General features: G+C 36.9%; 6 protein-coding genes and 3 long non-coding RNA genes across 22 annotated transcripts; 4 read left to right on the top strand and 5 right to left on the bottom strand.

Annotated features, from left to right (window-relative positions):
* Window positions 1-3,107: 3,107 nt before the first annotated feature.
* Window positions 3,108-58,784, bottom strand: hcn2b (hyperpolarization activated cyclic nucleotide-gated potassium channel 2b). The gene is made up of 8 exons (XM_087304230.1): window positions 57,986-58,784; window positions 44,461-44,884; window positions 39,302-39,463; window positions 26,355-26,573; window positions 13,198-13,344; window positions 12,886-13,126; window positions 6,059-6,223; window positions 3,108-4,497 (listed from the first exon to the last, which is right to left on the bottom strand). The coding sequence occupies exons 1-8, from the start codon at window positions 58,684-58,686 to the stop codon at window positions 3,617-3,619; spliced, it is 2,940 nt and encodes a 979-aa protein (XP_087160356.1). The 5' UTR covers window positions 58,687-58,784; the 3' UTR covers window positions 3,108-3,616.
* On the top strand, window positions 52,735-62,927 carry LOC141380308 (uncharacterized). The gene is made up of 5 exons (XR_015521900.1): window positions 52,735-53,005; window positions 55,439-55,617; window positions 55,771-55,907; window positions 57,943-59,397; window positions 59,452-62,927. It is a non-coding gene; the product is annotated as an uncharacterized LOC141380308 (long non-coding RNA).
* A 1,767-nt stretch (window positions 62,928-64,694) lies between these two features.
* bsg (basigin) lies at window positions 64,695-81,731 on the bottom strand. Of its 6 annotated transcripts, none has more exons than NM_198142.2 (9): window positions 81,501-81,731; window positions 77,352-77,702; window positions 75,975-76,140; window positions 74,782-74,870; window positions 73,667-73,803; window positions 72,245-72,524; window positions 68,782-68,806; window positions 68,574-68,647; window positions 64,695-65,610 (listed from the first exon to the last, which is right to left on the bottom strand). In NM_198142.2, exons 1-8 carry the CDS (start codon window positions 81,568-81,570, stop codon window positions 68,587-68,589), a joined length of 1,179 nt encoding a protein of 392 aa, NP_937785.2. In that variant the 5' UTR covers window positions 81,571-81,731; the 3' UTR covers window positions 64,695-65,610; window positions 68,574-68,586. The 6 variants fall into 6 exon arrangements, with proteins under 6 accessions (NP_937785.2, XP_087158537.1, NP_001299811.1 ...); XM_087302411.1 differs by having other exon boundaries at window positions 68,782-68,794; window positions 81,501-81,681; NM_001312882.1 differs by lacking the exon at window positions 77,352-77,702.
* Window positions 81,732-117,810: 36,079 nt separating this feature from the next.
* fstl3 (follistatin-like 3 (secreted glycoprotein)) lies at window positions 117,811-126,329 on the bottom strand. Its single transcript, NM_001030111.2, has 5 exons — window positions 126,155-126,329; window positions 124,807-124,992; window positions 120,184-120,399; window positions 118,505-118,732; window positions 117,811-118,422 (listed from the first exon to the last, which is right to left on the bottom strand). Exons 1-5 carry the CDS (start codon window positions 126,228-126,230, stop codon window positions 118,388-118,390), a joined length of 741 nt encoding a protein of 246 aa, NP_001025282.2. The 5' UTR covers window positions 126,231-126,329; the 3' UTR covers window positions 117,811-118,387.
* Window positions 126,330-141,346: 15,017 nt separating this feature from the next.
* Window positions 141,347-146,151, bottom strand: LOC147831555 (uncharacterized). Its single transcript, XR_015521902.1, has 2 exons — window positions 146,028-146,151; window positions 141,347-142,567 (listed from the first exon to the last, which is right to left on the bottom strand). It is a non-coding gene; the product is annotated as an uncharacterized LOC147831555 (long non-coding RNA).
* An 8,898-nt stretch (window positions 146,152-155,049) lies between these two features.
* LOC147831554 (uncharacterized) lies at window positions 155,050-197,453 on the top strand. Its single transcript, XR_015521903.1, has 5 exons — window positions 155,050-155,243; window positions 188,419-188,543; window positions 188,666-188,759; window positions 190,873-190,935; window positions 195,522-197,453. It is a non-coding gene; the product is annotated as an uncharacterized LOC147831554 (long non-coding RNA).
* On the bottom strand, window positions 179,246-224,213 carry cbarpb (CACN subunit beta associated regulatory protein b). 6 transcript variants are annotated; one of them, XM_087304232.1, is made up of 10 exons: window positions 224,143-224,213; window positions 218,865-218,941; window positions 212,041-212,186; window positions 205,366-205,445; window positions 202,775-202,937; window positions 199,951-200,122; window positions 197,605-197,757; window positions 194,499-194,733; window positions 188,852-189,041; window positions 179,246-187,919 (listed from the first exon to the last, which is right to left on the bottom strand). In XM_087304232.1, the coding sequence occupies exons 2-10, from the start codon at window positions 218,913-218,915 to the stop codon at window positions 186,488-186,490; spliced, it is 2,622 nt and encodes an 873-aa protein (XP_087160358.1). In that variant the 5' UTR covers window positions 218,916-218,941; window positions 224,143-224,213; the 3' UTR covers window positions 179,246-186,487. The 6 variants fall into 6 exon arrangements, with proteins under 6 accessions (XP_087160358.1, XP_087160360.1, XP_087160359.1 ...); XM_087304234.1 differs by having other exon boundaries at window positions 205,366-205,427; XM_087304233.1 differs by lacking the exon at window positions 224,143-224,213 and adding an exon at window positions 221,589-221,738.
* An 8,024-nt stretch (window positions 224,214-232,237) lies between these two features.
* Window positions 232,238-245,116, top strand: atp5f1d (ATP synthase F1 subunit delta). The gene is given in 5 exon segments (NM_199968.1): window positions 232,238-232,411; window positions 234,277-234,430; window positions 237,268-237,356; window positions 242,793-242,930; window positions 244,990-245,116. Coding segments are annotated over 4 exon segments (480 nt in total). The 5' UTR covers window positions 232,238-232,297; the 3' UTR covers window positions 242,916-242,930; window positions 244,990-245,116.
* Window positions 245,117-261,881: 16,765 nt separating this feature from the next.
* Window positions 261,882-286,386, top strand: midn (midnolin). Of its 4 annotated transcripts, none has more exons than XM_087302388.1 (8): window positions 261,882-262,130; window positions 265,157-265,388; window positions 267,379-267,466; window positions 267,561-267,623; window positions 274,218-274,682; window positions 274,823-274,943; window positions 275,049-275,354; window positions 283,216-286,386. In XM_087302388.1, the coding sequence occupies exons 1-8, from the start codon at window positions 262,055-262,057 to the stop codon at window positions 283,476-283,478; spliced, it is 1,614 nt and encodes a 537-aa protein (XP_087158514.1). In that variant the 5' UTR covers window positions 261,882-262,054; the 3' UTR covers window positions 283,479-286,386.
* Window positions 286,387-288,358: the final 1,972 nt, after the last annotated feature.

Here is a 288,358-nt window from a genome sequence, read left to right as displayed (position 1 = left end):
TTTTATATATTAACAACTTAAACTACAGAGAGATGAGATCCAGCGGCAGATTCGGGATGAACTGGCTGACGTTCGGCTTCTCTTAGCCGGGCAGTTGTGCTCAAAGCTCTTGCTGACTGCTTAAAGGTCAGATGCGAGAATACGCTGAAGCTGCTTTCAGCGCATGCCAAAGTGCGCGTATGGTCACGTGATTTTCAAAAACACTAGATGAAACGCCAGTGTGGACGTGGATCATTTTTGTTCAAAAACCCAGTTTTAAAAGTAAAACGTATTCGTGTAAACAGGGCCTCAGTAGATTTGCCTAGGGCAACGTTTTTTATTTATATAGATTTGAAATGCAGCTTTTTTTTTTTAACTACTTTTAGACTTTTTGGAAAAAGATGGATGCTGTACAAGTATAGATACTCAAGATTAACATGGGCCAAATGACCATGATGCGTCTTCTTTAAGAACAATGAGAGCAATTGTATGCATCATTTCCAATAATTCATATTAAGTTGTTTGCTTTATGTTCAGCATAAAGTTGAGTCTCATCTTTCAAACTCTGTTAATTGTATTACTAAATGTCGGACCATTCATTCATTCATTTTCTTTTCGGCTTAGTCCCTTTATTAATCTGATGTAGGACCATAAGCAAATAAAATTTGATGTAGGATTAAAAAAAAATTATTAACATCACCAAATCAATGACAGTCTGTATGTTGAATGCTAAGTAAAATTCATTATAAACCGTCGTGCTGCAAAACAATCCAGGCACTTAATTGAGCACTGCTTTTTAAGTAGTTTTTCACAAGAAATTTACCTTTAATAGACCTTTAAACAGGCATCAAAACTGTCTGGTTGTCCTTTTGTCCATAGGTCATATCACTAAAATCTAAAAATAAATACTCAAATTTTGTTTAGATTGAAGTCGGGAACACAATTCACCAAAAGAAATATTAACATGGGTAACACTGTAGTTTTCTCACAATTCACTGTATTAACAAACCAGTAACTAACACTACTAGCTCAATAAAATACTAATAAGCTGTATTAATGGTTAGTAGGATAGAAGTTGAGTTAAAGGTTTGGGTAGAATTAAGGAAAGCAGAAAAAGATCATACTTTATAACTACTAATGTAAAGTTAATAGCTTAATAATGGGCAGATAATGAGCTAGTAGTTGATAGCATAAATTGTGACCGAAACTGAAGTTTAACCTTAACATGCAGTGCTTTTGTTTATAAAAACAATAAAATATTTAGACTGAAATACTTTGTTAAACTTGAAAGTACTTTGTGGTAAAATGTGTTGAGTTATTGAGACAAATATTCATTTCTTGTGGACAAACTGTAAACTTTATTGCTTCAAATATTACTTATAATTTGGCAAAAAGGTAACACTTAGGCATATATGAAATAAAATCAACCTCTGTGTTTGGTGCAACATAAAACTAAGGACATGTGCATTATTAAAAGCAGCTATAAGATTATTATTTTTTTGTTTATTCGCAGCGTCTGTAGGGAATTGATCAAACTATTTTACAAGGCAAAGACATTATGATTGAGTTCAAACCCATCATATGAACAGTCTGAAGCTATTTTTAACCATCTGCCCATTTTCTTCTGTTCTAGAAATCCTTAATGATCAATTCGCGCTTGGCTTTGTTTCTGGGATGTGAAATACAAACAGGAGCAGCTATAGCAGATCTTATAGTGTCTTTCAAGTTGTGAAATGGTAAGTAACAGCAGAATATAAATAGGTTTTCAAGGATTAAAAGACCGAGAGGACATCAGACCTCATTAGGTAGCCATGGCGAGCAAGTTATTTAGCGCTCCAAAACAATAGATAGCAGAGAGACTCGTCGTCGCCTGATAGATCTGGTCACATTTTAGAGGAGGGGGAGGTAATCATCTCAAATGTACCCACTCGCATAAACTCACTTGCCTTGTAAGATGTGTAGTAACTGCTTGAGACTTGGGTATTAAAGGAACACTACACATTTTTGGAAATAGGTTAAGTCCCCTAGAGTTAACAGATGGGTTTTACCATTTTTCTTAATCCATACAGCCATTCTCTGGGTCTTAATAATTTTCCGATTTAATGCTTGACTTTTCTGTAGTTATATCATGTACTAAGACTGACAAATTTCTTTAAAAAAAAAAAAAGTATTTTCTATGCCAGTACACCTACAGTAGGAACTATACTCTCATTCTGGCATAATAGTCAAGGAACTTTACTGTAGTACTATGGCTGAGGTAGGCGCAATGATATTATGCAGCACCTGAAAATAGTCCCCAGCTTGGTAACTAGGTATCAACCCTGCCTAATATCATTGCCCCTGCTGCAGACATGGTACTGCAGCAAAGTACATTGATTATTATGTCGAAAGAGAGTCTTGTTTCTAGACTTATCAACCTAGATAATAGATCCGTTGGTCTTAGTAAATGATGTAACTAGAGAAGAGTCAAGCTTTAAATGTAACCTGTTTAATTTTTTGAGCAAGATTGTAATAGTCTAATCTAGTTCAATGGTTTTTGCTAAGCTAAAAGTGCTCCCGCCATGTCTGGAGGTAAGCTAAATGGATTCAAAAATAGTAAAACTCAATTTTTTTAACTCTAGCGTAGAAGTGAAGTGTTGCTTTAAGACATGTTCACACACACTGTGCTTTATTTTTTTTGAAAGGAAAATGATTTTTATAAACAGGACAGAGCCACAGTTCTTGAAAATAATAGTTCATTAATCATAAAAAGCTGACCTTTGTGAAAAAGCTACTTAATTCCTTTGTAATTAAGACATAAATGCATTTGAATGCACCGGATAAGGGCAAATTAGTCTGCCAGTCATTAACCTTCCTTCTTCAGCAGCAAAATTAGCTCAAAATATATGTGGTATATGCTCTTATGAACGCTAATTAGGAAACTATTGATTCATTTAATTGTCCCAAAACTAAATCAAGATGGTGAAATCTGGTCTGTTGTGGGACAAGTAAGAAACACTTGACACACCTTTGCATGTCAGCTCATGTTAATATTTTACTTCGGCCCAACTTTGGTCTGAAAAAATAAGACAAAGACAGCAGTTCCAGTAAGAATACATCCCATTTCAAAACAGTTTGGGGCTCTCAAGTCATCAAATACACCTTTATTTTCAATAGCAATTCTAATTTTGTGCATTATAGGTTATATATCTAATGTCTAGCCGGTTCAAGTTGAGAAGAGGAAGTAAGCTCCTACATTGTGATCAGCAGCAAACTGCTAAGTCCCGGTATTTAGACACACATCAGCTTGCATCATTTGTACTACAGTATATAAAAGGGTGTGGGTACATTTGTAATCTCTGTGAACAGCTACAATAAAGAAAACCATTTCAAAGAGGCAAAGTGTGAGGGTGGAAGCTACATTGATGTTTATATCATGAGACAATGGAATCAATTGTCCCAATTGCGGTAAGAATGATACAGACATGTTTGTTTTATGCTAGAAAGTTTTGAGGGTTTGTTTGCCCTTGTGGCCAGTCACAATCACATACATTCTGAGAGTAAAATCCAAAGGTGTGACTAGGGTTCGGGAGAAGTTCTTGGAGAACAAAGGTCCATATGTTCCTGACTGAAGCAGAGACCACCAACGCTATTGAGGTCACAAATTTGAAGATAATCTAGATCTGATGTGATGTTGTTCTGTTTCTGGGAGGCTGCTTATTGAATCCTTCTTGGGAAGACCTGAATCCAAGCTAGGTCTCATCTGGGGTAGGGAGGCAGGAGGAAATGCACCTACAGACATTTGGTGTGTTAGTGCCATTCTAGGTGGGATACTTCCCCTAAGACCAGTGGGACCTGGGAGGTTCTGAGGGGGACCGATGGAAGTAGAAGAGACTCGGGTAGACTGGGGAGGACTTGGGGCAACTGGCTGAATCATGTCTGGGCGTAAGGATGGCTGGGAGGCGGAAAGGGCACGTGCGTCCTGGGTGAGAGTGCTCCTGTGGACTGCTGGTCGATGTGTGGGACTAGGGACAAGTTGCTGTACAAGGGATAACTGGGAGCCTGAGGGTGCACCCGGGGGGCTTGAACCATACTGGAATGTTCGAGCAGTAGTTGCCAGAGGACTATGGACAGGTGTGCTTGCAAGAGCAGAGGCACGGGCTAAGGTTGAGTACTGGGAACCTGGGGGTGTCTGAGTCTGGACGACCTGGAATCGCCGCACCATACGGGGAGACTGGACAGATCCAGAACCCATTAGAGGGTTACCCATCTGGGGACAGAAGCTCATGGCAACAGCTTGCTGGAGAGTAGCAATGGCAGAACTTGTAGAGGGTTGACTAGAAGGTCCAAACATACTCCCATGAGTTGACGGAGTCATGGACATGGCCCTGGGCCTCTGCATGTCCCCTTGTTTAACCAGTTTAACCATTTCCCTATCGTATTTCACAATCTCCTGGATCATCTCATTCTCACGGTTGTTGAAAACACCAGAATTGAGATCATGTTGTACTTTGTGCATCAGGATGGAGTTCTTCTTTCCTGTAAAGAAAAGATGATAAGTTATATCTTATTTTTTCTAAGTGTCCATAACTACTGTAGCTAGTAATCCTGAAGTTAAGGATGATTAATAATAATGGCAATTACCTAAATGTTTATTTCTTGTTACAGTGAATTCATTAAACTGTACTCTATTGCACCCTGTGGCTTTAGTAATTGTCAGACACAATGAAGCATTGTCTTATTCTAAACCATCATACTTCACCTAATTTTGTCAAATTTTCCAGGTGAAGGTATGAATCACAATTGTAATCCAGATCCATCCTGGTTTCAATCCTGCTCCTGGAGGGCCCTTTTTAAGTAGGGTTTAGCTGTATACAATTCATTAATAAACACCTGAATTAACTAATCAAGGTCTCCTTGACTGTTTTCTAAACATGTCTTAAGACCCCTGTATTATGTCTTACTCACTAGCACACATGGCCTTAGACACTATTTTTTTCCAAACGTAAGATTGGTTAGCCACTTCCCTGTGAACAGCAAGCCCCAGAGTCCTGCTGAGGTTTCTAGTGAGAGGGAAGATATAATGTCTGGCACTGGTGTCGTTGTGCTGAGTCACGCCATTGCTAACACAAACTTGCAACTCGGCATGTGCCTATCACCTGCACCCTGCTGCTAGCAAGACAATTTGCAGCTAAAATGACATCCTGCGCAAAGATCCTGCTGGCAGTGCCCCAACATCGCCTCCAATTTCTCTCACCTCTTTCTCCAGTACCACATACGAATAACACTTAGAACTATCACTTGTGGTTTGAGCTTGCAATTTCACCAAGCTGTCTTCCACAACTCTGTGGTGCAAATCACACCGTGTGCAGCTCCGTTTTATGGCAGCCATGGGGTTTGGCGTTGAGATTTTGTTTTAGTTGTGTCCTAAAGTACTTAAACTAGAATTCATTTATAATATCTCTTAGGGTTTTTCGCTGTGGGGAATGGCAGAAGTAAAATGGCTCTCTGGTACAGTAAGGTCTACAATTTGACACCATTTTCACTTTGATAATAACAGCTATTGACATTTAGTGAATGTAGCAGGTCATTGAATCTGAGATCGGGTTAGCGGATGTTCTTCTGCAATGTGTCTGTGGTCTAAACTCCTCCATGAGCTGAACTGATCATTTATGGAATCTGGCTGCCATGGCAACAGCAGCGAGTGGGGTGGCTGCATGGCCCCTATGTAAACAACTGAGGTGGTCATGTGAGAGGGAGTGACATCAGCAGCACACTGACCTTGGGAGATAAAGGAAGAGTATTTTGACTGGATGCTGAGAGGGGTGAGGAGGGCAGGTGGCTTACCTCTCTTGGCAATTTATGTGCTGAGGACACAAGCCAAGGGTGGCAAAACAATTGCATTCAAAGCAAACTAAATTTGGAGTGGCCTCAAATATGCCCACACATGTGACTAGAGGATATCCAAACACATGGAAATTCTGGGCCGTTTACCAAAAACTCCTCAAACACAAGTTAACACACATTCACATGATGCAATGGGACTGTACTACAGTATTACCACAGTTAACTTATTATTACATATTACTGGATGACTTACCAATTCGATCAAGGCGGTCAATGGCTACTGTCTCAAATGCTCTCCTCATCATGGGGTACTCCTCCAGTACTTCATTGAAGTTGTCCACAGAGAGGGAGTACAGTCTGCAGTAGGTGTCTGCCCGCACACTGGCAGTTCGTCTTCCACGGGTCAACAGACAGATCTCTGAAAATGAACAGAAAATGTCATGGTTGTGATTTGATTGTTGTCATAAATGGGAGGGTAAGTAGTACATAAGAGCAAAGGGTATTTACTGAGGTCAGAGCAAGCTCTAAGTGTGTGGGACTTGAGCTCCAAGTGGGCTGTACAAACCTGGAGTTTATATTTATTTAATGTCTTGTACATGACAGAGTCGAATATTGTGCTTTATAAAGGTCTACAACTACCCCAACCCTAAACCTGACCTCACAGTAACCTGTTCGGTTTTATGAATGTCTACACCCACCCCAACCCTAAACCTGACCTCACAGTAACCTATTGTGTTTTAGGAATGTCTACGCCTACCCCAAACCCAAACCTTAAAGTAACCTGATGTGTTTTGTTAATATCCACTCCACCTAAACACACCCTAATTGTGGCATAAGTCCCTCCCACTTGGAGGTCACCAAACCTACTTTTAGTGTAATCCCTCCCTCTTGGAGGTATCCAGGCTGCAGTGATACCTACTTGACATAAGATCCCTGAGACACGGAGGGCCTACAGTCAAGTCTGAAGGGGTTAGGGGGGATTTCTATCGAATACTGGCTGTATCTGATAGGGAAAACCCCAGTTGTAAATCAGCCAACAATGATATATTGGTTTTAATTAATTATTGATAGATATTTAGTACTTGTTAAGCTGGGAGACTAGCAAAACTACCAAAAGCTGCTTGTCCCTAAGAGGAAAAAGCCTTTGCTTTTTCGCAAAGCCAAGATGGGTTTTTGGTGGTTGTTGGTTTTAGATAGGTCTTCAGTACTTAGGCACCTAGCTAACAAAGACTTGACCATGCTAGAAGACCAAACTCAATCAAATTTCAATAGTTTAAGGGCCTACTCACACTATGCTATCCGAACCGTGCTCTGGCCCGTTTCCCGGATCGTTTGAGAAGTGTGAGTGCGCTGAATCGGGCTCAGGCACGGTTCACTTGAAGAAACTGAAAGCGAGACGTGAGTTTCAATGGACTGTTTCATATGCGCTTATTAATCACTCTTGCTGCTCAATGAACGCAAACTGTCGTAGATTATTAAAGACGCAAAACTCCCACGTCATGAAAGCTCTGCACCTTCAGCAAACCTCCTAATACCTGCAGCATGAGGACTTTATGATTGTTTTTGAGCGTCAAAAGTGGCTGACCTGTTTGGCAAAATATTTGACTGCGTGTCACTGCATATAAAACGACTTAAACGACGATATAACTGAACAAATGTCCACTGTGCTAAGCAAGCTGCGCTTCTGACCAGCGAATCATCGATGACGTAAGCGTGCCCAGGCCTGAATGTAATGTGAGTGCGGGCCATCGGGGGAGACAGGAGAGGGGACAAGCGTGCTTTGGCTCGGTTTAAAGCAGCTGTACATAGTGAGAGTACGCCATAAGCAGCTTATTAGGCACTTTAGTTTTAGCTGGTTTGCTTGTCTAAAAGGATGACCAATAGAAATCAAAAAACCCTCTAAAACCTTCAAAAAAAAAAAAAACCTGATTAGCATTGCTTGACTAGCAGCCTAGCTTGACCACAATATGATGTAAGTAGATGTAGTGCAATAGTGTTCACCAATTTCAAACATCCAACATAAACTTAACAGTTGTGGTTTTTGGTCCCACTTTCTCTCTTTGGTCACTTTGTTCGTTAAAGACCAAATTACCAAACCTGGAGCTAAAGTATGAAAAGCTAACAGTAGAGGACCTGCCAGTTCCTGTCTGCAGACTTGTATCAGCATTTTCGAGAGGTAAGATCCTGTCACTGACTGAGAGGGCTTAACACACACACACACACACACAGCTCAGCATTTGGGATCTACCCAGTTGAAAATGTGGCCACACTTCAAAGTGAATATTGGCACGGTTCAATTTCATTGAAGTTGCTGTGCCCATCATTCCCCATAGAGTGCATAGAACTGAACTGAAGATTGAAGAGGAAGTTGCCTGTCATAAAAAAATCAATATATCTTCAATTCTTGGTAACACTTGCAGGTCAATACGAGCCTTTAAGATAAATATTTAAAAAAAACTCAACCTTTAGTTCCTTGAACTGATTCATATTGCATGTTCAGTTAAAATCGATCCCATTTCAGAACCATTAACAACTTTTGCTGGTTTGACATCCTAGAGTTGAGTGTCTCATTTATAATTGCATTGAGAAATTTGCAGTCATTAAAATTAGAATTTGCATGACCAAGAGTTTTTTAAGGCATCAAAAGAATTCAATTATGTTCAATTTGGTCAACAGCAAAGTAGCTTCAATTATAAATGAGTCAAGTTGTAGTTGTTCTTTAATCATCTTAATGCTAATAACATTGGACTGCTGCTCTATTTGTATGCAAATATGACTAAAATGCCACGCCATTACACCACTGAAACTTTGAATGAAGGATTTTTTTAATGTTTTCCTGGAAAAATAAAAATAAGAAAGTTGTTTTTGCACTGATTTTTTTTTTTACCATTAAAATGTGTATAATTTAATTAAATATTTTATAGGATTTCTTCTTCCTCTGGTGCTCAGACTGTTTCTAGCCCAGTTTCATTCGGCCTTTGAAGTTTTTTGGCCATGTCTTGTTGACAGGCCTTTGTAGAGTTGGCACATTACAGGCACTTGATAAATACTGCATGTGATATTCTGTCAAATTATAGTTCTCAAAAACTGCACAGTATTGACTAGTAGCTATAATAATGATTAAATATCTTTTGATATATGAATCTGAATCCCATCTTTTGCGCCAGCAGACCTGCCAGAATGTCAGATTTGTACCTCTAATAATAAACTGCAAAAACAGCCGTCTGCCAAAAATCACATTTTCACAACATGCCCAGTTTGACTTGACGTATCACAGCGTGCAAAACTGAACTGTCAGATGTTTGACGAAGTGCCTCCTTTTACCACAAGTGTGGAGATCAAATTTAGCGCCGGTTTACAGTTGTTAAATACAGAACGTGCAAAACATCCATGATACCTTTTTTTTTTTTTTACAGAAATCAGGTCAAACTGCAGGTATTCATTCACATTAAACTTTGATTATCTGCATGCACCTACACATGCTTAATGTATCATTCATGATATTTAAAGCTCAGTCGAGGAGATTAATGATGATTTCTCATTTCTATAAGCTGCTAAGAAGCATGTCTGTTAAACATACTTAATATATCCAGCTTATGAACACAGCTAAAAGCTGCATGCTCACTTAAATCGAATTTATTAGGTAGCATCTACAGTGGCTTATGCTATTAAACAAATCAAATAGCCAAGCTGTTTTTCATGGTAACTTAAACTGATAAGTTATTTGATAATATACAGTATATAAATCGAAGAATTGTGTTATGATTGATGATTGTCTCTTCTAATTGCTTATGTATTTACTAGCTTGCTTACAATTAATTATTAAAACTGTTGTTTAAAAATGAGTTAGAAAAAAATCCCTCCGTTAAATAACACTTTGGAAAAATAAAATATTAGTAAAAATTTCACATGAGGGCTAATCATTTTGTTTTCAACTGTATATATAATTTATCTATTTATATAAAATTAATATTTAAGAAATTAAAAAAAAGAAACACAATTATTTATATAAACTCTTCAACTTATTTAAAACATCATTCATTCATTTATTCATTTTATTTTCGGCTTAGTCCCTTTATTAATCGGGGGTCACCGCAGCAGAATGAACCGCCAACTTATCCAGCACGGCCCTTAACACAGTGGATGCCCTTCCAGCTGCAACCCATCACAGGGGAACATCCATTCACACTCATACACTACGGACAATTTAGCTTACCCAATTCATCTGTCCTGCATGTCTTTGGACTTGTGAGGGAAACCGGAGCACCCGGAGGAAACCAACGCGAACGCAGGGAGAACATGCAAACTCCACACAGAAATTCCAACTGACCCAGTCGGGGCTCGAACCAGCGACTAACTAAATAACTAACTAAATGTACATTATTCTGCTTATTATATGGCTATTTGCCACAAAATGTACCAATGAGACAAAAAAGTTACAATAATATATTAAGTATTTCATGAAACATAATGCTGACAAGAACAAAGGCTGAATGCAGCCTACACTAACCTACTAACTATTGCTTAGTTGCAAAATGGCGCTAAACATGACGGATAATATGGATGTGTTTAAATGAAATGTATTCACTGACAGTCAAGATGACTCCTGAAGTAACCGGATGACTCTGTGTTGTTAGTTTCAGCAGTTATCTGAGCATAACATACCTTGCAATGTCATAGTTGACCAAACAGAATCAAGTATTCCAAAGAGCTGTGTATGATGTACCCCATACACATCACAAAAGGCTTTTTTTTTCTTTGCCTTAAGTTACTGAAACGTTTGTTTTGTGTTCTAATTACTAGGAAGGAAAGATCGTGTTAAATTACACCATCAACAAAGAGCATCAAAACAACATGTTATCTGAATTTCCCGGTAAAATGTACAGAAACTGAAAGATAAGATTAAACAAACTCAAAGCTCGATCTTGGGATTTAAAATCTGCCTGAAATGAAAATTTACAATCTTTATTTTGCTAGCTCACATTGTTATTCTTAAGGTGAATAATTTACCCATGGAAGTCAATCCACTGGAAAACACTGTTTGTTTTGGTAATCTTCAATGAAAGGCTGACCATTTGCTTTTATGTTTGGAGTGGCGGTTCTTCTGTTGACATCAACCCGAGGGCTTCCATAGCGACTGCATATTAATAACAATAGTTTATCATCAGCATACTGAGATAAAAGTCTCTTCAACGTTCACTTTACACAGACTTTAAGGATCAATATCATTTCATTAAGTAAACATATTTAAAACAAGAATTAACTGCTTAAAACAACAAAGGATTTGTTTAAAACAAAAAATACTGAACCAAAAGTCTAAATCATATCTTGGACAAAAGTAGCTGAAATCTTCATTCATATTTAAGTATTTCAATTCCATTCAACTCCCTCCAAGCATGGAAGTAAATGGTCAGACTTTCTATGACCTAACAAAATAGAAACCAACAGTTGATGGTAACCATTGACCTCCATAGTATGAAAAATAACTATCATGGAAGTCACGGATTACCATCAGCGGTTTGCATACTAGCTTTTCTCCAAATGTCTTACAATGTTGGAACCAGTTGAAGGGTGAGTAAATGATTACAGAATTTACATTTTTGGTCAGGGGTGTCCAAACTTGGGCTGGTGTCCCGCATAGTTTAGCTATAACTTCCCTCAACACACCTGCCTGGAAGTTTTTGTATATAAAGAAATAGCTTGATTAGCTGGTTCAGGTGTGTTTATTGGAGTTGGAACTAAAATAAGCAGGACACTGGTCCTCCAGGACTGAGATTGAGCACCCCTGTTTTTGATGGTAATCAGTATAAAGTATCATGACAAATCAGTCTGGAATTAATTGTTTTTGGCCAGGGAATCTCTCTATTCGACAGCAAAGATTTCTGCTCCACTAATTAGGTGTTATTAATTGGCCCTATTTGTTCTTTATCAGCTTTCTTTCTTCAGTGCCGCTGGCTTCTGGTATATTCTCTGTCTTGTGAACTCTGCTCTTCGCCCCTCACAGACTGTGGCCTAAAGACTCTGGCTTTTTTCTGGATCACCAACGCAAGCCCCTCGAAGGGGACGGCGTCTTAAATGGGACAAAGCCCGCTGGAGGGAGGAACTGAGGAGTCATGTTCAAATGTCAGCGGTATTTACCACTGTACTCACAGTGCAAAACCAGCTGCTAGGGTGTTTAACTATACATACTATTCCATAATATGAGACTGTACACACAGTTCTAGTTTATAATGCTTACAGTTGGAACACAAAGCAGTCAATGTTTTTTCTTGGTCTTTGTTTACAAAAATCCCACAGGAATGTGATTAATTTGCTACTGATCCCGTTGGAGTGAAATGATGAATAAAATTAATGTTTTTACTGAATATTTTGCAATATATTATTTTAAATAGTTTTGTGTGAGTTTTATTTTGAATTTTGTTTCTAATTCTTAGAATTTGACATTTTTAGTAAAACTATTTGCAATATTATTAACAGTTTTTATTTATTTTATTAGTAAATGTCAAATTGTAAAACTTACACAAAAATAAGTTCCTCATGAATTGCATTTATTTACATCAATTCTTGACTTTTATTTTGAAGTTGTTTTTAATATGTAGTTTCCAGACATGTCACAGTTTTGATTGTAAATAATTTACAATATCATTTAACTTTAGATATCATTATTTTATTATTATGAATAATATATTAGATATAAAATGAGTTTTTGGTCTTTAGGGGACTTTTATTTAGAATTTCGCCTATACCCAGTTGATTCACAAAAAACAGCAAACTAAACTTTATACTATATTTTCCTGTAATTATTACTCGTTTATTTTACAAATAATAATTTACAATTTAATTTATTTATCTTTTTAAACAGGAAATTAACTAGTAAATTACTGCATTCTCTACGTTTTTTTCCTATGGTGCGTTTTTATTATATTTATTTATTTAATTTTATTATAACATTTAATATTTACTAACAGTATGTCACAAGTTTCAAAGCTGTAAAAGAGCTACATTCAGCTGTATTTTATCTGTTAGAAATTGAAATCTTCATGAAGCATATGATCCAAATGAGCATATTTTTGATCTTACCCCCAAAATAGGAGCCGTCAGAGAGCTTCATGCCAATATTCCCTTTGGTCAGGACACTGACTACGCCGTGCTGAATAAAGTACATCTTTTTGCCGATGGTTCCCTCACGAATGATGTAATCTCCTGGTTGGAAGACCTCGAAGCGCAGCTTGGTTAGCATTGCTGTCACAAAGTTTGGATCTGCGTTGGCGAACAGCGGCATGGACGCCACCAGCTTCCGGCAGTTGAAGTTGACTATTTCCTGAAGGTACAAAAGTTAGTTTATTGTCAAATTGGAGATGAGTAAAGAATTTCTGTAGGATTTTCTAGTACCTCTCGTAATGGTTCGTTCAGTTCTTCCAAAATGCTTTCCTCGTCGAACATCTTTCCCTGGTATCTGTGCTCATAATAGTCATGGATCTTCTGCCGGAAGTCGGCCGGAAGTTTGTGGAAAGACATGTACTGCTCAACTTGCTTGTACTGGAATGAAAAAAGGAACAAAAAAAAGATGTTATGGGACACACTTTTGACTCAAAATATCTAAGCAGCCAGTCGGTCAGCCATTTTAATCCCACCTGGCCTCTTTTGTGGTGATGTGATATGCTGACAGGGATCACTGTATACACATGAAAGTAAATAATTAATCATCCAGGCTTGTTTTCTTGTATAGGCGTTCCTGCTATTTTAGGAAACATCAAGAGAAGTTATTTATGGTGATCCACTAAAGTGCATATGATAATGGGATGTTCTGGAAGCAGAAAGAGTTTGTGGAAATGGATGACAAGCCGTATTCGTAGCACAGCATCATGTAGTTGACTGTCTCTACATCTGCTTTCTGATTTGTTACAGAATTTTCTCTATGTATGTTGTGTAGAATCTGGTTTATATCAAAAGAGCAAATGCTAAAATTATGGATGTTTCACAAATGTATCACTGATTAGCTATATATCATCTACCATTAGTTTTTCTGTTTACAAAATCAGTTTTGTCCCAGTACTCGAGTGAATATATTAAGTTGGTAGCAAAATATAATAGGTTAAAGGCATAGTTCACCCTAAAATGAAGGTTTTTATCATAATTTGCTTAGCCCTTGAGTTGTTTGAGTTTCTGTAGCACACAAAAGATATTTGAAGAAAGCTCTAACCACTGAGTGTCATAGTAGGGAAAACAAATACTATGGAAGTCATGGCTAGGGGTTTTTAGCTTGCATCAAAATGTATTGTTTTGTGTCCAACAGAAGAAATAAACTCAAGCAGGTTTGGAACAACTGTAGGATAAGGTAATGATGATAAATAATCTTTATTTTGGGGTGAACTATTCCTTCAAAGGGCCATGAAAGCCCCCTGTATCAGCAGGGTGTTTTCACACCTCAAGTTTACAAATGTCAGGAAAGGGGATGAGTTCTACTTTGTTTAGCTGGGAGTGTTGAGTGGCGAAAGATTCAAGAGTTTGCATGAAAAAGAGGTTCAATTCGAGCAAGCAGTGATTTTTTTTTACTGAGGCAAAACAAACACAGACGTAGAGGAGAAAGACAGTAACTACATTTACATGGACATCAGTTATCAAATTATTTGGCAACTTATTAATTTGTCAACTTTAACTGCAGTTTAACACTTCCACTTTCATTCGGGAACATTTCATGCATGCTGACAAACAAGATAATGGATGCAAGGAACTGCTGGAAGAGTGATTATTTAATGGAGTGTATGATACCGAACAGTGAATGGGAAAAAAAAAACACACATTTCTCTGTTAATTAGCAATTACAGCGGATCTTTCTGCCCATAATATTGTAATGATATTAACGTACTGTAAACTTAGTAACTAAATCATTTTGACTAAGGTGTGTCTTTACAAAGTGAAAGAGTACTGCTGACAATACTAACTAACTTTGCCTCTGAAGAAACATAAACAAACCTCATTGATCGTACACTTACCAAAATCTATAGAGACAGGACAATCAACACGTACTGGGGCTGTGTCTTTTTTAAAAGGAGACAAGTAGCAAATCCGGACCATTTCCAGATGTGAAAAGCTCTCAAGTAAAAAAAAATGTTTCTTACAAACATTTTTTGTTGCATGTTAGCAGACCACTGTAGTCCAACTGCACTCTCATAGCGGAAAAATAAAAACAAAACCTTCGCTGTGGCACCTTTATAAATGCAACACTGACAATCCATGTCTTCGAACAATTCTTCTACTTCTACTTGTTTTAATTACGGTTGGCAACCCAATGTGTCGTCGATCTGCCGTCTGAACATTGTAACACGTAAAAACAGTCTTCGAAGCTATCATGCATATTAATGCCATTGCACCTCAATCACAATAAAGTGTGCTGGTTGGTTCGAACCAAGTCTATCTATTGAATTAATGATGAAAGCTCAAAGACGTCACATTATACTGGCCGGCACAGACAGCCAGTCTACACTCTGGAGTTTACACAAGGATCTAATCATCATGAAGTAGCTTCAAAATTTCTATGCAAACCGGAAGAAAAAATTAGCTTGAAACTATTTCAACAACCAATTTCCACTTTTTAGTGAAATATATGTGCTCTTATAGTGTTTTAAGCAACATTGGACCTATTTATGACTGTCAACATCTCACAAAATGTGTTTTGGTGTTTCGTGACCGTTTAACAAGACTAAAAATATGTTAACATTTGAAAATCCCACCTCATGACTTTGCGAAGCAGGGGCTCATGTTAACAGTTTCTGTGTTGAATAGAGGAACGCAGAGGTTAGAGAGTGTTAATACCAGCAGCATACGACACATCACTGCAGCAGTTTCTCACACACATACTGAGGAGCATTACTATCAGTGACAGTCTTGATTTCCTGTCTCTACATAAGATGCCTATATGACAGGCAGCAAATAATAAAAGTGGACTAAATAAATCAACAGATACTAAGAGCACTGAGCTAAGACTAATATACAGAGATAGATAGACAAGACAGACAGACAGACAGACAGACAGACAGACAGACAGACAGACAGACAGACAGACAGACAGACAGATAGATAGATAGATAGATAGATAGATAGATAGATAGATAGATAGATAGATAGATAGATAGATAGATAGATAGATATTTAAAACAGCAATTCTATGTAGACTAGCATAGATGCTAAGGCACCATTTACAAAGGTCCATTTTACTTTACAACACCTACGTTTTGTTAGTTACATCTTCCATCCATACTACTCCAGCATCTTCCACCCTCGACGACAAAGCATAAATCACATCTAAATTTTCACAATACCATATAACAAGACTCAGCACGGATGTGTGTGTGTGTGTGTGTGTGTGTGTGTGCACGCTGTTGAAATAGTCCTGTAATCAGTCAATGAGCAGCTTTAGCTGTGTGTTTGCAATCAGACAGGGTTAGGAACCGGTGTGTGTGTGCAGTGCATGACTGGACCTTGTAGTCCATATAATGGTGGATTTATTGTTCAATGCAATCTGTGCGTAGCTCATAACACATACCTTGCATGTAGCTGATGCTTTTTGGGCAGTTATACTTTTGCATTCGGTTGCAATAACACTTCAAAATAATAGTAAGCAATAGTAAGCAGTGGGGTTTCTAAGTTTCACTGTGTCATGTGTCTTTGCCTGTGCCTTGAGTTTACACTGGAAATGCATGCAATGCTACTTTAGAAGTAGCTCATATTCATCCAGTGAAGAAAGTGGCAGAAACAATGTTCAACAACTTTTTTATACAAGTTTTCACCTTTATCTGAATTGGACAGTGGAGATTACAGACAGGAAAGCATGGGAAGCAGAGAAAAGGAAAGGATCGACAAAGGATCCTTGAGCTTGGAATCGAACTTGGGTCACCCCGTGAACACTGTAGTGCTATGTGTCGACAACGTGTTCAACAATCCATCTGAAGCTCCTCCACTGGACTCAAGACTTGTCATCACATGCAGTAGCATTTTTGAAAGTTACCCATCAAAGTACGGCAAAGGGTATACAACCTACCATGTGGGCTCAAAACAGAAGTATATATTGCCCTCAATGGTACTAATTAGCTGATTAACTTGTTCAGGTGTGTTTGATTAGGGTTAAAGCTAATCTCTGCAGGACCCTCCTAAACCAAGGCTGCATCCGAAATTGCCTACAACTCATTAGGTACTGCAATTAAATTTGACCAATAGAAAAGTACTTTCAACACATTATGAATGTGAGTAGTTTGAGTGTAACTTGGATGCACTACATCCACCATTTTGTTATAATCACATGACCTACCGGCGTCAGCTGCGTCACTCCCATTCATGAATTCTCTCACGATGCCTCATAGGATAGTGCAGCGTCCATCAGATGCACACTTCGAAATCTCGCCGAAAGTAGTAGGTCATCCAGGTACTTCTTGCATATTGTTTTTTGAATTCTATGAATTCGGACATACTACGCGGCTAGCATACTGTTTTTAGCGTACCATATAGTATGGAATTATGCGATTTCGGACACAGCCCAAGTGTGCAGATCCCTGAACTAGACTGCCAGACAGACAGTTCCTCAGGTGCTGTTGGCTTTTTAAGTGTTGTGAGGTGAAGCTGAGTTTAAGGTTATTTTTGATGGCACTGAAGCAGTCAAGACCTCACATTCCATCAAACACTTATTACTAGGCAGGGAGGCTATTTACAGTAGAGTGGTCTGCTAAATCTGAACCTTGTGTCACAATATTCCTGAAGAAGCGTTAAATGCGAAACAGTCTCCTGTGGCCTCTCAGACCTAATATTCCAGCATAACTCAAGCATAGTGGGTCATGTGCACACCAGGATAATGACATGGGGGGAAGGGTGATGCTCCTTAGTGACCTCCCAGCTGGATGGATGGTGTTGGTTGGAGAAGGCATGTGGATAATGACTGTCGGTGTGTGAGTGGTGACATATGCACGACTTGACAAGTCTTGGGTCGATCCCCGAGCTACTAACAGGGTGCAGTCTGTCGCGCTTGTTAGTGACAGGTGCTGTCTGTTTTACAGGCCACTGAAGGGGGAGATTCTGTAAGTACTTTTGCTAATTATTGGTGTATGCTTCGGGTGCCTAAACTAAGTCCTGGGCAGCTGGTGTACTGCAAAGTTTAGCTGCAACTTGCCTCAAAACACCTCCTCTGATGTTTCTAGAAAGCCTAGTTAGAGCTTGATTAGCTAGCCTAGGTGTGTCTAATTGGGGTTGGATCTAAAATTTGCACTGGCCCTCTAGGACTGGGCACTTCTGGTTTATGCTGAAGAATTAATTACTTAAATAATCAAGTTATCATAACTCGTTCTCTAATTTTAATCTCTACTGTACTTCAAGCGAAATTGAAGAATAAATTTGTGGCAGAGTTCAAAACAGCTTACCAAAGTGAGCCCTAAAAAAAGTCTACGGATAAAGACCTTCAAAATACCATTGGTCTACGATGGCCATTACATAATATTAAGGTGTGCTTAGTGGCTCTGTCTTCATTGACTTGAAAATCTGCTCCAGTTCATTTCCTTTGTTCAGCCTGTTGAGGTCAGACGTCCAGGAGTAAAAATGTAAACAATGCAAAGCTGCTTTACAGTACAAATTGAAGTGTCAGTCAAACTGAAAGCAACTGAAATAAGAAGAGACTGTGTAAAGCAATAGGTGCAGCTGTCATAACACTTGAGGCATGATCTGATCAGCTAACAATAAGCATAATCTGCATCAATGAGCTCGGATGACATAACTAATCCTCAACCATATATCTCAAATGCTTCAGAATAAAGATTAAACTTCCTGTCAGGTGCGCACACACTATATATGACAGACGCTGCATGTGTGTGTTCGCATGCAAACTATTACTCATCATCCCTTTGGCAGTGGGTGGGAAGTCATGGGAAGTACGCTGACTGACTTTAATTAGCTCAGAGTGGAAATCCCTATCATAAATCCATTTTGTAAAAACCTTTTGTTTCGGTAATCCAGACCAAATACTAATCTAATTCAATCTTAATTAATTATGATTGAATAAGGGGTTTATACAATCGCACACAACCAAAAGGAACAATGCTTTTTTTTCACCTTGCAATTCTGCTTGGGGTAATAGCTCAACGCTAATTGCAACAGACAGTTTCGTTATTAAAAAAACATCTATAATGAGCCTATTTGAAGGAGGTATAATATTGCTGAAAAGAATTACTTTTATTTCATTTAAATAATGATGGGTTAAATCTTCAACAAATCACTCTATATCATGAAGAAGTACCAAAAACATGCCTGTGTTTACTTTCACACCAACGTTAAGCCACCTCAAAATAACAGTGCCTTCGCCTCTCATCAGGCTCGACAATCTCTGTAATTTACGGTTTGTCCCTTTCGATCAAGGAAGTCTATTTTCTCCTCTCTTTGGTTCATTCAGTCAGCCTTGAAGTAAGACAAGGTGTTAAGCTGAAACATGAAGACAATTACTCGGACCTCGTAGCAGTCGCTGTCTGTGTCCCCTAAAACATACAGCAAGGGTCTCAGTATTAGCACTGGAAACACTTCAGGAAACTTTTAATTGCGCTAGGTCTGACAGATACTGCAGCTCAGGAAACGTGTCTGTTTATACTCAAATGGAGCTTATTTTCATTTGTTTCTTATTCTCTTCCCTCTTATGACTTAACATCACTTCCCAAACAAACACTGTAATTTGAATGGCGTTTACACTCATAATAGTCTGTCTGATTCTCCTCATCTTAAGGTTTATATAATCATGCATTCATCCCGTATCCGAAGCAGATAGCTGTCTTGATCATCAATGAGTCAATGGTGCACCCCAGTGACAGGCAAGTCTCTGCTTGGTGCACCTTCTCCACAAGAGATGCTCATTGCTTTCAAGAACTCTGACATCTAGACTGGTTTCCCTGACTGAGTCTGGTTTCTCCCAATGTTTCTTCTACATTTCCATCAATTGGTGAGTTTTGGTTTATTGCCACTGTTGCATCTGGCTTGTTTGTTTGGGACTGATGGAGCTGTGCCTCAAAGAAGTTGCTCTTCAGTAGATCAGCCTTCAATAATGATATTTGTATTAAACCAAACTGAATTCAACTGAACTGAACTTCAACAGTGACATTTACAGTAAGCTGAACTGAATTCGTTTTAAATTAAGTTCATCTAAATCAGCATTCTATCAATATACTCCATTCTTCCTGATTTGCTGGAATGTTCTACTGAAATATAGTCATGGCTTTATATTTTCTTTTTATCTATGTTAAGCTGCTTCGACACAATCTACATTGTAAAAGGGTTATAGAAATAAAGATGAATGCCTAAATTCACTCTTGACTCGTTTCCATTGAATGGTTCGGTACAGTTCGGTAGACTTTTATGGCCATTTCCACAGTCAAAAGTTACCAAAAAGCAAACCATACTTATTGGGTAACCTTTCGCAAGCTTGACTAGCACAAAAAAGGGGTACCAAAAGGTGGAGGCAGATATGCAACTAAATGCTATTGGTTTACCAGCCAGGAGAATGAGAACAAAGGAAGGTTGACCCGAGCTCAAACAAACCTTGTTGTCGTCTTGATGAACAGCCGCAAAGCTAAGAAAAGCAGAATCTACCCTGTCTTGTTTTTGTTTACAAGGCCGTCTAAATCGCGAACGGTTTCACCTTCTCCAGAGAGCTCACTTTCACGTCTATATTTGAAATAACAAACTTCTTGAGCTAATAAAAACAACATGTGCGATTATTAAGTGCTTTTGACATCCTTTAAAAAACAGACAAGGCGAGAGCGTTACACAAAAAAACAATGATTCTTTCAGCAGCCTAAAATATGAGCAAACTGCCATGTTTAACCATTATCATCGCCTTTTAGACTTTTATATGAAATTGGAATGACGGAATTACTTTCTAGCAATATGTTAATGTTATGTGCTGGCAGGGGCGGACTGGGACAAAAATTCAGCCCTGGCACTGTAGCCACATCAGCCCACATAACCACACCGACATAGCCCCACCCACGGACACGCACATTCACTATTTATTTTGGTGTACAGATGGTGAAATAATATGACATTCTTGCCAGATTTTGATTACGTTAAAAATTGTTAACGTAACGTAATTGGTTTGATTACGGTAACCTCGGATTGGGTCGGCCCATCTTGAAATCAGGCGGCCGTCGCATATTGGTCCAAATGCTTAACATTTATTATTATTACTATTATTATTATTATTATTATTATTATTATTATTATTATTATCATCATCATCATATCACATCTAGCAAGAGATAAAAGCTGCCTCCACATAAAAACAATACATAAAAAAAAAAAAACTGACCGGCCCACATTTAAAAATTGGTCTGGCCCTTCTGGCATTTGCCAGAATTGCCAGATGGCCAGTCCGCCCCTGTGTGCTGGTGAAAATTAAAGATACAGATGAGAGGTTTGCATTGACTGTATGTTTTGTGTTGTTTTTGAAGCCAAATAAGAACTAAATGCACACTGTGTTTAGTTGATCTGTATTTAGTAACAATTCAGAGACTGTAAGGGGCTGTATGAGTTCATAAATGTTGCATTTATTTATTTATTTTATATAGTTGCAGACATTAGGTAGGCTATTTAATTGATCTGCAGTTATAATCAAATTATTTTCATAGAAAGGTCAGTAATTAACATTTATACACAAGTATTTATATTTATAAAGCCTCTGTTCTGTGAGAAGTGCTTCTAGTATGATAGGTCAACGACCCATACTGCTTTACTTTGACATTTCCTCGAGCAAGAATAACGTAGACTGAAACTGAAATGATGTCTGTCCTACACCATGCCCATCTTTGGTACACTTTTGGCAGTGGAAACGTCTGATAAAGAAAGAAAGAAAGAAAGAAAGAAAGAAAGATAGATGTGAATGCAGAAAGCTATGTGTCAAGGATGGGACAGGACTAGCATTAGCTTAGCACCAATACAATAAGCCACACATCTGTTGACCCACAGGTAGATGATCAGATTAACCTGTGTAATCTTCCTAACAGAAGTCATCAAAGGAGTGATGCATTGTTGCGTAATATAGTAGAGTTAATCATCTTAGTCCTTTCAATATGTCCGAATTGACTTTCTGATATCAAAATCCCCTTTTCAGGGACAACTGAACTGATTGTCGCAAATATAAAAAGAAAGATCTTTTTAGCAATGGATTTAACTGATTCACCTCTAACCCTTGTTACCAAATCACAGCAAGCTTCGGCAAATATGTTTCATCAAGCTATTAATTATGAACTGTACATTAGCGCACATGCTAACTGCATGGAATCACAGTGTTAGGCTGTCCACGGGCTTTTTTATCAGTACATGCAGTTCACATTTAGTCCGTGACATAAAGGGATGATGTATTTCCAACGACCATCTGCCAAAGCACAAGGTCATCACAGTCACCAAGGCGGGGGGATAAAAGCTGGGTCCTGTGAACCGTATATCAAGCTTTGGTTCCATATGGACACAGATTCCATCAGGGGATGTATTTAAACCATAGGTATTCAGCACCAACTAGGATTATGCTGGCTTACGGTTAATAACAAATGTGATGTGAGACCCCAATGGCCCCGTAGTACACTACCCTACACAAATCTCAGATCCACTTACAATGATATGGTTGTAATTCTACAGTCAGTATATATTCTTTTGTATAGTTCATGTCCGAAGCAACACTGTGATCAATATTCCAACATACTGATCTAAGCAGAAACCACAGTGTTCAATGGTCGATAGATACAGCTCAATCTGTACATCTCAGCAGGCCTATACAACCACAGGTCTCTGGGGTGCATTAATGTTGACAGTTGACAGAAACTAATCCCAGACCAGTGTTGTTCTACTCCATATGAACATTTGTTAGAGGCTGGACCTAAACAGGTGCTTGAAAGTCAAAGTTAAGCAATGTAATGCTTGTTACATAATGGCTAATGGCCTGTTCATCTGTCGTTGTCTGGCAATCCACTGGTTTCCACTTAGCAGGGGAGATGGACATGTGATGGGAACCACGGGGGATCTACACAGGGACAATGTGCTGTTTGTTCGTCAGGTTGCAAAGCCGTGAGAATTTTTTTTTATCTTTACCGCGACTGCTACGCGGTCCGAGTAATTGTCTTCATGTTTCAGCTTAACACCTTGTCTTACTTCAAGGCTGACTGAATGAACCAAAGAGAGGAGAAACACTCTCGTTTCATATTCACAGTGATATTTATATAACAGAAAAGTTATGTTCTTTGGTTTTTAATTATATTATTTTCATTCACAACTATAGCAGCCCAGCTGCGAGAGATATTAAAACCTATTGCCTTCCTGAGCACGGGCTGAGCCAAAGTGATGCAAATGCTAAAGGCAGAGTCCCAACGTCTGTGACTTTGTCTTTGGGTGATACTTTCAAGCTGGTCAGGGTAGGTGAAACCTGAGGATCTATTCAAGACCTTATAACAAGATCCTCAACTAAAACTAGCCTTGCCCTTTTTCAATGTCTGCACCTACAAACTCTGCCCCTTCCTAAAACACATAATAGACAGGACGACTCCGTCTCAAATTAGACTTGATTTCGGACTTGCTGCAGACTTGTAACAGACTACTCTTGTCACTATAAGAGACTCTTGTAGCCTCCTGCAGACTTCTGGAAGACGCTGTATGATTGCAGACTAACTAACACATCGCAATTAAGAAATTCTGCTTGTTTGAGTCTCCTGGACTGGGTTCTTATCATTCATCATTAATGTTTTCAACACTTATTACTATAACTTTTAAAACTACACAATTAAATGCTAGAAAGCTTGTCTTGGGTCACCAGGCTGTAAATATCTTACTATTCTTGAAAAGCAAACACTCAAGGACTACCATCATAGCAATCCACTTCTTCCACTCCAACAGCGAGATCTCTTTCGTCTTCAGAATGGCGAAAAAAGGCCATTTTAATGAATATTTTCACACAAAGCAATATCATTACATGTTTATTCTGGATCATGAGGGCAAGACCAGCCTCCTATTGGTCCTTTATCTCATGCAAAAGATGTCTTTTGTTGCCATATTTAGCTAATTCTACTTCCCTGCTGCTGTAGTGGCTCTGTTATCTGACGGCAGGCAGCTCTGTTGCTAGTGATTAATGAAGAGGAAAGTCTGCTGCCTGAGGCGAGATTTGATGAGATCCATCGAATCCCTTTGGGATTCTCCACATTACATCATTCCTTTAAATATGATTATAATATAGGTGTTCTGAGTAAAATTAAGAATTGTCTGCTTAACCATAATAAGCAGTAATAACTTTAAATGCATTTTAGTGACTTAGTATGTTAGCCTTGTGTTATGTCTTATTTATGTGCAGAGGCAACAATGAGTAAATAATGAGTGATTTAGAACGATTTTAGAGCCCTTGCTGTATTGGCCACCAGAGCTACTATTTAAGGCCTCCCTCACCACCCCCTTACCACCATAACCCCCCCAGCCAAACTCCACCCAACACTACCACCCCCTTCCTGGTGTTTACTTTTGTCTGCGACACCCTGTGATGCCAACTGCAACCCACCCCCACCCCGGCTCTTCACTTTTGTACTCAACCACTGCAACTACCCAATCCCCACTAACCACCCCTGTGTGTTCGCTTTAGTCCACAATCGTCCCCCTCTTTACTTTATACCCTGGAATGGAAATTGGAATTGCAATGGCCATCAAACATGATCAAATTGTGTCTGAAAGCACAAATTGTGAGCAGAAAACAAGTAAAATTAAAAACAGGAGGTGAATCCAAGATAAATCCAAGATGAATTTAGGATGTACGGCTGGAGAAAAAATACATGCATCATGATTTTTTTCTCTTAACGATTCTGGATCTATTCAAAAAAGTTTAGAATTGATTTAGTACCCAAATTAGGTCTCAAAAATTTCCCTTGTGCCAGTGGTTTTAGAATCAATAAGGGCGTACTCACACTAGGTACAGTTGCCTTGAACCATGCCGAAGCACGATTGTCCCCCTCCACTTTCCCCCGACGGCCCACACTCATACTGCATTTTGCCTTCCGAACCTGAGCACGCTTACTTCATCGATGATACAACTGTTCAGTTTAACAGGAAGAGAAGTGCTCTTGCTTAACACAGTAGAGATTCCTTTAGTTATATATATTTAGTCGTTTGGGATGCAGTGGCATGCAGTCAAATATTTTGCCGTACAGACCCACAACTTTTGACGCTCATAAATGATTATAAATGTCCTTGTGCTCTTTGTATTAGGAGGTTTGCTCATGGTGCAGCTGACATGCAGCGAGAGGTTTGTGTCTTTAATAAACTACAACAGTTTGCATTCAGTGAAAAGTAAGAATGTTTAATAAATCCAGATGAAACAGTCCCTTGAAAGTAACGTTGGGTCTTCAGTTTTGGGCTCAGGTGTGATTTGGACTCACACTACAAGCATACAGCACCCAAGCCTTACCAAACCGTGCTCTGGCACATCTCTTCCAACCGAGCCAGGGCCGTTCAACTGTGAACCAAACCTAGGCCCGAATCAGAACATTCACACTTGTCAAACAAACCGGGAAACACGCCTGGGCATGGTTCAGATAGCATAGTGTGAGTATACCCTAAAGGAGGCGAACAGAATGTTTCTGAATCGCTGGTTGTGAATGAAACCGGCCCACTGCACTGTGTGGCAAACTAATGAAGCATTACTACTGTATGTTTTTTTTTTGTTACCTTGTTTTTTTCCTATAATCTGAATACTAGTATCTTGCAAAATAAGCAGTAAAATACAGCAAAGAAAAAAAGAAATCAGTCAGTTGAAATTCATTATTAAAACTATTATGTTTAAAATGTGTTGAGAAAAATCTTCTAAATGAAATACACATCAAAACAAGATGATACTGAGATATGAGGAGGGACACCTCTGGTTTATCTGAAACAGAATTTGATAAACTTCAGCATGTGCTGAATTAAGTTCTGACCATCTAACTTTTGTACACGATTTCCTTTAGAAGATAATCTCCGACCCTTTATCTGACTTGTCTACATAAATATTACATATCTAATGTGAACTGACTGCCACCCCTGGGGACTCTATTTTCACTGAGATAGGCATCACATTTCTTAGAATTACAGTCATCCCGATCTCTCCTTTCATTTAAAGCTTATGGCAACAACAAAACTGTCTAAATCTGTTTTCAGAAAAAGGAGGTTTCAGATAGATGCCTGATAGGAAGTTTATGACCAAATTGTTTGTGATGACAAGACATGGGTTTTCGAGCGAGAGTTGCAGGTGTAAACAAGCACCAGATGCTGTGATTAGGAATCAAAGAAGACCGAATTACTGAAGTGGGAGGGACTGACAACTGATCAGATGTGAGGGAGACCAGATTGTGGAGAATACCCAGAATCCTCAGCCGTAGGGATAGTTGGCCTGAGCAGTTTCATCCCCTCAAACAGACGATAGGTACCGACTTTGATCTGGCAAGATCAAACAAACGGTGACACATAAGAAGGTCATCTGCAGGTGTTTTGGAGTGTGTGTGTGTTTGGAGCAGAGCACCCACCTTCTCCTGATACTGGCGCCGGGAAGAGTCCAATGACTGTATGAGGGCGGTGGCGTGACCGATGAACATGGCATAGCAGGTGGCTCCCACGATCATACTCAGCATGGTCAACCAGATATCAGACATACTCTCAGGTGCCTGGCGTCCGTACCCGATACACAGCATATGGCTCATGGCCTTGAACAGGGCAAAGGAGTACAGCTCACTCCACGAGTCGTTCTGCAGTTTGTGAGGTGAGAAAGTGATAAAGAGAAAAAGAAGGAGAGACTTTGATTACTTAATCAGCACTTGATACACTCCTGTGAGCATAACCTCCTCTGGCCACTAATCCTCTTGACAAAATCTTGGCTCAGAAGGGGGTATATGCCTATAAAACCATTGTTAAATGTATCTCGCAAAGTACTTTACATTGGATAGATACAGTATGTGTGCCTCGGACTTGTGGTAGATTCATTATTCCATTGCTTTATTTCTGTGATTTAAAGCCAGCTAATAGGGTTCATTGTTCAGCCAGACTTTTGTTATAATGTCTTTCTTCCCATCATAAGTATCTGCATAAGACCTCAGCTGCTATTCTTCTCTCTTCATAAGTGAATGATTTTTTCAGGATTGCCCTGATGGGTCTCTGTGAAATGTGTTTAAACTGATTTGCATTCACTTCGAGCAGGGTTTAGACAAGGTTATGAAAATCCTGAATCAAAGTCAAACAGGCCAACGGTGACTTTGAATGGCAAACCGGGTGTGGGGTTGGGGGGGACAGTGGATGTAAAAATAGAAAATGGAGGTGCGGGGTAATCAGCGGAATTACATTTTTGGAGATGAGTCGAGAAGCAGCTTATTTGGCTTGGGGTAAAGGAAGTCTCCATTGAAACAGGGAGGCACCTTAAGGCTGATTTATACTTTTGTATCGAGTGCACATGTATGGTCTGATGCTGACGCTAACATGCACCTCTCAAAAACGTTTACTACACGTTGCAATTATGCATAGCGCAAGCTCTGTGATTGGTCAGCTTAGTAGTGCTGACAAGTGTGGCAGGGACCGAGAGCCACGCGAGCCCGTTGGAGTTAGTGTTTACAAGCCCGTAAAGGAGCTCCAGATGGGAAGTTTTGTTTTGTGTTTACCTTATAAATAATCCCATACGGAATCTGCGCACGCAGAATTTCACAGATTTTTCGCAGAATTCCACAGATTTCCGCAGATTTTTAGCCCATCATTAATTCTGTTTATTTACTTGAGTAAATGTGTGTAAATCTGTATTTATTCAGTTTTTTTATTGATTAAAGTGATATTATCAACTAATATGAAAATTTTCATCAGACTTATGTACAATGCAGTTTGTACAGTCATATTTTCTGTCTTTTAGTAGAGATATTATATGAGAGACTTGCTTTGTTTACCAAATAAAGTGAATCTAATTGGATTAGCATTTTAAACATTAAATAAAAGTTAAAAAGGTATTACTTTTTATTTCATATATTAAGGTTTTAGTTATGATACTCCCAAAATCATTCCGCAGAAATCCGCAGATTTTTACCAAAATTCTCAGCAGAAATAGCCAAAAACGTCTGCTGATTCCATCTGGCCCTGCTTATAATTAAAGTTGTTGCACGTCCGCCAGTTCCTGCCTCAAAATGAGCAAGTTTGAGCCACTTTTACAGTAAAGTAGCATTCAGAAAAAAACAAAACATCCATGAAGAGACTAGACATTAAAACCTGCTGCCAGCAAGCATTTCAAAAGTGTTATTGCAGAGCAACACAAACAGAACATAGTAGTATAGATACATGGTTATGCACAAGGCATGTGGCATGGGTCACGCCGATCAGTTAACGCAGAAGTATAAATCAGCCTTTAGGGCCGATTTAAACTTCTGCGTTGAGAGCATGCTGAAGTTTTGGCGGTACTTTTGCACAGTCGCATACCTTTCGACATACCCTGATGTGCGTCTCTCAAAAAATAAGACATATGCCCTGTGATTGGCTGGGTTGGTACTGATAAATAGTGTGGTCGGTGCAGAGTGAGGCTAGTGGTAACAAGTGTCGGGTTTTACGGAGGAGCCCCAGATGGACACTTTTGTTTCTGTGTTTTTCTACATTAAGATTAAAAGTCTTAAATGTTCCCTGGTTAATACCTCTTTCTTCCTTTAATGAGTGTGATTTGTTAGCTATTTGTACAGTAGACTCGCACACATTTTTGGCATAAATCCAAAACACAGGCAAAGAAACTCGAAACAGTGGAACAATGAAACCTCAATGGCTACTAGTTTTTTAGAAGTGTTATTGCCAGAGCAGCACAAACTGAACACAGAAGTATAAATGTACCAAATGGTGTGGGCTACATGCAAGGCATGCTCCGTGTGATCACTTTATGCTGGAGTAGGAATCAGGTTTTACTGCTATTACTGTCACACAGGTTAGGTGCAAAGACAGGCTGCAATGTACATAGATAGAAAAAAAAGATTGTATTCACAGACCACATAGTCCTCAGGCACAAGCAATGTGTTACAGCAACCCCAACAATCCTGTCAAGCACAGATGCAAACAAGCCAGATAATACATTGTCTGCAGTCTAACCCTTTATTTGAGTAACTGCTAGGCTTGGCAGTGTAGAAAGCAAGAAGTGTGGGCAGTGTGTCAGAAAGATTTGCTTGCTTAGTTAATGTCTGCTTTCCATCTTCTTTACATGCCTCCTACCAAGGCTTCAGACATACCCTGAACAACAATTTTGGATCACCCCAGTAATCGCACAACAGCTAAACACTTTATAAACATAATAAATCGCTGACGTTCTATAAAATATATGAAAACCCCTTCTTACATATGCGTGGACAATGTATTTATCATTCCTTTTGTTTATACTCATTCTTAGCTGGATCCAAATCCCACCTTAAACTATGAGACTGACTTCTCTGGATTTTTATTGCTCCATGAGCACCAACAAGCTGTAAATACAAAGAGTGGCTTGGCAGAGGCATGCTTCAGAGAGAGGAGTATGCAAATGGATGCACTGAATTATCGCATAGCCTCGGAACATTTACCATTCGACACCCTAACACGTGCTCTACATTCTGTGGATCCACAGACATTCGCAAATTATTTCCCTTTTCCCTGGAAAAGAAAGAGGAAATTTGTAATGCTGTATAAGCTGTTTTAGCAGACATGCATCGTAGCGCTGCAAGCATGATTTTGAATGAGCTAAATGAAAGATTAGAGCACAGTAGGGGAAGATCCGGTTGAGCAATTGTGTTTTGGTTGCGTTTACTTAACAAGGCCATGTAGTACACATTTAACCTAGTGTTGCGCACCCCCACTGGCACTGAGACGAAGAGATTTACAAGCTAAGTTCATTTAGCCAAACCCAACTTGCAGGCTATGATTGTTTGTCATTCATAAGGGGCTTTTTTGTAGATTAAGTATGAACATAGGATTGTGTTAGATCTATGGTTTAAATTCTGCTAATTCTGAAATATTTACTACCTACTGTAGTTTGCTGAGGTATTACAATTGTGTACAGACTTTTAAAAAGTAATATTAATTACCAACAACGGAACAAGTTCATCCAAAAGATGGATCTTCTGTTATAATTTACTCACCCTTTACTGATTTGATTCATTTATTTTCGAACAAAAATATCATACATAAAATATCATTACCAAAAAATACATTTCAACATGGTCGAAAATGGAGTGGGATAAAGCACAAGCTTGTTATTTTCACACCCCATTACCACATACTTCATTTGTCTATTACTTAAACTTATTTCTTCTTTTACTTTTGTAGTTTTATCCTTTTGTCATCTTTTAAATATTATATGTTTGAATCCATTTGTACCTTTACATTTTGTAACATAGACCCAAAGAAAAAAAAAAAACATTATACTGCACATAGCCATTAATTAAAGTTTCATCATACCTTTCTCATTTGATCCTTTTTCAATCACCTTCATCATTATATTCTTTTAATAATATATATTTATACAACTTTTTAAACTGATTACTATCCTGACATTGTTGGAGAGTATGATGTAGACTGTTCCATAGTTTTACACCACAGACATACACAAACCTTTTAAAGTTGTCTTTGTTTTCAACCTCCTAAAATTTAGTTCTTCTCTCAGATTATATCCCCCTTATCTTTCTTCAAAAAACTTTTGTATACATTTTGGATGTAATTTATTCCTAGCTTTAAACATAAATTGTGCTGTTTAAAATTTAACCAAATCCTTGAACTTGAGTATCTTTAATTTAAAAAAATAAAGGATTTGTATGCTTCCAATACCCCACACCTATCAGTCTGATTACTATTTTTCTGCATTGTACTTACTGATCGTAAATTAGATTTGTATGTATTCCTCCAAATTTCAACACAATAACTCATATATGGCAACATAAGTGTGTTATATAATATATCCATTGCTTTATTTTCCAGGATAAATCTTGCTTTATACACTATTGCTACAGTTTTTACTAATTTTGATATCATATTATGTATTTGCAGTTTCAAATCAATTTTATGATCCAATACAACACCAAGAAACTTAATTGCATATACTCTTTCTATAACTTCATTGTCAATATGTAAATCAATATTATGAATACTTTTTAATTTCCCAAATAACAAAACCTTTATTTTACTTATATTTAATGACAATTTGTTTATGTCAAACCATAATTTCAACTGATTAATTTCTGTTTTAGTCAACTCCATAAGTTTTGGTAAATTATCCCCACAACAAAAATACTCGTATTATCTGCAAATACACTTAAACAATTCTGATATCTTACACATATCATTAATATAAATTATAAACAATATTGGACCTAAAACTGATCCTTGTGGTATGCCACAAAGCCTATTTGAGTAATTTTTTCTATGGAACTCAGTGGATGCCAACAATCAGCATTTTTCAAAATGTCTTCTTTTTGTGTTCAACAGACTAGGGAAATTGATAAAGGTTTAAAACCACATGAAGGAGAGTAAATGAGTTTAATTTTTGATTGAATTATTCATTTAAGACGCAAATAATTTGGTAACACTTAACAATAGGGTTCATTGGTTAATGCATTTACTAACATGAACCAGCCATGAACAACACTTGTACAGCATTTATGAATCATAATTGAACATTTACTAATGCATTATTAACATCCAAGTCCATGCTTGTTAACATTAGTTAATGCACCATGAGTTAATGAACTAACAAATAACTACTGTATTTTCATTAACTAACGTTTATTAACATGTATACTGTAGTAAATGTATTGTTCAATGTTTGTTCATGTTAGTAAATGCATTACTTAACATTAACTAATGAACCTTATTGTAAAGTGTGACCAATAATTTATGTGGTAAAGAAGACAAACCATCACTAATTTTTTTAAATAGTATTGCTCTTTTTGGGGCATTTATAAAAACGTACTTTCCACATTTCAGTTTAAATAGAAAATAGCCTTTTTTTTGTTGTATGTTTATTGTAAGATTAATGGAATATATGAACACTAAATGGAACAGTTAGTAACATATGAAGCTAGAAAAAAAATAATAAAAAAAAACACATGATGTACTCATGCGTAGCCAAATTCACATGCATGAAATTCACCTGACGTCTTGAACATGCTCAAGTTTGTTTTTTGTTTTTTTTTCTAAATGGAGACTTTGATTTGTTGAACAGTGGGCTCGCATCTGATTGGCCAGCCTGATCTCATAAGGAAAAGTAACTATTTTACATTTTGTCAGTTTAGTGGCTAACTCGTATAAATTCGTATAAGTTCAGTTCTCGGACTGGGCGATTTGGCCTAAAATCTAAATCTTGAGCAATTGAACATTTTAACTCATTAACGATTAATTAACGCTCATTATATTTATTTATTTTATTTTGTTGCTCTCATAGTTCACTGACAGGTTCTGTAATGTAAATATGCTCACATATTACAAGTGAAAGATCTCTGAATGAAGGGTGAATTACTTGATTTTAAATTAATTGAAGGAAACACACACTATCTGCTATTTATGAGGGTTTATTGATCATCAATGCTGAACAACTGAAATGAAAACACACATTGCCTAAAACAAGTTCCTTTGCGCCGCCCACCATTGTCACCGCTACCAAACCGACCTATCACAAAGCTTGCACTACGAGTCCTTGTGATGTGTAAGTAAATTTTTTGAGAGGTGCGCGGGTATGCAAAGGTATGAAGTATAATTTAGTCTTAACAGAGCAGGGTCAGGTGACTCCACACACGGTAAGGAAAAAATTGAAAAAAACTGACCTTAAAAAATTAATCAATTATAGGTTCCGAATGTCGGTTGTTAATTTTCGATTAATCGCCCAGCCCTATTCAGTTGGATGAAAATGTAAGATTTTTAACAGGAGGTGTGGCACCAAACCCCAGCCCAAAATCCAACTGTCATTGGGAAGCATAAGCAAATCATACTAAATTCTACGAATGAGATCATACAAATTCATACAAATTAGCCACTAAATCAAAAGTTACGGACTGCTGTGAGATATAAATGAAATAAAATGCATTTTCATTATTTTCAATTAAAGAAAAAAATGTATACCAATCAGGTCACTTCGAAAAAAAAGCACACCCATAGCACGTCTAAAGTGCAATGATTCATAGGTTTATCAAATTCATTGCAGTCATGACACACCAACATATCTGGCCCAGTTCAGGCTCAGTTATGAGTAATTAACTTGGCTGAGACTTGGCCCAGATATGGTCCATGTTTGGCCCTTGTCTTGTAGGCAGACTTGGTCCAGTCATGTACCGTAATTGACTGCAGCATGTGCGCCAAGCAAAAGCTAATTTAGTGGGCCAGAGCTGGGCCAGAAATATTTTGCTATGAGAGTAAAGTTGGACTGGAATATATATATATATATATTCTTTTTTGTGCATGTGATTTTAGTTTCTTGCAGGTGAAATTCGTGATATATGTGTACATTGTGTTTGTTTGTGTGAATTATTATTGAGACATAATCATAATAAAAAGCGTATTATCTGTAAAATAATTTTAACAAATTGCTTTGTCTTCTGAGAGTTCTATATTTCCTCATGTAAGTATTAGACAGCTCTGCTTGTCTGCCATCACTTAAATAGCTTCACAGAGACATTACCAAGAAGGTCACAGATAAGCTGACCTGTGCTAAAAGGACTTTGGAAAAAGCCCTTCACAGAGAACGTGTAGATGAGAAAAGGCCATGTTGAGTCTATCTGTATGTGTCTGTGCATATCTGGTTGATGCTTATCTTAACTTTGAATGGTTCTTCAAGCTTGCAAAGCCTATAACCAGGACTCTTGAAAAACACACATGTAAGCATGTACCTGTGATTTGCACATGCTTCATTTGAGATTCTAACCGTGTACAGCTGGATTTGACGATGCTAGGTCATGGATCACAGGGCACAGCTGGATCAAAAGGGATCAAAGGGTGTATTTCAGTGCATTGATCTATCAGAGGCGGGAAACAGAGCGGCGGGTGAATTGTGGCTGATCCATCCATAACTCATTTAACTTCCAGTCAAAATGGAATTTTAATTTGATTTGGGTGTAATATTGAGTCTAGGTTAGCATTAATGATCTCAGATGTTTTTTTCCAACCACTACTGAAGTTAGTCTTACCCTGGATCTGTGAACAGGAAGGAGTCAAGTACACAGGGAGCTAGCTCTCTGCAACTTTCACATGGTGACCCACTGAAGACAAGCAGAGCTGCACCTGGTCAGTACCTAGATGGGAGACCACATGGGAAAGCTAGTTTGCAGCCAGAAGTGGATTTAGTGAGGCCAACAGGAGGTGCTTAGCCTGTGGGCTTTGTGGGTCCTAACACCCCAGTATAGTGAATGGGAAAGGAACTCCGTAAACCGAGCTCTGTATACTGCTCCGTAAACCGAGGTCCAGACTGTCTGTGTCCTTCGAAAAAAAGAGTAAGGGTTTTACACATTTGCCCACTGGCCTCTGTCCATCTGGCCATCTAACCATCCCCATATCATAATTGGCTTCATCCCTATGTCTCCTCTCCACTAATCAGCTGGTGTGTGGTGTGCAGTCTAGCGCAATACGGCTGCCATCGCATCATCCAGGTGGATGCTGCACACTGATGGTGAATGAGGAGACCCCCCCCCCCCCCCCCAAAAAAAAATGTGCAAGCACTTTGAGTGTCGCTACATAAATTTAAGGAATTATTATTATTATTATCATCTCAGAGTTCACACTCTAAGCTAACTGTCAAATACCTTGACTTTTCCCCAGATTTTTACTAAATAAAAATTTTATTTCAATGACCTATGAAGAACAGTCAGAGAGTATTTAAAATCCATCCATTTAAAGCTTTATATACTCGTTTATAGATGTTTATTAAAAGCTGTCGGTTATGACAAATAATGATTCAAATGGAAAATAACATTTTATCATGTGTTGTCACGTCACATCTGTTTAGAATAGAGTGCTATAGCCCAAATTAAAGCTTTTTAGATTTCATTTAATTTAAAGGGACTTGTCAATCTTTTCAATTACCCTATAACATTGATATACAACATTGATTCAAACGTTGTAATTAATTTTAACCGCTGAATGGCTAGGCTAAGATAATTTAATTCTGCCAGAGATCACTTACGGCTGATTTATACTTCTGCGTTAAGTGATCGGCGTGATCCACGGCGCAAGCCTTGCGTGTAGTCATGCATTTATACTTCTGCGTGAGGTTTGTGTTGCTCTGCAATAACACTTCCGAAACGCCAGCTGCCAGTAGAATTTTATGTTCCTCTGTGTAGAGTGTCTGCGTGGGTGTTAATTATAATCAACTTCAATCATAAGGTAAATACAAAACAAAAGTTTCCATCTGGAGCTCATTCACAGGACTCGACAGTTGTAAACAATCAATCCATCAGGCTAGCGGCTTTCAGCACCGCCCACACTCGTCACTGCTACCAAGCCAACCAATCACAGAGCTTGCGCCATGTCTTTTTGACTTGCAGTTACATTTTTTGAAAGATGCGCATCAGCCACTGCGAGGACTTTGCGGCCGCATGGAGGCTGCGCCAGACCATGCACATGTGCTTGTATAAATCAGCCTTTATGCTACCGAACATAGGCTACAATTCATTAAAAAAAAATTTATTAAATTTAGCTAGCTAACATTATTGCTACATAGCCCTTTTTATCTGTATGGCCAGTGGGACTTAGTTAAGAGGTAGAGGGGACTACAACTGACTTTTTAGGGTTGATCAGATGGAAAATGGGCAGCACGGTGGCTCAGTGTTTAGCACTGTTGCCTCACAGCAAGAAGGTCAGTTTGGCATCTCTGTGTGAAGTTTGCATGTTCTCCCTGTTTTCGCGTAGGTGACCTCTGAAATAGATACTAAGCCAAAGGAAAATGAATGAATGAATGAATGAATATGGAAAAGAATACAATGACAATGAAAATACTCTAACCATAAAAATGGCCAAAACACAGGAAATTAACAACATGATATGTTAAATTTACATTTTGGAAAGTCAAATTTAAAATATTAAACAAAAATCCCTTTAACTAAACATGACATGTCAGCAATAGACCTTTTAAAGTTCCATGATATTCCAGAAATTCCTTGACCTGTGGGAACCCTGAAATCTGTGATTGTTTATTATTGGACTCACATTGTCTGAATGTCATAAAATCCTAAATGTTAACGCCTATTTGAGTTTTGTTGTATTCCCACAAATTAAGCAAGGTTTGTAAACTGTCCAATGTTTTATAGCACCTCTGCTGAAGCTTAACAACACCTCAGCGAGTGTGACTCACGAGCTTCATTACCGCACAAAGAAGAGCCTATTGAGAGACCAGGCGGACACTTGAAATAATGAGACAGATCGTTTAACGCTGCGTCTTTCATTTCAAGCAATCTGCCTTTCAAAAGCTGCTGACCTTGATTGCCGAGTATTGGCAGCGACTAGAATGACTGCACTCAAAAACTATTGTGGTAACCAAAGCCAATGAAAACCTTGTCCCTATGTCACATGATCTCTTAGAAGTGACAGCATATTAAGGGCCAACCCTAAATGGCACACTTCATGTCCACATGTGGTTTTGCACACCTATAATAGATATCCTATGCATATGACCATTATATCCATGAGCCTGTTCTTTTGAGACCATACAGGGGTAAGATACAGTCAAAGAAACACTACATCTTGAAAACATGGACTCTTGGAATACACAAGAGTATATGGTGCCATTTGTGATTAGGTCAAAAAGTGTCCAAAATAGGGTTGTCAAAAGTATCAAATCAGTAAGGATACTTTAAAAATTTACATTTGCTACTAACATTTGTGCTGTTAAGCAGGTTCTTAAACACTGCTGATTGGCCATTGTGTTCACAAGGTTATTCTTGCTTAGCCTGACCTTAGACTCAAAGCTGAATGTTTGAGAACCTTGGCCACTTTAAATGGTCAAGGAATGCACACAATGCTATATAACTGACAGGTTAACCAACCAATCACATTTCGTTTTGTGCTGTGTCATGGAAATGTCCACATACTGTAGTTCTTATAAAGTTCTTGTTTAGGTGATGCATTCCTAAATAAATGTCACACAGATTAAGGGTGCTTTCACACCTGTAGATCAATTGTTTTCTTCCGGAACAGGGATTAAAATTGCTACAATGTTGCTCTCTTTGTTCTTGGTGCGGTTCGCTTTCACACTGCAAAGTTTCTAAACGGGCCAAAATAGCTAAAACAAGTCACGTGCGAGTAAGTTTCCTCATATTGATCAGAGTTCCACTGTTTATTTTGCAGAGTCCCACTCAGCTGTCATGCGTCCTTATTATAATTTATGGCAATGAACAATAAGACATTATGAGCGAAAAGCTGTGCTTTAATTTTGAATGGTGACACCCACAGGCATCGACATCAAATATAAATCAGAGGTAAGACTTTTTCATAGATAGCTGTTGGCTAGAATTATGCAATATAGGCTTTACATTATCGAGAGAAATAACAGATAAACCAAGACTGAAGTTCGGTCAATTATACTAATGGATAAACAGCTCTTGTTAATATTTCCGCATGCTTTCACTTTCGTATTTGACATGAAACGCACATTTACTGTAGGAATGACATACCGCCCTACTCATAATTCTGTCTTCTATAGCCGTATATGGCTATTACATATCCATGATACAATGTCATTTAGCCTGGATTGCTAGTTTGTTGGATCATATTGCTTTCTCACCACAATCAATCTGCTTCAGAGTTCATTTCAATCAAGCCAAGACCACCTCGTTCAGGCAATCTCAGGCTGATTGTTTTGGCGCAGATCCGAGCGCGATTGCTGGATGCACATATGCCAAACGAACTATGCTAACTGGGGAAACAAGCAAGGTTCTGAAACAAAAGTCTAGGTTTGAAAACATCATTAGATGGCAGAAAGTGCAACCCATTAGTTTCCTTTGTTCTTTGACTTTTCAAAGCGGCCAAGGTTTTAAGACCTTCAGCCTTCCTTTTGAATGATATCTCCTTTTGAAAGAGAATTTTGTTGACATCATGGGTTGAAGTATTTATGCGGTTAACCTTGCATACTCTTATTAAACCAGAATTTAGTCAAATTCATAAATGCTCATCGTCACCAAAGTTAAGACAAAGTTTTGTCTTCTTGATTCACTGGATGGAATTGCCACTTTATTCGCAAATGTTTTATGCAATATTGAAGTTTTCACTTAAGTCTAATTCCCATTTTTGGATGAAATATGACAGTTACTCAAACTCACAATCAACTTTTCCATTGGTAAATTCGGTGCATATTTCATACCAAACTGACTGACAACTATTCACAAACTGCCACCAATGGTTTACACCAAGCTTTAAAACAAGCCAGTCTTTGGATATTAGAGTGGCATTCTGCCCACATGTGAATCCCCAGATAACCTGTGTATAAATTGTCCTCACAGTTGTAGTTGCCTGACGCTGGACACACTTTGCAGAGCAAGAGTTCACAATCACTTACTGTATACATCAGTGCAGCAAACGTCCAAACAGTGTCTTATCTCGAGACTAGACTAAACAGCAGGGAGAACTTCTAGAACAGATGGAGGATGGAGAGCGGTGAGGGAGGGTTTATTCAAAGAGCATGGCAGACTTGGGAAAGTGAGAAGGAGCAGGTGACAGTCCGCTCCCCAATGTGCTTGTGTGATAAACACTGTGAACCACTGATGACATCAGGGATAGTGTTGGCTTTGTTTTTTACGTATTGTGTGAAACTGTTTATGCATAATTTGAGGGTTTAGAGTGACCTTCTTTAGAGCCATTTGCTGAGTCCAAGATTCAGTTCCTGGACTCAGCAAATGGCTCAATCCTTTTTGTTTTTAACAGATGCTCAATTTTAGTGCTTCACTGCCAATTGAGATCTTGCTACAGGGAAGAGTTTAGAAACACTTTAGGGCTTTTCACGCTATGCTTGACTTACCATATTTAACCCAGGGTAAAGACACCTGTAATTGGAAACTGTTGTAAGTGCTGTATTTCACCCAGAGTTATGAAACCCTGCTCTATACCAAGGTTAGCACCACATTTGTGCATGTTTTGCTCCTTGTTTTCATTCGTTTGTACTTTTTGTTTTCTTGTCCTTGCACATCTTGCGAGGCTTGAGACAGTGCTAACATTATGCAGCAATCTTTTTTATAAGGAGATGTGAAAATGCTGAGTAAACTCTGTCACCTGCCGTTTGTCCAATCAGCGACAGGTGAAATATGAGAGTAAGAACGTTAACCTTGGGTTTAGAAATGTGCAATGTGAAACTTCTGTTAATGAATACCCAGGTATATTCATTAATCCCAGGTATAGTATGAGCAGTGTGGAATGTATTTACCCAGGATTCCATTTTTCCGGGGTTTAGGATGACCCATGGTTGATGATTTCAAGTGTGAAATGCTCTTTTGTGTGAAAAAAGGGTAAATGGGAAGGTAAGACTTACCACCATCTTGTTAAGGGACACCCAACAGTCCGAAGGAAAGTCCTGCAACATGGGCACCAGGAACTGCAGACAGCCATCCCAGTGGCACAGCAGCAGCATCATGCCAATCAGATTGATGATGCGCATCACTGCACTGGCCAGGTCATAGGTCATATGAAAGATCTGCCAGTCAAGATAAGAGCCAGCATTACATTTGACTACAGAAGTGAAGGACTCTCTCGGACAAACCAGCACATATTAAATTATCAGAACTCTAAAACAAAGGCACAGGTAATCACATTGTGAAGGACAAACTTTAATTTGGAGAGTTGTTCCCTTAATAGGCTACTAGAGATTATTTGTGCGAGCACACATATTGCACTGGGAACAGGTTTGCCAAAGCTTTATGTAATTGAGTACAGTACATCCTAAAAACTTCATCCTGTCAGATTAGATTCGGTATCGGGGACTGTTGGGTCAGGATGATACGAACATGTCTGTGAATGATGAAAGTAATGTGTCTATCTGATAGCATGTTCTTCCTGGCAGTACTAAGAAAGAGAGCAGAAACCGTGTCTCTAGGAGACAGTCGTGTGTGCAGTTTGTTTGTGGTTACAAAGTGGAGAGGACAGCTATTGGAGAGCGATCTGGAGCCGGTCCAGGATAATGCCTTGTGTGGTTGTGCGAGACAGTGTCAACACTCTCTTCCCATACCAGAAACAAGGCTTGTCACACCTGAGAAAATCCAAGTGCCCCAAATAGCAACTAGGCCAAAAACAGCGATATAAGACGACAAGGCAGAGACACTAGGCTGGCTCATGTTGTGTTCTTAGTAGGCGGGGGTTGTTGTTGTTTTTTTTTACGAGATTGAGAAGCAGCAGCTCATGGGATGGGATCTTAAAATGAAAAAGATGCATCACATAAAAATGACTGGAGAGTAATATTTGAAGAGAAGCATAATGCCTGGAGTGCTCGTATGGTTGGGATGGTTAGGGCTGTTTGTTTAACATATTTTTTATTGCTGTGCAGTCCTCTTTGATCAGGGTCACTGATCTCTAAGCAATGTGGAAGCACTCATGGGTCTCGTTGCGCCACCATTTAAACTTGTTGAAATTAATGATCCATACTTAATATTAATACTCCTTTATCTTCTGGCATGCATAAATATCTGCTGCGAGGGGATTGTCAAACATCAGTTGAAAAATGTCCTCATGAAAACACTGGCTTGTGCAATACTGTTTGCGTGTGTGTGTAAATTATGGACAACAGGCTTGATTTTGAGCTGTGGTTGGCGGTATAAAATAATTTTAAAGGAAACGATTTAGGAAATAGAAAATGTAAAAAACAATAAAAAAAGAAAACTCTTTCAAGATTTTATCAGTTATTACTTATAAACTAGTAATCCTTAAATAAATATCGAAAAACACTATGTCACAGTGGGAAGCACTGTCCACTCAAAGCAATAAGGTTGCTTTTTTGAGCCCCGACTGGGTCAGTTGGCATTTCTTTGTGGAGTTTGCATGTTCTCCCTGTGTTCGTGTGGGTTTCTTCCGGGTGTTCTGGTTTTCCACACAGTCCAAAGACATGTGCTGTAGGTGAATTGGGTAAGCTAAATTGTCCGTAGTGTATGTGTGTATGTCTTGGTCCTCCAGGTTGGGGGTTAAGCGTTGGGCTAAAAACCCACCTCATAAAAACTAGATGTTACAAAACACCAAATATGGTGTGGCAAAATATCAACTTTAGTAAATAGGTAAGTAAGCTACGTTGGTAAGTAAGGTAAGTAAAGTAATTAAGGTAAGTAAGATGAGTAAGGTAAGTGAGGTAAGTAAAGTAAGTTAAGAAAGGTAAGTAAGTAAATTAATATCTTTACAACCACACAATATAACCAAATCTACAAATGTTCAGTTTATATTTGTTTTAGTTAGCCTGCAGTTAGCAAGCCTGGCTAATAGCCTGACAGCAGCATCTATAGATTTAATAAAAATGACAAACAGTCCATATGAACCAAAAAATGTTATTAAAACATCATTTTGTTTGTGTTATTATTAGTGTTTTTAGCTAGATTATGGATGGCCTGTTAGCTTAGCACAGCATATTTTAGCATTACCGCTATCATACAACATGTAATATAATCCTAACAAACTGTTTGCCTAGTGACTTGGCATTTAAAGAGTTTTAACAAAATTTAAAAATGTTTAAAATGTAAAAAAAAAATGTACTTGTATTTTTAGTTTATTTGCATTTCTAGCAAGATAACTTGTATGATACCTTAGAATCGTGTTCGATTGCTAACTCATCATAATCTTGTGAGTGGTAGGCTAACAAAAAAACTTAGCTAGCACAAACAATGGCCGCTTCATGATACAGTGGCTAATAAATACTTTCTTGTAAGGGTTAAAGCACTAGTGTGCCATTGGGAGATTTGTTAGCAGTTTATGACATAAGAACACAGTTTTGACCATTTATGTGACCTACACCTATTTAAAATAAGGATAATCAGTGCAACCCTATGACTTATGAATGGTTTTCACAACTTGCTCATATCTTTTAAGAGGTCTAACACATGCTTTGTCCCTGCCTTAGTAATCAACAGCTATAAGGGGGTCAAACAGTATGGAGTGGATGTGGCACCGCTGTGCAAGGTTGATTCAGTAATTGAGGGCCATGTCTGGCTCACATTACCACTATGCAATCAGGAACATAATTGTCCCATTTAGTGGTGAAAAGAACACATATAACTGAATCACCAGTCGAACTGAACCCCAGGCATATCGTCACACGGCTGTCACCCTGAACAGCTGGCTCTCGCCATCTAAAATGTTCACAAAAAAGCTGGTTGCGCTGATTTGTTTTTCTACTATTGTGGTCAGTCAGTTGCTGTTATTAACGTTTATGATTTGTAATTACTCCACACTACATTAATTAGCCTGTGCACCTAATTAGTCACCCTCAGCAAAACACTAAGAAGGCAGCATTGGAAATCAGTGAAAAGCACCATCGATTATATTCTGCCTGCCGTAATTACAAACAAGAAATGTGACATCAACAGGTAAGCAAACATCTGGGCCATGTCTAGAATAGTAACTAGCTAATCTGATATAATGACAGGATGCTGTTTTTAACAGTACACAAAATATTTGGATGGCCAAACAAATGAGTCAATCTTATGGGGAAGCCCTTATTTTATAAACCCTAAATTCAGAAAGAAATCTGAAGTTTGATTGTTGATAAAGCCTTTCAAATGCAATTTAATTTCACTTAAAAATGTTAGAATTGTGTAGTATATACTTTAATTTTTACAAAAGCAATTATGGAAAATTATGAAAATTGACAATTAAGTCACGGTTAATTTTTTAAAAATCTAGATTGTAAAAAAAAAAAAAAACAGAATTGCTCTGAATTCATTTACTATATGGTGTGAAATGTACATTTGCGGTTTGTTCCAAAACGTGACATATCACCCTCTAAAGGGCACGTTGGAGTGAAAACAATCATGGCCTCCATAATGAAATGTTCCAAACTGAAGTGCTAAAAATTTGAACTTCGAAGGGCCCTTCAGTAGAAAAGATTTTGTTTGGTACAACTAATGGACACTTTGGGCCCCCATGATCCTTTTGCATAGAGAAGTTATTTACACATTCCATTCAGTGTGGCTCATCCCTATGCCCTAATCCCTTCAAAACTGACGACCCTGTTGCGTAAACCCTGTTAGGGCATAAGGACGGGTCCTACCGAATGGAACAGAGTGCAAGGCTGCGGTCACACTAGAGTTTGAGCTTGCAAAATTCTTTCGTACAGTGCTGTGAAAAGGGGGGGATTTAACAAGATTATTAGACATTAAAAAAGTGAGCGATTGCTCCATATTTTAAAATCCTGTACAAAGAGGTCATGTTTTGATCCTTGATTGGTCTCATGTAGTCAAGTTATGCGATTTCTCAGATCAGAATTCACCAAGCTAGAACTTTCCAACACAGCGATCTGTAAAACTTGACCCACGACCTTAGGTTTCCGGTCTGACACATTCACGTGCGTATAAGTAAGTCTATGGGGAGAAAAGTCCAATGTGACCACAGTGTAAGACTGCAAAATATTTTTGTTCACTTAAATTAGACTAATGAAACTTAGTGCCTAGGATGTAACAATTGTTTTTGAATTCCCAATGCTTTTCACAATCAGCCAAGATTTATTTCTTCTGTTAATGAAAAGGTCTGATAACACCATGATAAATAAATTCACAATTCAGAGCAAAAAGAATTCTTAGAGTGTATATTTAAATAAATAATGTCATAATAATGAGATATAGACTCTGAATTACATAAAGTTGTGAAAAAGCATATAAACCTGCAACTGCCACAAATAAAGTCATATAAGGGGCGTTCACATATCATGTTTTTTGTGTGGATGTTTGTTATGTCTAATGAAGGCACGTGGCTTATGTGCGCATATTAGGAGTGATGCGCAAACTATGTATATTGATTGGGTTTTCCAGGAGCACCTAGTTGAAAAAATTCTGAGAATGGCACAAGCACACCTCAAGTCACTTGATAAGAACTGACCAATCAGCTTTATACTTTGTATGGATGATGCACATTTTGGTAGACTAATTACCTACTGACAAACACAGCACGCCCAAACACTGCAGTGCTTTGTAGTTTTCTCCATAAATAAAACTTGTATCAGAGCTGCAGCAATGTTTTGTCAGTCTGTCATACTCTGAGAAAACAATTGATGGTCGATTGGCAATAACAGACGACCTGTGAGCCCAAACGTGTTGAAAATTGTGAAGGAAATGATGCGCTCGGGCTTTCTATGTGCTTTTACATGTGATATGTGAACAGTCCCTTAGACTATAATTGCGAGAAAAACCTAAAGCACGCAACTCTCAATTACATATATAATAAGTCATTGTTGTGGTTTTGAACACATTTCTTGAGACATCTTGTAATTATCATGTACATTTACACAGTTGGATTCAGATATTAAGTGTCAAAACTATTTTGCTGACTTATTTTTGACTACTGACACCTAATGGCTTGGACGTAGCAATTGTCACCATGATTAATTTGTTAGGTTGACAGAAAGGTTTAAAACCCTCAATGTCATCAGATTGTTTGTCTTATTTTTTAAAGTGCCAAATGTAAAAGACCCTTCTTGATTTTGTCATTGGAGCATCATCTTACCTCTTCCCATTGATGGATGTAACGAATCAGCCTGGACAATCTGAGAAGTCGCAGTAAACTGAGGATCTTGGTGAAACGCACTATTCGCAGTGCCCTGGCCGTTTTGTAAACCTCAGAGTCAATGCCTTTCTCTACGATGAGAAAGATATAATCCACCGGGATGGATGAGACAAAGTCCACCACGAACCACGTCTTAAGGTACTTCTTCTTGATCTTTTCAGGGTCCAGTATTATCTCTGTGTTGTCTTCGTACACTATGCCCGTACGAAAGTTCAGTACCAGGTCCATGAGGAAGAATGTGTCGGACACAACATTAAAGATAATCCAAGGGGTGGTGGTTTCCTCCTTGAAGAAGGTGATGCCCACAGGAATGATAATCAAGTTGCCCACCATGAACATTAGCATTGTGAAATCCCAGTAGAACCTAAGAGGAGAATGAGCACATTAGTTTAGTTACTGAATATTTGAGTTCATTGACAACACACATGATGAAAAGCATGTAGATATTATTTTATAGATTAAATTTTTATAACAATAAAAATACAATATAAAAAAAGGTTATTGTGACTTTTCTGGCTTTGTCTTGCTATTGCGAGAGTTTATATGGAAAATTGCTATAGTTAAATATAGTTAAGTCCAAGTTAAATACCATAATTATTTTTTCACAGAACTGCGTTTAGATTCCATATTTAAGTTTAGCAATTCATACCTTTAGCAGTCAATTCACAATTTTGACATGTCTTTTCAGATTTGTGACAAATTGTAATTTTTGAGGAAGCAAATAATGTTGCAATTTACAGAACCATCAGAATTGCAAGAAATCAAAATTCAGGGCTAAAAGGTCGGAATTTTAAGATTTAAACTCCAAGAAATCCTATAAACATGTAAGTAGGAGAAATAGAGTCGCAAAGGTAAAAAAAATAAAAGAAAATTTGTGTAATGCCCAAATTGTGCAACCCCAAAAGCTCTGACTTATGAGGGGGAAAATGAAATTCTAAAAATAAGACTGCAATAAATAAAATTTGAATAGTGATAAATAAAGTCAGCATTGCATGGAAAGCCTAAAAACTCACAATTGCGAGGAATAAATCACAATTCGGAAGAAAAAAACTGTCAACTGAAAGACAATCTACCTTTTAAAAAAGCCCAAAAGTCCCTAATTATGAGAAATACAGTCACAAGTCAGGAAAATAAAAACTTGTGTTGTTTGTAATTAATTAAGAAATGTGAGCAAAAAAATGTTTGGAAAAAAGGACAATTTAAAAAAGTAGTCAGAGTTGTGCAAATTAAAGTCAGAATTGTGAAAAAAAAATTGTTTTGAATTATGAGAAATCAAGTCAAAATAGAGGAAGAACTTGTAAATAAAGAATTGCAAAAAATTAAGAAAAATAGTCAGAATTGTAAAAAATAAAATGTAAAAAAAATAAAGAATTGCAAGAAATAAAATCAGAATTGTGAAAAATAGTCACAATAGCGAGAAATAATGACAGAAAAAATGAAGTCAGAATTTCAGAAAAAAAAGTCATAATAAAAAAATTGTCAGAATTGAGAGAAATAAAGTCAGAATTGTGGGAAATAGTCATAATCGTGGCTTGACATTAACATTCGCCAAATGCGGGTAGATTTTAGCGGTGGCGGGTAAAACAGACACTCCCACTAGCCACTTTGGCTGACTGAAAGTAATTTTCCTGGATAATAATTTTTAAAAGCAGGGTTGGACAATAAGGATGGTCCAATATGCATGCAAAGCCGATCTCAGAATTGAGAAGCAACACGACTAACAAAAATGGTTGTGTTCGCGCCAGCAATAAAAAGCAGGTGAATACCGAATGAGAGGATGATCACTCGTGCTAACAGCTGAGTTGATGTGCACGACTGTTTAAAACGTGTGCACGCTCCCTTTTCCTTGTTTGAAGCAACTGTGCCTAGATTAACTCCTCATTTATGTGTAGTTAACTGCTGATCTACAACCTTTAGGGCAGAACAGATTACTGTGCATATGTTGGTTAAATAAAAAGTATAGTATACAGCTATATTTAGCTTGTTTTGACACATTTAAAACTTGTGGCTAAGAAATAATTATTTATTTATGTTTGGTGTGATAAGAGAAAAATTTTGTTAAATCCTTCATTTTGAGCTCTGAAATTTCACATGAAATAAAAACTAATTGTAATACTATGAAACCATGACCCATTTGCTCATGATAATTAAGCAGGCTCCTACACAACACACAAAAAGTGAAATGAATGAAGAGGCATGTAGAGATAATGCAAAATCTAAATCAAGTCATTTTAGCATGTCAAAGTCTTATTTATGTGTATAAAATAGATTTTTCCAACAATAAAAGTGTGGCTAGTGAAAATGGCGAGTGGCTAGTAATGTTGGAAAACTAAAAGCCACAGTGGCTGGTGATCAAAAAAGTTAAGTTAAGCCCTGGTCATAAGTGCAGAAAAGAATTTAATTATAATAGCCAAAAATAGTCAGAATTGCAGGAAATAGTGAGAATTGCAAAAACTAAAGTAATAATTGCAAGAAACAAAATCTGATCTGCTAAAAAAATAATAAAAAAAGAATTGCATAATTGCGAGGAATAAAGTAAGATTTGTGAGAAATAAAGTCAGAATGGTGAGAAATGAAGCCAGAATCGTGACAAATAGTCAGAATTATGAAAAATAAAGTCAGAATTGTGAGAAATAAAGTCAGAATTGTGAGAAATTAAGCCAGAATTGTGAGAAATAAGGTCAGAATTGTGAGAAATGAAGCCAGAATTGTGAGAAATAAAGTCAGAATTATGAGAAATAAAGTCAGAATTGTGAGAAATGAAGTCTGAATTGTGAGAAGTGAAGCCAGAATTGTGAGAAATAAGGTCAGAATTGTGAAAAATGTTGTCAGAATTGTGAGAAATGAAGTCAGAATCAAAAGAAATAAAGCCATAATTATGAGGAAAAAGTTATAATTATGAGAAATGTTGTCAGAATTGTGAGAAATGAAGCCAGTATTGTAAGAAATAAAGTAAAAATTGTAAGAAATTAAGCCAGAATTGTGAGAAATAGTCAGAAATTAAGCCAGAATTGTAACAAATAAAGTCAATATTCTGAGAAATGAAGCCAGAATTATGAGAAATGAAGTCAGAATTGTGAGAAGTGAAGCCAGAATTGTGAGAAATAAGGTCAGAATTGTGAAAAATGTTGTCAGAATTGTGAGAAATGAAGTCAGAATCAAAAGAAATAAAGCCATAATTATGAGGAAAAAGTCATAATTATGAGAAATGTTGTCAGAATTGTGAAAAAATAAAGTCAGAATTGTGAGAAATAAAGTCAGAATTATGAGAAATGTTGTCAGAATTGTGAGAAATGAAGCCAGAATTATGAGAAATTAAGTCAGAATTGTGAGAAATGAAGCCAGAATTGTGAGAAATGAAGCCAGTATTGTAAGAAATAAAGTAAAAATTGTAAGAAATTAAGCCAGATTTGTGAGAAATAGTCAGAAATTAAGCCAGAATTGTAACAAATAAAGTCAATATTCTGAGAAATGAAGCCAGAATTATGAGAAATGAAGTCAGAATTGTGAGAAATGAAGCCAGAATTGTGAGAAATGAAGTCAGAATTGTGAGAAATAAAGTCAGAATTATGAGAAATGTTGTCAGAATTGTGAGAAATGAAGTCAGAATTGTGAGAAATGAAGCCAGAATTGTGCGAAATGAAGCCAGAATTGTGAGAAATAAAGTCAAAATTGTAAGAAATTAAGCCAGAATTGTAAGAAATTAAGCCAGAATTGTAAGAAATTAAGCCAAAATTGTAAGAAATTAAGCCAGAATTGTAAGAAATTAAGCCAAAATTGAAGAAATAAAGTCAGAATTGTGAGAAATGAAGTCAGAATTGTGAGAAATGAAGTCAGAATTGTGAGAAATAAAGTTAGAATTGTGAGAAATGAAGTCAGAATTGTGAGAAAAAAAGTCAGAATTATGAGAAATGTTGTCAGAATTGTGAGAAATGAAGTCAGAATTGTGAGAAATGAAGCCAGAATTATGAAAAAATAAAGTCAGAATTGTGAGAAATAAAGTCTGAATTGTGAGAAGTGAAGCCAGAATTGTGAGAAATAAGGTCAGAATTGTGAAAAATGTTGTCAGAATTGTGAGAAATGAAGTCAGAATCAAAAGAAATAAAGCCATAATTATGAGGAAAAAGTTATAATTATGAGAAATGTTGTCAGAATTGTGAGAAATGAAGCCAGTATTGTAAGAAATAAAGTAAAAATTGTAAGAAATTAAGCCAGAATTGTGAGAAATAGTCAGAAATTAAGCCAGAATTGTAACAAATAAAGTCAATATTCTGAGAAATGAAGCCAGAATTATGAGAAATGAAGTCAGAATTGTGAGAAGTGAAGCCAGAATTGTGAGAAATAAGGTCAGAATTGTGAAAAATGTTGTCAGAATTGTGAGAAATGAAGTCAGAATCAAAAGAAATAAAGCCATAATTATGAGGAAAAAGTCATAATTATGAGAAATGTTGTCAGAATTGTGAAAAAATAAAGTCAGAATTGTGAGAAATAAAGTCAGAATTATGAGAAATGTTGTCAGAATTGTGAGAAATGAAGCCAGAATTATGAGAAATTAAGTCAGAATTGTGAGAAATGAAGCCAGAATTGTGAGAAATGAAGCCAGTATTGTAAGAAATAAAGTAAAAATTGTAAGAAATTAAGCCAGAATTGTGAGAAATAGTCAGAAATTAAGCCAGAATTGTAACAAATAAAGTCAATATTCTGAGAAATGAAGCCAGAATTATGAGAAATGAAGTCAGAATTGTGAGAAATGAAGTCAGAATTGTGAGAAATAAAGTCAGAATTGTGAGAAATGAAGTCAGAATTGTGAGAAATGAAGTCAGAATTGTGAGAAATGAAGTCAGAATTGTGAGAAATAAAGTCAGAATTGTGCGAAATGAAGCCAGAATTGTGAGAAATAAAGTCAAAATTGTAAGAAATTAAGCCAGAATTGTAAGAAATTAAGCCAAAATTGTAAGAAATTAAGCCAGAATTGTAAGAAATTAAGCCAAAATTGAAGAAATAAAGTCAGAATTGTGAGAAATGAAGTCAGAATTGTGAGAAATGAAGTCAGAATTGTGAGAAATAAAGTTAGAATTGTGAGAAATGAAGTCAGAATTGTGAGAAAAAAAGTCAGAATTATGAGAAATGTTGTCAGAATTGTGAGAAATGAAGTCAGAATTGTGAGAAATGAAGCCAGAATTGTGCGAAATGAAGCCAGAATTGTGAGAAATAAAGTCAAAATTGTAAGAAATTAAGCTAGAATTGTAAGAAATTAAGCCAAAATTGTAAGAAATTAAGCCAGAATTGTAAGAAATTAAGCCAAAATTGAAGAAATAAAGTCAGAATTGTGAGAAATGAAGTCAGAATTGTGAGAAATGAAGTCAGAATTGTGAGAAATAAAGTTAGAATTGTGAGAAATGAAGTCAGAATTGTGAGAAATGAAGTCAGAATTGTGAGAAAAAAAGTCAGAATTATGAGAAATGTTGTCAGAATTGTGAGAAATGAAGTCAGAATTGTGAGAAATGAAGCCAGAATTGTGCGAAATGAAGCCAGAATTGTGAGAAATAAAGTCAAAATTGTAAGAAATTAAGCCAGAATTGTAAGAAATTAAGCCAGAATTGTAAGAAATTAAGCCAAAATTGTAAGAAATAAAGTCAGAATTGTGAGAAATGAAGTCAGAATTGTGAGAAATTAAGTCAGAATTCTGAGAAATAAAGTCAGAATTGTAAGAAATTAAGTCAGAATTGAAAGAAATAAAGTCAGAATTGTGAGAAAAAAAGTCAGAATTTAAAGAAATAAAGCCAGAATTGTGAGAAAGAGGCAGAATTATGAGAAATATTGTCAGAATTGTGAGAAATGAAACCATAATTGTGAGAAATAAAGTCAGAATTGTGAGAAAAAGAATTATGAAAGTCAGATTTCAGAGAAATTGCTTTTGTTTTTTGTTTGTTTCGATTTTTTATCTCTATGTGTCTTTCCTGGTAAAATAAAGGTTATAATAATAATAGTAAATTTATAATTGCAAGAAATAAAATCAGAATTACATAATAGTGAGAAATGAAGTCAGAATTGTAAGTATAAAAATAAAAGTTGCGATAAATAAAATAAAAGTCAGAATTGCAAGAAATAGATAGAACTGCGAAAATAAAACCAATTGCAAGAAATAAAATCAGAATTATAAGAACTAAAGAAATTTCACTATTGCAAGAAATCGTATTATTTGACTTCTTCTCGTTCTTCAGGCTTTTAATACATTTAAATGTGTCTCAGACTATAACAGTGCCTGCTATAAAATACACAAGAATCAACTGTCACTTAAGAACACCATATATCATCTGAGATATGTCTGGGATCCATTGTAATTTTTTTATAGCATATATCAGTCTGATGTGGCATTTTCCTCCCATGTGTTCGGTATAAAAGGCGCACCCTTAAAATAAAGCATTGAGATTCAGTCCGTGAGACAGGGATACACCCTATAAATAACCCACGCCTCGACAAACACGCTGCTGCACGCACACACACAAAAAAAGAGAGAGCGATAGCCGTAATAAAACAGCATTCAACTGATATACTGCCTGTTGGCCGAGATCAATATTGTGAAAGATTGTAACAATAAATAATAGTTACTTCATGCCATGCAAGGTCATCACAAGGACAGTGAAAATGAGATGCAGGATTACAGATTATTAAAAAGGTTGAATTTTAAACAGCATCTCTTAAGGTCTATCTGTGATTTATTACTTATTCGTGGTGATTTAAATTTGTAAGAAAAGAACTTCTGAAGCAATTCATAACTACAAACAATGTGACATGTTTCTCTTAATATTAGTTGCCTGTTTGTATGTGAAAATAAGAATCAATCACTGGCCTGCATTGAATCACAAATGAAAATGATAAAAGTGTAGCTTGAACAAATCTGCAATGTTTTTTCATAAATGTGCGCACATGGGGGAAAAAAATGTGCATGAACGCACAATGAGCAGAATGCGTAAAATCCTGGATGAGACATTGCAGCCTCCTAATGATTCTGATGTGAGAAAAACAGGCTTTTGTTTACAAATAGGTTGTGTTTGTTCATCACTTATTATTTGGCTACATGTTTTCATTCAAATGAAACACATAATATTTACTATTATTATTATTTAGATTTTTTTATTAATTAATTTTCTTCAAAATTGATCACAAACCTTTTATTTATTTTTATAAATTATATATTTAGATTATTTCTGGTTTATTCGTCATATATATGTATATTTATATATACGTGTGTGTATGTATATAATTGTACAACAACATTTTTTATACAAATTTGTTTCTGTTTGTTTTGACTGAATGTTTTAGCCACATAACTAATGTCTACTACATCAAAATGTATATAATAAAGTTTTTATTATTTTAGCTTAATTCTTCTATAAAAACAATTAAATGGTGTATCTTAAAATATATTTAATTACTTTATAAATATTATATATACAGTTGAAGTCAGAATTATTAGCCCCCTTTGATTTTATTTTTTTTATTTTATCCAAAATATGTTGAACAGAGCAAAGAAATTTTCACAGTATGTCTAAAAATAATAGTAATTATATATATATATATATATATATATATATATATATATATATATATATATATATATATATATATATATATATATAATTTTTTTTCTGGAGAATTAAATTAAAAAAATTAAATAAATAAAAATTTAAATAAAAAAAAAACATTTTAAGGACAAAATTATTAGCCCCTTATTTTTTATTTATTTTTTGATATCATTTTACAACAACTTTCCTAATTACCCTAACCTGCCTAGTTAACCTCATTAACCTAGTTAAGCCTTTGAATGTCCCTTTAAGCTGTATAGAAGTGTCTTGAAAAATATCTAGTCAAATATTATTTACTGTCATCATGGCAAAGATCAAATAAACCATTTATTAGAAATGAGTTAATAAAACTAATATGTTTAGAAATGTGTTGAAGAAATCTGCTCTTCGTTAAACAGAAATTGGGGGGCTTATAATTCTGACTTCAACTGTATAAATATTATTCTTTTATACAACTTTAACTAAGTATAATTTTTATTATAATATATTAGGGCTGCACAATATTGGAAAAATCTAACATTGTGATATTTTGTTATTCTGCGATATGAATATGATTTTTACCAGATGCCTTGAATAGCTCTATTTGGAATGAACCACCAACTTATCCAGTATATGTTTTATGCAGCGGATGCCCTTCCAGTCGCAACCCATCACTGGGAAACTTCCACACATACTCATTCACACACATACACTACGGACAATTTAGCCTAACAAATTCACCTTGGACTGTGTGGGAAACCGGAGCACCCGAAGGAAACCCACGCGAACACAAGGAGAACATGCAAACTCCAAACAGAAACACCAACTGACCCAGCCGAGGCTCGAACCAGCGACCTTCTTGCTGTGAGACGAACGTGCTACCCACTGCACCACCACGTCATCCTAACATTATTCAGGTACAGTTAAAAGAATTGAAAAATAAAATGAATTGTTAATAATGTAAAGGACTGTACAATTTCCTATGCCTGAATGCCTTTAAAAACCTTATACAGTAACCGGCCTCAAAAACACATGCAAAGGATCAAATACAATCCAGACTCAACATGGCATATCTTCCGATGTGATTATTGTGAATGATAACATTGCGATATTAATGCTGAAACAATGTGTATAATACAGTATGTTATATATCTAATATATTACAATAATACACAAAAAAAAGAAAAACGTTTCTTTGTATTTGTTTTACTCTTTATTTTTGTTTTAATAAATACTTTTGTAAAGAAAGAGTATTATTTAAAGAAAGAGAATAATTAATTTGCCCATTTATAAATATTTATTATGATTAAAAGTATTTATTTTTATTAGTAAACTACCAGTCTTACTGCACCAAAACCGGTGTGAGCTGGGCTTGAATCGGCGATTCTTTATATAGGAGTCGGTTGCTTTAACAAGGAGGCTAAAGACCATGGCTGCTATAGCGTCTGTCACTAGAGCACCTTTTGAGGTCAGAGGAGTGAGGTTTACCTGCACAGCACTTCGCTAGCTGGCCCCTGTTACACTCACCCACCTAAACATCACTCCCATCCCGGATGAACCCCCGTATGTAACCCACCGGTCCTACTGCACCTAACCCGGTCTAAGCTGGGATCGAACCAGTGATTCTTTGTGTAGAAGTAGGTTGCTATAACAAGGAGGCTAAAGACCATGACCTGTCTGACTCTAGAGCACCTTTAGAGGTCAGAGGAGTTAGATTTACCTGCATAACACTTCGCTAACTGGCCTCCATTACATTTATATATATATATATATATATATATATATATATATATATATATATATATATATATATATATATATATATATATATATATATATATATATATATAGTTTATTTATATTTAATATTAATATTATTTATTTATTTTGACTTATGATTGATATCCGAAACTGCTTGTATCATTTCTCTTATTTGTTTCTCTCCCTATAATAAATATCTCTTATCTTATTGTTTATATAAAATGAGTTGTTCCCTCAGCACAGAGCTCATCTAGAGCTGCTAACCGGCGCTCTTTAGAGACTCAGAATATGACAGGGGAAAACACTAGTTTAACCAATCCTCAGTTAAACCTGTCCTCAGTCTCCTTCTCAGTAAAAATGCTCAAGCAACTGCCAAAACGAAGCACATTTAGGAGCTTTTATCAGAGATTTCTGACTGTTTTAGAAGCGTATTTGAGGAACGTCGTGTCCTGGGAGACCATTAAACACACCACAGAGGTGACTCCATCATTCACAACAAACAAACAAACCACTGAACTGAGCATCACCAATAAACACACAAAACCAGCCTGTCTGAGAGCTGGTCCAGGAACAGTTTTTGTGAAGTTACGTCTGGGCGTGATGTATAACAACGTTAGTTCATGTCAATTTCAAACTTTTTCATCTGGTGATTAATTTGTATGATCTCATTTGCACATTTTAGCATAACTTGCTCATCCTCCAATGTCTGATAGGTTTAGGGGTGGGGTTTAAGACCACGCCTATTTTTAAACAATTTACGTTTTCATACAAGTGAAATCGTGTACATTTTTTCGAATTTGCCACTTTTTTGACAATACTTAAATAGTAGTAACTTGCTCATTCTCCAATGAGGAAGAGGTTTAGGGGTGAGGTTTGAGGCTATGCCTGTTTTTTATTTTTTTTCGTACGTTTTCATACAAGTAAAATTGTACTAATATCTTACGAATTAGCCAGTTTTCTGACATTACGCAAAATAGTTGTAACTTACTCATCCTCCAATGAGGGGTAAGTTTAGGGGTGGGGTTTAGGACCACACCTATTTTTTTTTTAAATGTACATTTTCATACAAGTGAAATCATACAAATTTCTTACAAATTCACCAAGTTTCTGACAATACATAAAATAGTTGTATTTTGCTCATCCTCCAATGATTGACAGGTTTAGGGGTGAGGTTTGAGGCTATGCCTGTTTTTAAAAAATCTTACATTTTCATACGAGTAAAACTGTACTAATATCTTATAAATTAGCCAGTTTTTAGACAATATGCAAAATAGTTGTAACTTACTCATCCTCCAATGAGGGTTTGAGGCTACACCTATTTTTTTATATATATATTTGTACTTGCTATGATTTCTTATTCACGTTAATATTATTGTATTTGACATTGTTATATAAAATTGAACTGCAAATTTTAAATAATTAATGTGGACCACAAAAGTAGATTAAAGTTGTGTGCATATATTTGTGGGAATGGCCAACAATACATTTTATTCAATATTCAGATGGATCAACCCATCTGTGGACATGCACATTAACAAAATTGTCCATCTAAATTGAAATCTGAAAACGCACTTTCTATTTGTTTTCAGTTAAATTCTCAGATTATGTCTCATGGTTGCCCACTGAAGCTAAGCAGGGCTGCGCCTGGTCAAAACCTGGATGGGAGACCCCATGGGAAAGCTTGGTTGCTGCCAGAAATGGTGTTAGTTGAGACAAGGGGTGCTCCATCTGTAGTCTGTGTGGGTCCTAACGCCCCAGTATGGTGAAGGTGACTCTATACCTTTCTTTGGTTGTGAAATATCCCAGGACGTCCTTTGAAAAATAGTAGGGGTTTAACCCTGGCCAAATTTGCCCACATGGCCTCCTAACCATACCCATTTCATAATTGGCTTCATCACTCTGTTTCCTCTCTACCAATCAGCTGGTGTGTGGTCTGCAGTCTGGCGCAATATGGCTGCCATCGCGTCATCCAGGTGGATGTGGCACACTGGTGGTGGATGAGGAGATTCCCCCCAATGTGTAAAGCGCTTTGAGTGTCTAGTAAAACATTATATAAATGTAAGGAACTATCATTATTATAATTATTATTTATAACTATTATTGTTAATTGCTTTTTAAAATGTTATTAGTAGTATCAAGGTGTCAACTATGTCTATATCTTAAACTTTGTGTACAGTAAACACCTGAAAGCTAGATATTTTACAAAAATCTCAACACTGTTCATTGAAATTTTGAAGATATATTGGGATCAAAAGTGTCACCTTGTGTGTAAATCATTTAATCTTCACCCAGTTACTATGATTTGTTGCAGTATACAGATGATGCACTAGATTTTTGATTCAAAATATATAAAATATCAGGAATATGTTTTGTTTCTAAATAACAACTTTGAGCACAATGGCTAAATCAATTTTCAACTCTTAGTTGCTACATTTTAAATGGCATAATGACCTAAATGTTTCCTTGTTTGTTAATTACTTTATATTGTTATAATGCTCTGTAAATTTGAACGCTTACCATAAATTTGTACAAGTGATTACTGAACTCTAGATATTTGTAAAAATTACGCAAATATCAGCACTTTAATTTCTGGTTAAATGAGCTTTAAAATGTTGATCCTGTTACTTAATTATTAATTAATAATTAATTAATTATTATTACTGTTACTTAGAAATTAAGTGCCTCCTAATTTGTTAATGTACTAATCGTAAATAGTCATGATGATTTAATGAAATAGGTCTATGCAAATTTTAGTGTTAACTCTGTTTCTGTTCTTTTTTTAAAGTGTAGAAATACTTCCTTGTTTCTTAATCACTACATTTTAATGTAACTTGTCAGAATGGGTTGATTTTAAATAAATATTTTTATCCTTATTATTGCACAGCTCTCAATTTTTTATTTATTAAACACAACTAAAAATTTGCAATTTTTTAGATGCAGTGGGCCCCCAAATATGATCATACTCATGCAAATGATCACCCTATTAAATTGTATTATTTTAAAACTTTCTTAAAGACCCAATTTATTCTGTGCAAAAATTTTATTCATGCTCTAAAATATTATTGGGAAAATATATACGCTTTATTATAATTTTTTTAATTGTATTTTATTTGTATTATTTACTTTATTTAATCTATTTATTTATTTCAAATGTTTGTATAATTCATTTAAATCCTATTTAATTATATTATTTATGATAAATTATTTTAGTATTTAATTTTTTTATTTCAAACGTTAGTATAATTTATTTGAATCCTACATAATTATATTATTGTATGTTAAATTATTTTATTATTTAAACAATTTATTATTTTATTTAATTATTTCAAATTTTTGTGTAATTTATTGAATCTTATTTATTTATGTTATTTTGTTAAATTATTTTATTATTTATTATTATTTTATGTATTTCAAATGTTTGTATAATTTATTTGAATCTTATTCAATTATATTATTTTATGTTAATTTATTTTATTATTTAAACAATTTATCATTTTATTTAATTATTTCACGTTTGTATAATTTATTTGAATCTTATTTTATTATTTATTTTATTATTATTATTTTGTTATTTTGTGTTAAATTATTTTATTATTTTCTTTATTTATTATTATAACTGTGTGCTTACCTGTCTTAATAACAAATGTTTATTTTTTAATTTTTTTATTCATTCATTCATTCATTCATTCATTGATTAATTGATTGATTGATTGATTGATTGATTGATTGATTGATTGATTGATTGATTGATTGATTGATTGATTGATTGATTGATAGCACTTTTTTATTTACAGGTTTGGACCAGTCTGAAAACCCCATACTTCATAAATCTCTGTTGATTCTGTGTAATAATGTCATAGCATCATAAGTACACCAAAAGTGTAATGGCATCATAAGCAGCTACCTCTTTTTTTTATTTTTTATTAATTACTTCACCTTAATATTATTATATTAATATTTATCAATACAGGATGATCTCATATACGTTTTACAAATAAATAAAATAATAATTCTCCTCTTTTTTTTTAAACCAGAAAGGCACCTGTTTTCTAAAATAACACCTGTGCATTGAAACGTGTGCATTTGCAACCAGGTATGGAGTCTCCAGTGGCGTCCCTCCATCTCATCAGCCCTACCTGAAATCACTGTACGGATGAATAATCCAATTGCCGGCGGATTTGACCCGTTCCTGCTCCTTCTCCACTGCCTTTTGGCTCCCAAACATACGCAGGGAGAATTTGTTGACCCCGGGCTGCAGCATGGCGCTAAACTGCCTCTGCATGTAAGTTTGATTGTCCCTGGCTTCCCCATCTTCCGCCGTGATCTGGCCATCCTCAGACTTGGAGAAGCTGACGGAATTGCCCGCTGGGTTGCTCGGACTCGGTCCGTGCGCAGGTGCGGCGCTGGAGAAGGACACCCTGGAGTCCTTCTTGTCCGCGGGAGGAGCGGCGGCGGCGGCAGGAGTGACCGAGCCGTCCATGCTGGAGGTGCTGGAGTGACATGCAGATGCTGGGAAGCCTCCACCTGTCTGCTTCTCCAGCTTGGAGAGGACTGAGCACACGCTGTCGTCTCTTCGGCAGTCTCCGTTGATCACGCATCTCATTCCGGTGGCATCCTCGCCGTCAGAATGAGCGCCGCTCCGGGAAGCGTCTCCGTGTCCGAGGAGCGCGGCGGATTCCGTGCTGCGTCCACATGAGGCGAAGTCCTTGTTGTTGGAGATCCTGCTGCTCGCTGCTCCCCCTCCTGGCGCTACAGTCTTCATCTTGGAGGAAGAGTCAAGGATGTCGCCCCTGCGAGTCTCTTTGTGGTCTTCATCGCCGTCCTCCGCTTCATCCATGACGGCGGCGAGGGAGCTTTGGGGTGAATCCTGACGCAGCCAGATTTTACGAAAGTGCAGACGCGGGCATGCGAGTGCCAATGTCACCAGACACAACTACAGCAGCCGCGTTGACATGGCTGCACTCGATCACTCCCTTACCTGGAAACGCATCACAAGCCATGAGTTCACATGATGAAGGCAGGAGGATGGCAACTATGTCTATGAGAAACTGGGGGAAAATGGTCCGAGTAATGAGACATTCACTCGTTGAATGTTAAATTCGCACAATTGGTTTAGTAGACTTCTGGAATATTTCTAAAGTTAATCAAAGTCAATGAATGACTTTGAAAAAAATTACAATTTTATAAATATAACTGTTTTTTTAATGTGAAATTAATCATTTTCGTTTTGACTGTGAACTTATTTGTTCATAGATTTAAAGATATTTTTATCATTAAGGACTTTTACACAAAAGAGCATAACTATAAACAACTATGATGTATCATATGTAGGGCTTGACATGAACTTTTTTGATCACCAGGCACTATGGCTAGTAGTTTTCCAATGCTACTAGCCACTCACTATTTTTACTAGCCACAATTTTGTTTTTGTGAAAATATATTTAATATGTATAAATTTGACTTTAACATGTTAAAATTACTTGTAATTTTACTTGATTTAAATTTTGTTTTATGTCCTCATAGCTGCTTGTTCATTTAACTTTTGTGTGTGTTGTGTATGACCTTGTTCAATAAGGATGAGCATTTATATATAAATAAATAGATTAATTTTATTTTACAGGAATTTTTAGGTCTCAACACTAAGATTTTACCATTTTTCTGGCTAAACTAAAATAATTATTTCCTTGCCACAAATTTTAAATATTGTGATAAAACAAGCAAAATATAGCTGTATAGATATACTTTTCATTCAACAAAAATATTCTTAAAAAAACAAAACAATTGACATTAAAAAATTATTTTCATGTATCTAAAACTATACACAGTAGTCTGTCCTGGCTGAAATTCCCAGATTACCAGTTAACTATATATAATCTCACATTAACGCAAAATTATAATTAAACCATATTAACATAAGTAACTGTAAGCAAAAGAAAGCCGGTGAAAAATATACTGTGTGTGATAATGAAAAGATGATCACACACAGACGGTTTTTAGGCTCATTATTAATCTGTTTAAAGAATGGTAAAAGTGAAAGCGGCAACTGCTGCTGTTTACATAAAATCTGGAGCTCTGAAAAGCAGCATAAATGTGGTTGCACGAGCACCGTTTTTTCCAGTCTATTTAAAAGAAAAACCAGTTGCGTTTTTAGGCACAGGTTGCTTTATGCAAGGAAATGGGATGCAGGGGCTTTTAGGCAACCATGCGCTTCACATCAGCTGTGCGTGCGACACCAAGGGTGTACTCACACTATGTACAGTTGCCTTGAACTGGCTCAAAGCACGCTTGCCCCCCTCCCATCTCCCCTGACTTCCCGCACTCACATTACATTTGGGCCTAGGCACGCTTACATCATCGATGATGCACTGTTCAGTAAGCGCTTTCGCTCAGCACAGTAGAGATTTCTTCAGTTATATCGTTTAAGTCGTTTTATATGCAGTGACGCAGTCAAATATTTTGCCGAACAGATCGGCCACTTTTGACACTGATAAACAATCATAAAGTCCTCGTGCATTAGGTGGTTTGCTGAAGGTGCAGCTGTCGCGCAGTGAGGGGTTTGCGTCTAATAATCTACGACAGTTTGCTTTCATTGAATAATGATTAATTAATCCATATGAAACAGTCCCTTAAAAGTCATGTCTCGCTTTCAGTTTCGGGTTCAAAAAAAAAATTTCTCAATTATTTAATTTCTCAATTATTAATTTTCTCAATTATTTTTGATCGTCCTAAGTGACTAGTGGGGGTGTCTGTCCAACACGCCACAGCTGAAATCTACCCGCATTTGGCGGGTAGACGGGTGTTAATGTTAACCCCTGATCATATGATATTATATGAGCTATTGAGCTATTTGAAGGTAGATTCTGATTGACTGTTGGTGTTTTTACCATTCAGCTGGGAAGCAATCCTACAGAAATTGATACTAGCAGTTTTCGTTTTAGTTGTACAACTTATTTACATGAAGAATTTCTAGAAAAATATCTTTATGATCAAGGCCTTCATGCTGAAAAGAGGACAGCTAACTATAAACAACTAGGCCTATATGGCTCCATAAAGATGTAGCACACCTGTCGCTTTAAAGGTTCCAGTCCTTCTAATTGGAAAAATATATATCGTGCAAAAAGAGAATCCAACATTTTTAATTTTAGTTGTATTTTAGATCTTATTTTTTATACTTAGAACTTTTTAGCACAGTAAATTTGTCATTAAGGCTCTTTCACACAAAGAGGATTGCTAACTGTAAACAACTTAACATATATTAGCTCCACACTGAAGTAGGATACCTGTCACTTTAAATGTTCAAGTTCTTTCATGATGGATTCTAATTGGCTGTTGGAGTTTTCACTTTTCATCAGATGGGGAAAAAAATTGCACGGAAATAAATCAAACTAATTTTTGTTTTAGTTGCAGAATTTTCATTCAACCACCAAGACTTTTTTTTCTTTACCAGAAATGACACGGGCTTCTCATAAAAGACAATAAGACATTGTACAAGAGAAATTGTGGAGAAAAATTGCTTCTCAGCTTTTATTTACATTTGAACAAAAAGTGTCATATCCAAAATGATTTGCATATTTCTCAATAATTAATATAAAAGCCTTTATTGGCTATTACAGCAATCAAATGCTTCCTATAAATCCTCAATTAGAATTATAATGTTCTATCTGAAGGTGACGCAGTATAGCGCAGTGGGTAGTGCTTTCGCCTCACAGCACAGTAGGCTAAATTGTCCGTGGTTAACAAGTGTGAATGAGTGTGTATAGATGTTTTCCAGTTATGGGTTGCATCTGGGAGAGCATCCACTGCAAAAAAAAAAGGCTGGATTCGTTAGCGGTTCATTCCGCTTTAACGACCCCAGATTAATAAAGGGACTAAGCCGAAAAGAAAATGAATTCTATCTGACATTTTTGTCAAAACTGAGTTATTGACATTTATTAATTAACAACTTATTTACATTATGGGATGTTTTTTTATAAGTTGTTTACATTTCAAGACTTTTTATTTAAAAAACAAATGTTACACATACTGTTTACTAAATGGAACGCAAAAACTTTGAAGCTCAATATCTCAAAATCATTCAGATCGCAGATAGAACCTTATAATTCTAAGGTGATGAATTGTTGACAAACTTTCTCCATGTCTCCACTCATAGTTTTGCTGATTCATCTTTAGGGATGAGGGTCTCCTTGCCATCATCCTGATCTTTAGCTCCCTCCACAGACTCTCAATTGGATTTAAGTCAGGACTTTGGCTGGGCCACAGCAAATCATTAATGTTTTCGTCTGCTTACCATTTCTTTACCATTTTTCCTGTAAGTTGTCCACTGAAATGTCCACTGGTGCCCAAGGCTATGTTTTTCTGCAGACATCTGCTGTTGTTATTGAGGTTCTCACCACTATTCTTGACAGATTGTGCTTGGTGGTTATCCTTGGATACTTTTCTTTCACCTCTCCCACTGTCCTCCTGGCCAGCACAGTTATCACTTCCGAGATTTTTCAGTGAAAATGTTTTTTTTTAATATTTAGTAATAATTTGCACAGTAGGAACTTCCAAACATTTAGATATGCTCTTATAGCCCTTTCCTGACTTATGGGCAGCCTCATTGCAGAACTGCAGGTCCTCACTGAGCTACTTTGTTTTCAGCATGACTGTCCTCAAACCAACTGCAGAGAGCTCCTGTTTTTCAACTGTTGAGTCAATTAAATTCAGGGCAGTTGGGATGCTTTGATAAACAAACTGTTAACAGCCACTCATAATCCACCCTTCTGTAAAGAGCTTGAGCATTTAAAGTGAGATATTTGATAATTGTTCATTTTTGTGAGCGGGTCGTTTTTTTCTTTTTATGTATAATGATGGTTAAAACCATGTCTATTGTTTTCACTATAGATTTGTCTTTGGTTTGAATGGATTTTAAAGGACTTCATACAAAAATTCTGTAATTAATTACTCAATTATCCTCATTGCATTACAAAACCCAAATTTAATATGGAACTCATGATGAAATGCAAGAGCTTTCTGACCCAAAGAGAATACACTTGTGCAATTTTAGTGAGCAGGTGTCCTGAAATAAACTGATGCAGATGAGAAGAAACTGTTGGGGGGAATGTATTCTCGTACCTTTAAAAAATTGGTTGAACCATTGACGACACAGACAACTTTTGTCAGTTTCTTTCTGGGAGCTTTTTTAGAAAACGTTCTGTTTTTGGAGGGTCATAGAGCTCTCAGATGTCCTCCTATTTTGTGTTCCAGAGAAGGCATTTAACTCTTTAAGTATCCTTGAACTAACTATAAAAAATTGTTTTGATTTCATGAATGTAAGTTGAAAAAAACTGTATTTTTTTTACCTTGTAACATTTTCAGGGTAAATAATGTTCTTTTATGATTAATGTACAAATGTAGGTTAGTAATACTTTTAAGATGATTGGTTATGTATTATAAACCTGATAAATGAGTGAGGATGCCTGAAATTAGACTTTAAAATGTATGATGGCTTCATTAATATTTGAAAATTTTATGGTACATTTTCACTGTAACAAATATGTAGACAGGCTGCTAATGTACAAGTTAGTGTGATACTTTTTTTAGCACATGTAATCGGTGAGTAACAGGGATGTCTGTAAACAGATTAGATATTAAAAAAACTATTTTAAAAGTATTTTGGTTACGAACGTATATAAATTGTGGATTGATTAAAATATAAGACTTGAGCACTACTTTCAGTCAGGTTTCCAAAGTTAAAAAAAGTTTGAAACATGAATATTGAGATTTAAATGGATCACTGTATTTGACCTGAAAAGCGTTTGAATTAACCCTTGTGCAGTTGAAATTTAATACCCTTTTGTTATGTTAGTGATGAAAATATCTACTGAATTAAACTGCATAAAGTGCCTTTTTTGTTGCATAAATCTGTTTATCAGCCCTGATCAAAACTACTAAATTGTTTAGAAAATTACAGGATTTAACTCTTTAATTGCCAAGTTCATAAAAGCAGTCACTGGTTTGTTTAAAGAAAAACGAAATTAAAAAAAAAAAAAAAAAATTGTTGTTTTCAATGTAAAGTAATTGGACTAGATTTTTAAACCTTTTATCACAGTCTTTGGACATGTGATGCATTTTTACAACAAATTAATTTAGTAGATGTTTAGGGAAGTGAATTTACCCAGAGTGTATTTTTTAAGTTAAAACTTTTTCAAAATAATTCTCAAAATGTGTCAAAATAAGATTGGTCACCAAACTCATTCCGCTGGCTGACAGAAAACATTTTGGCCAAATGAAGACTCAAAAATCACCCCAGTGAATGAAAACATCCCCAACAGCACATAAAGGGTTGAAATGTGTTATTTCTCAATTTTTTGAGCTCACGCATCTATAAAGGTCAACGTTCAATCACGTGACACATTTTGGTTAAAAAAAAAAAAAAAAATCACCAATATTTCTTGTTTTCATAAAACAATAGTCTCACTGCTTTGTATGCCTACCTTTAGTTTTTCGCATACATTGGCATTGACAGAAACAACATCTATCTTTTATCAGCTGAGTGAAAACAAATATTCGCGAAAATTGACTACGACGAGTTTATCATCAAGCAAAGGCAGCACCAATAATAACAACAACAACAACAATAATAATAAATGTTTATTTATTAATCGGGCCCCATGAATAAATACTAATTCTAAAAGTTTACGAGGCTTTAAAAACAGTCTTCTGCTTTAAATTCAGTAGTGGTTTCTCGTTTCCAATCCAACAATGCTGTGAGCTCCGTCACGTAGAGCCGCTCCCTACAAACAAAGCCAACAAATGAGCGAACAGCGCCTCCTTCTGGACACCAAACAACACGACACAGACAAGTCAAAATCAAATAGTTTATTTAAGATTGTGCAAGTCAGTACATGTCGACAGTGTATTAGATGTCCTATGACGCTAAGGCAAAAATAATTTAAACAAGGTCTTACAATTATCTCTTAACTTGCAAATGGCACACATCCAGACACTATACTTCACAATGCAAAAGTATGACTGTCTATAGGAGAATCATTTAAGCAACAAGCATTCACTAAAATTCCACACACAACCATGTCATTGTCCTCCATGTTAGATTCTGCAAAAGAACTTGTAACTGATTACGCAAGGAGCAAAATGGCACAGCGTACTAACACTTGGTCCTAAAGGTTAACACAGGAAGCCTGAAAATATGCTTGTTTTATTATTATTCAATGGCAAACTGTTAGCTAGACAAAAAAACAGTGGCATTTGACCATCCACGTGGAATAGAGCACTTTAATACGCTGTACTGCACATAAAAGTTAGCTTAAATTATTTGTATGTTATTAAAAACAGCATGTACAATAAAGTGGCTAAACATTAAGGCGTACAGAAAAATAACAAGGAAGCTAAGCTTTGACTGCTGCCAAAGAATCAGAACTGTTGTATTTGTGAACACTTGAAGAACAGTGAAAAAGCCAGGAAGACAAAAATAAAAATCAAATAAAGAGAAACAGTTTATTCCCACATTAAGAGATTTCCACTAAACACACACTTCTACAGCAATACAATCATGCAGTACTTCCCTCCCCACCCTCCCTAAACCCACGTTTAAAAGGTCTGCTTGCAGCACAGTATGGATAGGAATAAAAGTAAAAGGAGACCAGTTATTATCATCATCAAGACATTTACACTCAAGCAGAGGGTGAAGTTGCCGGGCGCACTATATTGTGCTACTCAAACTCAACGATCTTTATATCTTCAACAGCAGTCATGAAAACACCTGAAGGAGAAACAAATATGGATGATTTAACAGCTTATGTTGCTACCTAAAATCTATAGTATACTAAAATGTTCAAATACTGAAGTTTTTGCACAATCAGTAATACTACTGACAAACATTCATTTATTAAACCATTAAATTAGACTGTAAACGTACAGATGGAGAGTGTAATATACATCTCAAAAATCATAGTTTAACATGCTGCTAAAATAGCAATGGCTTCAATTTGTAATCTGTATTTAATATTAATTTATAAATTTAGCCTGTTAGTTGATGCATACTTTATACATCAACCGGGTATAGAGTTCAGCGGGAGTTTATTCTTCCCGGTTGTGAATCAAATTATATATGAAAAAAAAAAAAAAGTTTAACTTTATAGTAGACCTTCATGATTACGTCGATAAACATTTGTGAACAAAGAAATATTTTTATTATCATGAAAATTGCCTTTATTTGTGAGGGTTTGCATCCTGAAGGCAGGCACTTTTTTCCAGGGGTTTCAGTACAGCGTAACCGCTACTACGTCAGAGTGGGCGTGGCCTATCTGTGAATTTGCATAGGTCACGAATCATGCGCAGATTGTGAAAACAGCCGTTTGATTCAGATACCTGTACGTAATCGCAGGGGTTTCGTGTCCATTGCCTTTTATATGCAGTACAAAATAGCTCTCCTGATCGCAATTGTTTCATGTGAAGTCAGTGTATGTTATATTAAACAAATTAACTTAAGATACCTCTCAGATTACATCAATACTAATTACTCAATTATAATTTAAGATACCCGTCCCGATTCCAGGGCTTTTGTGTAAAATACTTTATATATCATATACAGTAACATCAGATACCTGTCCTGATCCCAGGGGTTTCATGTATGACCACTTTTATATTATATACATTAACATCAGATACCTGTCCTGATCTCAGTTGTTTTGTGTATGATGACTTCAAATAAAAATATAAAATAAATAAGAGTTATGTTAATTAACTAAGAGAGTAAGAAAAATTAACCACAGTTTATTACAGAAAATGTGGTATTTATTTGTTTAAACATGACTGAATACCATATTTTAAACTACAAAACACGGTTAATCTTACCACAACCATTATTATTTGGTTTAAAATGCAAGTACAAAAGCCCAGAGACAGTAAAACGGAGAAAAACGAGGTCAGCTGCATTTTCTAATGAATAAATTCTTTAAAATATAACATTATAAAAACTACACCGATCGAGCCACGACCATTTTACGTCATGGTAATGAAACCCCTGGAATTTAGTGCATGCCGCATCCTGAAATTAGAGATAGGAAGTTGAAGGCCTCATGTGACAGGAAGTAAATCTAATTTTTTTTTTCCTTTCTTGAATTCTTTTATTTGGTTGTTTGTTTTCTTGTCATTGAGAAATGAAACCTGGATAACATGTAAAAGATTACTCATAAAAAGAAAAATGGCAACCATGAACTTCGACAACTATAGTGGCCGGTGGGCTTAAATTAGAACACCAAAGCAGTTAATAAAGAAACATAACCTATTAGACTTGAAGTAAACCTTAAATTTATTGAAGATTAAAATAACATTAAATAGTACATATTGATCACTAGTATTAGTGTATAAACTAGAGCAGGGCTAATAAACTATATATTATATCGAATCGCGATAAAATTTGCCAATAAATGATAAACTCTGCACTTTTACTCTAAATTGATCTAAGAGCTGATCTCACTGCAGAAATGTGCAACAATGGGAATCCAAATGTGTTGATATTAAAAATGCACCAAATATTTATGTCACCGACAATTTATCAGGCAAATATGTTATGCCATTTAATAGACCCTCTAATTTAAGGCGTCAGTCATTCTTGTGGACCTCTTTTAAATCCGGAAACATTAACAACTTGTAGCAAAATATATATTCATTCATTAATTCATTTTCTTGTCAGCTTAGTCGCTTTATTAATCCGGGGTTGCCACAGCCAAATAAACTGCCAACTTATCCAGCAAGTTTTTACGCAGCGGATGCCCTTCCAGCCGCAACCCATCTCTGGGAAACATCTACACACACTCATAGACTATGGACAATTTAACCTACCCAATTCACCTGTACCACATGTCTTTGGACTGTGGGGGAAACCAGGGCACCCGGAGGAAACCCACGCGAAGGCAGGGAGAACATGCAAACTCCACACAGAAACGGCAACTGAGCTGAGGTTCGAACCAGCGACCTTCTTGCTGTGAGGCGACAGCACTACCTACTGCGCCACTGCCTCGCCGAAATATATATTATTGTTCAATATGGATAGTTATTATCGAGACTGCATTTTCACCATATCGCACAGCCCTAGTATAAACACCTGAACATAAACTTATACCAGATTACACCTGATAAATCCCATTCTCATTTTGATTCATTTCAAATCCTTCCCTCAGGATCTCTGTATAGAGTCCCTTTGGCAAGGACTATTTGATTTAAATTAATTTCTTCCATATGCGATTAATCTGCTAAATTTTAATGGGAAGAGGTAGTGTCTTTTTTCAAAATCATTAATATTGTTTAATGTTTGTCTTAAGTGTGTGGTGTGATATACGTGTTGTAAATATATTACGCTCTAAACGGGACAGTTTACAGTAACAGTAGTGTAAAATCAAGTTTACATTAGGTTTTAAAATTAAGTTCAACATTTTTTTAAAATTTGTAATCTGTATTTGATTACAAATTATTGATACAGATAAGTAACTAAAAGAAACAAAAACATTCTTAAATTAAGTAGAATTTACTGAACAGTTTATAACTAAAACAGTGAGATAAATATTAAAAAGCACTAATTGGTTTGAATTTTGAAAAATCAAAAAGAAAATGCAAATTAAACAATAATCACAGCTTATTTTTTATATTTAAAGATGTCATTACTATTAAAATTAACAATTAAAATGAATTCTGCTGCATTACTCTACTTTTAGACAAACTCACCCTTTCTCCTTCCTCAGTTGGAGTTTCTTTGCCGGACATTTTTGTCTTTGTGGTTTGTAGCGGAGTTGCTCTTCCTGAAAATCAGTCTTATGTCACTTTCCTCATTTATGTGCATATGTACAAGAGTCAACTCTCATAACTTTAACAGCATTGAAGATCCTTACAGAGAAATATCTAAATACTTTTAAAACAAAAAGAGATCACTTACAGGGGAGCAGATCCTGAGTCATCATCTACAGAGAGCAGAAAAACAGGAAAACACAATTAAATTGCAGAAGTTAGTCTGAAAACTAGTATAAAACCTCAGAACATTGCAAACCTTACATTTAAAAAGCAGAGCAAGACTGAAAACCTAAGTGATGTTCTTCATTTAGTGACTTCTATAGTCAAGTATACACTCCTTAACTAAACAGCATTATCAACCTTATATACATTTCATGCAGAATAATGCATTTCCACCGGCCATGCAGTCTGGTGCTGGATTGTAGGAATATATGTTTGGAGGTTTTCGGTCCATTATTTGTCTGTAGCACAAGCTGACCTAAAGATGGAGTAGCTTCTGCATTATTCCTCTGAAGACTTAAACCCCATTAGAAAACTCCTGAAATCTCCCACAAACCTAATACTCAGCCAAACTTCAGCCTGAAACAAATGCGAAAGTGTGGAACTGAGAACAGCTGTATTAGAAATTAAAATAATTGTGACATTTTGAATGTGTGTGACACACTGCAGCCTGTTAATCACATCTAAAACGAATAATTGACTATGGATTTTCCTAGAAAAAGTAAAACACTTAAGATTAAATTGTACATTAAGTGTCATTTAACCAAATTAATATTCTACCGTGATTCCTTTATAAAAATCCAACATATGTTAGTTTAGAACGTTTCATAAAAATGGATCAAACTTAAAAAAAAAAAAAAAAAAAGTGATAAATAGAAGAAGAATAAAAAGCATGCTTTAATCATAGTAAAATTAACACTTTTTTTAAGCTGCACTATCATTTGTAAAACCAGTTTTACATCAAATACCATGGTTAAACTATTAACTATTATAACTATTATAAATGTGGTTAATTTAAACTTAAAGTTGGTTTATAACAATAATCTAAAATTTTAGAATTAGCATGATGCAGAGTATGCTTTGTAATATTATTACATTCTTTAAATATTCATAATAACTTCAAGATAATATTCAGATAATGAAAATATACAAGTATAATCATTTTAGAAATTGATTTTGGTGGTGGTCTTAAGTCAATGTAAAAATAAGTGTAAAAATTAAATTGAATAATTGACCACTAGAGGGTGTGTATTCACAACAAACAAAGATTTGATGATGCTGAGGCCCCGTTTACACTAATACTTTTAGTATTAAAACGTACACGTTTTGCTACAGTTACGCCTTCTGTCCACACTACCCCGTCTTGCGTTTTGAAAATGCTGGAGGTCATTTTTGTTTTAAACCACTGCTGCTACTCGTCAGCGTAGATGAGGGAAAACAGAGACATCTAAAAATGGAGCTGTGCCTACAGTCATTTGTCTATCTGATTGGGGCTTTTTCTCAATATTAAGTCCAAAGTTCAGTCTTGCATCCTTTCCTTGCAAGTTCAGACTTCGCAAGTTTGAAATGGAAAACAAACTCTCGAGGACACGTCAGACAAATCTTCAGAGTGTGTTTTGAATGGTATAGAGTGGACAGATCTTTTCAGAAAAGCTAAAAATGAAACTCCAGTGTGGACGTGGATCGTTTTCGTTCTAAAACGCTGATTTAAAACTAAAACGCATTAGTGTAAACAAGGCCTAAGAGTGTGAAATCATGAAATTTTCCATAAAACCAAACTACAAATAGGGGATGCAGGACATGGCCACACAGGAAACGGTTCATGTGACTAGTTAAAAATTGTGCATTTCCTTGGATTAGAATGTATACAAGTTAGCAAAATATATAAAACTGTTCTAGAGTTCACTGGATGTTTTAGTGAAGAAAAAAAAAAAAAAAGCTTTTAATTTATATGCACAAAAAAATAGGTGCACACTTATTGTGAAACAAATAAACGTTTTTGACAAAGTAAAAACTATTCATTTCAATTTGATGGGGATTTTGAGTCACTACATCTGACTATTAAAAGACTGAACTACTGGTAAGGTTGTGCTTCAGACACTTTGACAATCAGAAAGGAACCTTAAATAAAACAAGTTAACAACCAAACATATTTGTAGTTTTTACACAGCTGAAATGTAAACAGACATTTGCCCAGGTTGTCATGCAGAGAGCATGTCCAAACACTCAGAACCACAAAAACCAAAGTAAAGTTGGCATTATACATCAGTTATAGCTGCCTTTTTCAAAATATTAACATGCAATGAGACGATGCGGAGATCATGCAAGGCAATATAACACCACCCATCTGAAATATCAACTTGGGTATTATGCATAACACCTCAACCTTTAAAACCCATTCTGAACTGCAGTATGTCAGACTCAGCCGAACACTTTCACTGGCTACAGAAACAGCAAAGAGGAGTCTTGTCTTCAAGCTAATCTTCACAGTTTTAACACAAAGCGCCAGTGAAAGAGTTGCACATTTTCAAGCCTATCAGTGAGAGCACTCAAACTCCCAAAAACCACCCTCTGCAGGAAGGCTGCACAATTAAATCGAAGGCGATAGTCATGCACACTTTGTCAGTAAATCCGGTTCTGTGATCAGTAGCAAACCTCCAGCACTGTTTTCAAAATTGCCAACCATTTTAATCAGACAAAAAATAAATATATTAACTGTTTTGTGACAATGCCAGCTCAAGCACATAGCCAGGGGGAGTTCGGGTGGTTTGTACGGCTCATACCACAGTCAAAGTTAAAGAATTTGTCCGTTATTTTTGTGCGACCTTGCCCAATTTACCTGCTATGCATTCAGGAATTGAGATAATAGCTTTTAGATCATCCAAATAAGCAGAGGTAAATGTAAAAATAAATTAATAACAATAAATGATAAATTATTTTTGTGGCCCAGGAAAACATGCATTCGACCTTAGACATGATAAATATAAGACTAATGTAATTTTAAATAGAGAGAAATTATTATTATTTTTTACTCTAAGCTCACATTAATTTCAGTCGAGTGTCTGAAAAGAATCCTGTGAGATGTGGCTTCTTTCACAGAATAATCTGTTAAAAAAAATGTCAGTGTTCCAAGCAGAGATAACGGCATAGCATTATTATTATTATTATTATTTTAAAGTTAAAGAAAGCTATTAAAAGACATTGTGGACCCTTTACCCATTGAAAGAGACTAAATATCAATCAGAGAACTCTTTCCTGACAAGATGTGTATGAAAAACACCACTTTTGCGATTTCATTACAATATATTGTGCAGCCCTACGTCGCAGCAAATCCACTTCAGTCTGACATGCAGTTTTTGAACACTTACCACAACGGAAAAGCAGCAGCGAACAGAGAAATAAACAATAAAAATCATAAAAATAGAGCACAGCCACAAACTACAGGCAAATAAAAGAAACATACCAACTCAAACTGAAATAGGATCTTGCACCATTACGAGGTCATCAACAAAAACAAAAATTAAAGAATTACATTCACTGGTCATTGTACGATGACGAAAAGTGTAAGTGAGAAATCATTGTGGCGCGAACAGTTAAGAGTTACGCACCGTCATTGATCTCATCAGGCTTTCTTCTCTTCTCGTAGACGAAGATGATGGTGATGAGGATGATGACCTCAGCCACGATCCCGAGGAAAGGCCAGAGAGCGGCCAGCTGACTCCGCACACGCAGCTGGATGTCGTCTGTACCAGTGCCAACCTCACTGGTGCCTTGACACTGGTAGAAGCCCATGTCCTCGTTGATGTCCAGGTCTTTGACATACAGTGTGGTCTTGTTGGGGGTGCTCTTGATCTCATACTTATCATCAGTGCCATTAAAGATGGGGGTCTGTGTGATCAAGGGGGTGCAATTAAAGACTGGAGAAAACTGTAATCATAATTATACTGTAAATATTTTCAGAAATTCAGTAATTTAAAGAACACCACAACTTGACTAATAGAACAACTTGCATTATTTTCAGTGTTTCCCCAACCATTGTATGATTATCTCACAATTCAGTAAAATATAGGTTAATATGAATAGCCTATTATCATTATTATAGTAGTTATTTCTCAAACATATAATAACAAAACTAATAAAAGTAATCCTTTGTGTAGGTCTACTGTTGCTTAAAATGCTATATTTTGTATAGATTGGAATGGTGGATAAGATAATGTAAATGATTTGCGTGCTTTTGGTTTCACTTTCACTGCAGAGTACGCTTATCATATTTACAACTATATTACCCGTTATTCACAGCCTAAGCAGGTTCTGTTCGCTAAAGTAGACATCATACAGGGAGCGCACAGCTCACATGTGATTGTGGCTGCGAACGTCATTACATAAAGACAGAATTACCATTTTGAGTAAAATATGACTTACAGTATGTGACTAAACACCATTTGGAGGGGTGCACATTGCTCCCCCTTTGACAAATACAGTGGCTTCATATCCATTAAAAAAATTTAATTGAATAGTTTATCTGGTCTTAACATGACAGAAATGTGCTCTTATATCATTATATTTTATGCCACTTGAAAAAGACTTTTAAAATGGAAAATCTGATAAGGACAATACAGAATGAAAACAACTCAGTTGTACTTATATATAAATTGGTGAAAAAATGCTAATGAATTATATTTCCATAATAGCATATAAAACTAGTACTGACTAGAATGCTTCAAAATATAATGCATTGCTCTAATCTTAACCCAATAAACTGTCCAAACCAAAATAACGGTCTTTAAAAACCTATGTAGCAAATTTCAAGTAAACAGTTCATAAAATTCTTTTTAAAATCGTTTTCTGACCCATATCAGTTGAATCTGCTCGACAATTCCTGTCATTCAACAGACCCAAAAGCAACATTAAATCAACACCTTGTTCATAAACCCAAATGACGTTTTACACACCTATGCAACATGAACCAACCTTCAAACCACAAGGTCAGGTATCGCTCTCACATTACAATTCACAAAGCATTTATTTACCCGTTCTCCTGCATCAGGAAGCTTGAACCAGCTCCAGTCAGTAGGGGATGGGTATCCTTGACTTCCACAGCTCAGCACAGCCTTGTCTTTCTCATTAGCGTTCTCTGAGCTTTTGGAAGCTTTTATGTGCGGCAAAGCTAACAGGAAGAACATAACAATGGATGAGAAGCACAATACACCCTTGTTTGCAACATTTTTCCAATTATAGATTGCACTCCTGGTTTGGGAAACTAGCATTAAAAAAAAAGTGGCAATTAAAAAGGATATACAGTTGAAGTCAGAATTATCAGCCCACTTTGATTTAGATTTTTTAAAATATTTCCCAAATGATGATTAACAGAGCAAGGAAATGTTCACAGCATGTCTGATAATATTTGTTCTTGTGGAGAAAGTCTTACCAGTTTTATTTTGGATGAAATTAAAGCAGTTTTTAATTTTTTATAAACCTTTTTATAAAAGGTCAAAATTATTAGCCTGTTTAAGCTATAATTTTTCGATAGTCTACAGAACAAACCATTGTTATACAATAGCTTGCCTAATTACCTTAACCTACCTACTTAACCTAATTATCCTACTTAAACCTTTAAAATGTCACTTTAAGCTGTATAGAAGTGTCTTGAAAAATATCTTGTAAAATATCATTTACCATTATCATAGAAAAGATAGAATGAATCAGTTACTAGAAATGAGTTAACCATGTTTAGAAGTGTTGGAAAAAAAAATCTTCCATTAAACTGAAATTCTGAAAAAATAAATAAATAAACGGGGGCTAACAATTTTGACTTCAACTGTATATGGTCAAAGCTTTTAGTTACTACAGCAGTTCCTCAAGATTAAATTCTCTTTGCATTTCCTACAGTGCAACAATATTAAATAAACATCTGTAATATTGATCTGGAGTCTCCCCTCAATAATTGGGGCTAATTTGTTAATACTAAAGCTTCTTTTTAATGTCAGATGGATGATCTGTAAGGTGAAGCCCTCTCACTGTACACATTTTTAAAAGCATTAAAGTTCAATTGAAGCTTTTCTCAAAATTCACATAAAGTAAAAAGATGGATGCATTAAAACAAAAAGATTACATAACAGATAAAGCATCCCCTAAACGCTCTTACCTTTAACTTCAATTGTGGCATTGGCCTGAGGTTCTGTTAGGAAGACACAGGTATATATTCCGGAATGATGATAATCAGCTTTTTCAATGCTGCCATAGAAAGAAAACACTGTAAGATGCAAAAATCTAAAACAACCAACACTATCAAGAATTGTGCCAATGGGGAGTCCTGCTACAATATAATTAAGGCCTTCATATAATAAAAAACAAAACAAAAAACATTTGATATACAGTGATGGCATGCAGTTTTTAAACACTCCAACACTAAAACTAAAATGGACAGGGCTGCAAATATGTCACGCTGCTCTTGTGTACCCCAAACAAAGTGTTGGTGAGATAAAACATTTTGTAAATATCAGACAGCCTTCTCCAGCCTGTGACATATCAGATAAGAAGCACAACAAATTGACAGTTTTATTTGCCACAAAGACAGCAAATAGCGCTGTTAGCACTCATAGAATTGTTCAAAACTTTAAAGATGTAGGGTGACTCAATCAGAATCTATAATAACTCTGTCAACAATCGTACAGGTGCATATCTGCACCAGCTCGGCTACTGCAAACACCTCCAGTGTATTCACGTTGCTAAATTGGTGTTTCTGGTTTGGCTGTTCATTTTGACCTCTGTAGATAATCAAAAAAAAATGTAGTAATTATAATAAATAGAATAAAACTGAATTACAAAAAGATAAGTTCCAAAACATGCCCACTGATTCCATAAATCGCCAATGCTCAAAAGTGCTCAGGAGCCAAAAAGAACTCCCAGGTAGTTTACTTTCGTGTGCTGTTTTGAACTGCAGCAACTAACTTGGTTTTGGCTAGATTGTGTTCGAAATGACATCATTTAACTTTTGTTGTATGATTTCATTTGAATTATATTAGGGGCTTTAAAGATCGAAGGACAGTAGAGCAAATATGAACTATGACAAACAGCTTTGGCAGTACATCACACAGGCATCCCCATAGATATTTTTCCGACCCAGCAGCTCTAATGGGAATTAAGGTCAGTTAATGTGGAGTGCCCAAGGCTCTTAAATAACACTACTGCTGCTGCTGATGAAAGTCACGCTCAAACAGAAAAATCCGCACTATACCAAATGAGCATGGATAGATAATTAAACACTAAATCAGGGAAAGAGATCATCAGAATAATATTGCACTTCAGTCTAAGTTTACAAAGAGGTGAAGAACATACAAGTGTTCAGCATAGGAGTCTGTATTTGTCGAATACGATTCTTCGATTTTCTTTCCATTCTTGACCCAATAGTGGCCTTTGATTGGAGAAGAAGGGTTGGTCAGGTTGCAGCTCAGAGTTGCCGAGGTCGCATTGTTCACCTCGGGACTAGTCATGATGGTTGCACCTGGTGAGGAATTAATACAGTAGAAAAGTTAAACAGTCGTTCACATCAGCTTTCGTAGCATTATGACAGCTCACAGTTGCACATCCTTTGAAAGGAGCAACTTCTGAATTTGCTGCAGCACTATAATAGTAAAATTTTCGCAAACAAAATATAGTTACAAAAGGATCAGAACATTTCTGCCCAGATGTTCACCACAATGTGCACCAAAATGCACATTGCACTCTACAAAGGGAGAGGTGCTGGTGTATTTGAGCTGTGAGCTAGAAGGAAACATTGAGTGAGATGACAAAAAAACAGAAGGGAAGAAGAAACCAGCAACAAACTTAGCAAATGTGTGTTTTCTAATATTATTTCTAAGTGATTCGTCTCTTTACGTGTTTGTTATATTATGATGCTACTGCCCTAATTTAATTGCCCTTGGTGGGATTATTAACGTTGTTAAACTAGTTCTTAACAGTTTTTAAACTGGTTTAAAGAACTTATGAGGTTATGAAAAACAGAAGATTCTCAAAGGATGCGTTCAGTGGAATAAAACATAATCAGAAACCTTTTTCAGAAATGCTTGCCACTGAATTTGAAGGCCCCAATATCCTCACAGCAAATTAATTTAGCTCCTTATTCAGAGATACAAAATTGTAATATCCCCAAATAGAAGTATACCATTGTTAGACTTCCTGACACCATAAACGGCTGAGCATGGTTTTGATAAATGTGTGCTACACAATCTAAAAAAAAGAAATAAGCATCAAATGTTTGTGGAAAGCCTGAAGCCACAGCTATTTATTGATCAACCTCAGACCAATGGTAGTTCAAAAAGGCATCAACTACCCAAAGTAAATCTTTGCTTTGGCAAGCTGTATCAAACTTTTATCTATGAAAATTACAGTATGTATTCATGTATGATTTGTGAAATATCACACCACTTTTTTTTTTTTTATCACTAAGTAAATCGGGGCATTTACACCTGGCATCGACGGACCAATGCAATTTCTTTAAGAGGTTCAACTACATTTCACAAGCTCTAGGCAGTGACATGCCCATAAGGCAGCCGATTGATAAGAAATAACCTTGCTAGTGTAGAAGTGTAATCTGGTCTCTGGTCAAAAGGAAAAAAGGAAGGCAGAGGGCAAGACGAAGGACTGAGGATCTGAAACTACAGGACTTCCTTTTCTACACTAATGGAGACGCTGCGTTTCCACAACGTAACTCACGTTCAAACACTATAACGTTCGCTTGTGAGCGAATCCACTTGACTTTTGGCGGGGTCCTGAGGTCGTTGCGGTCGGGGTCGTTTGAGGCACGGCACTCATAAACGCCTGTGTCGTTGAACGTTAGGTTGGTGAGGATGAGCGAGCTGGTGGCGTGGTCAATATAGGTGGCGTTGATGTGAACGCGATCCTCTCTTGCACCATCAAACAGCTGAGTGATGATTTCATCTGGCTCCTCGCCCTCAATAAACCACCACTGAACTTCAGGGATGGGATTCCCTATGACCTCGCAATCCAGCTCTGCATTGTCTTCAATGAGTTTCATCTGAGACAAAGGCGATTTTATGAAGCCCGCTGGACATTCGATTGATGAGAGTGTGATTTACATAAAGGGTGGACAGTTCATTCAGATGATATGATTAATGATTAGCAGAATGGCAGGCAAAAAAAAAAGAAGAGAAATGGCAGAAGAGAAAAAGAGAGAAAAATGTTAGAAATGAAAAACAAAGGACATACATAAGAAACAAATAATTGAGCATCATGATGCAAGACATCATGACATAAAAACCAAACTGAAGAACATTAAAAGCATTTTAAAAAGACAATGAGCTGAAGCATGCATTAAAAAAAAAAAAAAAAAAAAATCAAAGCTTAGCTAATTTAAAAATGAAATGAGAACAAATGAAACCAATCACACACACAAAATGAAGTAATGGTTAAGGCTTAAGGATGGTTTACTTAAAATAAAAACGGAGCCATCATGTCATTCCAACCCTGCAAGTCTGATTTTGTCAGTCTAAAGCACAAAATATATATTTGACTAGATAATCAAGTGACTATCAATCCTATAAATGCAATATTATTGTGATCTTAAACACCCCACCCCCTTCATTGTTTTTAACCAAGATGGCAATGCAGCCCCTAATATATGAGTGTTTGACAGAATGATCATACAGACTTGGTAAGACAGGAGGGTGATTTCAAGTTGAGAAAACATCAAGACTTTCTTTTGATTATGAAAAATGCAAATGAACATGCAAACGAAGCCAAATGAACAAACCCCCACTCTAGAACCACTCTAAAGCAGTTTATGTCATTTGAGCATGTTCTCTGGAGGAAAGGCAGGGCTGTACTGTGCTAATCCCCCATGGAGAAAATCATCGGAATTCTTCTGATCACTTTGGAATAATACACACCCTGAAAGACATGGAAGTACGTGCGCAGCAGCTTGAACAACAAGCCTTCACATCAATGACCAGAACCCTTTGAGATCCCCCACAGACCCGTTGTCGCTTCCTGCAGCGTAGCATGTTTTCACAGTGTTTGGTTAAAAAAAAAAAAAAAAAGTAAGGTACTACTCCCTTTCTTGACCACTGCTGAGGGAGGAATCTCTGCATGTTAGCCAGGATAGATGTCCACAATCAACATCAGTCAGAGCAGTGGCACTGCGCACATGCTTTAGGCCTGAAATAACATGTGCCCTTTTAAAAGAAGAACAGGCATCATCCACCATTTGACCATTATGAAAGGTCACCTCAAACGTTTAAGTGAGTGGCCCAGGAGTCACAAATTCAAAATTACTCCTATAAACAAGCTCTAAATTGAACTGAAGAACATATTTGTATATACAAGTCCTTAGATTTAACATTACCATAAGATATATTGAGTAAATGTTGAGTCTAAACTGTAAATAACAGAACAAAGTACAAAATCCATCAGTCGGTACAAAGTCTGCCACTACTAGATAATTAACATGGCCTGTTCTGTTCTTGTCAATAAGTTCACTTTCTCACAAGCCAACAGAAGCAGCATTGACCCCAAGGTCACTCGTTTCATTAGTTTTCTTGGTTCAAGCCCATGATTAAATGCTGATAAAAGTTGAAAACTATTTCCTAAAGAACATTTAATCTACACGACCATACATTGTGTATGCACACATCCATACACTTGTGGGAACATCTTTTTTTTACCCGAGAGCTTTTAGAATTTGGAAATCTGGATTTGCCACTCGTTTTAAAAAAAAAATAAATAAAAATAAAAAAGCATGGCTCCAGTTTGTGTTAATTGTTCTGTCTCTACAGAATTGGTAAATGTGTGATCAGTGTTATTTGTTTATGTTTATTCAGATGGCAAAGTTAGTTAGTATTGTCAGCAGTACTCTTAAAGACACACCTTAAACAAAATGACTTGGTTACCAAGTTTACAGTAATATCACTTTAATATTATGGTCTGAAAATGCACCACTTCCACACAGCTCTCAGATTTGTAAATGCTGCTCTCTGAATCACTGTCTATCTCCCCCGCATCTGTGTTTGTGTTGCTGTAGTGCATGTAATGAAACTCCCTTTTTCATGCAAACCTTTCCCTCTTTCGCCACTCAACACTTAAAGCTGGATTCAACCCCTTTCCAATTTCCTGACCTTTTTTTTTTTTTCTCCCAAACTACAGCTGTGAAATCACCCTGCTGAGACAGGGGTGGTTTCGTGGCCCTTTTAGTAATTTGTGGTTTTGGCACCATAAAATGTAGAAAAATAAAAATTGAGAATTTCTAAAAAAAATAATAATAATAGTCATTTATAATAAATGTTATAGGGGAAAAGTAGCAATTGCTGTCAGTAAACTAGTGTTTCAGGTAAGTTTGGAAAGTGTATAATTACACATATGCCTACAATTTCATGAGTAATTAAATTTGAAGGGCAAATCAATCCCACCCATCATGCGGGGTACATGCTGACAAATAACATTTTTTTATGTTAAATGACTGCCAGCGGCATCAACAAAAACTGTCACGCTTTAACAAAATAGCTGCATGTTTGCTCTAACCCAATTTATTGAGCTGGGCTGAAGATGAATACTCAGGGGAAACCCCCATTTTAATTCTGATATGGAGATGCTAGCTTTGCATCCAGCTTTGGTGTTCTGCCATAGCGCATGTGCTAACTCTAGAACTGCATGAGTAAACCTGTTCTTGCACAAGCTGTGTTGTTTTGAGAAAGCATCAATGCTTACGTGCTGAAAAGCACCTCCTAGAGTGTTTAAAGCTCTGTTTCTAAAGAGGACCATGAAGCAGATTATGTTGGGATTTGCGACCATGTCATTCATCAGCTGTTGCTTCAGGAGGAGTAAACAAATTATGATGGAGCCAGACTAGAAAACAATCACTCGCATTCATCATTAAGCAATTGATTTTACTGAAAGGGTAGGAATAATATTTTAATAAATTTCACAGTATTAGATTTCCAATTAAACACTAAACTTTCATTACAGTGAGTGTACTACGTTGCATGCTCAAGTTCAGTAGGTTTGCATAGATTATTGCCATTTCCAGTGATGGAACAATATAATAAGCTTAAGCTGAGCCTTTTACGGAACAAGGGAGGCCTGAAAGATGAAAATTGCTGCTTGCTTTGTCAAATGATTGGATGAAACATATTTTGCCTTCCCCAGCTTGTATTATAAATGATTACAGGCTCCTCCTGTTTACAAAACTTGACAGGAGGCCTCCAAAAACTAGTCTGCACCGGTTGTCATCATTGCCTGCTGCTTACCAGGTTTTACACATCATTTACTGGAGTAACTGACCTGCATGAATAGGGACAAATATTAATACTTCATTTGGAAAAGTTTGGATGAGCCATTCCTGAAATAATTAAATATCAACTAAGGGATCTTCTACAGTTTGGAAAATGTGTAACTCAGGTGGTTACAAAACCCAATGCTTGGGGATTAAAGGTTATTTTGGATGAAAGCAGAGCAAATCCACGTGATGGGGTTGAGTGTGGTAAACGTAACCTTAAACATTTTTCAATATAAACATTTAAAATATAATTACTTGTGACAAACAAATAGTTTGCGGAGAGTATGAAAGAGCATCAAGGAGAAAAACAACTACTTTAACTTAAACATCAGCTGTTGATTTATAGTTTGACTAAATGTGCGAGAGCGGTCGCTCGTGCGCGACAGATTCCCGACGATTTTCCAATTTTCAAATCGTTACAAACGTTCACTAACGATGTATATTGCTTTATAGTAAAGTAAAAACAATGTGAATGTAAAATCTGTCGTCCGAGTCGTGTTTCTGTCAACAAACGCCTTGTGTGAAAAACGAGCTCACGAGCTAACACGATCAACAGAAAAAGCAGACGTCCTTACCTGTCATAGCTTCGGCTTGAAACCAGCCGATACAAATGACCAAAACAGCGCCAAAGAGCTTCTTTTCCATGCTGAGGAGTTATTAAAATCTAAAAGGAAAATTTTGGGCCTGTTCGAGATGAAAAAAGAAAATGGAGAAAGCCTTCAGAGGAACCTAGTCGTCCTCTATTTGTTCGGACTCGGAGCTCACTCGAGAACGCGCACGTAAAGAAGGGCGAGTTTATGCGTCACCACGTCCGGTTCTCAACGTCACGGCGTTTTGCACTTGTTTGCTAATTTCCAAAATGATTTCGACTGCTAATGTTTTGAGATATATCCAGCTGCAGGCCCGCAGAACCACACACGTTTGAGGCACACACAATCTAGGACACACAATCTAGGCAAACCATAAATGGTAACTAACTCTTTAGCATTATCGCTACCTATTGAATTTCACAAATATGGTTTCCCATTTCAGTCAATTTTATTATTATATCGTAACGATCATTTTAAAGTCTCTGCAGTTTCTGAACTTAAATTATGTCAATAAAAATAATTGGTTAAAGACACTTATGACTTTATTCATGTGTCCATATACACAAAGAAAACATAATAGACCGTCTAATTGATGGATTAAGTGTAATAAACTAATTCAAGCTCTTAATATTATCATACTTCGTTAAAATCACGTTGTTGTAAAATATAAAAAGCAAACAATAATGTCACTTTAAAATAAATTAGCCTACTATAGTTAACCATTTAAACAATATAGTTAGAAACTGATTATCTTAACTGATTATAATTATAAGTTTATATATAAACTACTATCTTTTACTAAACTGTCACTGTTAAAGCTGTTATATATATATATATATATATATATATATATATATATATATATATATATATATATATATATATATATATATATATATATATATGTGTGTGTGTGTGTGTGTATACACTTATGATTTTTTTTATTAATAGTTAATATTTTATTAATAGTTTTATTAAGAGTATTAAATGTGGGAAATCATTAATTAAAAGGTTATTGGAAAATTAAGCTAATAAACACCGCTTGAGTAAAATATTAATATAGTGTTATACATTTGTTACATATAAAAATATTTTTATGACATATAATGTATTATTGCCTATCTTAACTTGCTATTATTTCCTTCATCATAAATTAATCCATTATATAAATTAAACCTGTCCAAATGAGATCATTCAGCAAAGCCAGCAAACGAGTATCTGCCATATTATTGTCAGATAATAATGACTGATCAGCTATAATGACTGATTAAAAACTGTTCACTCTATTATATTGAATGGCGATCGGAAACAATGCTCCCCATTCGGCCGTCTCAATCGCAATATTTGTGAAATAAAGTAAAGTAAACACTATTGTTTATTGTGTACAATATTTATTAATCAAATATATCAAAATATATCGATGACGATGTCCAAAAAGACGTTATAACTTTAACATCAGTCATAACCATATATGGTTTGCCTAGATTGTGTGTCCTAGATTGTGTGTGCCTAAAACGTGTGTGGTTCTGCGGGTCTGCAGCTGGATATTATTGGATGTTTTCAGGAAATAAGTAGTAGGCTCTGCCATTTTAACTAATTAATGGCTTTTTGGTATAATAAAGGGACATTTCACCCATAAAAGTAAAACTTAATCATTTACTCACCGTAAAATGTTTCCAAACCTTTTATTCTGTTGAACACTAAAGAAAATTAAAAAAAAAAAAACTAAGAACCTCCTGTAACCACTGACATCCATTTTAGAAAAAATAATAAATAAATAAAAAATACCATAGTCAATGGCTCATGTACTACCATCAATTTCTTCAAAATATTAAAGAAAGTCAAACAGGTTTGAAAAAAGTGAAGGTGTAATGACATAATTTTTTTATTTAACTACAGTAGATAAAGTAAACTATATTTTATTAATATAGTTTATATATACATGTATATAAACTACAATTTATATATTCAAATTTTCTCTAAAGTTATACAGTTTAACACACGCAAATCTATTTCATAACTTCCAGGGATGGGAAGTATTTAGGCCTATATGTATTTCAAATACATATTTAAAATACAAAATTGTATTTTGTAATTTGTATTTGATAGGGCTGATGAAAATGGCTTAATATTTTATATCAAAATACTTTAGTGTCTTGTATTTTTGATTTTTTGTATTTTTAAAATTCTGTAAAACACTTGACTTTTGTAAGAAATCTACATCAATCTACTTCATATAAATGCACACTCTGATTGGTGCTTTGGATGTTATTGACACTTCCATTAAAAAAAAAAAAAAGAATTAAAAAAATCTTAGGAGAAAGATATACTGAACACATTATAATAGTTGCTGATGCCAATTTTTTGTCGTTAAAACAAACTGCATAAAAATAAGTCCTAAAGTTCCTACAATACCTTATTGGCTGTTTCAAATGTCAGTAGTTGATCAGCTGGTCTGTATAGTTAATGAAGAGGGAGAATGTAAGCCTTAAGGTGTTACAGCATATGAACACAAATATATAATAATCAAACCCCCCTAAAGCAGTTTTTACATTGAGTAATGCACAGTTCAATAGCAAAAAAAAAAAAAAAAAATAGATTTCTGAAAAATTCTGTAAAAAAAAAAAAAAAAAAAAATATATATATATATATATATATATATATATATATATATATATATATATATATATATATATATATATATATATATATATATATATATATAATTAACGCTTTATTTAACACCCTTTAAAATATTGAGAGGCTGAATAATCATTGTACAGAGATTATGGCAATTTTACTGGCCACATTTGCTATCAAACAATATTTACTGCTCTAAGTCAGTTTAATGGTGAAGTGGTTGATCAAATAGGTCTCATTGATGGAAGATTTTTGTAAAGAAATGGCATGCTCTTTGTAAAAGTATTTAGTAGTATTTTTAAAATAAAAAATACAGTATTTTATTTGGATAAATTTGTGACTGCTGTATTTTGTAGTTTATTTTGATAAATGTAAAATTGAGGTATTTAGTACTTTATTATTAAATACATTTCAATGTACTTTTGCCCAAACCTGATTACTTCAGAACAATTGGAATAGTTTACAAGTCCTAAGTCAGTATTTACCATCTATCTCTATATTCACATTATAGGCAATATATGCAACATCAAACAGAGATTCTTTTAATCCTCTTACTTGGTTTTCCACCAAAGGCTGAGAAATGACAACAAACTTGTCATTTTGCTTATAATTCGACATGACAAAGACCATTATTTTTAGGTTGATAGACTACCAAAAAACATAACCTACAATGCATACCTTTAGTAGACAGACACTTCCTTTGAGTTTCAGTTTTTCTCACAGTGACCTCTCATCAAAGAATCTCAAACTGAGCTCTTTGTTGGCTTGTTCGGTTAATTATGTATAGGGTGTGTTGCTCTCCTTATAAAAATGTACATCTTCCATACGGCAGTATAGGGTGGGAAGAGAGCTTTGTTTTATTCTTGTGAGCTGTGAAATGTTTAAAATGTTAAAAGTTTTCAGTTTTACTGTATCTTAAACTTGTAAGTGCATTAGTACTTTCAAAAGGACGCCAACCTGGACAGGTTTTAGCTCTATTTATGAGAGTGTATTTCTTAACAATATGAATTAATATTTTAATATTTATTATTTACAACAGATAAAAATATATAAGTTCAAAATGTCAAGCAAAAACTACATTGTGATTTAACTAGGCCTAATTCTTTGCTTTAATGTGCATTTCCCATTTTCATAAAATAACAAGGAGGATTTTATTTATTTATTTTTTAAAATTGAGCCAAATATTCATTTACGATTCAGGTATTTTTAAAAGAATGAGACTTGCTTCCGTAGCACTAGTACATGTTGCTAAAGCGCTACTTCAGTTCAACAAGCTCAACATCAGTTTGTGCACTGCAGACCATAAAGATTTGCTAAATCCTCCTGAATCCTAAATCAGAATTATCACTTGAACATTAACATTTATTTTACATAAGGTGTTGTTTGTTTAGTGTAACATCAGGTCTGTAAATAAACCATTTACACCAACTAAGTTTTTTAATTTTGTCTTACAACATAAATCACAGTCTGTCTTTTTGTGTATTAGCCTACTCGCTGTTAGAAATATGGATTAACACAGAGCATAGTTGTTATAATTGTTATACTGCCCCCAGCGGCTTAAACATGTTTTTTTTTCACTGTACGTTGGTTCATTTCATGTAGATTCTTGATTTTCAGTCTAACAAAATAGAAAGTGACAACAGAATGAGATGTTAATACAGGAGTTTTTGAAAACAAAAATAATCTCTTAATTTTAGTTTACAACTAACGTGTTTCTGCTCAATTGAAACTGTTTACAGCATAATTCACTGAGACTCACCTAGACAAGCAAGCTACAAGTAGTTTAGCTACTAAGTTACATTGTTTTCAGTACCTTGGCAATAGCCCAGCTATTTGCTTTTCTAATAGCTTGCGACTTTTTCAAGTAAATATACAGACTATAGCTTGACAACAGCTACATTCTATTTTTTGAACCAGCAATGGTGTAAAGCAGCGTCATATTACTAAGGGGTGGACTGATCTGGGGGCCCTAAGCAATTCCAGGTTTGGGGCCCTAGTTTTGAAAATCAATCAATTAATTAATCAATCAATATATATATATATGTATAATTAGTATATATAAACTATGTATCTTTATATAACTATGTACAGTAAATTAGCCATTTTTGTGATTAGTTTTCAATATTTGTATGTGCAGTATGGAAGGAACAGCCCACTATTCATGCTTTGAAAAGAAATAATAATATTGAATTACTAATGGTTATAGAAAGATTTTACAACATAGGATATAAAATGTAATAAAAAGAGCTATGCAATTAATAGGCTTCTTGGCATTAGTCGGGGCCCTCTAATTCCCCAGGCTTACCTCGCTTATCGGTTAAATCTGCCCCTGACTACAATATACAGTATATGGATTTACCGTACATTCATTCTTTCTTTGTTTATTTCTTACATGATATTTTTAAGAAACAACAGTTATAAAACAATCTGTAAAGTGTTTTTACAGTTGGCAATTAAGCTCAAGTGAGAAACTTTTGCGAGGGCTATTTGTACTAAATAGCATTTGTACCAAAATGTAGCATATGTCACTTTTGGAAAATGCTATCTTGTACTTAATCCAAGTTACCTCTTTTGTACTCTTAAAGTTTGAGAAATGTGAAAACTATGTATATTATTAAGCTTTGACATCATAATTTTATTGCCAAATGCCAAGTACCAAATCTCTCCAATATTTCTGGATGCACTTGGATTTCCAAGCTGAGACTGCATATTCTACGTAAAATGAATGTTTTTCCACATTTTTGTGAATGCTACATGCTTCAATTTAGCTAGCTACTTTAGTAACTTCCCACATAACAAAATTTCTCTGGCCCAGCTTTGGCAACACACTATCAGGTTTTGGCCTAGATGCCGCAATGAATTACAGTACATGACTGGACCAAGTTTGGCTTCCAGACAAGGGCCAAAAATGAACAAAATCTGGATTAAGTCACACCATTAACTCATAACTGCGCCTGTACTGGGCCAGATATGTTGGTGTGTCTCGATTGCAACGATAAACCCATGAAGCATTGCGCTTTAGGCATGCTTTTTCTCAAATCGACCTGATTGGTAGAATTTCTTTCCTACCCTACAATTATTTTAATGTATTTTTATGACAGGCCTAACTTACGTGGCCCACAAATCAATTTTAACATCTGGCCCAAAGCTTGTGTGCCGCCTTAAAGACGGTGCCACCTCTGCCAAACCCTTACCATATTTGGGCAGCATGCTGTATGCCAGTGCCGGATGAATGCCTGCTGTGCCAGCTTTATGCCAAATCTGGGCCAGAATTCTTTGCTACCTGGGATGTAGTTTGGCTAGCTACAATTATTTTGTAGTGTAGTTTGAAAGTAGCTCAGTTTTACAGATGATCAAGCATCAAGTAAATATATCTTCATATCAAGCTACAGCTTCTGATCAGCTGTCTGAACAAAGGCACACAAAGAAATCAAGATTATTAATTATTATGATTATTAATACATGAATACTTATACCCCCCCCCCCCCCAACTCACTTTAATTCTGATGACAGTGAGAATTAAAATTGACAAGTGAATTTAAATTTGTATTTTGTGAAAAAGACAGAAATACATAGGCTAAATCTTCAGAACAACAGGTGGGTGAGGGAATGAGCTTTAATGTTTTGGTGAACTATCTCTTTAAGGCATATGTTCCATGTAGGCCTAGGTCTAATTTTACAATTCCAGTTAAGATTTTGACCTTGTTTTTTGGGTGATTTATTTAGGTTGAGCTTCATGCTGTAATGTAAACTACTTGAGCTTTGATTACATATTGCGTCCAGCAGGTGACGCAATTGCTCAAATGTTTTTCAAATCTACCTACAGTACGGCCTTGAGCAATGGTCTTTGTGGGGGCGCAATGAATAATATCAAATAAATAACAATAACTAACATCCTTGAAATTAGAATGAAAGCATTTGACATAATAGGTCGTTACTCTATCTGGTAATATGTTTAACCCATCAAATTTCACTCCATATTACTAAAATAAATTATTTAAATCATCCAGTAAATGACAAATCATGAAAAAAATGATTAGTTTAGCATCGAGGTGAATTTCAAAGGAAATGTGCATCTGCATTTTAAGCTCGATACTTAAGTGTTTAATCATATTTAAAAGAAATCCTCTGGGCTTTTGGGAAGGAAAGCAATAAATCTATTCTTGGATCCATTCCCCACGTTCCCTACACAGAATCTCTTGTGGGCTGTAGGAATTATGATTTAATGGCCTGTAGAGACATATCTGTAAGATATCAATCCAAATGTGGCAAGCCTATTTAACATTTAATCTGTAAGTGAGATATCAAAAGCCGTTTTGTTGTTGTATGTACAAAATTCCATCTGTGAGAACTCTCAGAAATAAAATATAAAAACTGTCACTAGCTATGTTTGCATCCAAAAATGCTAATTAAATTTATGTGCAATACTGTATTATTGCATAAAATCAGCGTTTCCATCGAACGGGTCAAAGCGGGCAAAATCGTCACTTACTGATTAATTAGCACCAAATATCAGTAGTAAAAACAGAATTTGCTGTGATAGGAGAAGCTTCAATTTAATAAATGACTTGCGCCTCAGAAGACCTAACATGTCCTAACATGCAGTGAACGCGCGTGGGCATTTGAAGGCATGAGATGCGGAGCACAGAAGCTCTTGATTCTGCAGGTCATCAATAATATAATAACACTAATACTGAAGTTGTTAGGGCATTTTAGAATGACCAAAACAACATTTCAGATGCTTTACAATGTGCTCCGCCTGCTGGTTTGTCCATTCACACACATTTGTATCATAACAAAATCACATGACTTTTTTAATGCACATGCTGGAATTTGTTTTGTAGAAGTGTTTCCATCATAGTTTATGCACATCTTTTCTTATGGAATAAAGTTTATCTCAGTTATTTTCAAAATTTATGCTCATCTTGGCGCTTCCAACAACCGTTTTTTTTATCTACATCAAAATAGGTGGATGGAAACGTAGCTACTGAAGTGATATACTTTCAAAAGGGCACTTTACTTAAAGGTGCATTTTAGTACTCAAAGGATCCATATTGGTACCATAATGGTACATATAAGTAATGTTTGTGTGTGCTTTTGTGTAACAAGAGCAGTTTCTAACTACTTAGGAAAGTTTAATTAACTTTTGTGAGAGATTTTATTTCCCAACCATAACAAAATGTACTTGTGCTACTATAGCTATTTCATTGGAATGTACCAATCATTTTAATGTCAGACAGTATTTTACACATATTTGTATTTTTCCTTTATTTTGCTGACCAACACTCACAATCTGTTCTTGTGAAAGCTGGTGCTCGAGCACAACCAGGTAGCAAAGAATTCTGCTCAAGATTTGCCATTTCAAGAGTTCACACTTAGATAATGCTTGACTATTTAAGCTAGTTTGGCATGCTGTCCCGGGAGAGAACCCTGAGCTCGCTGATAGATGAGCCCAAGGCTCCCGCCTGGTCAATAAGCATTTGGAGGGATATGAGATCAGGTAGTTCTCGATAGCTTCCCAAATTAGATCACTAGTTGTGCTAGTTTGTAGTAAGTGTTTGTGACTAACTTTTGTTGCATAGTTTTTGAGTGTGGGAGGAAACCGGAGTACCCGGAGAAAACCCACGCGAACACGGGGAGAACATGCAAACTCCGCACAGAGAGTATCGGTTGGCTCAGCTAGTGTTGAACCAATGACCTCCTTGCTGTGGGGCAACAGTGCTAGCCACCAAGCCACCGTGTCGCCCAAACTGAGGAGGAGGGAGAAGGGATGGATGGGGGGGGGTTTCCAAAACGAAGATGAGGATTGAAGTTTAGGCTGGATATTTATATTGAATTTAGAGTGATCCGATTGGCTAGTTAGTGATTAGTGATAGGGATCAGCTGTAGTCAATCCTATCACGTGCTCCTCTCGAAATTAGTTTGAGAAACTTCACTTCAAGAGTTCACACTTAGATAATGCTTGACTATTTAAGCTAGTTTGGCATGCTGTCCCGGGAGAGAACCCTGAGCTCGGTGATAGATGAGCCCAAGGCTCCCGCCTGGTCAATAAGCATTTGGAGGGATATGAGATCAGGTAGTTCTCGATAGCTTCCCATAAATGCTATTGTGTCGGGACAGCAGCCGCGTATTCAAAGAACGCCCCCCCAAAAGCTAGAAATTGCTATATCCGGCTGCTGGATATAGTGGTTTGAGGAGAAAGAGAGAAATGAAAAGGTAGAGGAGATGTGGGCTCTGTAAGAGCCCAGACGTGAAAAGAGGAAACTATCTCCGATGGAGATAATATATAAATGAACAACATAGGTAAAGTGCTATGCTGGAGGGTGGGCAGTGTCATGACTCGTGCTCGTAGTCACAGCTCGAAAGTTGAGCTATCAAAGCAGGTTCAAGCAGGAGTCGGAAAAAGAATTTTTGGGCAGTGAAGGCTCCGACTATGAAAAATGGGGGTTTAAGCTCTAGGACCGCCTTTGCAGTAGCTAGAGCTTAGGGGTGACAGCATTATAAAATAATGTATATGTCCGCATGCACGGGTACATGCGGGTATAGATACATAACATATATAGGCATATAACCATGCACATATGCACTCGTGCCATGAGCATGCACATGTACACATGCACGCACACATACGCACACACACACACACACACACACACACACACACACATACATACAAATACACGCACATACACACGTACGCACATATATGCACACATATGCACACATATAAGAACACTTAGTAGTCACAGCTCAGGAAGCTGAGCTATCAAAGGCTAGTTCTAGCAGAAGTCGGAAAAGGGGAATTTGGGCAATGAAGACTCCTACTGGTTGGAAAAATAGATGTTTAAGCTCTGGAACAGTCCCTGTGGTTGCCAGAACTTAGGGGTGACAGCACTATGAAATAAAATATATGTCTGCGTACATGAGTGCACGCAGGCATATCAATATATATTTTATTCATATAGGCACATATTAATGTATATGCACACATGCCGTGTACATTCCTCATATGTGCGTATATGAACAGGCAAAGCAATATAAAATAAAAAGATCTAGGGCTCAAGGAGAGGGGGCAGTGACGTGACTCGTGCTCGTAGTCACAGCTCGGGAAGTTGAGCTATCAAAGGCTGGTTCTAGCAGGAGTCGGGAAAATGGGAATTTGGGCAATGAAGACTCCTACTAGAGGGAAAAAGGGGTTTTAAGCTCTGAGACCGCTCCTGTGGCGGCCAGAGCTTAGGGGTGGCAGCACTATGTATAAATGTATATGTCCATGTACGTGGGTGCACGTGGGCATATAATTATGTTGTTCATATAGGCATATATATACACGTGCCATGTGCACTCTTCATATATGCGTATATAAACAGTCAAAACAAATATATAAAATAAACAAAAGACCTAGGGCCGGAGGAGGGGGGCAGTGACGTGACTCGTGCTCGTAGTCACAGCTCGGGAAGTTGAGCTATCAAAGACTGGTTCTAGCAGGAGTCGGGAAAAGGGGAATTTGGGCAATGAAGACTCCTACTAGAGGGAAAAGGGGGTTTTAAGCTCTGGGACTGCTAATGCGGTGACCAGAGCTTAGGGGTGGCAGCACTGTGTATAAATGTATATGCCCATGTACGTGGGTGCACGTGGGCATATAATTATGTTGTTCATATAGGCATATATATATACGTGCCATGTGCACTCTTCATATATGCGTATATAAACAGTCGAAACAAATATAAGATAAACAAAAGAGCTAGGGCCGGAGGCGGGGGGCAGTGACGTGACTCGTGCTCGTAGTCACAGCTCGGGAAGTTGAGCTATCAAAGGCTGGTTCTAGCAGGAGTCTGGAAGGTAGGGAGGGATTAGAAGACTCCTGTGAACAATGTTAGGAAGGGTTGGGGCGGGGGGGGGGGGGGTCAGTACAGCAGACATGAGTTATAGGCTAACATGATGACTCCTTCTGAAAAGGGTCTTCTGGGCTTCTTTAAGATAACTCCGGCGGAGGCAGATGTATGACTTAAATGGATCTGACGACCACCTTCCTGGAGCCTGGATGTGATGTTGTGGTAGTCCTTTATATGCTGGCTGTCATATGATTCTGGTGCAAAGCTCCTAGAAATGCATGCTGGTGGAAATCGACAAGAGAGAATATCAGCTGAGCTTCCCTGAGGTGGTATTATTCTCCTGTGGTGTAAAAATGCTAAGAGAGTTTGGACTGGGTGTGAGGGAGGGTATATCAAACTGTATGCATGATGTCCTTTGCAAAATTGATCTATTTTGCTTGCTTAATAAGAAAGATGGTATTTCTTCATCCTGCCAAGTTGGTTCAGATATGGTGAGGTGATTGTGGGATTAGATGTTAGTTTAGAATATCTCAGAACTAAAAGGCTAGTGTAAATATGGCATCAAGGGTATGGGCTAAGTGAGTGGAAATGTATACTTTGTGTAGAGTATAGTTGTATTTGGAATGTATATAGAATATAATGGGTTGGATGAGGGTCAGATTCCGCAGCCAAATTTCATGGTTTCTGAAATGAGAAATGAGAGAATCAGATAAAGATTACAACATGGTGCATGTACAACAGACATAATAAATTGTTTTAGCTGATATCCATGTGAGGCATCTTATTAAGGGTGTGGACAACTGTAAATGGATGCGCCTTTTGTTAACGCATGGTCCGATAGCTGGTTGTCGCGATGTGCAAGGATGGTAGAGGTGGGCATTCGTCCCCCCGCATGATGGCAGATGGATGGAGAGCTGAGGATATGTGGTGTGGCTTGTCTGGTTGTCCTGAAAGTATCTATTGAAGATCCATCTGTCAAATATCCTCCTTCTATAGCAGCCAAGCAAGAAGTTTGTTTTCTTTGCCATTTTACATCTAACTGACTTGCCATTATAAGTTTACGTATGACACTTTGTATATCAACACGTGAGTATCACGTATGACACTTTGTATATCAACACGTGTGCTGAACACATTCCAGCAAACAAGCTGTAAATGTTATGGATCTGTGGACAGGCAGGAGGATTGTGAGGCAAATGTCTTGGTTAAATTCATTGATCACGCTAGTCTTGTTATTCAAAAGATTTATAAATGTTTAGTCTAAATGTTTGGCTGTAGTTATTTTGCAAAGTTTTCCTTTAGGGCATGCATACTATGTACGTTACCACATGTGCACCGCTAGAAGGCGAGGGTTCAGATTCCATGCAGCATTCATTGAGGAGGCACTTTAAAGTGGAAGGTTTGATGATGTTGTTGATGAATTGTTGTTGTTTTGAATTAGTAGTAGTTTATGTTATTGCTATAGATTGTGAATCGTAGATTTTATCTTGTAGTGGATTGTAGCTTCTGGCTTGTAGCTTGTGGTGGCTTGTAGCGGCTTGTAGCGACTTGTAGCATGTGGTGGCTAATAGCTTGTAGCTTGTGGTGGCTAGTAGCTTGTAGTGGATTGTAGCTTCTGGCTTGTAGCATGTGGTGGCTAGTAGCTTGTGGTGGCTAGTAGCTTGTAGTGGCTTGTAGCTTGTAGGCTGCTGATAAGCGGAGCGAAGCAGAGCGGTTTCCAAAACGAAGATGAGGATTGAAGTTTAGGCTGGATATTTATATTGAATTTAGAGTGATCCGATTGGCTAGTTAGTGATTAGTGATAGGGATCAGCTGTAGTCAATCCTATCACGTGCTCCTCTCGAAATTAGTTTGAGAAACTTCACAAAGCTGACACAGAAGGCATTTATCTGCCACTGGCATTCAGCATGTGGGCCAAACATGGCCCGGGTTTGGCAGAGGTGGCACCATCTTTATTGCGGCACACAATACTAATGTCGAATGTAGTGTTTGTCCCAGATGTAAGTTTGGCCTATCTTGACCCCCAGTTAAAATACATTTTTATTATTTTTGAATAAAGAAAAAAAAATTCTACTAATCAAATCATTTCGAGAAAAAAGTGCAAAGCTTTGTGGGTTTATCGATTTTATTGCAATTGCACCAACATATCTGGCCCAGTTCAGGCCCAGTTATGGGTTATTAATTTGGCTGAGACTTGGCCCAGTCATGTACAGTAATTCACTGTGGCATGTGGGCCAAGCAAAAGCAGATTGCGTGGGCCAGAGCTGGGCCAGAGAAATTTTGCAAATGCTACCACTGCATTTGCTTCTCCACTGATAAAGTTTTGCTGCTTTCTGCATTTCTCCGATTGGAAATGAACTAGATGTGACTGCTGCATCCTGAAATGGCCATTAGGAGAACATTATTTCCTCACGCACATGAACCCTGTTGGACAGAAACCAAATTAAAGACGTGTATCACAAGAACACATCGCATCCCACCTAAAATGTTTCAATGCCCCACCAGCAGTCTTGTATGATGTGAAGACTTCAACTCTCATTTCACACTCGGTCATGGCATCATCAAACTACACCTTTGCTTGTTTTCAAGATGCACCATCTAGCAGCAAAATCATAACATTCTACTTTCAATAGTTTGCGGCCTTGATGTGTTTTTCCTTTTACCAATTACATTTTAGACAAAAACTGCTGTAAGAGGCCGTTCACTTGCAAGTTTGTTATTTCAAATGAAGATGAGCAGCATGCATGCATAAAAAGGAGGCAACACAGCTGTGACACACTTTTTCCAGGTGCCTATACCAGAGTGAGTTAAAAACATAGACACTTTTCACAATGTTGCAAGTGCACTGCGAGTCATGTGACAAGATCTAACCAATCAGCTTCAAACTTTGTATTAATTATACACATTTAAGTAATAACCATAGACTGTAAAAGATATGGATGTAGTATCCGTGACGTCACACGTTGGTTTCTGAAGAGCGCAAATAAATCTACAAGTAGGAGTCGAAAACTGTCGTCATTTTTTGCCGACTGGGGGTAACCAAAAAAGGGCAAGAGGCGGAGCTACAGATGCCTGCTAGCATTTTACTCAGACAGGCTTTTCATTGGGAGCAAAGCTTAATACTTCATTACCTGCTACTCGTTTGTGTTCTGATCACCCGTGCTTGGTTGTCTACTATATCAATAAAGTGTTTAATCTTTTAAACACACTGTTGTAATACATTGAGCCTCTAAGCATTGTTCTTATGACTTTTTTGACCACAGCAAAAAACACTGTACTGTAATGCATTACTTTTCAATGTGTCACTCCTGTTGAGAAAAAAGGCATGCGTTTTTTTTCATTATTATTGTCTCTTTTGTTCTTTATTAGAAACATGTGTTGCCTATCTGAGAGTGATACAGCTTGCATAGTAATGAAGCATTTTTGCAGAGGTTGAAGTTTTCCGCCTGCTGACTGGAAAAGCACATCAACATCTGAAAATAACTTTAAGTTCTCACTTAGCTTTTCTGTTGAAGCAAAGATGCTTTTAATGTTGTGTGGAGAATTTGTAGAAAAGAGGAAGTATGTTTGGGTGCAGGCACCAGAGGACTGCAGAATGATTGACATATGACGAATTACACTAAAACCCCCATCTTTTCATATCAGCTCTGTATAAATGCTGGAGCCAGGGAAATGTAGGATTGTTGCAAACCTTCTAAATGTAATTCTTGTACTGCGTTGGTGTAATGTGACCCAGAGCTTGGTCAAATTATTCATTTGTCTCCAATAAACTACAAATAATTTTGACATTGAAGAAAATCCTCTCCTGACCTTTTTTTATTGAACACATATGGAATTGGTTAGATATTCTAACACTCCCTACACTGTATAGCTAATAGTAGCCAATATCTAAAATAAGTTGCATGAACACAATGTTCAAACAGCTTACCACAATCCAAACAGTGTCTACTGGGTTTGTCTGCTCTACCTTCAGTTGACAGAAAAAAAGATCAGAATCTTAGGGAACAAGTAGGAGTTTCTGCATAATTGTCTGTCAGCCAATCACAGCTCTGCTGTTCACTCGCCTGATCATGATTTGAGATATCATTTTTAGCATGTGCACAATTATGACCTAGAGTAACACTAGGAGCAAAACATGGACTGTGCCTTGCATCAATTATTCAGAACGAGTGTGACTTGTGTGTTTTCTTTCTTTTTTTTCTTTTTTGACTATCGGAACAATAAACAATACCCTGACATAACATTGCAATTTTAGCTGCCACATTGCCAGCATGTATATAAAGAGTTGGCAGCACAATGAAGTTCCTTGGGCCAAATCATATAAACCTTAACGATAGATAATGAGAAATAATGAGAAAACGCCCCCGTTTTTTTTACTTCCAAACAGTATGCTAAAGTCATATTTCTGTCAACAGGGTTGTTCGGTTCATGAAGTGTTCAGCTCTAGAGTTTTATCTGATGTGTGTGGGAGCAATGACTGGAGGAATCTGACAGCACAGACGCTGCTATGTTTGCGCTCATTAACTCCGCTATTGTATCCACTGATCCACGTGCTGCTCCCCACGTCCGTCTCGCTGTCTCAGATGAAGTATTTGTGTCTGGAGATTACCTAAATCTATACTGATAGCGTTAGTCGTTTTCCTTTTTAATACTTTTGATGTGTGTCTTTTTGATGTATTAATTGTTTGTTTACATTTACATTGTTACATTGACTTTTTTCTTGTGCTTTTTTGGAAAATTGACGATGGGCCATTGAATTATTCGAAAATAATGCACACCGGATTTGCATCATGGCCACTACATTATATCGGTATGCATTATCCATTCATTCATTCATTCATTTTCTTGTCGGCTTAGTACCTTTATTAATCCGGGGTCGCCACAGCGGAATGAACCGCCAACTTATCCAGCAAGTTTTTACGCAGCGGATGCCCTTCCAGCCACAACTCATCTCTGGGAAACATCCACACACACATTCACACACACACACTCATACACAATGGACAATTTAGCCTACCCAATTGACCTGTACCGCATGTCTTTGGACTGTGGGGGAAACCGGAGCACCCAGAGGAAACCCACGCGAAGGCAGGGAGAACATGCAAACTCCACACAGAAACGCCAACTGAGCCGAGGATAGAACCAGCGACCCAGCGACCTTCTTGCTGTGAGGCAACAGCACGCCACTGCCTCGCCTCGGTATGCATTATTATTTAATAATACTATGGACAGGTGTGAATTATTCTGCTTATGCTATGATTACCATGTTGACACGGTGGCGCAGTGGATATCAATGTCACCTCACAGCAAGAAGGTCGCTCGTTTGAGCCCCAGTTGGGTCAGTTGAATTTTCTGTGTGCAGTTTGCATGTTCTCTGCATGTTTGGGTGGGGTCTAAGGAAATTTGCTGTAGGTTGACTGGGCAAGCTAAATTGTTTGTAGTGTACAGGTATATGAATATGTTCTGGTCCTTCAGATTAGGGGTTGAGTGCTGGGCTAACAACTTATAAATTTATTACGTTTTTGTGACGAAATGTTACGAAACACCAATATGGTGCGGCTAAATATCAACTTCGCTATACAGTAAATAGCCCTGGAAGTAAGTAAGCAAGGAAACTATGGCAAAGACTATAGAATACACAGGACATGTCACTCGTATTGTTTTGAATGGGGAAAAGTGTCAATTTGGCCAATGAAGCTCCACCTACTAGTACAGGAGCCAATCATCAATTGACATAGAAGGGTCTCTGGAGGAAAAGCTGAGATCAGACGTGTGCTTTTACAACACTTTATGTGCTCAACAAACACACTGGAATCTCAGCAAATACTTGCTTCACAGAAATAAGAAATATATCCAAATAAAGCTTGACATCTCTACTTTTAAATGGACAAACTACACTTCAAAACGAAGTACAATCCATCCTGTCTAACGCACATCACATGACAGCAGCTGCTCCTTAAACGCTCACAAACTTGTAAACAAAGAGTCGCTGGCTTTTCTGGAGGATATTCGCCATTAAGAACAGGTTGTGGATTACTTCTGAGGAGCAGTGCGATCAGATGATCATTATCCAGAGGATGGTAATGTGAATGGCCATGAATGAGGTTGGTGTCGTGATCTCGTTGCTTTTGAGTGTGCATGCGCATTAGCTTAGAAAACCTGAAAATTACAGATTTTACTTAATTCAAACATTAAGAATGAAACTTAAGAAAAAGTTGTTTAATTTTATTGGTGATTCCAAATATATAATGTAATTGTAAGTTTGGCAAACAGTTTTGGAGAATTCGATGACACGATTCAAAGATGGTCTCCAAATGAAATGATTTGCCTTAGAGGGACTTTGACTATGGTTACCACACCTATAGACATTATTCAGATGTTGTATTTTTAAAGATATTAGTCAGGTTTTGCTCCCTGTGTGTGGAACTAGTTTCTTATGGTTCTCATTCAAAGCTTTCTCTAGCGGATTTTTGACAGTTGAAATGTGAAATTACTCAAATCATTCAGTGCAACTTTAATGCAGCTAAAACCTGCATGGAGGTACTTCAACAGTGGATTAATCAGAAAATAAGTGCACATCATCATCGAATGTTCGTCATCCGATCAGAATCAAGCATTCAACAGCCCCATAATTGTCACTGACAGACTGTATTGTAGTATGAGAAAAAAAAAACATTGAGTAATTAATATATTTGTACTTTTTTTTTAAAGAATGTCCTTTGTTTTTTTTTATTCTTTTTTATAATTCCCCCCCCCCCTTTTTTTTTTTAAGCAGATGGAAAAATAATAAAATCAGCAATAATAAAAAAATGGCTCTTTTTTGGCATCAAAAGAAAGTAGCAATAATCTGAAAAGTTCTTTAGTAATCTTTGTTTCTTCATTATATACCATTTCAATGTAGTCATGTCATTGGCCTATGGACATTTCCTACTTATTATCAAATAAATTTCATAACTGTAAAAAGAGGCAATTCAATCGTAACTTAATTCTAAAACAGCTATCATAACAATATTTGTCTCTTTCTGGATTCTCGAAAGCTACAGAAATTAAAAATGTAAAACAGTAAATATGTTGGAACCATTGTTATTTTTTTACGATACTCAAAAGGGTCTATCAGTTCAAACATTTGTACAATATATGTAAGAATTTTCAAGTTTTAATACTTTTTTATCAGCAGCGTGTGAACAGCTTTCAGTGAAACTCAACCTTCGCCTGACTTTTTAGCTTCTACTTAGCATGTTCATTTTAATGTGAAGACTGCCTTGAAAATAAAGTGTCTCTATAGAAGCTCTCTTCCACCCTATGACATGTTAAACAAATGCTTCCTTGCTGAATAAAACTTCCTTGTTTCTCGTCCAACAAGCCATATTATTATATTTCATTAATATCTTAATCTGTAATTCACAGACTTTTAAATGAGCAATATCACACGATTAGCTGCAGGCCAAGTGCCTTAGTGGTCCAACAGTGAATATATACAGCCATATCACATGGCTAAGAGTGTGATATTGTGTTTATACAACAGTTTGACGGCATAATCATGTATATATAAAAAGAAAATCAAGCACGGAGAGTCAAAACCCTTTTGTAAAAGGGAACTATTTTCTTCCACCATTCATTCACATTTGCAGCTGACATCAGAACAGCAGGAACCGTTGCTCATTCACTAATGTCACTTTAGAGCTAGTGTTTGAATGATTCTCTAACGTAATATCTAAAGTGATCACAAAAAAGCTGAATTTGTTCACAATTTAAGATTATAAGGCTAAACAGCATGAAACGCCATCATCTACAGAGATATCTCCCTGAATTTCTCTATTGCAACTGAGAGATCACAATATTACTATGGTATAAATACAGCACTACAACATACAAAAGAGAGAAATCGTAATTTACCTGTTCAATAATGATTTGATCAGCTGTAGTTTAAAATTACGCTGTTTTTCTCTTAGGTCTTATTATGCTGTCTATGTCGCCATTTTGTGGATGAACACAGTCAACCTTCTTTGCTCAAAGACAGGTTAATGGCCGCCACCGCTCTGTCTAAATTATAAATATTTTAAAATAGGCTCTATCCTTATAAATAAACTGCATAGTTGAAATCTAAACAACTACATTCTCGACTAAAAGGCCTCAAAAGTACATTATGTTGTCCAACAGCAGCAATATTTATCAAACTGAAGAGTGTCCTCTGCTTGTTGCTGTTTGTGGGCGGAGTAATATACAAGCATGAAAGGTTAGGAGGCTGTACTAGTGCTGTTACTGGCAGAATATCAGTCATAGAACCAGACAGAACTGCCGTTTTTTTAATACAATTTACAAAACCGGCATAGACAATTTTTAAAACAAAAGAAATGTCAATAAATAAACTGCAAAATTGTCAGGGCAAAGATCAAGGTTGCATAATGCAATTCAGCATCATAAAAAACAACAACAAACATAAATCTCAAGCTATGGACGAATGTATGTTAAAACACAGAACCACCAAACGAACACATTTCTTTTATTATGTAATTTGTAATTCAAAATTCAATGAAAATGACTGTAAACTATACAGACAATTCGTTCATAATAATGCAGTACACTGGATTGTGTTTTACAGACTTTGTAGACCTCCTTTCACATTTGAGTCATCTGTTTACAAAAAGCTGCTGAAATTTCCTGGACACCTGTTTTGAGCATGTCCAGTAATGTTGAATACAGAGACAGGCTAAAACATCAGGCTGGAACTTCCTCTGATCCTGAGTCATGCGCTAGTTTAGGTTGAAACAACTGGGCTCCGTCATCAACACCCATTTGCAAGTGTCAAGCATCAGACAGAACAGTAAAATATTGTGGATGTGAGCTGTTCACACCAGCTGGGAACATTGCTTCACTCAAAGTGCAGAAACACACTGAGATCCTGATAAAAAGGCCCAAAGTCCTGTCATGGTTTACTCATCCTCATATGTTTTGAAACATGACTTTGTTGAATCACAAAAGTTATGGCACAATGTTTGTACTGCTCTTTTACATTATCAAACTGAACGGTGAGCAAAGATTATAGTAATATTTATTTATCTAAAGATAATATTTATCTAAAGATGTAAAAGAAAGAACATTTTGCTTACATGTCATAAGTTTTTCATGTGACCACAGGTACATTATGGTGAAGAATGACAGGAGCTGGTCAACTTTCAGCTGAATATAAAACTGCAACTTTTACACTGCGTTTCGAAACCTTTTAATCGAGTTTATTTCAAAAACCACTAAATTCACAGCATACACTCATACAGCATATTCATACTGCTCCTTTACATACGTCAATGGTGACCAAAGATGAGTATATAGTATTTTTTTTTAATAAAAGATGACTATAAGGGATAGTAAATCTAAAAATATAAAAATATAAGACGATTCTGTTATTATTTATTTACTGTCCAATTGTTACAAACCTGTTTGAGTTTCTTTCAACTGTTGAACACAAAAGAAGATATTTAGAAAAATGTTGGACACCTGTAACCATTGGTTTTCATACTATTTGTGTTTCCAACTTTCTTCAAAACATCTTGATTTGTTTTCACCAGAGAAAAAGAAAGTCATAATGGTTTTGAGCCACTTGAGAGTAAATGGGTAGTGGGAAAATATTTATTTATTTATTTTGTATTAATTATTAAATATACTCTTAAGTTAACCACTGAACGGGTTTAAAAGACTTGGAATACAGATTTTATGGGCCTACCAAGCAGACACACAACATCATAAGAATTAATATTAGGTTAGATTTAGGTTGTAATGTCAGGTGACCAAAAATTATTCTCTAGCAGGTGTCCAGGGATGACATTATTTTGACATCCAATAATGACGTCAAATGATGTTGATATTTGGTTGATTTTAGGTTGTGTTGGAAAATGACCAAAATCCAAAGTCAAGCCAACATCTTAAACAATCGCCGTATTGACGTCAAATACTGACATTTATTTGTTAGGTACTGTGTGTCAACCAAAAATCCAACATCTGATAGACGTCATATTGGTAACGTCCACACAACGTCAAGCAGTAACATCATTACGTTGATATTTGGTTGATTTTAGGTTTGATAAGTGACGTCAGCCTGACATTGGGTTCTGACATTAACCTGCTTTTCATTTTCAAACAAAATGCAATGTCCCGAGACATACAACGTCAATCTGACATCATGTTGATGTCTTGTGCCTGCTGGGTAGTTCCTAAAACTATTTGCAAAAAACATTTTGCTATTTTTAGACAGCAGGAAATTGATTGACTTAATGCCCTCATGCACATAAACGACAAGAGATTAAATATGATTCAAAGCCCCAATTTTATTTTTATATTTTTATATTTTATATTTAGATTTTTTTTTTACATTACAATATTCATTCATTTTCCTCTGGCCTAGTCATTTTATTCATCAGGGGTTGCCACAGTGGAATGATTTGCCAACTAATCCAGCACTTGTTTTACACAGCGGATGCCCTTCCAGCTGCAACCCGGTACTGGAAAACATCCATTTACACTTATTTATACACATACACTACGCCCAATTTAGCTTATTCAGTTCACCTTATTTATTTATTTATTTATTTATTTTATTTAATTGTTAACTATTCCTCAAAGTCAACTACTGAATGGCTTTAGAAGATTTGCAACACCGAATTTAGGGTCCTAAAACTACTTGCGGAGGAACTTTTTGCCATTTTTACACTGCAGGAAATGGATTGACTTTAGTTAAAGCACTTATGCACACAAGAAATACAAGATATCTAACATGATTTAAAGCCCCTATATACAAAGATCTAACTGTGCAGTAATATTGTTTTTTTTTTAACATTACAATAATGTTAATCATTGCTATGTAGTTCACCCAAAAATGAAAATTCTGCCATTACTCACCCTTGACTTTGCACCTGCTTCTGGCAGAAGCATCCGTCGTTGGTGGCACAAGGCCATGGTAAAGTTAGATCATTATCAGCCGGTTGGAAGGTATTAACCAATCCAAATTAGTCAATTGGGCTTGGTCAGGCCTCAGTGCATAAAAAACAATACAGTTGCTTTAGATCACTAATGACGTTGATGGTGCAGATAAGAGGAATCGGATCTGGATGTTTTTGTGGTTCTCATGCACGACAGTCGAAGACATCATTCAAGGGTCCTGCAGACAGCTCATGCGTCATAAAACAGCTTTGTGGATGGATTTCCTGAGAAATTAACACCATATGAACAAAATGAGGATTTCAGGAAGCATTAAATTGATAGTTAACACAAAAATTTTTTATTATTAAATCTCTCTTGACTTGTTCAAGACCTGTTTGGCTTTCTTTCTTCCATTAAACACAAAGAGAAGATATTTTGAACAATGTTGAAAAACCTGTAACTAGATATAATACATTATAGGCTATATCCAGTGCATCTGGAAAATATTCATAGCGCTTCGCTTTTTGTACATTTTTTATGTTACAGACTTATTCCAAAATTGATTAAATTTATTTATTTCCTCAAAATTCTGCACACAATACCCCATAACGACAATGTGAAAAAAAATATTTTTTTGAAATTGCTGCAAATGTATAAAAAAAAAAATCACATGCACATAAGTACATTCAGAGCCTTTGCTCAATTACAGCCTCAAGTATTTTTGAATATGATGCCACAAGCTTAGCACATCTGTCTTTGGGATTTTTTGCCCGTTCCTCTTTGCAGTACCTCTCAAGCTCTATCAGGTTGGATGGAAAGCCACGATGTATAGCCATTTTCAGATCATTCCATAGATGTTCAATAGGATTTAGGTCTGGGCTCTGACTGGGCCACTCAAGGACATTCACTGAGTTGTTGTGAAGCCACTCCATTGATATTTTGGTGGTGTGCTTTGGGTCATTGCCCTGCTGAAAGATGAACCGTCGCCTCAGTCTGAGGTCAAGAGCACTCTGAAGCAGGTTTTCATTCAGGATGTCTCTGTACATTGCTGCATTCATCTTTCCATCTATCCTGATTAATCTTCCAGTTCCTGCTGCTAAAAAACATCCCCACAGCATGATGCTTCATTGTAGGGATGGTATTAGCCTGGTGATGAGCGGAGCTGATTTTCTTCAAATGTTACACCTGGCAGAAGTAAAAAAAAAAAAAAGGTCTGGAAGAAGTAAAGGGTGAGTAAATGATGACAGATTTTAAAATTTTGGGTGAAATATCCCTTTAAATTATTTACAAAAAAATCACAAAACTTAAGGAGGTTGAAATAGGATGAATATCTAGGAATAAACTTTGAATCAGGAATAGCATTTCTTTTTGTCCAATTATTAAGCCTCATTGCTTTCTCAAAACACATTTCACCTGTTTCCAAGGATTCAATCAGAGGTTTCTTTGAAAGCAAATCTCTAAGACACATCTGGATGAAAAGGTGTTTTTTATTTTCATTCCTTCCAAGACATAATAGATTAATTTTTGAATCGCAACAAAACCACTGAGCCAAGTCCTGAAGTCTCAAACTCGAATTCATCTGAACTTTTAGACCACACAGTGAGAAACAGTGAGATTAGACAGTCAAAAGATACCATCTCTGCTCGGTTTGCTGTACATTGCACTCACCCGAGACATTCAGAGGTTGCATAACTTCCTATGCATACTATTGACTTAATCTGTTTTCCTTGAAGCAAAATTGCGATTGCCTACACCCATTAACCTTTAGAATGCGGTTTTGGTCAGTTTACTGGAACAGTTCAGCCAAAGGTGTTATTATGTTTACTTGCCCTGCATGTTATTCCAAACCTATATGAAACTCATTCCTGAAGAACAAAAAGAGATGTTTAGCAGAATGTTCAAGCTGCTCTTTTTCTATATAACACAAGTAAATGGGGCAGCAGATAAACACAAAGCTTGTCACCATTTTCTTTTGTGTTCCACAGAAAAGGAAAACCAATAAAGTTTGGAAAAACATGACTTACACACTCGTAAAAGAAAAAAATCTTTATCATCCATAGTACCTTTTCACTTCAGATGCAAAAACCTCCAAATGCCGTGTAAAATTTCCAGGGAAAGAAAACATTTTTTTCAGTCTTCTTGGTTTATGTTGAGTTATTCCACTTAAAAACGAAAAAAGACTCATTCTTTGCCATAAAAGTGATATTACAGAACTTAAACACAGGAGTCTGTTAAAATTGCTCATTTTAGAGGAAAATTTCAGATGGCATTTAGTGTTTTTTTTTTTTCATCTAAACTCTTCATATATTGGAAAAGAGTTTTTTAAATTTCTAAAATGTTTTTACAACAAAATGGTTCTTTTAATTGTTCTCTGACAAGTTCTTTGTGGAACCAAAATGTTTCATAGCATCACTGCAAACTGCTTTGGAACCTTGTTGTTTTTTTTTTTTTTTTTTTTTGGAGTGAACTATTTAAATAATGTGAGTCAGCAATCTTGTAATGTTAATCTAGAGACCTTCATGATTATGTCGATATACATTTGTTAAAAAAAAAAAATGAATCATGAAAATTGCTTTTTTTTTTTTTTTTGAGAGTTTGCCTCCATTTTGCATTCTAGAAATTGGGGTAGGAAGTTGAAGACATCATGTGACAGGAAGTAAATTAATTCCTTTTTTTCTTTATTGAAATCTTTTATTTGGTTGTTTGCTTGTATGTCGTTAAGAAGTTATACATAGATAACATAAAGTAAATTACTTATAAAAGGAAAATGGATGTGGACTATGAACTTTAGCAACTATAGTTGCCGGTGGGCTTAAATAGGTTAGGCTTGCAAGAGTAGAATGTATTGTTCATTTTGTATTCGTTTCCACGATGAATGTATGTTAAAAAAAAGACATCACAACATAATAGTAGACGAGGGACAGAGGATGGTCATATTTTGGTAATGTTTTTGACAGTCCATTGATTCTATATGACATGATGTGTGTTTTGTAGAATAAATCAATTTAAGTACAAACACGTTTAGCCTTTGCTATCCATAATGAATAGTTAATTTACCTCAAACCTTGAAAAGTAAACAAGAGTATATAATCAAGCTGTGAATATCAAGAGCGTGTTCATTGATGGAGATTGTATCATTCACTGAGTAGGCTGTATATGTCCTTGAACAGTGTTACAATGGCTTAATTAATAATATCATTATCATAGTGATTGTGAAAGCGGTGAGGTATTTTAATTCATTTCACAAAAATTCGTTATGTGTCACATCTGGTGCTGACAGTCAAATTGTTTTTCAGTAAAACCTTATATCATCATTTCCGAATAGGATACGATATCAAAAGCTGTTTTCAGTCGTCTTTCATCAAGTTCCCTTCCCGTATTTATCCGGGAAGTGAAGACTGAGAAACTTAATGGATTGAAAGAGCAGATCCTGACACCATACAGCACTTAAACTTTACTGCAAGCATGTGTCACGCTATACGTAGACGTTTGATACCCCTCAGGAAAGCACTGCTTGAATGTTTTCAATCTGTAAAATTGCCTGTAACGACACACAATGAACAAATTAGCAAGGGCACCACTCATAATGTGCATGACAACACAAGTGACGCACAAGCTGTGATTCTCTAGCGATGGAATTCTGAATGGTTAAGATGTCACATCGCTGCTACAAAAAAAAAAAAAAAAACAACAACCTTGAAGTTGTAATTGGTCTCCACTACAAATAACACGCATGAAAAAATCCGATAGTAATTTATAGTACTAATGCTAGTAATACTATAGTGTGTTGTTGTGTTTTTGATAAAGTACTTGAATTGATATGTGGTAATTCTACTTGCCGTGTGGTAATACAACACCCACATAGCAAAATTTCTCTGGCCCAGATCTGGCCCACACAATCAGCTTTGGCTTGGTCCACATGCTGCAGTGTATTAAGGTACATGACTGGACCAATCTGGCATCCATACAAGGGCCAAACTTGGACCATATCTGGGCCAGGTCTCAGCCAAGTTAAAAACCCATAACTAGGTTTAAACTGGGCCAGATATGTTGGTGTATCATGGTTGCAATGAATTTGATAAACCCATGAAGCATTTTGCTTTATGGCCTCGCTTTTTCTCGAAGCGACCCAATTGATAGAATTTACCCTAAGCCATCGCTAGAGTGTTTTTGGTTGCAAGGATGTTCTGAGTGGTTGCTAAGGCATTGCTAGATGGTTGCTAAGGTGTTGCTAGGTGGTTGCTAAGGTGTTGCTAGGCCGTTGCTAAGGCGTTGCTAGATGGTTGCTAAGGCATTGCTAGGGTGTTCTGAGTGGTTGTTTGGTGGTTGCTAAGGTGTTGCTAGGCAGTTACTAGGGTGTTCTGAGTGGTTGCTATGCAGTTGTTGAGGCGTTGCTAGGTGGTTGCTAGGGGTGTTCTAAGTCAGTCGTTGCTAAGATGTTGCTAAGTGGTTGCTAGGCTGTTGGTAAATCGTTTGCTATGGTGTTCCGAGTGGTTGCTAAGGTGTTGCTACGCAGTTAATAAGGGGTTCTAGATTGTTGCTAAGGTCTTGCTAGGGTGTTCTGAGTGGTTGCTAGGTGGTTGCTAATGTGTTACTATATGGTTGCTAAGGTGTTCTGAGTAGTTGCTAGGCAGTTGCCAACAAATTAGCATGATTCTAGTATGAATTACATGTTGCTATCATGTTTCTAGCATACATTAGCATGTTGTTAGCATGAATTAAGTATGAATTTGCATGCTAGCGCTAGTATGATTAGTATGTTAGTATATTGTTAGTATGTTTCTAGTATGTCAGTATGTTGTTAGTATGTTTTTAGTATGGATTAATGTATTGCTAGCATGGATTGGTATGTTGTTAGTATGTTGTTAGTATGTTTTTGTATGATTGGTATGTTTGTTAGTATGTTTCCAATATGGATTGATTTGTTGTTATGTCCAATGTAAAGTCAATAGCAGTTTTTTTTTTTTTTTTACAATAAAAGTCTATGGGACAGTTGCTAAGGTACCCTAATTAGTTGCTAGGGTGTTCTAGTAAGTTGAAAGGTAATTAGTGATTGGCAGATTGGTAGTCTGAGTTACATGAGGCCAAACTTAACTCTGTATGACAGTCAATGGGACTTTTTGAAATTGTGCGGGTCAATTTTTGAAAACAGTAAGTCGGATCAGTTGGAAATGATATAGCAACCCAAGTTAGAGCAGTTTGGAGGTCTGAAGTTAGTTTGGTGGTTGTGGTATGAATGGTCTAGGAGAAGATGCGTATAGAAATTAGTCTCAGAAGAAGAAGAAGATGTTCATAGTATAACAGTATGTTGGCTTTCTCAAGCCACCATAATAATAAATTAAACTGTTAATTACTAAATATTTACAGTGTATTGTTAGTAATGCAGTATGCAGTATGCAGTATGATTCAATAACAAAGAGTCGTCAATAATCTATCATATGGGATCAAATTTGAACCATCAAACCGGTACATTTGATTGGTTTTAATGTCTTGTATGACATATTTCATTAGAACTGGTCTCAGTATTCCACCAATAGTTGAGAAAAACCACCAGTAGAAAAAAAGTTTCTATTTAAACCAATAAAACCATTACAAATTCTATGATGCATGGTTTCCAGGATGTAGCAAAATGTCCAAGCCCAGACATAACAACAAGATCACTTTAATGACTTCTATATGGTGTACAGTGTGGATTTACTTGCAAACCCAAACAAACAGCACTTGGTTTCTTGTTTGGACAGAAAGCCAAACATAATTTCAGACACTGAACACCTGATGACCTTCTTCTGTCATAACAAGAAAATCAAATCAGGCTTTCAGGATTACTGTGGAACATTCTAGACAAACAGAAACAGCTCTTTTTTAAACACGGAGAAGAAGCGAGACGTCGAAACAATGCATTACAAACATTTTTATGGAATTGTTATGGCCTGTTAGAGCAAACAATTAATTCCAGTTCCAATGTAATAAAAGAGCCCTGGATCAGAATATAAACATCTCTCAAAGTTAAACCAGATGCGGAGAGCAGTCGGGATTCGCGAGAGCCTCTCAAAGAGGGGGAAAAACAACTGGGCTTTTTTTTTCAGACAGGAAAATGAGTCAATAACCCCTATATTTCTCACTACTGCCACTGTTAGTTAAGGGGCCGCCTCACAGACAGTGGGCTAATGCTTCTAAGTCCCCCCCCCCATGCCCCCCCCCCCTCAATCTTATGTAATGGAAAAAAATCTAGAACTTTAAATACTCACAGAGACTGCTTAATTATTTGGGGTAAGAACTTCTGTTTGTTAATGAAATCAATTCAAGGGTCATCAGAGGTCTTAAACTGAGGGACCTAAAATAGCCTGGCGTCACAATATGAAATATAATTTTTGAATAATAAATAGTAAATATTATTATTATTATTATTATTATTATTATTATACATTGACTTTCCACTTTATTAGGTAGATCATAATAGTACCCGGTTGAGTCCTTATTTGCCTTCAGAACTGCCTTAATCCTTCATGGCATATATTCAACAAGGTACCGAAAATATTCCTTAGAGATTTTGCTGCATATTGACATGATAGCAACACACAGATTTGCCGGCTGCACATCCATGATGTGAATCTCAGGTTTCACCACATCCGAAAGGTGCTCTGTTGGACTGAGATCTGGTAGCTGTGGAGGGCATTTAAGTACACTGAACTCATTATCATGTTCAAGAAAGCAATCTGAGATGATTCGTACTTTACGACATGGTGCATTGTTCTGCTGCAAGTAGCCATCATAAGATGGGTACACTGTGGTCATAAAGAGATGAACATGGTCAGCAACAATACTCAGGTAGGCTGTGGAATTGACATGATGCTCAATTGGTTCTAATGGGCCCAAAGTGTGGCAAGAAAATATCCCCCACACCATTACACCACCACCACCAGCCTGAACCATTGATACAAGGCAGAATAGATCCATGCTTTCATGTTGTTAATGCCAAATCTGACCCTGCCATTCGAATGTTGCAGCAGAAGTCGAGATTCATCAGACCAGGCAACGTTTTTCCAATCTTCGATTGTCTAATTTTGGTGAGCCTGTGCGAATTGGAGCCTCAGTTTCCTGTTATTAGCTGAGAGGAGTGGCACCTGGTGTGGTCTTCAGGGTTGGATGAATTGTGCGTTCAGAGATGCTCTTCTGCATTGCTTAGGGGTAACCAGTGGTTATTTGAGTTACTGCTGCCTATCTATCATCTCCTCTCCGCTTGTCTGGCCATTCTCCTCTGACCTCTGGCATCAAACAAGGCATGATTAGGCTGATTAGAAATTTGCATTAAGAGCAGTTGGACAGGTGTGCCAAAAAAGTGTGTGTGTGTATATATATGAGCAATATCACACTCGTAGCAGTGCGATATGGCTGTATATCAGCACTGCTTTGTGCCTTAGCATCCCACCAGTTTTGATATAGAGCCACATCGCACTGCTACAAGTGTGATATTGTGTTTATACAAGAGTTCGACGACACAGTTTTGTATATAAAAAAGAAAATCAAACACAGAGAGTATAAAAGCCTTTTGTATTAGGAACTAATACAAACTTTATTCCGCCATTCATTCACATCTGCAGCTGACGTCAGAACAGCAGAAGTCGTTACTAATTCACCAACGTCACTTTAGAGCTAGTGTTTGAATGATTTTCTATAGCGTAATGTCTAGTGATGACAAAACAGCTGATTTTGCTCACATTTTAACATTATAAGGCTGAACTTGACATGAAATGTCCTCCGTCTACAGAGATATCTCCCTACAGTCTATTACAGTCTACAGTATTTCTCTGTTGCCGTTGGTATTGTGACGGGTGCCAGGAGCTCCAGTGTTTACCCAGAGACTTTAAGGAATAAAAAAAGGAGACAGAAACTATTTCGCTTTTCCTATTGGCCTTTATGCATTTCTCACAAGTGCTGTCGACTACATATATGCCAGTCAACAATAATGTGTAGGCAAAAGAAAAAGACACTCAAACATCCGTCGCAAAATAAAATGTTACATTTTTAAAATAAAAGAATGATACAGAGGTAGAGCGACCATCACACTTCTCCTCTGAGCTCACCAGAACTGAACTAAGCTCCCATACATGCATACTCACATCTCAAAGGTAAAACAACCACAGAAGAAGTCTTAAAGGGGACATTTATACACAATGCATATCAAACATTAAGCAACCGTTACAATATCACATTAATTAATCTCAAAAACCGCAACACAATCACTACCAGACTGCTGTTGAGTTTGCGATAAGGAGGGACGAGGCTTAATCCAGCTTCTTATTGACTCTATCGGGTCTACCTTAAAAACCGCAATGCTTCCGTTTTTCACCATCGCCCTCAAGAAAACACACAAGAGTTTTATTCTAAGCAAGTGCTTATTATGCAGTCCTGGCACTATCTTGTGGATATTACACTATGGCAGGCTAATGGCCGCTGACGAGCTCTCTCAGAAATTGTAAATATTTTAAAATAGGCACTATTCTTACAAATAAACTGCATAGTTGCAAACTGAACAACTCCATTCTTGACAAAAAAGCCTAAAAAGTACATTTTGTTGTCTAACAACAGTAATATTTGTCAAACTGTAGTGTCTCTCTGCTTGTTGTTGGCTGTGTGTGGGTAATACACAAATGTGAAGGGTGAAGAGCAATGACTGTAAAAAATATGGACGACGCGACAGCCCCTTTTCCCATTGAACGCCTTGAGGGCAAAACGCCTGCTTGACGGGCACAAACTGTCGCAAAAGACTGCTGAAATTGGAGCCAGACATGCGCAGAAGGATTGTCTGATGGAGCCAGAGGAGGAGCCGCGAAAATGAGCAGAGTCGAGCTTCCAATCAAACGCTTTATGTAAAATCAACTACGCCCCCCGAACTTCTCAGCATGCGTTTGCTGTCATATCAACACAGATGGATGTAATAACGTTAACAAATATGAGGGTTTTATATATTCTATCGCGCCAGCTCCAGGCCGCAGCGCATAACTTACTCGCGGCGTCGCGGGCTGATTCCGGCTCGCGTGCGGCAGCGCCTGCTCGCTCGGCCGCCGCATCTGGCTCGATTGACTCGGGCTGGAATTGGGTAGTGAGTCCAGGCATCCGGAGTAGGTCCAGCAGAGGTAACATTAGTCAGTCTGAGCTCTAAGAGATAAGTCTCCGGCAGGCGAGAGTCTAGCCGGAACTGTGTTTTGCTATCTGGGTGGCTAGGCGTGTATCAGCAAACTAATAAAGCCCGAAAAAAGCCCTGAACTTAGCGAATAAACAGTGTTCCACCAGGATCATGTATGTCAGAAACTATAGTTTACTGCTGAACTCATTTTGTCATGGTAAAATAACACAGAAATCGAATAATAACATTTCAGTCTACTTCAGTCTCCTGCCGAAGCTCAGACGCCGCGCTTTGAGAAACTGTCAATCACAGCTGTCAATCACGATGACACGCCCAGCATTAAATTACTGCTAAAAACAAACTGTTTTCAAAAATGAAGATCTGCACCTATTTCAGCACAATAACCAGTGCCTTAATCGACCAGAACCATCTTTCGGGACATTTTATTGCAAGTGTAATATTTTTTTTTATTTGGGCTCAAGTCTCCTTCATTAACACGGAGGAGGCGGGCTTTATGACTTGTACTGCAGCCAGCCCCCAGGGGGCGATCTAACGGCCGAAACCTTCACTCAAACGTAGGCTTGCGGCACACTTGGTGAAGAGGCCTTTGTGTGATGTTACTGGCAAAATATCACATAGCTATATATATATATATATATATATATATATATATATATATATATATATATATATATATATATATATATATATATATATATATATAAACACACACACACACACACACACACACATATACAGTGTTGGGAGTAATGCATTACAAAAGTTATGTATTTTAGTAATGTATTACACTTTCCTGTAACGCAGTAGTGTAAGGCATTACTAATACATTTTCAGTAATATTTTACTTGATACATGTTCAGTAGCGCTTGCGTTACAAAACAAACTTTTTGCCCGCAAGACATGAACAAATAAAAAATGCAGCAGTTCTATTTCCTGTTCGTGGTGAGTGAATATACATGTGTGTTGTCATTAACCTCCCTCTGGCGATTGGAACTTTTTACTTTGAACGCGGAATGATTTCAGCCTCTGAGCTCCAAGTCCAAGGCTATTGGCTCAGTCCGGTTCACAGTAACGTTAAGCCCTAACGCGAAGCATGAAAAGCGGCAAATAGAAGAAAATGGCAGAAGACAGTACGTTCATGAGATGGATGTACGAGAGCGCATTCATGTAATACGAGCGAGCGAACGTGCCGGTTGTGAGGCGAATTATAAAATAATATAGCCTATATTGTAAAAAAAAAAAGAAAAAAAAATAGAGCACTGGTTAATTTGTTTATATTACACTTGTGTTACCATAGCAACAATTGGATTTCCACAACAGATTAATTGAAGTACTTTACTATAGTACTTGTTAAAACACTGTACATGCCAATACGAGTGTCCAGGGGCCCTGTGGAACAGCTTTTCCTCAAAATGTAGATGATGACAGGGAAAATGTCCTCCAAAATCTCATTAACAATGTGGAAGACAGCAGAGACTTGTTCACGTAATTTAGTTGCCATGATAAAATGTGATTGATAGTGAGATTTATTTAAAGAGTGAATAGTACAGTAGGCTATAATACTTTATCAAGTGTTTCCCTATTTTCTACTAGTTAAATTTCTGCTTACATTAGTTGTATTTTTGTTTAAATGTTTTTTTTTTTATTATTATTATTAGTAGTATGGTGCACCTTTTGGACGCCTAATAAATGTTTTTTATTTCATTTTTTTAATGAAATTTATTCGTTACATCCAACTTTAAGTGTTTGAAACTGCAAATATCTCATCATATAACATACAGCCAAAAGTTTTTTTGGTTTATTAGAAACAAATTTTAATTTGTAAGTCTATTTTAGTATTTTGGGTTATTGTTAATAAATAGTGCACTGATATAAATCATATCAAATATCAAAAATCGTAAGAGTCATTTATCGACACAAAATTATTAGATTTGTGTTTTAATTAAAAAAATGCAAGTAAACAATACAATAATATGCAATTGAATAAACAGTATGCATACTTCAGATGCTGCAAAGGGTCTGTATTGACAGGAAGGTTAAAGAAAAGAAAGGTTACATTCGCAAGAAACTTGTACAATGATGGTTTAGACATATAACCAAACCACGTTTTTACTTAATACCCTAATTGACCTGGAATCAAACAAACTCTCAGACACAAAAATCCTTTGTATGACCATTTAAGTATACAACAAGGTCAAGTAACCATAAAACTTGTACACACAAAATGAAAAAAACACAACCCGACAATGTGAAAACCATTAAATCGGTAGAGTGTACTGTACATTCTTTGACTGTCCCAGCGTTCTCATAAAAACCGCTGCCATCAGACTGTAGCTGGTAATTTCATTGCTCGGTGGGTGGCTCTGTTTGGTCTTCATGTCAGCGCAATGTTGGCCTGGAAGCGTAGCTGTTTTGGCTGAGTAATCCCTCTGAATACAAACAGTACACTCACAACACTTCATCTCAATGAGTAAGTAGTCTCCCATGTCCATAAGAATTTGAAATGTTCGTCCACATGGATTTTGCTGACTTTTTTTTTGTACCTATGGTGAAGTTGCAGTTGTTCTGGTTATTAACTATTCTTGTCACTTTTTAAAAAAATTTTTTTTAGCAAAATCAATCAAATTTATTAGGAACATGGGATATCTGCAATGTCATGCAAGGTAGAAAATCTTTGACTTTTTTTTTATTTGATGACATTATTTCCAACTGAAAATTTTGAGCAGACACTGTAAAAAAAAAAATCTTGGTTGCCTTAATTTTTTTTTTTTATAATTATTTTTTAGGGGTTTTTCACCTTTATTTTGATAAGACAGTAGAGAATTCAGACAGGAAAGCACTGGGACCAGCGTGAGGGAAAGGATTGGCAAATGACCTCGAGATGGGAATCGAACCCGGGTCGCCACGAGCACACTGGTGCTATATGTCAACGCGCAGTACCACTAGGCTACCGGCGCCGACTGCCTTAAATTTTGAAGTTGAATGAGTCAATTGAACTTTTTATATATTATGTTATATAATATTATGTTAAACTGACTTAAACAGCTTGCGTAACTTATTAAATTAAGTTAGAACATTATTAACTTAGTTTAATATGTTTCAATGAACTAAAAACATGCTGTCATGACTAACTGATCTTTTTTTTTTTACACTTCATATTTTTTGACATCATCAGAGAAGACTTACCATCCAAGAGCAAAATCAAATGGTGAGATTTTGTTTAAAGACTAACAAAACCAACATTTTTTTTTTATGTAGATTAACTTTTTCAGTAGATTAATTGTTCAAATTAGGACTATGTGTGCTAGCTAAATCAGCATTGTAAATTTTGAACTTTAAGTTAAGATGAAAAAGTTCCTTAAACAGTTTTTGATTATGTTCAAGTTGGTCTCATGTATTTGCTATGTTGAACAGATCATTAGTTGGTTTTAAACTGTCAAATTCCAGTCATTGCAGGCCATGTCGACAAGTACACTCAAAAATATATTTTTGCTGCTTGTTCAAACTACTTATTTAAAATGAGCTGAAACAACATGGTTCTTTAATTTTTTAGGGGCAACTTAATTTTTAAATTTCAATTTAAAATAGTAAAAATTATTACCCGATAATAGATTTGTGTTTTAGTTCATACTAAGCTGATGATTGATAATAAAGTAAGTTTGGCATGCTGTCCTGGGGGAGAGCTCTAAGCTCAGTATATCCTCGAGCGCGGGTGTCCCTCCTGGAATAGTAAATTTACTTATGATGTATATCTTTAGACGGTGAGAGAAAACCGAGGAAAACCCATGCGAGCACTGGGAGAACATGCAAAATTTAGACAGAAATGCAGACTGGCTCGGTGAGTTGGTGTTCTTGCTGTGAGGCAACAGTCAAAACCACTGGGCCGCCGTGCCACCCTATAAGAAGGGAAGAAGTAGAGGTGGAAGGGGGAATTCTTCAAGATGAAGATGACTGAAGTGAAAAACTATGGTTATTTATAATGTGTCAGTATTCATCTGATTGGCACAATATGTGGAGCTGAGGCAGGACCAACCTTGCTTAATCAAAAGCATGTGATCCTCTCCAAATTAGTTTATAAATAAAGCGCACTTAGATTAAATAAAGAAATTGTGTGGAACCCAGTGTGTATGACCTTAATTTGTTAAAAAAAAAAAATCTCCATTCACATACAGATGCACTGTCATCCAGACCAGCAGATGGTGATACAACCTTATCAGCAGTCTGCAAAAGAAGATACTGGTGCATAATTTGACGTAAAACAAAAGATGAACAGAATGCACACAGACGTCATGAAGGTAATAATCTTTGTTAACCACACAACCACAATGTTACTGAGTTTAAAAAAAAAAAAAAAGTTCACTCTAGTAGGAGCTTTCAAAAAAATAGTTTTGGGCACCTGATATTGCGTTTGTGGTTTTAATAATTATCTGCACACAAAATAATCTTTTTTTAACTTGTTCAAACTACTTATTTAAAATGAGCTAAAAAAAAAACACAAATCTTGAGATTTTATTGGGACAACTTAATTTTTTTATGTTCAATCCACATAAATTTGTTAAAAGGTTAACTTAATCAATTTGTGTAGGGACAACAAGAATAAATTGTGCGGAAGTAGAAATAATGTACTGTTCATGTAGACAGGGCTTCACAGGTGACTCAATCAGGTTACTAAACCCTTTTTGGCATTGCTGGCCAACAGATTATTGATTGGTCTGAATCTGATAATTTTTTTAGCTCAAAAACATACGCAAATTTGCCATGTTGACAAACAGATTATTGGTTGAAAGGTCAAAAGTTTTTAGACAAACTCCAGTAATTCTCCAAAGGGAAGGGTGCAAAGCTGAGTTTCATATCAGACCAATAATATTTCCCAAAAATTTTTTTGCTCATGTTAAAGTTGCTATCACAAACTCGCCACACTGACCAACAGATCTCTGACTTTTGTATTCAAAATCCATTAATTCCAATAGAAACAAGTTTGGAGTTTCCTCTGAAGGTGTAAAACAGTTCCAGAAACAGATTTCGGTTGAAAAGGCAAACATTTTAAGACGTGAAGTTTTGTATGAGGCCAAAGAAGTTCCTGAATTTTGCTCATGTTCAAGTTGCTTAAGCACATTTAGCGGATTGACTGGTTTTAAACAGTGAGATTTTGTAATCATTCATTTTAATCTGGAATTTCGTTTGATAAACTTCCTGAAACAGATGTTGCTTGTTCAAGTTGGTTGTGAATTTGCCAAGCTGACAAACAGATGACAGACTGGTTTGAATAGATTTTTGAGTGAGCTGTGCTTCATACATTTCTGTTACACTCTCAGAAATAAAGGTTCAAGAGCTGTCACTGAGATGGTACTTTTTCAAAAGGTACAAATTTGTACCGTAAAGGTCCATATTAATACTTCAAGGATACAAATTAGTAATTAAAAGTGCAAAAGTGTTTTCCTTAAAATATTTAGGTACTAATATATACTTTTGAGGTACCAACATGGACCCATTAAGTACAAATGTGTACCATTTGAAAAGGTACCAACCCAGTGACACTCACGTACCTTTATTTCTGAGAGTGTACCGAATAAAATAGAGCTGTTTTTGATCCCAATCCCAAGAGATTTGGAAATTATAAAAAAACATAAAAAAATAAAAATAAATAACACAATTTCTATTTGCATACTCTGTCTGGCATACACAATGCTTATCTCAGAGTTTCCGAGGCCTTACTAAAAATAGGGAAATATAATTTAAAATAATCATTTCTGACAAAGCATGTGAATTATTATTTATTATCATTTAAATAAAAACATAAAATAATATAATACATTTAGTACAAAAATAATATAAATACCATAAAATGTAATGTAAAAAAACATTTATTTGGCAAGAAATAGCTCTTTGTGAAAACAAAAAAAATGTTTTAGTCATTTCTGTTCAGTAATTATGAGGATTCAAAGGTACGGAAACCCTGTCGTGCACGTTTACATTATTCAGTTCTGACAAATACATGAAAACTGAAGCAAAACCCACAATAAATACATAGAGAAAGGCAGCTGATGTACGAATATATGGTGTCTCAAACGTGTTAACACATAAATAACACCGACTTCCTAACTTTTCTCCAATAAATAGTAGCTTGTAGTATATTTACAATATGCACACTGTCAATTCATCAGTTCAATTCTCCTGTTAAAAACCACACGTTTCCTTTAAGTATTGAATTGCATGCCTATAAAATACTAGTGGTTCTTTGGTACAGAGGACCGTGTTGTGATATGGTTTCAAACAGGTTCTCTCACGTCTTATGTGCCATCATAATATATACAAGGAGAGGATCTGTCTTGACATCCTCAGAAGAGTGAATTTTCCTCACTTGCTTCATTACCTGTAGGACAAAGCAAAGGTTAAATTGAATTCAGTGTGAAAGTATCGTAATCGTCAATGATTGATAGCAAAAGGAAACGTACTTCTGCAGTGTCCATAGTGGCGAACTCCTATGGATCGACCCAAAAAGCAGGTTGCCCTACGCAGGTGGCAAGCACTTTGGTAAGTGATGTTATCATTGCCGCAGATGGTTTGCTCGGTGATCATGGGCATCGGACAAGGTGCAGTGCGGCACATGACACAGTGGGCACTGTTAGTCTGGTCCGTCACACAGGTATGAGTACCAGGACATACCACATTTGAGCAGGACTCTGAAAGAATGGTAAAATTGTTAGGAAATATGTTGGAATATGGATTTTTTTGATATATATATTTGCTAACATACTATTGCTCTTTATATAGGAGACCCAAAAATTGGGTATTATAAACAATTTTTTCGCAGTTTTTAACAGTTTGAGTCATAAGTTACATCAGTGAATTTCAGATAAACCATTTCAGATGCTGAATTTTGGACACTCTTGTGAAAAAGAAGTACACTTTGGCATACTTATATTTAATTTACCCTTAAATATTAAGTGTTGTTTCTATTGAAATTTGTATGCCACGTATTTAAATAAATTTGTATTAATTTTTAAATGGGAGACATTATATGTTTAAAGTTGCTATTTAGTATTTTATATTAACGCTACAGTTACCATGCAGGCACAGGACGTCAACATGACATGATATTGATGTTGTACCCCAACGTCATAGAGACATTGGATTTTGTTTGGAAATTAAAATCAGGCTGTTGTCAGAACCCAAAATCCAACCTAAAATCAACTAAATATCAACGTCTAATCATGCTACACCTTGATGTTGCGTGGACGTTACCACTTTGACATCTATCAGGTGTTAGGTCACTTTCCAACACAACCTAAAATCAACCATATATTAGCGTAATTTGATGTCGTTACGATTTTTTATAAAACGTTTTTTTTTAATTTTTTTTATGGACAGTATCTCCAGCAGAAAATATATCCAAAGATGCCATTTTAAAGTGTAAAGAAATCTGTGTTTCTGAATCTAATGAAGACAGCACAAGTCGATAATTTATTTGAATTATTTAGCCAGACATGTTTACTGTTACAAAATATTTGAAACATTTTTCAAAATAAAATATATTGAGTTCAAAGAGGAAAAAGTTTTTGTTTTTTTACCCAAAATTTTTTAATGTTAAAATATATTTAATGAATATATTTTAGAGCAGTAATCACAATACCATGAAACCGTGATATTTTTATCCAAGGTTATCATACCATCAGAATCTTTTACCGGCCCATGCCTAAATCGAACCTAATATTATTGTCTTATGATGTTGTGTGCCTGCTGGGTTAAAATTACAATCAACTTAAAGTACTTTATATGCTTTAGACAATTAATCAACATGTCGCAATCAAGTAATCATGATAAAAGATTATTTAAACTATTTCAAATTGACATCAATGAAAAATGCATTTAAGTATGAGAAAAAGTAATGGATGTGTATTCTATTTAGCACATTCAAGATGCCTTTTGTTCACTTAATATTGTTTTTATAACATTATCAGCGAATACTGTTTAAAAATCCGAAGGACAAGTGCTTATTTGATCCAATTAAGTGCACTTTTTCCATAAATGAAAGCTTTTACTTCAATAATAATCTGAACATAAAGCTTTTGACTTCAAAACATCTTAGCAAATAATAGACTCAGCATGTGGAACTTGAAAACAAGAAGCGTACTTTTGCATTCCCCCTGGTACATTATCTCCAGGTCAGGATGACCTTTGCAGCGAGCCATCAGGAGCGCGCACTCGTCTTTGTAGGAATTCCCATCGCTCCCACACACTGCGTGTTTAGTGGAGATGTTGGAACAGTCTGGAGAGCAAACGCACTGTGGGCGTCCTGACTTCATTCTACACACCTTTCCAAGGCCACAGTTCACTCCTTCACAGTTCTCTGTATATGAAAGAAAGTGGATAAAGTGAGAAAATGTAGAGCATAAGTAAACCTGCAATTCATTAACTAATGAAAAAATGTCAATGACTAAATGTGTGTATGCATATTTGAGTATCAAGGGTTAGCTTAGCAACATGCTAATATCAAAGACTGCCTGCTATTATTAGTTTTCAATGATGTCATTTAAATGGTCAGTTGAAATTATTTACTGTTTCCACCTGGTATTTACATAATTTCAACTGCATCTCTGGTGACCAAGTGAATGAACCAATGTTATGCACCTTTTGAGACTATGGGAAAGTGTATGGCACTATTATAGATATTAGACAGTAATGCTTGTGTGTGGTACACAGCAAAGAATGATTTGTTTTAGTCCCAAAATGATTGTGTTCAGACAGTCAGCATGTGGTCTTTTGTGGCTACTAAAATCTATTAGACAGCTACATGACTCTACAAAAGCAATCCAAATAATGAGACTTCAACTACCACTAGGAGTAGTAAAACGTGGACACACTCAAATCATTTTTAACAGTTATAGTCATTGTTTTACATGAATGAAGATATAGAAATAGATGAAGACTTATTCTGCACTCAATCATTTCATCCAATCGAAAGCTTTTAAGACTGAGAATGCCCCTCTCATTAAAGGTGCAGTGTCTTTAGCGATATTTTGCTATGTATTTTCAGAAGTGTATATCACACTAAGTAACATTCAATAAGGATGACCAATTGGGAAAATCTTTTAATTTTTCCCTCAATGAAATTCCCCGGACACATGGACTTCTGTCATCAGAATTTCTCCAACAGAGCAGTCCAATCAAAATGTTTTTTGACTACTTTCGGTAGTGGCTGAAAGTGGAAAACTCAAAATATTTTAAAGTAGACTTACACCTGTATTTAGCCTTGTCAAAAAATGTATCCTAATACTATCAATTACAGATTGGGTCAATAGCTATGTTTCCATCCACCTACGATTGGTGGAAACACCACGATGCAAATCCATTTGTAAAATGCACATAAGAAAACATACTTATAACAAACTTTTTATTCGATAAGAAAAGTACGATGGAAATATTTTTACCAAACAAATTATAGTATGTGCATTAAGAAAGTCAATTAATTTTCTTATAAGAGATCATGTGATGATAAAGATGTGTGTGAATGGACAAATCAGCAGGCTGAGCACATTGTAAAACATCTGAAATGTTGTTTTGGTCATTCTAAAATGCCTTAACCGTTTCACTATTAGAGCTATTATTAATTACCTCCAGAACTAGGACTCAAGTTCCACGATCATGCCTTTAATCACCACCACGCGTTCATTGTGCGTCGGTATACTATCTTCTGAGGCACAAGTAACTTTTCAAATGGAGAAAAGATTGACACAGCTTCTCCTACCACAGCAAATCTTGTTTTTACTTTTGATATTTGGCACCAGTTAATCAGGAATAATGATTTTGTTCTTTTTGACTAGTTGGATGAAAACGCTGCTTTATTCGCTAGTCTTATATGCGATATTCCAGGTTTGTGAATCAAATTTAATTCGCGTCTTTGGATGGAAACGTAGCTAATAGGATCTATTTAAATGATCTAATCACATAGTCTAAAGTGCATGGCACAGATAAAGTTACACTGTGTTTAAATCATTTTTGCTATTTTAAGGAAAGGATAAACTGTTGGTGCACCTAGTGCATAGTCTGAAAGGACTGTTCTTATTCTCTTAAAGAGTTATTGGTGTATTATGGCCATTATGTGCATTAATCAAATCACCTGCCATTCTATTTAAGAACAAGTTGCTTAAGAGTTCACTATTTACATGAACAGAAAAACTAAATGCTTTATTAGCGAGGAAATGGATATGCTCGTGCACGAGATTAAATTGTGCAAGCAGACCTCTATGAAACGAGCCGGATTCCTCCAAAACCCATGAGGTGAAGAAGCTGTGGGATGACGTAGTATTTTTATATTTAAGTAGATAATAATAATCTTTCAGATTTAAAAATACTCCTGTGCATCCTTGTGTGTGTTATAAGCAACTTTTATGCACAAATGCATTTGCTATTTAAACGTAGAGCAAGACCTGAAAATGAAACACTTGTTGTTGCACCACGCTGCACCAGGGTAGGGTTGCACCAGCTGATCGTAAGTTCTTTCTTAAACTGGAACGTAAGGTCCACACTTGGGGCTTAGTAACTACTAGCTAGTTTGTAACTAAATTTGTGCTTACTATGGTTGCACCATATGTTCTTAAGACAATGTGAGAGGAAAATACGGCTGTGAGTAGAGGGGGAGATCATTCTTCATTATGATCGTGAGCTCCACAATGTAAACTAATCTTGCGGTCACATCTTTTCTACCGTTATACATGGCGTACAGATTTAGCTGCCATAAAGATTTAGTTGGAACGCAGTGCTACGTTTAAACAAAGTTTGGTGGTGCAACAAAAATATTTGGTAACGTGTAAGTTGTCCCTTTAAGTCACAACTAGGCTACGTTTTAACTTACGCACTGCTGGTGCAACTGGCCCCAGGTGTATGATGGAGACCAATGGGTCATCCGTTGACACATTTAACCATTAACCCTCCATTCTACTTTATTTGTCTCTGAAACCAGAGAAAACAAAACACATCAGAAATCTTTTGAGACGCTTTCCACAATTCAGACCTCATTGTCCTAGCTTCTGGTTTCCATTCCTGCAAGTCCTTTAATATCCTGTTGCTCCCCTTCCCTGGGAAGCCAACAGAATCACTCAAGGCCGAACCAGATACCTCCAGCCCTTCTGAAAATCCCAGCATAACCCTGTTATGTTTCCTTAAGATCCGCCGGCAGTCACACATGATTTACGAACTGCCATGTCTGCCCCCAAAAAACAAATGTAAGGAAATGCGCCGGACAGACGCTAAGCGTGAGTTGAGCTTTATGGAATGCTTTGAAGCGTTTAACATGGAGAACAGGCCGGTGAGGTCACACAGTAGGGTCCGCTAGTCCATACAGTTTTATGATAATGGAAAGCAAACGCCATGGAACAAACAATATATTAGACTTTCACTTCCAGTGTTTCTCCCCGCCCTCCTCAAGTGTCTAATGATGCTGATTGTGTTTGAGGCTTATGAGGACCAGACCTCTCCAGCATGTGGCACACATTTCTCTTTGCGGTGTGCTGGAATTCAGTCATCTCCGAGAGGGAAAGGCAAAACAAGTCTGCTTTCCAATACGCATTGTGAAAGAGCAAACGCTGAGAGAGGGAGGAGAGAAAAGGGGGAGAAGTTGCAGCTATTATGTTAAACTATTTATTCATTTTAGGCATAATGAAAATATAGCTTAATGTTTTAGGAATAAAAATATTTAAATAATTTAGTTTTTTTAGGAAAATAATGTTTTGAGAAAAATAAATTAAAAATCCAGCCATTTCTATATCAATTTTTGTAAAGAGGAATTAAACTTGCTATTGCTAATGCAGGCCAGATTAAGGTGCATTAACTTTTATCATTGTCCATTATTTATTTTGCAAGAGTAATGCAGTCAGTGTATGGGTGTTTCCCAGTGATGGGTTGCAGCTGGAAAGCCATCTGCTGCGTAAAGCATATGCTGGATAAATGAATGAGTAAACATATTGTGAGTGAAATTCATTCATTTCTATAGAATTTCATTCAATGAGGACAGATTTCTTCATGTGGATTTTGCTAGATGATCAACAAACAAACAAATTTTTGTGGGGTCTACATTATCAAAAAGCTACACCCATATATCAATATGACAATATATATTTTTATTTTTGCAAAATTGAGCTACAGCTTTACATGGAGGGACATTCTTATTTAAAAATGCCTTTGATTGGACGAAAGGAGTGAGTGCCTAATGAGAATGACTATAACGACTTGCCTGAAAGAGAATGATTCTAAATTTTATAAGCATTTATCTGCTAAAAGTGAATTTTAAGAGTATGCTATCATGCAGATTACCACAAACCTAATATGATATGCAGTAAAAGCCACAAAACTACAATTCTGAGCATGACTGTGGGCTTGCTGGGCTGAAGAAATTCATTCAAATTACTATGTTGGCTAACTTGTTTACTCCACCGATAATACTCAATGTTTAAAATGTCTAATGACAGCAGATGTTTGGAGCCCTTTTATAAACCTACGCACCTGGCGAACAGTAGCGAATGCTTTCCATAACAACCAGAGAAAGTAACAAAAATCACTCAGGAATCACATTAGATAAAAAATTCTCCAAACAAGTTCAGCACTAATTTGAGGAATGTTCTCTAATGTGTATACGGATTTCTGTACTGACCGGCTCAAGAGGACTTTGACTGATATCAACAAGTTGGAACATTGCGCAGCAGGAGGACCATGTCTGCCTGCTGAGATCTTAGAACAAAGGATAAATACGAGTCTGTACCTTTACACGGCTTACAGGAAACTATTCCCAGGAATCCCAGCAGGCTGACTTCATTGATGGGCAGACTAGCATTGGACCAGGCAGTGTCCAGACGGCCAGCAGCACAGCACTCTTCCCTGCTCACACCCCTCATGAGCACCATGTCACAGCGGTGCTCCGGACCCTGCTGCAACCAGCACATGCCAGCTAAATACACAAACACAGAATGAAAACACATTTAATCCACCCTGATATTATTTATGTCTTTCATTCATTCCGTCTCAATTTCACACAGACTGACCGAAAACACATTTAATCCACCCTGATATTATTCAAGTTATGTCTTTCATTCATTCCTTTTTAATTTCACACAGACTGACGGGAAACTCTTTGATGCCTAAAACAAACATGGTACAATGTCATATTCTCTAAAAATGTGACATATCTTCTCGCAAGGAAAATATATCAGGAATTAATATTTTCACTGATTCTGACAAGTTTCAGCAATTGTAAAAACAGAATTACTCGATTACATTTCTTGGATCTGACTTTGTAAAACAACCATTCAAATCAACTGTTGACTGTTTCTGAACCCTTAAAAAAATCTGAAACCGTATAAAATTAACTATAGTTTGGCCATGACCCTGTTGAAAAAAAACCCCAGCTTAAACCAGCCTAAGCTAGTTAGCTGGTTTTAGCTGGTTTAGCAGCCTGGTTTTAGAAGGGTTTTGGCCATTTCCAGGCTGGTTTTCAGGCATTTCCAGCCTAGTCTTAGCTGGTCAGGCTGGAAGATTACCAGCCGAAACCCCCTCTAAAACCAGTCTGGTTTAAGCTGTTTTTTCACCAAGGAAAATAAAAACAGGTAACCAAACATTAGGACTTTACACGATTTAAACTATTATCAGCGTTACACTGTTTAACTAAAATATTTGTTGTAAAACTGTGGTAATATTTGGTTTTCAATCTCACAGAAAAAAAACGACAACATTTACAATATAATATTGGCTAATTTTCGTCAGGAAAGGGCACTAACTTTCCGTTTATTTCTTGCTTGCTTGTTAATGTAGGCTACTAATCAAGGAAGTAAGTTAATAAACTTAGTGGTCTTAAATGTATTAAAGTTAATAAAGTTGTGAACATTTACTATACAGGATTCAGTCAATTTCTGATCTTGCTAACAGGAATTGCATGTGAGTGAGGAGGTAACCATAGCAACAGCTGCTCGACCGCGGTCAGTTTGAACTTAAAGTAAGTAAATGATAACATTTATACCATATTTAGCGCTGTTTTCTCATTATAACACATTTAAAAATCGGTTAAATTCAAATACACAACTAAATAGTTGGGTAATGCGTTATAATTCACTCACCGCTCGTTCGATGTTCTCCAAGTATTTCACAAACTGAAATAAGTATCACACAGTGCAGGACAGCCAAAACGTTCATGATGCTGCCGAAAGCTTCTTTAACACAGATGTTTGAAGGAACCAGCGGCTTTCCTCTGAAGTACTTGTACTGATAAGAAGTCTGCAGACTGGGACGTGGGTTGTTTCCACTCGGTTTCGTGAATGGACTTGTTGTAAGTGATTTCGGTCCGCCTCTGTATAAATATTTTGCCCGTGTAAATTATGCTTCTGGGATGGGCGATAATTCCAGCCAGTTACGTCGCTGATGCAGTTGTGTACTTGAGTCAGTTCTCGGATATGAGGAAAAACTCCCACACTTCATCTCAGTCCGTCTGAACTCACTATAACAGTACATTTAACAATCTTACTACAATGCAAAAAAAGATATCTGAATATTTATCTGGGATAGGGTTTTATATCATTCTTAAGTCAGTTTTAATATTAACAGCTAGACTATAATGTCCATGATTTTTTTCCTATCGGCTAAATATATAATTCAATATATAGTTTAAATGCGTATAATTTAAAACCAACATGACATCTCACTCTCAAAATAAAGTTATCCTTCAGTTGACAAAAATACCCTTATCCTGAGAACAAAGATCAACCTTACAGTTAAAGTCTACCTTAATTATACAGCTGAATCTTGTCTAACCAACACACAAAACCGCTGGTAGAGAAAACACACAATTTGTTTAATTGCAGTTTGAGTCAAAACCTCATAGTTACTGAGAGCCCTTGTAACAACTTCCCCATGTGATAACTAGCCCTGGAGTGCTTATATTGTATTTATGTGTACTCTGCAGTATTTATAATGTGTATAATGTCTTGAAATGCATCTGATTTTATAGTGATACTATGTTCACTACGTGATATTTGTAGTGAAAAATATGTAAGAAAGGACCTGCAAAAGAATAAAAAGGCACTAAAATGTGTGAAAAATTAATCATTGGATTTATTTTTTTGAGGTAACTAGTTCCAAACAATTTATAGGGGCTGAATTTAAACAAACAACTTAAATTAAACACTGTAAAAAATAGTTTTCTTACTTAGATTTTTTGTTTCTAATCTGAATATCTAAATATTCTTAAATCAAGCATTTTCTAGACAAGCAAAACTTATTTATTTATTTAACCAGGAATGTCCCATTGCATTTTCTAGACAAGCAAAACTTATTTATTTATTTAACCAGGAATGTCCCATTGAGATAAAATATCTCTTCTACCAGGGAGTGCTAATGAATGACAAAGTTACAAAAAAATAAAAATACAACACAAAGACACACAAAAATAGTATAAACCATAATCAATTATAAAAATGTGCACTGTTCTATATTGACAGTGTTTAATATAGTTTTAAATATACTGAGCGATGGTACAGATTTTATATGTAGTATAGGCTATATTGAAGCTCATTACATACATATGGAGCATACTTAGAGATTAAAGACCGACCTAATTCTGTGTGAAACAAGGGCATCTTAAACAAGATTTTTTGGCTAACCCCACTGGCTGATTATTTTGCTTATTTTAAAGAAAAACTCGCTGAATTTTGACACATTATTTCTCAAAACAAGACAACATTTTTTACTTGTCTAAAACTGCTTCTTGATTTAGGAATTTGTACATATTTGGACTAGAAACAAGACAAAACCTCTAGGAAAAGCATTTTTTTCAGTGAACTTGATGTGTTTGGTTAAATTCTGCCATTATAAATTGTTTGCAAACAGTTACCTTTAAAGTATTTAGTAAATCCAATGAGTAATTTTCTTTCAGCGTAGAAAGCAATTTTAATCCAAGTAGTGTCAACTTTGATGTTTCAAATTGTGTAATAAAATAATGAGCAGTCAAAAATAATAGATAACAATGTAAAATTATTTAATTAATAATCATAACAATTTCAAGAGTTCACACTTAGCTGATGATTGATTATAAGCAAGTTTGGCATGCTGTCCCGGGAGAGAGCCCTGAGCTCGAAGGTTCTTGAGCCCTGGGCTCCCTCCCGTTTGGAGGAAGAGAGGGGAGCCTCGAGCTCAGGTAGATCTCGACAACTCCCCTTTTTATAATAGCTAAAGATTAAGATTAAAGGCTATTAAAAGATATGCTGCATTATTAGATTACCTGTATTAAAATTTAGATTTAACGATTAACTTGTTGTACATGTTTTTGGAATGTGGGAGGAAACCGGAGAACCCGGGGAAAACCCACGCAAGCACGGGAAGAACATGCAAACTACACACAGAAACGACCACCGGCCTGTTAAGGAACTAGAACCGGTGACGTTCTTGCTGTGAGGCGACAGTGCTAGTCACTGAGCCACCGTGCTGCCCTATGGAGGGAAAGGTGAAAAGGTAGGGGTGGAAGGGGGGATTCTTCAAATCGAAGATGACTGTAGTGAAAAAACCCTGGCTCTTTATAGTGGTTAGGAATGGCCTGATTGGTGGATCAAGCATGCTAATGCAGGACCAGCCGTGTTCAATCATAATCACGTGCTCCTCTCGAAATTAGTTTATGAATAAACTTCACTTCAAGAGTTCACACTTAGCTGATGATTGATTATAAGCAAGTTTGGCATGCTGTCCCGGGAGAGAGCCCTGAGCTCGAAGGTTCTTGAGCCCTGGGCTCCCTCCCGTTTGGAGGAAGAGAGGGGAGCCTCGAGCTCAGGTAGATCTCGACAACTCCCCAAAATGCTCCGCTCGGGACAGCAGCCGCGTATTTGAAGAACCCCCCAAAAGGCACAGGAGATTAATGCCATATCCGGCTGCTGAAAAGTGATATAGAAATAGCTTGGAGGAGCAACAGAGACTGGTGTGGGTGTAAAAATTAACTGAAAGTGCTTATGTATGACTATGTGTGCTCCCGGGTTCTGTTAATTGTAAGGACCAGCGGGAGAGTGAGTGGGGTAAGTGTAAAGGTTTAAAACATATGTGGTGAGTTTCGTAAAGGTTTAGTATAGTAGTGATGGAAAATAAAGCTGTAAGGTTCTGCGGAGCTGTAGCTGCAGATGAGAAGCGGTTAACTGATTAACCGCTTTGGCAGTCCAATGGGGAGTGTGTCAGTAGTGGTATGGATAAATGGTAGTGTGCGTGAGCTCCGGTGGAGCGACACTGCTTCAGCAGTGGTGCAGGGGGGATGAAGCTCGGCTGAGCGTCTCTGCGACTGCAGAGGTGCGATGGTAGTCAGTACTAAGGGGAAGAATACGCTTCTGCAGCAGCGTTTTAACTGCTTTAGCAGTGCTGGGAGTGACAGAAGTGGTATAAGTGTAATGGAAGTGTGCATGAGCTCCAGCAGAGCGTCACTGCTGCAGCAGTGGTGCAGGGGATGTAAATGATGCTCGGCTGAGCGTCTCTGCTGCTGCAGAGGTGCAATGGAAGTCAGTATTTGTAAGGGAAATACGCCTCCGCAGGGACGTTTAACTGCTTTAGCAGTGCTGGAGAGTGTATCAGTATTGGGTTGCTAAATGAAAGTGTATATGCGCTCGCTGAGCGTCACTGCTGCGGCAGTGATGTGGAGGGGAGTGATGCTCGGCTGAGCGTCTCTGCGACTGCAGAGGTGCGGTGGTAGTCAGTCCTAAGGGGAAGAATACGCTTCTGCAGCAGCGTTTTAACTGCTTTAGCAGTGCTGGGAGTGACAGAAGTGGTATAAGTGTAATGGAAGTGTGCATGAGCTCCAGCAGAGCGTCACTGCTGCAGCAGTGGTGCAGGGGATGTAAAAGATGCTCGGCTGAGCGTCTCTGCTGCTGCAGAGGTGCAATGGAAGTCAGTATCTGGAAGGTAAATACGCTTTCGCAGAGACGTTTAACTGCTTTGGCAGTGCTGGAGAGTGTATCAGTAGTGGATTGCTAAGTGGAAGTGTATATGCGCTCGCTAAGCGTCACTGCTGCGGCAGTGATGTAGAGGGGAGTGATGCTCGGCTGAGCGTCTCTGCGGCTGCAGAGGTGCGGTGAAAGTCAGTTTCTAAAGGGAAGTGCGCTTTGGAGAGCTGATTAACGGCTGTGTAGCAGATAGGAATCAGGCACAGTAGACCAACTCTGTGGCTGCAGGGGTGCATAGGTATTCAGAGTCTGGTGCATTATATGTGTGAAAGCAATACATGTTCCCGCTAAGCCTTTACAGCTGTATTATAGCGGGGAGTGTGGTGATGGAAAATAAATTGATACTACAATGCAATGTAATTAAGTGGAGCTGCTGTAAAGGTGTGATGGTGGTCAGTATGTAAGCAATACGAGTTCCCGCTAAGCCTTTATGGCTGTATTGTTGCGGGGAGTGTGGTGATGGAGAATAAATTGATGCTACAATGCAATGTAATTAAGTGGAGCTGCTGTAGAGGTGTAATTGTAGTCAGTATGGAAGCAATACGAGTTCCCGCTACGCCTTTACGGCAGTATTATTGCGGCGGAGTGTGATAATGGTTAAATTTTTTGAAAAGTGTACATGTGAGCTTTTAAAAAGCTTCACTGCTGTGGCAGTGGGAGCTTGGGGCTACCCCTGTGGGAGTCCGAGCTGCGGAGAATGAGTGCAAGTGAAATTAAAAAATTATGAAGAGAAAGAGAAGGGAAGTTTAATAAAATAAAAAGGAAAGTTTAGTAAAAATGAGTCCTATGCAACTAAGACAGAAAGTAGGAAGAACAGACAGAGTCGTGCTGCTTGGAAACTAGGTTGAAGTCTACAACCGAGAATCAGCTGGGCTTCTCTGAGGAAATATTGGCTGAGGCAAATTGAGGATTTAGAGGTGTTAGAGGACCAATGACAGAGTTTATATCTGTTGTTGGAAGACTGTTCAGGCAGGGCGTCACTGCTGCAGCATTGGTGCAGGGGAAAAAATAATCTCAGCAGAGCTTCTCTGCAGTTACAGAAGTGCAATAAAATCAGTGGTGCAGAGAATTAAGGCTAAACAGCCGTCTCTGCAGTTGCAGCTCAGGCAAAGCTTAACTGTTGCAGCAGTGGTGCAGAGGGAGAATAAGGCTCGGCAAAGCGTCTCTGCAAGAGCAGAGGTGCAGTGGTACTCAGTATTAGAGCCTCACACGGAAATACTAAGTACTATTAGCAGTGATATTTAGAGATGAAAGTGAAAAAGGGGCTCAGCTAGAGCGTCACTGCAGTTGCAGTGATGTTAATGGGGTGTATAGTTAAGTGGAGCACCTAAACAGTCGATATTAGTAAGTTTTGAGTGCTCCCGCAGGGACGTTAAATACTGCCTTTAGTGATATGTAAAGATGAAGGTGAATAAGGCATATGCTAGAGGGTCACTGCGGTAGCAGTGGTGCTTTAGGTGTGCAACTCTGCGGAGCATTTCTGCGGCTGCAGTGGTGTAGTGGGCCAGTATGGAGGCAACTTGTGCTCCCGCAGAAGCATTTACTGCTGTATTAGTGCGGGGAGTGCAACGATAGTGGTATTTAGAAAATTTGTAAGTGTATGCAAGCTCATTTAGAACGTTCCTTTTGCAGCAACTGAAACTCAAGACAACCCCTGAATTGGTCGGAGCGGTGGTGAATGAAAGTGAATAGAAGTATAGGATAGTTTAAATTTGGAGAGAAAAAGTTAAAGCTAGAAAAACAGGGAAGGGTAGTGAAGGAGCTCCTATGTTAAATAGGAAGGGAAATAGGAAGGAAATGACAGAGTCATACTTCATACCCAATAATGCATGATGGTGGAAGTTGGCTGGAGAGGATCGGCTGGGCTTCCCCGAGGTGGTATTGCTCTTCTGTGGTGTAAAAATGCTAAGAGGTTTAGAACCAGGGCCGGAGTGGGACACCTTTTCAGCTCTGGAGTTTCAAGCCTCAGACCAGCCCACCTCAGTTCACGACTGACTATATTAAAATAAGTAAATAAATATTTCCAAATCAGTTTCTAATAGCACTATCATTTTTATTTTTATTTATTTATTTTTTTTTGAGAAAACAGCTGCTTTAGAACTTCAAATGTTCTACAACCCTAACAGTATTATATGTCTTATCAAAAAATGAAAACACTAAATTACTCTAGCAAGGATCGAACCCAGGTCCGCAGCGTCTTAACCTAACGTGCCAACCACTCGACCACAACAAAAGAGAAAAGTTGTGGTAAAATAATGAATAAAAAGCTGTGGTCAAGTAAATGAATTAAAAAAGTGTCACTGCTGAGAGCAACAGATTCTGGAGCTAGGGACATCGGCCCTCGAGGCCAAAAAAAAACAGACCGGCCCACCGGGAATTCTCCCGGTCCTCCCAATTAGCCAATCCGGGCCTGTTTAGAACAGGTGTGTGGGGGAACGGATATCATCCTGCATCCCTTCATCCTGCGAAGATAGATCAGATATGGTTAGGTGTATCGTTGGATTGAAATGTCATACTTAGTTCAGAAGACTTAAATTAAAAAGGCTAGTGTGAATATGGCATCGAGGGTGTGGGCTATGTGAGTGGAAAAGTGTCATTTGCAAAGAGTGTAAATGTATTTAGAAATGGATGTGGAGTGTAATAGGTTGGATGAGGGTCAGCTTCTGCAACCAGCTGACATGATCTCTGAAATGAGAAAAACAAGAGAGAATCAGAAATGACATTACAACATGGTACATGTATGGCAAACACAATGAATTATTTTAGCTGATAACCATGCGGGGCGTCTTAATAAGAGCATGGGCAACTAAGTGTGGAAGTGCCTTTGTTAATGCATGGTACGAAGCCTCATTGTCGCAACGAGCAAAGATAGTAGAGGTAGGCATTTGTCCCTCCTAAGGATGGCATATTAAATGGGAAATCTGCTCGTCTAGTGATCCTGATGTACCTCTTGAAGACAGGGTAGGTGGAATTATAGTGGAGTTTAAACCCCTTGGTTTGTATCTAACGCAGAGTCAATTGATGAAACATCAGACATGTCAGAAATGTCCTCCTCTCATTCGTGGAAGTCAAAGCGGGAAGTTTGTTTCTTTGCTGTTTTCACATCTAACCAACTTGCCATTATAAGCTTATGGCTTATAAGTGTATGGACATGAGTCACTGGGGCATATTACGATTGGACTTCTATGCCTAATGCGTTGAATGTTTTTCAGTAGCAGAGTAAACTTTTTAGAAGTTAAACTGCTATCAGATTTGGCAGTTTTTTTTTTTTTGTTTTTTTTTATTTATTTTTTTATTTATTTATTTATTTATTTATTTTATTTTATTTTATTTTTATTTTTATTTTTTATTTTTTTTTATTTTTTTTTTATTTTTTATTATTATTATTTTTTATTTATTTATTTATTTATTTTTTTTTTTTATACATTTTATAATTATTTATTTTCTTTATTATTTATTTATTAATTTATGTATTTATTTATTTATCATCTGCCAACATCAAACCCTGAACTTAAAATTAATGTCACCATTTAGTAGTAATTGTGTAAATGTAATGATAATCATTCATGAGCTTGTCATGAGAGAGGGTGGGACCATCTCAAATTTTTGAGAGTTCATTGGATGGTGACGCTTCTCCTTTCAGCTATTGGCTCGAAGGAGTGTCAATCAAAGTTGCAGAAAAAGGCTGGCGGCCATTTTGTTTGCCAGAGAACTAGTGTTATGATTGGAGACGCTACTCTATTGAATGCACCACAGCGACTAGTTTGGAGGATTAACATGGATGTTTATCAATGTATGCATAAGTTGTGGACTGATGTTTTAAGGATTGGATTGTCTACAACCTTGATTGAGAGGTGAGTCATTCTATAGTGGTGGGCAAAGCGAGGCTTCGTGAAACACTGAAACAGTCGAAGCAAATGTGTCGAAGCTTCGAAACGTTTCGAAACCTCACTCTACAGTGACATTTAGTGGTCATTTTTTATATATATTGCACTGAAACAGCTTCAGCAAAGAACGATTGAACAAATTGAGGGATTAAACCCCACTTTGTGAAATTGGAATCCTTCAAGTAACATAGTACAGTGGTTAAGGTGTCAGACATCCATGCAGGAGTAGTAGGTTTCGAAGCCAGTCAGTAGCAGTTGTTTTAAAATGCTTTAATACCAGTTGGTAATGCTTTGCTCTTGTATCGTTTTGTTTCAACATTGGTCTGATATCCGAATAAACAATTTGTGAATAAATATGTCTTGTTTTTGTCTTAAAACAGGGTTGTTGCTAGATCAAAAACGGTGGCCTGTAGTTATCAAGAATTATTTATATTATTCATTAAATTTCCCATTTATTGTATTTTATTAATGTCTACCCAAACCCTAAACCCAACCATACTGTAAAAATATTTATTATTGTTTTACAGTGTTACAAAAATGATGCTAAATTGATGGCGTAACTGTAGCTGTATCCTATTTAGGCTACACAAAACAGAAACATGATTAAAATACATAAAACCATGATTTCGAAGTCGGGATTCGAACCCAAAACATCATGCTAAGCATAGATTCAATAAGCAAACCCACAGTGCTCTAAGCCATTTGAGACAGAGATAATTTGGAGATCTTGGCAGTCAAATTAGGATTCACCAGGTCTCGAAACGTTTCTAAGCTGATCGATGCTTTGACTCGCTTTAGTCACGTGACTAGGTGTTTCGAAACACTTTAGTCACGTGACTTGGGTGCTTCGGATCATGCTTCGGTGCAGTGATTCGAAACACTTGCGCTTCGGGATCTCGACACTGTGTCAAAACATCAGTTTCACGTCAGCCATCCCTATCATTCTATTCACGCTAGAATCATCCTTTAAAGATGGATGTTTAATCTTAGTTGTAGTTTGTGAGGCTTCCCCTTAAAAAGTGTCATGTATGTTACCGCTGGTGCACCCCTAGAAGAGAGTTCAGCTTGAATCGCAGGCATCGAGAGTTTAGGCAAAGTTCATGGATGGTGATCGAGTTTTTACTGTGATCTTGTTGGAGAATTGGGTTGAAGACACAGAGATTGCATTGTGTGAGGCAATTGAAGTAGAAGGTTGAGAAGTTGTAGCTGGAGAAGTTGATGTAGCTGGAGAAGTTGATGTAGCTGGAGAAGTTGATGTAGCTGGAGAAGTTGATGTAGCTGGAGAAGTTGTTGTTGGAGAAGTTGATGTAGCTGGAGAAGTTGTTGTAGCTGGAGAAGTTGTTGTTGGAGAAGTTGATGTAGCTGGAGAAGTTGTTGTTGTTGGAGAAGTTGATGTAGCTGGAGAAGTTGATGTAGCTGGAGAAGTTGTTGTTGTTGGAGAAGTTGATGTAGCTGGAGAAGTTGTTGTTGTTGGAGAAGTTGATGTAGCTGGAGAAGTTGTTGTTGTTGCTGGAGAAGTTGTAGCTGGAGAAGTTGATGCAGTAGCAGTAGCAGTAGCAGTAGCAGTAGCAGTAGCAGTAGCAGTAGCAGTAGCAGTAGCAGTAGCAGTAGCAGTAGCAGTAGCAGTAGCAGCTGATGCAGAGCAGTGTATTCTTCAAATCGAAGATGACTGTAGTGAGAAAACCCTGGCTCTTTATAGTGGTTAGGAATGGCCTGATTGGTGGATCAAGCATGCTAATGCAGGACCAGCCGTGTTCAATCATAATCACGTGCTCCTCTCGAAATTAGTTTATGAATAAACTTCACTTATTATTGCAAAAATAAACAAGATTTTTTTTATCTGTAATTAAGCAATAATATGAATACTTCAAAGTTATTATACAAAATTCTAATATTTAAATATTATTATTCAATAATATTAAAATTCAGTTTTTACTTTATATGCAATCCTGTTTAGCAGGTTTAATCCTGTTAGTTCAGGTTAAATCTTGATGCTAAATAATAAAAATGTTCCCAGGTTTTTTTTTTTCATTCCAGGCATTTAGTTCTGACAGTTTTAATACGTAAATGTATGTCTCATGCATCCTCTCATGTTGAGAAAACCATTTATTTAGCATCCTGTGTGGCTTAATTTGAGTGAAAAGTTAGTAAATGTCAATCTTGTTTTGCAAAAGTCTGTGTGCGAGAATTACTCTAACCGGAGGGCAGAATTAAGCTTAATTCAACTGAATATTTTAGCTATTATACAGTTTAAATAACTGATAAGAGACACCTGTGGCCAGATAAACGCAGATAAACAATGCCGCGGCCACCAAACGGGACTGGCAGCAGAGTCTGCGGACTGTCACCTATCAGCACGTGACTTCCATTAAAACGTGGTCTGGAAGCCAACGCCATGACCGCTAAATGGATGCGACTCAGTGTGTCTGTGGGCCGTTCAGCCATGTGGAAAACCACCGTCCGCCGAGCATGGAGCTCATTAAGATGTTGTGCTCAAGACAAGGAGTTCCTTGAGACACACACATGGTTCATATTGGTTCTGATGTAAACTCTTATAGTCGTGCTCTGGCATGCTTTCCTTCGCTGGCACACCCTGCCCTCCTCCCCATGGCTGTGGTATGATATTGCATGCCAGCTAATATTTTGCAGGTTCTTCCCATATGTCTTGATCCTCAACCAAAGGGTCTTTGATCTCCAAGGGGGGAGAGGAAAATGAAAGTATCGCATGGGTGTTTATAAAACTGGAGGGAGTTCTGTTGATGTACAGTAATTCTCAACGAATGCTGACCTTGAGGTGGGTGGCCTGAGGAAGCACTTGCTCACGGACGTTCTCACATCACATGCACACTCTGAAAGGTCCCATGAAATTAAAATTAAGATTTTTAGATGTTAGTATCAGTATTGTTCCTTTTTAAGATATCTATAAGCTAGTGTGCTCTAAAACAGTGACAAAACTCGTATTTAGAAGATATAAAAGTGATATAAACATGAAAAGTTTGTAGTTCATCACATCCGCCTAAATGGAACAACAGTTTTCTTCACGTCAGTTCATACTTTAGTTTCTCATACAGGGTCCCCGCGGGTCCTTAAAAAGTCTTGAAATGTCTTAAAATTTTCATGTGGGATCTTAAATTTCATGTCCAACTCGTCTTTCTTATTTATTTTTTTCAACCGCTATTTGACCAGCGCAACATTTGGGGGCAGCACTTCGTGGGTGCAACCTGCATCATTCCATAGGTGACATACGAGTAAGTGATTGATGAATGCGTTGCGTTGATACTTCGCCACCACAGCATTTTGCGAAATCGCAAGCATGGGCAAATGTTTGTTTGATGACAATTGGTTTGAGGACGAAAAGTATCGGAGGTGGCTAAAGAAAACAGCCAGTAATCATGAAGGGAAGTGTGCTTTATCTAAAAAGACGATAAAACTGGGGACAATGGGCTGCAAAGTGCTCGATTCACACATGAAAGCAGAGAAGCACAAAAAGTATGTGTAGTCGCAGGCAAGTAGTTTGCCATTAAGTATGTTCTCATCAAGCACTTTGACCTCAGCCTTCCACAACACCGTCCACTTCAAGCAATGCCTTCAGCAGCTTTGCGAATATAGTTACATTTAAGGCCGAAATACTGTGGGTATTTCAAACCGTAAGCCGCCACCACTCGTACACCTCAAATGAGGACATCCACCTAGTTTTTCAAGCAATGTTCCCTGACTCAGAGTGTGCGAGTACGTTCACATGTGGAAAAGACAAAACAGTATATTTAGTACGATTTGGTGTTGCCCCATACCTAAAGAAGAAACTAATTTCATGAGCAAACAAAGACGCTTTCATCATGTTCGATGAGTCCATGAACGCAGCAACAAAGACTTAGACTTGCACTTTAGACGTTGGTCAACTGACGAGACCGGTACCCTTTTGTCAGGGTTGTAAGGTCAATCAGCTCTCGGCATAAAAGTTTTTTGCGTCCCTTTGAGCTGTCTTGAGCGTGGCTCTGGTGAGTTGTGCCACGCTAATGCTTCACCATATCATTCTGTGTTGACACACTGAACATTTTCCTGTTTTTTTTTTTTTTTTTTTTTTGGTAAAGTCTTAAATTTTCATTTTAGAGGATTTAAAAAGGTCTTAAAAGGTATTAAATTTCCTGTTAAAAAATGTGCAAATACCCTGTCATCAAATCATAACCAATCAAATGCTCCGTATCTGACATGCCCCGCCCCCTTCAAGACACTTCTCATTTGAATTTCATTTGAAGACTGGCCACCCTCTTCGAATGTTGTCACATGATTGAATGGGCGTTATCAGTGGTAATTAGCTGATATATGGGTCTGTAGGGGCCTTCTGTGCATACTAGTAGTCTCAGTAGGCTGTTGTCATACATCCTAATGGTTAATCAGTTATTCTAATAGAGAAGACTCCAACTCTAGATCTGTTTTTACATTACTGTGATGGTTGGGTTTAGGATTTGGGGTGTGGTAGACGTTGATGAAATAGAATTAATGGGAAATTTAATAAATAATATAAATAATTCTCGTAATTTCCGGCCTCAGCCATCTGATAACAACCATTCAATTGAGTGATAACAATTGAATCAGCTGTGGTGATAAAACCCTGCCTTTTTAAAGGGAAGGAGCCACACAATGTCCCACCCTCTTTTTATGTTTCGATTGAGATTACATCAAATATTGAATAAAAATTATATTTCAAAGCACTTTAAGGGACCTTTAAGCCCCATTCACACTGTCTGCAACCTAATGGCTGCTTGTTGCCAGTTCTTGAAGGTCTGATTACAAGTGGGTATTCTGCTGGTTGACATTTGTTTGTGAGAGGCATTGACTCCTTATGTATAGAATAAATCTAAAAACAAATATCTGATGGTGTTGCCATTAAAAGTGTTTAAAGGGGTGGTCTAATGATATTTCAAAGTTATTTGCACTGTTTTTTTGTTTTGTTTTGTTTTGTTTTTTTTAATTGCAGTTTTAGAACACAGAACACACAAGGGCAATACCATAACATTAAATTGACATCAAAATATATACAATACATAAAATAAAGAAAAAATACAATTATTCAAAGAGAAAATTTAAGGCTCTAAGATAATTAACAGTTCTTTTTGCTTTGGTATTTTTTTTATCCTACATAGGTAATGATCTATTTCTAATTCTATTTTAAAGTGAGTAAAATTAGGTTTTAAGTTCCATATATGATGAGTAAATTAACAATATACCAAGTTTTGAAGTCAACTGTATTCTCATTAAAAACAAAATTTTTTCTTTGAATTTCAATGCAATATTCGTACTCTGCTTAACAAAAAAGAAAAGATCACACCAAAATAACTGTCTATCAATACAATTAGAAAATAAATGAACAATACTCTTCTTTTTATCATTACAGAGAGCACAAATCAACATCTTTACAATTTTGCAATTACCTGTCTTACAGGATAAATACAATAAACATTTTTAAACAATCCCTCTCTAATTTTATTTGTTATACAAAAAAACGTCTGGAAATCTTAAACGTCTTGTTCCAGTTGACATCTCGAAATTATGATATCCAAAAACCAATGGCTGAACTGGGAACACTGATAATCCGGCAAATCATTTTAAGATAATTATTATGTTATTTGCACTGTTAAAGAGTTGGAATCTCCTACTCAATGGGTAAATTTAAAAATAATTTGATGTAATGCAGTTGTTTCTCAAACTCTGACTTCCAGGTGGTAACAAGTTTTGCAGTTTTCTTTTTCAAGCCTAGCGGAAATCCATTTATGTATGCTTCTCGTGGAAAAGCGTGTGCGTGACTGACATGAGTGTTATAGAGCGCGGCTATCAACACTGCTTGGCTGAGAATAAAAAAGAGTTCCAAAAAGTGTGAATGAATCATGTGCACTTCAGTGACTTCACTCCCTTTAATAATCGTTGTTGCTTCTTATTGAAACCTTTGCCACATGTCTCACACTGCTTGCTACACTTACATCTTGTCACCCATGGTCACTGTTGCTCTTATCGCAAGAATTGGCCAGCTCTTTATTAAAATGAATGGGATTATGCTCCTTTATCGCTGTGTGTTGCTGGTGGTGTGAATGAGGCTTGTGACAAATATCTCTGTACACACAAAACCACTGAAACAGTCACAGTGTACTGCAGATGCCAGACTAGTATGTTTTGCAGTGCTTCTCCCACAGAGATACACAAAAGATGGAGAAGACTTGGAGCATGCTCATTCCTTATGTGCTGTAAACAAACCTAACCAACACTTTTTAGTAAAGCTGTTAACTTTGTAGCCCACCATTGTTGTTGTTTCTGTTAGGTGATGCACCAGTTTTGTCTAAATTTGAGTGAAGACATGGACTGATGACATTATTGTTTCACAAAATATACAGATTGGCTGTTCACACAAAATTGCCAGGGTGTCCTTTTTTAAAGCTTTATCCACTTTGGGACCCAGTTTCAAAAACAGGGGTTTCAAAGAGTGGTTGGATAAAATGCTTCAACATAGCCTCATTCTAAAAACGTAGCCTTATATAGGTTTCTGCAGATCACGAATTATATAGCCAAAGGTACGTTTGGCTGCATTTAATTTTTTTAACAAGTGTAAGGGGCGGTATGACGCCAATCCTTTTTGTGTCAATCAATAAAATTGGTTTGGTTTAGGAAAGGAGGGTGGGTCAGTCAATCAGTCAGTCAAACAGTCAGTCAACAGCAGCCTCTGGTGGAATTACACAGGAACAGCAGGTATAAATGGCACTCGTGGGAGAAATTTGAGATCTCAAAAAGCACAAACAGCAGCCTCTCGTGAATTCGCGAAAAAACAAACGTACCTCCTGGGATGTAATTTGCGGTCTCCAGAAAAGTATATAGAGGTACATTTTCAGAATGAGCCTGGGTTGAAATGCTTATATGATACAACATTTTTGCATATACAGTAAAATGTGTCTCGAAGTGGATAGAATTTTCTAAAATTCATCCAACATTTAAAGGTCCACTAAGCAAACTTTGCAAAAAATATTGATATTTGAAAGCAGCAAAACAAATATGCACCGATACAACAATCATTACTCTAGACTGCTGATTGGCTGCATGTGTGTTTCGGGATCTTTAGTGCAACTTTAAAGCTGTTCAAGTCAAGATTGACAAATATGTTAGTGTCTGTACCAAATGCAAGTCAGCAGCTGCTGGCTTTCTGAGAGTCGACAAAAACATATACAGGCAAAATAAAATTAATACATTGAATGTGACCTAATGATACACTATAAAATTACATACATTCGGGCAGCACTGTGGCGCAGTAGGTAGTGCTTTCGCCTCACAGCAAGAAGGTGGCTGTTTCAAGCCTCAGCTGGGTCAGTTGGCATTTCTGTCTGGAGTTTGCATGATTTTCCTGTGTTTGCGTGGGTTTCTTCCGGGTGCCCCGGTTTCCCCCACAAGTCCAAAGACATGTGCTGTAGGTGAATTGGGTAAGCTAAATTGCTGAACGTGTATGTGTGTGAATGAGTTTGTATAGGTGTTTCCCCGTGATGGGTTGCACCGATATGGGTTGCAGCTGGAGAGGCATCCGCTGTGTAAAATATGTGCTGGATAAGTTAACGGTTCATTTCGCTGTGGCGACCCTAGATTAATAAAGGTAATAAGGCGAAAATAAAATAAATGAACATTCTAATGAATTGAATTGATTGGTCTGTGCCAGAAACTATTCCTATAATGCAAAATGATTGCATGTAATCTACACCCTTGACCGTCTGAGCTTATTTGTAAGTATTCATTTTATGTTGCCTCTAAATGTTTTTGATCTTCTGTTGACTTGCATTTTATGAATCACCAAATACCACTGTTTCAGCTAAAATCTAAAAATCCTTCACAATTGTCCTCTAAAATATGAACCTCCATTTTTATAGCAATTTTTTTTATTTTTGGATGAACTGTCCCTTTAAATGTGTAAGCTCTTTCAGTCAGATTAGATTCTAGTAGACTTTATTTATCGGTCATTAGTTGTAAAAATAAAAACAATTAATGGGTATTCTAATGATATTTTTATGATGTGTACTCAGCTATTAAACTTACAGTGGTGTTTAATTTTTATGGTTATTGTCCTCACAAGTGTCATAAATACCCCTCCCTCATAGCAGATCGTAATATTTATGAGCTGTGAAAATGAATGCAAGAGCATACCGAAAGTCTGATTTTGATTTGCAGTGATGAAAAACATACAACGACTGTACAATGTGACACCATCATATGCCAAAATCTGAAAACAGTCAGATCCTGGCAGGAGGGAGAGTAAAAAGCACAGAATGTGAACTATGAATGTTTTTACAGTTGCCATTCGTTTATTCTGTGGTTGAAAAGTAAGACGATCGTTATATGTTTTGTCTTCAGAGGAGAAATGTGCTATATTGAAAATAAAACACTCTTTTATAACAAGCCAAATGTCAGATACATACTATTACTATTACTACTAGTAGTACACTATGTTCCAACATAGGCTCATTCCGAAAAGTAGCCCTATATACATTTCTGGAGAGCGCAAATTATGTAGTCAGAAGTTTGTATGGCTGCATTTCTTCTTTAAAACAAACACTCCTTTTCACACTTTTCAGCTAATCGCTTACCTCTGTATGCATGGCTTTCCTGCTATTACCAGTTTGTCCAGTAGCTCGCCATGTATGTCGGCAGACTTGAGACGCAAAAAGGAGTTGACCATGCAGGTAAGACAAAAACAAATGCAACAAATAAAATAGATAAGTTAATAACAGGGTAAGAATGTGGTAAAATCTAAAAACTTGGTAAAAATCAGGACAATACTTTTTCGAGATTGCTTTTTAAAATTGTCAGTTGGGCTTAAGGAAGTGGGTGTTCGGGTCAATTGTTGCTTTTGAAAACACTATTGGTTGGGCTTAAGGAGGAGGAGAGTAGGTCAGTCAGTAAATCAGTCAGTCAACAGCGACCTCTAGTGGAATTACATAAGGAGAGCAGGTGCAAATGTTAAAGAGAAATTTGAGATCTGAAAAAGCATACACAGCGGCCTCTGGTAGATTTGTGAAAATTAAAACTGCAAAAAGATGTAGCTCCTGGAATGCATTCTCCAGAAATGAAATAGCGGTATGTTTTCAGAATGAGCCTGGGTTGCTATTTTACTTGTATATTTAGAAATTGTTCGATCAAATATAAATGGTTCCATTGTGTAATCTCTGGAAATTTATTAAGAATTATTTTTTTATTTTACTTTAGAATTTATTTTCAATGTTATTTTTATAATAAGATTAAAATAATATTAAAATTGATGTTAATTTAATTCAGGTAAAATATTGTAATTGAATAATTGAATTGAGAAATAAAAAAAATAATAATAAAAATAACAACAACAACAACAATATTAATAATAATAATAACACAAAGACTAGGTTAATTGTATTATTTTGGTGTATTACTATTAATATTAGTAGTAGTATTAACAATACTAAATATTATAATAAATGATAAAATAGAATTGAAATTGTGATAGTGCTATCAATTAAAAAAATAAAAACTAAATAAACATATATATATATATATATATATATATATATATATATATATATATATATATATATATATATATATATATATATATATATATATATATATATATGGAAAAACTAATGACAAATTATTAAATATAAATCTGGAAATGATAACATTTTATAATATAAAATAATTAATTATAGCAATAACAATGGGCAGAAACAACAGATAGAAGTATAGTACAAACATTACAAATATTACTTTTTTGCAACAAGAAAAATGTGACAAATTTAAAGAAATATAATAAAAGTAAAGCAAAAGAAAGACAATGAGAAAGAAAAAGAAGAAACAATGAATAAATAAATAAATAAATAAATAAATAAATAAATAGATAGATAAATAAATAAGAGGGGGCACATGAAAAAATAATACAAATTAATGCAGAATATTAAATAAAGCTATATTAAATAATGTTTTATAAGTTGGAATTGTTTTCTTGTTATGAGACTGTAAGGGTTTTTACGTGCAGTTCCAATTCACGTTTTAAAAATACAAAATTTGGTTTACGTTGAGTATATTTGCATTTATTATGTAAAACCTTCCAATAAATAAAATGAGGTTTATACAAAAAGTTGAATTAAGGAATTGATTTTCCTTATTATAAAACCAAAATAATATGCTTATAGCTTAAAGAAAAATCACCACAAACCTGTGAAAGAGAATTCATATCAGATCAAAAAGATTTAACAAAAGGACATCCCTAAACAAGTGAGCAACAGATTCAGAAGAAGGCTCACAGAAAGAGCAGGAGATGTCAATGTCATTTTTGAATTTCTGTAAAAAAAAAAAAAAATGTTTAACTGGAAACAAATCTACGAATAATTTAAAAAGATATTCCTTTAATTTTCTTAGTTAATTTTTTTGTAGGAGTGACCAAACATACGACCATTTAATATCATCCAAAGTGTTGAAATAGAAGAGTGATTTGAGATGACAAGATCTAAAAATTAAGACCTGATTTTATGATTGGATTTTTTTAGTGGAGAAAAAAACAAGTCCAAGAACTGTAGATTCAGATCTAGGGGGACACACAGAAACCATTGAATTATTATTATTTCTTAAAAGCATTACAGAGGAGATGGCCTTACAAACAATATTAAATTCGTTTTTAGATATGAGCAGAGTACAATTGAACTCAGAATTATTAGCCCCCTTTGATTTAGTTTCTTTTTTAATATTTCCAAATTAACAGAGCAAGGAAATTTTCACAGTATAATATTTTTTCTTCTGGAGAAAGTCTTATTTGTTTTATATCGGCTGGAAAAAAAAAGCAGTTTTTAATTTTTTAAAAACATTTTAAGGTCAATATTATTAGCCCCTTTAAGCTATAATTTTTTGATAGTCTAATTACCCCTAATCTGCCAAGTTAACCTAATTGTTCTAGTTAAGCCTTTAAATGTCATTTTACACTGTATGGAAGTGTCTTGAAAAATATCTAGTAAAAAATTATTTACTGTCTTCATGGCAAAGATAAAATACATCAGTTATTAGAAATTATTTATTAAAAACTATTATGTTCAGAAATGTGTTGAAATAATCTGCTCTACGTTAATCAGAAATTGGGGGAAAAAATAAGCGGGGGGGCTAATAATTTTGACTTCAATTGTATATCTTAAAGTAAAATCTGAGCAAGTAAATAAATTATCATTACAGTCAAATTATTGGTTCGCTAATATCACTAAAACAACGACAACAACAAAAAATAATAATAATAAAATAAAACATTTGTCCTGGAAATTTCCTAGAATGGAATGTGCTGGAATTTTAAAACAACAACTACAACAATAACAATAGTACATTATTATTATTATTATTATTATTATTATTGTTATTATTATTATAAGTCAAAGCAAGCTCAAACTAGAGCTACACTTTAACAGTTTTACTGGTACAACTATGATTTAAGCCTCATTATTAAGCAATGCTGCCCTCTACTTGTAGTTTTATGAAGCAAGATTGAATGTTTAACTCCTGTCTAGACATGAAACAAATAACACATTTGCCTGTATAAAATAACACCAAAAGCACACATTCCTTGACAAAAGAGCAACCCGAAATATTTTTCCACTGAACGTCCTTGAGATATGCATGTGCTTTTCGCATCAAACTAATTAATTATCAATACCTCAGTATTATCTTTGATTAGAGGCTAGTACTGTTTAACAATAAACAGTCTAAACAAATTAATGATATTTTGCTAACACGATTATATTGGATGTGATGTTTCCTGAAATGATGTTTGCTCATTTGATTTTAGGGATTTTATCAAAACAGAATAAACACGATTCATTTCGTTGCATAATGAGATAAAAGCTTTGATTCGCATGTGTGATGCTGAATAAAAGCTCAACTGGGAATTGGTGCAAACGCCACAATGTCCCATTAAAAGCCCAAATTTGATCATAAACATTGTGCTGTGATCAACAAAGTCAACATTTTAGGATTTAAGTATCAAAGTTTCATTCGATTTTTTTTGTCAGACAAACACGGTATCGATGTTTGCTGCTGATTGAAAAATCTACCAAAGAGGAAGCGTGTGTGACTAATTCATACACCCACTCACACCAACACACCTTGCACTCCTTCTAAATGGCCATTTAAAGTCCCTCCAGCTGTTCATTGATGGATGAGTTAATCCCTCTTTGCCTGCCTCACTGTGGGATGCCATCTTGCTGTAAAGTGTAAAGGACGAGCTCTGACGCAACGCGAACTAAACGACAGCAAACTAGCGGGAAGCCTGGCTGAGAGCCTCGGGGCGACGGGAAACATTTTACACTGTATGCCATTAAAGAGGACACAAACATCATTCACATTTCACAATTGACAAAGTAAACAACTGAGAGGGCATCTATTTGTAGAGGGTAATAATGAGCTCTGCCCAAAACAAACAAAAGATATATTTATGATAGTAGCCTACATCATCTTTAATATACTGTTTGAGGTATTTTTTAACAGAAGGTTACTAATAAAACTTTTAAGATAACAGAACTACACTTATAACCCAACAGTCAACTTAATCAATTGAAATGAGTGTGGTTAACATAAAAATTTACTGAAAGTTAATTCTACTCATTTGAAAAGAGTTTTGAACTCAGTGTTGAAGGTAATGAGTTAATTAAATACCTCATTACTTCAACTTAAATGGAGTAAGTTCATAGAACTAATATCGATTTTTTTTAAGTTAAATGGTTTGTTGCAATCAGTTTCCTTAAATGGTTTGAGTTGCCTTAACTTATTGGGTTTTACAGTACTCAGTTGGTTTGAGTTATCTTCATTTACTGAATTTTACTGTGCTCAAAATACTTCATTTACTCAAATGGATTAAGTTTACAGTACTCATTAGGATTCTTTTTTTTACTTAAATGTTTTTTTACTTTTATTTTTTTGCAATCAGTTTTCTTCAAATGGTTTGACTCACCTTAACTGTTGGGGTTTCACAGTGTACAGAACCTTCTTGGAAGAAATTGTAGACTTACTTAGTCCTTTAGTGAACTATTCATTTTAATATTTAATGTGTATGTTAATCTAGACTCTATGTGGGGTCATATTCAGACAAATATTCAGACGTTGGGTTAAAAAGTGTCATTTAAATTTAATTTTAAAAATTAACTCAACATTGTGATATGTGATGTGTGTGTGTGTGTGTGTGTGTGTGTGTGTGTGTGTGTGTGTGTGTGTGTGTGTGTGTGTGTGTGTGTGTGTGTGTGTGAATGTGTGTGTGTGGATGTTTTCCAGAGATGGGTTGCAGCTGTAAGGGCATTCGCTGCGTAAAAACTTGCTGGATAAGTTGGTGGTTCATTCTTCTGTGGCAACCCCAGATTAATAAAGGGACTAAGCCGACAAGAAAATGAATGAATAAGCATAAATAATGGTTTGCAGAAAATGCTGTTTTGCTCTGGTGTAATGTTAGCTTACTGAACATCTCAACATCTTCATTTGTATTCTCGCTGGAAATAGATATAGAAATAGATACTCAGCTTAGTACATTTGGCCTGGTCAGTTTCACTTTCTATTCATTTTTAGCTTCTATTATTTTTTCTCGCATATCACCAACAACAACTTGCTTGTTTGAGCAAGGTACGAGTCGAGTGAAAAGATAATTACTTCATCGACTGCGACATCAACAACTAATGCACTTGGTCACACTTTACTTTGATGGTCCATTTGTTAAATTTAAGTTACATTGCATCTACATGCCAGCTAATTCTTATTAGATTATAAGTAGACTGCTTGGTTAGGGTCAGGGTTAGTTTGAGTTGAGATGTACTTGTAAAGTTTCTAATACTCATTTAAATGTATCTTAAAGGAGCAGTATCAACAGACAGACAGTCTACTAATACTCAAATGGACCATCAAAATAAAGTGTTACCTTCAACTGTACTTTGTCAATGATGCTGTCAAAAAATAATAAATGAAAATGATTTGGGATACAAGAAATACTAAACAAAAAGATAGGGGCTACGGGAAAAGACTACAGCAAAATAATAAGTAAAAAATAGTGGGGCTATGAGATAAAGGCTGCAGCGAAGTAATAAATAAAAAGAGTGGGGCTGCTGTGAGTACATTCAGCCTAGAACAGAATCCGTATTTTAACTCAGTGGCACAGCAACATGGTCACCGGCCCACACAGCCAAAAAAACACAGACTGGCCCACCAGAAATTCTCCTGGTGCTCCAGATTAGCCAATCCAGGCCTGCACCAAGTCCAGTTTAGAAAATCTCTGAAGCCACAGTTTTCAGTTGCTCCTGGAAAAAAAAACTGGTGAGAAATTATCAGCAGTGGTCCTAGAAGAGACAAACCTCAATTTGGCTTTTTGATGCATAAGGACAATTGACATGGACCCAAATAAGACACATGCTACCTACCTTGTTTACTGTAAAAAAGATAAATAGATTAGGTAAAACTTATATAGTTTATATAAAAGACTATTAAGTTAAAAACCACAAATATAAGCACAAAAAAAAAATCTCAGTTTTGCCATTTTGCTCCTATAGTGTGCCACAATCTGACAAAAACCAACAGATTTTCAACCAGAGTCTCGAATGTGAACACAGGAAATCTCTTGAGACTTGAGAATAAACATGGTGGACATATATGAACGAATAACTGAATAGACATTCGAGCTATTGCCGCAAATCGACAAGCTGATCCTCCATCTTTGCTGCTCAAATCCATTTCACTTAGTGCTGCAGCATGACTGGGTTTGTTATGTTTCTATCTTTTGTCATCGTGCTTCCTGATTGGATATTGCTTAGTTTCATGTGCTAATCTCCAGCTTGTATGCGCATTTGAGTTCTGATCGTAAATATTCAACATGTTGTAATTCATGATCTGAGCAAGTCCAACATTCTTCTGAACATATTGAACCACTTTTTATGCATCAAACACAAAAGGAAATTGAATAAAATAGTTTTTAGAACAACTAAGACAATCAGGACTTTAACTAGGACTATTGGAAGGGGAGAAATCAATTTTAAATCATCAAAGTTTGCTTTTGGTGTGTGCCCAGTCTTACATGGTTGCCTTAAATGTTTAAACTTATGTTTATATTGAATTAAAATTATGAGTACCTTTAACATCCATACAACAGCTAGTATAGTCTAATGAATTAAGTTAGAAAAATGACAAACCCTTTTGTGCCCAATTTTTAAAAAATGGTTTCATAAAGCCTTGTTAATAGTGTCCTATATGAACATGTCTTGCATTTATTTTCTCCAGTTATTTTTCTGGAAAAGGAGGGTTTTTCTTTTTCTGGATTGCTAATGAAAATTGTTGTTTGGCTTGTGGAAAGTGGGTGCACGGGTCAATCAATAAAATTGGTTAGGTTTAGGGAAGAAGGAGGTTGGGTCAGTCGATTGTTCGATAAGTGAGTCAGCCATTCAGTCAGTCAACAGTAGCCTCGGGTGGGTTTATGGGAAAACAGCAGGCGCAAATGGCAAAAAATCGTAATAATAAAATGGCAAAAAAGTGTACCTCCTGGGACATATTGTGCGGTCTCCAGAAATGTATAAAGTAACTCAAAAATGATCTTGTGTCAATCTTAAAGTGATGGAGATTTATCACTTATCCAATTAGGTAAAATATTTTTCGTCAATCAAAGGTTTATATATTATACAATTTCTTATTAGCTGATAAAAAAAGTGTCCATTAGGTATTCCTAAAGTCAATGAAACTGGGTCAAAATCCAGCTGCATGTTAAAGATCTTTTCCATTTCCCCCAGCACCAAAGACCAAAATCTTTGCAGTCTGTTAAATGACCACAAGCAATGTAACTCATCATTAATTCATAATAAAGTAACGGTTAGTCTACAATAAACCATTATTCAAGTACTGTTAAAAGTAATATAAACATATAAATATAATATAAGTAATATAATGGGTAACACTTGAAAAGAAGCCCAAAAATCAAGGGAAGGCTAATAATTTTGTCGCCCCAACAACAATTAACATCAGTTATCAGCTCTATCATCATACAGTGGCTACCGTAATACTGTAATCTGCTATTGTGTGAACATGACATATCTTGAGTCACGCTGTTTGTGACTCTGAACACAGCACAAGAATGATCATTTAATCATAAAATGTGAGTCTGGAAGTGCGAAAGGTGCAGATGACGGATGGGATTAATACTGTGTCCACATATCACCAGCTGTACAGTAGGTGGCACTGTTATGGCACTAGCACCTTCTATGACACTCTGCAAACTGAAGTACTATATGCTAGTGTGCCTGAAATGAGTGGGTGTAGGATGAGAGTGAGTCGTGATGTGTTGATCATAGCACTGATCTACAGCAAAAGGCGCTAAGATTGCCTTCAGATGCTACAGCAACGGGTGTTTGAACATAAGCAGGGAGGTCAAGAGGGCAAAGACAGTTAGCAAATGGATTTTAGATCTTGGCTGTAGTCCTTTATTAGCAGAAATGCCTTTTTCCCTTTATTTTCTCTGCCAGATATTGTTAATGCATGATTGATAGCTTAAATAACTGTGACAAATCAACTCATTTTTACACGACGCTGCTCAAACATTGTAATTAGAGACTGACTGAATGTTTTAATGGGAGTTATTGCAGTGTTGTTTCCTATTTAAACAACAGACAATCATAGATGACAGCGAGGACTAATTTAGTTGAATAATGGGGTGTAGGGACTATTGTGAAACACTGATGGGATATCACGACAAAGCATTCAGGCTTACTCATGGCATACTTGAAAATGACCCTCAATACAAAACGAGGCAAATAAAAAAAAAATCTGCATTACACCATTGTTGTATCTGTTGAATCAGTATCACTCTGTGGTTGAACAAATAAACAAATTATATTTCAGAGTAAACAACTTTGTCACATCTGTGGAGTGTGCAATAATTATCAGGGTAACATAATTACTGCAGATATGTTTTTATTAAATGGATGTCTGGAATTCTTGATTCTGATTGGTCAGTCGCGACATTAGAAGGTATGTTATTCCTGAAAAACAACCACTTAAACTAATAACACATACTCATTTGGGTACTTCGAATCATTTGACCATCAGTGACTTTGTTTGCATTTATATTTATGCTTGTCTCTCATGGTGCTATTTTAGACATTTTGGCACAATCTTATGATTGAATCCAATATAGACTCATTCTGAAAATGTAGCCCTATATACGTTTCTGGAGATAGTGAATTATGTAGCCAGAGATACATACGGCTGCATTTCATCTTTAAATCGAACGCTTGACACCGTTTCTTTTCTCGCTTACCAGCTGACCACTTAAGCCTGGCTATATTCGATCTGTCTGCTAGTTCGATTTGGGTGCACGTGACAGGATTTCAGCTGGTGGAGCATACAATTTTTTTTAAAACTTGAGCGACCAGTTCGCATGGCGCTGCGTTTCATTTTAATTAAATATGAATCCTTTGTTGGAGATTTTGTCTGAAACAGGTACAACTGTACAGGCGTCTTTATGATCTGTCCATGCGTGCTCATAGGGAGAACCTGGTGAAATTGCAACAGCTGTGGGAAAGGAGGACAGTTTTTGTAAAAGCTTGGAAAAATTTGAAGGATAAGTTTGTTAAAACCAAAAAGAGAGACCATGGCAAAAGTGGAGACCTGGGTGGTTTTAATACACAATAACAGAATATGTTTTTCCACCATTCATAGGTTAACATGAATTTAAACAATTTATTAGTTACAAAACTAAAAAATAATTAACAAATTCTTTATTTGATAACTGGAAAGGAATATTTGAACCTATCGGTTTACAATATACTGATGGCCTGTTTTTCTAGGCTTTATTGGTGATAATGGTCAGGAATGTTGGACCATTATTGCTGTTTTAGCATATCAGTAGATAAAAAAATAGCCAGACAGTAATGTGTGTATTGTTGAGTGGGTTAAATAAAAAGTCAGTATTTTTCAGTAGTCTTTATAATCATTAAAATAATTGATAAAAATAATTAGTTTAAAAATCTTGAACAATACTAATGATATAACATAGTTCCAGAAACTTTATACTTCTCTGTTTATCTGTTGGATTTTACTGTCAGTTTCTTTTGACCGCTCCCTGTCAGAGTATCACAATGGCAAACGCATTAAGGATAAATGCCTCGTCTTTTTTGGGAGGTGTGTGAGCAGTCAGCGGAGGTTCGCTATGAAGAGCCAGGTGAAAGTATAAATCAGGCTTTATCTCCATATGGACTCCGGCAGACTTGAGACGCAGAGCGAAATTGACTGCGACAACAGAGTTCGAGTCCGGTGAAGAACTGTTCCAGAAAGCGGGTAAGACAAAAACAAAAAAACTAAAATAAACAACTAAATAACAAGGTGAGATTGTGACAAAATCTAACATGGTACATGGTAAAAATCAGGGGGCTTTTTCTGGATTTCTTTTTGAAATACTGCAGTTGGGTTTAGAGAAGGGGGTGGGCGGGCAATTCATGCTTTTTAAAATGCTATTACTTGGGTTTAGGGAAGGGGGAGGGTGGGAGTATCAGTCAGTTGGTCAGTCAGTAAATCAGTCAGTCAACAGCGGCTTCTGGTGGATTTAAAAGAGAACAGCAGGCGTGAATGGCACTCGCGGGAGACATTTGAGATCTCAAAAAACATGCACAGCTGCCTCTGGTGGATTCCTGAAAATAAAAACTGCAATAAAACGTATGTCTTGGGATGTATTTTGCTCCCTCCAGAAATATATATAGGGGTACGTAATTAGAATGACCCTGGGTTGATTGAATCATATGTAGGTTAGCGGACACTCCATTTAGGCCGTATTCATTTCTGTCAGCTTTGCATTTTAATAAAGAATCAATAAATTAATACGGCCCAGAAAAATGTTTAGTGTCTAGTTTTGACTAGGCCTATATTGGACTGAACATCTGTATACTAATACTTACCTTTTTATGTTAGAATAAGCAAACAGTATACTCTACAGTGGTCCTCAACCTTTTCATCACCGCAGAGCTATCAACGCTTGACAATTTTACCGTGGACAGGGTGGATGGGGGCTTGCTAGGTGACCTACAACCTAGAAAAAGCTGACAAAACATTGCTGTCACTCTGATACAAGTTTTATTGATGGAAAGAAAATAATGCACTGCAGTGTTCTGTATTTATCTGAGAATAATTAGTCTTAAGGAAATGTGCATATTCCATAAAGCTGAAGCTGATCGGAAAATTCTTGTCTCGTAGTGTGCTCACAAGATTTATTCAGCTGGATGCCTCTGGAAGGGCACGCCATTTGCACTTGAGCAAAAAAGACGAGATATGTGAACAGTCCTTGCAAACTCCAGCAGTTGATCGCCGGGAGCAAACTCTTGCCGCCAGCAACTCTCTGCAACTTTCACATTGTCACCTATTGAAGCTAAGCAGGGCTGCGCCCGGTCAGTACCTGGATGGGAAAACACATGGGAAAGCTAGTTTGCTGCCGGGAGTGGTGTTAGTGAGGCCAACAGGGGGCGCTCAACCTGTGGTCTGTGTGGGTCCCAACGCCCCAGTATAGTGAAGGGGACCCTAAACTGCTCAATGAGTGAGGTCTTTCGGATGAGATGTTAAACTGAGGTCCTGACTCTCTGTGGTTATTAAAAATTCCCTGCGGCTAAATTTGCCCACCGGCCTCCGACATCGTGGCCTCCAAATCATCCCCATATCATAATTGGCTTCATCACTCTATATCCTCTCCACCAATCAGCTGGTGTGTGGTCTGCTGTCTGGCGCAATATGGCTGTCATCGCGCCATCCTGGTTGCTGCACACTGGTGATGGATGAGGAGATTCCCCCCATTGTGTAAAGCTCTTTGAGTGTCTAGAAAAGCGTTATATAAATGTAAGAGAATTATTATTATCATTATTATTATTATTATTATCTTCTTGCACAGCCATGGTAGATTCACCTGATTTAGTAACAAATAAGTTGTGGATCTATTCCTTGGCAGATCATGGGTCTTTCCTTCATGGGTCTTTTCCCCTTCGCAAACAAACTTTCCAAAGAAAGTGACATAGATGTAACCGAGAGATAATGGCCATTTTTCAAAATAAAACACTGTTCAGACTCAGTTAATAAATAAAATGAAAATAATTATTGATTTCATCTTTGGCCCGGTGGTTGAGGTCCACTGCTCTAGAGCAGGGGTTCCCAAACTTTTCAGCCCGCGACCCCCAAAATAACAATGCCAGTGACTCGCGACCCCCAATATCCTTTGAGGTGGTTATAAATACAGAAACCTTGCATGCAATGAAGCAGACACAGCAATTAAATTTGTGTCAGTGCTTTAAATGTGCCAGAAAGTATAACCTGATGTTATAAAATCAAAATGCATCTGACGCTATTGCTGCCTTTAATATAATGTAATTACCCCAGGGGTCGCAATCCAATAGAACTAGTAACTATAAGCTACTATAGTAACTATATAGTATATAGTAACTATAAACGACAATTTTTATTTTCAGTATAGTTATATATAAAATATGTTAATTCTTATGTGTTAATAAAAATAAATAGATTTTTGGAAATCACCAGGCGACCCCCCTTCATTGCTCCGCGACCCCTCGGGGGGTCCCGACCCCCACTTTGAGAACCACTGCTCTAGAGTGCATATAGGCACTTAAATCTGTGATACAGCGATCAAACTGTGCAGTTTTTGTACTCTGAAGAGCAATTAAAATATTTTGTACTCATTTAAAGTAGTTGTGGGTATCCTTTAATCTTTTCACACAAGTTTGTAACAAAGCTTTTTGCTAGGTCTCATGAGAAAACTATTTGACTTAGCAAAAAAAAAAAGCAACAAAAAAGAAGAAAAAGAAAAACTAAACCAACAAATGAAGAATTGACTTGTTTATCAGACAATACAAAAATGCTTAAAAAAATTTATAATAAAAAAATTCAGGCAAAAATTTTCCTTAAATCACGGTTTTGAAATTTATCATAAAAATACAGTAAGAATGGAGGACAGAAGACAATTGCTCTCATATCTAGCTGCAGCATATTGAAGTCTAAAAAACTAATTTAATATATATAGACTGTTCACAACTCTTGTAAGCTTGCTAGCTCAGACGGTCAGGACACAGTTGCCATGGCAACAAATGACTGAAGTGTAATATCCTCATGCCGAGGACTGCCTTTGAGTTAGTGTGTCTGAGCGAGAGCGCGCGCTTTTCCCGCTTCTCACCTTTCGCGCTCTCGCACTGTTTTGAGATGAAGCGACCCGACGACCTGTTAATGGTGTGAAAATCATAGACGAATTAAACGCTCTCGACTGTATTTTTAGCTCCAACACGGAATGACGGCTATCAGCACTGTATCTGTGGTTGGTAAGTGATGTGAGTGACAGGTTTTCTCCCAGACTAAATGAATGTAGGACACTTCTAGTAATGTTTTTGAAGTAACTGATATTCAATTTAAGTAACCACTGTGTGCTATTTGTATATCTTATTACCTCAGAAAGTATGAAGTGAGAACACAAGGCTTTAGAATCGCTTAAGAAAGTAAAGCTTAATAACACAAATATAAGTATGGTTTTGCTGTTGTTTAACATTTACATTGTAGGAAAGCTGCTTTTATAAAACTAATAATCTGCCAGAAGATACTGGTTTACAATAATAAAAATAATGATAAATAGAGTTACTTCTATCCACAAAAACACAATATTTGCCTCTAGAACACTAGCCAGGGAAAACTTTTGTCTTAAAAAGATACTGAATATTTCTTTCCTAATAGAATGAATGATTATGGACCAGTAAAGCAACCAGAATTGTTCAAAAGCCCTATTCACTATATCCAATCAGTTTTAGTTCTATGCAACTTCATTACCATAATACAGAATAAGCAAGGATGCAGCAGTTATTTACTGTCTCCCTCTATGAAATAAATTACCCTTCAATAACAGGGGCACATCAATAGGAGCAGGATATGAGCTAAAGGTTGGCAGAAGAAAAAAAAACTTTATAAATATTTAAACAACTAAAAAGGGCAGACGGGTCTTTAAAATTAACAGCACAGCTCCATGCAGATATCAGAGTTAAGGGGATTTACCGTAGGATGTAGGCACCATGCTGAAACATATGCATATTTAATGAATTCTTTCAGAAAACGTCCTTGTCTTGAGCTGCAATGTTAAACACAAAGATATTTTACATATGCACAGCATGTGAGTCTATGTCCTTTTTTATGTTCTTAGCAGTACTGAATAACTTGGAATATAGTCAAATCCTAGAAACGTTTCACTTTTATGGCTTTACATCCTTGTTTATGCATTTGTGAGAGTGAAATTTACATTCTGCATGATTAACATGGATCAGGTGTAGTCTTTACATATTCATAAAGACCATGATGTCTGAATGAATCAGCTGTTATCTGAATTCCTCATCAAGAAACTTTTACCTTACACCGTATTTGCATCTGTTTGGGACTGAGCGGGTCTGATGACTCACTGTGAAACTGGCAAAGTTCTTGCTGTTATTGTTGCAAGGTAATGGTTAGGGAACATAAACATATACACATTCTGTGCTCACACACACTTGTGTAATTTTGTTGCTGACGTTAAAGACCATATGGTCAGAAAATAACCCATTACCTACCTTGGCCGACTGAAAGTAAAGGCTGAATTGTTCCTCGGCATGATAATATTTCAAAATGTGACTCATTTCTGTTTATTTTCATGCTAAATATGCTAATCTGCTCTCCTCGGACTTTAGAACATTTTCGTGATTAGCTTTTCCTCTCAAACGAATCACCCTCAGAAGTTAATGACTTTTGGTTGGAGGACATCTGCTCTGGCAATCAGTTCAGTTTAATTGAGAAAACACTGCAGCTTGTAGGTTTAAACTAAAATAACTTGCGCTGTAGAGCTGCAGGATTCTGGATGAGCTCAGAATCACAATTTTCTTGTTTAATAAAGTGACATGTAGAATTTTCTATTGGAAATAAAACTAAATACACTTTGAAAGTAATCAGCAAATAAGTAAATAATATGAATAAAGATATCTTATCAAACAAACTAAGGCTTTTCCTGTGCTTTCACCTAGATTCTTTCTTGGTTAAAGGCACAAAATGAAACAATATCTAGAAACTACTAGTACTGTTTGCTGACTTATGTACTTACACTATCCCTAAGGTTTTAAAGATCCCCTAATATGCATTAAAAAAGGTCATATTTTGGTTTTGGGGGTCTTCAACAACAGACTGATATGCATGCAAGATCAAAAACACGTTCATTGTCTTATAATATGCATTTATTTTTACGTAATTATCCCAATGACTCCTATTTGATTCGTTCAGCGATTCATTTGTTTGAAACCCCTCGTTAGCGTGATGCTAATCTGCGCTGATTGGTCCGATGACCCAGTTTGTTGTGATTGGTTGACTGCGTTCAGCGTATGATAGATCAACTATCTAACTCAGGGGTGCCCAATCTCGGTCCTGGAGGGCCGGTGTCCCTGCAGGGTTTAGCTCTAACTTGCCTCAACACACCTGCCTAGGTGTTACAAGTATATCTAGTAAGACCTTGATTAGCTAGTTCAGGTGTGTTTGATTAGGGTTGGAGCTAAAATCTGCAGGACACCGGCCCTCCAGGAACAAGTTTGGTAATCCCTGATCTAACTTATCAAGTTGTCAGAATGCAGAGTAAATGTGTGAGCCCAATGCAGGAGTGCATTAAAGCAATGCAATTTAACACCAGCATATTGCTATATTGTTAACCTTAAGTAAAACAGTGACACACATTCAGTATTAATCCACACAGTGAACTATTTTAAATTTTTTTTTAAACTTGACCACTGCACGTGTATAGGAACAGCTGATGGTGGCCATAGCAATGGCAGTGGATTTAAACAAAGACACATTTAAACAAAGTTGCACGTGTCACTTTTTCACCGTGGTTTTAGACACAATACCAGATACAGTACAAGTGGTTACAAGTAACAAAAAACAATTAAATAAATAATTTGCAAGCAAGAGAAAACAATTAGGCAACCATTTTAATCACACTAACTTACACTTGTGAAATGCAGGAAGAAACTGATCCATGAACTGTGTGCTGTAAAGTTCCCCTCAAGCTCTAAGAAAGTCCCATATATCTATAATCTTTTCTGATCCTTCCTTTAACTGCCGGATCCAGATTTAACTTGTTCCAGCACAAATTAAGCCCTGGGTTTGAGTCTGGCAAAAAAAAGACTCCAGAAAGCAGATAAAACAAAAAAAAAATAAAATAAAATAAACAAGTAAATAACAGTGAGAATGTGGTGAGATCTGAAAACGGTAAAAATCATGGTCGGTCGGTCAGTCAGTCAACAGGGACCCCTGGTGGACTTACATGAGAACAGCAGGTGCAAATGGAACTCGCGAGAGGAATTTGAGATCTGAAAAAGCATACACAGCGGCCTCTGGTGGATTTGCGCAAACAAGTACTGCAAAAAACATACTTACTCGGATGTATTGTGGCATCTTCAGAAATGTATATAGGGGTATGTATCAATAATGAGCCTGGGTTGTCCCTGGGAACTGAGCCTTCTAGTGCGAAAGCCACTATTGTTTAGTTTTCTGGAAATGAAAGCTTTAGCTATAGTTCTACCAGGGAGACTGAGATGTCACGTCATTCATAATAATTATCTCGTCAGCCTATAACAACAAAGCAAGCCATGTATATAAGCCCATCTAAACAATCTGTTTCGCTGTACTCAGATGATGTCGCGGAAGTTTCTCTCCACCCCCCCCCCCTTCCCCACCACCACCAGGTCGGCCTCGTCTCCACTCAGGGGGTTGGCTTCGCCCTGCCTTCATCTTCAGGCAGGATCTGCCAGCTCATCCAGAGTTCTGCACTATAGACGGGGCTTACGCCAAAGAACTTTATGAAAGGATCGTAATGAATTCGCATTCATGCAAACCATTCACAATAAATGTTCAATCGTTTATCTGCCTCCTAAAGTTTTTCTGGTAGAAGTCAGTTTCCAGATATAAATTTCTAATTACATCATGAATGTCGTCAAAGACTGCAACGTAAGATAAGTGTAGTCTGAATCAACACCAAAATGACAATATTTCATTCCATGTGCCCTCTTTGTTTTAGCAGCAGCACAAATGCAGATCTGCTGCGAGTTTACTTGTCAACGGGTTAATAGACAAAACCAAACCATTGCCATTTAGGAAGAGTTTGTGTGGGTGTTTAAAACAAGATTGCAATCTTTTACCGTATAATTGTACAGCTGTACTGCATGTTCTTTTAAATGAAATTATTTGCCTGTTAGATGTTTTCTCTCTGGCTCTCTTTCATTCTGCTCTTTTTCAAATATACGGTATTATTAGATTTGTCCTTGGTGAGATATCTGAAAAGCTTTTTTCAGCGATCTTTGACTTTCTTGTATCCATTTGCTTATCAAGGTTTGTACCAAAGCACACACCATTTCAGACAGACATTATTCCATCATTTAACACGTAGCATCTGATTGGACAACACTTTGAGCTTTATTCACCGGCGACGAGGTAAAAGCAATATTAGTCATAGTTTGTATAATGCAGAGGGCTGGCTAGAAGACTTTCTTTGAGGTCATGACGCACGAATCGCCAGCATCTGCTGCTGGGACTAAAAAGGTATCAATTTTAAACTCTCAAGGTGAAGCTGGACATACTGTGTATATTAAAATGAATCTTTTTAATTTAGGAACACCAGCAGGGTCTTACTTTTATCTGCAGGTTGATTTCAACTGCAGCCTGGCAGGTTTTCACATTTTGATAAAACATTGACTGAATAACTGACTTCAGACTGTTTTTATGCAATAGTATATGAGATTCAGTGCATAATATTTACTTCACAGCAAAAAATCAGGCAGCAGGGAGTGTGTCAGACAGCAGTGTGTTATTTCACTGTGAAATTAAATGAGTAAGAGTCATTCAGAATCTTTTTTCAAACGTATTCACCTTTTTTCATCATGATACAAGGACAGTTGCATTTCAGACTTACTTAAATACTAAAATAATTTATAATTAAAGCATTGAAAACATGCATCAAGAGATGATGGTATTTAAGATATTACACATATGAATTTGTATTTGGACATTTTTTTTACGATGCTCCTAGTATTTTTTAAAGACTCCACCCATACCTTCCACAGTCTCTTCTAGCTCTTGCCATCAGGAAGAAGGTTTCAGAGTATTAGAGCCCCCTCGACTAGACCACTCAACAGCATCTTCCCTAAAGCCAACCCAGACTCATTCTGATTCCTTACCCCTATAAACATTTATGGAGAGAGCAAAATACATTCCAGGAGCTATGTTTTTTTGCCGTTTTTATTTTCGCGACTCAACCAGAGGCCGCTGTGTACACTTTTACGGATCTCAAATTTCTCTAGCGAGTGCCATTCCCTCCTGTTCTTGCGTAAATCAACCAGAGGCCCCTGTCAACCTACTGACTTAATGACTGACCGACCGCCAATGCCAGCACCCACCCCCTTTTCTAAACCCAACCAATTGTGTTTTTTAAAAGCACCTATTGACCCGCCCACCCCCTTCCTTAAACCCAACCGCATTGTATTCAAAAGCAATCCAGAAAAAAAGCCCTCACAGCAGCCTGATTTTCACCACGTTTTCAGATTTTACCACATTCTCACCCTGTTATTTAAATGTTAATTGTACTTTCTGGCTTTTGTTTTGGTCTTACCTGCATTCTGGAACTGTGACTTAAACCCCATCATCATGGTCAACATCTCACTGCGTCTCAAGTCCACAGACATGCATGTCGAGCTATCGGACAAACTGGTAACAGAAAAGCCGTCCATACGGAGGTAATTGGTCAGCTTTCAAGCGAGAAAAGGAACGGCATCATACTGCCCTGTAGAATTTATTTTAAAGATGAAATGCAGCCATATGTACTTAGGCCCAATCCCAATTCTACCCCTTAGCCCTTCCCCTTATCCTTATCCCTATCCCTCGTTTTACGCGTTCACGTGAAGAGGTAGGGGTGTCCCAATCTCTTTATCTCGAAGGCGTAGGACTAAAGGCTGATTTATACTTCTGCGTCAAACACAGGCGTATGCTACGGCGCTTACGCATAGCCCTTCGCCGTGGCCATCGCCGTCACTGAAGTGCACCGCTCAAAAAATGTAACTACACGTCGCAACGACGTGTAGCGTAAGCTCTGTGATCGGTCGGCTTGGTAGCGCTGATGAGTCTGGGCGGGACCGAGAGCCACGCGAATGGCGCGAGCGATTGTTTACAAGTGTGGAGTCCTGTGAAGGAGCTCCGGATGGAAAGTTTTGTTTTGTGTTTACCTCATAGTTAAAGTTGTTGCATGTCCACCGGTTCCTGCCTCAAAATGAGCGAGTTTGAGCCACTTGTACATCCCGGAAGTGTTCAGGAAAAGCAAAAAAGCAGAGAAGAAACTGGACACAGAGGAACATTTACACCTCACTGCCAATTAGCGTTTAGGAAGTGTTAATGCAGACCGACAGAGACAGCGTGCAGAAGTATAAATGCACAGCCACGCGCGTTGCATGCGCCGTGGGTTACGCCGGTCACCTGAAGCAGAGGTATAAATCAGGCTTAAGGGGAAGGGGTAGATAGCCCTCGAAATAGAGATATTTCAGGACCACACTCGAAACCAAGGAAAGAAAATTTCCCAGAATACACCAGCTACAATGGCTGCATAACAGCACCAGGAAGTAATGAAATCCACAAATTTGTATTTTTTTGTCATTATTATGAATTTTTACTTAAACAAGCACATGTTTTAATATAATTTATAACCATGTTCTTGTTTTACCATCATGCTTTGAAAAAAAATAAACTCTAAAATAAAAACCTCTAAATTTCCACTAATATAATCCCTATAATCATAACTCCTGTACAGCAGTCCCACAACATTCTGACACTCGATGACACTCGAATCCCCTGTCAGAAAAGTCTAGTGGCTGGGAATGACCTTTTTACAGTGTCTAGAATAATGATAATGTTGTTTTCGTGTGTTTACATTGATGAAAATGGCCATGGTGTAAATGCACACTACAGTTACAAGCTTTTTGCCACATTAACACGATAACATATTATTGTTGCCTTCAGTGAATTCATGAAGAAAAATACCAAAAAATAAAGCAACTAGAATAACTACAGCAATCACCATCGTCTGATCTTATATGAAGCTCACGAAGACATATAATGACGTGTGCAGGGGTTGTAGTGGTGTCCCATTTCTTAGGGGTAAATTTTGAAGCACTTCCCCTTCACACTCTGTTTAAAGGGTTAAGTGGAAGAGGTACAAAAATAGAATTGGGATTGGGCCTTAATATGGCGACATAATTTGCTATCTGCAGAAATGTATACAGGGCTACGTTTTTTAGAATGAGTCTATGTTGCCTAAAGCTGTTAGACGCCTATTACCCTCTGAAATCAAATCCACAACCCCAGCTCTCAAAACCAGGATCCATTCTTTTTCCCACCACTAAAAAAAAAAAAACCTCTAAACATATTCAATCCAGAGTGTGCCTCACACGGGCGAGTGGTCTGAACAAACCACCTGTAGAAAACAAACACTTTCACCTTTCAATGCACAAGACACTTTCTTACAATCACTGCATATCTTTAGGAAAACATTGTGCATTTCTGAGTGTGCTTCATACAGTTGAGTGGACTTGACAAACCACCCGTAGAAACACGTTTCTCTCTAAATGCACAAGACACTTTTCTTAAAGGACTTGATAAAATCAAACTTTTATTTTTTGTATTTACTTTTTTAACATTTGTTTACTTGTGAATGTATTAAAAATCGTTCTGCACGACTTTTTCTGCTCTGCTATTTCAACCTTAAATACCTCTTTTTGTACAAAATCTTGCACAATATTGTACTGTATAATGTAAAGTACTTGTATATTCTGCCTTGGGTTGTGTGTTTATCTCCTTATTTAAAGAATATGTATGTTCAATTACCACTCCAGCATGTAATGTAAGTAGAGGTTTAAAAGTTAGCTATTAGGTCCAGTTTTGTGTTTGTATTTATTCTTTTGTTTATTTATGTAGCATCGTGGTCATGCAAGACAAGATTTCATTCCACCTCAGGACGACACAGAAAGACAGTAAATCTCAAAGTCTTTTTCGTATTGATTCTACACTAATTGGGTTTTTTTAGTGTTCTGAATTAGCTTATTTTTTATATTCTTATATTAATTATAGTTGTGACGCATTTTCTCATCTGAGATTTTAAATATTTTTGTGTAGCTTTAGCTTTAGTCATTGTAAATATGTTTTAGTTCAGTTAGTTTCTGACCATTTCGAATTTTACAATTTTACATAAAATGTTTTAAAACATTTCTAAAATGTATACAATTTTTAACATCATTAATAATATCATCAAATTTATATAGATATTTTTTTAACTAACAAAATGTTATCAATAAATTATCAAAAAGTTATCAATAACTAAACTGATCTGAACAAAAAGTCATTTCTTTGACCCAAAACATTACTTTCTTAATAGATAATCTTTATAAGTCTGCTTATTTATTCATTATAGAATTTAAAATAATAAATTCAAGGTTATTTGTAAGCCGTCTTGCCTAATAAACCTCAATGTGGTAAATGGAGACCTCTGCAATAGTTCATCCTTTCAAAATGGACAAAAAAAAAATGTTAAATTTGTAGATCTCAGTTGGTAATATAACATAATGGCTTTTGAGGTCAGAATGGGCCAACCCATTAGACATTTCATTATGTGCACTCGGCTCCTAATCTAAGCTTGATTTTCTTAACAAATCAGGTTGCAGTTTTTGAAGAGTGCCATTTCCATCTGAACTGCAAGTAGGCTTGAATGATTCATTTGTTCCTCAATACAAAATGCTAACGAGACACCTAAAAGCACATTTTATTTTTGGAAACGTGTTACTTTCTCAATATCCTGTTTTGATTAATTAAAAATTCACTCTTGGTTCGAGTCACAGTGCGTAATTTAGCGTAATCTTGTTCTGCTATTGATGGTCTGAGTGGTTTATGTTGCATAACTGTTTTTAAGTGAGCTTTTACACATTCAATTGCCTGACCCAAAACTAGGTCTTATTTCTGGCTTCAGTTTTTCATGTGGACTCAAACTGGATGACGACAAACATGATGTCTGTTATGTAGCCATTCACATTAAATGAAACATTTCAATTGTAACTGTTTCAAACAAAATCCATAATCTATCAAATCAAAAATAATAACTGTATTATCAACCACACCAAGGTATGCTAAATAAGGGATAAAATGCATCAAGGGAATTGTTAACTAAACCTGAATTATTTAACAGCGTTGGGCCTGATAGGCTAATCCAACACAAGGGCTTTATTCTATGAAAACATGGATTTACTTTATCCTCCTTATGCAGTTAATTGCCACAAAACATAAAAATTAGACACAAAGATTGTACTGAGCCTTTATTGGTTCTTTAAACGCAAAGCTGACAGAAATGCACACGGCTGAAGGGAGCATACACCTACCTCAGTAACAAAAAAAAAAACAAAAAAAAACATCGGCATACCTTTTAAAGCAGGGGTGCCCAAAGTTTTTTCTATAAAGGGTCAAAAACTCGATAAAGGGCTGTGGGTTGAATATATAGAAAACCATATTACAATAAATTTGCCAAGGGGAAATTTGCTAATTTATTTAATTATATATATATATATATATATATATATATATATATATATATATATATATATATATATATATATATATATATATATATATATATATTAAATCATATTAACTAACCCAGTATCATTTTTAACATTTTAGAATGAACTTACTAATGTACAGTACAGACATAAACAATCACATTTATGACACAATGGAGTTCAATGCTGAATACACTAGTCGAGCTGCTTCTGCCTTCACCTTGATTTGCTCGCAGGTGACTTGTGCATTGTCCTCTATCTGTCAAGTGAGGGTATTTACAGTTTAAAAGTCTGCTTCATTTACAACATTTAATTGAATTATTTCATTTCAGTTGGCTTTTTGTAGCTCAGCAATAAAACAAAGTAACAAAAGGTTATGTTAAATTCAAAATGACGATCACTGTCAAAGGCATTCGCCCCAAACAAACCCAACTTTTCAGATGGACGGTGACATCTACCTACTTTGGGCATCACTGTTTTTAAGTCTTGTCAGTTTAAACTACTAATTTGTGATATTTATAGTACAGAGATAAAGCCTGCATAAAAAGGCTGCTGTCAGAATCCTGTATTTACAGTGAAAAAAATAGGGTAACACTTTATTTTGATGGTCTGTTTGAGTATTAGTAGACTGTCTGCTTAATATCTGCTGATTCAGCTCCTTCAACAGACATTTAACTGACTATAAGGCCCCATTTACACTAGTGGGTTTTAGTTTTAAAATGGCGTTTTAGAATGAAAATGATCTGCATCCATACTAGCGTTTCACCCAGCGTTTCTGAACAACTCTCCGTCTACATCAAAACAACTGAAACGCACATCACGTGACCACACACACACACAAAAATAGAGAGCTGTGCTCGTCGGACTGCTCATCAAGCATCTCCCGCTGGATCTAATCTTACTATATTTGTTAAACGTGATATATAATTCTTCTTGTTGTCTTTATCTAACGACATATTCCCAGACTTTGGTCTTTTGAATCTATTACTTGATCTCAGGTAACATGTTTTGGCTGAGCGCAAAGATAAGTTAATAAGTTCCTTAAATCATGTTTTCGTTTTATTGGGTGATGTGAATGAGGTTATAAAGTACACTGTTCCCTTTGAAAATTTACCAGAAATGTCCTCGTGAGTTTTTTTTCCAAATAATACTTGCGAAGAACTGAACTGTGTGGGTCGGCTACATAATATTGATGAAAAGCCCTGTCTCCGTTTTCAGATGTCTCCGTTTTCCCCCATCCACACTGAGACGGAGCAGCAGAATGTTTCAGAATGAAAACGGCCTCTGCGGCGTTTCCAAAACGCTCCGTTTTCGGTGCACGAAAACTCTGGTGTAGTGTGGACGGATGGCTTAACCGTAGCAACACTTATGCGTTTTAAAACAAAAATGCATTAGTGTAAACGGGACCTAAGAAACTTTATTAACCCTAACCCCATCCTAACAGTCTACTTAAAATCTATTGAGAATTAGTTAGCATGTAGATGCAATGTAAGTCAAATTCAACAAAAGGACCATCAAAATAAAGTGTGACCAAAAATAGGACTAAATCACCTGACAACTTGTAGCGCTGCATTAAACAGAGGCTAAGAAACCAACGTAGGAAATGCTGCTAATATTGATGAAGATTTTTATTTACTAAACCTATATGAAGACACATTTAATGGGGTGAGTGGAGGGCCCTATGAATCTGCTATTATATGTCTTTGAAAACAGGTGACAGGTTAAGACAAAGGGGTCATAAAAGAGCACGAGAGAGGACTTCGGGATACAGTGAGAACCATCTGTGTCAGAAAAGCATGAAATGTATAAAACATATGTTGAAACTGTCATGTATGTTTGAAAAGACACATACTGTATGGGAGAGAAGAGTCCAGATTAGATGTTTGAATCATAGATACTAGTCATGAGTACCAAATGCGAACTATATGTGTAAAAACAGTGATGAATACATTAGATCTTTACATTTTGAGTGCCAACAAGAAGAAGGGGCTTTAAATTGGGGTCATAAAGGAGTAGGAGCTGGGAGAGGCCTGTTGAACCAGTAAACAGCTGTGAAAACACAAAGGTGGGAGGAAGCAAGGATAAAGGGTAAAGCACACTTGAGGAACATTAGATTGTCCTGGAGTGACACTGGAGATGGGTCTGCATATGAACGTCTCTGCTTTTTTGGAAAATATTCCAATAAAGTATATTCTTCTGATATTCATATATATATATAACCTCCAGACTGAGTTTGATTCATTAAGAGAAAAGCTGAAAACCATGACAATATTAGCTTATAACGTATACTAATATCAGTTTAATTAATGTCTTTTAATGTCTTTAATACTGTGCCAGTGTTTCATATTGCATGCATTTGCCCAGTAAATGTGATATTACATTACTGTAGTTCCTATTGTGTTGGGTTGGACCCTGGTTCTTGAGACCTTCCTTCAGGGTTCAGCTGCAACCTTGATTAAACACACCTGTCTTATTTACCAAGTGCTTCTTCAGATCCTACTTATTTGGTTTAATTGTGTTCGATTAGGGTTGGAGGTTGAACTCTGCATGAAGGTACAGTAGGGCCCAATCCCAATTCTATCCCTTAGCCCTTCCCCTTACTTTTGCACGTTCATGTCAAGGGGTAGGGGTGTCCTTATTCTCTTTAGGTTGAAGGCGTAGGGCTAAGGGGAGGGGCTATATAGCCCTTGAAACTCACATTTTTCAGGACAACACTAAAACTTTTCCCAGAATACACCATCTACAACAACATCATGGCTGCACATGGAAGTGGGGAGATTTACAAATGATTGAAAAATAATAATATTGATATAATGAAATCCATAATCCCTAATAATAATTCCTGTATTGTAGTCCCACAACATTCTGTCAATTGATGACACTCGAATCCCCTGTCAGTAAAGCCTATTGGCTGGGAATGAGGTTTTTACAGTGTCTGTTATAATGTTTTTTTTTTTCTTTTTTTTTTTGATGTGTTTACATAGATGAATATGGCCAAGGTGTAAATGCACAATACAGTTACGATATTATTGGCACATTATGTTGTTATGATAACATGATATAGGCCTTCAGCAATTTCCTGATAATAAATACCAAAAAACAGAGCAACTAGAATTACTACAGCAGTTGCCGTTGTCAATCTCATATGAAGTGAGAGCTCGCGATGACATTTAATGATGTTTGCAGGTATTGTAATGCTCTCTCATTTCTTAGGGGTACATTTTGAAGCCATTCCCCTTTAAACTCTGCTTTAAGGGCCAAGGGGAAGGGGTAGAGGTACAAAAGTAGAATTGGTATTGGGCCTAGATATCCAAGAACAGGGTTGGACACCCTTGGGTTGGACCCTACTCTGGAGTAGGAATGAATTTAGTTCCCAAATTGGCATTTCAAGAATTAGAATTATTACCAGTTGAACACACAAAAAGCAGGTTGGCTACTTCTGTCGATAGTTCTAGGAATTTTGACAACATTCCATCAGCTGTTATAATAAACCATCATCTGTTGGTGTGAATGCAACATAAATGTATCTTTATAAAGCCTTAAGACTACAAAAAGATCATTTTGTTCCCGTTTTCCACTGTGATGTCATCATTCCTGTTCCATATATGATCAAACACCTGTCAAAAAGTGCAGTTTGTTAGACTTTTCCCCCTCAGCGTCATTTTTGTCCAGCGCTGTATGTTGATTATTTCCGGCATGAAGCATTTTACTCAGCTCTGTCTCTCTCTGTCGGGCTGTTGAAATAGCCGATTAGAAAGTGGTGAGTGGTAAAGTTGCCATAGCAACTGTGAGTCATTCTGCGGCAAGCGGAATAGTCACACTTCTACAATACAATCTGCTCCCCTTTGTGTCTTTCTCTCAACAAGGCCACATTTCTGCATTCTTTTGTGCTTTCCGGTGTCAGGCACGGTGAGATGACTTTGCATAAACCACAGGTGCAGTGGTCAGTTGCATTTACATGGACACAATGAATGTGGCAGAAATGAGTGCTGATGTTTGTGTTAGACAGGCTAATATCTCATGGCTAGAATAATCAAGCTATTCCCCAGGATCTTATTCATTACATATGACTTGTTTGGCAGATTTTATTAAAAAAAATTGTGAGTTTAATTAATGAAGAGCTGTAGAGCTGCTTAGCTACCCTCTAACACTACAACTCTAGTGCTGCTGTTATCACAGTCGTTTACAATTGTTTAATTGCTGTTGCTTGATTTCCCTGCTGAAAAATCCAGCTTAAACCAGCCTAGGATGGTAGGCTGGTTTTGGCTGGTCAACCAGTCTGGTTTTAGATGGGTTTTGGCCATTTCCAGGCTGGTTTCCAGCCATTTCCAGCCTGGTCTTAGCTGGTCAGGTTGGGAGATGTCCAGCTAAAACCAGCTTGACAAGCTTAAACCAGGCTGGTCAAGTTGGTTTTAGCTGGTTTTAGCTGGTCATTTTCCAGCCTGACCAGCTAAGACCAGACAGGAAATGGCTAAAACCCCTTTAAAACCAGGCTGGTCAACCAGCTAAAACCAGCTAACCAGGTTAGGCTGGTTTAAGCTGGATTTTTCAGCATTGTAGGTCAATCGATTACATATGTGAGGATTCACTCTATTTTGTCTGAATGGACATTAGTTCTGCTAGGGTCATGGCACTACTGAGATCTATTCCCTGTTTTGAATGGTTGACTCATGTTGGCACTGCTTACCTTACAAAGATGTACAAATAATCAGAATAAAAATATTTAGGTTTTTTTGTGTGCTAATATAAAATGCAAAGACATTGACTTATGATGCATTAATCAGAACTGATTGTAAACGCAAACTATTTTACTTAACATGTCCTGGTTTTTTAATAGTATCTGGATGCAGCCTTGATGATGCAAGCTGCGACTGCATATCTCAGGGAGGCAATGTCAGACACAATGCACTCAGTGGAGCTAGTGACATAAAAGTGTGGTTAGGTGAGCGCATTAAAAAGGATTAGATGCAGCTCAGATTGCACTCAACTAGGTCTGCATCCAGACCCCTTTTCCTGGTTTTAGAGTTAAGCACAGTCCTTTGTTTATTTATAACATTCCAACATTGATTTTCAGTCTTAATTGTCTTAAGGTAAAGTGAAGAATAACACTGTTCTGCAAATTTTTGCTGTTTAAATTTCCCTGTGGGTAAGCCTCACTGCCTTGGCATACTAGCTACTTCTTCCGTGTTCCTAATAGCAATTGGCATGCCTACATTCTATCCCATAGTAAAGCTTTCTTAACGAGTGCACTGTCTGATGGTAGAGGATGCAGTCCTTGTTAGTGTACCTGCCTCCCATGCAACAGATGCCACTTGTCGTTGTTTGAGTAGAACTAGAGAAGTGACATTGGTGCCGTGACCAAGGTGGGAGTGAGTTTTAGGAGCAGGGGTAATGATGGTTAGCTAATAAGAGCAGTGAAATTTAAACCTCACTCATGAGGCCTTAAGAGATGTGTTACACATTGACACTAGAGAACGCAGTCTTTAGCATTTTTTTAATGCACCGGCCACCCATGCCAGCGACACCAAAATGATTCCTGCTTGTCGTAGTGTGAGTTCCAATTCTCAAGACCGTAAGAACAGAGGACACCTGAAAGTTCCTGGATGTGTTCTTGATGTCAACATAGGCTCCTTCTGTAAAAGCAGCCCTATATATATTTCTGGAGATCGCGAATTATGTAGCCAGAAGTACGTATGGCTGCATTTCATCTTTAAAATTATAGATATGGGGTGGTATGACACCGTTCCTTTTCACGCTTACCAGCTGAACGCTTACCTCAATGTGGATGGCTTTCCCACTGTTACCAGTTTGTCCAGTTAGCTCACCTCGTACGTTGGCGGACCTAAGATGAGTTGACCACAGGAATGGGGTTTGATTCCTGCAAAAAACGGATCCAGAAAGCGGGTAGCAGAAGCCAAGAAAAAAAAAAAAAACTGAATAATAGGGTGAGAATGTGGTAAAATCTGAGAACATGGTAAAAATCAGGTGAGGGCTTTTCTTTTTTGGACTGCTTTTAAATACTGTTGTTGGGTTTAGTAAAGTGGTTGGGTCAGTCTGTGCTTTTGAAAACATCGGTTGAGTTTAGGAAAGGAGGGTGGCTCAGTCGATCGGTCAATCAGTCTGTCATTCAGTCAGTCAGCTGACAGCAGCCTCTTGTGGATTTACATGAGAACAGCAGGCATGAATGGCACTTGCAAGAGAAATTTGAGATCTGAAAAAGCATACAGAGCGGCCTCTGATAGATTCGAAAAAACAAAAACAAAAAAAAACGTACCTTCTGGGATGTATTTGAGACTCTCCAGAAATGTATACAGCGGTACGTTTTCAGAATGAGTCTAGGTTGAATATGAATCCCACATTTGGTTTTGAGTTTAACCTAAGGAATTGGTTCTGTGACCAGGAGTTTAGAGGTTGAGGTGATGGAGGTCAGCCAGTAAGAGCTGCAAGAGTAAAGCTTTCTCAAGTGGTACACTCGTGTCTGAAGGTAGAGGATGCAGTCCTTGTTAGTGTACCTGCCTCTCAAGCAACAGATGCCACTTGTTGCTATTTAAGTGCTGGAGTGGTTACATCGGTGCTGTGGCCCAGGTGGGAGTGAGGTTTTCGGGCAGGGGTAAAGAGGGCTAGCTAATAAGAGCAGTGAGATTAAAACCTCACTTTTGAGGCCTTAAGAGGAATGTTACAGCTTGACAGTAGAGGATGCAGTTTTTAGAAATCTATTTGATGCACTGGCCTACCATGCCACAGTCACCACTATCATTTCTGCTTGTCGTAGTGTGAGTAGATCCCAAGGGGGTACTTTGGTGCCATGACCCAGACGGCTAAGACAGCGTCTGAGTTATTGATATGAATCCCACATTTGGATTTGAGTTTGAAATGAGGGATTGGTTCTGTGACTAGGAGTTAAGGGGTGGGGGTAACAGTGGCCAGCCAGTAAGGGCTGCAAGAGTAAAACTTTCTCAAGAGGTGCACTCATCTATGTTGTTATAGGATGCAGTCCTTGTTTGCGTACCTGCCTCCAATGCAACAGATGCCACTTATCACTGTTTGAGTATAACTGAAGAGGTTACATTAGTGCCGTGGCCTAAGCAGGAGTGAGGTTTAGGGGCAGGGGTAAAGAGGGCTAGCTAATAAGAGCAGTGAGATTAAAACCTCACTCTTGAGGTCTTAAGAGGAGTGTTATAGCTTGACAGTAGAGGATGCAGTCTGTAGTATTCTTTTTAATTCACCGACCTCTCATGCCAGAGACACCACTATGATTCCTGCTTGTTGTAATGTGAGTAGATCCGGAGGGGTTACAATGGTGCCATGACGCGGATGGCTAAGACAGAGTCAGAGTTGCTGATTTGAATCCCATGTTTGGTTTTGAGTTTAACATGAGGGATTGGTTCTGTGACCAGGAGTTAAGGAGTGGGGGTAATAGAGGCCCGCCAGTAAGAGCTGCTAGAGTAAAATTTTCTTAAGTGGTGCACTTGTGTCTCGTGGTAGAGGATGCAGTTCTTGTTAGTGTACCTGCCTCTCATGCAACAGATGCCACTTGTCACTGAGTAGAACTGGAGAGGTTAAATTAGTGCCATGACCCGGATAGAGGAGAGAGTACCAGTGACACTGGTTTGAGTAGAACTGAAAGAGACATTCATGCTGATATGCAGCAGGTTCAAATTATGCAAAGTTGCTGCATTAATTGAACTTCATACAATTCTATTCCTTTGAAAGTACACTGTGAGCCTTTTCATCTGTGAAATTTAGCCTAAGTGATGAAGTGATGAAGAATAACTCAAAATCTTTTCATGTGAATCATTGCTTTCTGGTTAAACATTTATGTGGATAAGCTTTCTTTAGATTAGCACCATTCAACTATATTTTTTACCACAAAAGAAAGAAAATCACAGAAGAATGACGCAATTGGGCTGTTACGGAGGTGGACGCAGACAAGAGGAATCCTACGCTCATCATCTTCATAAGAGGAGGAAGAAAAGCGGAGGAGGGAGGGAGTGTGGGTGGATGTGTGGGCATGAGCTGGATCCTAATCAGCTTTCCAGGGATCTCTAACTCTATCTTTGTCGCTCTTGCTGTAACTCTCTGTCTCCCCCTCTCTTTCTTTTTGTCTCTTTATATGTCTCCATCGCAGTGGCACCTGCCCATTCATGTGGGCTCCACTCCCTATGACTCATTCATAAGCACTGGCTCAATCTCTTAACAAGTTCCCACTTTTCTCTGCCTACCCAGCCCCTTAGGAAAGCGACTGCTAAAATCACCTCGTTTCGTGCTCCCTGTGCAGCCATTACCATTCATCATGGTCAATGTAAAAGAGAGTTGAGGATAACATGGCAGGAAACATTAACATCCTGCATCTGGGGGAAAAGCACAACGCTTCAGTACGTTTAAAGTTACAGACTTCTCTGAATGTCCATCAATAACTAAGTTTCCATCCAAAGATGTGAATTAAGCTTTTGCACAAAACTGAAATATCACATAAAACTGGACTGACACAATTTCAATTTACTAGAACTTCTATGGTAAGCTGTGTTTGATACCATCTACATTGTAAAAGCGCTATAGAAATAAAGTTGAATTAAATTGAACATAAAACATTTGTGAAAAATGTTTCCATCCAATGAGTCAAATAGAACTAAACAGTGAGTTCCCGCTCGTTTGGAGCTTTTTATTTGCATTTTAAGCGCATCTTGGCTTTTCCATAAAGCAATTTTTATGTGATATTCCAAAATGCACATAGAAATAGGTGGATGGAAACATATAACATAATATAGCTGCAAGCAGCAATTAAGGGGTTAAGCAGTACTGAGCCAGAATGAGCAAAGCAGTCCAAAGGCTGAACGAGAAAAGCAACAATATTAGTAAGCAGCATCAGACTAACTATGTTGTTAGTAGATAAACTGACCCAATAATATTTTGAGGATGTTTCACTTAAAATATCAGAAAATCATGAAAACAGTTGACATATGAATGATTTATTGGTTTATAACTTTTGAGCAATAGGTGGCAGAGATACAAATGTGATGTGTTGTGGTCAGTGTTAAGGCTGATTTATACTTCTGCGTCAAACACCCGCGTATGCTACGGCGCTGACGCATAGCCCTTTGCCGTGGCCGTCGGCATCGCTGACGTGCACCTCTCAAAAACTGTAACTACACGTCGCAATGACGCGTAGCGTAAGCTCTGTGATTGGTCGGCTTGGTAGCGCTGACGAGTCTGGGCGGGACCGAGAGCCGCGCGAATGGCGCGAACCCAATGGAGTGATTGTTTACAAGTGTGGAGTCCCGTGAAGGAGCTCCTGATGGAATGTCTCAAATGTCTAAACTATGTCTGACATAATGGAATGTCTAAACTATGTTTACCTCATAGTTAAAGTTGTTGCACGTCCGCCAGTTCCTGCCTCAAAATGAGCGAGTTTGAGCCACTTGTACATCCTGGAAAAGTTCAGGAAAAGCAAAACAGCAGAGAAGAAACCCGACACAGAGGAACATTAACACCTCACTGCCTACTAGCGTTTCGGAAGTGTTAATTCAGACCAACAGAGACAGCGCACAAAAGTATAAATGCACAGCTACGCGCGTTGCATGCGCCGTGGGTTACGCCGGTCACTTGACGCAGAAGTATAAACCAGGCTTTAGGTGACAACGACGCACTTAAAGTTTTGTGTTAAGAAATTTAGGCATTGCAAAGAGATTGTTGAAGCAGCAGATGCAGTTTGGCGTTATACAAGCACATTTGTTGGAGCCGTGAACAAAAAAAATGTTTTGTCTATTTGCACAAATTTCACAACACTTGGTCATCATTGTCTGACGATGATCCAAGTCACATTTGGTGATATTTTGGTAAAGGGCCTAGGAGGAGTTTGAATTTTTTTTTAACAAAATCAATATGGTGGACAGGAAGGTTAGCCAAAAATGGCATATTTGGTATCAATGTTCTGGGCACGACCCAAGGAACAAGTTGAGTTTAATTTTTATCAAAATAAATATATGCAGTCTAAAGTTATTTGCAAATTTATAAATCATTATTGATGTTTAGTGAACGGTTTATAACTCTTGACCACTAGGTGGCGCTGTTACCATATTTATGTGTTGGGGTCATTGCTAGTTGCCCATGACACATCTAAAGGTCATTGTCAATATGTTAATGCATTGCAAAGTCGCAGCCTCAGATGTACTTTGACATCGTGCTAGCGCATTTGTCGTTTTTTGTTTGATTTCCATAACTTTTGGTCAACATGATCTGACAATGATCTGAGTCAAATTTGGTGACTATTGAATCAACGGTCAAGGAGAAGTTTTTGGAACAAAATCAATATAGCGGAAAGGAAATTTGCTTGTATATGGTATAATTGGTATCAATATTCTCAGCATGCATTTATATATAAGCATATAACCTATACACAGGGTGCAACATTGTGGCTCAGTGTTATCGCATCACAGCTAGAAGGTCGCTAGTTCTCAGCTAGGCCAGGAGGCATTACTATATATATATATATATATATATATATATATATATATATATATATATATATATATATATATATATATTCATGGTTAGTTTAATGAAAATACATTTTTAAAATGAATTTAGCTGAAGAGATCCATTGGATAACAAAGAAATACATAAGATATAAAAGAGTTCTCAATTGGGATTTATATTTCCAGTGGGAACCAGTTAATACTTGGCACTTCCATTCTTTTACCTCTGAAGTCTGGTACATCGAAAAGACCGCTAACCAGTTTTTAACATTTTCATCACAGCTTAATTGGAGAGGAGAGCCTGAATGACCTTCTGATAAAAGTGTGTCTTATCCTGTCTGAGTCACTGGTGTCTCCCACGCATTTTATCTCTCTCGCTCTCTTTCCCTCATAGAGGGGAGTGGGGCGATTGAAATGTTGATGCTGAGCTCTCACAGAGTACCATTCTGTCTGTTGATGGGATGGGGTGGGGAGCGAGTTACATTTCATCTCCATTAATTTGTGCATTGCTGGTGACTCACTGGCCATCTCTGCTTAATGGATTGCACAGGATATCGTGTTTCACGAAGCAGAGATATTTCAGACACCACTTGTTCCTACGACTTCGGTTTTAGGCTCGGGTTGACACTTCCATTTTAGGAAAATTTTGAACTGTGCACAAGTCTGGGCAACCCATGCCCTTGTCTTTGGTTCGCTGAAAGAGACAGTTTGCTCTTAGTAGGCCACTATGAAATGATAGTGTTAGAAGGCGCCTTCCACTGAAACCATATGTGCTGTCACTACGATGAAGAGAAGCACATCATATTCTGTTGCCTCGAGCAGTGCATATGTACTCTAAGCACGCTTCGCGGAGTACAGTCATCCTAATGAGTGCCAAGCTTCGAAGAGCGAGCAGAGGCTTTTTTCTTCCCTTAGTATTTATTTCCAAGTATTAAATGAGCTTTCAGATAGTTTAAAATGCAATGAATTAAATGTGTGACCATGCAGAAACTATTCTATTCAAATAAGATTTAAATAGTGCTGTTGGTGCTGGGCCATGCTAGCATATTAATAGGTAAAATGGACTCTAAGCAAGTTAATATCAAGTTAAACTGTTCAGTCTATCGAATATTATGATGTCATCCTGAACTACAGCGGTACCTTAATTAATCGCGGTAGTTACATTCTAAAAATAACCTGCAATAGACTAAATCTGAGGAAAAATATTTTCTACAATTATCATAGATGTTTTAAGGCAAACATTTTCACAATTATCTCGCTATTTTAAACTCTCTCAAAGTTTAAACTTTTATGGTATTTTTAAAGTATTATGGAATGAAACCAAAGATCAAAACCTGTTGTCGGGCGCAAACATTCATCGCTGTCAGCAAAAGGTTCATAAAGCGTTTTAGCTTTTGTGTGCGGATTCTGTTGGCATACAGCGTAATGTTCTTTTACCGCAGTCACTGATCCACAAAGGTAAAGTAGACTCCATCCTTAAAGGCTGATTTATACTTCTGCGTCAAACGCCGATGTATGCTACGGCGCTGACGCATAGCCCTTCGCCGTGGCCGCCGCTGTCACTGATGTGCACCTCTCAAAAAATGTAACTACACGTCGCAACGACGCGTAGCGTAAGCTCTGTGATTGGTCGGCTTGGTAGCGCTGACGAGTATGGGCGGGACCGAGAGCCGCGCGAATGGCGCGAACCCAATGTAGCGATTGTTTACAAGTGTGGAGTCCCGTGAAGGAGCTCCGGATGGAAAGCATGTTATCTCAAGAGTTCACACTTAGCTGATAATTGATTATAAAGCTTGTTTGGCATGCTGTCCCAGGAGAAAGCCCTGAGCTCATAAGATCCTTGAGCCCGGAGCTCACTCCAGTTGCAAGGCGAGAGGGGAGTTTGAGCTCAGGTAGATCTCGAGAACTCCCTTGCTGTAGTAGCTAATGAACAGAAAATGATTGCTCTCATGAGATAGGAGCATGTCTATGGTGCAGATTTGAATTAGTCAATTAACTTAAGTTGCATGGATGGTGGGAAGATAACCAGGGGTTATGAGCCCACATAAACCACATGAGCACAGGGAGAATATGTAACTTACACCATGTAAAACGTTGACTGGCTTGGTAAGGACAAAAACCAGTGACGTTCTTGCTGTGAGGTAGCAGTGCTAATCACTGGGCCACCGTGCCACCCCTCTAGGAAAGGAGGAGGAGTAGGGGTGGAAGGGGGGATTCTTCAAAACGAAGATGACTATTATATGGAACTTAGGGTATTTATGGTGACTTCGGAATCGTCTGATTGGAGAATCATGATTTGGCTAATGATGGACCAGCTGTGTTCAATCATAAGTACTTGATCCTCTCGTAAATTAGTTTATAAATAAACTTCACCTAAAATGAAATTATTCAGATGGCACTCTGTGGCGCGCCAGAAATTCGAACAGTGTCCTAAGTCTTAGCTGGGCACTGCAGACACCCGCCGACTTGCGGTGCCTTATGCATACCCTAATATAAACCTATGTTTACAATTCTAAAATGGATGGAGCTGCGTGGTGCGGCGCATCCGGTGTGTGACCCCCTTTACAATGGTCTTACTGCAGACAGTTACAACCCTTTTTGCATCCTTGTTGGAACTCACATTGCTAGTGATTAAGGATTTATGTTAATTTGGCAAGCTGAACGCATTGTGTACTGTACAGGAGACATGGAGAAGATTGATTGACGAAGGTCTACAGCCAATCAGGACACAGAACACAATGCTCTGTAATAAAAAGAATGTCAAATTGCACTAAAATAAATTTGCGAAACTTAAAGTTCACAAAAGGTGAACTGCGTTATAACGAGGGAACACTGTACATTGCTTTTTGTCCGATCAACTGCTATCTATACTTACAATGCGCCGCTTCCTACTAACACTTGCAACTAACAAGTAGTAAATCATGTTTTATGGACATTATGGAATTCAGAGATACTATTCTGTTCACATACTATACAGTACGGAAGTATGCAATTTCCGACGCAATTTATTTTTTTTTGTCCAATCAGATGCTGTCTAGAATTAGAATGCCCCCTCTCCATATTCACCAACCTGATTTCACCAAGTAGGTTCCTGGATTAGCGTCTGTGTTGATCCTGGAACAACATTCCAATCAGCCAATCAGAATTAAGATATGTTTACTGTTTATGTTAAGTTTAGGTATTTGGTTAGGTTTCTGCACTTCTACATGATTGTTATTCAACTATTAATCCCCTTTGATTTGTAAAATAATTTACAGTTATGGTTGGGTTTAGGGGTAGGGAATAGGTATGGGTTAGGAGGATTCGAACAAAAATGATGTTCCAGGATCAACATAGATGTTAATCCAGGGCCGCATTGTACTTGGCAGAATCATGACGTACTCTTCGTATTAACAATTCCAACTACAAGTAGCAAATCATGCATTGTAAAACCCAACAGTCAACTTTATCAAATGTAAAAAGTGTAGGTAAGTCAAAATTTACTGAAAGTTAATTCTACTCATTTGAAAAGAGTTTTGAACTCAGTGTTGAAGGTAATGAATTAATTAAATACAGCATTACTTAAATGGAGTAAGTACTTATATCGTTTAGTTTTTTTAACTCAAATGGTTTGTTGCAATCGGTTTCTTCAAACAGTTTGAGCTGCCTTCACTTTTTGAGTTTTACAGTGTGGTATAATTTGTAGCTAAATGTTGTTGGATATTATTGTTGCTTTCAGTAATGTCCTATTTCTAAAGTTGAAATGATGGGTAGGTCATGTTCAAGTGATTTGTTTCCAGAAAAAAAACAAAAACCATTTGGATCCCAATTGGAAGATGAATCTCTAAAGCCTATGACACCCATAGGGTGGGTCATCTTGAATTCAGATGGGGAACATTGAGTACAGCACAGGGACATGAATAAATAGGATGTGTCAGTGGTGTCTTTGTTCGCACCGTCATGCGAATGATTGATGGAAACTATCACAAGAGTAAAGGCCCTTTCCCATCCTCCCTGGTTACCAGGGGTTGCTATTGATTTAGAATCATAATGACTGTACAGCCATCTTTAATTTATTAGCTTGGCTGATATGAATATTTGATGTACCCAAAGGGATATTTCAGCACCTAAGATGGAGAACGGTGGGACGGAGCATAGACAGGTGCTGATTTGCTGAAAATCTCACCATCTTGAGATGGTAAAAAACTAACAAAACAAACTCAGGCATAGTCATAATGCATCATTCTTTATTGACTAGTTGAAAAAACATAACATGAAAATAAATGTTTAGATTGGTTGGTCCCTCAAGGCTCAGTAGATCTAGAACAAAGAGATCCAGGTAAACAAACACATTCAGAAAGCTTCCCTCTTTCTCTCTCTTCTAACTGAGTAGTTAGTCGAGCAAATTTTTACAGATTTTGTTTTCTACTTGGAAATTTGCACATAAATATATTTTCTCTTTCGTCGAAATATACCCAGCAATAGAAACGATACTTTTTAGTCCATGAAATATGCAAAGCTTCTAAAATAACAGACTGCTTCAAAATACTTTACAATATTTTAGTAGCAAGTCTATTTCTCTTCATTCTCGGATTCACACCGAAAAAAAATATCGCTCATTTAGTGCTTTGTTTTGGATCTGCGAAACAATAATTTGTCATCACATGCAAATCTATACACAGTAATCCATCAACCCACAGGCTATTTGATTGTGCACATATCACCCAAAAGGTCCCAACTAGATTCATGTCAAATCAAAGACAGACTATTCTAGTGCCTGCAATGGGACATTATTGTGCTTATATACAAATCTATGCTATCCTTTGTACAGATTTAGCTGTCCCTGACATGTTCTGGATAACGGTTGGTCAAATCTAAGACAAAATATGCAACGGGTAACCCTTGTGTTGTACATGTGTTTAATAATGCCATGTAAATGCACTACATTTCAGACTTCCATTTACGCAATGTAATAATGTTTCTTGAATGGGGTATATGCACTGAGACTTTTAATTTCAATCAGCCAGCCCCTGGGCTGTCATCCCATACAAAATTGCTGCGTTTAAGATTTGATTTCTTTTAAAACAGTGATCTTCACAGCCTGGCTGAGATGCAGTATTTCAAGAGTTCACACTTAGCTGATAATTGATTATAAAGCTTGTTTGGCATGCTGTCCAAAAAGAAAGCCCTGAGCTCATAAGATCCTTGAGCCCGGGGCTGCCTCCCATTGCAAGGCAAGAGGGGAGTTTGAGCTCAGGTAGAACTTGAGAACTCCCCTGCAGTAGTTGCTAATGATTGAGTGATTGGCGATTGCTCCTAAGAGATAACTACTTACTAGGAGCATGTCTATGGTGCCGATTTGGATGAGTCAATTAACTTAAGTTGCATGTTTTTTGACGTTAGGAAGAAACGGGGAACCTGGGAGCACAGGGAGAACGTGTAAACTCTGCACAGAAACATCTGCTGGCTTGGTAAGAACTAGAACCAGAGACGTTCTTGCTGTGAGTTAACAGTGCTAACCACTGGCCCATCGTACCACCGATCTAAGAAAGGAGGAGGAGTAGGGGTGGAAGGGGGGATTCTTCAAAATGAAGATGAGTGTGATTTGGAACCTAGAGTATTTATAGTGGTTTAGGAATCGTTTGATTGGTGAATCATAAATTGGATTATGCGGGGCCGGCCGCATGCAATCATGAGCATGTGATCCTCTGGAAATTAGTTGATAAATAAACTTCACTAAGTGTGCCTCAGACCAAATGAGAAGCACTGCAATAAATAATTTTTTTCTGTGCCATGTCTTTAAAATATGGAAATTTATTTTACCCCAGCATTTTCAATGGAATTTCTGCTCTAGCCTGCGGCTAATGATGTCGCTAGCGTTCAAACAGTGTTTTGTCTCTAATTACGCTTTAACAGCCAAATGAATGCATAAGTCTATTTAACTGATTGTATTTGGATTACATTACAACATCAATGCTGTCAAATGAACCTTATGAAACTGAAAATAGTAACATAAAGTTCATCACCGACTGAAAAACACTAGCTGTGCATTTAGCCCATTTGTATTGTAACTTCTGTAAGGTCATTTTGGCTATTCGGTTACGTATGATCAAACTGAGTTTTACGAAATAAGTGCTCAAAAAACAAAACAAAAAACACTCAAAAATTTTAGTTACTGTTTGACATTTGGTGAAATAGTAAACAATTCATAAAATTCATTCGCTTTTGAATGAAAATACACAATTTTTAAAAACAAAAGGGCCCATATTACAGGGGCAAGAACAGATTGTATGAAAATGTATGAAAAATGCATACGAGTTAAACACTAAATTGCCAAAGTGTATGATATTTACAAATTACCACAAGATTGCATTAGATCTCTAATGCAATAACGAGATGAAAAATTTGGCATCATTTACTTTATTAACGTCATTTACATCATTTACCTTATGTCATCGCAAATCCGTAGGATTTCTTAGTGAGTATGTTTACATGGACACTAATAATACAATTTTAATATGATTAAGACAATGCTCTGATTAAGTGCTTGTGTAAACAGCTATTTTTAGATTAATTTTATCCGATTAAGGTCATAATCAAACTAAACAGAAATCAGATTAAGGGTGGTTCGGTTCATTTGGTCTGGACCAAGGGCAACAAATGATACATTGTAGCAGTTTTCTGCCATTTTGGGGTCCTTTTCACGCCACACTGCTAGCTTTGGTGCGAACCAGTTGAAAAGAACCAAAATGCAGTCATATGACAAAATCAACATCAATTATTGGCCAAATGTTATTGAACGTATTTCCTAAACTGCTTTTTGATTGGTCAGAATAAACGTATGGGAAAATGTCAATGGAACTCTCGCAAGTAAACAAACCGGCAGACACAAAGTTATGCTTTTTACTATGGAGGGACGACTGGCTGATTGGTCATAGTATACTATATAGTTTGTATAGATTACTTTAGACAAACTATACATTTTGAGAATGAAGCACGGCTGGATAACAATGTTTTAATGCACTGCAAATGGTGGCGGCAAATCACAAGTCACTCCAGGAAGAGACGTGAATTAATTTAGCTACTGCGACATGGTCATCTTCCGGAAATATTTCCAACAATCCATCAGGCAATGTTTTTCCCTCTCTTTCTCTCTCTGTTGGTGAATTGCTGTCAACAAATATTTTTCCTCCACATCCCATAATGCACAGCGCATCGCACTATAACAGCTGGGTTAGTCCTAAAAGGCGCAGTGCTTTTTGTGGTTGGGTCTGCTTTAGTTCGGATCGTGTTCTCACCACAATGGAACTGCTCAAGGGTTTGTTTGAAAGCGTACAGAGACCACTTTTTTAAGGAAGTCTTGGTACGACTTTTTGGTCCACTTTTGGTTTACACTCGAGTGCGATTGCTACATTCACACCTGCCCAAACAAACCGCACCAAGAGGGAAAACAAACTAGTGCAATTCAACCGAACTAAATAAGGCAGGTGTGAAAGCACCCGAAGACATGTGGAGTAAGCCAATTTAATCACATTATTGAAGTGCAGTACAGACATGTAAACACCTTCAACTATTACCGTCATTTAGGATTTTCACAGCGTTTTGCAAGAGAATAGTCCATACATACACGCCTGTTTGACACTATTCTCTGCACCTACCAACACTCTTCCAGCAATTTATAGTCATAACCAATATCTCATTTGTCACGGGGGGCATGCATGAAATGTTCCCGAATGAAAGTGAAAGTACCAAACAGCAGATAAGTTCGACAAATTAAAAATTAAACACGCTAAATTACCTGAAACTCCGGAGGAAATTTGGATAGCGCTGTAATGACGATTAACGAATTATGTGCTATAACATGTAAAACTGGATCAGGAACGGCACATTCAAAAAGCAACTCATGTAAACACCTTCATCATATTATTGTCTTATTCAGATTAAGGCAAATCATTCGATTACTGATGTCCATGTAAACGTAGTCACTGTAATTGGTCACTCAGTGTAACAAACTAAAAATTAAACAACATAATGACCTGACCATAAACATTTTTTGAATGTATAAAATAATGTAATGCTACCAAATTTTTATAAATATTTTTGTTATAATAAATATGTAAAAGTCATTCCTTTAAATAACGTCACATTCTTCTAATAATAAAAAGGGTGCCTAAGAATTATTTAATAAAAACTTTAATAATAATTTATTTGAACTAAATAAAAAAAGAGTTCCATTGACTTTCATTGTACTGATATTTTTCAGGTGAACTATCCCTTTAAATGTTTAACAAACAAAGGCAGCACATTAATCACGTGAGATGGCCAGTAGGTTTCATTTAGCTAAAACCAATCAATCAACAGTATCAGCTAGTCTGAAGCTCTGTTTTCTCTGCCATTGTTAATTACTCCATGCACATCACTCATTGTTCACCTAGATAATGAAGGCCTTTTATTTCTGGACAGAGCACTTCAGCTGCAGACTAAATAGGAGATGTGGCCTTTAGCGTAGTACACAGCAGCTCAAACAATCATAGACAAAGCCTACGGATGCTACAAGCTTCATTAAATCAAGGGCCTCTATATGTCACCAATGGCCTTTTCTCTCACATTTTGCAATAATAGACTTTCTAACACATAACAACTAAATATCCGTCTTTTCTTTTGCACGCTTACACAAAGCCACAGTGTTCGACACTGAGCACAACCCCTCTATATCATCAGGAGTAGTTGTTAGTAATAATAACAATATTATTAATTTTAGTGATAATTTGGATTCATAAAACTTAAGGGGGCATTTGTACTAAAATATACAGTGGCAGAGAGAGCTTAACGCACTGCAATTTAAGAAAACGCGTGCAAATACAACAAATGCCAGCAAATGGAGAAAAGATCTTCATCAGTTTGATAGCACACGCGCTGCAAATCCTCACAATGCAAACACATTTTTAAAAAACGCACTGCATTTTCTCACAACGCAAACAATTCATTAAAAGCGATGCATTTCTTACAATGCAAAAAATTTATAAAACATGCTGCATTTTCACACAATGCTAACAATTTATGAAAACGCGCTGCATTTTCTCACAACACAAACAATTAATAAAATGTGCTGCATTTTCTCACAATGCAAAAAATGAATAAAATGTGCTGCATTTTCACACAGCGTAAACAATTAATAAATTGTGCTGCATTTTCTCACAACATAAACAATTATTAAAACGCGCTGCATTTTCTCACAACGGAAACATTTAATAAAGTGTGCTGCATTTTCTCACAACGGAAACAATTAATAAAGTGTGCTGCAATTTCTCACAACGCAAACATTTTATGAAAACGTGCTGCATTTTCTCACAAGACAATAGAAATGTTTCAATGAGACCCTGAAACGTGATAACCCGGCTATTTAAGCTATTTAAATTAAGATTATTAAGGCTTAAAATATTAAAGACACAGGAATCAAGAAAATAAAACAAACAAACACAATCTCACCTTTTAAAGATCACCTGCAACTTCACTGAGCAATAGTCATGGCACAGCGGTATCTGTCATGTTTTTGGGTCTCCTTAAAACATTTCCGCTGTGTTCTGTTCTTTTTGTGTTGTGAGAAAATGTTTTTCGTGAATCGTTTGCATTGTGATAAAATGCAGCATGTTTTATTAATTGTTTTCCTTGTGTGAAAATTAAGCACGTTTTTGTAAATTGTTTGCATTGAAAGAAAATGCAGTGCATTTTATTATTGTTTGCATTGCGTGAAAATGCAGCCTGTTTTCGTGAATTGTTGCATTGTGCGAAAATGCAGCGCGTTTTCATAAATTGTTTGCGTTGTGAGAAAATGCAGTGTGTTTTATTAATTGTTTGCATTTTGTAAAATGTGTTTGCCTTGTGACGATTTGCAGCATGTGTGCTGTCAAACTGATGCAGATATCTTTTCAATTTGCTGGCGTTTCTCAATTTTTGGCTCACACTTGCATTGAATAATACTCTTACACAACTCTAATAAATAGTAATAAGCAATTTAAATAAAATATAACAATGATAGCCTATGAATAAAAGGTCGATCAAGTGGTTACGATGCCTGTTTGCGGCACGTTAAGCTCTCTCAGCCACGGTAAAAATACAATAATGGCTAATACTGGGAGGTAGGATTTACTCTAAATTACTTGACGTGACTCTTCTGTTCAAAGGCAGTTGTCCATCTAGAGGGATTTTCATCTTGGCCATTCAAAGTTATGCCAATGATCACACGAAGCTCATTTTGTGAAAAACATATGCAAGAAAAGGAACGCTCTTCTCACTATTAAATATATATAAATGTCTCAGGCTTGATTCAAACCCTTAGAGAGAGATAGCTGCGGTCGTTATTTTGCAAGGATGTTTTTCTTTCCCAGTTTTTTTCCCAACTGTTTGGTATTACCTTACATAAATTTGGCACTGTATTCTTGTAAATTGTTCACTACCCTTTTCAATATTAACAATATGGTCAACGATACAGAACAGATGATAAAGGCAAAAGATGAAAAGCACAATAATTATAATAATATTTCAATGGTCAAAAAATTACAACATCTCACAAAGAGGCAGTTTTATCACTTCAATGATAAGACAACACAGTTAAATGACAAGGACACCTAATAATGTAATGTGAACATGTCGGTGGGGAACAAGCTACCATCTAGTGCTTTAGTGCAACTAATCTCATGTCGTTTAACCCTAAATTACAAACACTGGGAAGTTAAAATGTCAAAGGTTTGACATGGAACCTAATAGTTATTGTGGAGTTTTAGATAATTCAAGACATTTAGTATTAATAATGTTGTTTTGAAATATAGGTTGTGACATGTCTACACAAAGACTTATCTACCATTTTCCCCAATTATTTTATCCTGAAATTCTAAATCTGATAGCAAATTTAGCTATACAACAAAACCCCAGATGTTTTTAATAAATAGTATGTTGTTCCATCACAACTTCCAAAAGAAAACTAAAGTAAAACACAGCAACTGCACAGAGAGCGGAACTTGTAGGTTTTAAAAATAGGTAGAAGAAAGTAATATTAATTTAGATCATCATCAAACATCCCAATAGGCAGCACTGCGTTATAATTGATGCACTTACAAATATAATCAATCTTTAATCTAATAGCACCCAATTTCACAGTGGATTACCTAGTGCAGAGAAAATATTGGCTTTTGAAGTCAACACGTAGCTAAATGGAGAGCTTTAATAACAGACTTTGACATTTCATTAAAGACTTGGTGCGTCAAACAATGTGAGGTATGAGCCTTAATTGCCATTTATTTAACACTGGGCATGGAAGAAACGTCTCTACACCATTGGTATAGGACATAAAAACAAAGATTTCAACGTCTTTAAAATGACCAGAGCAAACCTGTTCCAGATCATAGCCAATGCCAAACAAAATTTTAGACCTGTAGTTGCCATGAAGTACGAGGAGATGAAGGGAGCCACATGCTACACTGGACTGTGATCTGGCGATGTGTGAGTCATAGTCACTGTACTGCACTCAGGTGTTTCCCTGGTCCTGCGAAGATCCGAGTATAGGCGCTCTTCAAGAGTAGCTGCTAGCTTGTCGCTGAGCTCTTCTGTGATTGTCTGTGGTCCGTAGCTTGTACATTCGGGGGTAGGTTCATCAGGAGGTGGCAACACTTGCCTAGAGTTCTCCCGACCCACAGATTGCTCTCCAGCAATGTCAGTCATTGGCAGGGGCTTTGATGCCTCAAGGAATTCCTTCTTATGGATGATTCCGCTGCTTTCGCTGCTGGAAGATATTCTTGTCTTGTCTGGATCCACATCGGTAGTGGCATCCTGGTCTCCCTTGGGAATCTCTGGAGTACTAGTTGCACCTTCACTGCTCTCTTCATCAGGTGCACTAATGATTCGTGGGAGCGTGCTCTGGTAGCTAGTTTCTAGAGGATAGTTGACAGTTTCACCACGTCGGAGTGGAGTGCGATACCGGTCAAAAGAGGTTTGGAAGCGCTGGCCGGGGTCACTGTACTGCTTGGAACGCTGCCACTGCTTCCGCAGGTGCACACGAGAACGATGCTTGGAGCGTAGCGGAGACTCCTGCTGATCAAACTGTGGGTCATGCCTTAAGAACTCATGGAAAAGTGCTTCAGTTTTCTCATCAATGCTGTAGTCACGGCGGGAAAGAACTGGGGGATGAGGTTGAGCATCGCGTTGAGTGAACATTTGGCCATACGGGGACCAAAGCATAGTGCTCTCGCTTGTTTCCACTCCATCCACTCCACCACTGGCACCCGTGGGCTCCTCTTCAAGTTCTTCATCTAAGATGTCTGTGTCGAAGCTCTCACACACGGTCCCTTTATGGCCAGAACTGAAGAAGTGCCTGCGCTCCATGGCGGAGCCATCCTTGCTGCTGCTGCTGCTGCTTCCAAACAGTCTCAGCTCTTCGGGAGCACGTGAAGGTGCTTCAATTGAGGCGTAACCACTGTCCATTTGTAGAAGCTTGCGGTTTCCTGGCTCCCCATCACTTCCTCTTTCAGAATCAACACTATCCTGTTTACGACCTTTCTCAGAACTCTCTTCTAAAGGCAAGTCTGCATCTCCCTCCATTTCATCACCAATATCCTGCGAAGGGTACCTAGGAAGCCCTCCCATTTCGTACTTACCCCCGAGAGAACACACGCTCTCTGCGTCACTACGGACTGAGTCTCTGTCATTGTTGCTGCTCTGGTCGGATGAGACATAACGCTCAAGAGAGGCGCGAAGAGTCCATATATCACGGTATAAGGTCTGAGGTTCTAAGCTTTCTTGATGAAAACCCATTCCAAGACTTTCATCTGGGGGCTCGGAGGTAAGGCCGATCACCCCAGGACCCAACGCTCTGCTGCAACTGGGCTCCACCATCACCTCCACCTCTAACCTGAAGAACAGCACACATATATAATTAGACAAGCTGGTATTCCTAAATACATTTAGCATTGCTTTAGCCACAATGTAGCATATCATCATGTTTTATGTCAGTATGGGGTTATCAAATAAATTGCTTTTCATGTCCGTTAAAGCTCTGAGTCCAAGTTTTATGTATTTTATATAACATTAGAAGAAAATTGCATGATTTTTTTATTCTAACTAAAAAGCAATTTTCTCAAAAATGCAAAAACCTCAAAAGCTCAAGCATCTCACAAAAAGCATGATCATAGTAGCACTATGAATATATACATAGTGAAAATAAAATATCAACAATTCTAAATACCTCAGAAACTAAAGTTATCTACACAACCTAACTGCCATACTAGAATTCAGAAGTGGCAGAACATTCATGCAATGTTTATTCTATAGAGAGTTCACTACATTTGAACGGCAGTGCATGCCAATTATTTTATGTTTGTTAATTTCTTCTTTTCTGTTAAATCTTTGAGCCCAGATTCAGAGATGTTCAAGCAGATGCCTCCATGGCTGCACAGATGGTTGTGACTCACTCTGTGATGGTTAATTTGAGAAGACCACTACACAGTTACAGATACAGGAAAGCCAGCTGTAATAAGTAAGCAAATATAAACAAATAAACTAATATTCAAAAACATGTATTGACCTTTCTGGATCATTTTACACAACTAATGCAAATAAACGGTGAAAATACTAATAGGTATGCCTGTGCTTTTTCAGACATTCAGGGAAGAAACTTTCATATTCTGAAGCAAAGCTGCTTGCACTGTAACCTGATGATGCCATGATAAGGCAATGCGATCAGCACATTGAGGTCAGTCCAGCATGGAATGGGGTCTATTGTATGAGGCATGGTGAGGCAGATGGTTGCAATAGCAAATGCATGGGTGAGGCAATTAAAGATACCTGCCGAGGGGGGGTGGGGGTGTGGAAGGGGGGGATAGAAGACGTGGACTGGCTCGGGCCGGGCAGTATGTAATATCCTTAGTGCGAGCGATGTACTGGATGAGGTCAATGTGATGGGCGTCATGCTCTTCCTGGTCCATACTCTCGCTGGCTGCGCGCTGCCGCTGGAACTGCCTCCGTTTGGGAGAGCCTGTAGGGACAACATCAATTTTGCATCAATAGTCTCACAAAGCAATTTTCATTTGTATTTCTTCAGCTTAGTCTATGATTTATCAGAGGTAAATCATAGACGAGGTTTCGAAAACGCTGGAGAGGTAGTTTTTATTATAAAACGCTGCTGGTCCGTCTCAGTGTGGATGATGGAAAACGGAGACATCTGAAAACGGAGGCAGGGCTGCAGACATTCGCCTATCTGATTGGGGCTTTTCCTCAATATTAAGTAGCCTAACACACACAGTTCAGTCCTGCATCCTCTCCTTGTAAGTTCAGACTTCACAAGTTTGATCAAGGCTGCAGTCTCTTCTTCTCAGTTTGATTTGGAAAACAGACTATACCGAGGACACGGGTAAATCTTCAAAGGGAACAGTGTACTTTATAACTTACTTTATAACTTTATAACTACGTTGTTTCACTTTCTCAACAATAAAATGTAAACATGATTTAAGGAACTGCCTATTTTCATTTTAATATTAGCAACAGACAGCAGACATGTTGAGACGTCAGGCTGCATATATGAGCGTCATCTTCACTGTGTGGATATTAATAACAAAACGGAGCCTATAACAACTGCCTCCTTTCAATTTCAGTGAAAATACGAAACATACCCTTCTTTGCTGAATATCAGTTTTAATAATCGATAATGGCCATTATAAAAGTATAACATACAATACGTTTATACATTATAGGAAATAAAGGCAAGCGATCGGTCAATATACAGAATGTAGGCTACGTGGTTACATTAATCATTAACTTATCTTTGCGCTCAGCCAAAACAAGTTACCTGAGAACAAGTAATAGATTCCAATGACCAAAGTCAGAGAATATGTCGTTAGATAAAGACAACAAGATGAATGAAATATCCCGTTTAATAAATATAGTGAGATTAGATCCAGCGGGAGATGCTTGATGAGAAGTCCAACTAGCAGAGCTCTCATCTGGGTAGATGGGCTGCAGCGCTTGCCCGAGAGTGTGTGTGTGGTCACGTGATGTGCGTAAAACGCAAGTGTTAAAACTAAAACGCACTAGTGTAAACGGGGCCTTAGATTGGTTCGGTCCACTTCGTGCTTTCACTTATCTCACCTACTCACACACACGCACACGTCGGGTGTGTGACTGCGGCTGAGTTACTGTTGATTTTAAATAAGTAAGTAGGGTTTTTTTTAACCCACCTTAAAGCGATTTTCCTCAATGTAGTTAATACAGACTCTTGCATGAATTAGTTGTGGCAAAAAATGCTGATTAAGGATGTAATTGTCCATGAATCTGCTGTATTAGCGATAAAAATTACTTATATAGCTAGCGTTAGCTTGCTGCTAACGCTAAAGCCGTTTCCCATGCATTGTTTCATTTGTGACGACTTGGCATAATGTTAACTTAACATTAACAACCACAATTTGCATATTATTAGTTGTGTATTTGCCAAATGAGCACTGCTACACTGTGCACACTAACCCCACTGTATTTTTTTGTATAATCAGTTTCTATTCTGTTTTAAGTGACTCAAATAATTTGAAATTAAAATGTTAACCTTTTTTAATTGTTTGTTTTTATTGTTGTGATTATTTTATGATAGTTTTGCATTCTTTATGTAAAGCACTTTGAATTGCCATTGTGTATAAAATGTGCTACAGCATAAATAAACTTGCCTGGCTGTGTCATGTATTGGATAAAATGACAGTGAAAATAGACATAATAATTTTTCAGTGCAGCTAAACGCCAAGTACAAAAACTTTACATATTAAGCAATTTGGCTTTCAGAATGAGTGCTTATGAAAATACTAATGTCACATTATTAATCACAGGCAAAGGAGAAAGAACTGATTGAGGAACAGGCAGAGCAGGGTCAGTCAGATGTACAGTGTCAGGTAAGGGTGTTGTGCTTTATTGTGCTGTATTGGGAGTTGTGACTGTTTACCAGATTTCACACGCTCACTGATTTACAATATGATTGGTTATTTTACGTTTTAAAGTTAGTTATTATGATGGAAAATGTCTTTTCCTGCATTTATTCTGCTTCAGGAGTCAGTCAGTTGACTGTAAACAACACAACAAACAATGCAATAAATAGTTTTGAAGAAAAATTTGCTGTCATTGAACCTGAGAAAAACTTTGACAATAATCATAATGATGAAGTCTCCATGCTATATTAATAATTATAATGAAACCATTTTTAACTGCGGGGACATATCTTTATTAGTAAAATTCGGCTGTATTATTTGTGTCCCCTTCAAAAAAATGCTCGAAAGAAATTTTATATTTATTGTCCCCCCCTACTGTTAAATCAGATTCACGCCCATGCTTATTATTGCAAATACTTCAGTAATTTTCACTTTTCTGCACTAAAGTTTAACTACTTTAGTGCATGTGATTATTGCATTGCATTTATCATTGTTTTAGCAAACCCCATTTTGCCTACCTCCACTTTAGTATATACTAAGTGTGTTAAGTTTTAATTCATTCTTAATCAACATATTAACAATACAATATGTTTCTCATTAGTTAATATGCGCTACAAACAATGGAAATCCATTAGATGGAGAGTGTGGCTTTCATCATGACCGCATTGTTTCACAAAATAAAACACAGAGTTTTTAGGACGCTCTTTTCAAAAAAATTGGAATGGAACAATCTTGCATCAACCGGCCATCTGTTTAAAAGCGAGTCTTGGCACAGAAATACAGCTCCGTCTTGGCTCAGAGAATATATTCTATAGTCTGCTCAACACACACACACACACACACACACACACATACACGCACTCACACACAAGCCAAACTGTTTCTGACTCTGCTACATGAAGGCACTAAACCTCTATTAAGGTCTTCAATCATTTTCCAAGGTAATACACAATACAAGAGCTAAATGAAAAGCAAAGAAACATTCAATATTGCTTTGCATCCCCTAAGGCAAGGAAACTGATCGCTTCACAGGTTCATAACACTGTCTGTACTTTCCACGGCAGCATTATCTCGCTTCACACTAACAGACCTAAGAGATAAATCAAAAGATATTTACAGTAACTTACATAATCACACAGTTAATCTCTTCATTATAAATTCATTAAGTCCCGTCATTATGCACTTCTCGCACATTTATATTATGAGGCAGAATAATATCATACTTAAGCTTAAAGAAAGCTTTTCTTTGCCATGTTGATGACGGAAAACGAGATCAGCCAAATTCGCGGTGCCTCAGTATGTTGAAGCACATTTGCCAAGCACTAAGCTATGACAGCAATGTGAAAAAAAAGATATATTCTCCATGGATGCATGAAATACTTTGAAAGTTACAGTAAATGTGCACCTAATGATTTTTCTTTCAAGTAAATGCTGTTCAGGTGGAACTTTATATTCGTCCTTAGAAATAAATTCATCAACATTTATGTACATTAAACTATTAATCAGTAATTCCACTAATATATAATCAGCATTTTTCAACATTGATAAGAATAATAAGAAATGTTTCTAAAGCATTAAATTAGCATATTAGAAAAATTTCTAAGCGATCATTTGACAATGATGCTGAAAATTCAGCTCACCACCACAGTGGGGATATGCACATCAATGCTCGAGTATCGATATCAATACTCAGAAGCTTTTAATTTGATATTAATATTTGTTTAAAAGTATCTAAGTAACTATAACTAAGTAACTATATTTTTATAATTTCTGCATAACTAAATGTTTTAGCGCTGTGTACAGGATTGTCAGTGACACTTTGTATATAATCTGCGGCGGAATGTGATGTGAGCGTTCATGTGCACAGTAAATAGTAAATATAGGTATAAATAAATAAAATAAAATAAATAAATAATAGTATAGTATTATAAAATATTGTAAAATAATGATAACAATAAGAATAATAATCAAATAAAAATACAAGTAAAAATAAATAAATAAATAAAATAATAAGGGTGATGCAGTGGGTAGCACGTTCGCCTCACAGCAAGAAGGTCGCTAGTTCAAACCTCGGCTTGGTCAGTTGGTGTTTCTGTGTGGAGTTTGCATGTTCTCCCCATGCTTGCGTGGGTTTCCTCCGGGTGTTCCAAAGACTGTGGTACAGGTGAATTAGGTATGCTGAAATTGACCATATTGTATAAGTGTGTGTGTGAATGAGTGTGTATGGGTGTTTCCCAGTGATGTGTGGTGGCTGGAAGGGCATCCGCTGCGTGAAAACATATGCTGGTCAAGTTGGCGGTTCATTCCGCTGTGAGGACCCCAGATTATGAAAAGAAAATGAATGAATGAATAAAATAATAAATTTGATTAGTCAGCTCTCTCTCGTTACTATTAGGTGAGTAAGATTGAATATAAAAGTGTGTGTGTCTTTACATGTAATGATCTTTTTTTTTTAATTAACATTTAAAAAAAAACCATCACATTAACATTTGTAATAATTAGTGGTATCCTTATCGTAAAAATCTTATTAAAAATATCAGTATCGTATTATAAAATGGTGGTATCGTCCATCCCTACACCACAGGAAATAAATTAAATAATAAAATGATTTTACACTCTTATTATTTATTGCATTATTTTTAAATAATTGTGTTTTCTTAATTTTATTCCACCATTTATGAACATAATATACTATACAAATATATTAATGATCATGCCTAAGGATTTTATTAATGTATTTATAACATTTCATAACTTTTTTCTGGCTTACCGATTTTTTAGCGTCGCACTTCGACTCAGTTTGGTTGTTGTTGGCTATCTCCGAGATACCCCCGTCAGGCAGTATCAATACAGATGGCTATGGATTATGTCCTGATTTAACGTTTTTTGGTGTTCTTTTAAAGTGAATATAAGATCTTTAAATACGTTCTGGTTATTTTTCAGGGTTTTTTCGTTAATATTTAGCAGCAAGCTCCGATTGTGGATTGCTTCAGCTGCATGTCATAACATTTTATACATTTTCATAATTACTTTTGCGAAATAAACATGCATATTTTGTAAGATCATTGAGTCTAATAAACAATCATAATACAAAAAGTAAAATACAATAAGAACAAGTAAAAAATATCAGCTAGTTTATTCAAGATTATTTTATTTAATATTCATTAATCCAATTTCTGTCAATAAGCTTTCACTTCAATTGAAAATAATGTATATATATATATATATATATATATATATATATATATATATATATATATATATATATATATATATATATACATATATATATATATATACACACACACACACATATTTTTCTACTACATATAAATAATGCAATTATTGTAAAATATGTAGTTGTTTTTATATTATAAAAAACCCCACTTATCTATGCAACAAATTCAGCACAAGCGATATAAGATTCGCTTTCATTAGCACCGTCTTTTCATTCCTGATGAAATTAACACCCCACATTCACAGCGGATGGTTTCTTTAATGCGTTGCCAATTCCTGGATGTGTGACTGACCTCTCATGTCGAGACTTGAAGCTCTCTGGCTGCTGTCAAACTTCCACTTCTTGATCTTGAAGTATGGACTTGCTCCCTCCAGACTGGCGTGACGGCGGAGCTTAGTGAAGAACTGCAGCATTGGACCCTGTGAGACCCCGCCAGATGAGGACAGAGCCGTGGCTGAGGCCGACGCAGCCTCTCTACCATTACCCATGATGTCTGCGCCCCTGCCGACTCCCCCTCTGACCTCCAACTGTTTTGTTCACAAGATCACATTATTAAAACACATTATTATTAGAGATTGGCTGTTGCATAATTAATTGGTTTTTGCACTTCAGAATGTAAACAACTATAGCCGCCATATTGAAGTGTCATTCTAAAGCAAAGTGCTCACTTTGAAGGGGCTTTTGGAATGGAGGATTTCAAGGAGTATAACTTATTGGCTGTGTCCGAAATGGCCTACTACTCAGTAGATACTGCATTTGAATTTAATCGCACTACTCTGCCGTTTTATACAGTATGAATGTAAGCAGTATGAAAGGAACTCAGACGTACTACTTCCACCATTTTGTAATGATCACATGACCTACCCACATGAGTTGTGTTGCTTCACTCCCATCTTGTGGGGCATCATTGGATAGCGCAGCATATGGGATGCACACTTCAGAATATTGCCGAAAGTAGTAGGTCATCCGGGTACTTCTCGCATACTTTTCTTGAATTCTATGAATTCGGTCACACTACTCGGCTCGCACACTGTTTTTAGCCTACTATATAGTATGGAAGTAGGGTTGGGCGATGTCGGCCAATTTGGCATCGTACGATGTCTAATGTGAAACATCGCGATGAACAATTTATTAATAATGAATTAATTCACAACTAATTAATTATTTTTAGCCTACCTTTTCAACCAAATCAAAAATAAAGATAAGTTACCACCTGTTACTTTTTTCCACGGGATCCTGGCATGAATCAGCAAGTGATCTGTGTCATCATAATGGTGTCGACAAACCATTATATATATGTATTTTTCACGAGCAGATTGCTGATGCGAAGGCGGAGACGGAGGATTGCGATGCCGGCTCAGCATTGTGATGTCTATTGGTCATCAGCGATGGACAATGGCATCGTCTTTCGACTCAACCCTACTTGGAAGTATGCGATTTTAGACTCAGTGATAGACACTTCACGACCCTATGATGCTTTGCGTGGGGGAAGATGTTTGGTGTCACACACTACGTTCCATTTGGAAGGGTTCATCCCAATGCCCTAAACCAGGCGTGCTCAACCCTGTTCCTGGAGATCTACCTTCCTGCAGAATTCAGCTGCAACCTTGATCAAGCACACCTGTCTTTAATTACAAAGTGCTCATTCAGATCCTACTTAGTTGGTTTAGTTGTGTTAGATCAGGGTTGGAGCTGGACTCAGCAGGAAGGTAGATCTCCAGAAACAGGGTTTAGCACCCCTGCCCTAAACCCTTCGAATCTGGAGAATAAACTCTTCGGAGAGATTAGGGTATAAGGATGAGCCTCTATGAATGAATCAAGGAATATTTGTCACATCTGACCTCTAATAGACATTGAAAATGAATCTGTCATCACTAACTATGTTTTCTAAGATCATGGCACAACCTTAAAATGTAAAACAAACAACATTTAAAAACCCAAAGAAATAAGATAACCTTTCACAAGTGAGAATATGTTGGTTTGTGTTTTTATATTCATTACATTTTATAGCCCAATTAGTCATGTTGCTAGCATTAATGAATTATGACATGTTATTATCATGTTTTTAGCAGGATTTTGCCATGTTGCTAGCATGAATTAGCACATTATCATGTTTTTAGCAGGATTTTGCCATGTTACTAGCATGAATTAGCATGTTATTATGTTTTTAGCATGTGTTGTCATGTTGCTAGCATGAATTAGCATGTTATCATGTTTTCTAGCATGTGTTGTCATGTTGCTATCATGAATTAGCATGTTATCATGTTTTTAGCATGTGTTGTCATGTTGCTAGCATGAATTAGCATGTTATCATGTTTTTAACATGTGTTGTCATGTTGCTATCATGAATTAGCATGTTATCATGTTTTTAGCATGTGTTGTCATGTTGCTGGCATGAATTAGCATGTTATCATGTTTTTAGCATGTGTTGTCATGTTGCTATCATGAATTAGCATGTTATCATGTTTTTTAGCATGTGTTGTCATGTTGCTATCATGAATTAGCATGTTATCATGTTTTTTAGCATGTGTTGTCATGTTGCTAGCATGAATTAGCATGTTATCATGTTTTTTAGCATGTGTTGTCATGTTGCTTGCATGAATTAGCATGTTATCATGTTTTTTAGCATGTGTTGTCATGTTGCTAGCATGAATTAGCATGTTATCATGTTTTTTAGCATGTGTTTTCATGTTGCTTGCATGAGTTAGCATGTTATCATGTTTTTTAGCATGTGTTGTCATGTTGCTATCATGAATTAGCATGTTATCATGTTTTTTCGCATGTGTTTTCATGTTGCTTGCATGAATTAGCATGTTATCATGTTTTTAGCATGTGTTGTCATGTTGCTTGCATGAATTAGCATGTTATCATGTTTTATAGCATGTGTTGTCATGTTGCTAGCATGAATTAGCATGTTATCATGTTTTTAGCATGTGTTGTCATGTTGCTTGCATGAATTAGCATGTTATCATGTTTTTTAGCATGTGTTGTCATGTTGCTAGCATGAATTAGCATGTTATCATGTTTTTTAGCATGTGTTTTCATGTTGCTTGCATGAATTAGCATGTTATCATGTTTTTAGCATGTGTTGTCATGTTGCTTGCATGAATTAGCATGTTATCATGTTTTATAGCATGTGTTGTCATGTTGCTAGCATAACTAGATTTTTTTTTTTGTACTATTGATGCCGATGACTACCAGTTTTAATATTTTATGTTCAACACAAAATAAAAAGGGATGTAGAGTGTGATGAAGGATCTCTGCATGAAATATGAACACAAGTAGTTACAACAGATGCTTTTGAATCCTTGTTAATACCAGGTGAAAACTGCTTTTTATGTTATCACACATGAACAAAAAAACCCACACATGCCAGGGCTTCAGTAATCGTGACTCACCAGACATGGGCTTGAGGGCTCAGCGCCGGCTTTTGTGATGCTTTCACAGAATGTTGTGTCCACAGTGGAATTGAGAGTGTCTCCAGGAAGGGCAGAGCTGGGACTGAGAGTCCGGCTGGTCAGGGCAGTCTGGGGCAGTGAACATACTGGTGGCTAGTGACAAAAACAACCTGTTTAATATTTTGCCAGTAGTGAGAAACAAAACCTAAACAAACATAATTAGGCAGCTTGATTCAAATTCAGAAATGTTTATTAAAATCTTCAGACTGAGCAGCATTTAAAGACATTTGTAGCATGTCCTAAAAACATGTGATTTTACATGTTTTTAAATCAGACAGCCAGTAAAATTACACTGTTAAATTTTATTGTAGCACATGAAGTATCCATTCCTTGTGTTCTTCATTACCTAGAAAATGAAGGATGCATTTTGAGTACACAATTAATGGGTCTTCAAACTTTAACATGAATTAGCATGTTGCTAACATAAATTATGATGTTGTTAACACAAATTAGCATGTTGTTATCTTGTTTCTAGCACAATTTGTCATGTTGCTAGCATAAATTAGCATGCTATCGTGTTTTTAGAATGATGTCATGTTGCTAGCATGAATTAGCATGTTATCATGCTTTAACGTGTTTTCATGTCGCTAGCATAAATTAGCATGTTATCATGTTTTAACATGATTTGTTATGTTGCTAGCAATAACTATCATGTTATCAAATTTTAAGCATGATTTATCATGTTGCTAGCATGAATTAGCATGCTTTCATGTTTGTAGCATGTGTTGTCATGTTGCTAGCATAAATTAGAATGTTATCATGTTTTAGCACGATTTGTCATGTTGTTAGCCTGTTTCTAACATGTATTATGATGTTGCTTCCACAAATGAGCATGTGGTTATCATGTTTTAGCACAGTTTTTCATGTCGATAGCTTGAATTAGCATGTTATCATGTTTTAGCATGATTTGTCATGTTGCTGGCAAGAACTATCATGTTATCATATTTTAAGCATGATTTGTCATGTTGCTAGCATAAATTAGCATATCATGTTTTAGGATGATTTGTCACGTTATCCTGAATTAGCATGTTCACGTGTTTTTAACATAATTTTTCATGCTGCTAACATGAATTAGCATGTTATCGTGTTTTTAGCATGATTTGTCATGTTGGTAGCAAAAACTATCATGTTATCATGTTTTAGCATAATTCCTCTCATTGTTAGCATGAAATAGCATGTTTTATGTTTTTAGCATGATTTGTCATACTGCTAACATAAATTAACATGTTATCGTGTTTTAGAAGGATTTGTCATGTTCCTAGCATGAATTAGCATGTTATTATGTTTTTAGCATGATTTGTCATGTTGCTAGCAAAAACTATCATGTTATCATATTTTAAGCATGATTTGTCATGTTGCTAGGATAAATTTGCATATGTTTTAGGATGATTTGTCATGTTAGCCTGAATTAGCATGTTCTCGTGTTTTTAACATGATTTGTCATGTTGCTAACATGAATTAACATGTTATCTCATTTTTAGGATTAATTGTCATGTTGCTAGCAAGAACTATCATGTTATCATGTTTTAGCATAATTTGTCTCGTCGTTAGCATGAAATAGCATGTTATCATGTTTTAGCATGATTTGTCATGTTGCTAGCATGAATTAGCACATCATCATGTTTTCTAACATGATTTGTCATGTTGCTAGCATAAATTAGATATTTGTTGTACTATTGATACCGATGGCTATCACTTTCCAATATTTTGTGTTCAACAGAAGAAAGATGCTTCAATTGGTTTGGGAAACTTATGAAGGTGAGTAAATGGTGAACTATGTCAATGTCAATGTCAGTTTTATTTATATAGCTCAATTGTACACAACCAAAGGTTGACCAATGTGCTAAACAATACAAATCACAAACAACAAGTTTAAAATTATAGCTAAAACAAACAAATCTCACAGATAGTTATAATGGCTAAAATAAACAAATCTCACTGATAGTTAATATTGCTAAAAACAAACAATTCTCACTGATAAAATGCCAAATCAAAAAGGTAAGTTTTCAACCTAGATTTAAAATCAGACAGAGATGGTATAGACCTAATAAAGAGGGGGCAGAGCATTCCAAAAGGTAGGACCAGCTACTGCGAAAGCTTGGCCACCCCTGAATTTTAGCTTCGACTTTGGGATGTATATTAATCTCTGGTTAGATGACCGAAGAGATCGACCAGGCTGATGTTCAGTCAACAGGTCTGACAGGTAGTAACTATCTATCCTTCTAGAAGGATCTATAAACACACACTCTGTTTTATTGTCCTGTTAGCAGAGCAAGCGTATGTCACCTGAAAGATGGACAGGCTGGATTTGGCGACGGGACGCGTCATCATGGCGAGGCTGTTCTCTGAAGACTCACACTCATGGATGGTGAGGATCTGGAGGGCGGGTGGAGGGAGGTGGAGGTGTGTGAGACGCGCATTCTTCAGGTGGTGGAAGTCGCCCTCAGTTAGTGTGTACCTGAGGTGAGGCAGTAAAAAAACACACAGGCTGTCAACACCTCATTATAGATTACATCACAATCCTATCATCCAGCAATGTTTGTTAAAAATGTTGGGTAGATAGTTGGAGATCAGCAGTTTAAGCACACTGCTAAAAGTGTGTTGGGTAACACTTTACTTGAAGTGGGTGTACATAATTTGACGCAGTTATGTCCTTTTAAATGCAAAGACAACATTGTTTGAGATGTCTTTAATGACATAAACAAATACATCACAACCTGTCTTTTTCAGAACATTTCCATGACATAACTTGTCACAAATATGTTATAAACATAAGTGTCATGAGGCCATTGTAGTTGTATCATGAACATTTTTCTTATCACTTTTTTTCATAATGGAACAAAATTAATTTGTCAAGAAAATCTCTGTCAATACTCAATGTCAAATGTCAATGTCAAATAATTTTACTAAAGCATCATTAATATTTAATGACATTTAAATGACAAATATAATGTGTAAAATATTAATTCATGAAACAATTACAATGGACACATGACAGATCATGTTTTTGACAGATTTATGACAAGGCATGTTATCGTGCTAATGTCAAGTTGTCATGACTAAGGCATCTTAAACAATATCATCTTCGCATTTAAAATGACATAACTGAAAGAATGACACTTGCATAAAATCCGTTCATATTCATAAAATGTTTCATGTCATGATTATAAAGGTGTCGTGACAGTCTCATGAACACTACCTTTAAGTTAAGTGTTATCAATTTTTGCACAATTCATCTTATATAAATAACTACATCAATATTTATATACAAATACCTAAAAAGGAAAAAATATGAATAGTTTTATAGTTTAGTATACATCATATAACGTGTATTTTATAGTATAAGTATTGATAAAGTACATTTCAACCAAATGTTTAAAATACTGTTTTAGATTAACCCTTGTGCACTGTTCAAGTTAACTACCCTTTCGTTATGTTTGGAATAAAAACATCCACTGAATTAAACTTCTTTAAAAATGCATCAGATAAATTTTTTTCACAATTTGTTTTGCATAAATCTGTTAATCAACCTCAGTCCTGATCAAAGCTAATAAATTATTTAGAAAATGACCTAATTTTAACTCTTTGATTGCCAAATTCACAAAAGATGTCACTGGTTTAGTAAAAAAAAAAAACACAAAGGGTCATATTTTTTAATATAAAAAGTAATTGTGGGCCGCATTTTAAACCTTCTATCACAGTCTTGGACATGTGAACGATTGGTAACAACACTTGCTTAGATGCATTGTTAGATTTTCATTTTTTTTCTCCCTAGTTTACTATTGGTGGCTGTTTTGCCCCTTTGACTTACATTATAACCACATTTGATGGTTTATAAATACACAGTCTTTGTTTTTGTTCACTCCATGTAGTTCTGAGAGCTGAGATTATTTTCTCAGACACATCAAGGTAAGTGCACAAAGGTCACTCTCACACACTCACAGACACAAATACACACACTTTAAATTGGTTACACTCCATATAAAATCCAGAAACTAAGCTTTTTGCACAGACCTATCTAAAGGGTTAATGGTGCCAACTGTAAACAGTAAAATTACTAATTTTTACCTTTTTCAAACAGGGAAAAGCTCCAACAATCAAAAATGTATGATTATATGGTGTCATGATTTAGAAATAAATAAAAAATAGGTTATAATAGAAGGCAATGGGGCAAAAACAGCCACCAATAAGTAAATTATGGAGAAAAAATGTAAATCTAACAATGCACCAAAGGCAATGTGGTTTCAAGGTAAAACTGATTACACCAAATCAGTGACATCATTTATGAATTCGCCAATTAAAGAGTTAAAATCATGCAATTTTCGAAACAATATATTTGTTTTGGTCAGGAATGAAGTTGATTAACAGATTTTTGTAAAAAAAAATTTAAAAAAGTTAAATATTTATCTGATGCATTTTTACAGCAGTTTAATTCAGTGGATGTTTTTATCCAAAAGGGTGGTAAATTTGCCCAAAGCATTTTGTCAAAATATGTGTCAAATTTACATTTGTCATCAAAAATCCTTCTTCTAGTTGAAACACAGAAAAAAGTTATGGCTAAAGACCTAAAATCACCCCAGAGTGGATGGAAACATCCCTAACAGCACACGAGGGTTAAATAGATCTCAAATATATAATATACAAAGATCTCTGATATATAATAATATAACGAATATTTAAGGAATATTTTACAAACTATACACATTACCAACAGTCAGAAATGTTGCATAGAGTTGTTAATATAGTTAAATAACGAATTACAGTTAAATTCAAAAGAATTAAACTTAATTAATTCATGCTTTTTTATAAAAAATGTTTTATGTATAAAAACGTTAGATGAATATTTAAATGACTTTCCTTACTTCAAAAAGTAAAACGATGATTAATCTTTGCCTACGCTCTGCCGAATTTGTCCCCAAAATCCTAATGTTGACAAACAACCGAAAACCAGTATTATTCATCACCAGCTCAAGCGTCTGACAAGCTCAGATGTAAATGTACAGCACACACATAAATATGTGCTGGAAGCAGCAGTCTGCCAACAGAGCTCTGTCTGTATATATGTACGTGTGTATGGACTGTGGGCGGCGTGACTGAGTGGGCGGCTGACCTTCGCCCTTTCTCCTGTGTTTTCTTGCTGTGATCGAAGAGTGCGGCTTCGTTGAAGGAGACCCGGCGGCCGGTTGTGCCCGTTGAGAGGAAACGCTCCGTCTCCATGTCGTGGGAGCTGGCAGCCGACAGGCAATCTGACTCATCCACACGAATCGTAATCTCTGCGTGTCGAGAGACAGATTAGACCACAGAACGCGTTTGTTTATCGCCCTCGCCTGACTGTCTAAATGTCACCTAAACTTGACCTTGATGCTTTACCTCAAGCTTGAATGTAAATACGCATGGAAAAGCATTATGTCTTTTCTTATCTGCTATTTTCCTATGCCCCATTGTGCTCTGCATGAATTATGGGTGTAATGTGTGTTAAACTGTAAAAAATCTGTAAAGTTTTTTTCAAAGAAATGGCTAAATGTGTACATTTCATCTATCGAATATTTAAAGAAAACTTGTTAGATATTAAGATTTACTTTCAGCAGATCATGAATGAACAAATAAGCTAACTTAATTCCTTCATGTAGTCCTAACACAAATCAGTTGTGTAAACCCCAGCATTTTATACAGTGTAAAGTAAATCCAGGCAGCTCTTGACTGCATTACAGTGGTATATCACTACACAGAGCATTATCAGTTATTTCAAATAACCTCACATCCTGCTAAAGCCAAAAATCAAAAAATAAAAACTTTGCAGTGATATAAGGACAAAAACCCGACAAATGTGGGTGCCGCAGTAAAAGGACAGTAAAAATTGATGACAGGCCATTGATATATTAGAAAAGAATGCACACCCAAAGTTTAAAAGCATCACTACCTTGTTTATACATCATTTTTTTAACAAATCAACAACCTGTCGCCAATTATTAGTTAAATAATCCACTTGTTAAGTTGATGACGAGAATCAGGGAGAATATGAGGACTTCTTTGGTTATTTCTTTAGAGAATTTTGTAAAAATTAATCTACAGATTTATGCAGAATGATTTCGGGAGTATCATAAATGAAAGCTAAAACTAAAAAAAAATAGCTTTTTACCTTTTATTTAATGTTTACAATGCGAATCTAAAGGACAAAAAAGACTATATTGTAAATAAATCATATGAACATTTTTATATTAGTCAATAATATTAATGGAACTTATTAAAAGACCAAATAAAAATTAATTTACACACATTTACACAAGTAAAATAAATGTACTCAATGTTGGCCTAAAAATCTGCGGAAATCTTCCGATTTCTGCAAGCGCAGATTCTGATTCAGATTCTAGTTATGACATAGCCTATGCAATTTCCAAGCCTCTACCCTGAAAACTGAGTTTGTTTAGTTGTTAGTTACATCACACATTACGTAAAGCAAATCTTTTGGTGTTCTCTACAGTCTCTGCATCTAGCCGATGTGAATGTTATCACTCGATTGAATGGGCATTATCAATGGCAATCAGCTGATAGATATTTGGCCAGTAGGAGCTTTCTGCACCAACTAGTAGGCTCAGAAGGCTGTTATCATCCATCCACATGGTTAATCAGCTATAGATCACATACGGCTGTGGCTGGAAGTTAACAAGAATTCTATATATTATTTATTAAATTTCCCAATAATTGTATTTTATTAACATCTACCCCAACCCCAACCCTAAACCCAACCGTCACAGTCAGTGGCGCCTGCAGTCAAACGGATTATTGTACGGAGCGCGTCTGTCAGTCAGCGCTTATACATGCATTCACTGGTTCAGAGGTTGCATATAAAAAGGCGACGGTCGACGCACAGCTTTAATGTAAAGAAAGTGGGATAGAATGGCAAAAACGGGAGGGTTTACATGAATGAAGGGAACAGAAAGTGTTAGTGGAGAAACAGTTTTGCGAGATAACGCAAAACATCTTTGCGAGGGAACGCAAAAAACCTTTAAAATAGCTGTTTTCCTATCACTCAGTTTTTATTTCCACCCAGTTTTTTTTTCTTCCACCAATTTTTTCCCCACCATCACGTCCCTTCCGGGTCTCTGCAATAACTCGACTGTGCGGGTGGATGATATTCGATCAGTGTAAAGTAAGGATTCAATTAATGCTTCACTAATTGTACTGTGACACAATCTTCTGTTATATATGTTGCATTTTTTTAATATGTCATAATTTTAAAGATTACGTCTTGCGCATCTGATTTTCCTTTGTGCTGATGTGCTTTGTTACATTTAGATTTCAAAGACAAAATAATAATTTTAAAAAAGAAACGAATAGATGAATGTCATAACGGATATCCTTATGTAGCCTTTGAAAGTAAGCATCAGTGTTTCTTGATATGATTGGGGGAAGGGGGCGGGGCGGTGCTAGATTTGTGCGTACCTTTGAATAAAATCCTGCAGGTGGAATAAAATCCAAATAGATCTGAATCCGGAGTCTTCTATATTAGTATAGCTGACTAATCATGTGGATGCATGATAACGGCGTCCTCTGCCTACTATTAGGTGCAGAAGGCCCCTACTGGCCCATACCTATCAGATGTCTGGATCCAGGAAATGTGATGTGCGGTGTCAGGCTTAACAAGCGGATTATAACTGGGAGTTTGACTTTTATTGTGGATGTAAAGTTTAAAGATCTTACCGTGCACCGGCTGGGCTTCTTCAATATAGGTGGTGTTACTTTTCTCGGTGTCATCGCTAGCCCTGAGGCAAACAATGAACCTTCAATGCAAACACGTAACCAAATCAAATTTGCATTTATGGTAAGATCAGTCAGCACATGCAACATGTTGACAAACCAAATGGTGACAACATTTATAATAAAGAAAACCCATAAAAGGCATGGAAGCCTAACATTTCATATAAAATGGTTTGATCATTTTAATTATAACAAATGGACGTAAGTAAATATTATGTTTAAAAAACTTTTTGTTCTATTTTGCAAATTTATTTTTAATTACAATATTATATTATATTATCTTATATTATATTATATTATATTATATAGCTCTGTCTGGTTCTCAAATCTGATTGGCTGATAGCTGTGCGATATTCTGCAATATCTAAACTCTTACAGCCTCCTCACCCTTCTGTATTACTCCGCCCTCATAGAGTGACAGTAGATTAATAAACTCAATACATGTACTTTTAAGGCTTTTTATGTAAGAATGTGGTTGTTTTGATTGGATCTATGCAGTTTATTCATAAGGATAGTGCCTATTTTAATTATTTATAATTTCTGAGATACAGCTTCTTGGCATCCATTATCCTTTCATAGGAGCAGAGCAAAGACAGTTGATGTTGTCCATCCACAAGATGGTGACTTAGACAGCATAATAAGTCCTTAGAGAAGAAAAGATTGGCATGTTTTTTAAACTACGGCTGATCCAAACATTATAAAATTGTTGAGTGACATTTTAAGTCGAGCTCACTCTTTTTATGTGCTTAAATTGTACCATAGTAATTGTATTCTATTGAGTGTTAGATGGTACACACATCAGGAATGTATGTATTTTGTGTTGGCCATTCTTTGTATAACCCTGAGTTACTTTTTAGTTACCCATCTGTTTGTTTCTAATGTGTCTCCTGTTTTCATTACTGCAATCTAGTTCAGTAAAAAGAAAGAAAGAAGAAATGCCTGCATGTGTTTAGCGTTTTTCCTTATCGCAAAGACAACAGTAATCTGGTAGTGTTTGCGCTGCTTTGGCTTTTTCAGGGTTAATTATTGTGATATTCCAATTGCGACAAAAAAATAGTGGGAAATCTCTGTAGACTGATGGCATTTTATACTGTTCAGCTTTATAATCTTAAAATGTAAGCAAAATCACCTGTTTTGTCATCACTTTAGACATTACGCTAGAGAATCATTCAAATACTCGCTGTAAAGTGACATTGGTAAACTAGTAATGGTTTCTGCTGTTCTGACGTCAGCTGCAGATGTTAATGAATGGCGGAAGAAAGTAGTTCCTTATACAAAAGGATTTTTAGAATCTCTAGATATTTGATATTTATTGATATTATATTATATTATATTATATTATATTATATTATATTATATTATATTATATTATATTATATTATATTATATTTATTATATTATGTTATATTATACTTAGAGCAGCAAATATATATTAAATTATAATGTAATTGTTAATAAACACTAAAACAAAATCCTAAAATATATATTTATTGATTTTGGTATTCATGATTAGTGATCCTACACTACAGTCATTTTTTTTCCAATCAAATGATGGATCGAAAATTTCTTTTGAAGCTGCAACAAAGCAAAGAAAGAATACTGGAGTGCATTTACCAAGAAAACACTATTTCAGTCTTTCTGCATTTAAATGTCATGTTTAATTCAGTGTGTTCCTTCGTACTGATTTGCAAAATGTAGCAATGTCTGAGTGATTTTTTAATGTTATCTGCAATCAGGCAACTGGTAGTAAATCGCAGTTAATGTCTGCAACGTAATTAAAACCAAATGAGATGTCCTGCAAAGACATCCTTTTCCAATATGATTTTATGGCATCTTGTGACATTGAGTTTTTGAAAGACTTAATCCACAAATGTCACTTGTGAATAACTCTCTATTATATTGACCTGCGTTGGCATCTAAATAAATACCATATGATAGCGACAATAACAACACTGTCTTTATTACGGCAATACACAGTTTCATTCGCCATAAGGCACTGTGGGTAATGAGAAATTGGAAATGAGTTTCCAGTCCTGTAACCACAAAGCACGATGGCACACTGTGAGTGTGTCTCTGTGTGTGTGTGTGTTAGTGGGTGTTGGCTAGAGTGCACTCTCTCCCGCACCAGGAGTGATTTATCGTGGCTGATGGCTGCTATGAGATCTCATTATACTCGTCATTTGTGTGAGCCTGCACTCCTCCAGGCTGCCTGGAGAGCAGACAGACTCTACACCTCTCAGCAGCCACTGAGAAATACAGCCAGCCTGTGACGAATGAGCACAGAAAACATTTTCACTGCTGAGCAGCCTTGGCTTCACGGCAGGATCAGGTTATTCCAGTTGAATCTCTGCCTCTTGCTTCTATTTGATGTATAATTTAGTGAGAAACATAATCATATGCATCATCTGTCAGAATTGTATGGTATGCGCCAATCTGCAAATGTGACGAAGGCAGGTTTGTAAGAGGGTAAATATGAGTAATGTGGGTAAACCTCATTCCCTTGCCCTTCATAGACACACTAGCTACTGACGCTAGAGGCGCTCTGCACTGACCCTAGAGGCTGTCCGCCTGCCTCACATACTCAAAAATAAGTTTGAATTCTGAGTAAAAAGTGCAAGTAAAATGAGGGATACTAGCAACTGATGTTACAAGCTGCGTTTTTTTTATGTCCTTGCTAGTGCCCTTGGTTCCCAATGCTAAAACTGCCAGTTTGAATCTTTCTCAGAGTCGAGCGAGTACAACTGGAGGGGTTACATTGGTGCCATGGCTGGGATAGGAGTAATGTTGATGGGGGAGGGGGTGGGGAGGGGGTCAAGTCTAACGGAGGACAGCTTGTAAGATTATGCTAATGACTGATGTTAGAGTCTTCGATGTCTTTGTTAGGGGGCATTTTTAATCCCTCACAGAGTGTGGAAGTGATATACTGTATTGGTGCCGTGACCCGGATGCAAATGAGGTTTAGGCTGTTTGGAGAAAAATTCTCCTGGTCTCAAAGGACTTACTAGCAACTGATGCTGGAATGCGTTTGCAAAAGATGCCTATTCAGATTCCACTTGTAACTGGAGTGTTTACATTAGTGAGGTCTTCAAGTAAACCTCTTGCTCTTAGATTCAAAAGGACAGTTTCTCAGTCAAGCGAGTACAACTAGAGGGGTTACATTGGTGCCATAGCTGGGATAGGAGTAATGTTGATGGGGGAAGGGGGTGGGGGCCAAGTGTAACGGAGGACAGCTTGTAAGACTATGCTAATGACTGATGTTAGAGTCTTTGGTGTCTTTGTTAGGGGGCATTTTTAATGCCTCCCAGAGTGTGGAAGTGATATACTGTATTGGTGCCGTGACCCGGATGCAAATGAGGTTTAGACTGTCTTGGAGAAAATTTCTCCTGGTCTCGAAGGATGTACTAGCAACTGATGCTAGGATCTTTTGTCAAAGATGCCTATTCAGATTCCACTAGTGACCGAAGTGTTTACGTTGGTGAGGTGTGCAAGTAAACCTCATGCTCTTAGATTTAAAGGGATAGTTTTTAGTTTAATGTTGATGGGGGAGGCTGGTGGAAGGGTCAAGTGTAATGAATGACTGCTAGTAAGATTATGCTAATGCCCTATTTAAATTCCACTAGTGAACAAACTGTTCACATTGGTGCAAGTAAACCTCGTGCTCTTAGATTTAAAGGGTAGTGAAAAATTCTGTCATCATTTACGTAGTTTACATTTACTACATCATTTACAAAAATATGTATAATTTTTTTTGAATGCTGAAAATCTGTAGTCATTGACATACATAGTAGAAAAAAAAACAAATCATATAGATGTCAATGGTTACAGGTTTGCAACATTCTTCAAAATATCTTCTTTAGAACAAGTGAAGGTTGAATAAATAATGAAAGAATTAAAATCTTTGGGTGAACTATACCTTTATCCCTTTAACTGATTCTGTGTGCGCACATCTCAGGTTTAAGTCGCTTTGATAGTGGGAGATGTGGAACCTGTCATAATAATGGATATGCAAAATGTTTTAAATTTCATTTTGCATTTCATTGATACCATTTTCATTTGTTTATGTGTTTTATTATGCTTATGTTGTATTTAAGTTAGAGCTATAAAAACACAAATATCTAAACATAAAAAGTGTGTCCTAATCTAAACCTCATGCAGTTTTAGTCATGTGGTGCGACCATCTGTCTGACAGTGCAAAAATATTATGGAAATAAAAATACAAATAAAAAATGATAGTATTTAAATATAAAAAAGTAAGTCTAACATTAATCATTTACTGTTCATTTTGCATGTTTAAAACAAAAACACATTTATCAAATAAAAAAGTGCATATTGACTGTACTATCAGTGTTAACAAACTAGGGAAAATGACAAAAACACAAAATAAAACTAAACATTGATCTTAAATTAAAATGAAAACTGAAAAAAAGATCATTAAAATATTAAACGTTTAATTGTACTAATATCATTTATAATATAAATTCATATAAATATCATCACTTATATGAACTCTGCTAAAACTACTGCTAATAACCAGTTATATTTTTAAAATGGCAAGATACTTCTGTAGTTTTTTATGAATAAAACTTTTTTTATTTTTGTATTTTCTGTAAGCAATTTTTTTTAGGTTTGTTATTATTGTACATTTTTAAGATTTGTATCTTTTCATTTATTTTGTCGGAATAATTTTTTTTTAGATGTAATTGCTGTTAATTATGGTTTAACATAGAAATTAAACCAAATTAAAAATGAGACTGGAGACAAGTGGACTGGAGACTCTTATGTCTTGCCTGTCGGACGTGAAAGTCTGGTTATCTTTGAACTTTCTAGATTTTATGAGAGCAAAACTGAAACAATTGTGTTCGACTTGTCAAATTATTCTAGGACATCACCAGCTTATCTTGGTGAATTGGGTGTGTTATCTTTGATGATGGCTAAAGATTTGATAAACAGATTAACACAGTGGTCAAATTCTGCTTTTTTCAGCTTCAACTTTTAAAAACAGTCAAACCTATTTTATCTAGAAAAAAAATTTAGAAAAAAAATTAATGCTATTATTACTTCAAGATTGGACTACTCTAATGCGCTATATTTTGGCATCAGTCAGACAACTCTATCCCGCCTACAGCTAGTTCAAAATGCTACTGCAAGGCTTTTAACCAGCACCAAAAAATATGACCACATTACACCAGTTTTGCGCTCTCTGCACTGGTTGCCTGTGCACTATTGTGTCACTTTTAAAATTCTTCTCCTGGTTTTTAAATCTCTAAATGGCCTAGCTCCTTTCTACCTGTCAGACCTGTTGACTGAACATCAGCCTGGTCGGTCTCTTCGGTCATCTAACCAGAGACTAATTTAAATCCCAAAGTCGAGGTTGAAATGCAGGGGTGACCGGGCTTTAGCAGTAGATGGTCCTACCTTGTGGAATGCTCTGCCCCTCTGTATTAGGTCTATACCATATCTGTCTGTTTTTAAATCTAGGTTGAAAACTTACCTTTTTGATTTGGCATTTTATCAGTGAGAATTGTTTGTTTTTAGCTATAATAACTATTAGTGAAATTTGTTAGTTTAAGCTATAATTTTATATTTGTTCTTTGTGATTTGTATTGTTCAGCACATTGGTTAACCTTTGGTTGTGTGTAATAGAGCTATATAAATAAAATTGACATTAACATTGACATTGGCATTGACTAAATAAGTCAATATTATTTAATTATTTAGTTGCGATTTTAGCTATACCATTGCTACTATATATATATATATATATATATATATATATATATATATATATATATATATATATATATATATATGCACACACTGATCTGCCACTTTATTAGGTACACCTGTTTAACTCATGGCAGTCACAAGGCAGCAACTCAATGCATTTAGGCATATAGACATGATCAAGACGACCTGCTGCAGCTCAAACAGAGCATTAGAACAGGGAAGATAGGTGATTTAAGTGGCTTTGAACATTTGAACATTTTCTTGGCGTTTTTTGGGCCCATTAGTACCAACTGAGCATCTTGTCAATGCCACGGCCTACCTGAGTATTGTTGCTGACCAAGTCCATCCCTTTATGACCACAGTATACCCATCTTCTGATGGCTTCTGATGATCTTTTTAAACATGACAATGAGTTCACTGTACTCAAATGGCCTCCACAATCACCAGATTTCAATCCACTAGAGCACCTTTGGGATGTGGCGGAACGGGCGATTTGCATCATAGACAAGTACCTCAGAAATCTGCAGCAACTGCGTAATGCTATCATGTCAATATGGACCAAAACCTCTGAGGAATATTTCCAGTACCTTGTTGAATCTTTGCGACGAAGGATTAGGGCAGTTTTGAAGGCAAAAGCAGGTCCAACCCTGAACAAGTTAGGTGTACCCAATAAAGTAGCCGGTGTGTAGATGTATATGTTATGCATACACCTATATTTGTATTATATCCCACCTCCTAACATTTTTTCCAGACAAGAACTAAGCAGGAATACAAAGCAGGTTCAATATTATTCAAGGCCCTAACCCTAAAATCTGATTGGCTGACAGAAATTTGTCCAGGAATATGTATGAGGATTCAGACAATGTATGAGTTACAATGGATTCGTCTTACCATGCATGACGTCTGTCTCCTTCACAACAGCGGCGACAGACAATCAGAAGGACAGAGAGCAGGACCAGTGTCCCCCCGACAAAAATGGACAAGAGGACCAGCAGGAGGACGTAGCCATTCTGTGTCTCTGACGACAACGTGCCATTCTGCAAAAAAAAAAAAACCCAGAGAAAAACCCAACCAGTCACAATGGACATTCCTACTCAGAGTAAAACCGCATGACTTCAATTTTCATATTACATAGGTTTCTCCAATTCCACTGTGCTAATTTTTTGTGTCTCAAACCAGAAAGACTTTCAGTTTTGTTTGCCGGAGACATAAGCCAGAGATTTTTTTTTTGCATAACAGGCTTTTGTTTCAAAATTGGCTCCTACAGTGACATTACATAAAGCCTGGTTTCTGGAGACGAAGACTTTCAGGTGTGGAGGCTTTTGTGTCTGAGTTGAGACATTAAGTACAGTTTTCACCAAACCAAAGATAGACCTACAGCCACAGAGACAAGAACCATAGAGACAGAAGGTTTCATCCTCAAAGACATCAAAGCACAAAGGCATACAACACCTTTCACCCTGCCACCTGCTTCATTGTCATCTTCATTCATGCATCCGAAAAGGTGTGCAATGGAAAGAATGCTAACTAAGAGCAGAAGAACAAAGGCTGATCGAGCCCTTACAATAGCTCTTACCTTATCCCATGTTTCAATTGGTGGAGAAGAAACCCTAATTAACTAAAAGCCATTGTTCGCTTGAAGATCGAAGAAGTTTATTTATAGCCTCTTATCTATAAATTTGCAAATGAAGGAGTTCGGAAGGCCATTAGCCCACATTTGCGTAGCGTTTCTTTTTTAATAGAGGCACTCACAACTTAAGAACCAGGCACGTGCACACATAGGGCTCAACCTGTGCAGTGCACATGCCCTTTTTAGTCTTGAATAGAAAGTGCCCTTCCAAAATTATCTGAAGTGCTTCCGCGACAACCCCTGGTAAGAACAGTTTTGGAGTTCCTAGAACTATTGACAGAAGTACCTAGGTCTGGTTTGCAGGAAAGAAATTACTTTTGAGGGGAGTCAATTAGCTACTACTTCAGGGTAGTCTAACCAAGAAACTATATAGGAACACAATAGGAACTATAGTGATGTAAGTGTATGTCGACTGGGCATATGCATGTAAAAAAAATGGTGCAGTATTTTTTTTCTACATTTTATAAACTTTCACAAGTACGAGGTAGGGCATTTACTGTGTAAACCATGTCGGAATAGTTGGCGGTTCATTCCGCTGTGGCGACCTTTGATAAATAAGGGACTCAGCTAAAGGAAATTGAATGAATGAATGAACGAAGCTCCACAATACATACATTGGGAATCTAATGTGCACTTAATTTACTTGTCGCTATTGTCTGTGGTATTGAGCTCATTTCTAAGCCTTGATGATTAGCAATACAGGTTGTCATAGGTGATTTCACCTCTTAATCAACTTGTTATTCGGCACTTGATGTCACAGTCGGCTGCCTTACGTCATTCCTGCATTCTAGTGACTAAAATTGCAACCAGGGGCATTTTTGTTCTTGAGAATCGTTTTGTGGCTAGGTCCTATAACTAAGTTCCTACGACTACAAATGGGTTGAAAGTCTTTCTTTGAGAACGTGGAAACTGGATAGTGCCATCATGGTGGTCTCAATAAGAACAAAATAAAGACATGGATTAACAAAATAGACAAAATAATCCATAAAAACAATAATTATTTACTTTTCCTTCACACGTTACCTTTATCAAAAATTATGTTAGAACCAAATATGCAAAATTTGTCCAGTAAAAGCTTGTTGCTGAAAAACGTTGCTACAGCTTGGGTCCCAGTGTACTTAAAGTGAAATCAAACAACGAACTGATTCTTGGATGTCATTTTGAAAACAATCAAGCAAAAGTGGATATTAAGATTGTTTTTATGAGTTTTTAACTGCTTGTCAAAGCAAATTTTTCAGATTTTATTTTAAAATTGGGTTTTAAAACACCTTTAAATTACATTTGGTCTGTGGAAATAGGAAGGTGTGGCTCTGGGGGTCCGCCTTCTTTGACACGAAAGGTGCGTCTGACTCAGGCCCGGATTGGCTAATCGGGCGGACCAGGAGAATTCCCGGTGGGTCGGTCTGTTTTTTGGCTACAAGGGCTGGTGTCCCTAAATGCTTGCGCTCTCAGCAGTCGCACTGTTTTCATTTATTTATTTTTTTGACCAAAGCCTCACTCTTTTTGTACATTATTTTGCCGCAGCTCCACACTTTCTATTTATTTTCTCGCAGCCCCATGAAAAATGCATCATTAATGATGATATAACTATCATCTGACCCCAAACAGTGGCACCTTAGTGAATATAAGAATTCGAATAATTACACCTCCTCAATGAAAATCAGATTATTCACTACATTAATGAATCTAACATAACTTGATCAGAAATCTAAAAAGGGGTGAAAAAGATTAAGCCATCAATGGAAAGTAATACTGCGGTTAAGAGTCTTGCAGGTAACAGTGCAATACTTATTTTTTATTCCAAACACAGCAGCAAAACAGCGCCATTGTTGTCCAGTGGTCAGCAAGTTGCATTGCGACACCACCGACCAGAGTTCGACCTCACCTAAATAAATTTATTTTATTTTTTTCATTTTTAGTGTTAAGACATATAATACTGTTTGGGTTACTTATGTAGGTGTACATAATTTATTTTTATTTTTTTGTGTGACCACCGTTACAAAGGAATAGATATCTATAAAGAATTTTACACAGAATATATATTCAGATATTGCAGGAAAGGACATTTTGATTCTTTAAAGAATAGTGTTGGAGATTTATCTACCCTTTAATTTTCTCATATTTATATAAAAAATAAACATTTTGAAGTTCTAAAGCAGCTTTTTCTTTGAAAATTGAGAAATTGAGAATTGATAGAATCTGAATTGGAAATGACCTTGTTTCAATACAGTCAGTCGTGAACTGAGGTGGGCCGGTCTAAGGCTTGAAACTCAGGGCTGAAAAAAAGTCCCACTCCGGCCCTGGTCTGACTTGAACCACAGCTACAATCGATGGTCAATGAGATTAGCCGAGACACTTGTAGGGGTTTTATGAACACATTATATTAAAAATCAGTACGTTTGGAATTTAAGTTACTCCATTAAATTGATTAATTAAATAGGTTATAAAGCTCTGAAATATAAACAAAACATACTTTGATCACAAAAAATTATTTAAGTTAGGGCAGCACGATTAATCTCGATTTGACCCTCCACATTATCTTAATCCAGCATCTCTACGATTCAGCCAATTATATTTTTAATTTTAGGAAAAGCATAAAGGAAGCCTTTACCTTGTTTTACATGCATTGCTCAGCAATGTGGACACCTCCAAATAGTGTTGAAGGAGTATTTATGTATTTATATACTATAATTCAGCCAAAACGTATTTCTGTCTTAATGTAATGATGTATTCACAGCTGCGAATGAAACATGAGGTGACGCACTGGTTGTTTACTACTGAGAGGACAAGGACTTGCCCACGAATGATGTATGAACAGAACCTGCATTGTGAATAGCAGGTAATAAAGTTGTTAATAAAGATCAGTTTGTTGCACAGAGCGATTGTTTGAGAGCCAGGTGGGAATTATGATTTTCATGTATGTTTTTTTTCTTCAAAGTGACGGCAGCCAATGCATACATGGGACATATATGTTTCTGACATTTATATTCGACATATATGTGTTTTACATACAGTTGAAGTCAGAATTATTACTCCCTCTGAAATATTAGCCCCCTGTTTGTTTTTTCCCCAATTTCTGTTTTAACGAAGAGAAGATTTTTTCAACACATTTCTAATATAGAATGAATCGCCAACAGCAATTATGCAGCAGACGCCCTTCCAGCTGCAACCCATCACTGGGAAACACATACACACTCATTCACACACATACACTATGGCATAATTTTAGCATACCCACTTCACCTGTACAGCATTTCTTTGGACTTGTGGGGGAAACCAAAGCACCCAAAGGAAACCCACCAGAACATGGGCAGAACATGCAAACTCCACAAAGAAATGCCAACTGACCCAGCCAAGGCTCAAACCAGTGACCTTCTTGCTGTGAGGCGAATGTGCTACCCACTGCACCACAACGTTGCGATACAGTAGTTGTAATCTCTTAGTTAGCATCGTTTATGGTTATTTGTTTTGGAAGTCCATAATGAACTCCAAATACATGTGATCATTATCATTCATGTAATTGAGTTACTTTTTTTTGCCAAACAGGACAGTTACATGGCATCTGCTTTGTCTAAAGTCGGACAAAATTTCTTACTAAAACCATTTTTAATTCATTCACTTAATTCAGTTTGTAAAAATTAAACATCTGTGAGTAAAACAGTTTTGTAAAAAACAGTTTTAATACAGTTTTAGTGTTTAGACACAGAGTGTAATGCAATATGAGGTCATTCATTAACAAACTGTGTTTACACCGAACACAAAACAAATTCATCCCTGAATGCAACCTAAGTTCATTAATTTATAAGTATGTAAGAATTCTCTGTGAAAATCGATTAAAATGTGTGATGATTCAAATCGGTAGAAATGTTGAACGAATCGTGTTACATTTTTTGAACAGAGGGGGCGCTGTGTTCACAGGCGCAAACTCGATTTACCAACTTATCAGCGGCGAGCAAGAGGTGGGGCAGCAGAGTAAATTGACAGCTGTCAAGTGCGCCAGACAAAACACAAACAGTGTGCAAAGAAGTTTACTTTAACAGAACAACGAATATAGCTACGTTTCCATCCACTTATTTTTATGCGCATTTGGATATGCACATAAAAAACGGTTGATGGAAAACCTAAAATGCGCATTTTGAAAATGCACATAAAAAACATATGCGCATAACTGAGTAGGATAAACTTTGTATTCTATAAGAAAATATAATGTATAAACTGCAATGGGAACACTTTTACCAAACAAATTCCAGTATATGTATTAAAAAAGTCATGTGATATGTTATAAGGGATCATGTGATGACAAAAATGTGTGTCTATGGACAAACCAGCAGGCTGACCGCATTGTAAAACATCCGAAATGTTGTTTTGGCCTTTCTAAAAAGCCTTAACCGTCTCAGTATTAGTGTTATATACAGAAGAGTGTCTGTGCTCTTATAGGAGCGCTAGCATTTACAGCGAGGGAATGACAATCGATGCAGTACAGAGTTTGTTGTTGTATCAGAGATAAGTTATATTGATTACATATTACATATGTTATTTACCTAATGCTTTCAGCGTATTATAACAGCTTGTCACCCAGTAATAAGCAGAGTTATTCAGCAAAATTAACGTTAAAGTGAGCTTCATTTGCGATAAATAGCAACATTCCAATGGATATTGGATAGGACGAAATGGCCAAGCATCCAGCCTAAAATACACAACTATGAAACTCCAAGTGATTCTACAAAAGAAAACTTAAAGGCCTACAAGTCTTTGGATGGCAACAATGTTGTTCTGTGTGGTCATGTGCAAGAAATAATGTTCCATGATTACCAGATTCAAAAACCGAGGTTCTGCCTAGCCAAAAACAAGGAAAGAGGACGGAGCTGTACAAGGTCTGGGTAATCATCAACAAGCAAAACAACTGCATTCTGACAGCAAACTGCACCAAAGTGGAAGGGTATGTGAACGTACATTTTTACATTTCATTCTAAGCATTCAGTGTCCGCAGTTTAATTCACCAAATTTAACTGTTTTTGCTAAAATCATTGCTGCAATCAAAAAACGAGTAATGTGCATGATTCAGCATATCGAGAACTTACCTGATATAAAATGAGAACTGCCGAGTCAAGCATTTTTAATTAGGTCAGCTCTTACCATGGCTGTTAGCCAAAAACGTCTGCAGTTGGCATTAAAAGCAGTGTGGTGTATGGTAAAATTTAGGTTTTCTATTTTTGGACTATCGAATTTGGCATCCTACAACACAACACGACATGTTTGCTATTACAACTGGTCTTTTATTGCAACCGGTATGTGCAATTGAACATGTGACGTCATGCTTGACGTAGCTTAGAAATTTCCCTATTCATTTATTACATTTCCTTTGGCTTAGTTTCTGATTTATCAGGCGTCGTCACAGCAGATTGAATCGCCAGACTAAGTTCAGTTACCCAAATTTAGTTATCAAAACTTTCTTATTTAAACATCGCTCAACATTTTCTTTGTACTTGCTGTCAGTATTTACTCAAGTTCTGAATGAACTGACTCAAGAATGACTGATTCACAAATCAGGTATTTCTGTTCCTCACAAAGCAATCATTACACTTCTGATGATTAGTAAAATATATTGACATTTTTGATGCTTTTATAAATCTTTTTTGAAGGAAGCAAGAACACTCTTCAAACTATCTCTTTTTTATAACAAGTTTAGAACAGCATAAAGGTACATAAACAAATAATTTCTGAATGAACTTTTTCATTGACCTTACATTCAAGATGCAAAATCCCTGAACGTCCTTTAATTAGTGGCTGTTCCTGAATAAAGGTCTTCATTCTAATCTAATCGAATGATGCCGCTTATGCCGGTAATTGAAGTTCCTGACAGTAACTCAGGGGTCTGATGCTCTTTCACATCGTCTGACGGAGCGATGGATTCGGTCTGACTCAAAGTTCTCTCGCAAGGGCTAATTTGCTTAGATGTTGCGGTGGATCCAATTATGAGGGACGCAGAACAGGATATTTTTCGATTGGCATGTCTGGCGATAGCACTGGGAATGGACGTAATGAAAGTAACCAGCACAGGAAGGAAAAAAGCACAAGTACTTACGGTTGGGGGTTCTGCTGTTGAGTTTGTCAATATGGCAGAGTCATTGCTCATGGTCCAAGCCAGAGAGAGTGTCCCCCCTGAGGAAGACATTACAGGAAGTCAGGCAGCTGCTTTGAAGCCGGTTACAGCTCTTTAGAAGGATTCGACTTTTACAAGGAAAATAAAATGAAAGCATCCCTGAACAGAGAGTTTTTGTTTTTTTAATGAACATGACGTACTCAAGTTAAAGAATGAATAGAGTCAAAATTTCAGCTACAGGTTTCATCAGACATTTACTAGTTTATAAATGTCAGTTAATCAAAGACATAAAAAAGTGTCATACAGCTTAATTGTTTGACCTACACATTAGACGGTGCCTTGTTTTAAAAGATTTGAGCAAAAAATGTATCACTTTTACACATTTTTATTTTAAATTAGGTTTTAACCTCTTTACAGAAAGTATTTAATTATTAAAAAAAAAAAATTGTTTGTATTCTAACATATTCCAAGTATTTTATTTTCACTTTACATAAATGTTCTAATGTATATTTTCACATTTTATTTTTACAAAAGTTTTTAAAACAGACAATTTTATATTTCGTTGGTAGTCAAAACACTAATACCAATCATCTTAAATCTTCATATTTGGCCACTGTGATTCAAACCAGGTTTTATTCAATTGACAGAAAGTTTTTAATAATAAAAAAAAATTGTTTGAATTTTAACATAGTCCAAGTGTTTTATTTTCACTTTACATAAATGTTCTGTTTATTTTGACATTTTATTTTTTACACAAAAAAAAACCAGACAATTGTATGTATTTTATGATAGCCAACATGCAACAAAGTCTTTTGATTAATATTTTTATATATAATTTATTTTTAGGGGTTTTTAACCAAATAAAGCAAATATTTCATCGTTACTGACAGCAAAATGTTTGATAATAGTTAATTTTTTTAAATATGCAAGGATAATATTGAATAATTTGCATATATTTGCAAAAACACAAATAAAATAAACTTCTTTTATTATGCTCACATATTAAAGATTTGAGATATCTGTTTTTATCACTACTGTAGATAACAAAACATTTCCAACAGCCAGGAATAAAATGCTTCCCATGAATTTACAGTTGAAGTCAGAATTATTAAATAATTATTATTATTTTTAAATATTTCCCAAATTATGTTTAACAGAACATGAAAATTTCCACAGTATGTCTGATAATATTTTGTCTTCTGAAGAAAGTCTTATTTGTTTTATTTCAGCTAGAATAAAAGCAGTTTTTAAGTTTTTAAAAACATTTTAAACATTTTTTTCATCATTATACAATAACTTGCCTAATTAGCCTAACCTGCCAAGGTAACCTAGTTCAGTCTTTAAATGTGACTTAGAAGCGTCTTGAAAAAATCTAGTAAAATATTATTTACTGTCATCATGGCAAAGATATAATAAATCAGTTATTAAAGATGAGTTATTAAAACTATTATGTTTTGAAAAAAATCTTCCCTCCATTAAACAGACATTGGGGGGGGGGGGGGGGGGAATAAACAGGGGGGCTAATAATTCTGACTTAAACTGTAAATAAAACTCTAGGAAACCAATTTTGAGAAAGCATATCCTATAAGGAAATTCATTGTAATATAAATGCATGAACAAATAGATAAATAAAAACTAAATAAACAGATCACCCAAAAATGAACCATCTGTCATCTTCCCATGTCTCTTGGAAACATTGTGCATTTTAAATTGTGACTCATTCAGGTGAGTAGGCTTGACAAACCACCTGTAGAAACACTCTTCTTATGCACCTGACACTTTATCCAATCTTACAAGAACTCAATAATGACAAGAATGTTTACTATAAATGTACCCCAATCATGTTACACTGCTTGCCACAATATTAAATAACTCTTGCACAATATTAAACCTTAAACACCTCTTTTGCACAATATTCAGCTTTAATACCTTTCTTGCACAATATCCGGCACATTATTGTTCAGTCTTGTGTAAAAATACTTGTATAGCCTGTCTTATGTGTATAGTTAAGTGTCTTATAGTATATGTCAGTACATGTATGTTTTTTTTTAATAGCTCTTATGTCAAGTGTTGCCTTTGTATTTATGATTCATTTATGTAGCACCGTTGTCCTGAGAGACTTGACATTTCGTTCCTCGTTCCTCCACACATGTAGCGGAATGACAATAAAGCTTTTGCTTGTTCCAAAACAGAGTATGTTTTGAAGAGATGTTTTGAGGAATCCTCAAACCATTGACTTCCAAAGTATTTGTTTTTCCTTCAACAGGTTACAGGTTTCCCCACATTCTTTAATACATCATCTTTTGTGTTCAACACAATTAAAAAAAACTCAAACAGGTTTTGTACAAGTCAATGGTGTGTAAATGATGAGAAAATGTTCATTTTATTGGGCGAACTATCCCTTTAAATGTATTCCCAGTGTTTTCTTTTCAGATAAAAATATAGAAGCAAACACCTTATACCTTTTAAACCTTAAACAACAAACCCTAAACATATTTTGTGATCAATACAAACAAATACTTATGCAATTTTGTGACAAAACGTCACCCTATTCTTCCACGACAACCTTTTTCATTTCCTTGTTTATCATGCTGGCTGAGGCCCGGCAGCATATGCTCTCTTTAATACCATTAACGCCACAGCTTTTCTGCCTGAAACCGCAAAAAAAAAAGCCTCTCTCGCTCTCACACACTCATGCACACTCACCTCCCAAGAAGTCTGCGTTTCTTTAATGCTGCGACGCTGCCTTTTCCCCCATATTCTGAAGGCAGCGTGTGTTTGTGTGCATGAGATGCAGAGATAGCAGCGGGTTTAACGGCTTGGACTGCAAAGCCTTGAGCTCCTGCTGCAGCTTCTGCCCACCTACCTGTTCTCAGAGCTTCTCTCTCTTTCGCTTTCTCCCTCTCCGGCTCTTTAGCAATGTGCATTCCTGAGATCATTTAAGCTCAGTTGTTGCATTAGTATGAAGCTATATTGTCCTCATGTATTGTGTTATTGGATATTATAAGTATTGCGACAAGCCATTTGAACTATTAATGACTACTCTATTAGATTACTTTATCATTTTCCTAATTTTTCAATGTAAAAAAACACTTATTTTTACTATATCTAAGCTTTAAAAAATCTACTTTGTTGAAATAATCAGAATAGTCTCATAATAATAAGTCATATATTGGATTAAATTAGATATCTAAACACTATTTTTGTTTAACATATTTTACAGTCTTATTTAACAACCAACTATCACCAATGTTATGCAACATATGTCCATGCTGTCATGCCTGGCAGACTCTGCGGAGGTGTAGCACGTTCAAAAAAAAATCTTCTCATAAGCATTTCTTGGACTTTTTAATACAAATGCCTGTGTTTGTGTTGCTAGCAGTTATTTTATTTGAATAATACAAAGTATTATCCTCATCGTCAGTTGATCGTCAGTTAGGTTAGTGTAGCTATTTCATCATTGGTTATTAAATATTCAGAGGTAATATCAGTGGTAATAACGTGTAAAAATCTCAATCAAATGTGTACTTTATTCAGATTCAGAGTACTTCAGTTATTGCTGCTACTTTTGCCACCTTAATTGGTAGCCTACTAGCAACAAAATGGTTTTCGATTTAATAAAATAAAGCTATTTTTTGCTAAATATTCCATTGTTACTCGTAATAAATTGCACAAATCCAATATATATATATATATATATATATATATATATATATATATATATATATATATATATATATATATATATATATATATATATATATATGTATGTATGTATGTATGTATGTATGTATGTATATTTATACGTTGCTAATTATTATTGTTATACAGTACTTATTATTATTGTTATTCTGTACTTAATTGAGTACTTATAATTGTATTGTCGCTTCTGTTTATCCTATTCCGTTTTCATTTTTCATAGTAGGCTACTTACTTTTAATGATTTATTATCAATTACATTATACACTTAACAGAGATAAATTGTAATTTTATTGGTAATTCATATGTTACTTATTTAGACAAGTGCTATTGTACTTAAACGGTTTTTGCTATTCCAGCTTTGCTACTTTCTAGTTCTAGCAGCTACTAAATACAATAGCTAAATAATACTTTTTAATACAAATGCATGTGTTTGTGTTACTAGCAGCTTTATTTTACATATTACAAAGTATTATCATCACTACTGATCGTCAGTTAGGTTTGTGTAGCTATTTCATCATTGGTTATTAAATATTCAGTTGTAATATCAGTGGAAGTAACGTATATAAAAATCTCAATTAAATGTGCACTTTATTCAGATACTTCAATTACAGTACATCAGTTATTGCTGCTATTTTTTTAAGCTTTACGTTTCATTGGTAGACAAGTAGCAACAAAAATATTTTTGATAACATGATTTTTTTTGGTAAATATTTCATTGTTACTGGTAATAAATTGCACGTATATATATATATATATATATATATATATATATATATATATATATATATATATATATATATATATGTGTGTGTGTGTGTGTGTGTGTGTGTGTGTGTATATTTTCGATACTTATTATTATTGTTATTCGGTACTTATTTGAGAACAACTGTGTACTCATAATTGTATTGTTGTCGCTTCTGTTTATCCTATTCATTTTTCGTTTTCATGGTAGGCTACTTAACGACTTATTATCGATTACATTATACATTTATTTTAACAGAGATAGATACTATGTTATTGGGAATTCACATGTTATTTATTTAGACAAGTATTATTGTACTTAAACTGTTTCTGCTATTCCAGCTTTGCTACTTTCTAGTTCTAGCAGCTACTACAAACAATAGCTAATAATTAGCCTACTAGTAAAGCTGGAATAGCAAGTTGCTTAATTGAGATAATCACTGTCGCTAGTAAAACTAGTCAGTTTTTGGTTATGACTAGACTACAACACAGTTAGTTAAAATATATGAATGTTTAAACCGCTTGCCATAACAGCGTTATGTGAGCATCAATAGACGCTCGATAAACCCAAATACAAGATGGATTTAAATATCACTCCCAAAACAAAAGAGTTCAAGCATTTACAATAAACAGATAACCCGTAAAACGCAAAGTAAATCGGTTGTGTGCTTCCTCAGACCAGCAGAAACTCGTTGGCTGAAGATGCTCTCTCCACATTTCAGGCTATCATCACCCTCCAATAATAAAGCGCGATGTCATTCAAGACGCTGATCGAGGAAACAATAACTGTGTGAAAGACAGGCGAACCAAAACTCACCGAACTCTAATTCACGTGGTCCATGAGACGAAAGAGGGGAAGCTCGCGAACGATTCCACCGGTCTTCTCCTGAATTTGGGCTTTAAAATCTTTTTGTATTTATGAATGAAGCCCCCCGTTAAACACACCCACTCGCCCGTCGCCCAGTGAGAGGCGCAGACTGTGACGTCAAAAGTGAGGTACAGCGTTACTTATCACAAGTGTCTATCACGCCCTCGTCCTCTCATGATGTTATGGAAATGAGGTAATCCCCCATTTGAGTCAGTGAAAAATCTTCAGAAACGGGCATCCCCAAGCGGCCTGGGCGCAGTGCAGGTTTGGAAGAACATAGGCTATGGATCATACTTAACATAAATATAATAGCAGAGTAAATTGTAGGGAACAATTTTTTATTATTTAATGTGAATCATTAATAATTTCAACCTTATTTTATACTGGAAGGACTGTGAGAATGAATTAAATTCGTGCAATGGATATTTTGAAGTGACATAACGCCCCCTGCTGTTTGTAACGATCATTACACCCTTAATTTAGTCAGTGGGTTTTTCTCATTCAGTCATTCATTTATTCATTTTTCTTCGGCTTAGTCCCTGGGTCAGGGTTCGCCACAGCGGAATGAACCCCCAGGTATTTCTCATTGTTTTATATATTTCTTTAAAAAAAAAGGTTAGGTCCCTATCAACGTTTATTTTACTAAACACAAGATGGCTTTTAAAGATGGCCATAAATGAACATAAATTAAATTATTATTTATATTTTAAGAAATTACTATTTAATTTATTTTCTTTTTAGCTTAGTCCTTTTATTCATCAGGGGTCGCCACAGCAGAATGAACCCCCAACCTATCAAGAATGTTTTACACATGGATGCCCTTCCAGCTGCAACCCAGTGCAGGAAAACATCTATAAACACATTAATTCATACACATACACTACACGTCTAACTGTCAAAATGTCAGTTAGACCATACACTAAATGTCTTTGGAATCTTTATGTATAATTATGGAGTGTATTGTGTGTGCAGATGTGTATATATGTATAGAGTGTATCATGTGCCCATATTTATAGTGTGTATATGTATAGAGTGTATCATGTGCCTATATTTATAGTGTGTGTAAGTGTAAGGGGTGCATCATGTGTGCGTATGTATAGAGTGTATATATGTATTGTAAGGGGTGTATCATGTGTGTATTTGTAAGGGGTGTATTGAGTGTGTATATGTATGGGGTGTATAGATGTATAGAGTGTATCACGTGCCTATATTTGTGGAGTACATATGTATAGAGTGTGTATATGTAAGGGTTGTATCAAGTGTGCCTAAGTACATATAGTGTGTGTATTTGTAAGGGGTGTATCATGTGTGCGTATGTATAGACTGTGAATATGTATCAGGTGTATCATGTGTATATATGTATGGAGTGTATCATGTGTGCATAAGTATAGAGTGTGCATATGTAAGGGTTGTATCATGTGTGTATAAGTATAGAGTGTGTATATGTAAGGGGTGTATCATGTGTGCATAACTATAGAGTGTGTATTTTTAAGCGGTGTATAATGTGTGCATATGTATAGAGTGTGTATATGTAAGGGGTGTATCATGTGTGGGTATGTATAAAGTGTGTATATGTATGAAGGGTACCATGTATGCAATGTATGCACAGTATGTCATCATCACCTTCTAGTAGCTGAGTGGTAATGAGACTACCCCACACACCAGAGACCCAGGTTCTATCCCAGACCCTGACAGGGGTGTATCGTGTGTATGTAGTACTGTATATGTATAGGGTGTTTCATGTGTATATGTGGTGTATAAAATGTATCATGTATAAAATGTATCATATGTGTATTTGCAAGGGGTGTATTATGTGTGCACATATATAGAGTGTGTATATGTATGGGGTGTTTCATGTTCGTATATGTCTGCCTAACCTTTCTCACCAGAGACCTGGCTTCTATTCCAGCCCGACAGTGTGTGTCTTTATGTATAATTATAGAGTGTATTATGTGTGCGTATGTGTATATATGTATAGAGTGTATCATGTGCCTATATTTATAGAGTGTATATGTATAGAGTGTATCATGTGCCTATATTTATAGTGTGTGTATGTGTAAGGGGTGTATCATGTGTGCATTAAGTATAGAGTGTGTATATGTAAGGGGTGTATCATGTGTGCGTATGTATAGAGTGTGTGTATATGTAAGGGGTGTATCATGTGTGTGTATGTATAGTGTGTATTTGTAAGGGGTGTATCATGTGTGCATATGTATGGAGTGTGTCAATGTATAGAGTGTGTATATGTAAGGGGTGTATCATGTGTGTATATGTATGGGGTGTATTATGTGTGTATATGTCTGACTAACCTCTCACACCACAGATCTGGGTTCTATTCCAAAACCTGACAGTGTGTGTCTTTATGTATAATTATAGAGTGTATTATGTGTGCGTATGTGTATATATGTATAGAGTGTATCATGTGCCTATATTTATAGAATGTGTATATGTAAGGGGTGCATCATGTGTGCGTATGTAAAGAGTGTATATATGTATGGGGTGTATTGAGTGTGTATATGTATGGGGTGTATAGATGTATAGAGTGTATCATGTGTCTATATTTGTGGAGTACATATGTATAGAGTGTGTATATGTAAGACCGACAGTGTGTGTCTTTATGTATAATTATAGAGTGTATTATATGTGCGAATGTGTATATATAGAGTGTATCATGTGCCTATATTTATAGAGTGTGTATATGTAAGGGGTGCATCATGTGTGCGTATGTATAGAGTGTATATATGTAAGGGGTGTATCATGTGTGTATTTGTAAGGGGTGTATTGAGTGTGTATATGTATGGGGTGTATAGATGTATAGAGTGTATCATGTGCCTATATTTGTGGAGTACATATGTATAGAGTGTGTATATGTAAGGGTTGTATCAAGTGTGCCTAAGTATAGTGTGTGTATTTGTAAGGGGTGTATCATGTATGCGTATGTATAGAGTGTGTATATGTATCAGGTGTATCATGTGTATATATGTATGGAGTGTATCATGTGTGCATAAGTATAGAGTGTGCATATATAAGGGTTGTATCATGTATGCATAAGTATAGAGTGTGTATTTTTAAGTGGTGTATCATGTGTGCATATGTATAGAGTGTGTATATGTATGAAGTGTACAATGTATGCAATGTATGCAGAATTATCATCACCTTCCAGTAGCTGAGTGGTAATGTGACTAACCTCTCACACCAGAGACCCGGGTTCTATCCCAGACCCTGACAGGGGTTTATCGTGTATATGTATAGAGTATAGAGTGTATGGAGTATATGTATAAGGGATGTATCATTTGTGTGTATGTATAAAGTGTGTATTTGTAAGGGGTGTATCATGTGTGCGTATGTACAGAGTGTGTATTTGTAAGAGGTTTATCATGTGTGTGTGTGTATCTATAGAGTGTGTATTTGTAAGGGGTGTGTATATGTAAAAAGTGTAATATGTATATGTGCCTATATGTACGGAGTGTATCATGTGTGCAAAAGTGTAGAGTGTGTATTTGTAAGAGGTGTATCATGTGTGCGTGTATATATAAAGAGAGTGTATATCTAAGGGGTATAGAGTGTGTATATGTATAGAGTGTATCATGTGTGCATAAGTATAGAGTGTGTATTTGTAAGGGGTGTATCATGTGTGCATATGTATAGAGTGTGCATTTGTAAGGCGTGTATCATGTGTGCATTTGTATAGAGTGTGTATATGTAAGGGGTGTATCATTTGTGTGTATGTATAAAGAGTGTATATGTATATCTTCTAGTAGCTGAGTGGTAATGTGACTAACCTCTCAGACCAGAGACCTGGGTTCTATCCCAGACCCTCACAGATTATGTGTAGAGTATGTGTCTTTATGTATAATTATGGAGTGCATCATGTTTGTGTATATGTATAAAGTGTCTCATGTGCCTATATGTGTAGAGTGTATCATGTGTGCAAATGTAAGGGGTGTATCATGTGTGCAGAAGTATGTGTGCGGATGTATAGAGTGTGTATATGTATGGAATGTATCATGTGTGTATATGTATTCAATGTATGCAGAGTGTTTATCAACTTCTAGTAACTCAGTGGTAATGTGACAGAAGTTTATTGTGTGTATGTATAGAGTGTATCATGTGTGCATAAGTATAGAGTGTGTAGCATATTTATGGTGTGTACCATGTGTGTATATTTATGCGGAGAACTTATTAACTTCCAGTAGCTGAGTGGTAAAGTGACTCATATGAGGTGCCGTGTAGGATTTAAATCAAACTTTGCTTATCAACACATACATAAAACACATGCATATACACCTATAAATTACTCACATATACACCTATACTACTGGATGTTCAAAACAACATAGATGAAACTTGTGTATATACATATAAACTTGATGCATGAACACACCCACATACACATGCGCATACATATAAACTCGATCCTCACATAAACACCCACATTAACACACGCACATACATATAAACTTGCTGCATGCATACACACTCATACACACTTGCATATACATATAAACTTACTGCATGCAAATACACTTATACACACACGCATATACATATAAACTCGATTCTCACATAAATACCCACATTTATACGCATATACATATAAACTCGCAGCATGCAAACACATATACACACTCGCATATACATATAAACTAGATCTATGCATATGCACCCACAACAACACACCCACATTCACAAACTGACTGCATGCAAACACACCTATACTGGCATATAGCCCAAATGCCTAAACTCAATGCATGTATGAAAAATGCATGTTATCAAAATAACACTCGCGCAAACATAGAAAAAATAAATAAATAAAGTTCACAAACATGTTTATCACGAATCTGGTTATTGCAAAGCTTATGAAACAGAAAGAATGCGATTAATTGAGGGATTAAATATGTTAACTTATGAACATATGTTATATAAAATATTAGTCTATATAAATAGACTATTTAAAATAAGAAATATTTTTATTTTAAACCTTTTAATTTAATTAGGTAATTACATACACAAATATAAATGGATGGATAGAACCCTTAAAGAACGTTCAAAAAGCAACCAGAACTATAAATATAAATGTATACTCAAACTAAACTCCTCTTTTCTATTGCAAATGTTAATGTAGCCTATAGTCTTCTTGTTTTGTTTTTAAATTATTATTAAATTATTTTTAATAAATTATTTTTAATTATTATGCTATTTATGTTTTTACAATGTGGGTGTCAAAATTGCAAGATTTTGGTATCATTTTGATTGTTAATTATTCAGCATAAACAAAAAAAAAAAAAACGCTGATTGAAAGTCTGTTCATCATGTTGGTCAAGTTAACCCCCATGGAAAAGCTATATATACCATCTGGACAGTCCTTTTGTGTTTAATAACTACAAGTTATATTTTTACAGCGGCTGGCATCCAGCAGTTTGGTGCATTAGCCTGTTTATTGGTGACAGGAAAACCCACTTAAGTGCATTCCTGCCCCCTACTGGACATAACCCTTGATGAATAGTAACACCAATAATAAAACAAACATAAAAAAAACTAATATTAAACAAACATATTTTATTCAAAATGATTACTTAAGCAACCTTATATTTATTAAACCATAGTAACATTTTCATATATATATATATATATATATATATATATATATATATATATATATATATATATATATATATATATATATATATATATATATATATAGTGTGTATATGTATGGGATGTTTCATGCGTGCATAAGTATAGAGTGTGTATATGTAACGGGTGTCTCATGTGTGCAGAAGTATAGAGTGTGTATTTGTAAGAGGTGTATTATGTGTGCGTATGTATAGAGTGTGTATATGTACAGTATGGGGTGTATCATGTGTATATGTACGGAGTTTATCATGTAGCAATATGTATGGAGTGTATATTTATAGAGTGTGTATATGTAAAGGGTGTATGCAGTATGCAGATTTTAAAAAATATACAGTATGCAAGCGGCCATTTTTGCAGTACCGTGATATATATGTTGTACATTTGACTTAGCTATATGTAAAATCCAAATACAAACTTATAAGTCATGTAATTTGCATATTTTCCATATTTCAGATTTATATTTGGGACTAGGGCAGCATGGTGGCGCTATGGATAGCACTAGCTAGCACACAGCAACAAGGTCACTGGTTTAAGCTTTGGCTGGGTCAGTTGGCAAATTTGTGTGGAGTTTGCATGTTCTCCCCGTGTTCGTGTGGGTTTCCTCCAGGTGCTCCGGTTTCCCCCACAGTCTAAAGACATGCAGTATGGGTGAATTGAGTAAGCTAAATTGTCCGTAGTGTATGTGAGTCGATCAGTGTGTCTAGATGTTTCCCAGTGATGGGAAAACATATGCTGGATAAGTTGGTAGTTTATTCCGCTGTGACGAACCCAGCTTAATAAAGAGACTAAGAAAAAAGAAAATGAATGAATATTTGGGACTACAAAGTAAAAAGAAAGAAAAAACATTACTACAGTTTAGCGTTATACATTTTCCTATGGGAACAGGAAAATATACATAAAGGGAACTTTATATAAAAGACCATCTGACAGTGCACATTTTCATCAGGGAAATCCTAGATTTGTGTTTAACTTGAATGTGAATGAAAAGGTTATTAGTGACACATTTAAAATGTATTTTAATGCAATTTAAGATAAATTACTACCTAATGAAATTGTGTTTTTTATCTGAAAGCTTCATTTATTTAATTTGTTGTGCTCTAAACATTTATTTCTGTAATTCAATGTCCTTAAATTGTCTTCTGTATTTTGATTTAATTTTATTCTGTTTGTTCTATTCTATGGGTGCATATACAGATCTTGATCAATGAAGACATTTTGTACATTTCCTTCGGCAAATATATCAAAAAAACTAATTTTCGATTAGTCATATGCATTTCCATAAACTTGGATAGCTTTAAAGCATTTCAGTAGGCTTTTTGAACCCTGCAGATTACAGATTTTCATATAGTCGTATCTCTGCCAAATATTGTCTTACCAACAATACATCAGTAAAAGGCATATTTATTCAGTTTCCAAAAATGTAAATTTATGACCAGTGCTGGGGGTAATGCATTACAAGTAACGCAAGTTACGTAATAATATTAACAAGTAACAAGTAATGTAATGCAATCCTTTTAAAACTAGAGCAGCTGAAGGAAACCCACGCGAATGCAGGGAGAACATGCAAACTCCACCTAGAAATGCCAACCGGCCCTGCGAAGGCTTGAGCCAGCGACCCTGTTGCTGTGAGGCGACAGCACTACTTACTGCGCAGCCCACTTTATAGAATAATTAATACATTTTTAAAAATGGTTGGGTGAATGAAAATGAGTGTTATCATGTTGAATCACACACTCAATGAGAGAAAGAGCTCCCTGCAGGAACAGACAGACACCAAAATGGCAGAGCCTTACATTTCTGTGATGGAAGAATTCTAATTCTTTTGAACAAATGGAAGAAAAGGGGATAGTGCCAATGGGCAGTGATTATACTGAACTAATGAGACAAAAATAAAAAAGTAGCAAACACATTGCTTTCAACTTTCATTAATATGTATGGCATGTATAGTGTCAGGAGGTTCTCAGAAGGTAACGATATTCAAAAAAATGTTTTAATTATTTTTTAATGTAAATAAAGGTGTAGGTTATACAGTGTGTCAATAAATGAAGAACTCTATTAACAAGGAAAAGAAAAATACCCTGCAAGTTGTAAAAGAGATCAAGACTCAGGCAGGTATGAAAAAGTTACTCAAAAGTAATGTAACTTTCCAAAAAAAGTAACTAAGTTACGCCAATACTTACTTTTTGGGGGAGTAACTCGACATTGTAATGCATTGCTTTCTGAAGTAACTTTCCCCAACACTGCTTATGATTTGTGATCCAGGGTCACATAGACTACGTTCCCACATATTTGTTTAAAAACTACATATCCCATCAGCCCAGAGCTCGCGCAAAGCCTGGCGGGAAAGGTTGCCCATGCCCTTGTCCTATCAGCCGCTCACTCTCTGACTGACAGTCTGTGTGGACAGGGAAGCCGAGTCTTGTGCATTGCAGTGCGGTAAGGGTCGGTTTGCTTCTCCGTGGTGAAAATGTTTGCAGCGAGGTTTCTTCTCCGTCGCGCGGCCCCCGCGCTCAGACACGCGCGCTCTTATGCCGACGCGCCCTCCGCTCAGATGTCCTTCACTTTCGCATCACCCACAGAGGTACTCGGGCCTACACGCTCGGCTAACATGCTAATATTAGCATGAACACCGGCTGTGATGTGTTCTGTATTATTTCATGTCGCTTAATATGTTCAGGTTGCCATGTGTTTGCTGTTTGTTGTAGCTGTAGTATGTTTTGTTTGTGCGCGTGCATGTTGCACGTTCTATGTGGTAAACTTGTCACTAAATGAAGAGGTTGTGAAGTGGTTTTTGTCATTTCGCTTTATGGAGATTTCAATATATGGATAGAAATAATAGGATGGTAATTTCAGTTTAATAATTAGATTGTTTGGATTTCAGGTTTGTAAAATACGCACAGAAGTTTGAATGACTTTAGCAGACTGTTAGCATCGGCTCAGAGCACGTCTGTCACCTTGACTTTAATACAAAGCGTTTCAGGATGAAAATTACAATTTTGAATGCTTCACCTGATAAATTAAGTTAACTTATTTTTTTTAATTGTTCACCACTGAAATTATTGTTATATCGATATGAAGGTGTTTGAGCAAGAAGCCTGTTTCACAGCTTTTGTCTTTGCAACATTAGCTAGTCTAACTTTAAGTAGATAATTCATCCAATAATGTTTAATTTAATCGCCATTTACTCTTTGTCCAGTGGTATTAAAGCGTTGAGTTTTTTCTTGAACAAGATATTTTCAAGAAATCTGAAACCATGTAATCTATTGACTTCCATACTAGGGTAAACATATTATGAAGTGAGTGGTTACAGGTTTCCAACAATCTTCACAATATCTTATGTTTGTGTTCAGAAGAAGAAACGCAAATAGGTTTAAAGCAAGGGTAAGTAAATGATGGCGTAATATTCATTTTTGGGTTATCTTAGTCTTTTAAAAAGCTCAATATAATTGTTTAACAAAACTCAAGCTTTAATATCAGAGAAATTTCTGGAGTCAAATTGATCTTACAAAAATCTTACAATAGATTTAAATGATAAACTGTAAATTAAAAGCTGCATGCACTAAAAATATAAATCAAATAAACTAAAATTTAAACACTTTTTAAAGCCCAAAATGAAAATTTACTCTGCTCACTCTCCTTCAAGTGGTTCTAAAATAAATCTTTGAGTTCTTTCTTCAGTTGAACACTAAAGAAGATATTTTGAACAAAACTAAAAACCTGCGACCTTTGACTTCTTAGTAGGGAAAACAGATAATATGAGAGCCAATGGTTATAGGTTTTCAGCATTCTTCAAAATATCATCTTCTGTTTATAACAAGAAAGAAGCCCAAATAAGGTCTGAAACAATTAAAGGCTGAGTAACTGATGACAAAATTGTATTTTTATGGTGAATTATTCATTTAAGTAAACATGCACCTTGTTTCTGTTGAGGTAAAGTTGGTTTTATATTCACTCATTTACTCACTTAAGAATAGTAAGCACTTGTGGTGCACTACTTTGAATGTTTGGTCTGAAATAGCATGTATATATGCCTTTAAAACAACATTAGCACTCTTTCACTGACTGTGATGTTGTACTTTGACAGTTTTTGGCAGCTAATATGATTTCACTGCTTCGAATTTGCAAAGATTACTTTTTTGAAATTACAAAGTAATTTGAAGTTACAGTTCAAATGTGCAAATATAAAACCAGCTTTACCTTAATCTTGTTTCTGTGTCGATTAGCCCAGTATCTTGTCAAACAGACTTTACCATTGGCTAGTCATTAGTTCATCATTAGTTACAGCTAACTGAAAACATGTAACATTCCCTGTAAAGTTGGAATATTCATTAATATTTATATGTGTAATAACTTGTTTTGAACTACTTGTTTTATTGGGTTAAGGTTAGGTTAGTTTTTTTTTTACTTTGTTCATCTGATTCATTGAAGCTTGTTTGCTTTCTGCAGGTGTTTTTCAAGGAAGCCAGTGTAAAACAGATTGATGTCCCAACACTGACAGGCGCCTTTGGTATCCTCCCAGCCCACGTCCCCACACTGCAGGTGCTCCGGCCCGGTGTGGTCACCGTCTTCAATGACGATGGTTCCTCTAAGAAGTATTTTGGTGAGTTCTACCTGCAGTAAATCACGTGTATGCAGTTTGCCACAGTGGTCAGGTGCTTGACAGTGTAGTCCTGTTTCCTGGTTCCATTTTATTATCCTCAAAGATTTCAGGAAATTCCGAAAGCAGACAAATTTGAGATAAAATGTAGTAATACTGTGGAATGATATTGATTTGGGCAATCTGCTTTTCAATCAAATCATAGGTAATAAAAGCTTAATGTAAATAAATACATTAATTTTATTTATATCAAAGACTTTTTAAAAATGAACATGCATTTGAATTAAAGCTGCAGAAATGTATTTTAAATCAATTTCATTTCCAAAATATGATATTAGAATGCTATTCAAATAAATTAGATTAATTTAACAAAAAATAAGATATAGATTAGTTGAATAAACTAAATTGTCCGTAGTGTATGTGTGTGAATGAGTGTGTATGGATGTTTCACAGTACTGGGTTGTAGCTGGTAGGGCATCCGCTGTGTAAAACATGTGCTGGATAAGTTGGCGGTTCATTCTCCTTTGGCGACCCCTGATGAATAAGGAGACTTTATTTCAAAGTATTTATTTACCAAAGTAAAATGAACGAATAAATATTACTATTTACACATTTTTAATTACTTTATTTAATATTTAATGATTTGTGGGGTGATTTGTGGGTCATCGTGAGGTTCTTGTCATCAAAGGTTTGAATATTTGCCTCTTCGGTGTTCATCATTGTGCACAAGGAGCAGTAACTGCATCATTCCTGACGTCATTCATGGATATAAATTTAGACCTACCTATTGTGTATAGCATAATGATATTGTGTAGTCCTATAATGTGTGCGCATGAGGAAGTCGCTAAAATTATGCAAGATTATGAAATAGTTTAAAATGCGCGCGACTGCACTTTTTCCGCTGTCACAATTACATGTGGCGTCCACGTGCGCTCTATGTACATTATAAAGCTAGGATGGACATTTGTTAGTATCTTCTGCAAGTCATCTGTTTTTGTCATTTATTTAGCGCTACAGCCGGGCACCTTAAATGTAATACCTAAAACTTTAGTAAATTTAGATTATATTACTAATGTATCAAAATATATTTCATAATCAATTAAAACTATTAAAAAGCAAAGGGAAAGTGATAAACTCTTTTTAGTGTTGTGTAGTATTTTTTCAGGATGACATGTTAAAGTATATTAGGCTACTTTATTCAACTGGACTTAATACTTTAAGGCCTTTAAACTATTTAATGGCTTAAAACAGTTTGAATAGTTGACTGACTAGTAGTTTATGTATCACCTGGAATAAAGTCACTAAATTACAGGAAAATGTATATTCTGCAGGGCCCCAGGCACGTCGGGCCGGTGTGCTGCAAAGTTTAGTTCCAACCCCAATCAGACACACCTGGGCAAGCTAATCAAGCTCTTACTAGGCTTTCTAGAAACATTTTTGCAGGTGTGTTGAGGTAAGTTGGAGCTAAAATCTGCTGGACACCAGCCCTCCAGGACCCAGTTTGGACACCACTGCGTGTAGGCACAAGAGCACTAAACCGAATTTGTGGTGCCATCTAGTGGCGTTGTGTGGGTCTTTCCCAACATTAAAGTACAAAGGACTATATAAACCTATTAAATATTACTTGGATGACTATTAAACTGCTTAACATTGAAACTGATGAAATCAAAAATTAAAATTAAATTGTGTGGCCAATATCAATTATTTATAAAAAAAAATATATTTTTTAGAAGTATTGTTTCTATTATTTATAATTTAAAACACACACACACACACACACACAGATATATATAATTTATTTATTTTTTCTCGTCTTCCTTTTTTTTGTCCTCGGCTGATCACATGCTTGAACATGTTTAGGTAGTTAACTCTAATTTTGCCTTAATTAAAAAAATTGTAATTAAGTTTGATTTGTAACACGTGACCCAATTTCACCACCAAATTCTGCCATATAATAAAATTTTAAATAAAGGGGTCATGATCTAACAAACCATCTTGCCTTGGTCTTTTGCCATATAAGAGGTCATAGTATTACTGTAAAACATCCTCAAGTTTTAGAACTCAACTTTGTTGTTTCTCTAAAATCAGCTTATATTGAAGACAGTCTGACGCAATGATAGGAAACGGAATGTTCTAATTTATGATGTAAAAGTATATAAGCTGCACAGAATTTGCACACCTACTTCTACTGTACATTAAACTACTGTTAATATGCAAAACTTGTTAATATATTAGTCAGTCACAGCAGTGGACATTTTCTTCTGAGTTTACAATTGGCCACACACATTCAAACGGGGAGTTCTGATGAAGAGGGGGAAAGAAGCATGGAAAATACACTTCTAAGCTGTGAATTATTATTTTTTTTTAATGCAAAATAAATACAAGGGGTCATGAGAAAGCTATAAAGTAAAAACTCTAGTTATTCCATAACCCCTTAAATGTCATTTGAAAGCAGTGTTATTAAGATGATGAACAGTTTGATCATTTGCACATGTATTAAACACGCAAAAGAGAATGAAAATGGGAGGTTGGATGTGACTGTGATATTTTGATGCCCATTTACACACTTCAAAGATGGTGATTCATTTGTGCGACATGAATTTCTTTTGTGAATCAGGCAGATTGGAAAATGATCTGCCGTCAAGATGTCTGACTGCTCCTTTTATTGATGCGCGGATTCATTTATTACACACTGCATATAAATGTGTAAATCCATCCAGAAGAGGTCAGGCTTGTCCTACAAATTAGAGCCTCCTCAAGCGAGTGAAGTGCACTCTGTGAACTCCTGTGCTTGAGATGAGATGAGATGAGATGAGATGTGATGTGGTTTGTGTTTGCAGTGAGCAGTGGATCAGTCACCGTTAATGCAGACTCTTCAGTGCAGCTGCTGGCGGAGGAGGCCTTCCCACTGGAATCGCTGGATGTCGCAGTGAGTTTCTGATATGCTGTTATCTGCTAAAAGTAATATTTGGAAAACTCATTTCAATATATTTCAGTACTATAATTCCGATTTATTTTTAATGCATTACATTATGGAAGAAAAATTGACTGCCATTTCAAAAACATAAATAATAGTTTTCAGAAACACAATGTCAGATGTTTTTAGGTCTTTATTAAGGCTAAATAAGTTATTCTATGTCCTTAAATGCTTTAAATAGACCACAAGTGACCATTCCTAATCATTGAGAGCTCCAACTTGCTTAGAAGTATTCAATGCCAATAGCTAATGGCACACTTCATGGTGCACATTGTGGTCTTCCAGATTTACATTGGCCAGCATTTCTATGTTGTGTCCATGAAACTCTAGGGTGTCCCATTCATCATTTTAGCTTTCAGAATGGTGCCTTTTACCTGACATTTAAAATAATTATGTTTTAGATCTTTTGGTTTTGGTTGATGTCTGCGATCAGCAATTTTTGTCTAGTGACTTTAAATGAAATATTTTTAAATGTGCATCCTTCTAAAATTGTAAAAAATAAATAAATAAAAATTAAACCTTAAACTGTTTTAGATTTTTATCTTTTATATTATTATTATTATTTATGCATTTTACCTTTTGTATTATTTATTGAAGTTGATGACTTTTAATTAGAATATTTTTATGAAAATAGGAAAGTGGTATTTGTAAAATGTGGTAAACATTTTGATCTTGATCTGTTTTTTGCCATGACAGCTGAAATGGCAATAAACTCAATTCTCTCTGTAATAAAACTTTCTTTTCCGAAAAGTGTTTAGTAAAGCAACAAAAGGTTGCAAGCAACTTCAAAATAAAGGTTGTTCCATTTAAAACACCACTAACAAGAAAGTAAATATTATATAGCATTAACCGGCCCTTATGTGAGAACTTTGTCATTTTAATGAAGGAAATATGTCAACAAAATCCCGTTATCACAAGAAAATACCTTTTTAGAACATAAGGGAGTGAAAAAAATAAAAGCAAAATAGCCTATAATAGCATAGTAGCCTGTGAGTGGCAGCATTGCGTCACCGTAAATAAGTAGGTCTATTCAGTAGTATTAAAAATGAGCTTTTTTTTTTCTGATGATTTTATTTTTGTTATTTAAAATAATAAAAAATAAATTCATTTTAAAATTTTGCTCAAATGTCAACCTTGCCATGAAAAAAAAATTGGTTTTCACCAAAATACGTTTCTAAGTTTTTTTGTGTAAGCAAGTATTTTACAGTATTTTAGAAATACTCAAAAATGTATCTGTCAGTGTTTTCAAACTATTATATTTGATTTACCAAAGTCACACAAGTGGTAATTTCACATCTGTAACATCCAATAAGGAGAGGTGTCACATGCATAATGACACTTTTTTTTTTTTTTTTTTTTTATAAAATAAAAATTAAATTAAATCAATCATGTTTGTTCTATAAAGAGCCAACTCTTCTTCTTTTAATTAGCATTATTTCTTTTGGTTTGTGCAGTTAAATTTACAGAAGTTCTACAAAATATAATGCAATTTCGCAGACTTTTTTTGGTCACATCAATAAGACGTGTTTATTTTCCTCATTTAAAGTACAAAACATGTTTACAGATTTATATTTTTCTGGTCCCATAACTCTGTGGTCAGTTGTTCTGAAAATATAAACAGTGTTTCAATGTAATGTTAACATATACTTTTTATGTGAATTTATGTGTCGAGTTTTTACTGCAAATGTCACATCCAAAGCACTGGAGTTGCTTTTATCCATTTTTCACCATGAAAAGAAAACGCCTCGTATTTCAATTTCCGTTTTTTTTTTTTTGTTGTTGTTGTTTTTTTGTATTTTAAAATAGAAATAAAAAAAGCTTGTTTTTTTTTTTTTGTTGTTTTCTAAAATAAAAATCCAATAACCAAAGGATACACGGAACTTATCAATCAGGGTATCTTCAGTAATCAGGGTATCTTCCTTCCATTCTATATCCGTTTTCAAACAAATAAAAGGAAAATTAAGAAAACGGCCGTTTTAAAAAAATTTTTTGCTCACAAAAAAACCCCCCCAAAAAAAATGATATTTTGGCTTTCCATTTCCAGATTTTCCACTGCCATTTTCAAGCACAACCTGGTTCTTTGTACGTGAATTACTTAGTTAGCTGGATTTGGTTATTGATGATTTGACATGATCTAGGAATGTTTCGTTCTTCAAAACTCATGCAAGAGGTGTTATAGCAACAGGTCTGGTAGCTTAAACCTGCTAGGGAGTAGGCTCATTTCATATAGACAGGATTAGATCAGGTCAGTTCAAGAAAGTTATAAAGATAGTTTCTACTGAATTCTGATATTTTCTTACAGTAGTATTTATATACACTTGGGGAAAATAATAAAAAAAAAATATATATATAATATATATATATATATATATATATATATATATATATATATATATATATATATATATATATATATATATATTTATATATATATATATATATGTGTGTGTGTGTGTGTGTGTGTGTGTGTGTGTGTGTTTAAAATATGTATATATATGTTTAAAATATGTATATTAATAAAACTTATGCAATCTGCACCCTTCGGTAAAAGTACATAGACTGCCACCTGGTGGTTCAAAAAGAAATTTTATCGATATTAACTTTTTAGGAACACTTTTTAGTGTAAAATCGCTTTAGTACAATTTGTGTATGATAATAGACATGTACAATATGCAGCTTTTTCAAAGGAATAATAATTTATGCTGTCATGAACATGTTTTGGCAGCTAACATGACAGTGATTTGATGCTTCACAAAAGTTGCAGACACATTTAACAATATCTAAAAGCTTTTGTGATGCAAAATTAATTTTACCAATAATTGAATATTAATCAGATGATGTCATTACGCTGCTGTGCTGTCAGACAATCGGTGCATTGCGTGATTCAGAGGATCGAAAGATCTATCCTTCACAGCGCACACGGCGCTCTCCGATCAGTTCATCCAGACATTCTAATCTGATTTGCGAACTTGTTTGAAAAACCAAATTAGCCAGAAATTAGTTATCAAGAATAAAAGATCCAGGATCTGTCAAATCATCTTAGATCATTTAATAATATATATAATATATAACAATAATATAATAATAATATATATAAACGGGCTAAGCTAAAAAGAAAATAAATAATTGATTGATAATATTAATTATAATAATATGCCTATAGTTCTTTCTTCTTTCTTAGTTTTCCTTTTTTTGTTTGAAAACGCATATGGAATGGATGAAAGGATACTCTGATTCTTATCACAACAAATGTATTTTTTCAAGTTTCAACACAGTTTTTTCTAGTGGAAGACCAGATGGAATTTGAGTTACCACTGAGCAAGAACCTTAGCATCAACAGGGAAAGATTGGAAGCAAATTAGTGCACTAAGGCAGGGGTTTTCAAACTGTGGGTCGCGACACACTAGTGGGTCACACAGTGAACAAAGAAGGGTCGCGCAATGACCTGCAGCTATATTTACATTGCAGTGAATCAAAACCAGTACGATTGATGGCTATAACTCAAAAACCTCTTACCCTAAAAAGATCTAAAGTGTGCTTCCTACAAAAAGACAAAGCTGGTTATGTTTCACAGCTGTCTTTTTCTTTTTTCGCTCGACATTACGACCACTGCTCCGTTTGAGCCCTCGCAATCTGCGTTTAGCTGGGAGAGCTCGCGCAGAGCGAAGCCCTCAGTAAGGGACCGTCGGAAAAGTGCTTATTTTTCTTTCTCCGTCCTGCGTGTTTTATATTAAACACTACAAATTTTCTCTTAAATGAGCACAAACAGTTACTAAAGTAGTCGAATGCTTCATTATAGGTCTGTGCATTCTTACATTAACACCTCTGTTATCAAACAAAACTCAATGAGAGATTCATTTGCTGCACTTCACTAAATAACTATGGTAACTTTAATCAATATGCAAATACAATTAAAAGTAAAATAGATTTTATAGCTTTATTTAATTTCTGGATTGGCCATTAATTTTAATAGACTAAACCTTTTATTTTATTGTCAATATTTTCTAATGTTTGCTATGTATTCTATCATTTGAAGCTATATGTTGTCCCATAGTTTTTTTACATCCCTACGTTGACCGATTGCTAATCAATAAATAGCTATAGTGCTATCTGTTAGTTTTAGCGTCACCTAATGTTATGGAAGGGCATAGATGTTATGGAAAATAGTAATGTAACTACCCCTATCAGTCCCATATTAGATCTATTCAGCTATTCAACTTCGAGCCTCATTATGTGCATATCAAATCGCAAAATCCAAAAAGCCGCACACCATATATTTTTGACTGCTTTGAATGGATACATTTTTTTTACCCATTTTTCCATATTAAAATATTATGGTGGGTCTGAAGATTGAATTACTTCCCTAGGTGGGTGCCGGAATAAAAAAAGTTTGGGAATCCCTGCACTAAGGTATGCAGCAATGTAGTAAGGATGTTCTCTCCTGTCACTGATAAACTATTTATTTTTTTATTTTAAACATGCTTATTTTTGGTAACAAAATGGGAAGTCTTCACCTCTTCCTCCGTAGTTTTATAAAACCTGATTGTAAATTCGCACACACTTGCGTTTCAGAAGCTCACTGGTGCCATCTTTTGCATCTAACCCATTAAGGTTGAAGTTGTAAATGGTACTCTAGGAACAAGTTTGAACACCCCTGGTTCAGTAAGGTTTTATAGAATTGTGCCTGAAATGTAGCTTTTAAAAGCCCAACAGACCGTCTTTTGTTTGTATGCATGCTATTTATCGTCCACACAACATTAATAAAAGCAAACACAATGGTCTTGGTTTTCTCTTAGTCACCTCTTTCTCTGAACGATTCGAGCGTTCAGCATGACGCATCGAAAACGAGCTGCCTCCAAATGGGATGTTCTTGGACATGCCCTTTCTCTGACACAGAATTAAGAGCACTTTTGGGTTCATTCCACATAAATAGGTCACTTTTTTATTCTACCTAGAGATAGCTGTGCTTGGGGTCTTGCTGGTTAATAAGGAAGGAAAGGTCAGTCACCGTTGAAGTGGTGCAGATGTGTCAAATCCCCACTGAGAGACCTTTAACTCCCAGCAATGTTTGGCCTTTACACTGTGTAATCGCCACTGTGACAAATGTCCTTCACAGGAAAGAGGCCACGTTTATTTGCTCACACGGCCATGCTAGCCTAGAATGTGGCTCAAGTAGCACTAGCATTGATTTTTAAGGCAAAGATGAGTTTTCTCACTTATAAGGTGCTCCAAGATATTGAAGTTCTGGGATCTATACGACACTCGTTCCAATTGATGGGACTTTTATAATGTCAGCCGTTATAGATTGAGTTGCCACACTATACATCACTGTCAAGATTACAGTGAGAGTGAACCAAATGTCAAAGAGAGCCTTGTCTTCTTTTACAGGCAGCGAAAGCGAACCTGGAGAAAGCCCAGTCAGAACTGGTCGGCGCTTCAGACGAGGCGACCCGGGCCGAGGTTCTGATCAGCATAGAGGCGAACGAAGCGATTGTCAAAGCGCTGGAGTAAATGGTCTGTTTGTTGGTACGTATACATTTTAGCAATATCCCATTGTGAAAATATTGTAGTTAAAGGGATAGTTCACCAAGAAAAAATTTATTTACTCACTATTTATATCCTCAAGTGTTCTTTAATCTTTGAGATTTAATTACAAAAGATGATATTTTATGCAAATCTGTAACTATTGACCTCCATAGTATGGAAAACAAGTACTTTGATTACAGGTTTGCAGCTTTCTTCTAGTCATTTTTGTGTGAAAGAAAGAAAATTGTAAATGTTTGAAACAACTAATAGGGCTGCATGATATTGGAAAAATCTTATATTGTGATATTTTGCTGTTTAAATACAATTTTGCAAGATGACTTAAATGAGTTCTTAATTTTATGATATTCTGGAGGGTCTAACAGATTTCAGGTGCAGAAATTCAATAATTAAATCTATAACACTATATAGTGTTCATTGTATAAATAATTAAAAACAATTGTTTTTTGTTACACCTCCAAACGTCCTCATTTCTTTTTCTTAAATGTTTCAAACTCACTTAAAATCTGTACATAGTCACAGGCCTTAAAACACATCTTTCACTCTATTACACTTTGCAGTGCCTCTACAAATAGGGCTGGGCGATATTGCAAAAGCGGTTATCACGAGAGCATGTTTCATATCATTCGGTATCGATAATTATTAAACCAATTCCTAACAATCCGTTTAGGAATATTATGATTTCTTTTATTCAACCACCTCAATTTCATTTACCAACATTATTGAACAAAAATATTTCAACAAAAAATTTGATTGCTTTATAATAAAATAAACACAAGTGTTAAAGAGACTCTTCAACTTCATCAATAAAATGTTACAATGTGTGTGCAATGGTAAAGGTAGATCACCATCTGTAAGGTGTCAATGATACAGTAAACCTTAAACTCTGTAAACAAAACCAATTATAATAATCAGATCTGAGCTTTCAAGTAAAGGAACTAACCATCATTATTCAAATACATATTGCAGCATTACAAACTGTGAAGTTGAATGACGATAAAAATCTTTCAGATGGGGAGCTAGTGACTGGGATGCACAAGAAAAGTAACCAAAAAGCCACTCTGGTCACATCATTTTGTATTTACAATCACTTCACTGCTGCTATACGGCACTCATTTTCACATGTGTTGTTATTCTGACCTGAAGTGACAAGCGCAAGCATGTGCTTTGTGTTTTTCTGGAGTAATTAGTCTGCTGTTATTACTGAAATTTGTATATTTTATACAAAGCATGAAGCAGATCGGTTAGTTCTAGTGCTCAAGGTATTCGGAAAAGTTCAGATGTTTTTCAAATATGTGCACCTGGAAAACCAGCACACGCCTCCATTGGAAAGTACAAACTAACACTCTAAGCTTATTGGCATTGCTTCCAATGAACGCGCTGAGCAGCCACGTTTTAATAAAACTATAGCGTTTCATACTGAAACTACATACCAAACTTTTTTTTCTTTATCGATATTGACAATAGTGTTTGGTCAATAAATACCTACATCGATTTCATACAGTCCAATTTACAAATGTGTAAAAAAAAAAGCCTTTGTGTGTGTGGTCCAAATATATAACATTTCTAAAATCTACAAGCGTAAAAATTATTTTGTTTTCAAAATTAAGTTTGTTTTGCCCTAAAACAAGCAAAAAAATCTTGTTTGGGTTAAAAGTAAGAATATGTTACTTAATCCACTGTCTTATTTTAAAATGTCTCAATTTGGCTTCTTATTTCTGATAACCAAACAATATTATTTACTTGTCTAGAAAAATGCTTCTTGATTTAGGAATTTTTCAATTTTGGACTAGAAATGTGACAAAAACACTAAGAAAAGCATTATTTTTGCAATGTGAACTGTGGCTCCTGATCAAATATAATAAGATTGTTTGATGTATCCACTATTGTGGATTTACTCGTTACAATATCTATGCTAAATCCATATTGTGCCCCCCTAGTGAGTAAATGACACATTTTTATTTTTTGGGTGAACTATCCCTTTAATACTGTATGTGAATGTTCTCTCATTCATTTATACCAATATCTGTCTTCTCAACAGAGAATTCTGTCGGTTTGAAAAGGTCTCCGGCTTTTTCTGTTCCCCACCCCAGTGAAGTCAAACCGCAAGACTTAACTGCTTGCTTTGTACAGTGGATGAAATTAACAATAAATTTATTTGAAATACACACAGTGTCATCTGCATTCCTTGCATTTTTCACAAACCAGAGCTGTAATTGCTGTTCTATTAATTAGTATTATAAATGCAGTCCTGTTCATGACTGAAAGGGGGCAGTATGGCACTGTTGAAATTTGAACTATGGAGCCATTTCTCAGAAGTGACTCGAGTGAATCTGTTCATCTTGATTATTCAGTCACTGACACAAGTTTTGTACAGACTGTACTATTTTTACCCATACTGCTTTTTATGCATGCACATCCTCAATTCTAGCCGTTATACCAATTGTCAGCCTACTCATGAGGCCCTAATATGCATTTTCTAGATCACTAAAACTGATAAACTATTACTCAGGCACATTCATAAGCCAGCTAGGGTTAGAAATGCAGCTTGTATATGCAGACAGAAGAGTTGTCTTTCAGACTGTGCTGCAAAAGTCTAGAATTTGCGTAAGTACAGGGTAATTTTACATGGCAGCTCCAGAGCTATAAGCATGTGCCGACTGGAGTTTTACGAGACTAAACCACATGCGTCTTTATGAACGTCAGACGTCTGTCGTGGCAACATGCTGCAGCTTGCTCCAGGCAGCACATGTACTGAATTGGCAGGGAACCCTTGCTGAAAGGAGTCCTTGTGCTTTTCTAAGAAAAGGTGTTTTATGTGTGCTAGTTTGTCTAAATTGTTACTTGCACTGCACAACTTCAATGTTAACTGTAAATTTGTGATGACTTACTCATGAAAAGTTGACCGAATAACAAAACCGTGCTGACAACAAGCTAATTTTCACTTGCTCTCAGAGCAGTGGTGTCAAAAATCAGTGTTGCACAGACATACGATTTTAGGTGGTTTAAGACACCACAAGGTTCTATTTGTGTCACACAATGTTCCGCTTGTTGCCATGTTTTTTTCTGCATCTCAAGTCTGAGTATAGCCTCTATTCTTAAGCTTCCTCTACAGGGTTGTCCTAATTACCATTTTGCATTCTTGAGAAAAAACAGTTTTAAATCAGAAGTGGTGCACTAGCAGAACTCTGCATTCATTTATGCTGGATGTCTTAGTATAGTACACCAAAGGGTTGGGGAGTATTGTTCTGTTAAATTGATGCATAATTAGCTTGCAATGTCCAAGGGGAAATGCCACTTTCGTTAGCATTATATTTAATGCATAAGTAGGCATGGCTATTTTTGTCTATTGTAGTGTTTATGCGCTGCGGACACAATCGCTGTTCTTTATTTCATGTTATTGCAATGGAAAAGCTGTGTTCTTAAAACATCAGCAGCATAGCAAGGCACAGAGCTTTAATATTTTGTTACATTAATGATGCATCGAACAGTTGCTGAAGGCCTCATAGCTGAATGTTTTTAGAACCGCTCTCTTATGTATCGCAGAAAAAAAAGAAACACTTCGGTGGACACTTAAGGCTGATTTATACTTTCGCGTCACGCACACATGTATGGTCCGGCGCAGCGGTCGCATAGCCCTTACCATGGCTGAAGTGGACTTTTTAAAAAAAACATTAACTACACATCACAACGACACGTAGCGCAAGCTTTGTGATTGGTCGTCTTGGTATCTGTGATGAGTGTGGGAGGTGCTGAGAGCCGCGAGCTCAATGGAGCGAGTGTCTAAGAAGCTCCAGTTGGAAACTTGTGCTTTGTGTCTACATTATGTTTAAAGTTGTTGCTCGTCCGCCGGCTCCTGCCTCTGAATGAGCAAGTATTAACGACTTGTACTTTAAGGTAACATTCAGAAAACACAAAACCTCTGCGAAGAAACTCGATACAGAGGGACATAACCTCACTGCCAGCTAGTGCTTTGTTAGTGTTATTGCAGAGCAACATAAACTGCACACAGAAGTATAAATGCACGACTATGCACAAGGCATGCACTGTTCACGCCGATCACTTGACGCAGAAGTATAAACCGGCCTTTACCTTGTGCCCCATTCACACGCTTCCGATTCACTTTAAATGGGTGATGTCAAGTGCTGCAAAACTGAACTGTGGGTCCGACGGCGCTGCTTCAGCTGCGTTGATCACTGCAAAGTTGGGACTTTCTCAACTTGTCAAGCGCCTAAGGAAGCATCAGCCAATCAAATCGCTGTATGCAAATACCCCAGCTCAGCTCAAACTTATTTCATTGGCTGACACGGCTATGACAATCATGCCAGCCCCAACTTCAGACACGCCCTCTGTCAAGCGTTGATGCTAAAGCCCCATGTGTATCGGGCGATATTCTTCCAGTTGGAAGGCTTGTTTAAGGACCACTTTCAAATATTTCAAAATAAGTTGAGAATAGGAATGGAGCATCCAGTTCTGCTAACTTAATGCGGTTTAATTCTTTAATTAGTACACTGACATTTATTTAACAAGGGGTCTTGCTAAATCATTGCAACCCGGTTCTTCTCCTGGAGGTAAAACTTCTTGCAGAGTCTCCAACAAACTCACCTAAAAGTTTCTGCTGATCTTTAAGACTTTAATCAGCTGTTTTAAGTGGCTAAACATGACTGGACACCGATTGTACAATTCTCTGTGGTAAGGACCCTCCAGGAACAGCATTGCGCACCTCTATTGTAGGGGTTTTCATTCTTTAGATTCTTTCTGGAAGATGGACAGTTGTAATAAAGCGGTGCTTGTAGCTCTGACCTTGTTTTGCGTGCAGTCTGCACAGCTTCAGACTCTCGGGTGGCTGTGAGATACTGCATGCAGGCTGCTGGGAGTGGGCGCAGAGGCCTGACGCTCACGCCTACGCAGGCATAAGGACCAGCGCAGATCTGCAACCAGTTCTGCAGTTACAGGAACTAAATAAGGCTGGAGTTCCGAGAAACGCAGCCGCTCGTAGGTCAGTCTTTTAAAGCTGTTTCTCAATGTAGACCCTACACCACATCCTTTTTTGTAGCTTTCACCCACACATGCAAAAGTTGTCTACAAATAGAAGCATTCTAGAGAAAGCTGCAAATCCACAACACACCTCAAAACCTTCTTGAACTTTGTCAGCTTTGCTCTAGTGATCTCAATTTATTTATTACATGTAGGTTTTAAGAGAACAGCACTTTTATTGACCACTAATGTTGAACATTTGCAGTACTAAGTGTAATAGCAAAAAAGTTTGTCCCAGTATTTTGTTTAAACTGGGTGGCTGCAAATAGTACCTTCACTGAGAGACCGCTGTCATTTATTTCAGAGATCCTGCACATACTAAACAATGGAGATGGATTTGAATGCTAATGGGTAACTTCCTTAAAGTATTGTAAAACGACTTCTTTTGGGCTAGCCTAGTCCGTTACATACCATGACAGAGGGGTAGAGCGTACTTCATTACTGATTGTGAATGCAGCTTCAGTTAAGGAAAGGATGTTCTAACTCTCTGAATCTCCCTCAGGCCAGCAGTGATGTTTGCGGCAGTCTTGCGTTCCACCAAGGAAAGTGTCACATTCCAGAAGGGTGAGGTTGTTAAATCAGTTGACTGGGAAAGCTAGGGTGAGGCGTGGGCACAAGGGTCTCTTGCAGAGTATAGTCCTATACACCAACTCTACCTCAGTTTCTTTAAAACTATGTTTGACTGCTCATGTATATTTTTACAGTGTTTTTAAAGGTATAAATTATATCTAGAGCTTGAGAAGCCCTGTAAGACACATCAAAAAGACCTGGCAGACAATTGAAAATCCTCCCCTCTAAACTTGCCAGAATCCAAAAACTTCCTGTAGAGTTTCCAGCCTACAAGTCTACGTCACCGACAAGTGTCTAGTCTCAAATTCACCAGTCAAGAAGCACTTTACTTATCCAGCCTCATCACTTTTTCCCCACCTAAGGTGTCCAGCTGGAAAATAGCTCTCATTTTCCCCTTAAGTGCAAGACATTGCCCCACAGAATGAATTACACTGTGTAATCATCCCTTCAGCGCTGCATGGAAAACCAATCGGGGAAATCCAAGTGGTCTCATAGACCTGCTTTTTCACCAAAAAAGGTAAACTTATGTGCATGTATGTCTAAGTGAAAGTAACACTGAATGAGTTTGCACATCGAATGTGAAATGCCTGCTAAAGCAACTATTGGTATAGGGGTGGCTAGAGGTATAGGTGGTGACCCTAGCAATCTCAGGCCTGGTTTATGCTAATAGGTTTAGTTTTAAAATGGCATTTGAAAAGCCATCTGTACACAATACTCCGCTGAAAAGGGGGTGAAAAGGAGATGAGACTGTACCAAAAAGCTGAGGATCAGGGGGTGGCGGGAGATGGGTCTGAAATACAGGTGACTCCTGTGAAAAATGCTTTTCCAAACGCTCTATTTTCAGCGCTCAAAAACTCTGGGGTAGTGTGAACGGAAGGTGTATCCATAGTAAAACATGCGTTTTAAAACTAAAACGTATTAGTGTAAACAGAGCCTCAGTCTAATTCTTATTGGACACACATGTTGATAAAAGGTAAACCTTTAATGCTTTATAAGGGCTTATGAATTTCAACTATTGCGCTTGCTTTTTTGCCTCCTGTTCTAAAAACGGAGTTTTGTGAATGTATAAAAGTATCGCTTTAAATGGAAAGGCCTATCAAATCTAGATTCAAATGTAGCCTCCTGAGCCTCACAGGGAGACTCGTGCTGGTTTCCTAATCACATGCTTTTTGTGCTGCAGCACTAGGAAAATATGCCATCGAGCTAGTTTCCATCTAGCTCTACCCAAGTAGACATAGCTCCATTTACATGCTTAAGCTGTTTCGGACAAGTCCAGAACTCTGGCACAAGGCCCCACGCCCGCATGCAAATGCGTGACGCTTTCCAGCGCTGGCAGACGGCAGATCAAACATTACCATGAGCCCAGACATCGATCTAATTCTGTCAGCTGGCCCAGTATTAGCAGCTGGTGGTGGGGCAGGGAAGGTTGGGCGGCTAGGCGAGGTCAGGAATGCACTGACTGTAGTTGCTTGATGGAAAACAATAATGTCAATTGGTCACTTACATTTATGGTGACGATAAGTAATGATGACGGTGGTTTTGCAGTGTCCAACCCCATAGCTTAGCCTTATATGCTGAAACGAATCTTTGACTGCGATCATATTTATGTTTACCACCTTGCTGCCCTTTCACCAAGTTATGCTATGACGATCACACTGAGGCAATGCTCCAAGGAACTCCCGACTCGTCATCATTCTAGTAAGTTAATGTGCGTGCTAACGCTAGCTTTCACATTTTCCGTGGTGACTAGCTTACTAGAGTGATTTGAAGCAAAAAGTTCCCTTGTGCACTTGGAGACGACACATGATTTACTGTGAAACTGCTCGACACCTCTTTAACGGTTTAGCCATGGTGTAATATGGCATGCGCTTTATCGCAGTTGTTAAAGAATGCTGATAAGGTATTACATTGACAGAAACTTCTGGGTTCATGCTAGGTCAAACCCCAAATAGATCACCTCCTAGAATTCACAAGGCTTGAGATTATAGGAAGTGTAATAATGTAATGTAATAAGTAGAAGGCTGCTGGTGTGGTTTTGCATGGTTATTTAGGAGCGCCTCACTCAGTGTCCAGTATGAGTGTACATGGAGTCTAGTGAGCACTCAGAACATTACTACACTGCACATGTAATGCACCCTGAGAAACTGAAATGTCTTGAGAAACATTAGCATAACTTTAACATAGCTCTGCATGTAAACACATCCTCGTGCTTAGTGCCAGATAGTTTAACAAGAGTGCAAAAATAGACCTCTTTGACTAATTACCTGCTATGCACTAGAACGGCTGCTTGTATCTAATAATCTGATCTGCTATACGCAGACTTGACTAAACATGAGCTGCCTCTCAATTCAGGGGCTGCATCCTTCTAAGGCCACATTCAAAGGAAGATTGAGTCACAGCTGTACAACGAAAGGTGTCTCAGTTCATAGAATTTGGCTTAGAGCCCAAAGTACTTAACCCATCACATGTACATGAGGTTCAGCATGACATGAAATGCATCGTAAGAATAGTATTGTGTAAGAACATACACCACCTTATTGTTGGAACAACTTGTAATTGTATGAGCAGGTCACACATTCATTCATGCATTCATTCATTCATTTTCCTTCGGCTTAGTCCTTTTATTCATCAGCGGAATGAACCACCAACTTATCCAGCATGTTTTACACAGCGGATGCCCTTCCAGCTGCAACCCAGCACTGGGAAACACTCATACACTATGGCCAATTTAGTTCATTCAATTCACCTATAGCACATGTCTTTGGACTTGTGGGGGAAACCGGAGCACTCGGAGGAAACCCATGTGAATACAGAGAGAACATGCAAACTCCACACAGAAACGCCAACAGACCCAGCTGGTGCTTAAACCAACAACCTTCTTGCTGTGAGGCAGTGGTGCTATTCACTGTGCCACCCCCAAGTCACATGTGCATTTCAATTGTTTTGCATTAATTATATATATATAAAGTGCCAATATAGATTGTTTATTTAAAGTTGTGTTTACATCAGATGTGAAAGGTGCTTATAAATCGCACTCTTCACGCGTAAATAAACACGTGAACATTTTGAGTTTACTCGCTTCATTTGCGCGTCAAATTCACTTCATGCTAGGCGCGGATTCGCATTATGGACGGGCTTCTGTTTGCCTGATGACTTTAGCTTCGTTGCTAAATAGCTAACATCGATTTTATTGAGAGTAGCTGTGTTTTTGTGTTGTTTGTGCTTTAGGAATGCTGAAAAACAACATATATTTGTTCGGCGCTGTGTCCACTAGACCCTTTAAAGGTGCACCCAGCTCTGTGAGTTCATCAACTTCTCTAGAAACTTTACCTGGATGATGGAGGCTTTCAGCCAAGCTCAGTTTAATGAGCTGTTGTCCGGTGTCAACAGGAGGATTTCCCCTCAGGAATCCAACAATAAGAACTCATAATTACGCCCCTACAAGAGCAAAAAGGCTGGGCGATTAATAATCAAAATTCAGAACCCATAATCGATCTAATTTTCCTAGTTCGATTTTATAATTATTTTCCCTACTGTGTATGGACCCGCTCCATCGAGAGCACGCATATTGTCCGGCACAGCCTTCACGAAGTTGCATACCTAGGCACCTCTCAAAAATTTACCTACACATTGAGACGTCTTGTAGCACAAGTTCTGCGATTGGTTTATTTAGTAGTGTTGATCTCTCACATCTGATTTCTGATGAGGTAGGATGATGGACCCATTCTTGAGCCTTACTTTGCACTAAATTGATGATGATTGTAAGCTGTGCCATTACAAATAATTAATTATTATTAAATTATTATTATTTACATTATTTTTGTTTACAAATTACATTAAAATATTTGTTTACAGAAGATGCAAGAAATGCATTTTTTTAAATATTATTTACAGGATATACAAGAGTTATTTTATTTATTTTCTATTTTTAATATGAAAAGCACAAAATCATTTATTTTGTTTCCAAAAGTGAAAAAAAAAAGTTTTAAAAAAGTGACTGTTGATTTTAGGCAATGTTCAATAAATAATCATAGACAGTAGATGGTGTGTGTTTCCTTCAGTTATTTTAAAATGAAGAAATGCACCCTTCATTCTAAAATCCAAACTGTCAAGGCAAATTATATATATATATATATATATATATATATATATATATATATATATATATATATATATATATATATATATATATATATATATATATATATATATATACATATATATATATTTATACATATATATATATATTTATATTTATATATATATTTATATTTATATATATATTTATATTTATATATATATATATATATATATATATATATATATATATATATATATATATATATATATATATATATTTATATATATATATTTATTTATATATATATATATATATTTATATATATATATATATATATATATATATATATATGTGTGTGTGTGTGTGTGTGTGTGTAATTATATCATATAATAAATATAAATATCATATAATAAATATATACGATTATATATTATAATCGTTCATTAATCATAATCAAGTTAAAATGTTTAATTAATCAAGATTTTGATTTTAGGGCCCAGCCCTAAGAGCAAGCTCATTATTGGTTAACGTGGTGCGAATGTCCGCTGAAGTTCAGATTTTCCAACTATAGTGATTCGTGCATTAAGCGCGTCAAATGTGCAAAATGCTCAACTCGCTTCATTCGTGCCACCTCAATCACGAGAATCTCGCCTCAGGATCTGTATTTGCGTCTTTGCATTGACTTATTATGTAAATCACTGGCAGTTTCATACCTGTCTAGTGTGAACAGAGCATGAGAGATATTGAAAGTTTTTGCCAAGTCAAATGAGGTATACTTTGAAAGGTAATGTATTTGACTGTGTCTACGGTGGCCTATGTGTCAAAAAAATATACTTTAGACCAGGGCTGTCCAAACTCTAGTTTAGCTCTGAGTTTAGCTCTAACTTGCCTCAACACACCTCCCAGGAAGTTTCAAGCATACCTAGTAAGAGCTTGATTAGCTGGTAAAAGTGTGTTTGATAAGGGTTGGAGCTAAACTCTTCAGGACACTGGACTCCGAAAACGAGTGTCTTTCGTGGGAGAGTAAATTAAGACCAGCCCTGTCTCAAAGGTTGTAGTGGGGTGGGAATTAACTGCACTCTCTCAAAGGTTGCAGGTTCGATTTCCATTACTGACAGGATATAGATGTGGGGAGGGAATGGACAGTTCTCACTCATTGATTGCAAGTTTTATTCCCATTACTCGTAAGAGTCGTAGGTGAGAGGATTGAATGGACAGCACTCCCTTCCACCTTCAAGACCCTCAACTGAGGAGCCCTTGAGCAAGGCTATGAGCCGCAGGATTGATTCAGCTCTGTGTGTTCAGTAAGTTCAGAAAGTATTGCATTGCACTTTACTCTGAAATGACTCTTTTTGTTAGTTTTAAAGAGACATGTTTAAAAAAAAAAGCGAGCAAATTTTAATGATGACATCTTACTACAATCTCAGAAATAAAGGTACTGGAGCCGTCACTACGGCAGTACCTTTTCAAAAGGTACAAAGTTGTACCTGAAGGGTTCATAATGGTACCTCAAATGTACTTTTTTAGTACATTTGCCCCTTACTAATATGCCCCTTCGAGGTACCAATGTGGATTCTTTAGGTAAAAATTTGTATCTTTTAAAAAGGTACTGCCCCAGTGACAGCTCCTGTAAAATTACATCTAAGAGTATAGGACGTGAATGATCATTTTTAATGAGTATGCATTTGGACCAGTTTAGATTGGTTTAAACAGGTAATTAACCTTATTTTTTTTTAAAGATTGTTTAAGGTTATACTTCTTTTTTTCAGTTATTCAAGGTCAGAAAATTCAACTGTTTGAAAATGTTTTCTAATATGCTGAATGCACTAGAATGGTACGGTTATGTAAATTGTAATCTGGTTCAGTAAAAATGATGACACTGCTCATGTGCCCACTTGACAACCAAAACAATAATAGCAGGATCATATGTGCAAGCATGCTTCTCTACAATTTGAAGTCACCATCTACAGCCCTGGCATGCAAATCATAGATCCATTCATAGATCCATGTGTACAAATATCCATGAAACGAAAATACAAAGAAAAAGATTAACTTCATAGCACTCGATTCTGGTAGATGCGATAAAAGCTTTTCGTTTCATAGCCATTGAAATTTAGATATTTATTTAAACAATATTACGTATTTGCAAGTACTTTAAATATTGACAATATTGCATTACCTAATTTCTGATATGCTGTTCCGCTATTACAATATAACTATTGCAGTTGCTTTTGACATCATGACTTGGGATGATTGCCAGTGAATTTGGAACTGTACAGTGTGTACATTTGTCTTTGGCCACATCATCTTGCTGAGCGATTAGTCACATGGCTGGCAGCAAAAACAAGAGCTCACGAGCTTAGACGCCAGATTTCACATTGCATGCTTACAAGGGGTTCCACACTAGATGAGCAAGTGCCGTTGAGATGACTGGGTATCCAAACGCATAGCTTTATTTTGGTTTAATAAGCCACGGATGTAGGATATATGCCTCTTTTTTTATTTTATTTTAATGCCAGTAATGTTCTATTCTCTTCTGATTTTATCAGTTTTGGTGCAACCAGCTTTGCATTGTAAAGTTCTTGCTCTGTGATACCTTTGCAGCTGTTTGACTATCAACCAATGAGGAACTGAAAGGCACAGAGGATTGATTTGCATGAACCAAAGACACCTTTTCCTTGAAATCGAGCAATATTGGAAGGTTGAAACTTTAATGTTTATGCTTTTTAGATACTACCTGTTGTGACTGATTCTTAATCTTGAACCGCTTTTAATATCACGTTGACTCTTAGAGTCTCTAATTACGCAGCATACGGAACATTTTCAGATTAGAGTCTCTCCTGCCAGAGCATTCTAGTCCAGGAGCCGGATTAACTTGTGTCAAGGGGGAACGAGCAATGTTTCAGCCTTGGATTAATCCAGCTTTTTCCTAGAACACTTCATAGAGGTCATAAGATGATTCCACTATGTGGGAAGTTGTCAAGTAAACAAGATCACTGGCCCACATGTAAATGCTTTACCGGACAGAGACAATTGAACTCACTGTGGTGAACTCCAAAAGCACAGGGAAATGAGGAAGTAAGCAATAAGGGCCATTAGCAAGAAAGGCCGGCTGTGGTCACAGCGGCTCTGGGAACGCCAGGAAATAATGGCATTCTTGTGAAGCCTAGGCTTCTATTTTAATGCTCGATTGGACGCGGAATGACTGGACATCCTACGTCACAGATGGAAAACCTTCCATATCAATGATTAGATTTACCGCAAGCAGCCGAACAGCGGATCCAGGTGAAATGTCAGTGTGCCACGCAGCCCCCGTGCATTGCTTCTCTCCAGAGGCTGTGTTCTGATTAAATTAGCCTAACGTGGGAAGTTGCTAATCCCAGCCAACCCAGGATTAAGCCTGCAGGACATCGAGAGTACATGGGAGAATGTGTGTTCGAGTGTGGGCTGCTGAGTGGGTGGTGGATAACGAGGGTTTTGAGAACAAATAAAACCTTGCAGAACATGAGGCTGACAAAAGATCCTCCTGTAATTCGGTTTTGTCTTAATTCATCATGTGACGTCTGCTATAATGTGAGATGAAATGTGGATTAATAACGAGCGACGCACACTTGATTTGTTCTGGAATTTGGCTGGCGTGCTGGGCTTGATCTCGGTGCTGTTGAGTTTCATTTATAATGTGGTCAAGCTCTGCAGGTGGGAACTTGTTATGCAAGATTATACAAATGCAATATGCCTGCAAAGATTACAAGCCTGGAACTAAAGAAGCGATATTGTGAATGTTACAAACATTTTCAGTGGGCTCGCCATTAGCTGAATGTTAACCACTTAAAATAATGAAAATCTTTTATTTCATTCAGGCAGTAGAGTGTTATGCGAATGGGAAGTAAAGGAAACACAAGGCAATCTTTCACTTTCCACAGTTTGTGTGAATCCAAATAGAGTTTAAATTAATAATAATAAAAATAATTCCCTAAATTTATATAGTGCTTTTCTAGACACTCAAAGAACTTTACACATTTTTTGAGGGGGAATCTTCTCATCTACAACCAGTGTGCAGCATTCACCTAGATGACAAGACGGCAGCCATATTGCACCAGACTGCACAGCACACACCAGCTCATTGGAGGAAATTAGTGATGAATTCAATTATAATATAGGGGTGGTTAGGATGCCATGATGGACAGAGGCCAGTGGGTTAAACCCATGCTCTTTTTCGCAGGACACCCTGAGATTTTGAACAACCACAGAGAGTCAGGAACTCTTTTTAATGTCTCATCCGAAAGACTGAGCAGTACCGCTTATACCGCTCACTAAGCAGTTTTGAGTCCCCTTCACTATACTGGGGCGTTTGGACCCACACAGACCATAGGTTGAGTGCCCCCTGCTGGTCTTGACTAGCACCACTTCCAGCAGCACCCTAGCTTTCCCATGTGGTCTCCCATCCAGGTACTGTATGGGAGCAGCTCTGCTTTGCTTCAGTGGGTGACCATGTGAGAGTTGCAAAGAGCTGGCTTAATTTACTTTAATTTACATGCAAAGTCAAAACTTACAAAGTTAATTTTTGTTATTCACCAGTCTGACAGCTTCAGCCACAAAATTCTTAACTACGTCACTTTTACCATTAGAAAGCTACAAGGGAATGGGTGTGCAAAAAGAAAGCTTCATTTAGAAGTAAATCAACATAGTGCAAAATAAAGTCTCGGCAACTTCCAGTTCACATGGACTTTCAAAATTGAACTTTTGTCTAGTACAAATATTTGGATTATTTCATAATTAATTTTTGTTGCTGGCTTATTTTATGTTTATAGTTTAAAACTATCTATCAGTAACAATTCTTGGTTGCTTGTTGAAGTCAGAGTTATTAGCCTCCCTGAATTATTAGCGCACCTGTTTATTTTTTTCCCATATTGCTTAACCGAGAGGAGATTTTTTCAACACATTTCTAAACATAATAGTTTTAAAAACTCATTTCTAATAACTGATTTATTATATATTTGCCATGATGACAGAACATAATATTTTACTAGAATTTTTTCAAGACACTAAAGCTTAAAGAGACATTTAAAGGCTTAACTAGGTTAATTAGATTAACTAGGCAGGTTAGGGTAATTAGGCAAGTTATTGTATGTCGATAGTTTGTTCTGTAGACTCTTTTTGACCTTTTTGAAATTAATAATTTTGACCTTAAAATGTTGTTTAGAAAATTTTAAACTGCTTTTATTCTAGCTGAAATAAAACAAATAAGACTTTCTCCAGAAGTAAATATACTATCAGACATACTGTGAACATTTCTTGCTCTGTTAAACATCTATTGGCGAAATAATAAAAAAGAAAAAAATCAAAGGGGGGCTAATCATTCCGACTTCAACTGTAAGTGATATAGATGTCAAAAGTTTTTAATAATTGTGAAGTTTGTGAAAATTCACTTGCCCTCATAATCTTTCATCAAACATTGTAACTCTCCGTAACTCAAACCATAGTGTTGGCAGCCAAACTGGTCATAGAACAGTTAATAAACTAAATTTTACTATATTAAAACTGTGGTTGGTTCATCATAGTTTTTTTTTTTTTAAAGATTTATTTTTGGCCTTTTTTAGATAGCACAGTATTGAGACAGGAAGCGAAGTGGGAGAGAAAGAGGGGGTAGGGAAATGTCCTCGAGCTCGGATTCGAACTTGTAACGCCCTGACGTGCTATTGCACCATATGTCGTCACGTTAACCACTAGGCTATTGCGCTGAGTTCATCATAATTTTTAAGACTGATAAACATTATGCTGAAAAAGTAGCTTTGCCATCATAGGGAATTTTTTCCCTTTTCATATTATAAACCATCAACTTTTAACCATTAAAACAGTACATTTCAATGGTCTCTATAGTGAGTTGACATATTCAGTAATGGTTTCATAGTTTTACTACTAATAGAAGACAAAAACCGACCAGTAGAGACCCAAAAGTCCAATAAAATCTCTATTAAAACCAATAAAATTTCCATTAATACCATTTGAACTATTACAAATTCTATGACGTTTTTTTTTTTTTTTGTTTACAGTAAAGTGTATTATCTCCAACAATCTGTGACAGGAAATACACCTGCAAAGTCGTCTCGCTTCATTAACTATAGGTGGACGTTTGAATGACTCTTGTGCAATTTCCCACAGTACTCATGATCCCAGACTTCCTGTTGACAGACCTATGAGCCACGGCTCAACGCATGGACAGGCGTGTCCTCGTATGCTTCCCCCTCCGTTTCAACAAAAAGGAATCAGGGTAAACAACAATCAGAGCAGGCTGACGGATATGGACTGTTGTACGAATGTCTGAAAATGAAAATGGGAGCGCGAGTGACTTTGATGCATTGGAATGCTGCTCACCCACACATGCACAGACGCCCACATGTGTCCCACACATGTCTCGCACATTTGAATAGACATAAAGATAGTCATTGTATGTGACTCTTCCAAATCCTTCACATCCGCCCAGTTCGTTTAAAGAGGCTCTTGCATGAATAAGGCTAATTGATACATTGAACGCTGTTTAATTGGCAGGAGCTAAAAAAATCTCTTCAACCTAATTCCCTTTAGGGTGGGAAAGCAGATAAACGCTTTTAAAACGAATTGTGTCAGGTTATTAGGCGCACTGTATAAGGACTTCATTATTAATGTAGAGTTTGTCAGTTTCAGGTTTATTGTCTCCACCTTGCTGCGTCACTGCTACAAAAAGACTCAAAATTAATGGAATGATTCAGAACATACTTTGGTATTAAAGGACATCTAGATCAGTGTTTCTCAACCACGTTCCTGGGGGACCACCAGCTCTCCACATTTTACATGTCTCCTTAACCAAACACACCTGATTCAGATCATCAGCTCATCACCAGAGACTGAAAGACCTGCAATGGATGTGACAGACAAAGGAGACATCCAAAACATACAGTGCTGGTGGTCCTCGGGGAACGTGGTTGAGAAACTCTGATCTAGAAGATACCAATCAGACACAAGGTGAAAAATCACTGTTTATACGGTTTATAATGACATTATGGGAGTTATTCTTTAGTTATCTTTACTTAAGTTCTTATTTAACCCTACATTTATAATTCACTCTTAATTATAGGGGATATATGCATGTTATACAGTTTGCCAAGAGTAGTTTTTTGCGAAACGAGTTGAACTAGTCTCTGAAAAACATCCTGAAGATGTGAGAATGGCAGTTAAGGGGTTAATAATATGTAGACTTAGAAAATGGTATCTTTATCAAGGATTTTTTAAATTCTAAATACCAATAAACAATAAATGTTATTCAAATTGTGTTTATCTATACAATAAAATAAACATTATTTAAAAAAATATTTATACCTACACTTCTTAATACATATTTATAGAATGTGTATGAAATATGCTTTACAAAATTAGATTATTTTAAAAAATATTTTAGTTTAAAGAGTAATTTCACAAAAATCTTTTTAAGCTGGATGTCATTCCAAGATTTTATGCATTCGACGACATTATTATTATTATTATTATTATTATTATTATTATTATTATTATTTAATTATTATTTTTTTTAAATCCCAGGTTTCCACTGTATATTAATGGGACATTCTACCAGAAATGTACATTTTGACTTATAAAAAAAAATGTGACAGGGCTTGACTTAAGCTTGTTGTCCTCAAAGAAAAAAAGCAAGCATAAAATCATTCAATTCAATGATTGAAAGTATCCTTGATTTTATTTATTTACTTATTTATTTATTTATTTATTTATTTATTTATTTATTATTATTATTATTATTATTATTATTATTAAAAAATGAAACATTTACATTACATTATATCACATTACATACAATGGAGAAACAGATTCAGATTTTAAGCAGATTCACAGTTTTTACAGCTTTTTTGTTAGTAAATTTAGAAATCAGAAACAAAAAGATTTAGATCTTCAAGAAAAATCTGTAAAAAAAAAAAAAAAAAAGGTTTTCGCTTACAAAATTTACACTTGTGTATAAATATTTGGTCAAAAATATAATGAGATTAAATAAATAAAAACATCTGGATGTTCATTCTTATGGAAAGAATCCTTAATCAATGTCAGCTTCTCAATGTCACTTCCGAGTCATAGCCTTAAACCTGTAATGCACGCATTTTATGTTAAATTGAATGCAAATGTGACAGGATTGACAGAAACACTGGGGCAATTTTTTTTTATATATTTGTATTATATATTTGTAGTATTTATTTGTATTATTTATTTATAATTTCATGTTTTTAATTAATTGATGTCAATGATTAAACTTGTTATTGGCTTAAGTATTTTTTTTTCTTCTAAATAACAGTTTTTAGCGTAAAAAACTATATAAGCTGTAAGTTCAATTGGGCTGAGGACAATGACAGGGTTTGTACATTTGTAAAGTGTTTTTAATAAAGGAAATTAAATATTCTGAATGACATATTCCTTAACAGAACAACTCACAGAAATCCTCATCAGTCCATTTTAGAATTTGTTTTGGAAAAAGACATTTTATTCACTGTATTTATGTACAGATAATGTATTTGGCATTCAGGTAGAATGTCCCTGACATACATCAAAATACAAAATGTTCCTCAGTAACCTAAAGTGAAATACAATCGTCTCATATTTGTTTAGTTTTGCTCTAGGGTGGAGCTTCCCGTGTTAAGCAATGATTTTTTACAAAATGCCCAAATAATTTGCTTGCATGACATGTTCACATATCTATCTTAACACACTTTAGTGTTTTATTATCATTTATAATCTGTATCATTTCTACTGCCATGTTTTGATGGCGTCACAAACTTCCTGAGATTAGAATTCCACGCAAGTTTTGTTGTTTACTGTAGACTTCTCTCGTATCCAGGCAATGTGTTTTCCTTGACTGGTTGCCCAGTTACTTCTTTATGACGTCAGGACATAGTTACGTCCCTCCTAAAATCAAAGGCTTCTCCGCGTTAACATCTTTTAAGGTGGCTCGCGTCGTGTAAGGTCCCTATATCGCTGTTTTACTAACCAAATGAACATTCTTCACATTGTTAAATCTGATGTGACTAAAACTACAGTCAGAAATTCACACAATCCTATAAAACACCGTCAAATAATTGAATAACTCATACGATTTACAGCCTCCACCTTAAAATCGCACGCTGACATAGCAAGAAGCAAAGTCTCCACCCATTCTGTGAGCAGCTTTGTAAAGAGGTGTTATACTTCAACTCCAACGCTCGACTGCTGTCACACGGTGTAGTTTCGGATAGCAGGAGCACTGGAATAGCTTTGGGATTTAAGCCGGTGTCTGCAGAGGAACGACTGAGTCGTTTAACCCCAACATACCGGCTGCTGTCGCCTCACCTGAGTGGACGTTCTTTGCGGACAAAGCTGAAGTACAGTAACATTTTCTCTATACATGCCAAAACTAGGCAACCTTGTGGAGGATTCTGAGACATTGTCGCGAAACTTTGAGGTGTTCGCCACAATAATTGGTAAGTGTCAGCTGTATGTGTGTATATATATATATTTAATAAGGAAGGTGACGTTTATAAGCAAAAGCTTTAGAAGACTATGATTTTTATTTAAATTCTTACATGATTTGAACTTGGGTCTTTAAAGGGATAGTTCACCAAAAATCGTATTTTCCTCACATTCTCCATGTCATTTTATATTTTCTGTGTAACTCGTAAAACGAGATGTAGGAACAGACAGAACTTCCTTGCAACTGCATTCATTTAAGGTTGTCATTGCAATTAAAGTATTTTTTTTTTTACTGTCAAAGGGGTTTAGAAAATATGAGGGATAAGCAAATGTGAAATTTGAGAACTATTTCCTTTAAATATCCCGCTTTTTAGGTTACTTAATGGAAATTAAATGTTATATTATGTACATATGCTTCATATTTGTTTGGAAATGGTGTTGCTATACCTCTGTGCACCGCTGGTGGGCGCTCGTGTATTTTGTTGGTTTCCTAAAACTACACAGATGGATGGAGGATCGGGTTTTTTTTCATATAAACACAGGTTCTCGGAAGCCAGTTATGGTTCTCGTGCGCTGCGTGAATGAGTTGTAAAGTCTGGTAAAAAAAACATATCAGCGTTTTTTTTAATTATTATTATTTGTTTCCCACGAGACATTTATTTCGCAAAGCGTATCGGCTATAAAACCATTTTTTATCAGTAGTTTCAGTCTTGTGCAGATAAGGTGCTATATGATAGCTAGCTAGCCTCCCATCTGCAGACGTTTGCAGACTGTAGCTTACAGCACATTTGGCACGAGATCATGATAGTGAGTGACGTAAGTGTCAATTTGTGTATCGCCCCAAGCGATGCTTATTATACCGTATGACTGGGACGCAACGTTTCCTTAAGAGCATACTGTCTTTTATAGGGGACTATTTGAATAGAGGTGATGATAATGATAATACCGGCTTTTAAAGGCAAGCTGCACACGTAGAAATCTTACAGACTGTTAGGACACGCGTGCTTAATGATATATTTGCATATGAATGGTTCTTTAATTAAGGGAAGTGTGCTGTCCTTTATAGATGTTTTATAAATTTTACTATAGATTTATGCGTAAATATGTTACAAATATGTATTTTTATTTGTATAGAATAAAATGGTGCCATGTTTTCAGGCATGTCTATGTTAATTTTTGACTGTTTTAAATAATGGTTTATGCACAGCATTGTTGGTTTACAAAAAAAAAAAAAAACATAATCCTGTTGCACTATCACACTTGCTTTTGGCTTTATTGAAAAAAAGAAACAAGAAAAATGAGAATCTGAAATATTTTTATGGCATACTTTACAAAATAAAGATGATTTAGTATTCATAAATGTTTTATTTTGATTTATATTTTCAATAAATTGGTCTTACACCATATTTTCAGATTTGTCAAACTATATGTATTAAATCTGGTACTTTTACTATAAACCGACACATCAACCATTTGGTAGAGGTTGATATTTTAGAAATGTAAAATAAAATGCATTGAGTGTGTTAACTAGCGACATTAGGAGTTAAGAAATGCAAGGCAGTGATAGGGTTAAGACAACAACAACATACACGTGTTCAACATGAATTTCTTTAATAAATTAATATTTCAGTGACATTCCTGATTTTCTGTCAGTAAAAAGGCTCTAAATGACAATATTTTTATTTTAAATTTGCGAGAAGACCTTTTAAAAATAAAGCCATAGCTGTATAAGTCCAGTCAGGAGCGGATTTAACCAATAAGCAAGATAAGCGGCAGCTTAGGGCCCCAGGAAATCTGAGGGCCCCCAAATAAATACCTAGAAGTATAAATTACTCCTATAAATTATATTTAAATCATATTTTGTATAACAAGTGTGTCTAAAAAAATAAAAGTTTAATGTTTATTATATCTGTGCAAATGTATCCCTCAATCATGGAGAAGTCCAGCAAATTAGGTAAAGAATTACTTTTAATTTTCAGAAAATAAATAATTTAAAATGCTTACGAGATGCATTACATGTTGGTATTATTTTTGCATTAAGAAGACAAAATGTAGAAAAAGAAAAAAAATGCAAAATAAATCAATTAAAGTACAAAATGAGCATTTTAGAACTTTTGTTCCCCATGGCTGAAATTGCTTGGGCCCCCAAATCACTAAATCCTAAATCCAGAGGAAGCATAATTGTCAAGTGGTTTTTAATATGTTTCCATAGCTGTATATAAAAACTACAAATCCATAAACTCTTTAGCTTCAGCAAAAGAATGTCTACCATTAAATGTCAACAAATATGCAACATTAGCTACACACGAAAAGCAAGGTGACACAAAGTATTTTTGCTGTGTTTTGAAAATAGACCGCGCAGTGTTGCTGTTTAAACATTCAAGGTTATATTGGGTGACTTTTGTTACTTTGACAGTTTGCCTCATGAATGGTGTGGAATTGGTAACAGTGGGCTGGAACTCCAGGACTGGAGCTCGTCGCCCACTCAGATTGGATTTGTCCTCAATGAGGAAAGCGGTGTGGGGGAGAGAAATGAGGCGGTGTTTGCGCTCCACGTGGGTGAGCAGGCCGTCCTCCCGTTGGCTGTGTATATGACGTCACCACTAGCCCCTCCTTTGATTGGGCAGAGCTTTTGTGGGTGTAATCATAGCGGCACAGTGGAAGTGAGACACGGTGAAACAACGGGCATTATTATGCGTGTTTCACTGGAGTTTCTCTCCGCGATGAGAGCTGCGCTTTAAAACATAGGAACAGATATAAAGAAATATACATATATAAAGAAAAGAAGGAAAGATCGCGCTGGTTTTTGCAGTACACTGTCAACGACAAAGGACTACACTTGCAGAATATGCATTTGAATGCACTATCGGAAAAATAGAATTAAAAACTGCTGTATTTGAAGATATTAATTCGGGGGATCGCCGCAGGATCCATCACCAAACGGGAATAATCATTGGGAATATTTTTCCAATAGCTTTCCATTGAGACACCCAGCCCTATCCGCCCGCTTCCATCGACCCTGTCTCCTCTATCGTAGGCTATCGAATGGACCAGCATCCGAGCGCCCGGAGCTGCAGCAGTCGCGGAGCTGCGCCGTCCTGCGAGAGCGTCTCCGGCGAGCCCCCCATGAATTTGTACATCCACTCCACCACCGGCACACGCTTCGAGCTCTCCCTTCCCGCAGAAGAGACCGTGGAAGGGCTAAAGCGAAGACTCTCTCAAAGACTGAAAGTACCCAAAGAAAGACTCGCTCTGCTACACAAAGAAACGTGAGTAGTGGTCTGATGTGTTCCTGTTAGATTGCACGGGTTAGCTGTTTTAACAATGAGCCGGTCAGAAGGTGGCTTTGGCTGGGTTTCCTAATGGAGATTTTTTTTAGCCATGCCTATTGGCAAGCCGTTTTAGCATTTATTAATTTAAGCTAGTATGTTTTGTATGTTTTTTTTTCTTCTTATTAGTACTTACTCCAGTAGTGCCTATAGTTTGCCTTTCTAACTCGCTGGAAAAAATTCACAAGATAGCAGTGTTTATTCACTAGTTCTTATCTATTAAACATTACAGCATTTAAAGGGATAGTTCACTCATGACTGAAAATTCTGTCGTTATTTACTCACATGTTCCAAACCTGTTTAACTTTCTTTCTTCTGTTGAACACAGAATAAGATGTTTCGAAGAAAGCTGAAAACCTGTAGTAATTGTTTTCCCTATCATGGAAGTCATCGGTTGGTTACAGGTTTTCAGCTTTCTTCGGAAATCGCTTAGGGGTGAGTACGTTTTCAATTTTTGGTAAATTATCCCTTTAACTATTGTTGACACTGATAGTCATTCTAACTGTTCACTTCTGACCAGCTAATATCTATTCCAGTTTTAATAGCAACTCTTAATTTAATACTATTTTATTTTTAAAAATGAGTCATTTTGACTACTGACATAGTTATCAATTCCAGTGTTATACCGTGACTACCAATGAAATAATAATCTCTAGTATGCAAGGAGTAAGCAGTTGCTGACTATCTGAATACATTGTCGTCACTACCGGAACAACTACTAGTATGTAGACAAAGAAAGCAGTCGCCTACTAGAAAAAATATAGCTAGATTTTAAGGAATACACGTTTAAATGGCCTGCCATAGACACCTGCAGCGCTTGCATTGCAGCCCATGTTACATATCTATGATATTTTCCGCTGTGGCAATCCACAACCTTTTGAATACAGAAATGAAAGTGATCTGTGTTGTTGACAGTGTGCTGTGGAAGTCAGTTAAATATAGGCCATGTGCAAGGTGCAGTGGAAACCTGCGTTACACCTGAAACCAAACTATTTCAAAATAAACAAGCGAGCAGAATCAGTTTGACGGCTTCTAAAAGGGCCTGAGGTGTGCCCAGCTGTCAGTAGAGCATGCATATAAATAGGCTTTCCTAATCTCTTGATTAAGCTGGTTGTCTTTGCTTGATTATAATGTGCATGGCTTTAGCAATTGTCATTTTAAACTGGGTGCGAGAGAATAAAGCATTCCCAGTGCCACTGTGTTAGAATATTCTAAGTGAATGTTAAGAGAAAATGAGGCGATGTTAGTTTCAGTGCAGTTTGCACATTGCCTAACAATTGCACTTGGGTGGTGAAGCTGGGAGGTGAGAGAGAAGCTCTTTTGTCACTTGCAAATGACCCTAACAGTTGCATTGTTTGTGCTTTGAATTGGGCCAGTTGAAAAGCCCTCACAAGTAATCACCACCAAATTACATCATCCTTTTAAAACCAAGAGAGTCGCTTAATCTCTTCTGTTTGGTTTAGCTGCCTCCAGGCCAAGTGCTCAGTCCCTTTGTTCGGCAGGAGATGGTGACATTTAGCCCCAGCACATGTGTATACATTTTTGCCACTAGGACAGATATTTTTTAAGGGATCTTGTGGGTTTAAAATACATATAGACTACTCGTTTGAAACATTTAGATTCATATCTAGTCCATAAATATAATTTACAGTGCTATAAAACACACTTTTAAAATATAATTAAGTAACTTATACTTTAAAAAATGTGTATAGGTTAAAAAAAACAGATGTACATCATGTCCAGACAAAACGTATATGTCATAGGGATGGTTATGTCCTTCCAAAGCTGAATGAATATCTGTGAAACAAGAATTGTCTTGGATCCTATTGACTTTCATTAGATGGATAGTTGTGTTTTGGAAGCAAGACGGTTGGAGTTTGATTTTGCCTCTAGATATATCTTAAGTCTAAGCTCTCCCTGTCCATTCTAGACGCCTGAGTTCAGGAAAACTTCAAGATTTGGGAATAACGGATGGGAGCAAGTTAACACTGGTTCCAACAGTTGAAGCCGGCCTAATGGTAAAAAAAAATATTGCAAGCAGCATTGCATTTGTTTTACTTCACTCCATTTTATGTCACATGTATTAACCCTGTCTAATTTCTCTTCCCAAAGTCTCAAGCATCAAGACCTGAGCAGTCAGTAATGCAGGCCCTGGAGAGTTTGACAGAAACACAGGTAATGTTTCACTCTAATAAGGTCATCCCAGTAGATGTTGGAATTACACAGTGGCCTATTACATTGGACAGTTGTGCCTACACTTAACCTAATTGCGAGGGCAGCCACGACCATCCACGTTTTTTTAAAAGGAGTATTTGTATGTTTCTGCATTGGCAAGATGTTGCACTGACACGTAGGGTAATGGGATACAGATGATGCCCTCCTTAGCTTTTAACTTGAAGACCTTCACACACCTACTACGCACATTTTAAGAAGCACCTTCCAGTTTCCAGGCAACATCTGTGAGCTGTGGCAAACCCCACCTAGAAGTCAATTCATTGAGATGCCACCTTTCACATGGTATAAACCCTGCAACTTCATGTGTCAAAGTATGCTCATGGTGCTTTCCTGTTTGCATTTCAATTTTTAGCTAACAGGTAAACCTCAAGACTGAAGCGTATTGGTTAGATTGGTCATCCAATGCCTCAACTGTACCTTTTTACTTGTATTTTGGGAAATCCTGACTTACTGTGAGCAATATGGGTGTGCATTTGTGTAGGAGAGGAAATCGGCGTTCTGTAATGACGACAGAGGAGTGTGATTGTTTGCGTACGAGGGGGAAGGGTAGACAGGGGAGTGCACTGCTCTTATCGTTCAATATGCCCTCTCCCAGCAGCTGCAGTGCCTCCTGTTTCTGTAGAAAAGCGTTTTAACCTGTTAGATGTGGCTTGTGTTTGGCATTTCTCATCAAACAACCTTTTGCAGTTTCGTGCAAATGTTAGCTGTGCTTTTCTCTGATCTAACGTTCTATATTTGTAGGCAGCAAACTGTGTCATCTGGCTGCTTATGAAACGGCCCTGTTTTAGAATTCATCAGTTTTAGTCATCGTTTGTGTCCTTTTTGGAGCTTCATGGTTATAGACTTGAACTGAGTCAGTAACATTGACAAATGTGAGACATATCACTCTTTCAGAACTGAAATTAGTCAACACAAACATGCAGGCACAGTGACTGCAAAAAGCAATCCACACGAATCCGATCCATCTCGACATGTGGGATTAGATATAGTTGGATTTGTCGTTACAGTGGATGACCACATATACATGGCAGAATTCTAAGAGCTACATTGCTTGTTTCCAGGGAAAGATCTATCTCAGACTTCCTTGTAACCAGACTGTTTTATGGAAAGGGAAGACTTGCAATTATTGCAGTGGCATTTTCCCCTTGTAACTCTGGCCTAACAGCTTTTTCTGGCCTATAATTTAAAGCTGCTGTGGTTTCGCGTGTCTCTCCATAGTCTCCAATTTTACCCTCTTTGCCATTAAAGAGGAAGAACGGAATGACATCAAGGAGTTGCTGAACTCCAAGGGAAAATAAAGCCCAGTTTCTGTACTCCGCTTGATAAATCAGCTGTCCTCTTGAACATTAAAACACCCCTTTTGCATTCGAATGCCACTTTGTTGAAAGTAGCTCTGCCCATCAACAAGAAATAATGACTGGTGTCTGATTCTTCCGGCAACAGAGTTTGTTAATTAGCGGTTTCTGTGCTAACCCGCCTCTAAAGGCAGGTAGATCGCTGAGTTTGTCCTTGAAGGGTAACATAGCGGTTTGTTTCCACAAGCAGGAACCTTTACCCGGGTCTCGGTGCCACACACTAGAGATGTTTTCTTGTCATAACTCTCCACCCTCCAGACACCCACCCACTCGCTTTAGAATGGGGCCAGGGTGCCTGTCATTGTGTCTGAAACTGGACAGATGCAAATAATGAGATCCAACAATATACAGCCAGTCACCTCTCAGTCACCCCTTGTCATTTCCACCTACCCAACCCCCTTCGCAGAGGGAGCGTAACTGAATATAAGAGATTTCTGTAGAGACGTCATTCTTGAGGTGGGTCTAGATTGTATGTGATTACCAGGAAGGACAGTGATGAGTCAGAATCCTAGGTATAGATTGAGTACAAAAATAGAAGCGGTGGGATTGCACGTCATGCTGAGTGGCAAGGCTCCACGGGATGGCAATGGCTTTTGTGTCATATCCACAATGATTTTTTTTTCTTTTTTGATTTTGCAAATGTTTGAGATGGGAGAAGGCGGGTGTTACCATGTTGTGTGAACAGCTGGCACATGGGAGGAGAGATTTGTTTGCAGTTCTCTGATCTGTGATCAGGACCATGCCTGTGTGTGTTTGCATGGAGAGCACTCCCGATCCAAGAGGGACTGAGTTGACATGGGCAATCACTCAGATTCGTGACTGTTCTTGTTTCCCATCCGCCTTTGTGATTGAAGTGCTTGGTTTCGTGACTGAACTGAAAAGGAGCGAGGGAGGGGGTGCTATTGAGAACTTCTCATTAGCCGATAACCAAGCCACCAGATTTTTTAATTAGGGTCAAACTCCTCTTCTGTACTGAATTAGTTCTTTTTTTAGCCCTGCTCCTTATATTTGTCCTTCTTTATTCTGACATTTCTCTACATGTTTTTTAAGTCATTAATTAATGCTGAGTCCCATGATTGTAGATATTTTGAATTCTGTTGGCTGCAAGTGTGACACGTCTGTTTTGACTCAGTCTCTCGCCTACCCAGACTAATCTGTTCAGTCATCCAAGGAAAGAGGTGTTGCAATTTTACTGCACATATATTTGATGGTCATCTAGAGTTCAGAGAATGAGTGGACAAGGCATGAGCAAACATTTCAAATGACATCATTTTCCTTATGTCCTTCTAAGCCAATCGTCTCAAACTCAGTTCCTGGAGGGCCGCAGCTCTGCACAGTTTAACTCCAACCACCTCCAACTCAAAGCTGCTAGTCTCTAGTACTCTTGAACACCCTTGATTAGTTGGATCAGGTGTGTTTGATAAGGGTTGGAGCAAAACTGAGCTGCGGCCCTCCTGGAATCAAGTTTGAGACCTATGTTTTATACCCTTATGACCTTTCTTTATTCTTTGGGCTAAAATTATTTGGTTTGGTTTTTACTTTGGACCAAATGTTTTCAATATTGGACATTAGCATTTTGTTGATTACTCTAGGGGTGCCCAGTAATCCTTTTCCTGGAGACCTGGAGAAGGTTCCTGCAGAGTTCAGCTCCAACCCTTACAAAAAACATCTAAACCAACTGAAGCTGCGGTCACACTGCACTTTTCTACCAATAGACTTCCATTCATACGCACACGAATGCGTCAGACTGGAAATGTAAGCTCATGCATCAAGTTTCGCAGTTCACTGCGGTGCAAAGTTCAAGCTTGATGAACCTGCAAAATCACATCACTTGACTACGTGAGACCAATTTAGGACCTCTCTTGACAGAAATGTAAAATATGGAGCTATCACTCACTTTTTAATGTCAAATCATCTGGTTTAATCCCGCCTCTAATCGCAGCAACGTACGACAGAATTTCACACGCACAAACTTTAGTGTGACCACAGCTTAAGTAGGATCTGAAGGTGCACTTGGCAATTAAAGACGGGTGCATTTGATCAAGGTTGCAGCTGTACTCTGTTGGAAGGTAGATCTCCAGGAACAGGATTGGGCACCTCTGGATTACTCCATGAAAGAGAATCAAGAAAGAATATGAATGATAAGTGAATAAGTAGGAATGTAGGTTTAGAATGACAGAAGGGTGAATAAATGATGGCAACATCTTAATTTTTGGGTAAATATTTATGACTATGCCCCAAAAATATTTGGTAATGGTCTACAGACATAACGGAAAGAGCAAGTTCTGAATGATTGAATTTAGCCTGGCTTTCAATCACATGTAGACCTTGAGTAGGTCAAGCCCCTCGAGTGAGATCTGAAGTTAGTTTTCTAAGTTTAAAGATGCAAGTGATTGATTATTGTAAATTAGCTTGTTATTGCATCCACACCCTTCATACCCCTTAGAACTATATTGAAGACCCCCTGTTGCGATCAAATCCTGGCAGTAGATGGTGAGGATTAATAAGCTGGTATTGAACTTTCTGTGTTCACCGCGGCCTTTGATAGGTGACCAGTATTGTTTCAGTCATGCTTGGTATCAAAAGAACCTGTTTTCTGATTTGACCCCACGTTGATGGGTGTCTTCAGGCTGTGGGTGAACGTCAGCCTGGTTCTGTTCTGAGCTCCTGCCCCGCATCTCCTGTGCTACAGAAGAAACCGCCTGCAAATGAGTTCCTTGAACCGCAGGGACCCCAATAAATAAAACTGTCAGCTATAGAGTTGGGAGGGAGAAAAAAAAACGGAAGGAGCCAGAGGCGTACTCTCACTGAATATTTCATCAGCATCTACTGGCATCCTCACACCCATCCACCCTCTCTTCTCTCTCTTTCTCGCTACAAGGTTTCTCCCCCAGCCCTCCTCCCCTGTCTCCCCTTATCATGTTTTCTTTCTCTCTCCTTCACTCGTTCTTCACTGCATAGCAACCACAGCCCACTGCAGAGCAAAATGCCTCCCCAACAAATCAAAATGGACGAAGTATAAAGTAAAAGTAGTGCTAGTCTGTTACAGGTGAACCAATGTTGGCTTGTCCAAGTATACACTTCTTTAGTTTGGAAACTTGTTGCCATAGATGTATGGCTGTTGGTGTCTTTAAATTAGCCCTGTGTCCGGAGACATTTTTTGCAAAAAATAAAATAAAAAAGAAATAAAAAAGGACACTGCATAAAATTTAATTTCCATACATTATGTATTGATTATTATTGAAAGTGTTTTGCCTCACTGTACTGGTAGATTTGTTTTTGTAGAAAGAAATGATTTATTCTTAATTTCTTAAACAATTTTTAAAAATGACATTTGTAGTCTTTAAAACAAGTCCCAGATTTGTTCCTTTTTCAGGCAGAGTGGGATCTAGGTAGGTCTTTGGCTTCAAAAGCATTTCCATAGAATTTGATCTGTGTGTCTTGTTGAGTGAGAGAGAGTCAGTGGCCTTTAGAACAAAGAGACCTGTGCAAACATACTCTTGCGGCTTACTTTTAAGTACCTTCATTTTAGGCTTGGCTTAGGACTACATGTTGACACTTAGGGCTCTATACACTGACAGAATATCTATAGCCATGTTACATATCTACCTAAAGTCTGGAATTTCAGGTCCCAAGGCATCTGAAGCTCATTTCATAATGGGCAGATTTCTGAGGGTAACTACATATAGGCATCCTTCCACAAGCACCAAGACGTTCCAAAATAGTGTGTTAATATATCTTAGTTTTTCTAGTCATGCCAAGAATATTTAACCACATCAGAAGCTTGGTATAATTTATACTTGAACACAAATACCTCAAGATGTTGTGTAAGTGTAGACTACAGATATGTAAACGCACTTCTTCTTTGTCTTTGTGGTCATTCGGTTATTGCACCAGAAGCGTGTGGGCTGGCTGATGTATTGACAAAGGTCCGTGTGACTCAAACTGACGGCTGCTGTTGGGAATGTCTTTGCAGACCACGTCCTCGCCTTTCAGAGGCACTTTTACTGGTTTGTGGGGGTTCACGCACTCTCTCATTATGTGGGATGAGTCTGTGCTTCGAGTGACTCAGTGAGATGCTTGGGCCTGATGATGACTGATCTGCAAGGCTAATGTGGGGTCTGGAATGATTTACTTGATGATTTGCAGGCCCAAATACTTTTAATTACATTCAGTGTCCTCTTTGCTTCATATATTTAAAGCCTTTATCCTATTACAAAGCTGCTCCGCTTTATGCTAATATCAAAGAATTTACAGAGACCTTTTGTTGGAGCTTGCGCAATGATAAACACTCTGGGCATATGTCAATCAGGGTTGGGATCAAACTTCTCTCAGGGGAAGCTACTCATTTAATAATTAACATTTTAGGCCGGGTTCTTCATTGTGTTCGCTTTTCCTCGTTTACAGGCACACGTAGCCGTCAAGACAAATTTCTTTTACTTCATCTCAAAGTTGCAGTAAGGGTCTCTGTGTATGTCAGTGAAATGCACAGAGTGGTAAAGGTCACTCAACTGCAAGAGTGGCTAGTCAATGGGAAAAATGGACCAGCAAAAGAACTAAAGAAAAACCATGGAGGGTATACCCCAGTGATTCAAAAGGTTAACAATAGGTCAGCCAGCATAAGCACACTCGGATACTGAATAGATATGCTGTAAGAATCTTTAGGGCTTTCATTGTCTTTTTCTGAATCATTTGTACTATTCTCCTTGTGCATTAGTCATTCTGCATTTGTACACAATTATTGTCACACATAGCTGATGTTAGAACATCTCCAGAATGTGGCAGACACAAAGACAGTCTGAGAGTTTGAATAAGGAGGAGGTTGTTTAGAGCAAGACAAGCTCTCTGTATTTCTCACCTAATTTTCTAGGGGTCAGAGAGCCTCTTGGCCCAGCTTCCATTCTTGGTACTCCTAAAATGGGCAAGCCTTTCCGGTCCGGTCTTGCAAACAATTAGCTATTATGTGACTGTGTGGCGAGTGGGTCTGCATCCTGTTTCAACAGCTGATGGGGCCAGACAGAAGTTAGTGTTTTGTGGGTGTGCTGAATGGTGGAGTGTTATGTGTGTCTTTTGTATACTTCAGCTTATTCATAAAAAGGCATTCAGTCATGTTGCCAAATTCTTATCCAGTTTAGAACAGCATAACTAAAGCCACCCCCTCTTAATTTCCTGTTCACAGGTCAGTGACTTCCTGTCTGGCCGGTCTCCTTTAACCCTGGCTCTGCGAGTAGGCGATCATATGATGTTTGTCCAACTGCAGTTGGCAGCACAGCCCTCAGGCGGCCCACAGTTACAGCATCGGCATCTCATATCTCGTGGGAGTTCAGAGGGCACAACAGGACTGTCTCACGGAGCTTCAGGCTCTGCCTCTGGGATGGCAAGGGTTTCACACAACCCCCACCCACATCACCCACACCAACATCCTCACCATCCAAACACAACGCTTCCATCTAATCCAGCAGCCTTCCCACCTTCCCCCTCTATCCCATCCATTCCTCCCATGTACTCCACCTCAGCCTCAGGGCATTGTAGCCCTCCACCACAACCCTCTCAACTCCCTGGAAGTTTTCTTCACTCTCAACAGCCGTCTTCGGCCTGCGCCCCTTCTCCAAGCAGCCCCAGCCCCGCAGCTTCCTGTCCAGAGGTAAGCCACTGTTTGTCCTACATGATTTGATGCAGTATGTTTTGTTTCATAATACATATTTATCAGTTAGATTTGAAAGATGTACAAACTATGATTAGTTATTCATAACTAGTTTGAAAACTCATTCATGTTTTTCACAGGCCAGTTGCTCAGCAAAGACTTCCGGCAACTGTAATACTCCCTTGCGATCTCGCAAACCTGGCGCTATCATCGAAAGTTTTGTGAATCATGCCCCTGGAGTCTTCTCTGGGACATTTTCTGGTAAATTTTACAAGTTTGATAATTTGTTGATTGACAAATCATATAATCAAAATCTATTCTACATTTATAATCTATGTGAATTGATAACTGAACCTCTTCCTTTAGGCACTTTGCATCCCAACTGTCAGGACAGCACCGGACGTCCCAGACGGGATATAGGCACCATCCTTCAAATTTTGAATGACCTTTTGAGTGCCACCCGACATTATCAAGGCATGCCCCCATCGCTTACACAGCTTCGCTATCAGACCCAGTGCACCAGCCCCAACTCACCAGCACCATCACCACCACCCTCACCTCCCCACACCACTGGACTAACAGGCCTGCCTACCACAGTGCCCTCAGAGACCCAACCAACTCTTCACCCACTTGTGCAGTGCCAAAGCCAGATCCGAATGTGCAAACCTCCCGGTAAGTTTTGTTGTATTTGCCAGATTTTGCACTTGCAGTGATGCATTTCCTGAAGCACTGACTGTAGCTAAAGTATTTTGAAAGCTACCAAGAGGTTTAGGATTCATATCCAAGGCAGTGTTTTCATGGTTTCATAATGTCCAAGACAGGGGTGTAAGGATAAGAAAAGTGAAGATGTTAGAGAGGGGGAGGAAGATCTGGGCTTGTTCTTTCAGGCCCTGGTAGTCATGCTTCAGCAGCCACAGCATGTCTGGCTTTGTCTCTGTGCTGACGGTGTCCTCTTTCCTCTGAGAGGCAAAGAATGGGGGTGGACTACTCTGTTACCAAGAGGAAGGAGGCAGAGAGCCAGAGCGAGAGAGATAACGAAGCAAGATAGCACTCACAGACGTGTGGCAGGTACCCCGCTCTGTCTGGTAAAAACTGATTATCTGGGGCAGCTCGCTTCAGCGCTGAGGAGGAAATTGAACTGCTCTGTCATGAAACACCACTGTTGGAGAGTACAGAGATAATGAAGAAATATCATCCTAGTACTGTTCAAAGCACAAGCCTGTTATCAATCTAGACTAGATTAAAAGCATACCAAGCTAACGGTCTACAATATGAAGACATATCATCAACTACTGGGATGGAATAACATCGGTCATTCGATGGGTAGGGAATCCTACTTTTTTTTTTTTGTGAGACTATACACTTCCTGTGTGCTGTTTTTTTTTCTTCTGCTTACATATTACTTCATCATTGGGTTGGTTCTCTCTTTTATAATGCTTCCACATTCAAAGTCAATGGGCCATCCTACTGTTTCCACATCTACAAAATCTCGTCAGTTGGGGCTAGTGCTGGTCAAAGGATGGTTGTTTTCCTAGAAACCTTTAAATAGAGATTTATGCAAAAAGAGCTTAAAGAGAATGCTCATTGTGTTTGAAAGTCAGTAAGAGGGGGCGGGGGAACATACCAAGAGTCCATTCATAAAATTGTTGTTTATATCCGGCCAGCGACTGCCCACTGATTAGTTGGCGCTTCCTCTTGGGCAAGAGAGAAAAAAGGGAAGGGCGCTGAGGCTATTTTCTGGAGAAAACTGCCTCGTTTGTCTTCATGTTCGTGAATCTATGGTGTAGTGCAAGCTTAGTGTTAAGATCACTAGATGGTTGTGCTTAGAACTTTAAGACCTCTTGGAGCCTGGTAACTAACTTGTCTACATGGGACAGGCACCACAGTGTCTTGAATGACCCCTTTGAAATGTCACATACTTAACAAGGTATCATTAGCAGGACATTCTCACTGTACTGTCTTCTTGATGTGATTGCAAACCAAACGAACCTGATATTCCCATCCTTCTTGTTTAGACATCCATCTCTGCACACTCGTCTTGGAGTCTTATTGATATGTGATTTTGACACTAGTCTGTATAAAGGTTGAGGAAAATAGGGGGGATGAAAACATTGGGCTGCCAAGAGAGTTGGCCTTTCTAGTTTCAAATTCCTGTGCTTGCTGGGGTCTCTCACTCCCTTTGTCCACTGCAGGCAACCCCTTTGTTTTGGATGGTAGTAATGCACCAGCCTCACCTTTTAAGATCATTAAGAATGAAGCCTGTAAGTTTAAGACTTGGATCTGAACTTTAGATTTGGTATCGCCTGACCATAACTCTGAAAAGAGCAATTGAAGAGGGGTGAAATGGGTCTCAAACTGGGTGGGGGGAGGATAGAGCAGGAATGCTTTCACTCTCAATCTTTTGCATCTGTCAGCTCGGGTTAGTTTAGTTTGGGCTGTGCAGGAGCGTCAGGGTGGAGCTGTTTTTTAGCAGTGTAAAAGAGAAAGAACAAGGAAGGGTGCTCAAATTCCTCCCTTCGTTCATTTAATCTGACTGAAAGCAAATGACTCTGGCTGCTGTGTACATACTGCAGCGACTTGAGATTTCAATATCTCTGTCCTTTTTGTCCTGAACTCCCTGATACCTAAACACTACCAAGTTATTTTTCTAACCAAAAAGAGAGTTTTGCCTTTTATACAGACTGCTTGATCAAGTCCCTCAGGGCTTTGACCATGTCACTAAATTGCTCAGACCTGCCCAGCTCAACCAGGGGTTAAATTATTTATTCCCCCTTCTTGCTTACTGCCAAAAAGCATGTAAGTAACCCCCAGGCCGACTATCCTTAGCTTCTCATCAGGTGGGGGCTATGGCCAGCCATATCCGATGCCCTTTATTGCACCTAGTATGCAAATTGTGGTCATTTGAGAGCACGGCTCCCTGCAGGGTCATTGATGCCATTGCATCAGTGAAGCAATGGAGATGTCAGGCTTTGACCGTTCCCTTGGTTTAGTTCTTGGTAAGGGTGCAGATGGCTGAACACAATGCCTGTCCTGTGCTGTGCACCCAACTCCAAGCTCCTCCCAAACCCAGAGACTACACTGGCACCTATAGCAGCTACTTGGGTGTTTGCTACAGCTGGCTTATTGAACAGGAGGGCCTACTGATCTCAGAGTACATCTTAACCGGAGAAATGCAGAGGTTTGATAATAAAGAAAATACTTTATAAATGTGACCACAATATAGATTTTTTTGCATCTATTTTGATTCCATATTGTTTAATACTTTTTATTATTTTATTTAATAAAATAGCCATTTCAAGTTTTAGTTTTGTTACAATATGACAGATTTTGTGGGCAAAAGTTTTTTAAATATTATATTGAATTGATTGTTACATTATTTTCAAACTTATTTTTATAAGTAGGCATAGGACGATAACAGTGTTCAATGTATACTGCGGTTTGGAAAAGTCAATGTTTTAAAACCATTAAAACTTTCTGCTATACCGTTCCTAAGGTATGAGTAAGATTTTTTTTATTTACATTTTTTTTAGTGTTTTAGGACAACAGTATCTCCAGCAGAAAATATATCCAAAGATGCCATTTTTAAATTGTAAATAAATCAGTGTTTTTAAAACATGAAGACAGCAGGAGTCAATAATTCACTTGAATTATTTAGCTTGACATGTTTACCGTTTCCAAATATTATAAATGTTTCCCGAATTAAAATATAACATGTTCAAAGGGGAAAAAGGTTTTGTTTTTTTACCCAGATAGTTAAAAAGAATATATTTTAGAGCAGTAATCTCAATACCGTGAAACCGTAATATTTATATCCGTGGTATACTTTTGTGTGACTCCCTCCTCCACAGCCAAAACATCTCCTCTTGATGCAGAGTGATTGCAGCACTCAGACTCGAAAAGATCACAGGACTTATCAAGACAAACAAACAAGCAAGTCAAAGACAAGTGTTAATTAAGCTGATCTTTAATGGATCAATGGCAAATAGGAAGCTTGCAGAGACTGCCAGATCACTGTAGTGTGGGCCGACACATTGGGTTGGGCTTAATGTTTACCTAAAACCCTGTTCAGCTGACCTAATACCTGCAGACAGGCCAACAGCCTCATCGATTCAGTAAAAATCCTCCTTCCATTGCGCGCGCTCTCTCTCTCTCCTCATTCTTAATCCTCCTCCTTTCCATTTTCCCCTCACGTGGCCATCAGCACTTGGTCTGGATCTTTCTCTCTCCATGCAGAGATCGATACATTCTCATACATCAACTCATTCCCTTCAAAAAGCATCTCAGCTTTGGTTTGCCAGCGTGCTGCACTTTTTAGATTCCAGAGGTATTTTTTTGTGTAATCTCTTCCACCCTCTGTGGCTGGTTCTCATTTGCCTCTTTGTGTTTTTTTATGTTTCTCTGAGGCCTCTGTCAGGAGGCTGTATTGAGTGGGAGGGTCGTGGGTGGATGCGGCTGCTGGAGGAGGGGGTTAGAAAAGGAAGGCCAGGTGTATATCTCATGTGCGGGCCCAAACAGCTGTGTGGCAGGAGGCGGGGCCTGGGTTGTTTTGTCCTTTCCTCCCCCTTGCTCCTTTCCCTTGAGGCTCGGGCAGCTTGTCACAAGCCTTTTTTTTTTTTTGCCCGTCTCCCCCATTTAATTTGAGCCGCAGGCCTGAGAATGTTGAGTGCGTAGTGAGGACACTGCAGCACAAACGGCTCGCTCTGAGACAATGCATCGTTGGCGTAGGAACGAATGAGGATGAGGGGAGGAAGGGAAGGGTAGAGAGGGTGAACGTGGGGGGAGGGGCTTTTTCTGTTCATGATGTTCACTTGCAATTATCGCTGGCAGCAAAATAACTCTCTGTTCTTGTCCACCCACCCCCAGTATGTATATGTGTCCAAACCGTAGCACGGGTAAGGATCTTAGAAGCATGAAGGGACAGGCATGGGAGAGCATTTGCACCGCTTGTTTTGCCTTTGTTCCTGGTATATCCCAGCCCCCCACCTTATCCATTCACTCTTCTTGCACTCACGACAGCCCAGGCGGATCTGTTGGGACGGCTTTAGGCCAGCCAGCCACGCCATGGCCTAATAATAACCCTCTAAACGGGTGCAGTGAGTCTCCCCTCGGGCAGTCACGTTCATCCTGATAATGACGCGGGGGTTGTTCGAACATTCAGGTTAAGTATGTTTTTCCTTGCAGCAGAGTCCCCAAGCCATGCCAAGCTAGTGATGATGTATTTTTTTTTTACAGCGTCTGTTGATCTGTTTGGATCTGTGTGGGAAAGGACATTGGCAGGGGCCTAAGATTCTCACAAAGAACAAAAAAGAAATTGGCTTAGTAGCCAAGGGTCTGCCTTAATGTCTTTGAGAGCATTGTGAGCTTTATACAATACCTTGACAGGGGCATGTCGTGCCCAGTGCGGTTAATGAGCTCCTCTACTTTTTTTCTCTCAGATTTTTTTTGTAGTTTGGTCCCTTGGGGCACCACAGCCTCATGCTGTGAGTTTTTTTTTCTTCTTTTTCTCACCAGCCCCAGTTGGTATGCAGAGAAGAGCTGACAGGCTGCAAGGTGAGGTGGCTGCCCTAGTTTCGAAGCCTAGAGACTCTTTAAAAAGGGCAGATGAAGGAGAAAAGCATGAGTGTACGGATAGAAACCCTTTTTAACGGTTTAACTGTAATCTTTTGAGCTTTTGCAGTTGAACAAAGATCTTCATATCCCGCAAAGTCCTATAAGACCAGAACCTCTCTAATCATGCTAAAATGCCAGAGCAAGCCTCAAATCTGATTTGTCTAACCAGGTTAAGAAGGAACAGTTTGGCAAATCTCTTGTTGTTGTTTGAACAGCCTGTTCTTTTTGAATATCCAAATGATTAAAACTACCACTTACATTTATAGCACAAATCCTTCCTAGATGGTGCAAACCCGCCCACCATGGAAAGGTATTAAGTAAAGGGGGAAATTGAACCCACACGAAATCCTGATTTCATTTTGATATGGAGGCCCGGATAAAATTGATTAGCGAATGAGTATATGCATCTGGTCTTCTTTTTTTATTGCATGCTGGGTGGAATTCCAGAGCATGTCTTTCTCTCTACCTCCTTGTCTGTCTTTCTCTCCAGAGGCATTGAGGAGGGGGGAACTGTGTGTGCATATGGGGGTGGGGGTCTTGGTATTGGGGGGTTGGGTGGGTGATTACTCGTTCAATGAGCTCAGGCCAGGATAAGAAAGGGGGAAAAAGGCCCGGCTCACTTCGCTTACAATTTCCATTCGCTTGCATTTTCTATTGAAAGCCAATAGCAGTGTCCTCGCCTGGAGATGGATTGCTGCGCTAGAGCTAAGGTTTAATCAATAGGTCTTTTTAATTTGCCATCGATCCATGTTAAAAGCTACTGCTGCTGCTGTTGTGTGTGTGTATGTGTGGTGGAGCACACGCGATGAAAGATAGTCTATGCCCAGGATTATTGACATTCTAGCAGGCTATTTCATTATTTAATTTTGGGATAGTTCCTAATGGAGCTGGCTAATAGATTGTGTTTTTTTTCTCTTCCATTCTCTTGAATATATTTATAAATAAATGGTTTAGGGTTCAGTCTTGGAGTGGGGAAAAAGCCTCATGTTTTTCTCCTTTTAATTGGCGCATTAGCTGCTAAAACCCCTGGATTGTTTGTGAGATTAGAAAGTGCAAGGTATTTGCTTCCTGTTAAAGAAACAACAAAGTCAAGATAGTATCGCTTGGGAATGAGTGTGCGCATGCACGCGTGGGTGTTGCTCTCCTTGCGGGCGTGCGAGTTCCTTTGTAAGAACGCACTTCTCCTTTTTTGTATCTCAAGGGCACGCCTGCCAGGACATTTTGAACCATTTCTGATAAGGGCATCGAGGACTTGTTGCCACATACTGGGATGTTCTCTCCAGAAATTAGACAGAAGCTAAGGGTGCTTATTTCTGTTCTGACTCAAAGAGAGGGAGAGAGAGAGAGCAGTGGGTTGGGGGTATTCACAGCATGCCTTTTTAAGAACATCAACGTCACCACTCAGACTTGAGTTTATTTATCCAGCGCCCAGCCTTTGATAACATTCAGCAGGATCAGCAGTCGGGATCCAAAGCACTGAGTCATTCTGTCCTAGACCAAATATGTGTATTGCACCAAAAATTCCCCCTGCTGAAGAGACTAGCGTAGACAGTCACCACCTTATGTTGTATTTTGGATGCTAGCAGTTACTAGTTAGCATAGATTCTCAAATGCAGATGGTGTCCACCCAAGACATCTTAAAGGGATAGTTTACCTAAAATGAAAATTCTGGTATCATTTACTCACCCTTTACTTGTCACAGAACTGTTTGAGTCTCTTTCTTATGTTGAACAAAAAAATAAGGTATTGTTAAGTGTTATGATGGCATATGATACTTCCATCGCAAAGCACCAGCAGTTTGTTATGCTGGGTGCACGAAAGAAAGTATGATGAAGCTGGGTTCAGCATCAGCACAGCATCACTCGCTCTAGATTGTTTGCGGCATGTTTTTCCCCTGATGCAAATTTATTCATTCATTCATTCATTCATTCATTCATTTTCTTGTCGGCTTAGTCCCTTTATTAATCTGGGGTCGCCACAGCGGAATGAACCACCAACTTATCCAGCAAGTTTTTAAGCATCGGATGCCCTTCCAGCCGCAACCCATCTCTAGGAAACATCCACACACACACATTTACACACACACTCCTACCCTACAGACAATTTAGCCTACCCAATTCACCTGTGCCGCATGTCTTTGGACTGTGGGGGAAACCGGAGCACCCGGAAAAAACCCAGGCGAAGGCAGGGAGAACATGCAAACTACACACAGAAACGCCAACTGAGCCGAGGTTCGAACCAGCGACCTTCTTGCTGTGAGGCGACAGCACTACCTACTGCGCCACTGCCTCGACCGCATAGTAGACAAGATTGGAGCAAAATCATTGCATTTAGCGCAAATGCATCTCTCATTAAGGCTGGTTAATACTTCTGCTTTAAGTGATCAACGTGACCCATGGTGCTAGGTTTTTATGTAGGTTTTTATGTTCATCTTTGTCGAAGTCCTTTGCTAGTGTTTTGTTTTTTTCGGAACGCTACCTTAATGTACAAGTAGCTCAAACTCACTCATTCAGCGGCAGAAACTAAACCCAAAACTAAAGTGTCCATCTGAATCACCTTCACTGGACCCGACACTTGTAAACATGAGCTCCAATTGGTTTGTGTGGCTCTCACCCCCGACTACTCTCATCAGCAATACCAAGCCAGCCAATCACAGAGCTTCGCTACGCATGGTTTACATGTTAATCATGCCATATGCTGATAATTCACCCTGTATTCATGAGTTGGCATTGATTTTGTATGTGATTTACTAACTCAGCTACTTAATTCTGTGCTTGGTGCGAACCCAGCTTTATAGACCGTTGTGCTCAAGTCAAGTAATATGAAAAATTTCAGTTCCTAATTGAATCTAACCTGCTGTCTGATTCTGCTGTTCGAGGTGTGACCCTAACTCTGATTTTGCTGTTTCTTCTTGGAATTTCAGGTGACCGACTCCGTCAGACGGAGAACCGAGCCACACGCTGCAAGGTGGAGCGACTACAGCTGCTCATGCAGCAGAAGCGCCTGCGTAGGAAGGCTCGGCGAGACTCTCGTGCCCCATACCACTGGCTCCCCAACCGCAAGGCCGGGCGCAGCAACAGTAATAGCAGTATGTCAAGCGAAGGCTCCCTGGACCTGGACTTTGAGGACTCTGTGTGGAAGCCAGACGTCAAAGCTGACATGAAATCAGAGTTCATCATGGCCTGAAGGTGGTCGCGCCATCTTCATCGAGGAAGATTGGGGTTTACACTTTAGAGGGGTAAATTTCCGAAGAACTGTATCCACAGACGCACATTCAGAATCTCCAAGGCTTCACTCCGCGTTTATCCTGTGACCACAGAGACTATACATAAAGGAAGATTCACAGACTACTTTACTCACCTACATCCTTGATAGACTATGATCTTGGAATAGACTGAATTTTCAAATGATCTTTGGATATGGATTTGAACTGATGAATTGACAGATTCTGAACATCCAAGAAGTAAACACAAGTGAGCATAGCAGACGTCATCGGTGTTGGGATTTGTTTTTCTCTTTCCTTTGGTTTCTTTACTTTCCCATAGGGAAGATCTATACAGGCACGACGAACTGACAAACTTCAGATACTGATCCTACTTCCTCTTTTTTTTTTTTTTTTTGCGTTACAAATGGGCATTCAGAGTTCAAGAATCATTTGAAGGGGGTTATCTTTGTTTTTTAAATCCTGTTTTTCTTGAATCATGATGATTTCTGAAACAAAATATGTAGCATTACCCACAAAGCATTCAGGTTTTTTATCTTGTAGAAGAGGAGGATTCATTTGCACACACACACACATACACACACCTGTGATTTGAAATACAAAATGATATCATAACCAAGAGATGGCACAGTGCATGTTTAATATATGAATATTTAAAAAATGCTTTCTCAACAGCTCAGTGTAGAGTCAGAGGTTCAAGTAGGAAACTAAGACATGAAATGACACAAAAATATGCTGATGTGATCGAAGACACGAGGCTTGTGAAGTCGGTTGTTTTTTAGTACGCAGAATGAACGGCTTTTCTTTTTTTTAACGCCACAAAAACAAACAAACCAACCAACCAAACGTTAAACAGCAGTTGCTCAGCAAGGCTCGAGTCAAGCTGTGAAATGAATCTGATGTTATATAATCGTTTAAAAACACACTGTATCTCTCCTGTTACTGTCTAAATGTGTATAATAAGAGAGAGTGGTGGGGTGCCAGAGGAATAGTTTACAAATGTGCATTATAATGGCTCGCTCTGCCAAAGTGGAATCTCTCATTTATGCATTCGACTCAAAAGAAAGAAAAAAAAAAAGGGTGTTTTTCCCACAGACGCTTTTAAATTGTGTCCGTTCCGACTTCTTTCCCACGTAAACATCCAGAATGGAGCACATCTCCAAGCTTCACACTCTCGATAGTGCCTCATATGTAGACGCACTGACATATTCAATCAGGCGTTCCACAGACAGACGGTTCTGCTGCTATATGGGACTTCTCTTTGCATGCAAACGTGTGAATTATCCTGATCCTTTTTTTTGTAGAGAATAATAATAATATCAACAACAATACTGAGAAACTGGTGCTGAACGAAAAGATATAAAAGCATGAATTTGTGACGAAAAAACGAATTAAAAAAAATACAAACATTTTCCCCAGCAACTTGGGATTTTTGAATTAGGAACAGGATGTTACATATCAGTCGCAAACCAAAACGGGACTGGAATTCTACTGTACATGGATCATTCCTGGACTAACTAAGGAACAATGGAACATTTTCTACTCCTGACATCCGAGGGAGCAACGTTTCCATCGACCTGCTCAGATGCGGACTAACAGGGATGTTGGCATCCACCGTTCACCCCTAATGACTGCTTGGAAGTAAACGTGAAAATGTCCGAAACCACATCGATGTTGCACTCGCGGAGTTTGCAATGAGATTACCTACCTGAAGGGGAACATTGTCTTTTCCTTTTTTTTTCTGTTCAAGTGGCCTTAACGTTGATTATCAAAACACTTGCAGAGTGGTGGACAACATAGGGATGTTTCTGTTGATTTATTTTGTTTTTTTGTCCTGTGGTTTTGTTAAATCATCACATTTTCAGGGGCGGTTTTTGTGTTTAGGAGGTGGAGGCTCTATTATCTCAAGGCTTCAGTGCCTTAAAGTTTTGCCCCTTCGGTGTGTACGAAAAAAAAAACTGAACAAATTATTCGCGTTTATGCAGGTTTTTATCAATTTCTAGAAGCTCTGGTAAAATATTGTCTGTTTTATGGTTTGATTGTTACAAGTCGTGACCTGGAGGTCAAACAGGTTCCATCAGTGTGTTCCGTTGTTTGTTTGATTACGTCCCTTGAACCCTGTCCTACAAAGAAGCAACAAATTTACAAATTGAATTGAAAAATAGAAGTTTAAGCTGCAGTGCTATAACGACAAAGTGCCCTAAACTCTCTCAATTGAGACGTCCTTTAAGGACACGTTGACAACATGCACTTCCCTTCTTTCTCAGATAAAGGACTTCAATGGACTTTCTCCCTTTTTTCCCAAGAAAATCATTATTTAATTTTTATATATGTATGAAATATACTCTGTGTGTGCCTCACCTATATGTAAAACGGTAAAAAAAAAAAAAGTGAAAACTGAAAAAAAGCATAGGAGATGATCTGAGTTTTAGGATGGGGTAATTGATGAGGGTGGAGGGTGGGAACGGGGGGCATTTTCAATAGTTTGTTGGAGTTCTGATCACATCATTTAAGTTGCCTGTTCTTTCTTGTAGCCAATGAAAACTGATTACAAGAGTCGAGAAAAAAAAACAATTTACAATGTTCTAGCTATAGACCGGTGTAGCACATGTGTGACTGTATTAATTTATGAAACCAAAATGGTAACTGTGAATTATGTATTTCTTTGTGCTTTTTTTAAAGTGGGCGAAAGGTGGAAAAAAAGGGTGTTGCTGTACCCTGTTTTGTTTTTGTGGAATATAATGGAAATAATCAAGTAAAAAAAAAAAAAAGGAAAATATCTAAATATATTTTTTTCTTAAGCAATACATTTCAGTGTGACTTGTGATAGGACATTTTCTTTTTTTAGGTAATAAATTGAAAGAAAAAATATTTTTTGTGTACGTTTGTGTGACTCATTTATTTCTGGTCATATATAAATATATTGTTGAAGTCAGAATTATTAGCCCCCCTTAAAATTTTTCTTTTTTAATTATTTCCCAAATTATGTTAAACAGAGCAAAGAAATTTTCACAGTATGTATGATAATATTTTAATAGTTTTTCTTCTGGAGAAACTCTTATTTGTTTTATTTCGCTAGTTTAAAAGCAGGTCAAAATTATTAGCCCCTTTAAGCTATACATTTTTTGATAGTCTACAGAACAAACCATTGTTATGCAATAACTTGCCTAATTACCCTAACCTGCCTAGTTAACCTAATTAACCTAGTTAAGTCTTTAAATGTCACTTTAAGCTGTATAGAAGAGTATTGAAAAAATGTCTAGTCAAATATTATTTACTGTCATCATGGCAAACATAAAATAAGTAAGTTTTTAGAGATCATTTATTAAAACTATTTTGTTTATAAATGTGCTGAAAAATTTTTAAAATTTCTCTGTTAAACAGAAATGGGAGAAAAAAAATTACGGGGGCTAATAATTAAGGAGGGCTAGTAATTCTGACGAGATAGATAGATAGATAGATAGATAGATAGATAGATAGATAGATAGATAGATAGATAGATAGATAGATAGATTTTTATTATTATTTTATTATTATTTTTTATTATTATTATTATTTTATTTATTATTTTGGGATAGAAAATCAGGTTTATTCTACAAAATTTAGATTTCTTAATTATTAATTATTCTGAAATTATTCTGAAGCTTACTTAAAGTCTTAAACCATGGATCTATTTTTGTTATTATTATTTTTGTTATTTTACAAAAGTAAAAAATAATAAAATAATCTTATTCGGGACACATTATAGTAGTAATAAAAACAACTAACATTTTTCTCAAAACACATTATATGGCAAATCTAGAGAACTGAAAATAACGGAAGTTGTCTCTTAGTTTTCCCCAGAGCTCTTGATAGATTTGTAAAATAAAAGATTTGTCTAAATACATACCGTACGTACATAAATTAAATAAATTCATTTCAGTCTTGAAATGCTAGTCTTATATAATCAACATTAGCCTACTTCTACATCAGCTGCCATTTTGGATTTTATTCAGCGTTCATTAACTTTGTTATAATTAAGGGATTTTTAAGGGATATGTGCTAACTTGGCAAAACAAAATAGCTACAATTCGTTTGGAACAAACTATGTATTAAGATTACAATTGAAATGCTATGTTAGTTATATGCTGCTAGCCCAGTAAGCCCACTAGCTTAAAAAAATATTTGGCAGTATAAATAACATTAACAGCACTACAAACCATCTAATTTTAATCTTTAAAACCAGCAAGTTTTGGGACAACTTCCATTAGGGTTTATTGGTTTTAACATGCCAGCAATAGAAGGCAAACAATTACTAGTACACTGAGACCCAAAAAGCAAACACAGTTGTCCATAAACCATAATTACAAATTTTATAATGGTTTCTATATTTTTTTTCAGAAATAAGGTTTAATAAGAAAGGAATTATATACCTTTCCACTCATTTTCAGCATTATTATATATAGCACTTCCACTTAGCTTATGATAAGGGTGTCTAAAGGAGTATCAGGATGGCTAAGTAGGTTTGTGCTAAAAGCTAGCCTTAAAATTTACAGATTTTCCTGTCTGTTGTTTGCTGAACCACAGTGGTTTCAGATCAGAGCAGGATCAAGCAAAGTAATGGTGAATGAGACTTTTAAATTAGTAATATAGGCATCATCCATTAGATATTTTGCTTTGATGTTAGCATGTTGCTAAGCTGAAAGCCAGCTAGGCTTGCGCTTTAAAAATAACTGAATGTGTAGCATACACAAAGATTTATTATCAGTTTTTAGTATTAGCATTCAGGATTGCATGAAGTTCATATATTATCAACATTAGCTTTCTCATATATACGTCTCCATTTTGGATTTCATTAAATTTT

The sequence above is a fragment of the Danio rerio genome, chromosome 22, assembly GCF_052040795.2.
Source record: "Danio rerio strain M-AB ecotype USA chromosome 22, GRCz13ab, whole genome shotgun sequence".
Classification (NCBI taxonomy): domain Eukaryota; kingdom Metazoa; phylum Chordata; class Actinopteri; order Cypriniformes; family Danionidae; genus Danio; species Danio rerio.
Note: the sequence above shows the minus strand (reverse complement) of the source record. Positions and strands in the feature narration are given on the sequence as shown.

Excerpts from the sequence above, each read along its gene's own strand:
- hcn2b (XM_087304230.1), bottom strand. The coding sequence starts at position 58,686 with ATGGATGAAGCGGAGGACGGCGATGAAGACCACAAAGAGACTCGCAGG. Across the intron at positions 26,574-39,301 it reads TGTCCCTTAACAAGATGGTG|AACGACTCGTGGAGTGAGCT; the intron begins GTAAGTCTTACC and ends CACAAACTGCAG. Across the intron at positions 13,345-26,354 it reads GGCGCCAGTATCAGGAGAAG|TACAAGCAAGTTGAGCAGTA; the intron begins GTGGGTGCTCTG and ends TTTTCATTCCAG.
- bsg (NM_198142.2), bottom strand. The coding sequence starts at position 81,570 with ATGGAAAAGAAGCTCTTTGGCGCTGTTTTGGTCATTTGTATCGGCTGG. Across the intron at positions 77,703-81,500 it reads TCAAGCCGAAGCTATGACAG|CGGGCTTCATAAAATCGCCT; the intron begins GTAAGGACGTCT and ends TCGAATGTCCAG. Across the intron at positions 76,141-77,351 it reads GAACGTTATAGTGTTTGAAC|GTGCAACCATCATGACTAGT; the intron begins GTGAGTTACGTT and ends ATTCCTCACCAG.
- fstl3 (NM_001030111.2), bottom strand. The coding sequence starts at position 126,230 with ATGAACGTTTTGGCTGTCCTGCACTGTGTGATACTTATTTCAGTTTGT. Across the intron at positions 120,400-124,806 it reads TTCCTGTAAGCCGTGTAAAG|AGAACTGTGAAGGAGTGAAC; the intron begins GTACAGACTCGT and ends TTTCATATACAG. Across the intron at positions 118,733-120,183 it reads GTACCAGGGGGAATGCAAAA|AGTCCTGCTCAAATGTGGTA; the intron begins GTACGCTTCTTG and ends CCATTCTTTCAG.
- cbarpb (XM_087304231.1), bottom strand. The coding sequence starts at position 218,954 with ATGTCTTCCTCAGGGGGGACACTCTCTCTGGCTTGGACCATGAGCAAT. Across the intron at positions 197,758-199,950 it reads CCAGCCTGTCCATCTTTCAG|CCACCAGTATGTTCACTGCC; the intron begins GTGACATACGCT and ends TTTTGTCACTAG. Across the intron at positions 187,920-188,851 it reads CCCCCACCCCCCCTCGGCAG|GTTAGAGGTGGAGGTGATGG; the intron begins GTATCTTTAATT and ends GCTGTTCTTCAG.
- midn (XM_087302388.1), top strand. The coding sequence starts at position 262,055 with ATGCCAAAACTAGGCAACCTTGTGGAGGATTCTGAGACATTGTCGCGA. Across the intron at positions 267,467-267,560 it reads CAGTTGAAGCCGGCCTAATG|TCTCAAGCATCAAGACCTGA; the intron begins GTAAAAAAAAAT and ends CTCTTCCCAAAG. Across the intron at positions 267,624-274,217 it reads AGAGTTTGACAGAAACACAG|GTCAGTGACTTCCTGTCTGG; the intron begins GTAATGTTTCAC and ends TCCTGTTCACAG.